The sequence below is a fragment of the Heterocephalus glaber genome, unplaced genomic scaffold (genome assembly GCF_053883595.1).
Source record: "Heterocephalus glaber isolate CG9 unplaced genomic scaffold, H.glaber_assembly_v1.0 deba00001755, whole genome shotgun sequence".
NCBI lineage: Eukaryota > Metazoa > Chordata > Mammalia > Rodentia > Bathyergidae > Heterocephalus > Heterocephalus glaber.
Genome location: NW_028258453.1, coordinates 1,617,159 through 1,905,516, shown reverse-complemented (window position 1 = coordinate 1,905,516; position 288,358 = coordinate 1,617,159). Strand labels below are relative to the sequence as shown.

Below are 288,358 nucleotides of genomic sequence, written 5' to 3'. Positions count from 1 at the left end.
ATAAATGGAAGACAAAAAGTGAGTGTATTAGTCAGCTTTTCTGACTATGATGCACAATTCCTAACACTCACAACTCAAAAGAGAAGAGATTTACTTTGGCTCGTGTTTCAGAGGATTCCATCCATGGTTGGTTGGCTCTAAACTAGACGTGGCATGGTGGAAGGGTGTGATGGAGGAAACCCGCTCAACCCATGGCAACCAGGAAAGAGAGAAATGTGAGGCACTCAGAGGAGTTACACTCTTCAAAGACACACCCCAGTGACACACCAGGGCCCACCTCCTAACAGCATATACAGCTATGAGCTCATCATGGATCAATAACTGATGAGTATAACAGTACCATGATCTAATTACCTTATAAATGCTCCACTTGTGAACACATGAAACACTGGGGGGACATTTTAGATCTTAACTATAACACTGAGAATCAATATCATTAAGATAATAAGACATTTCTCCAAAATGAAAGTGAAACAGAAGAAAACTAGTCTAACACTACTGCAATATTAGTCTAACAGGAATTAAATACTATTAGAAAAAAAATATTTTCAAATGTTAAAGAACCTGGAGTTAAAAACTTGGAAGAAAAATGAACCTGAACTGTTTTTTTAAAAGGTGAAATGACAATTGGTCAAATTCTAGGAAAACTTTGAATGAAGAGATCAAACAATCTAAGAAATGAATACTGAATGATAAGTTCCCAAATGATAATAGCCTGAAATTATAACACACACAAAAAGAAGTAAATATGATGAAGGAAGAGTTTAAAAGTATCAGAGAAAAAGATACAAGGGGAAGATAAGCAAAGAAGATACAAAAATACCTATCATTGGAGTCTGTGAAGAAGAAAGCCAAAACATGAAATGAAATGATTAATTACATCTATAATGAAAAGCCCAGAAATAAAATGATTTTTTGTCTGTATACCAAAATATTGCTCTGTATGATTGGAAAAATGACCAGCAATAGCCAACTCTGTGATATACCCTGGTGAAACTCTTAGGCTTTATAAGGAAAATGATCTGTCCCACTGCTCCTGGCCCAGAGGTAGGGGCTTCTGAGCTAGCTTCCCACTACTCCTGGTCCAGAGGAAGGGGCTTCCCAGCCACCATTCCTCCCACCACTCCCAGTCCAGAGGAAGGGGCTTCCAGGCCACCATCCCTACCACCACTCCCAGCCTCTGTCCCACTGCTCCCAGCTGAGAGGAGGTGAGCTGCGTGGGTGCCAACAGCACCCACCCTGCCCCCCCCCCATAAATGAGAAAACACGTAAATAAGTCTCAGAACCAGACTTCCAGATCACGTACAGCAACCCCAAAGGGAAATGAGATGGAACACTCTGATACTCAACCACCTGGACCCACTGAACTGGCAATAAAAGGGGATCTGGAAAAAATGAAATCACAAATAATTTCTCAGATAACAGGAGAAATTGTGCACCTAGTGCAAGACATGATTAATAAATCTAGAGAGGAGCTGAGGAACATGATGGAATCCCAACATAGGAAACAAATGGAATCCATAAAACAGATGCAAATAGATTTCCAGGACATGAAAAACTCCACTGAAAGTCTACACAGCAGAATGAGCCAATGTGAGGACAGAATTTCAGATATAGAAGATAAGATTGCAATTAATGACCAGGAAAAGAAAAATTGTTTCAAAATTATAAGGGAACATGAGAAATCAATCCAGCAGCTGCTAGATGATGCAAAGTAGAATAACGTAAGACTGATCAGAGTCAATAAAGAAACAGGAGAGAGTGCAGATGACATAAAAAAATCTTCACAGAAGTGATGGCAGAAAACTTCCCAAGGAAGGGAAAAGAACTTGACATACAGATAAGTGAGACATATAGGACTCCAAATAGCCTTGATCAAAAAAAAAAATCTACACATAGGCATATAATTGTTAAGATTTCAGAAACTCAACAGAAGAATAAAGTTCTACAAGCAGTTAGAGAAAAGAAACAAATCACATACAAAGGAAAGCCCATCAGAATCACAGCGGACTTCTCAACACAAACCATCAAAGCAAGAAGAGCTTGGAGTGATGTATTCCAAGCCCTAAAAGAAAACAGCCTCCAACCTAGATTGATGTACCTTGCAAAACTATCTTTCAAAATTGATGGAGAAATAAGATACTTTCATGACAATGAGCACAGCACCTTAGGAACTTCGTGAATACCAATACAGCACTCCAAAGAATTTTACACAATATCCTAGGAACAGACATTGAGGTTCACAACCCCAGGAAGCAAAGCAGAATGAACCCATCTGGCATGACAAGAAATTCAATGTAAAGGGGGAGAACCCAACAAAAAGAAAAAGTCATGGCAATGGCAAGTCAATACATTTCAGTTATAACTATCAATGTTAATGGTCTCAATTCACCAATCAAAAGAAATATACTGGCAGAATGGGTCAAGAAGCAAAATCCAACAATATGTGACATACAAGAAACACACTTAATTAAAAAGGAAGCTCATAGACTGAAAGTTAAAGGGTAGAAAACAATACTCCATGTGACAGGAATCCCCCAAAAAGCAGGAGTAGCTATCCTCTTTGCAGATCAAGTAGATTTCAAACTAACACTGATTAAAGAGATGAAGAAGGACACTCCGTCCTTGTAAAGGGAACAATCCAAGAGGAAGAGATGGCAATCATAAATATTTATGCACCAAACACTAGTGCACCCAACTATTTAAAACAAATACTAATGGACATGAAATGTCATATATGCACTAATACAATTGTAGTGGGGTCCTCAACACCCCACTGTCACAAATAGATCAACTAGACAAAAACTAAGTATGAAATATTAGACCTCAATTGAACTCTTGAACAAACAAACTTAACAGATGTTTACAGAGTCTTCCACCCCACAAAATCAAATCAGAATACACACTCTTTGCACCTGCACATGGGTCATTCTCAAAAATAGACCACATACTCACACATAGAACATGTTTAAGTAAGTGCAAAGGAATTCAAGTTATCCCCTGTATATTATCAGACCATAGTGCGATGAAATTGGAGATCCATAGCAAAAGAAACTCAAAAAATTTCATAAGCATGTGGAAATTGAACAACACACTTCTGAATAACCAATGGGTCACAGAGGAAATTAAAGAAGAAATCAGACAGTTCCTTTAATTAAATGACAATGACAATACAACCTATCAGAATCTATGGGACACAATGAAGGGAATCTTACGAGGAAAATTCATAGCAGTGAATACACATATTAGGAAAACAGAATAAGCCCAATTAAACAACCTGATGCTGCACCTCAAGCTTCTAGAAAAAGAAGAGCAGGACAACCCCAGAGCTCATGCAAGGGAGGAAATTATAAAGATCAGAGGAGAAATCAAAGCAATGGAGACTAAGAGAACAATACAAAAAATCAATGAAGCCAAGAGGTGGTTCTTCAAAAGAATCAACAAAATTGACAAAGCCTTAGCCAACCTTGTCAGAAAAAGGAAAGAAAAGGCCCAAATCCATGCAATTAGGAATGAAGAGGGTGAAATTACAACAGACCCAGCAGAAATCCAGAGGATCATCAAGACCTACTTCCACAACCTATACGCCAATAAGATGGACAACACAGAAGAAATGGACAGATTCCTAGATACATATGAATTACCAAAGTTGAATGAAGAAGACCTAAAAATTCTGAACAACCCAATATCAACCAGCGAAATTGAAAATGTAATTAAAGATTTATCAACTAAGAAAAGCCCGGGCCCTGATGGCTTCACTGCTGAATTCTACAAGACATTTAGAGAGGAACTGCTGCCACTACTGTTTAAACTCTTCAATGAAATTGAAAGGGAAGCAATACTCCCAAATTCATTCCTGGAAGCAAGCATCACCTTGATCCCCAAAGCAGAGAAAGACCCAACCGAAAAAGAGAAATATAAGCCAATCTCACTAAAGAACATAGATGCAAAAATCCTTAATAAGATACTGGCAAATAGAATGCAGAAGATCATCAAGAAGGTCATACACCCTGATCAAGTGGGATTCATCCCAGGGATAGATGGATGCCTCAACATATGCAAATCAATCAATGTAATACACTATATCAATAGAGCCAAGGACAAAACCCATATGATTATCTCCATAGACACAGAAAAAGCATTTGACAAAATCCAACATGCATTTATGATAAAAACCCTACAAAAAATTGGAATAGATTGTCTCTACCTCAAACTGATAGAGGCCATCTATGAAAAACCAACAGCCAATATCATACTAAATGCTCAAACACTGAAATCCTTCACATTAAAATCAGGAACAAGACAAGGATGTCCACTATCACCACTCTTGTTCAAAATAGTTTTGGAAACATTAGCCATGACCATTAGACAAGAGAAAGAAATAAAAGGAATACATATAGGAAGTGAAGAAGTCAAACTGTCATTATTTGCAGATGACATCATACTCTATATAGAAGACCCCAAGAACTCCATCAAAAGTCTTCTAGACTTAATAACCAAATTCAGTCAAGTAGCTAGTTACAAGGTCAACACACAAAAATCAATAGCTTTCCTCTACACGAATGACAGACTCACTGAGAGAGAAATAGGGCAAACAATTACTTTCACATTAGCATCCAAAAATCTGAAATACCTAGGAATCATCCTAAGGAAAGAAATCAAAGACCTCTTCTCTGAAAACTATAGCACTCTGAAAAGAGAGATTGAGGATGATATCAGAAAATGGACAGACATCCCCTGCTCCTGGATAGGAAGGATTAATATAGTGAAAATGGCCTTACTTCCAAAACTGCTGTATAGATTCAATGCAATTCCAATTGAAATCTGAGCAGCATTTTTCATGGACCTTGAGAAAACAATCCAAAAATTCATTTGGAATGACAAGAGAACTAGAATAGCAAAAGCAATTCTAGATAACAGAGACATGGCAGGGGGTATCACAATCCCCAACCTGCAATTATACTACAAAGCTACTGTAATAAAACCAGCAGCGTACTGGCAAAGAAACAGACTTGAGGACCAGTGGAACATATTAGAAGATGCAGAAACAACTCTAGAAACACTCAGCCATCTCATCTTCAATAAAGGAGTCAAACACCCTCACTGGAGGAAAGATAGCCTCTTTAGTAAATGGTGCTGGTAAAATTGGGTTTCAACTTGCCAAACATTAAAACTAGACCTATATCTCTCACCGTGCACTAAACTAAAATCCAAATGGATTAAAGATCTAAATATTAAAATAGAAACACTGAACCAGTTGGAACAGAGGTTAGGTAGAACTCTTGAAGATATCAAAAAGATTGTATGAACAAAACCTCAATTGCCGATGAACTAGCACAAACAATGAACAAGTGGGATCTCTTCTTTTTAAAAAGCTTCTGCACAGCAAAAGAAACCACCAGCAGTGTGAAGAGTCAACCCACAATGTGGGAAAAAATCTTCACCTGCTTTTCCTCAGACAAAGATCTACTATCTCGAATCTATAAAGAACTTAAAAAGATCAGACCTCCCAAATTTAAAGACCCAATCCGAAAATGGGCATCTGAAATGTACAGACATTCATTTCTCAGACAAAGAAGTCGAAATAGCAAATAAATACATGAAAAAATGTTCAATATCACTGGTCATTCGAGAGATGCAGATGAAAACAACACTGAGATTCCACCTCACCCCAGAAATAATGGCTGCTATTATGAAATCAACCAATAACAAATGCTGACAGGGGTGTGGGGAAAGGGGAACCCTCCTCCACTGCTGGTGGGAGTGTAGACTGGTGTTACCACTATGGAAATCTATATGGAGATACCTCAAAGAACTAGGACTGGAAGTCCCATTTGACCCTGCTATTCCACTGCTGGGGATCTTCCCCAAAGAATTAAAAGAATCATACCACAGTGATATATGTGCACTCATGTTCATAGCAGCACAGTTTGTGATAGCTAAAACTTGGAAACAGCCCAAATGCCCATCAACTGGAGACTGGATAAAGAAAATGTGATTTTTAAAAATAAAATGGAGTACTACTCAGCCACGAAAAATGAAAAATTAGAGCCATTTATAGCTAAGTGGATGCACATTGAGGCGATACTCTTAAGTGAAATAAATAGAACACACATGTGTAAATACCAAATAGTTTCTCTGGTGTGAGAAACTGAAAGTGTAAATAAGGATTAAAATGTATAATAGGTCATGTGAAATAGGAAGAAAAGGGGCAAAGGGAAAGGAAGTGGGAGGGCTAGGGGAAAGGATAGAAGGGAATGGGATTAATATGAGAAAGTGGAAAAATAGGAACAAAATCTTTGTAAGTAGAGAGGAATGGAGGGGTTGAAGGGAGGGCTGGGGAAGGGTGAAAAATAAGAACCAAGAGAGATTATGTAAAGGTGCAAATTTCCAATGATGAATGTCATTATATTGTATACCTAAAATGTACCAATGATTAGAATGAATAATCGATAATGTAAAATAGGAAGAAAAGGTCCAAAGGGGTAGGGGTAGTGGGAGGGGCAGGGGAAAGGAAAGAAGGGAAAAGAAAAATGCTGAGAAATGGAAAAAATGGAAATAAAGTCTTTGTAAATAGGGAAGGGTGGAGGGCGTGAAGGGAGGGCTAGGAATAAAATAAGAACCAAGAGGCATTATATAAAGGTACAATTCCCAATGAGAAATGTAACTGTGTTGTGTACCTAAAATGTACCAATAAAAGAATTTAAGAAAAAAAATGTAAGGAAAATGTCCCCTGAGCCTCAAGGCAAAAACATCACATAAGCAACAAAGGATGCAGAATCAAGTTGGCATCAGAAAGGTTTCTTTCCACCTACAAAGCAAGAACAAAAGGAGAACAATTTTCAAGAAACACCAGAAAGAAAATGATAGCCAAGAACTATATATCCAGACACATTGTTCTCCAAGTTTCAGAATTATAAAAGCCAATGGTATATAGTCAAAAACTCAAGGACCACCGTCCTCAAATATCTTTCTGAAGAATTCATGAGACATAAGCTTCACCTCTAAGTTGGTTGATGGAGAATCTTTGGGTAAAGGCCAATGAGAACTGTGACCACTCAAACACGTGTGCCCTGGACTTGACCTGAGGTCTGTTTGTCTGGTGTGTGTTCCAGCCTGACATTCAGAAACACTGCCCAAGTAGGCTGATCTAGGACCAATCAGGCAGGGATGTTTTCTTGGTGAGTTTTGGTTGTGTGTGAGCTGTTCGATCTTAAAGAAACAAATTGAAAATATGTTGCCTATTTCCACAGGAAAAAAATGTGCACTCCATGAATTCCTTTCCCTGTTGTGGCTGCTTAAGACAGCAGACAAACCAGAGACAGCAGAGAAAGCAGAAGAGGGCAGGAGGTGCAACCTGACCAGAAAAAGTTGCAGAGGAGAGTCTATGGTTTTGAGTCACGAAGGCAGGAGCAGACTGTCTTGCACAGCACAGAGGAAACAACAAAGAGGGTGAGAAGTTCTCACTGTTTCCAGCAATCTTTTCTTGAGTATTTAAGTCCTTCTGTTGGTTGACAGAGTGTTCTGTACCCTTCTGTATTGTGTTAAATTTTATAGGGAGATGTGCTCTTTGAGTTTGACAAACATCCTATGCTCACATAATGTCCTTGGTGCCAGCCAAAGGAAATGGGCATCCCTGCATGGTTTGAGGGTTTCCACCCTCTCATTTCCTGCAATATAAAGACTTACTTTTCAAAGTATGTCCTGTATAAGCCCATTGGCATAACTGGAGAGCTTGTTATAAATGTGAATCTGCCTGCCTTTCTTAAGTGTGCCTGAAATTCAGATATGTATACACATATTTGGGTATCTTGTTTAAAAAGCAGATTTTAGCTCAGAAATCCAGGGAGGTACCTTAGATTCTGCATTTTTAACAAGTTCTGAAGGGATCTCTGTGCTGGAGGTTCTTGTAGCTCATCTGCTCTTTTCCTGAGTATTTGTTGAAGAAACCCTTTCTGGTATTCCCAGGCAAACCAATGTCCTGCAGTTCCCTGAAACTTTCTAACCAGAGTAGTGAGACATCCTAAGTGGAGAAAATCTTGTGCTAATATTTTGAGGAACCAGGACTATATATTGTCTAGATTTCCCTTTTCTGGTTTTTGAGGAAGTTGCCTAGAGTTATAAACTAGAGTTGTCCCTGGTTGTCTTGAAGTTTTTAATGATTTCTTATTCACTGCATAGATCCAAGAGAAGGCTGACTCTTAGCATACACATGAATTTACATTGCAAGACATCAGAAGGACTTTCAAGGGAAATCCAACAGACAGAAAACAGTTCTACTTGGTCTTGATTATTCATCATAATCACATGGGGTCTTTAAAAATGCAGATTCCTAGGTCTCACTCAAATACAATGAACTAGAATGGGGTATGCAACAGTTCTGTACATTTAAAAAACACTTTCTGAGTGACTGATACAAGCCAGTTGATAATACTGTTCTGAAAGTAATTGCCTAGCCCTGTATAACCTGGTGGTGCAAGGTCAAACAGACAAATGGGCATGAATAGTAAGAACACAAAGAGAAAAATTGTTCAATTAGCAAGCTTCATCTAATGGAGAAATATAGAAATGTACTCTCACTAATTGGAAGAAAACACATTTCCAAAATACATGCATTAATGAAATTGTCCAGATGCTAGGATATTGATCAACCTTCAGCAGATATAAAAGAATGGTTAGTATAGATTGTATTTTATTGATAATAAAAGAGTTTAAATATTTTTACTAAAAATAGCCCCATATGTTCAGAAACTTAAAACATATAAATATTACATAGGTCAATGAAAAAATCATGATGAGTATTAGAAAATGCTCAGAATGAATATAATGAAACTTTATTACTGAGTCTTGTGAGATACTGAGAAGTGGTAGTTTAAGGGAAACATAGAAGTTTAAATATCCATTTTAGGAAAGAAAAAGATTGAAAGTGTGTCAACTGAGAATTCAATTTAATCTGACAATGAATAACAGACTAAAACATACAGGACAGAAAAAATATAATAAAAAAGTGCATTGAAAAGATTGCCTGAAAAATAAACTAGAGAAAACAAAAAGCAATAAGAATTCAAAGATGGTATTTATAAATATACACCAAAGAGTAACAATATGGTAATATAAAAGTGATATTTTGTATAAATTTGAAAATCTAAACAAAATTACTAGAATGTATAATTTATCAAAATTTAGCCAACCCCCCAAATTCAAAGACCCAATTCAAAAATGGGCATCTGAAATGAACATTTCTCAGAAAAAGAAGTAAAAGCAGCAAATAAATATATGAAAAAATGTTCAACATCACTGGTCATTCGAGAGATGCAGATGAAAACAACACTGAGATTCCACTTCACTCCAGAAAGAATGGCTGCTATCATGAAATCAACCAATAACAAATGCTGGGGGGAGTGTAGGGAGAAAGGAAACCTTCTCCATTGTTGGTGGGAGTGCAGACTGGTGCAACCACTGTGGAAATCTGTATGGAGATACCTCAAAGAACTTGGGGTAGAGGTCCCATTTGACCCAGCTATTCCCCTGCTGGGTATCTTCCAAAAAGAATTAAAAGAATCATACCATAGCAATATTTGTGCACTCACGTTTATAGCGGCACAGTTTGTAATAGCTAAAGCTTGGAAACAGCCCAAGTGCCCATCAACTGGAAACTGGATAAAGAAGATGTGGTTTTTCAATAAAATGGAGTACTATTCAGCCATAAAGAATGAGAAACTAGAGACATTTATAGCTAAATGGATGCATATTGAGGACATACTCTTAAATGAAATAAATAGGACATACATGTGTAATTATCAAATAGTTTCACTGATGTGAGAAATTGAAAGTGTAACTAAGGATTAAAATGATTTAAATGAATAATTGATAATCTGAAATTTGGAAGAAAAGGTCCAAAGGGGTAGAGGAAGTGGGAGGGGAAGGAAAAATTATGAGAAAAGGAGAAAATGGAAACAAAGTCTTTGTAAATAGAGAAGGCGGGGAGGAAGCACAGGGAATGGGGAAAAATAAGAACCAAGATACAGCATGTACAGGTACAAGTACCCAGTGATAAATGTAAATGTATTGTATACCTAAAATGTACCAATAAAAGAATTTAAGGAAAAAAATATTTATCCAAAAAGAAACAAAAATCAATCAACTGAATTGATGCCTAAAAAAAATCTGCATTCAAAACACAAAAACAAAAATATACTAATAGTACATAAATTCTGCTAGAAAAGTCTTATTTTACAAGATTAATAGCAAAGCCACACAAAGACAGGAAAAAAAAGAAAAAATTATGCATCAATCCTACTAAGGAACATGGAAACACAAATAATAAAGTGTTTTTTAAATGAATCCATACTATGTAAAAATGCGTGTGTCATGTCTGATATGTATTATTCTAGGAAATCATGGATGATTTAATATAGAGAAGCATCTATTACTGTATTTCACCACATTTAAAAGATCAAATGATAAAAACACATTAACAGATGCAGAAATAGTCAGATATATTCAGTAACAAAAATTCTCAGAAGACTAGTAGGAAACTTTCTGAAACTGATTAGGTATCTAGCAACCAATTGCATGTGATATATTCTGTGGTAGAAGATTAGAACAATTCTCTTTAAAATCAAAAGCAACATAAGTAATGTTATTCTTGTTCTGGAGGTCCTATCTAGTGTAGTAAGATGAGAAAAGAAAAGTTTATAAAAGTAGAAGAAAACTGCCATGCACATATGATATGAATGTAAGCATATTTTTACCCCAAAGATGCTAAGGCATATATTTATAAAAAAGAATGACTTGAAAATTTTCTACATAAATCTTATACCAAAAAATAAAATTTATTTTTATTTGCTAGCCATGAAGAACAGAAAATGTTGTCACTCTAGAAACAAATTTAAAAAGAAGAAATAAAAAATCATGGACCAAGGGATATATTTGACAAAAACTACATAAGAGTGAGAAAATTATAAATTTTTATGGAAGATATTAAGGAACATATAAAGTAGGGGAGTATACTAAAATCACAGAAAGGAAAATTTGATACTTGTAAGATGTTACTTCATCTTCAAAGAGCTCATAGATCCCTTTTAATTTGAATAATAAGACTAACAGAATTTCTCCTAGAATCTGAGACAAGCTGATTTTAAAATTTATTAAAAGGAAAAAATACAGTAGAACCAAGTAGAAGAAAAAGTTTGGAAAATGCACAACTAGGTATCACAAATTGATATAAAGTGATAATTATTATTAGTTGAGACGGATGACTAAGCCAGTAGAAGTGTAGAAACAAAAGTTTGAAGCACAACAGAGCCAGCATGGTTGACTTTGAAAGACAGCTACTTAAAATAATTGTATTGGGATAGTTGGTTGATTATATATGGGAAATGAAATTAGATTCATATATTACACTTTACAAAAATTGATTCTAGCTGGATGAATTACTTTAATAAGAAAGGAAATGTTTTAAATTCTCATAAGAAATATGAGAATATTTTAATGACTTTGAAGTAGGAAAGAAATTCATAATTAAAACAAAAAACTCCCTACAAACTATAAACCTAATTAAATTGACTGCAACAGAATTAGGAGACCTACTCACCAGCAGACCATACTGAAAGAGAAAAGATATTATAAACCGGGAGAAATTATTTTCCATTGATATAACTAAGAATTATTAGTATCCAAACTATATAAAGTACTCCTCAAACTCAATAGGAATTAGATAAAGAAGTGCCTAGCATAAAATACTGAACAAAAGATAAAAATATTCTTAATATAGCAAACAACATGGAAATGGCCAATAAATGCATGAAAACATGCCCAAACTCATTAGCATCAAAGGGATCCATATTAAATGCAATGCAAAGTAGTTTATATCTTCTCAAAAGGAAAAAGTTAATGTCAAATGGTACAAAGAGTTGGTAAGAATGTAGGACAGTGCTAATTTGTATAAACTGTTGGAGGGAGGTTAATTTGGTAAAACCATTTGGAAAATAATTTGGCATTATTTTGGGAGGCTGAAGATGAATGTCCCCTATGTCCTGTCCATTCTCTACAGTACTTCTGTGCAGATAAAAGACGTGCACATGTGAGGATACCACAAGGCTGTGCTATCTGTAGTATCAGGAAATGATGAGTCAATGCCAATTGAGAGAAAAATGGGAAGATGGTGCTGGGACCATACCAAACAAACGAATGGACAAACTCCAAAGACATAACAGTAGAAATAAATGGACTGCATAGGTGAATCTCAAAAAGGAAAAGAAATAGGTTCAAAAGAATTCATTTTGAATAATCCAAGTTTTATAAATTAAAAGTGAAACAAATTGGTGTAAACAGATTATTGGAATACTGCCTGCATTTTAAGGCTGGAAGAGCCAAGGAAAAATAAATAAAAAACTGAGGAATATGGAGCAGTGGTTTACCTGTGGGTAGGAGAGAGAACAACACAATTGCAGGTTTTTATTCATAAAATCCATAATATTGGGACCGTTCTATTTCCTAATGTGGGTGGTGAGTGTATGGGTATTTAGTTGTTACATTTTACTTCTAACATAAGCTAAGTTATTTCCATTTATCAAATATTTAAAGGTAAAATATTTAAAATGAGTGACACAGTTTAAATTTCTTGGTTAAAAAAAAAAGTTCCCCAATGCTAATGCAAAATTTTGTTTTCCCAATTCTAAAGGCAGGCGGAAGTCAGTGTGATGTTCTTGTCTCTACCTAGCAAATGAATCTAGGAGACTTCTATAGTCAAAGCCTTCAACCATCCACATCTTGTTAAAGCTGGTAGATTGTAATCTTTTCTCATCTTTTCTGACCACTGAGTCACACACAGTTCACCTTCCTAAGCACTTAAATTTCCTGAGAAACTTTCTTTTGTAAGATAAACTTTACTATGTGTATTTAGAGTATACGTCATGGTGTGATGAGATTCATATGGATAATAAAGTGGTTATTATAGTAATGTAAATTAAAGCATCCACCTTATTTTGGCTTATAAGTTATGCTCACCTCCTTTTCCTGTTTCCTTAACAGTTGAAGACACTTTGTCAGCTCCCTGCTTCAGTCATGGAAAACGCAACCACATAGGTAGTTCAGTAGACAGAGCTGAATAGAATTGTTACAGTGTTTGGAAAAGGAAACAGAGAACATGGAAACAGGACCCACAGGAACCAGCTGGCAATGGGAGACAGATGGGGGATCCTGGTGTTCTCAGTGTTGAAATTTCACAGAGAATCTCCTGGGACTCAGTCTTCTGAGGTGTCATCCATCTGGTGATCATACTTTAGATACTCTAGGAGCTTGGAGGAGCTCCCCAACAAGGCTGGGCTCAGTGCCAGGGCAGGAGTGCTATTGGTTATCTTAGAGGGGACTCTGGCCACCTGCTTCTGCTTGGTGAGGGGGCCACTGCCCAGGCCATGCCCAGCAAACCACAAACGTCTTCTTTCTTGGGGCCCCTCTCAGCAGAATTTAAAAGGAAACAAGCAGTTGGCCCAGAGTAGTTTGTTTTTAGGGTTGATCCAGTTTCACAAGAAGAATATCAAAGGTAGATTCAAAGCTCTGAGAACATAGCAATCTTTAGATGAATACAGGTACAGCACACCTCAGAGCCTGGTCCTGGATCCATTTCTTTTCCTTACCTATACTGTCTCTCTCTCTTATGGAATCATCTAGTGTTGTATAAAATTGGACAACCCTCAAATATGTTTCTCCAGTTTTCATTTGAGCTCCAGACTTGTATATCTATCTATATAACATGACAACTCTAACTGAATGCCCGCAAAGCAATTGCAACTCACTATTTGCAAAATGAAATTGTTGCAGTTCCAAACCTGTTTCTTTTCAGCCTTCCTCTACTCAGTTAATATCATCACCATTCACATAGTTGTTCAGGCAAAAAAACCCCCAAAACCCAGGCATAAATCTTGAATTTTTCCTTATATCATCCCAGGTTCATTGCAACCCATTAAAATTCATGAGATTTCACCTGCGAAACATACTCATACTTCATCTTCACCCAATTTGCATGGCCACAACCATGATACAAATTGCTTTACACACGAAACACAACTCTGGCCTTTCTACAGCTCTCTCTTCTGTTCTTTAGCCCTTGAACCCACTCTTCAAGTAGTAGCCTAAGTGATCTTTAAAAATAGGAAATGTCTTATATCTTTCCCCCACTTCAAATCCTTCAGGGATTTCCATTAACAGAACAAGAAAGGCCTGTAAGACCCCATATGACCTAGACCCTACCTCCACACTCACATCTCACATTACTCTTATTCCAGTTCCCAGCTGTCTGGTCACACAGGCTCAGGGTGCTTGCCAGGGTCTGTGCATGGCTGGCTCCCACTGTCATTCAGATCTGAGCTCAAATATCACTTCTTCACAGAAGTATTTCCTTGTCATCTATGTAGCCACAATGTCTTCCAGTACTGTTTATCAGTTCATTCTATTTATTGTCTTCCTATTAATGCTTGCGTTTGATTTTTTGGTTATTTAATAGCTAGGCTCCAACCTGCGTATTTTCAGACTCTATTGTTAAGCCACTCCATCTTTAGGAGCTATGATGGTGTCTAGGACATAATAATTTTAATAAAGATTTCTTGAATTAACAAGGGCTGTGTGACATGGACAGCCTTCAACCATTTCCAACTTCATTGTCAGGGGTAAACTCAATAAAAAGTAGGCAAACCTGTGAAGGGAGTCTCACAACCTGGTAACAGATTCAATTTCTTCAATATGCACATGGTAAAACCAATCTCATATGATTAGGAAGTAGTTTAGAAATGTTTATTTTGCAAATAGTGTATCCAAGAAAACCATGACCTGTCTCCCAGTGACCCAATCACTTATCACTTCTAACTCCTGCGGGGCCACCAGCTTCACACAGATCTGCTGATGAGAACCAGTCCCCTGGAGCCAGCCAGCCACCTCCCTGGCTCTGGATAGAGTTCATGGTCCTCATTTCATTAAAAGAAGCCACACAGCCCCTCCTGCTGATAGTCTCTTTTAAATTATTTATGTTCATGTCCAGTGGTGGCCTTTCAGAAGACAGACCTTAGAACCCAAGCAATTTGGGTTTAAATCCAATTTTCCCTACCCACTTTCTTGGCATTTCTGAGTTTCAGTTTCCTCATTTGTAATGTGCCAAATCTAATATTTAAATCAAAGGATGTTTGTGAAGGTTAAAAGAAATAAAACATGTAAAGTGTCTAACAGTGTCTGGCATGAAATACGTATAAAATTACTAGTTATGTAAAACTAATCTCATGGTGTTGAGAATCTGGAAGTAAGCTGTCAACACTGGACCACTTTCTTGCTTCCTTGTGTTTGGACTGGATGAAAAAGTTCTTCCTTTCTGCACTATTTTCTCTTTCCTCCCTAGGAGCCTCGCTTTGGCTTTGTCTACCCTGCTCTTGGCTCGAGAGGCCGTGTTGACCACACAATCCCCTCTTGTCTTCTTGTTGGGCCAAAACTAGCAGGGTCCAGAGAGTATGTGCTCCCCAGCTGTCCAGAAGGGCTACCAGGGACCTGCCTGTCCCTCCACATGGGTCTGGCTTTGACAGTAGACCCCCAGCAGGGCACCCTCTCTACCTCTGGGCTGCTGTCATTGCTCCTTCCCCTTACTTCTGCTCTTTTACTTGCAATCCATTTCAGTCATACTTAAGGCTCTCCTCTTCCTCTTGTAGTCTATACATCCTACTAGTGTCTTTGTTAGCAGTTTCTTTTTATGCATTCTGAATTATTCTGGCTTGAGAATGTCATCTATTTCAGCCAGAATTAGGCTGAGGGGAATAGTGTGATCTCAGATGCAACTCCGTGCACAGGAGTCACAGGCTCCCTTTTACTTCACCAGGGGACAAGAAGCCACTGAGTCTCCTATGGCTCTACTCCACTAGATATCCTCATCTGGCCTGCTGTAATCGCCAGCCAACCCAACTGCAGCCCAGGCAGCTCTCCATGACATGTTTAGATAGGATCTTGACTGCTCTCCAGTTCTCCAATTTGTCATTTGGCACAGGCTTCTAACCTGAGCATTCAGTTTCACCTTTCCCAGTCTGGTGACCACACTGCTGTGGTGAGTCTCTAACACTTCTAGGTTGAGATACCACCTCCTTTCTCAGCTGAAACACTCCCTGTCTTCATCTGTTTTCTGTTGCTATAACAAAATACCTGAGGTTGGTAATTTGTAGAGAAAATAGGCATCTTTAGCTTCCAGGGTTAGCAGTTATAAGTCCAAGGTGGGTGACCCCATTGATTTGGCCAAAGGGTGGATGGCATTATTAAGAGGTAGGTGTTGCCAGAGTAGTCACAGTTTGAAAAAGGAAGCCAGCAGGCGAAAAGGGGGTCAGCTTCATTCTCTTCTAACAACTCATTCTTTAGAGAGTCCCAGAGTCCCCAAAGAAGTACAAAGCATCATCCCTTTTGTGGGCACTGCCCCCAACAACCTAAACACCTCCCACAGTGCACCACATTTTAAAAGATCCACCACTTCCCAAATTACACTGAGGACCAAGCTTCTAACACTTGAAGATTCAAGGGACTCACTCCAACTCTTTCAAGGCATAGTGCACCCCTAAGTTCCACTTCCTTTCTCTGTGTCCCTCTGCAGAGGGTGGGGTAGGGGTGGACGAAGACTCTGTTCACTTCCTGGGTGTCTGTGTGGTGGACAGGTCTGCAGAACTCTCAGGGCTATATGGCAGCAGAGTACATGGCAAAGAGATGAGTGCAGCGGGACTGTGACCAGGCTCTTTTGAGTACTTGCCAGGCAATACCAAGGCCAGGTATGTGGTGGCAAATCCCATGTGATGCTATTTTTAATAAATCCCAAATCCACCTAGAAGTAGCTGTAAGGCTCTAGTTGAGAGCATTATTCATAGTTCCTTATAGACCAAAATTGTTGATATTTTAACACTTGAAAAAATTATTAAAAAGGCTTTTAAAAGATTTTCTTTGTTATGGCAATGACACGTCTAGCTTCTAAAATGAAAGGATAAAGTCTACCTTCCCTGGATTGACCCTACATCTGGCTTCACCCAACTTTTGAGTCTAAATTTTATACATTTCTCCCTAAACTCCATTGACCACAGCCACACACAACTGCTTCCCATTTCCAGATTTACCCACCATGGCAAGGCACAGAAGGCCTGTTTTGGATTATTGATTTCTTTTAAAGCAGTCTTTTCTAGGAATCCTGCACTGGAAAAGCAGAGAAATACAGTGGAGAAATGGGATTGTCTGGCATAGCCATTATGAACCATTTGGAGAAATGAGCAGGCTCGATGATGTGAGGTGTCTCTTAACTGTGACCCACTGATGTCCAGAGAATTCATTAAATCCTCTCTGGCTATGGAGGTGGAAGCCTCTGAAATGCTGCTGCTGTTTTCATCTTCCTCTCCTGTCCTGCTTTGTATTTTGTCACAAATTGAATAAAGGTCTAAAAGAACTGTTTAAAAATACTATGTATGGCCTAAAGCTAAGAGATTTAGTAAATATTTGCGGGACAAAAACAGGATGGGGAAATTCTCAACTAATAGTAAAAATACTCCAGAGTGAGACTGGCAAGGAAAAAGCACCTTCAGGATATGCAGCACACAGAAACAGACTCACAAACATACACACACACGCAAACAATAACTGTCGATAACAAGGAAAAAGTCTCATGGGGATTTCGATGGACCATAAAGCAAAGTATTTTGAAAAATTTCCACCCAAGTTTGGCCTCAGGATGCAAGTGCTTGCTAGAAAGATGAGAAGACTCTTTATACTACCCACGCCATTCCCCTGCTTCCTCTTATTCTGGATTTGAACACACTTGAAATGTCTTAGCAGTTGCTGTCAAATCCCTGCAAGGAGGCTGGCTCCATGTGGTCGGAGTCAGGTATTGTTGCCTCCTCCTTCCATCTTCCCATACCAGGAGTCACAAAGTCAAAGGGCTCCAGGGTCTCAACAGGAGTTGTGTTGAAAGAAGGGTAGGGGCAGGGGAAGTGAAGATCCTCAACAATTCACAAATCTTGGCTAATTCTGGCAGCTGCTTTTTCTTCCTTCCTTCCTTCCTCCTTTCTTCCTTCTTTCTTTTCTTTTTCTATATTTTCCTTCCTTCCTTTCTCTTTTTCTCTTTGTATTTCGAGGCAGAGTCTCACTATGTAGTCTAGGCTTATCTTGAACTTACTATGCAGCCTAGGCTGGTGCCAAACTCATGGCCATCTTCCTACCTTAGCCTCCTAAATGCTGGAATTACAGGCATGGGCCACCACATCTGGCTATTAGCGTCATCTCTGAATATGGATACACTATTATCAGATAAGTTCTTCTTTTAGTTTATTAAAAATTTCCAATAAATTCAACTTTTTTGTTTTTTTTTCTTTTTTATTGTGGTAAAATATACATAGTATAAAGTGTACCATCTTAGCCACTTTCAAGAGTGGAAAGCATATTCACAAGATTGTGAAAAGTACTTCCAAAGCTTTCTCATCTTGCAAAACTGAAACTCTGTACTTCATTAAAGAACTCCTCATATCTCTTCATCTCAGCCACTGACAGCTGCCATTCTACTTTTTCTTTCTATGAGTTTGACTACTCTAGATATCTTTTTTTATTCAATAGATATATTGGTGCATTTTAGGTATAAAATACAGTTACAGCCATCATTGGGATCTTGTACCATTACATGAGTATCTTGGCTCTTATTTTTTTCCAATTCCCCTGCCCTCCCTTCACACCCTCCACCTTTCCCTATTTGCAAAGACTTTGTTTCCCTTTTTCTTCTTTTCTCATATTTTTTATTTTCCCTTCTTTCCATTCTCCTACCCCTCCCACTTCCCCTGCTCCTCTAGACCTTTTCTTCCTATTACACAATATCAATTATACATTTTTAAAATTACAATAGTAAGATCTAGGAGATATTACCACAGATTTTACAGAATGTAAAAGCATATAGAAAACATATTACAAAAATCTTTTTTGAAATAAATTTGACAACTTCTAAGAAGTACCTTGGAAGACAAATGAATGAAACTGACTCTGGAGGAAATACAAAATTTGAATAGCATCTATTAAAGAAAGTATATTCCTAGCTTGAAAACCTACCTATATGACAACAGCAGGCTCATAAACATTTTAACTGATAAATTATATCAAACATTAAAAGCAGAAAAAAGAGGGAACACTTCTCCCCTCATTTTAGGAACTCAACATTGTGCTAATCCTAAAACTGAATAAAGATAATAGAAGAAAAAAGTATGAGCATAGATAGAAATTTGTTTAACAAAACAAACTACTAGAAGTGAGATCTGGGATGGCATTATAGGGTTGGCAGTGTTGGTTCTGCATTGGAAAATCCACCCGCAAAAGTCATCAATTTAACAGAGGAAAGGAAAAAGCCATATGATCCTGTCATTAGTTGGAGAAAAAGTGTTGGACTAAATTCTACAGCAGTTCATGGTAAAAGCTATCAGGAGACTAGAAGTAGAACAGAACCTTCTCAACAGATCAAAGACATGTACTGCATACTTCCAGCAAAAAAGCCTTATATGAATGGAAAAGATACAATGCTTTCTCCCTAAGGTGGGGAACAAGGGAAGATATGCCTACTCTTCATCTATCCATAAAACTTTGACACCTAGGCCCCACCAAAATTGTCTGGCAATAAAAATAAACAAATAGCATAGGATTGGCAAGGTAGAAGCAAAATCTTTATATGTTGATGAAATGATCATCTATAGAGAAAATACTAAGAAATCTCTAGGAGCCCCTAGAACTTGTATTTGAATTTAGCAGGATTAGAAAACACAAGGTATATATAAAAATTCAGGTCTATGTATACTTGCTACAAATGAAGAATTGGATATTGAAATTTAAAAGTTATGCAGGAGTATAAAGGACCTAGGAAAGTAAAAAGAAAAAGAAAACAACTCTGTTGGAAGATGTTTAGTACCTAATTTTAAGACTTCCTCTAAAGCTACAGTAATCAAGGCAGTGTTGGTGTAAGGAAAGGTATAGCTCATTGGAATAAAACAGAGAATCTAGAAATAGAACCACACATATATGGTACATTGAGTTTTGAAAGATTATTTAACATTAACATTTTCTAGAACATAAACACAATTCAAGAGAAGAGGAAAAGATAATGTTTTCAGCAAATGGCACTAGAACATCTGGTATCCGTAAATAAAAAATTAACCTCAACCCTTTATTTCCATACATAAAAATACTTGAAAGGACCTATGAACCTAAATATGAAAGCCTAAAAGTATAAAACTTTAAGAAGAAATTATAAGGGAAAATGTTTATGAATTTAGGGTAGGCAAGAATGTCCTAGGATACAAAAAACATGATGTATAAAAGAAAAAAATAATAAATGAGATTCCACAAAATGTAGAACTTTAAATGACATCGTTAAAATGAAAAGTATTCCTTAAACAGACCATATTTACAGTGCATATAACCTATGACCAGAACCTACAAAGAACTATTATAGCTCATTAATAGACAACCCAATTAAAAAGTAGACACAAGAAGATGGTAAATAGCCAGTACAGCACAAGCAAAGGTGGGAAACACTAGAATCAGAAAAATATTAATCAGTACAATAACAAGATTGAGTTATACACTCATTAGGGAGATGAAGTTAAAAGTTTTAAAAGCCTTGTCATGACTTTCTTTTTGTTGGATTCTCCCCCTTTGCGTTTAATTTTTCATGCCCAGTGAATTCATTCTGCTGGGCTTCCTGGGGTTGTGATCCTCATTCTGTGTTCCTAGGATTTTGTCTAAAATTTTTTGGAGTGCTGGTTTGGTATTCATGAAGTTCCTAAGGTGCTCTTTGTCATGAAAGTATCTTATTTCTCCATCAATTTTGAAAGATAGTTTTGTAGGGTACATCAATCTGGGTTGGAGGCTGTTTTCCTTTAGGGCTTGAAATACATCACTCCAAGTTCTTCTTGCCTTGAGGGTTTGCATTGAGAAGTCTGCTGTGATTCTGATGGGCTTTCCTTTGTATGTGATTTGTTTCTTTTCTCTCACTGCTTGTAGAATTTTGTTCTTCTGTTGGGTTTCTGGAATCCTAACTATTATATGCCTATGTGTAGATTTTTTTTTTTTGATCAAGGCTAGTTGTAGTCCCATATGCCTCACTTATCTGTATGTCAGGTTCTTTTCCCCTTCTTGAGAAGTTTTCTGCTATCACTTCTGTGAACAGTTTTTTTTTTTATGTCATCTGCACTCTCTTCTGTTTCTTCATTGACTCCAATCAGTGTTATGTTATTCTTTGCATCATCTAGCAGCTGCTGGATTGATTTCTCATGGTTTCTTACAATTTTGAAGGAATTTTTCTTTTCCTGGTCACTAATTGCAATCTTATCTTCTATATCTGACATTCTGTCCTCACATTGGCTCATCCTGCTGAGTAGACTTTCAATGGAGTTTTTAATCTCCTGGAAATCTGTTTGTCCCTGTTTTATTGATTCCATTTGTTTCCTGTGTTGGGATTCCATCATCTTCCTCAGCTCCTCTATATTTTTATCTGTGTCCTCTCTAGATTTATTAATCATGTCTTGCACTGTGGGCACAAGTTCTGCTGTTATGTGAGAAATTATTTCTGATTTCATTTTTTCCTCTTTCGTTGTTAGTTCAGGGATTCCAGGTAGTTGAGTATCAGATTGTTCCATCTCATTTCCCTTTGGGGTTCCTGTAGGTGATCTGGAAGTCCATTTTTGTGGCTTATTTACATGTCTTCTCATTTCCCTGGGGAGAGAGGGTTTGCTGCTGGCACCTGCACTCCTTACCTCCTCTGCCCTGGGAGCAGTGGAATGGCAGCCCAGGAGCCTCCTCCTGGGTGCTGGGGTGGCTCACCTCCTCTGCCTTGGGAGCGGTGGAATGGCAGCCTGTGAGCCTCCTCCTGGGAGCTGGGATTGGCTCACCTCCTCTCTGATTGATTTCTTGAGAGCAGCCATTCTTTATGGAGTGAGATAGAATTTAAATATTAAAACAGGAACACTAAACCTACTGAAAGATAGCTTAGGTAGAACTCTTGAAGATATTGGCATAGAAAAAGACTATGAGCAAAATCTTCGTTGCATAGGAACTATAACAAAGAATCAACAACTGGGATCTCATCTTATTAAAAAGCTTTTGTACAGCAAGTGATACCACCCTCAGAGTGAAAAGACAACCCACAATGTGGAAAAAAAATTTTCCCAGCTGTTCCTCAGGCAAAAGGCTACTATCTGAAATATATAAAGAACTCAAAAAAAAAAAATCTGACCCTTCAAATTTAAAGACCCATTCCAAAAATGGGCATCTGAAATGAACAGACATTCTCAGACAAAGAAGTAGAAACAGCAAATAAACACATGAAAAAATGTTCAATATCACTGGTTATTTGTGAGATGCAAATGAATACTCTAGACGTCTTACATAAGTGGAATCATGCTGTATTTGTCTTTTTTGTGATTGGCTCATTTCAGTTAGTATAAGTTCTTCAAAGCTCATTCATGTTGCAGCATGTGACCGAACTTCCTTTCATTATAAGGCTGAATAACTGTTCACTGATGCATAGATCACAATATGTATATTTATCTGTTGATTGAGTTTTGAGCTGCTGCCACATTTGACTACTTGAACAACACTCCTATGACTATGAATGTGCACATGTTTGTTTAAGTCCTTGCACTCATGCTTTTAAGTGTGTACTCAGAAGTGGAATTACCAGGTCACGTGGGAATTCTGGGTTTACATTTTCAAAGGACTGCCACATTGTTGTCCAGAGTGGCTATAGCACTTTTCATGTGCACTTATAATCCACAAGGGTTCTAATTTCTCAACATCCTCATCAACACTTGTGATTTTTTATCTTTATTTCTTTCTGTAAGTGTTATTCTAGTGGATATGAGGTAATTTTTCATTGTAGTTCGGTTCTTCCTGATGGTTAGTCTTGTTGAGCATCTTTTCACATGCTTATTGACCATCTGTATACCTTCTTTGGAGAAATATGTATTTAAGTCCTTTGTCCATTTTTGACTGAGTTATTTACTTTTAGTTGTAGAGTTTTAGAGGTACTTTATATATTCAGCATGTCAAATTCTTATTGGATATAAAGTTTATAAATATTTTATCACATTCTTCCAGTTGCCTTTTCACATTTGATAGTGTCTTTTGATGCATGAAAGTTTTTAATTTTGATAAAGTCAAACTAACCTGTTTTTTTCTTTCGTTGGTTGTATTTTGGTGTGACGTTCAGGAAATGGTTGCCAAACTCTATGCCATGAAGTTTCTTCCTCATACTATCTTCTGTTTTATTATTCTAGTTTTAATATTTAGGTTTCTGATCAAATTTAAGCTAAATTTTTGGATGTAAAGTGTCAGGTAAGGTCCAACTCAATATTTTTGTAAGTGTACTCCAGTTTTCTTAGCAATAATTGTCAAAAAGACTATCCCTTCACCTATTGAGTCAATTTGACATTCTTGTTGAAAATCATCTGAAAATTTATGTGAGTATTTATTTGCAGATTTTCTATTCTAGCACACTGGTCTTTGTGCCTGGCTTTATGTCCATACCCCTGTGCATTGATTGCTGTCATTCTCTGGTTTGGATGTGGTTGTCCTCCAAGTGTTCATGTGTTGTAAACCTGGTCCTCAGGATGGTGGTATCGGGGGGTGGTGAATCCTTTAAGAGATGGAGTTCAGTAAGAGGTTCTTAGGTCATTGGGAGCACTGCCCTTGGAAGGGATTAAAGCAGTTTTAACAGTCCCTGAGCTTGTTAATGTGTGATCAGGTTGTTTTACCAATCACCAAACCTTGACTTACTCTCTGACTTTCTGTCTTTGTTATGGTCTTTCCCTCCTGGACACACTCCTGTTATTTGTATCCAGTGCTGGTGTCATGTCCTTGAACTTTCATAATGTGATCTAAATGAACCTCTTTTCTTTATAAAGTTGCTGAGTTTTAGGTATTTTGTTATAGTTATAAGAATGGAAAGGAAAAATTATGAGAAAAGAAAAAACATGGAAATGAAGTATGTAAATAGGGAAGGGTTTAGGGGTGAAGGGCACACAGGTAATGGGAAAAAAATAAGAACCAAGATACGTCATGTACAGGTACAAGCACCCAATGATAAATGTAAATGTATTGTATACCTAAAATGTACGAATAAAAGAATTTAAGAAAAAATATGGAATAGTCATGTAGCTTTTTTAGTAAGTTTTTTTCCCAATACTGAGATTGAGTCCAGGACCCTGAGTTGATCTACATCCCCAGTAGTTTTATTTTTAAATTTTGAGACAGGGTCTTGCTAAATTGCCCAGGTGGAACTCAAACTTATAATCCTGCTGCCTCAACTTCCCAGAGTGCTGGGTTTACAGGTGAGGGTCACTATGCCTGGTTTGTAGCAAGTTTTAAAATTGTGACTCCTACTCCAACTTTGGTCTTTTTTGAAATGGTTTTAGCTATCTAGTGTCTTGAGATTCTATATGAATTTTAGAATATTTTTAAAATTTCTGCTGGAAAGTAATTTTTGGAATTTTCATAGGGATTTCTTTGAATATGTAGAACTCTGGGTGGTATTTATATATTAGCAATATTATCAGTTTTTTAAAGTATTGGGAAGACCAAATACAACTCATCTATTATAGATGTAACCTTTGTTTATTAGTCATTCAGTGAAAGCAATTTCTAGAAGACAATTATGTAGAAGGGGGTGTTGGAATGTCCACAGTAATACATTGCTTTCTAAATGGCAAAGAACCCTTAAGTTTTGTTGTCTAGATTGTGTGAAAAATAGAAGAAATTCATATGATGGAACAGATTCATGATAGATACTCTTAGAATTAAACAAAAGTTATATTATCAACCTGAACTCTAAGCTACAGTTTAGAAAGACACATTTCCATCTATATTAGTCAGCTTTCCCACTGTAAAACACTTGATACTTATGTATTAAAGGAGGAGATATTTATTTGGTTTATGGTTTCAGCGGGTTCAATCCATGGTCAGCTGGCTTCAAGGCAGGAACATTGTGGTGGAAGGATGTGGTAAAGCTGCTTTAATTCATGATAGCTGGGAAGCAGAGAAGGGGAATGGTGTCAGAAAGGAAGAGATGAGAGACGAGATGTAGGAACAAAGTTCAAGTCTCCATGAGCCACCTAGACACACCTAGAAGTGTGCTTTACTAATCCCTTAGGTGGCTCCCAAGCCAGTTGCTTTGACAATTAAGTTTAGCCCTCTCTGTTTCTCTATCTTCCTCTATCTTTATCTCTTTGTCTCTCAGTTTGAACCCAGGACCTTTACACTGCACTACATCCCCAGCCCTTTTTAAGTTTTTATTTTTAAACAGGGTCTCACTAAGTCACCAAGTTGTCCAGATTAGGCTTGAAGTTGTGATTTTCCTTTCTCAGCCTACCAGGGTGCTAAGCACACACCATCTTTTAAATGAGCAAATATACAGATCAATATCTGTCAATATATCCTATATACAACAGTTGTAGATATGGAAGTCAGAAAATGGAGATGAATCAGTTGGATAATTAATTTCCTAAAGAAGTAAAAATGATAGCAGTGTACAATAGAAGAAAAATTTCTTGAGTTAAAGAAAAGAAATTTACATTCAAAAGAATCATCAAGGTCTTGAAAAAAATCAAACGCATAAATAGATACTCTGTTTAGGAAAAAAGATTTATAGGCACACATTTAAGAGAAAAAAATAATTCCATTAGTATCTAGCTAGAAATTACAAGTAGATTTTCACAAAGAAACAAGGCTCAGTCCTGTGCTTCTATTCCACATCAATGAAGTACAGAATACAATAGGGCAATATCTATAAAGGATTAAATGTGGAACATTTTTATCCAAGAATTTCAAATCAAACCAAGTTCTCTGTCATCCAGGAATATAGCAGAAAGACTTTTTAAGATACCAAAGGTTTAAAAATTTTATCTGTCTGTATAAACTTCTACAAAGTTTATAAATCTATATATAATTTCCTGAAAAAGAACTCTTGAAGACATACTCCAGTGATATCAAAGATGAGGCAAAACATAGCTCAAAACTGGAGAAACATGAATCAAAATATTGGAGGAATATCTGGCTCAGACCCAAGCCAGCTGTTAGCCTTAGGAGTCATCATATAGTCCCAGGAGAGTTGGAGGGAAATGGACTACAATTTCTGTGTGGATGCCATGGAATGACCCAATGAAGCAGTGATGTACTGCTTTGCACAGTGCTTGGTTGAGAACCTGAGGTTAATGCTCAGGAAACTGCAGACCGAGCCAGTGTGACATGCAGAAGATGACTAGAATCAAGTTTGCCAAGACTCAAGGGTCCTCTTGCCTTAAAAATGTCTCAGAAAAAACATCCAGAAAAATAAACAGTGCCTACTTCAGTGCCTGTTACACAAAAAGCTGAATAGGGTTGAATGCTAATTAAGTTGAAAGAAATAAGCATTTTTATAATAAAACATCCACAATAGATGATTGTTCAAGCAGAGAATGGGAGAGAACTGACTTTTCAGCTCTTCCTGGGAAATAACCCAAGGCTGGTCATAGCTCATTCAAGCTTAAAAATTCAAGGGGGCTGCTCAGAATGGATACAATCCTAAGGACAGATAGAAATAAAGCAGAGTGAAAAAGAGAGGGAATGGTCTAATGTTATTCTGGATTGATGAATTCACATCTGAATCAAGGATTGCAGAGCCAGCATCACCAAAGCTAGAGGGGCTGTACAACACCACACTCTTCCCTGTACAGGGGGTTGTCTGGCCAGGACCAGTTGGGATCGGCCCTGTAGCCAAATCTTTTGATGAGGGAGAGTGAACAGTACCATCCAACTGAAGAACAGAAAGATCCTGAGATTGGACAATAGATGGCCTGTGACAGGAAGCAGTGGTTTTCATCTCAGTCTGAAAACTAGGTATTGGAAGAAGGGATATTAAAAAGAAAGTGTTTATTTTTAAATTTTTATGTCAATATACAACCTATTTTTCTCTTTTGTTTTTCCTCCTTCTTTTCTTCTTCTTTTTTTGTTTTGTGGTTCTGAAGATTGAACACACAGCCTTCATCCCGAGCAACATCCCCAGCTCAATTTATCTTTTGTTTTGTGACAGGGTCTCAGGAAGTCACTAAGCTGCCTGAGCTATGCTGAAACTTGTAGTTCTCCTTCCTCAGCCTCCCAAAGTTCTGGGTTTACAGGCATGTACCACTGCACCCGAATGTCAACATACAACTTTAAAGCCATGTGTGTTCTGTGTAGCAGAGCTACTGTTCCCTTGGGGATTGAACATACTCTGCATCTCTGGATGTAAATGCCCAGCTTTTCACACTGGTCTATGTTCAGGCCTGGCCAAGGCCCAGGAAAAGCTGGCAGGATACAATCCTAAGGACAGATAGAATGTCCTGATCCAGAAAAATGTGCCTATGAGCCCAGTGCTGTCAAAACTTCTTTGACATTTTTGGCCTGGTGAATGAGAATGCAAATTTCAATATTCACACACAGACCTCAACCTACAGCACACAGAGGTGAGGAAATTTTAATTTAATAGTGTGTTGTTTTCTCTGGGTCATCTGTGGCTATTCCAGTGGAAGTTTGGCACCTCTCTGCTGACATTTAGATGTTCCTATTATTCCAATACATTATAATTTTTATCTAAAAAATGAGTCACCAATTCTGGGGCAAGAAGTGCCCTCCCCATTCAGGCTTTTAAGTCAAATGCAGATATTTGTGATACAATTTTGGAATTCCATGCATGGTCAAAATCAGGAGTATTTGGGTGTTGGGTGTGCACTTTTTGAATGGGCTGACACGCCTTATGCATGATAAGGAAAGTCCAGTAGATGTTTGGGAAGAGATTCTCCACCAGGGAGCAGTGAAATAATATTTCTCATGCTTCTGCAAAGTCCAGTATGCCTTACACAAACTAGGTCATTTTTCAGTGTATTCTCAAAAGAATCTGTTGAGGCAAAGAAATGTAGGTTAAGACCATGTATGCAATTATATGAGTCGAGTGTGGATTTGAACCCAACTTTACTCCAGAAGTGCCACACTACAAAGGAAAATCAGTGTTTTACTAGCTAAGCCTCAGATTTCCAGGTTAAATTTGGGTCCAGAAGGTGCTGCCTTCATTTGTCTCTCCTGTTCTACCTCATACCTTGTACCTCAATACCTTTACCTGGATCCAGGGAACTACCATTGGGAAGGACTCTGAAATAGCACTATGCTAACAGGACATAATCATTCTGATTTTATTACTTCTTGCCAGGCCTGTGGCTTTGAGCTGTTTTCTATTCATCAAGGTAATGATAGCCCTTCTGAATTAAACATGATTTTCCTTCTTAAGAAAAAAAATGCTCAAAGGAAACATCAGAGTTAATTAGAGAAAGTGATATTGTAGCTGCTGACAGAAAGAAGAGCATCAAAAGCAATGTTAAGGGGGATCCCAAATCATCAAAGCAGAGCCATTCTGTGGCAAATTGCTTTCTATTTCAGCTTTGTAGGGGAGAGGCTGTTCTGGGACCTTGCTGGATTATGGCTCTGCCTGGGAAGTCCAAGAAGGAAGCTGGGATGCAAACCCAGGCCTCACTAGCATTAAGAGGATCAGGGGCCTGAGGTGAAAAGCACTTGAAGTGCACATGTCCCCTCCCTGTGATTTTGAAGTCTACAGGGTTTAATTGAGAAACTTTTTGTTGTCTGAAGCCTTTATCCAGAGGATGACCATGGAATGGTGTTCTCTGGTGTGGGCAAAAGTCCTTCCTGTCTTGGGCTTCTGGTTTGAAGTCACCGATACACTGTGTGTAAAGTTCTGTGCTCCACACCTGCTGCCTTAGATATATTTAAACAAAACCTGTTTTTGAAAACCAAACTGATTGAAAAGATTGAAATCCAAAGCATGTGTGTTTCAAATTGGTGAAGACCTCGGTACCACATGAAATAAACACATTGCAACCTGGCTTCTGGGCTTGAACTATTTACTGTCAATTTGTTTCTCTTGTAGTGTTCCTAGCTTGGCTTCTCTCTCCAGCTTCTCTTTTGGCTGCTAAAACTCTGTCTGTACTTCTCTTGCACACTTTGAGTTCTACTTCCATCCATTCTCTGACAGTGTTCCCATTACAGTGACTCTTGGTATCCGGCCACCAAAGCTACTGAGGTATTTCAGAGCTCTCTCCCTCTGGGTCTCCCTCAGCAGTGACACTGTGACCACAAACTCCCTGACCAATCTCTCAATTTCATTGTCCAATACATCCCCGCCATTCCTATTACTCAGGTGTACCTGACTTTCCAGCAAATCTTTCCTCTTTGTCTTTGACTGCTTTGTTTTTATATTTTGATTTCGTTGAATCATGTGCAAGATGAAGTCCATATACTATATTATAATGGTTTTATTTCTCTTAAGTCTCTTGTAATCAAAAGAGTGGCAAACTTTTTCTTTAAAGGGCCAGAGAGTCAATATTTTAGTCTTTGGGGGCCACTTCTGTCCCTTCTACTCAACCCTGGCATCTTGTTGCAAAAAATCCAGCCATACATAAGTGGATGGTCATGATTGTGTACCAATACAACTTTATTTGCAAAAATAGTGTGGTGGCCCTTTTTTGGTCTGTCAGCTGTAGTTTACTGACCCTTGTTTTAAGCTATAGCTCTCCTTTTTCTCTCATGAAGCTTATTTGACAAAGAAATGATATTACTTGTTCTGTAGAGTTTCTCATAGTCTGGGTTTTGCTGAGGGTGTGTTCATCTGTGCTCTGTATTTCCTGTAAATTTATAATAGAGAGACATACTCACAATGGGTTTTGATTTTGTTGACAAGACTAATTCAGGTGGTGATGCCCACTTCCTTTAGGGGCATCTAATGAGAAGTTGACTCTCCTTTTATGAAGTTAACAGCTACTGATAACCATTGTTAGATCCCTTATTTTGCCAAGGCTTTGCAAAATGGTGCTTTTATAATGATATTCCTCTTGCACTCACTATATGGAACAATAAAAACAAACTTTTCCTCATTATCTATTTCTTATCCTGAGATATATTTTATATGAGAAACGCAAGATATGCATTTGATTATCTTTTACTTACCAGTTTTCAAAAGAATGAGTTGGTTATCTTATATCTTCCAAAACTGGTGAAGGAGAGAATTGTTTTCTTTAGTGTAACTTTGGACTCATGAATTTAGGAATACTTGAGTATTTTATCTGTAGAGACTTCTTCAAGGTGGTTTCTCTTTCCATTCTGCAATCCTTCAGTGGGTTTTAAAACAATCTTCCCCTTCAGGTATGGAGAGCTGTACAGCTTATCTTATACATTTCCGGCTTTAGACTTGGAGTCAAGGAGCCTTGGTTCTTTTTAGCAGGAAATGTTATTTAGAGACCATAATTGGAGCATTTATGGTATTAATTACAGTATTATGCACTAATCTTTATTTCTAGTTTTTTAAGGTAAACAAAGCTAGAAAACGATATTTTAAAGTTAAAATAATCATAGGTTCATACTAATACTTATTCTTAAATGTAGGACCATGCAACTGCTCTCCTCTTAATAGGCATTTGATCAATTTCATAGTTTTTATTGAGAAGATATCTTTGTAGATAACTTAGGCAGTTATCTTTTATTTTTGCGATGCACCAACTAGATAGATTCCTAGAATCTATTGCCAATTGAAAGGATGCAAGGGGGTGTAATTTTCTGAGAGATGATCAAATTACCATCCATATTGGTTTTTACCATTTGGGATTCCCACCAACAATTTCTAACAATGACTATTTTCCCATAGAATTTTGAAGAGTATTTTGTTAAGCTTCCTGGAATTTTGCCAGTTTGATTGAGAAATGTTATCTGTATATTTTTATTTTCAACTTTCATTATGTGTGAGGGAATATCTTTTCATATGTTTAAGGGGCATTTGTTTTCTCTGAACTGGATCTCACAGGCTCTTGTTCATTTTTTTCTCAGAGTGTTTTCCTCTATTTTCAGAAAGTTTTTGTATAACAAGGCTAGTAACCTTTTGTCATGCAAGTTGCAAAAATTCTCTATTTGTCATTTAGCTGTTAGAATTCCTTAAGGTTATTTTTGCCCTGTATTTTGTATTCATTTTTATTTTGACAGATACATGAACCTTTTCTCTTACTGAATTTGAATTTTGTGTCTTTCTGGAGTGTTCCCTCATTCATAGGTTATGGAAGAATTCACCTATATTTTTTCTAGAACTGATAAGATTTCATTTAAATTTTAAAATGTGAATTTCTGTTTTACTTGGAATATAGTTTTGAGTATAATATGAGGAGTAGTTTCAATATTAATTATGTGGTTATCCAGTTATCTCACTAAAATTTAGTGAGCAATCATTTCCCCCTTCTGATTTGAGATACTGCCTTTGTTATACACTGAATTTTCATATAAAATTGGGCCTATTTTCCATTGGCATATGTGTTTGTTTATGCATCATTACTATGCTGCTTAATTATAAAAGCTTTAGAATTGACTTTAATGTCTGGAATGATAGCCACAGCATCTCCATTATACTCTACTCTTCTTTTTTCTGCATTTTCCAGGCTTTTCTTGATTACTTGTTCTCCCAAATGTACATATGCTATAATTAACTAATATAGCTTCAGAAAGGAATCTGATGGTGCTTTTGTCACTAATCAACTTGAGGAAACTCTCTGGGATATTGATTCCTTCTGTCTAAGACAATGGTATTTTTTTTCAATGGATGAGTACTTTTGATTATTTTTGGAAGGAGTCAAGTCATCAAATCTATGTTACAAGCCCTGTGCCTCCTTGGAGTGAAAAATCCAAAGATAGACATATCCTACTCTGTGTGGATTGTTCTGCAAAACTGAAGTGAATTAGAATAGATGAGGTCTTCATGGGCTGGTGCACCCAAGGCTCCTATGCCCTGTTGCTCAGGACAGCAGTAATGAAAATTGGGCTGGCAGTCAGGAGACATGGGTGGGGCAAGTGTAGGCCCATCAGTCATGAGAAATATTTGGAGAGTTGGGTGACTCCTGGAGAGCACCAGTTGTTAGGACTCCACTTTCAGCTGTCGATCATGTTTAAGAAAACTAAAATCAGGGAGGCTGAGCTTGCAAAAATTGTCTCAAATGATAGGTACCAGTCACTCTTTCTGAAATTTTATGTAATCCTCTAAAACTGAGAGTGGCACGGGAAAAGAAATATAGCAGAGACTCTTTTACTGTGAACCAGAGCACCCAAAGCCTCCCACTCTCTCTCATTTCCTGCGGTGAGATTGGAACTTTAAGTGGAATTTTAATAATGGAACAATCTCCAGGTTTATCGATTTTCTTCAATAAGTTTCTCAACTTACACAGGCATGTTTTTGTTTTCCAACATAAAATGAAGGCTAGTTCCAAGTCCTCGATGTTAAGTTATTTGAAGTGCTGAAATGAACACAGATGTTAGTTGGAAACTAATTCAGTTATGAGGCAAAAACAATGCAAGTACCCATTAGATAATATTTATTTTATCCTATCACAAAGTCCAAGAAATCTATTTCAAAAAATACATAAAATGAAATGGACTTAATCTAAGGAATTAAATACTATGACTAGGGGAAATTTAAGTCAACACACAATATCAACATCTCCAGACTGAGACTGGAGTGAGGAGTGTTAGAATCTAGAAACAGAGAATCTTAGATATTTACTATTGTTGAGTCAAATATTCATTTCTAAGATTCCTATTGCCCATTTTAAAAAGCAAAGCATAATCAACTTCATCTTCTATGTAGGAGATATTAAATGGTAAACTTATGCTGTCTCCAGCAAAACTTTTACTAAATGCACCAATAGATCTTTATAACTTCTTCTTAGTGTGTCCTTTAACATCAGGCATCATCAGGTCCAGATGCTAAAACATGAAACACGAGTCACAGAGATTCTGAGAAATTATGATCCCAAACTAGTAGTTCAGCTAAGCCTTCAGTTTCAGTAACTACTAAGTAATGCATTTGAAGGGAGATAAGACAGAAAGAGATATTTCATCATCTGAGAATGATGTTTATTAAATTATTCTGAATTATACAATCAAAAGGTATTGAAAGGCAGTTTTTTCAAAAATACTTGTAGAAATGTACTTAAGTGTTTCTAGACAACCAAAACTCTTAAAGCTTATTTTCTACTTTTTAGACTTATTAATGGTCATAGCAAAGTCCTGGCCTCCCCATCTGGACAGTCCACGAGCAGGGTGGGAAGTCTGAAGAATGGCTAGCTGCTGAACATTGCTGACTGGACCACCCTCTTCTAGAAGCTATCCATTGCTAACAGATGCTATGCAAAGCATCCCGGTCTCAAATTTTATTTGCCTCTTTGATAATTAGTGAAGACTTTATGAATAAAGTGATGGCACATGAACATTGAACTTATGCTCTATCCTGATTCCAAATTGTAGTACTTGCTGTGATTTATGAGAAGAAATAAGAATGGAAAAATATGGGCTAAAGTATGCAGTACCATTGAAGAAAAGCAATTACAATCTTTTAACAGTGTCATGCTGGGCCTACTATTAATGCACAGAAAAAGATTTAGATAGTGCACGTACCTGTTGTTAATGCAGTTCACCAGTTTTGCTCTCCGGAATCCAGAGTGCAGAGTGGCATTCAGATGGGATGCGTTCATTTCCTTGCCGACATTTAGGTTCCACAATATTCCACAGGTCAAGGGAGGCCTGGCAACTGACTTCTCCAGATGGACATTGCAGATGGCTTGGAAGCCCAGGAGCCCCTTTCTCTCTACTGTTTTAATTGCTCAATCTGCTTTTCTTCACAGAAGTGAAAAACCAGGAAGAGGACTGAATAAACCTAAGTTAGGATAAATGCATCCTTCTGCTATTTATTTCCATAGCATCTTAAATTGCTTGAGTGAAACCTGACTGTATCTGTACTGCTGTTCTTACTCTGAATGGAGGAGGAAGCATTGCTTTTGGAGTCAGATGGACTCGGTTTCAATTTACCTGTCCCTTAATTACTTGAGCAAGTCGCACAGTAATAATTCAGAGCTTCACTATATTCTTTGTAAAATGGGAACAGTACTTTTCCCAATACAGGTTTGTTAAAAGGTTGAAATGAAATCAATCACTCAAAGCACATTGTTCGGAGCTTGGCACACGGTGGACCTGTGGACCATCAGTAAATGTTTATGTTCTGACCCTTCACATGGCCAGAAGCCAGGTGCAGTACTGCTCTGTGAAGTCAAAAAGTAAACAGAAGCTCAGGGAAGCCATGGATTAGTCTTAGAATGGTGCAGGCTTTGTATTGCTAGCTCTTCTTTCCCATCCTCCTCTCCCAGAGAAAGCTCAACCTCCTGTTATCCTGGCAGCAAAAGAGACCAAGAGGACCCCACCCCCCTCCCCGAATGCACTGGAATGGAGCTTCTAGAGAAGTGCAGTTCATTTCTTGAGACTGGTATCTTCTAGACAAATGAGAGCACTGTCTGTGATGTTGGGTTGCAGAAAAGAGGCCAGGCCTTGGGCTCAGGGGATGTGTCCTAAAAACAATGTCACAGTCCCATAAGTGTGTGGAGACTCAGTCACACCAACCACACTCACCAGAGTCCAATATATGAACCAAGTGCCCAGTTGCTTTGCAAATATCAGGGAACCCTGTGTGCAATTAGAGACTATCATAATCAACTCAGAATCACCATTTATTACACAGCCGCTGTTCGCTGAGAACAAACATTATCTTCACCTTAGGTTTTTGAGTTTCTCCCTAAGTGGACCTGAGACCGTAATCTATTTTATAATAAAAGTGCAGAGGCTGGAAATAATAAAATAGAAAACAAGGGAAGATGATCTAATGGTGTGTTTGGGGGCTGGTTATTGTTGTGGGCAACGGGGTCAATCCCACTAGAGAATCTGTGCAGAATGTGCTTCAGAGCTGTCTGCCCCAGTCAGAGCTGTGTCTTCTTCCTGGTGTTCATCCAGCACTTGGCCGTACATTACCCCAGCTGGAATTAGTTCCAGTCTCTAGGTTTATGCACAAGCCAGTGGGCTGAGTGGGCTCCTGTTTGCATCCCACAGCCAGGGACACCAGAGACCTGGAAGACACAGGAGATGCTTAGTGCACTCAGCTGAGGTGACCTGAGTTACCCCTTATGCAACTGGATAGCTACAGCAATGGGCAGACTGGAAGAGTGATCTGAGAGGATGGAACACCGGGTACACAATATGTCTGACACAGCCATTTTACTCTTGGACCAATCTCACAAGTTGATAATCCCACTGTCACTTCCTCAATGTAGAAACTGAAGCCCAGAGAAGTGAGCTAATTTACTCATATCTGAGCAGGGCCAGAGTTCAAACATAGGCTGGAGTTAATGTTAAAGCATGCACCAGGCTTCCTTGCTGTGGTACCAGGGATTAGACCTCTTTGTTGCTCTAAAGGCCCCTCCAGCCTTCGCTGCCCTGGGAGGATGATGTATAGAGATTTTATGAAGTATTCCCTCTGGCTGGTGTGCACAGAGAGAAGCACTTGCAAGTGTTCAGAGAGGGAGGAGGATGTGACTGGGTGTTTAGTTCTTGGTTCCTGGCTCCCAAGTGGCTTAGGATGGCTTAGTCCCCAGATGGAAAACAGCATTGCAACTCTCCCCAGGATGTGTCCTTTCACATTTGCTTTCTGTCTCAGTTCTCATGAGTGCTTCTTTTCCTTACTTCTTCAGTCTTGAGAAGAGAGTCAATGTTATTAGTCTCTTGTGATTTCCTTCCACCCTGCCTATACCTTGGTACGCAGCACCTTTGTAAAACTTCTTGCATCAGCCTAGTTTGAGTATGCTGTTCCTTGCTGGGACCCTGATGGATATAGCTGCCTCCTAGATATGTATGGAGGAGTACAGAGTCTAGGGCTGAGGATGTAGTGACAGTGACAGTGCACATACCTAGCATATGCAAAGAATGCCCTGGGTTCCATTGCCAGCACTGCAAGATATAAACACACACACACACACACACACACACACATACACACACACACACACAGCGAAGTCTAGCATGGGGGTGGGCTCTCCGGTTAGGCCTGCCTCAGTGTCACTGACCCATAGCAGGGAGCAATCTCTGCAATGGCCAGAAACAGATCCCTAACAAGGCCCAGCCTCTCTACGTACTGAGCTATGCTGAGCATATTAGTATATCATTGCTCACCATGTCCCCTTATCTCTGTTCCATGCAAGTACGCCTTCCCATCTTAATAATTTAACAATAATAGCTTCACCTTGGGCTATGCTCTGCTTTGATGTCTAAGCTATTTCTGCCTTCTTTAGTTGGGGTGACATCTATTCTTTCAGGTGCTCTTGCATGTAGCTAATCTCTTTAGTTATGGGTGTATTTTTCCCATTTTATTCAAGGAGGATCAGCACATTTGCAAGTACTTGGGAGCCAGAGAACAGCCTTCTATCAGCCCAGTTCACCAAGTGGTATTTTCTCTTCTGTAGCAGACTTCCTGGGAGGAGAGGGGAAAGGTGTGCCTCAGCCTCTTCCCTGCAAACTCAAGCTCCACTTTTACGCCTCTCGACACCTCTCAGTGTTCAAGGATTCACTACATTCACTATGACTAAAAAGACCAGCTCTGGGTTTGAACAAACATGTTTTTATGCAAAGTTTAAAGCATTTCTTTTATGGCTCCCCCGCAGTGCCTCTGATTGTTTCCTTTTCCTCCTTGGAGCATGAAAGATTGTTTATTAAACATAATAATAATAATAAAGTGGAGGTAGGGTCTCTTAGCTGGCATTAGTTCAGATTCCAATTTAATCTTTCCCCAGCCTCACTTCATTACAACTCTGTTCAGTTGTGTATTTCATAACCAGCGTGTGTCATGGTGAATGAAGTCAAGCTTCAGAATAACATGTCAGTAAGATGATTATTCATGGAACACACAGTACCTCTAGTCTATAATTAAAGAGAAAAAAATCCTGGCTCAAAAAAATAACGATAAGAAATTTGCTTCCTGCATAGCACCCAGAAGCTTTGAAGTTGCAAAGGCCAACTTCGTGAGCAAAGGGGCTGCCCCTGTGAATGTCAGCACAGGGAGTGATGTTTGCTGACCTCATAGCAGGTTTCCTCAGGTTCTTTTGGACCATGGTAAAGCTCAGAGAGGCATGAGCTTTGCTCTTACGCTTCCAGAAAGTCTGCTTAGAACAGTGCTACTCTGTCTCTTAGTGCTGTAGACTTGGCTCCTTCAACTATAAAGTGGGAACGATCACAGTTACATCTTGCAGCAGTTGGGCATATTACAAAATGGATCTATTGCAAGGGATTTATGGAGTTCCCTGCACATAGTGGGTGCTCCATGTCCAGCTGATTTTTTTTATTATTGTGCAAGATCCCATTATTTTCAGAAATACTGATCATCTCAGAAAGCTTGGTTTAGGATTCTGTGATGAGATGAAGATGATGCTGTTCAGAAGAATATAGGACTTGGTGAGTACAAGGACTCAGAAATGAAAGAAAATGTCATAGACAATTGCCAAATTGTTGTGTGTAAATGAATACAGGGTTGAGGAAGAGAGAAGAGGCCAAAGTGGGAATGTTTAACTGGGTTGCAGGTTGGAGGTGAAAGGAAGCCCAGAAGTTGGAACAGAACTTTCCAGGGAGTGCTTTCAAAGCCCAGTGCTGAGGGGACAGGGATAGCTTTCTCCGTCTCTCACAGAGCAGCCTCAGGCATGCCCTAGTCTGCAAAGCCTTTCCTCTGGATGGAGTTTTTAGGAGAATTCAAAAGTCCAGAGTTCCACCAGTGTGATGTTGAAGATGAAAACAAGAATTATGGGGGATGCAGGAGACGGAGGGAGCGAACACTGTGGGCCTCTACGATGTGTTGGGAAATACTCCCAGGTACGCTGTGCAAAGGCTGGGCACTCACTGGGCTTACTTCTCCTGGCTGGAGGCTGTTTAAGCTGAGTCCTAGTCAATCACCCTCTCCCTCCCCATCAACCTCCGGTAAGAGGGAGGGTATTTTGAAATAAGGTCATCTGGAGTAGAATTTGTATTCTTCAGAATTTTCATTGAGTCTCACGCTTTGGTAAGCCAAGAACCAAGAAACACATTAAAGGAAGAGCTAAAACCAGGAAGAGAAATATAGCACTCATCCGTATCCTACTTGGGCCCATCCTGGGGCCTAGCTGTCCCATTGAAGTTGATCATGTTTGCACAGATCCTCACAGAGTCTGGGTGACAGGCCTGGGGCCATGACCTGCAGAGCCTACAGAAAGCTTGCAAGAGCTGTGTTCCAGTTCCAATGTGTAAGCTTGACCCACTGTTTGGACTGCATGTGAATCTTTGCAGAGGCAGGGATAATTGAGATTAAACCCAGGCCCTTCATACTGAACGACATCCCCAGTCATTATTTGGAGACAAGATCTTGCTAAGTAACTTAGTTTCCCAGGCTGGACTTGAATTTGTGATCCTCCTACCTCAGCCTTCTGGAGTACTGTAATTACCAATAAGTACCACTATGCTCAGCTATGTGATTCTTTTAAGAAACCACAATGGTCCTAGGTAACAAAGATTATCTTGTATTCACACACTCCAATTACCTTAGGGCCTGTAGTGGTCTCCAGCAGCTGTGTGGCACACAGTTGTTCTTCATCTGGGAGGAGTGCATCCCTGCCTGACATTTGTCTGAGGCCTTGAGAATTGTGCTAAGGGAGGCTGGTGGCCCTGATATCTCCTGGGATTCGCATTTTTTTAGAGTCAATCTCAAAGACAGGATTTCAGGATAGCCTGGTTACAGGAACCCTTCCGTTTTTCACTTACTCTATCACAGGTCCTGGTCCTCTGCTCGGCTCTTGACAACTGAGGCCAAGAGCCTGGGCCTTGAGCTTTGAATGTACTGGAGACTGTTTTGATCTCTCCCTCTCTGAAAGTCTTTTATCCCCTGGTTTCTGGGAAGCTGCACTTTGTGCCTGCCTTGTGCCCCTCTGGTGCTTGTTCCTAATTCCTATTCTGGGCTTTCCTCAGCCTGTTGACCCTACGCATTGGATGCTTCAGGGCTAATCCCTAACCTCTCCCATACCATCTATACACCTTTGTGTAGCCTTGGTGACCTTATGGAGGGGGATGGCTTTACATATTACCTGGTGATTCATATCATTGTCTCTTCTCTTGAACTCTGGATTTATCTCACTGTCAGCTTCATATTCCTACATAATTGTGTCACAGTCACCTGCATGGCTCAAGCTGCACTTGGTCTCCCCACATGCAAATCACATTCCTCCAGTATCCTCTAAATTAGGGAATGTTGTCTTTATTCATCCTCTAGCTCAGGCCCACATATTGGAGTTATTCTTTATTCCTCTCTTTTTTCTCACATTGTATATCCAATCAGTCAGAAGAGCTCCAGAGTCTGGCCAGTGCTCACCACATCGTCTGCTCTCATGTATCCCAAGCACACTGTCCATTACCTAGTCACTGGCCAGAGTCCTCATTTATCTTCTTGCCTTATGTATTGACTTACTCTTTGGAGCAGTCCTTCCCACAGGGTTCTGACTGTAGCCAGAAGGATTGCTACTGTATAAACACATAGTCAGCATTCCTTATCCAATAACTTTAAATGACCCTTAACGTAAAATTTCAAATCCACATTTGGTCTCCAAGACCCTGATTATATTTAGTGTCTGTATTGACCCCATCTTCTCCTCCACAACATTGGTGTCCTCTTTGTTCCTCAATCACATGATGCTGCTGCCAGGCCTGAGACCTTTGCACTTGCTCTTCCTTCTGCCAGGGTTGATTTCTCAGATACTCTCTTCACTCAACCTTTTACTTCAGTGAGGCTACTGCTCCAGTGTTCCCTTAGCAGAGAGCCATTAATAATCACATTGTCTGAGATAGCAGCTGTTATGGCCTGTGTCTAGATGTCCTCCCAAAGCCTCATGTAGTCATAGGTGGGTTTTTTTTTTTACAGGTGGCTGGATCTAGAGTGTGTGACACTGGAATTGATTTATGGTGCAGTGCTAGGATCAAGGGAACTAGGATTAAGGGTGTGAGTGCTATCCACCCTAAATAGTCTGGATAAGATATAAAGGATAGAAAGATCTATGGAAATTCTTTAGTGCTTTGCTATCTTCTGCCCACCATGAACTGTTTCTCCTCTCCAGTACCTGTATGCCATGCCATTCTGCCTTTGAGCCAGCAGATTATAAACTATATCTATAAACTGTGATCTAAATAAACCTTTACTCCTTTAACTTAGAGTGATGGGTATTTTGTCTCAGCAACGAGAGAAAAGTAACTAAAACAGCACCTCTCACTGCTTTCTATCCTCTTGCGGTTTTTGTTTTCCATAGCAATTATTCTTGAGTTTACATTACATATTGATCTATCTTTACCAGAATATAAGTCATGTGTGTTTTGTTTGCATCTAATATTCTCAACACCTAGAATGGTGTCAGATACAAAGTGGGCCTCTGTAAATATTTGTTAGGTGGATGAAGATACAAATGGATTAAGGAATGCAAAAGTTTGGCTCTTGAATGTCCCACAAAGGTCTATGTGCTAAAGACATGCTTCTCAGGGTGCACTACTGGGGTGATAGAATCTTCACTGGGGGTGTGCCCTTGAAGAGGATTTGGGACCCTACCCTCTTTCTCTTCTTTTTTGCTGCCTGGTCATAGTGTGAGTTGTTTTGCTTGGCCGCAGACTCCCATCATGATGTGCTATCTCCTTAAAGGCCCCAAAGCAATAGGGCCTGTTGATCATGGACTTGGACCTCCAAAACTATGAGCCAGAATAAACCCCTCTTTTTATAAGTTGACTCTCTCAAGCATTTGTTTTAGTGTAGGATGCTGACTGACACAGGAAATGGGAAGGCATATGGGGTTCCAGTGCAAAGAACATACACATTCAGCAGAGTGGGATTTTTTCAAACTTTTGCAAAAGCTAATTAATCTCTTGGACAAAGAGCCCCTATTGATACTTGGGGTTGTTCCTACATCTGAACAACTCAATGGTACTGCATTGGTAGAGGCATGTGGAAAAGAAGATGTAGTTGACTCCAACTTGTTCCTTTTCTTTAGCTCATTCTAGGGTCTTTGGAACAGAAGTGCTGTAGGTATAAGGCTTGTCACATGCAGCAGCTGTTTGTTCTTGGAAAATTACTCGACATTCTAGAGCCTGAGTTCTACAAAACTGAAACAGATATGGGTCTGTCTCACATGGTCTTTAGTCAGATCAAGTTTAAGGAACATTATGAGCTTAGTATTGTGCCCAGCACATAGCAAGCACTCAATCAAGAGTAGCTGCTCTGATGATGACGATGGTGTTGGTGGTGGTGGTGAAGAGCACTGTCTTCTGAAAGACAGTGTGCCTTAAAACAAGGCGTTTTTAAAACAAGGAAGGAGAGGACTGGTGGCTCAGTGCTTCCCATTAGCTTGGATGACAGTAGGTACAATAAATATATACTGGAAAATTCTTTGCATCATTCAATGGCCTTTTCCTACTGGAAACACTGCCCAGCAAGGCTTAGGTTTTCTTGCCAGTATGTGAAGAGTATGACTTTGTATTTTTTATGGCTTATGTTTAGATGTCCCCCCAAAGTCTCATGTGGTCATAGGTGGGACTTTTTCAGAGGTAGATAAATCTAGAGTGTGATTGACTCATGGTGCAGTGCTAGGATTAAGGGTGTGAGTGCTGTCCACCCTAAGGGCAGGTAGTCTGGATTCAACATAAGGGAGACAAAGAGGCTTGCTGCTAGTTACTTATAGTTTGTCTGCCTGGTGCCTCTTTGCTACTTTGTTGCTTTGCTGCCTTCTGCCTGCCATGGATTGTTTCTGCTCTGTGATGGCTCTCTGCCATGCTACCCTGCCTTGGAGCCAGCCAAGGCTCCATGGACTGAACCCTCTACAAACTGTTAACCAAAATAAACCTTTCATCCTTTAGCTTCAGTTATCAGTTATTTTCTCTCAGCAATGAGAAAAGTAACTAAGACACCACTGTTCCCTACTCCTCGTTGCAAAATGTCTGTGGATGTTAGTAAGAAGCTGAGATTAGATGATGCAAGGAAGAAAAGTGCTGGCTTCACTCTCAGGTCATTCTTCACCCAAAGTCTATTGTGCTCAGTCTCCTGGTCAGTTAGAAACTTAAGGGCTCAGGGAATCTTGTTGACAGAAGGGCCAGTGATTCTGGAACTCACTTTCTTTTTATGTTTCCTACCTTTAACTTACTGTGACCATTGGTCTCTTTCCCTGTGTGGCCAACCATGCCTCTCTGTCTCTCCCTGTCCTTCTTTTTTCCTCTTTTTCTTTCTCTTATCCTTTCTTTTCCTTCTTCATTTTACCTTATCTTCTTTTTTCCTCTTCATTTATATATGCTTGGAATACTTTTGTTTTGAAGAATATTTCTGATATTAAATGAACTTTCCCGAAGCAGGAATGTTGATAAACACTTAAATATTTTTTCAGGGAACAAATTTCCCCAAAGTTTTAAAAAATATTTTAAATAACTGCTGTTGAAAATTGTTCACAATATTCAAAGGAAAATATTCAAAATACTCAACTCTCCATGGTATCTGAAGGGAAAACTGCCTGCCTATTAGAACAACAAAAATAAGCTTGTCAATGATTTCTATAGAACTTTTCTATTATTTTCCCTTCTACATAAAAATATAAAACATTTCAGTACAGAAAGTTAAAAAAGAGGCTTGAGTGGATACAGGTATCTTACTGTATGAGAAATAATTTTTTCACTCTCCAATTATTTCTGTTCTATTGGTCTCCTTCATTGTTGGGAAACAGAAAGGTAGAATATCCTTATTTCAAACTACTCTGATGATTTAGATAATGATAATAATTATAAAACAAGAAAAGAATTTTATAGAACAACCCTTTCCTAACTTCTGTAGAAGAGCTCAAAGAGACTGAAGTAGAAAGGGTACAAGTTATTACTCCAAGCCCTAAGGTGAGTGTTTTGCAACATCTGTATCTGATTGAATCCTAGAAATCCTCTAAAATATCACTATGAACAGATGCATGCACATAACTGTAAACACATGTCTGCAGGCATCTTAAGGGCTTTAAAGGTCCTAATAGTAGAGGGATTTCTGGGTTGGGGCGGGGGGGGGAGCTCTGATCACTGAGGTCTTGAGCCCATACTTTCCATGTCTGTGATGGAGACATTTGAAGTGATCATAGCACAAACTTTCTCCTGGATATTGGTACTGATGGGGAAGGTACTGGGAAGTCAGGCAAGGATGGAGTGGTACTGGCCTCAGCAAGTCGCTGTCCCTGGTGCTGAAACATCATTAGGAATACTTGAAGGAATCTGGCAGCCTTTACCTCAGAGGTCTTCCTGGTTAGCTTTGGTGAAGGTTGTTTCCTTTCACTTAAATTCAGCAGACAGAAGAGAAATCCTGTGTTGGAACTGCATTTTAGAGAGAAGACCAAAAGCCATGCTCAAGGGTTCTTGTGTGGGTGGTCCCAGGTGGATAATTACACAGACCACTTTCAAGATCACAGCTCTCCTCTAAGCCTTTGGGGAATGAGTTTATAAACAGTCTTAGCATTGCTTGCAGGAAGGTAATTAATCATCCTATGTGCAGGGTTGGCCACCAAAAGGCAGAGGTGGAAGGGAGGGAGAGAGATTCTTTCTCAGAGACTCTTTTCTTCTGCAGAGAGTGTCATTAGGTGTAAGTGTGGAACATCTTGAAGGACAAGTAGGCTTGCAGTTGGTGTTCCATCCTCAGACTCCTTCTGTGGGGCAGGCTGAGAACATACAGGGCATCCTCAGGGTGAGCCTGTCCCAGTGGTACAGAAAGCATCCCTAGCATGCTGTGCTGTAAGCCTGGGCCATCTAGCTTCTCTCAGCACAGGGGTATCTGTGATGCTCAGATAACACACTGTTCCTTAAAGATGACATTTCTTCTTCTCTAGAGTATGGATGAGGGAGCAGCTAGCAGGTGGAGCTCTGCAGGCTTTTTCCAGCCTTCAGGGAAAGAGACCATAATTCCAAGAGAAGAAGACAAAGGGAGTTAAGAGAGTCAGAAAAACATGAAGCCAAGGAGAAGAAAAGTGAGGGGTGATTAGCAGTATGAGAAAGAAGGTAAAAGAGAAAGAGAGAGATGGCAGAAGAGAGAGAAAAAGGAAAGGCATTCAAAGAGAGAAGATCAAAGGAGAGGTGACGGAAAGGTAGAGAAAGAATATAGGAAAGTAGAGAGATGACTTCCATCTTGAGGAGGTTTCTGTTGCCAATGACACATCTGTGTGTGCCATGTCTGTACCTTTCCATGAGGATGTGAAACCAATATGCTGGCTTGTGCATGCTCCTTCCCTTGAAACTATTGGAGGCTGGCTCCAGTCCCTAGAATAACTAGAATGCAGCCTATGACTCATAAACTCATGACTCATAGACTGGGGGCTCAATCAATCCAATAAGAGGCCCACATAAAAGGCCTTATCCTCATGAAGCTGAGACTAGATGCTGTTAAATAGTAATATCTAGACATAACAGTAGGAGCTGAGTGAGGCTTGGTTGAAGGATGTTCTTCTATGGTAGCTGTAAAGCTGGCTACTGGTAAGGCTTATGGAAAAGTTCAAAGGACAAGTAAGTTGATAGTGACATCTAAGTCTCTCTGATTTCCTTGGAGAAGTAGGCCTCAAGGGTCCTGGAATTTATATCCAGATGTAATACAGAAGCCCAGTAGGTGAACAGAGGATGGGGGACAGTGTAGGGCCCTAGGAAGATGGATCCACTCAAGTCTGTTCATCTTACTCAATTAAGACCACCTCCCTGGCTGGGAATTTAGCTCAGTGGTTCTGCCGCTTGCCTTGCAAGCATGAGGACCCGAATTTGATCCCCAGTACCAAAAAACAGAACAAAACAGAAAAAAAAACCTTAAAGATCATCATAGAATTAAAAAAAAAGACCACCTCCCTTCAGTCCCTTTCTCCTGAACAGTTTTCCTGTTATTAATATATTAAAATTAGTATATTAAAAGTTGTGTTAACCCAGGTGTCTTAGTCACTCTCTGTCACTGGGGAAAAAATTCCAGATACTTCAGTTTAAAGCAGGAGAGGTTCATTTAGCTCAGCACTTTCAGTGGGTTCAGTCCAAAGTTGGCTGGGTTGAAGGCAGAAATAGCATGGTAGAAGGGCCTGGTGGTGGAAATCTGCTCATCCCATGGTAACAAGCAAACAGAGAGAGAAGGCCCAGGAACCAGAGACAAGAGTACACTTTTCCAGGTCATGCCCCTAGTAACTCACCTTCTACCAGGGCCCACCAACCGCACATTCAGCTATGAACTCATCAAAGGATGGATCCACTGATCAGTAGAGCACCCCCATGATCCAATAACTTTCCACACACATGAGACTTTGGGGGAATATTTTAGATCTAAAACATAACACTAGGATTGTCTGAGACCGAAGCTTATAATTTCTTCATTGGTCAAGGCCATGTTCTGGTGGTGATGAAATTCTGGAGTAAGGAGATGAGCAATGTGGGAATGAACAACTTGGGTCACCTCTGGACTGGACGGATGATGCATGATGAAAGAGCCAATGCTCATCCTTGGAAATAAGAAGCTGAGAGGAAGAAAATGTTGTGGAATCCAGAATCTAAGGCTCCAGGAAACACAGGGGGAGCTGGCCACTAAGAAGCTGGAGGAATGCAGACTTGGCTTTTCTCAAGGATTGTGGCACAGCCATCACTGCATCAAATATAACACCTTTTAAAACAAGGATTCCTTCTCCTGACTCCACTGGTCCCCAGTGCCCACCTTGGCTATTTTCCAGAGACCTGTGTTTCTCTTGCTGCCTCCTTAGGCACTGGGGACTTCCTCCTGCAGATCCAGTCAGAAATGAAACCATCTTGTCAGAACATCAGACATCTGTTTCCATGGAAACACAGGGGGTTAGGGAGAGGGGCGCTAAGGAGGGCCAGTTCATCCTTCAGGCTTGGAAAGAACCTTGTAAGTATGCCTTGGTTATTTGGTTTGCTCCCTGACTCACAATACAAATTAAACACCTCATCTTGCACTAGTGGTTCTAACTGAGAGTAGTTATGAGCAGAGCTAGCAGCCTGGGGTGCAGTCAGGACCAACACTGATAAAAGTTGTCTTCCCCAAGGAGATGAAGTGAATTATCCAGCATTATCATATTGTTATTATTTTGGGAGGGTTAAGTGGCAATAAGCTGTGCACAGAGCATCCAGGAATCATTCTTGGTGAGCACAGATATGTGGGAGTGTGTTTCAGGAAAAAAGCTCATTCTTTGGTTTCGAAGATATCTTCCTTTTCTTTCACCTCAACCATTTAGCATCTAAGTGTGCTCAAAATTGCTACTTTTACTCTCTTGGGACCTCAGGCATCTTATTTATACAGTGGTTGTATAGCAACCCAATATATTCCATGATATTTTGTATTGCCAATTACTTTATTTTGGTATTGCCAGTTCCTTTGATATCTTGTTTTGCAGTAATGCTTTGCAATTTGGCACACATTTATTTTTAGAAAATCACTGGACAAGCTACCATAATATAATACAAGTTATTATTTTTTATTTTCATTTGAAGTAGCAGAGACCCAAGTTGAATTAACTGTCGCCAGTAAAGAATCTCCAGTAAAATCTTCTTTGGAGGGCCTGGAGTTTCCCAAGATAATATCATTTCATAATAAAATTTGTTTCTTGAGTCAGGGTTTATTCTTTAAAGTAATTGCATCTTGAAGACTTCAACTAAATTGTGAGGCTATCTGATAACAATGCAGCAGAGGCAATGTAATATGCAAAAAATGGCATAAGATGACTCTCCAGCTTAGGGTGAAATGACATTTATTTAAGGACACTCAGGATATTGTTTATGTAAAATAAAGGTGTAAGTGGTCCCTGGCCAAACAGAAGCAAGTATTTACATATTGTCAGGATCTTTTTCTGTTCTCTATTTCTTTGTTTCTCCCACTACAACTTGGCTTCCTCCAGGTTGTGAGAAATCTAGTTGCTTTTCTAATCTCCTGCCATTCCCATGGGTGATAGGCATTTGTTAGTTCCAGTTTGAAATTATGGGGGAAGAACTATTAATGGTCAATGGTTCACCCCTGGGCCACTTAATTATGACCAAAGAATCATGGTCACCTGGCATGAACATTAGCATTAACATTCATAGACATTAGCACAGGGCATTGCCTTAGGGTTTACAGGCTATTTACAGAGATGTAAGACTGTTTTACTAGTCACTAATTCCACTAGGCACTAATACCAGTTGGAGTAAATTCTAGAACTTTGCAATTCATGTCCATCTCATATCCACCCCTTCACTAGAAAGGTAATCCCAGCATAAAACTGTTTTTTAGGGAGAGAATGCATGTCCTAAGGTTTTCATATTTCAGGAGAACTTTATTCTTTTCTTCTCATAGTCACTTCCAAATCATCAAATAATTCTTCTTTCTGATCAAAAATAGTTTCCTAGAATCCCCAGTATTTCCTGTGTATCTATAAACTCTCCTTGGAGAACCTGCCCAATTCATAGCAAGAGGTAGGCTTTCAGCTCATGTGATTTCACTGCACCAAACCATGCTTGGATCAGAGGTGAGTCTGAACTGGAGCAGGTCCAGATACATTCTCCCTTCAAGTGTGTTAAAGATATTTTGCTTAAGAAAAGTACCAGTGAAGGCTAATTAACTGAGATCTTGGAACCTCACACAAAAGAACTATTCTATAGCCAGGATTTGAGAAAGGAGCAGCCAGAGGCTATGGACACTCCCTCAATAATGGTTTTTATACCTTTTTTTTTGCCATGATTTGTGGTAAAGGCTACATTTTATATTTAACCCAGAACACACACATATAGAAGAACTGAAACAAAAGTTTAATGAAGAAATATTTATTTTTACTATGTGACTTCTTTTTCTCCAAATGTTCTGGTCATCATGCTCACAAGGGGTTGTGTACCACAATTTGAAAAACACTCCTAGTCTTTTCACATCATTCAGTGCCAGCTCCTGGACTTTGATCTGAATTTGCACCCTAGAATACTTGAAAAAGAACATGCTCAGTTGTGCTTGAGCCTGAGTTCTCCACTGTCCTAATCAACAATGGCCGGACACCAGACATGGCTGCTGGCACTCATGTCTGCACATCACAGGACATATTTAGGCTCTGGAGGCTGGAGAGACACTTTGGTGATGTCTACTCCATGCAGACCCTGGGGCCTAAGATGCAGGGCCCATGGCAGCCAGATAGTAAGGAGGACCACTGCTCCAAGATTAGGTAGTGTGGGCCAGAGGTGTGAGTATAGAAAAAGAAATTAGAGATCAGCCACACGGCCTTCCAGGCCTTTAGGACACTGGGCTCTGCTTTCTGGAGTTGACCTCTGAGGTGTCCCTGTTGGAGTGATAAGTCATTTGAGATTTTGGGTTCTGATCCTTTCTCTTCATGCTTGAATGTAGTTTTTGTGAAATTTTGAGTTATGCCAAGACAAGAGGAACAGTTTAAAATATTTGAATTGCAAACGTGAGGTGGAAATGTCTCCATTTTTAGCCCGTAATTTCCTCTAAAGTAGGAAAGAAACTGCGAGAGGTAAAGTGTGGAACTGAGAGGGACCACTCTGGCCTTGTGACCAGACCAGATCCTCTTGTACAGGCTCTGAGGTCTTTAATAGGGTCGTGATGAGAAGAGTTCAGTAAAAAGGGGTTGTAGCTCCCTGCCAAGAACAAGGGTTAAGAGAGCACAAGGGGTAATGGCTGCCCAAAGACAAGGTTTGGGAAAGCACAGGGAGCAGTAGTTTATCAATAGCAGGGCTGATAGTGTTATGAGTCCCCAGGTGCAGCTGTGTTGGGGACTGAGTGTGGTAGTGGTGGTGGTGGTTAGAGTGGTCTCTGATCAGCCTAGGACGGCAGTGGTCAGATTCCTTCAGACAGAGACTGCTACAAGGGCAGTGCACCCTTGAGTGAAGAGACTGCCCACTAATGTCCTCATGCAGACCTAGCTGTCCTCTCAAGTTCCTGCTAACATGGAACACTGACTAGAGTAGACCCAGGCATGAGCTACCTTCACATACATGCATAAAATATCCGAAGTGGCAATTAAACAACATTATGTCAGGTCCTTTACTTCTGTAAGAATCATTTGATCGAAATTGTGTGATCTCTACCTTATGCAGTCATTGTTCATTGTTAAATATGGCTGCATAGAGGGATGGAGGATTCCATTAAGAAAAGAACTTCCTGGGCCAGGGATTTAGCTCAGTGATTTCGCTGCCTGTTGCACAAGCACAAGGGCCCGAGTTCAATCCCTGGTACCAAAAAAAAAAAAAAAAAAAAGAAAGAAAGAAAGAAAGAAAAGAACTTCCAGCATAATGCTCATAGCTTAATTTTCTAACATAACTGAGTAGGCTTGAGAATTGTGATTATTGTTACTGGAAGGCAAAGGAGTAGCCACCTGAAATATTTAAACTTTTGTAATTCTTATTTCTGTTTCCACGATTGTTTTGATATAAATATTATCCCAAGTGAGAGCTTTTTCTGAGTTCTATAGCTAATAAGAATTTGGTGAGATGAAGTTATGTCCAATAAAGTTTTTTAAGGTGATTTTTTGCATTTATCAAAGTTATGCATGTTTATTATAGGAACTAGAAAATATGAAATAATCTCCTACCAATATATCATCCAGAAGTTTTATGACTATGTCTTTGAACATCTTTGATAGTCTTGTTTTTTTTTTTTGGTACTGGGTATTGAACTCGGGTCCTTGCGCTTGCGAGGCAGGCAGCGGAACCACTGAGCTAAATCCCCAGCCCCAGTAAGACCTTTCTGAGACTTAGTTTCCTCATTTTAAAAATGGAGATGATAGTAATAAAAGAGTGTTTTTATTTATTTATTTTTTAAATTTTTTGGTACTGGAAATTGAACTCAGAGCCTCAAACTTGCCAGATGGGCACTGTGCCGCTGAGCTACGTCCCTGGCCCAATATAAGAGAGTTTTAATGAGCATCGAATGAAGCACTGTATGTAAATAACAATGCATGAATATAGTAAGGGCCCAATATGTTCTAGTTAATATTATTATCATCATTGTTATCATTATGATGGTTCTTACTATTTCCTTATAGTTTTGCCTTTTTCACTATATGCTTTTTAACATAGTTAATTTTATGCTGTCTACATAATTTTATATACCATTTTATCACAAACATTAGAAAAGAAACATTGCCCAAAGCTATTGCAAACTCTTTGTACATATAATTAAAATAGTGAAATAATATTCTACTCAGATGCCAAACCTTAATTTACTTAACCATTGTTGGATATTTATGCTGTTCATAATTTTTCAACATTACAAATAACGAGACAAGAAACATCTGTGCAGAAGCTTTAGTGTGTGTGCTGCAGTTTATTTGTTCAAAGTGAAATACTAGTTCAAAAGGAACACTTGGAATGCATCATACAAAATTATTTTCTAAAAAGGTTGTGACAAATTATATTCCCAAGAGCAACATGCAATTGGACACATTTCACTGGAACGTTGACAGTATATGAAATTCTTGCTGAGATTCTTTCTGAATTTTTAGAGGTAAGAGTGTATTAATTTATGAAAAACATTTAATTAAGCCTACTGTGTGCTAAACATTCTGCCGGACCCAGATGACTCTGTTCTTGTGGAACTTATAGTCTAGGGCAGATATAAGTGGGAAATAAGCATAGCTCAAACAAACACAGAGGCATTAACTTTCCCATTGATTTCAAGCAGACAATGTGAGTTCAAGCAGATCGCAAGTTCTTGGAAACTTAAGAGCATGCTGTGCAAGCTACTAGGTGGGGCTTAGTGCACTACTGCCACTTCATTACTCTACTGAGAGAAATTCATTAGTGATCATCTCTGTTTTATGTGCCCTGATGAACTCCGGGATTATTTTATCAGGTTCTTTTTAAAACTGGTAAGTTTTATGATGAGTTAAATTCGTACATTAATCAAATAATGAAAATGACATAGAACACATTAAAATTCAGTATTTCAAGAATTTTTAATTTCCATAATTTTTATTTTTCGATAAATTTTCCACCCTTCTCTTTTCAGCATACTTACAATAACACTTCTTTAATTTTTACTGTTTATGCAATTTCATTGAAGCTGGCTGTTCCTGGATATAGTGAATAAGTAGATTTATCTTACACAAAGCTACTTTGAAAGATCAAGGCCAACAACATCATTCAGGAAGTCTTTAGTGGATAATAAAGCCAATTCTTCATTCACAATCTGTACTCGTTTTCAGTCTTTTTAAAAGTTAGCTTAAGAGTAACAATGTGAAATTACTAGAGAGTTTCTAGGTATAGTTTATCCTGACTTCCCCAATGATAATATTGTATAGAGTCATCATATTTTAGAACCAGGTAATCGATATTGCTGTAACTCAAGTACAGACTGTTTTGGATTTACAACTGGTATTCCTTTTAAAAGAATAAAAGAAGTGGACACAGTGGACAAAAAAAGCTATCAGAGGGCTTATTGTGAGTAATAAGTGTACGTATGCTTCATAAAACTTTTGTTTCTTATTTACTGAGTTGGGATACAGAATGTCAACTCTTGGATCAAAAGGTTCAAAAATATTGTTCTGGACTCTCTTGTTAATTGTAATAAGTTTTCATAGCATCTGAGTATGTTTGGAATGAAGTCCTTGTGTCTCTGCTGTTTTGAAAAGATTAAAAATTAGACATCTCTGTTGTTTAAAAGGTCCGAACCCTAAGGAATTGGGAGGCCACTCGCTGGTCACATGCCTCTAGGTCACTTAAATGTCCCTCCAAGTTATGTAGATGTCACTTGTCAAAACATGACAATATTTTAAGTTGTAAATATTATACACAGTGGGCAATTAGGATAATTATTTCAGAATACATTAATTTCAGAATTGGAGGATCTTGGAGACAATTTGGACAGAAGGAGTTAGGTAACATCACTGTCAGGAGGGCTTTCTGATTCTTAAATTCACATTTAATAATGTTTTGATTGAACAAATACCTCTTCTGCTTACAGTATGTGAAGATTCAAGGCTACATAGCCCTTCTCCTGGTCCTTCTGTTGGCTCCAGTGGGGAAAGTGTTTGTAAATAAGTAACAGCAATCTGCCACAGTGGTAGTGGAAGGGTTTGCAGGTACCCCGAGCTAAGCACAGAGTGGGGCACCTGAATGAAACCTACAGTGGCTTCCCAAGCAGCTGAGTGTTCCCTGGGATGGGCATGAAGGCGACCAGGGAGTGCATGGGTGGGTCTCATGGTGACTGGGAAAAGAGCACAGGGAGCCGCTCCTGGAAGGAAGACAGTGTGGCACTGGGTAAGAGAGGGTACAGAGCTTTCCTTCTCTTCTCTGGTGCATTTTTTTGATGGGGGACAAACTTGAACAGGCAATGGAGAAACTATACAATTCTTGCACAGGTAAGACGTAAGAAGAACCCTAGAAGTCAGAAGAGGGTGGGATGGGGGAGGAGCTGCTCTTGGAGGCATTCTTTTTTTTTTTTTGCTTAAATTCTTTTATTGGTACATTTTAGGTATACAATACATTTACACTTATCATTGGGTGCTTGTACCTGTACATGATGTATCTTGGTTCTTATTTTTTCCCCATTCCCTGTGCTCCCTTCACCCCCTCCACCCTTTCCTATTTACAAAGATTTTGTTTCCATTTTTTCCTTTGCTCATAATTTTTCCTTTCTCTTCTTTCCTTTCCCCTTCCCCTCCCACTAGGGCTCCATAATTACCACTGGACAAAGATAAAGGCCAATCTAGCAGTGCAAAGAACCTATAAACCTCCTGAATCTTACAAGTGAATCGACTAATTGTTGTCAAATATTTAATGGGAATTCAGCCAAGTCTGCACTCTGAGCTTTATTCCTTATGACAGCAACACCTCAGGCCTGGCATTAGCATACCACTGCCTCCACATCCATTCTGCTGCCTCAGTCTGGTGTTTTGCAGCCAGCATAAATCAATAGCAACCACTCAGGGTGCAGGGATTGTTGGAGGTTCAGCTCACAATGAAAGCAGAACAAACCCCAAACCACAGGAGTAGCCACAGCCTAGACCCACAGGCCTCTCTGTGGCTTGTGGAGACGAGGCATGATTCCAGCTTTCTAACAGACAATGGGTTAAGAATAATAAATAAAGCTATTTGGTGCTTAATCTTTCGCCACTTGCACCCTTGAAAGCCTCAGGCAATGAAAGGCAGCTTATGTGGTACAGGTGTGGGAGAAATTCCAGGGAAGCTGGATGCCCAGATTTGCACCATGAAGCCTTCCTTCACCCGCACAGTCACTGCCCCCTGTATACCCACAAGTGTAGAGGGTGCGGACCTAATCATTTGGCTCTTGATACAGCCTGATGCAGCCAGATGCCACCTGTGTGTGACAGTCGGGAGAGTCTTCTCTTCACTCTCTCCTAGAACTCAGCCAGGTTCAATCAGGTGACCAGAAGTTTTTATAAAGAAATAACAGAGGACTTTTTGATTCCAGTGAATGTTGTTTGTAGAAAATCACTGGAGGAGAGCTTGAAAATGCCACAGGATCTAAAACTACCAGAAACCCTCTTTTGGGAATGTCTTTGGGGATTATAGAGCATTTCAGATGCTGGTGGAAGTTCAGGGACCTGAAGAAGTTTGCACAGAGCTGGAGATGATCAACCTTTCTCACCCATGGACCAAAAACTTGTTTTCTAACCCTCAGTCAACAGAACAAGGCTCTTCACCTTCTGACCTGAGGACTGAAGAACTCAATCCTTGTGAGCATTCTTCTTCTTCCTTTGAAATTTGACCACTGCCAAGATCCCAACACTGAGAGCAGCTGTGCAAAGTGGCAGAGGCTGTGAAAAAGCACTTTGGAGCACAGAGATCACCACTAACAGGAGCTTGAGTGTGCAGAATCTGGGAAGGTAGGTGCTTGGCTCTAGTCAGAGAAATGAGAAGCTTCTGTGGACTCCTCTAGTCACTCTGATAATGTACTCTTGGATTTTGACACCCAGGCTTGTGAGTCTGTCATTCCTCCCCTCAAGGTCACCCACCTGTTAGGATCAGGCTTCCTCCCTTCTTCTCCACTGGAGAATCTCAATCCAGTCTAACGGTGAGGGCCTTTCTGTCAGTGGTCCAAGTCTTTTGCCTATGGCACATGTTGACATCTAGAAGGCTCTTTTCTTTTACATTGCAATACTTTTCTCAACGAAGCAGTGTTGCTGCTCAAAGAAAGGTGTGGAAAATGCAAGGGGTACAATCAACTGGGGAAATGGTTTCTTACAACGCATCTCATGATGCTTTCTGCACAGAGGAACTTTGTAGATGCCTGGATGCCCACAATCACCAATAGTTGCTAATATTGTTGTGAAAATTCTTGTCATAAGCCATGAAAAAAGTAAGATACATAAATACTTAAGTAAAAGAAAGTAAACTGATGATTTGCTAGTGACAGGAGTCCCTAGAAAATCAAAAACAATCAATTTAAGAACTATTATTATTGTACTTCAAAAGGTAGAATAGTAACAACAAAAATATTTGTGTGAATGTAAAAAATATTTTCCATGGTTATGATCATGATGACTTTGGAAATTTAAGTTTTTTATTCTATCATAAACTTGTCCTTTTGGTTTAGGGTTCTCAAAATATCATCTTAATTGTTGGTAGATTGTTTTCAATAGATTATTTTTTCAACCTCAATGAACTTTTCCACTCCAACCATTATAAATAAGAAGCTGAGAAAAAAAAAACCCTATTCTATTCATGTAATAGACAGTAAGAAGATTCTACTTGGTGGTTTGTTAGGACTTAATTTTTTCCTGCCATCTACCCTATGATATAAAAAATATTATCCCTGGTTTTCTAAGAAGAATCTTGAGTACCAAAAAGTTACTTTGCTTCTAAGTTGCTCTGCCCCTCATATTGGAATCAACAGAGCAAGAAACTCTGATAGATATATAGATTCTAAAAAAAATACTCTGTATAATCGAACATAATGCAATTGAGAGACAAAGGACTACCTGCCTGGAAACTGCTTACAGCAAATCTAACAGGTTAAGGAAAAAATGTAAAGGAATAAAAGCCTAATGCAAATGCCCAAGCCCTCATAGGATCACAGTAGTTTACTGTGTCAAGAAAAGGAGCAAACAAAGGTGCAAATAGCATAAAGAATTTACTGGAAAATGCCCATCTTCTTAGTATTCAAAGAATTGCTAATGTGAAATACCTGTAGAAGTCATTTTGTAGCTACTGAAGAAGCAAAATGAAAATTTATGATAATAGAATTGAAAGTTAGCCAGTGTATGGTCCTATTGACATGATTATTCATTGCTGGCGAAGTAGGAAGTGGAAAACCTTTTGGACAACACTGTGGAAATATTTAGTCTCATAAGAGCCATGACTTAACAATTTCAGACCCTGTGAGTTTTGTCTCATGAAAAAGTCTCATAGTTGCACACACAGGTCTGTTGTAGCAGATGTATGTCATGGTTTAGAGTATACACCAGGGAGTCCATGCTCTTGGAGGGAGTAACAGTTTCTTTTTCAACTACTTGGTGATCATGGATAAGTGATGTAGTTTTTCTGAATCTCCATTCCTTCAGATGGCTATTAGTGACAGAATAGAAATTGTAGGTTGTAAGGATCAAATGAGTTAACAAATGTCGATTACTTAAAAATATGCCTGGCGTGTTGTAAGCAAGCACTCTATTATGTAAAATATGACCAGAGCAAAAACTCTTAAAAGGGAATCATCTTCAGTAGCCAGCATTAGGAAAATTGCTTAAAAATTATATGGCTTTGACATGATGTCACTTGACAAAACCATTAAGATGGTATTCTGAGGACCCTAAAGCAGAAAAGCAAGTTTATAATAGAATATTCAGTGAAATAAAGGACTGAGAACTCTGAGGTCACTATGATCATATCCAGGCAAAATCCATAGAAGGAGGGGACAGGAAAATTGTCTGATTGGACTGGAGTGGTTTGCAGAGCATTTGTTTTCATTTTGTTACCTTTTTAAATAAAAAAAATGCAAAATCATGACAAAACTACTTTTTAAATTCTACCTTTGAGTGATCTGGTATACACAATTGAGCAACCTTGGAGCAAGGATGTTTGGGAGAGAGACTTTGGGTGCTGCAGCAGCAATAGTGGGTGCTGATTCCTCTCACCTGTGCAGAAAGCTGGGCTTCATTCCGAAGTTCTGCCTTCCCCCGCAGCCCTACACCTGTATGTGATCCCTTTGGGCCAGATCACCCTCCAGGGCGACTTTGTTTTGCTTTTTATTTCTTTTAAAAATTACTGGTTGTAATGTCTTTATTCTCAACATAACTTACTGCAGCACAATTCATATACAAAAAGCTGCTCACATTTAATGTATACAATTTGATGAGCTTAGACATATGCCTATACACGTGAACCACCATGATACTTAAGGTGATGAACATACTAATCACTTTCAAAAGTTTTCTCCTGCACTTTTTTTTTTTTGGTAGGAGGGATCGAACTCAGGGCCTTGTGCTTTCGAAGCAGGTGGCAGCACCACTGAACTAAATCCTCAGCCCTCTCCTGCTCTTTTAATTTTGTTTTTGCTTGTGCATCTGGTTCATTATGGTAAGAACCAGAAAGAGAAATGGGGAATTATTTAATTGGTCTACAGCTTCAATTATGCAAAGTGCTGCATTCTAGAGAGGTGCCATACCACAGGGTGTCTGTAATTAGTGACACTGTATCACATGCTTACATACTTGTTGAGAGGAGAGATTTCTCATTTTTCATTGAAAAGCTACCTGGGAAACTGCTGTTGTTAGAGGTTTAGAGTAAAAAAATACAAAACTTCTTTCCTGAAGAAGAGTCAGACCATAAGATAGCTGAATTGCTGGAAATGTGCTGAGTTTTGCATTGAAAAGGTGTGCTTGAAGCAGAATGAAGTTAGAGAAGGGTCGACTCACTTTCAGTTTATAAGAATAATTAAAGTGAGAAGCATCTGCAATAGTTGTCAACATGCTGGACTTTTAGATAGTAATGGTCTAGTGCTGGTTTGTTATTTAGCTGTGTGCCTGGGCCAGTTATTTTCTTATCTGTGGAACAGAGATAGCAAAGGTGCCTTCCTCTGTGAGTTTTGGAAGACCAAACACCATAACAGAAATACTGTCAGGACTTGGTAAATAGCATGTAATAAATTCCCGCTTCTGCTTCAAATGTCTGCAGTGAGGTTAGGGATGTGGGAGCAGGACAGAAAGCAGGAAATTGTGGAGGAGTGGAGAGGTGTTCAGGGTGAGGGGTATAGGGGCAAAATTGCTCATTTCAGGGCTCTTAATGGATCAAACTGCCTCACTCTTGTCTGTAATCAAATGTCCTGACAAAAGCAGTTATTTCCTTCCTGGCCCCTCCCTATCCTCAGAAAAGGCTGCTTCCCACTGGGGCTAATGAACACAAGGAGCAAGGTTGACAGATAAGGGGGACTCTGCTATTGTTTTTTCTGTCGTGAGCAGCTCCTTGTATACAGTGACACATAAAACAGCCTGCAAGGCCTTGAACCTATAGACTATCATATCATATCCTTTGCAATCAGCAAGTCCCTTGCATGAAAGTCATAGTACTCAGAAAGTAGAAGTCATCTTTGGCCAGACTTGTGTGCCTTTTATTAATCTTCCAAGGCACTGGTAATAGTGGTAAATACTGGCAATTAAAAGAGCAACCTATCAGTATTACAATGTGGTCCCCAATTCTGGAGTCCTTAGGTCAAGAACTGAAACTGGAAATCTGAATGCTGTTGAGCAAGACAAATGAGGAAAAGAAAATGTACAGAAGTAGAGCCCTTCTGTGATACTTAGCCTTCACAAAGGTCAAATAGGGACCAGGCTTCAGGACAGACCATTAGTTTAGTGTCATCATGGAGATAAACTGGTTTTCTGGGCCTGTTGACTCTCAACAGCTTCAACGAGGCTGAGAATGATGCAAACAATATGAGTTTAGCACTAAGAGGGATTCCTGTCTCAGAGACTCCTCCCTGGAAAACAAAGAATATTTGGTGAATTACAAGGGTTTAAATTTAGTGTATTAGTCAGGACAACCAAAACAAATGGCTCTAATCTTAATATTTTAAAACAATATAGCTTATTCAAGGCTCATGCAAATTTCAGAAATTGAGAATGTGTTCATTCCCAACACTCATCCACTAGAAGATACAGATAGCCTCTCCATCTCTTGGCATGAAGAAGGTAAAGGAAAAACAGAAAAATCAGTACAGAATTTTTAGAGAGCTGTCTTGGAAGTCTACTAATTCCACTGGTTATAAACCCCATGTAGGTATAAAGGACTAAGGAAGTGTCTACCCTTGTGGTCAGGAGAAGGAAGACCTGGTAAAGATCTGGTGTTCTACCACATTTGGGGGAGTTGGACCCTGGGACATGTAGTGATCCAAGTGTTGAGAATTCCAGACAGAGGAAGTGACAGAGCACAGTCCTGTACAGACACCAGACAAATTGTGGTATGTCCAGGGAGTCAAAAGCATTCTCCATGACTTAGGAATAATGCAGAATATCAAGAGTCAACACTTCAGAGGTAGATGGGGGTCAGATCATCTACAGCCTTCTGTGCCATGCTAAGGTGTTTTGATTTTGCCCTGTAGTGAAGAGGGAGAGGCCTCCAAATAACTTTAGGTAAAGGATTCTCATTATTAGAGTGACATTTTAGAAAAACATTCTGGAATAGAGGCCAGAAATTAAAGCAAAGACACCAGTTAGGAAACTTCTAATATTCCCTCCCAGGAATTCTCAAACCAGACTCACATGCAAGCCATAGTCCAAAGCTTGACTCAGTATCTATCTTCTTACCTGTAGATATTTACATATTGCATTTATACACATATAAATCAGTGGGTCATCCAATGGTCTCAAGGTAAATATGTCTATTTCATATTTATATTGTAACCTACTTTGTTTTTAGAAAATGGTGACTGCCACACATAAAATTGAATTCTCTACCCTCTGACACATCAGAAACTATACTTTGAAAATCACCACTGTCTCTTCCTCAAAGACAACATGCTACAGTTAGTGTTCAGGCCCAAACCCGATCATGATGTGAAACAGTCAGTCACCTCCACCTCCACAGTGCATCAGTCACACCATTTCTCTCTTTGTTTTAAATATTCATCATTTGAATTCTATTGCCACCGTTGTTTAAACAAGTGGTTTGCAACATTTAGTCCAGGAATTCCTGAGGCTTTTGTTATGGTTTAGATTCTGTGACTCTATCTCACTATGTGGTTCAGAAGCCTTTGGAATCGGTTTGCAAGAGGAGTTTGGAAAAGTATGGGGATGCCAGCAGGGGAAGCCCTAGAATGCTGTAAGCTGAGCTTGATGGGAGATTCTAATAGGAGCTCAGTAGATTAGAATGCTGATAAAAAGGAAGATAGTAAAGACCAGGCTCAGGAAGTTACAGTTGGCAACAAGGAGTCCATTAGTAGTTGGACTCCAGATCATGTGTGTTATATCCTGGAAGAAAACTTATCCACATTTTGTTCATGTTCTGAGACTTTGCAGGAGACTGCGATTAAGGGAAGCAGACAAATTAATCTGGTGGAGGAAATTTCAAGGAATCCCAGCATGTGGGCTGTAGCATGATTACTGCTTGCTGCTTTTAGTGAGATCTACTATACAAAATAGGAACAAATAATACCTTCAGTTTTGCTAGAAAGAAAGCATCCAAAGAGATGGAGCATAGGAGAGCTTGATTGTTCAAAAGACTGGCATTCAAAAAAAAAAACCCAAGTACTTTGGATCAGGAAAATAGTAAAAATGGCTTGAGGTCATGTCAGGAACTAGCAAGGCCCTTTATTTGGTAGGCTCAAGGGTGCAAGGCTATTAGACTTCACTTTGTGAAGATAACTGCAGGGCATACAGCTCAAGAAGGGCCACCTAGAGAATTGATTCCCCAGGATTGAGTCACAGTGCTCAGCCACCCAAGCACTCAGAATCCTCTGCAGGCCCATTTACGCGGGCCTGTCTACTGCTGTAACTGGCAGACCTTGGTGTCCTCCATGTGATGCTGGTTTTGCATGCATGCAAAATACAAGAGTTGGGTTGGGAGGCTTCAATCTAGATTTTACAAGAAGAACTGATAGGCCAAGCATTGTATCTCTGAGAGAGTAAGGCATTAAGCTGCGATAGTGAAGCTTAAAGTACAGTGGTGACCTCAGAAATTGGAGAAACTAAGAGTGTGGAACATATTAGGAAATACAAAAGGAGTAAGCAAAGCCAGTCCAAGAGAGAAATCATAAGGGCTACAGCCATTGGCGATGCCATAGGAGTGGAGCCACCCCAGCCCTTTGGGGTTTACATATTGCCACAGCTTGTTCTGGGTGCTGGACATATAGCTACATGTTTAATGTTTACCCTTCTGAGTTTCAGTCTTGCTTTGGGCCCATTACTTTCTATCCACCTATTCCTCCTTTTTCGAATGGGAGTGTTTATCTTGTGCTATTGTATGTCAGCATTGCTTTTACTTCTGTTTGGTATTTACAGGGCCTCACAATTGAGAGTTTGCTTTAAGTTTCAGAGGAGACTTTGGACTTGGTTTCTTAAGCAGTGCTAAAACTGTGGCAACTCTAAGAGATGGAATAACTGTGTTTTGCATTAATAGATGTACATGAGTCTTCTGGGGACTAAGGACATAATCTTATGATTTAGATATAAAATAGCCACCATAGCCTCATGTCTTTGGAAGGTAGTTGGATTGTGGGGGCATTAGAACTGAATTGCTGTTAAAAGGTGGGATCTGATCAGAAGAGGTGGATCAGTGGGAATGTGACCTGGCAGTGTTTCTCTCCTTCCCAGCAACTCCATTCTCTCCCTCCACCTCCCTCCCTCCTTCCCTCTCTGTTTCTAAGCTACCATTCCATGAGAAGATCTCTTCTGCTGTGCCCCATACCATACCATCCTGCCTTGGAGCCAGCTGACTATGGACTAAACATGAGCCAAAATAAACCTTTCCTCCTTTAAACCATGGTATTCAATATTTTGCCCCAGTGACAAGCAAAGTAACTAGACATGGGTAGACCATTTTCTGGAATCTTCCAGGTCAAAAAAATTTTCAAACTTTCAGAATAATGCTAAGATATCATTTTTCTTTCCCACTTTCATCCTCTCAGGGTGTCCAGTGAGAGTTTTCAGAAGTTGTGTGATGAGTGATTGTACCATTTGTTCTGATGGACAATGAAGTGAATGCTTGGCCTTCATTTTTTCAGTTTTAATTTCCAATATGTTAAATATTCATATATGCAATCCTTTTAATCAAAATCTCAAGAATTATTAAGAGTGCAGCAGAGCTGAGTGTGTTGGCAGGAACCTATAATCCCCCAAACTGGGGAGGCTGAGGCAGGAGGATCATGAGTTTGGGGCCAGTAGGGACAACTTATTGAGAGCCTGTCTCAAAATTAAAAAGGGTTAGGGATGTAGTTCACTGGTAAGCACTCCAGGGGAAAAATGTACTGGAGTCTTGAGACCAAAGAACTTGAAAATGCTGTTTTCAACTTTCATCATTCTCTTGTTTATTACTATTAATACTCATTAATGCTATTAATAATAATTTTACTCATTAATTATTAATACTCATTACTACTATTAAAAATTATTAACACATGACTTTCTGGGTTCTTGGAACCTCAGATCAAGGTTTCTTAGCTGCCATCTGGTCCTCTATGTTAGCAGTAGGAGTTCCCTTTCTAACTATGCAAAGTGATGCCCACACTGGGCTTCCTAGAGCACCATTACCAATCCTGGTCTTGATCCTCAGCTTCTTGCACTAACTTCAGAACATTAAGATTCCAACTTTTCAGGCTCTAAGGTTGGAGTTCTCGGTGCTCAGTCACTGAATCTCTTTTTACTCCCTCAAAATGTATGTATATTTATGTATTAGTCACCACATCTAATCCCATGGCTTTAAACACCATCTACAGTCTGGAAACTCAGACATTTTTGTCTCCCTTGCTGACCCTTCTTCTGAAATCCAAGCTTGAATGTTGGATTGAGCAACCTGCTACAAATCTGTTTGGATACCTAACATATCAGTCACTATTTCCAAAACTAAACTTCTAATTCCTTCTATAGGGCTTCTCTCCTAAACTCCCTCAGCCCAATACAAAGGAATGGCATTCTTCAGTATTTTTAAGCCAAAATCTTGGGCTTCCTCCTTGACTCACCTCTTTCCTAATATATCCAGTTCATCAACACATTCTTCTAGCTGTATCATCAGAGAAGTGACATTTCTCACACATTTTCCTTACCTTTGCTAATGTCATTTTGGACTTAACCATCATCATCTTTTGTCTGGACTTTGTAATAAACTGCTGTTAGACTGCCCAGCTTTAACCCTTGGTTTCAACATTCAAATGTCTATGAAGCTGGTGGGGCTCTATATAAAATCTTCTGAAAGAAAAAAAAAGAAATCTTGTTTTCATTTTTCTGTGATTCTGAAAAGACTGTTCATATCTCCTTCCACTCTCTTTGGAGGAATCTCAACCTCCAGGTTCTGTGTGAAAGAGATTTACACTAAGCCCTCAGGTCCAGATAGGTTGGTCCCTGCTACTTCTCCAGGAAGCTGATTTCAATCACATCAAATCTTTCTGATTAAGTTTACATTCTGGAGATGTACATAACACAGCATTGTTCAGATTTGCAAAATTGTCAAAGTCTACATCCAAAACTTAAAGTATGCACTGTGCAAAATAGTGCAGATTTTTAGCTTCAAGGTAACCTTGGATCAACCATGGAAGTTGGAGCCAAGACTCAAACGAAATCACATAATTCTAGGAGAAGTCTTTGGTCTACCTTTAGCTCATTCATATTCCCTATCATCTGAATATTTGCCCTTCATCTGACCCAGAGCCAAGAACACTCTGTAGTCTTACTGTATTCTGGGGTTTAGATAGAACAAGTGGCTCCCAATGTCTGGTGAAATGTTCAATTAGGTCAAGAGGCAGACAGAAGGTCACATGTGCAATGAGTGAATCTGAACTCATCTGGAGCCACAAAAGGAAGACTCATCTGAAAAGGAAGGAAAATAAAAGATGCCAGGCATGTTTGTAATTTAACAAAATGTGAACAATCAAGCAGAAAACCTGAGATGTGATCTCAGACACAAGCGGTAAAAGATAAGACAGGGACCCACCTAGACAAGAAAGAAATGGGGCACAAGTCTCAAAGCAATCAAGCCAGGTATAGGCTTGGAATGGTGGCACCATCTGTGCAGACTTGACAGTGCTACTCTTATGCCCTTTAATATTCTGCTCAATTAAGTTTTTAGGATACAGCAACATGGGGCTAGGCCCTGTGGCTGCCAGCTCTCCTGTTTTATATGTCAGACTTGGGCAGGCAGCCTAGAGGACAGAAGTCAAGAAAGAAATGACTCTCATTCTCTTGCTTTGTGTCAGTCCTGATGCTCAGTGCTGCACAAGCATTTCCTCATCGATTCTTTAATAACCTGTTAGGGTAGAATTATTGTCCTTATTTTAAATGGGAAATTACAATTTGGTGACATAAATCAAATGATTCGGGACACACAACCAGTGAGCTGGAGAATCATGATTTACTTCTGGTGTCCTGATGCTGCAGCCCAGATTCTTAACTGAGGAACTATACTCTCCACCATGAGTGCTGGGGCTAGTGGATCACTCATATCTAAGTAACCAGACAATCCAGAGGTTGAGGGCAGGAGCCAACTGCTTTCTTCTGTGTCTGTAGCATCTGACACGGAACCCAGATGGTTGGTGAAAATGCACCTGACTAAAGTGGGCTAATTTCATGTTATCTTGAAAATAATTGAATGCACGAGACAGCAATTTGAGCTTCTGATATGTTGAGAATGGGCAATAGAGGAGGTGCCTCCATTTTCTCCAGTTAATTTTGACTCCATTATACCTCTACTTGAACAGCTTTATGAATTTCAATTCACCAGCCCCTAGGCCACAGGGCTCAGACAGAAAGGCTTCCTTTCTGTTCTTGGAAAATCACCAGGCTTGTTTTCACTGTAATATTTCCCGGAGTATCAAATCCCATTACCATGGTGACCAGACCATGTACATATGCCTCTTCTGCTAGTTTTCTTTCTTTTTCACCCAGTGGAGTTTGAGGAGACTTTGGTCTCTTTCCTGAATGACTGTACCTCATTTTCTACTAACCTACAAGTTCTGTTTCCTCCAAAGAGCAAGTCTCTTTTCTTCAAAGGCCAAGGCCCTATACCAGGGTTCTCCAAATCCAGTTCCTTGATGGATAGTACCAGCCTCATGTGGGATCTGGCTAGAAATCCAAACTCACCCTATGCTCAACATCTCTTGAATCAGAAACAGGGTAGAGCCTCATGCCCTCATGCTCTATTTTAACCAGCCCTTCAGTTAAATCTTGTATATATTAAGGTTTGAGAGCCACTATTTTAAACCTCAGAGAAGCTCATTCTGCTGTACTGAAGACTTCATAATAAAGAGAAAACCTGGTATTCAATTTCTGCATGGAAATCTCATTTCAGCAATGGTCACCACCCAGCAGAGTCAAATCCTGTGCTGAAATTTCCTTTAAGTCTTAAGAGCAATCAAACCAAGGCTTTACCCTTGATATTCTATCAGATTTGTGTTTCTTTGAGAAATATTTGCTCCTCACTGTAAATAAACCCTGATGCCTCTTCCCTGTAGTGATATCTTTTCCATAGAGTGCAAAGACAAGGAACAAGTCTGTGATGCAGGATGTGTGAATTTAGTCTAGATGGTAGCTAGAGGGAAGGGAGGAGGGAAAGTGGCTTAGATTGGGTTGGGATAAGTTCCCTGGAGACAGTGGAGTGAATGGGCACTCACAGTCAGTGGGAAGCTGGTTCTGAGGCAGGCAGCTGCATCTACCTAGGTGGGGAGGAGGAATGCTGCTGGCTCTCGTGCTTGTGATCCTAGAGCAGAGTGATCCTGGGCAGAGTAGCATGGTGATGATCATCTCTGGCAATGGAAGGAAGGAAGGAACTTGTCTCAGGGAGATGGAGCCAGGAGAAAAACGGGAAGGACTCTGCACTAAGAGTTCCTGCGCCTAGGAGCAGGTAGGGTAAGCTGTGCTTTGCTGCCTCCTTCGACACCATATCTGGAGGTCTCCAAGTCTCTAGTTCTTGTTAGTTCTGCTGGAGTCAGGGATGGAATGAGTAGAGCCAGGGATGGCATGAGTAGAACCAGAATATGGGATGTATTGGGAGGAGTAAGGCAGACACCAGGAATCTAGCAGAGAAAAGTAAATGCTTCAGAAGGCACAATGGATGCATAAGCACTGCAGTAGGGAAACTAAATTATTCATTCCATTAACAGGAACTCCACCCTCACCATGTGCCAGGCACAGTGGCTTTCCAGGACTTAGGTACCAAAAGCTACATTTCTAATTTCTCTCTGTGGTTGTAACAGACCTTTCTCTTTTTCCCAATTTGTCCTATGTTTTGGGTCAGGTCTTGTTAGTGCCTGTAAATTGTCGTGGTCTGAGGTGCCTCACATCAAGCTGAGGTTTCCCTAGAAACAAACAGAGACTTTGCTTTCCGAGTTTTGTGGGGAGTATTTCTGGCAATTTATCAGAAACAGCAGTGTGTTCTTTTGGGCAGTGTATTTGCACTCCGTGGAGAAAAAACATAATAAACAAAACATTACCCTAGAACAGAGTTATTGTGTTTTATTTTTTCTGTTGCTTCCTTCTCCATCATTTCTGGCTCTGAAAATACACCTTCGAGTTCTTCCTGAGCACCTGTGACTAAAATCCATTGGACTCTGGCTCTTCTTGATCCAATGTTGATACAGGTCAGCATCCTTCAGGTATCATCCAGAGTGGGTCCAAGGACAGAGAGAAGGGGAAGTAGGAGGCAAAGAGCATCACTGAGAAAATTTGTTGAAACAAATCAAAAAGCGTGTAGAATAGTGGGTTCAGACAAGACCCGTGGAACGTGCTCTTAGAAATTCTGGTAGTTTGGTGTCAACGTTTTAATGCTATATATGTTGTAAAATGTTGAGGATATTTGATATTTGATCAAATATCTAGACAAAGGTCTTGAGTGTGGTCTGAAAATAACCAGATTTTAAGGGCAAAGACAAGATCAAAAATAATCAAAATTTCCCAATGGCCATGCCAGAAGGTCTTGCAGAGGGGATACTAAATTAGAATTGGGATCAGTAATCACATTATGAGCATATGTTAATAGGAACAGTTCTGAAGTCAGCAGATATTCTAAACTGCTTTAGCTTTTGTCCTCAGCCCTTTTTCCCTGTGGCTAGCTGGTGACCAGTCCCCATTCTGTTATCTCTCTATGGGGCTACCTGGTAATAAATTCACAGACTCTTTTATTTTAGAACACACTTATAGTTTCCATGTGTAATACAGGAACAACTAGTTAATGCTGGGATTCTTTCCCATGTCTATTTAATATGTGGGGCTTCTGTAAATTTTCCATTCATTTTAATTCTCCAAAGTGTGGCTGCTGGATGTGGTGAAGGGCATATAGGGATCCAAGCAATATCTTTGCCAGGAGTACCCAGATGCATCAGGAATTCATCCACAGAGTTTATCTAAAACTTATGGGTGACTTCCATAATTTACAAGAGACCTCCAGCTTTCACTGTTGGTCATGATCATTTCACAAGACCCCCTAAGAATCAGTAAGTCTCTGTCAGTGGTGAGGATTGTTGATTTAGGGGTCTGTTTCATCCATTTCACCTGATGATGACCCTGCTCCATATTATACAAGGTGTGAAGAACTAAACTACGAAAATGTTTGAAACATGGTGTAATGTGTAGAAGGAGCTTGGCCACTGGAAACATTTAGGAAAATGCAGTTTCACATCCAGGCTTCAGATTTCTCATCCTACAGCTGGACGTCCAGGGGGTACCACATGATCAATTAAACTTTCTAAAATATGTAAATCAAATAGTTCTTGGTCATCCTTACGTTATTGTAGCATTTCTGAAGCTACAGATAGGACAGAGGTTCATAGTATCAATGATACAACACAAATATGACTTTTAAGTAAGGAATACTTATGTTATTTGCACACTATTTCCAAGAAAGTGGTAGTTTTGAAACAGAGCACCATGTTCTGTGAAAATGTTCCCAGGAGAGGGGCAAGTCCCATCTCCCTCATAGATGGATGGGTTTGTAGTGACCTCAACCATGACAATGTGGAGAAGGGATGATGTTGTGTGACTTCTCAGGCTGGATCATGAAGGCTATGCGGCTTTTGCTTTATTTTTTGGAATACCCACCCTTGGAGCCCAGAGCCACCAGGTCATAGATATAACTACCCTTAGGTTGCTGTGGTGGCAAGGTCCCAGGTAGGGACTCTGTTTGAGTCAAACTTCTAGATCTTTGAGTGAAGAAGTTTCCAGATGGGACCAGCCCTGTTATTTCAATCCATCCCACCCATCCTAATGTTTCCAGCTAGGACCCCAGACTTTGTGGAGCAGAGAAAATCCATGCCCATGAAGTCTGAGAGAACAGTAAAATAGTTACTGTTTTATGCCACTAAATTTTAGGGTGAGCTGTTGTGCAGCAGTAGATAATCAGACAATGGGCAGGGCTGGAGTTTGTACAAGAGCAATAGCTACACACTGTACAATTCTAGCTCTATACTTGGAAGGTCGCCCAATACAAGGTATTTCCAATTGGGGTGAGGATGGAGTAAATAATGTTGTCATCAGGAGAAATATGCCTTCACTTGGAAACTACCATGTGTCACTTATGGGGAATATCCCCAGGGAATTTAGCAGATGGAGGAATTGTCACCCAGATGGCCACTGGTTCTAGCAGGACCATATACTTATTAACACTAATGGCCTCTTTGAGGTCATCAAGTTGTTGAATTCCCACTATATTTCTTCTGATATGCTAATAGTATGTTAGTCAGTGTCCATTAGGGAAAAATAGAAAACCATGTTTTATAGAAAGGTCTTAAATTAGTTATGTAGGTGATAATAATTATTTATTGCCACAGTAGTATTGTGTAACATGCCTCTCATTCTCCTGATGTTTGTTGACTTAATAATAATAATTCATATATCTCACAAGTCTGGTAATATGGATATAAAAGAGAAGGGAGGACAACAGAGCTGCAATGGTGGTCTGAAGAAGAGGCCCCAGCAGAGTTCTACTTGCCCTGCTGCTCCTTGTGGTGAGTACCATGTGTCAGTGCTCCAAGCATGGAGATGGTGGACAATGTAGCTGCCAGTGCCATTGCTATGATAGGGTTGAAGTTGGAAATGTCAAAGTGGCTGGAAGTTGGAGCTATCTGCTCTAGTTGCCAGAGCTGGAGTCAAGAAAGAGCCCTACTCCTCTTACCTACCTTTCCAACATCTTCTGCCAGTGCCTCCTTTGGCCAAAACAAACAGGAGGATGGCTGGCAAAGGATTCTGGGAAATGTGGCTTGTAAACTCTCACCTCTAGAATCACAGAGCATGTGAAGGATGCTTTCGGAGCTGAGAAACAGTAAGTAAATAACTAAGACAGTTGGAATCTTAACCCTTGGAATTCTCATTAAAACTTTCCAGAATATTGTCCACAAATCCCAATAAATTCAGACTGTTTGGTTGGAACAAAGAATCTGAGTACAGGTTAACTTAAGCAAAACATAAATTTTGGGGGCCTGTGAATAAAGAGTCCCAAAATAGCTAGGTATAGAATTAAATGATACAATCAGAACAGTCTCTATGTCTCATTCTGACCCCCTTCCCACTTCTACATTCTTAGGCAGGGTCTCTTTATATTTTAGCAAGATTTACTATAATAGTTTCATTGCCACAAAAATAATAGAAATAGGGATTCTTCCTCTCCCTATTATCCCTCAGTCAGTCCTGATTGGTCCTCATATGTCATGTGATAGATAGTGTGAGGTTAAAGCACTAAATAATGCTTGGGCTCGAGGACTGGCAATATGAACTTGAACTCAGTTCAAGTGCACCTCACTGTATATTACCTCCAACTTGTCAAGTGAGCAGTGCAAAAACCATCCATATAAATGAGAAGAGGATGCAGGTCCCCATTGCCTTTGATTTTGGGCACAGAGATAATCCCAACGTTCTAGCAACCTATATAAGGAAATATTCAATGGGTCAGAGGACCCTATGCCTTTTACTTACCCCACCTCTTTCACCTCCAGAAAAACAACTACTGTCATCCAAAGCAAAGATTATGTTACTCAGCAGACAATGATCTGAATATAAAAATCTGGACTTGGAAAATTTTTTTCTACTAGCAGTCAATCAGCCAACCTCCTGCACTAAGGGAAGAATCTGAGAGTTTCTATTTTTATCTACTCAGAGCCTTCCTCCGACAGGGCCTGTTCATGGTTTATCATAGCACCTCCGCACCAATTTTGTCCAGAGAACTTTGATGTCCTGATTGTATGAATTGATATCCTATGCCTATCCTTGAACCTGGCTTGAGAACAGCCCAGCCAGTATTTTTAAAGGAAAGACAGGAAAAGTGAGTTCACAAAGTAAAATGCTGGCGCTGTCATCCGAAAAAGAGAGACTGAGTCCTAAGGAGGAAAAAAACTAATATTTGTCTACTGGTGATTTTTTCCAATTTAGGGTATAAGAGACCCCATGTCTGGTCCCTACCTATCCTCAACAACTTGAGTTCTGGGAAGGTACAGGGCTTCAAAACTCTCTCTTCAATTCTGGTCATTGTTTTCCAACACACAGGATGGCTCATCCTTTCTCCTTCACTATATACTTATTGGTCACAGTCAAAACATCTCTGGATGCCACAGCACATCACTGGCTATTGCCCCTCCATGCTTGGCAGCTTTCCACTCTTCTGCAGTATCTGGTGCCTAAGCACTGCTATCCTTACTGTATGGAGCCTTTCCAGGTTGGTTTCCTTTCTAGAAAGGCTCTGAGTGCTTTCCAACTTCTGTGTTTTCCAAGATGCAATCCATTCTGTTTCTCTACACTTGGGGAGTTCCCTCTAGCCAAGAATGACTTTTTGTTAAATCATCTCTTCCAACAACCACTGTAATGAACTCACAGATCGGTGTCTGATCTTCAAGAGATACAATGAAGATTTATTTTCTAAACTGTTAGGACAAGCCAAGGTTATCATACCAAAAAAATGAACATACTACAAATTGCACTCAATTCAAAACAAAATGTAACTTCCATTGGCTATGACTTTCCCTCCAAATCATGCTGATAATATAGATACATCTGCACACCTAGAGCTTATATTATCATGCTGGTTGCCTTGGTGATAAACATTAATTTTTGAGAAGACCAGAACTTTCATTAACTCCATAAAATTTACCATATTTAGGATAAGATTTTTTAAAATGTTAACTCAGTGGGTAATTGTTATAGTTGTTTGATTATCCTGTGTCCTCCAAAAAGAAATAATCCAAGTGCCCAACTTGGCCAATTTGAGGAAAAATGCTTACAGTTTTAAGATCATCAGATCTAGTTTATCTTTGACCATAAAAAATGGCCTCTGGGATTAGACTGCAGCTCATCTTTATATGAGCAGATAAATCTGCCATGAGAATTTCCAATTTCTAGCATCACAGGCAACTTGTTACCCTTGCTAGTAGCTCACCATTGAACATGTTACTTGACTTTCTAAAGTGCTCCCCTGTTGTGTTCATATGGCAGCCTCCTCCTGTATTCCTCTACTAAAGCGATGTTGCTTAAGAGTTTGCTCATGAGTTAAATCCAGCTATATTCCTACAGATTGTTTTTATATTTAAATAACAGTAATAATAAAATATAGCAAAATTAATGTGAAATAATTGGCCTTTCTCTCTGAAATCTACACAGCAGCTGAAATGCCACAGCCTGGTATCCAACAATTCATGCTGAATGCTCTGGTGGATGAATTGGCTCTATACCCAGAGTGAACAGTGCAAGCAAACCATAAAAAAATAAAATGTACTCAATCACTAACTGACATTATGGAAATAAGACACTGGCTGGCCAAAAACCACAGTGTATCAATTAGCACGATCTTAGTAGTTGGCAAGGAGAACTCTTGGTTCTGGAAATAGCATGCTACATGTTTTATTCAGTCACATAATATTTTCCTTGTATTCAGAGAAATTATACAACACCTGCAATATGTATTGGGAAAGCTTGGATTACAGTGTTAAAGTTTGCATCCAGTCACTGGGGAACATCCATCAATTAAGGTTGGTCCACACAATGGCTGCTCTAATTACCTAATGGATCAGTCCACTTGCTTTTCTCTCTACAGCTCTTCATACAAATTTCAAGGGCACCAGCCCCTCACCCCCTGCCATGCATCTTTTGGAAGGTACAATATTAAGGAATCTTGATTATCTTAGTCTTTCCAAGCAAGACTTCACAGGATGGTTTGGTGTGGTCATTGTGGGAGAGGCAGGTGACTGCTGTCAAAACTGTCAGATGTCCCAGTCTCACAAGGTTCCAGGGAGGAAGTTCAACCATAGAGATTCACAGGGGCCTCACAGAGTGGAATCCTGAGATAATGTATGTTTGGATCAGACTGGCAAGGATGAAAACTTGAGCTTTGCTATTTATTACTTTCTTGACCTTGGGAAAGTGCCTTAATCTTTCTGCATTTTAGTTTCCTCATTTGAAAAATGGAGAGATAACTTACTTAATAGGATTATTGTGAGGATAAAGCACTAGTGGAACACAGATATCTGTTGGGCATTCAGTGGGTGCCACTAAATGGTGTTGTTCACTTAGTAGTAGTGAATTGGATGGGACACTATCTGCTTTAGCAGGTAAAATTTACAAACCCCAAATATGTTTCATGCATGTACATTAAGGATAAAGATTTCTGGATGCCCATTAGGGAGAATTTGTTTGATTATTTTTTGAAAGTTGAAGACACCATCACTTTCATCTTGGGCCAATTTGGAATCAGGCAGATTTTATTCACTCTGTGGCCTTTTGGAAAATTCCTGGATCTCCAGGAGCCTTGGTTCTTTTACAGTAGAATGGACATAAGAATTCTGGCTTTCTGGTATTGTTGTGAAGAGTAAGTATGATGATATACATAAGGTACCTTGTGTAGTACCTGGATTTTGGTAGAACAAATATGGAAGGTAATAAATGAATACTGGCTCCTCTCTCTTCCTTCAATTTCAAGGACAGTCTTTACTGATATTCACTCCATATTCCAAGGAGACTCACGCAGGTCCCACAGGGGTGTGGGGACTGAGCAAGACAGGACCCTGTCCTTGCACAAACCTGTTCTCTGCCCTTCTCTGTATGCTTCAGGGAAGAGACATACAACTGAAGGTAAAGGAGGGACATTTTTTCTCCCCATTACCATTATTAGCTGATGCTAACTTCCTTGCCTTGGTTTTGAGAAGAATCTCAGAATTTTATTTTATTATTTTTTCAATCAGTGAAGACCTTCTGCATCCTTCAGGGTCATATGTGGAGGACATGGGGAAAGAGAAATGCAGTCTTCAACATTAACTTTGATGTTTCTTTTGTCAGCATTCCAGTCAGGGTCTGTGGCAATTTGCAATCCACCTTAGCTTTTCCTCTTGAATTAGTTTTTTGTTATTATTGTGATGAACTGTCACAGATTTAACTGCTTATACCACACAAATTTAGTATAAAATTCTATAAGTTGGAAGTTGGACATAGGTGTCGCTGGGTCAAAGCAAAGGTATCCACAGGTCTGTTTTTGTTCTTTTTTTTTTCCCTAGGTACTTTGTTAATTCAGCTGTGGGAAAAGTTCAGTGCTTTGCTGTTTGAAGACCTGAGTCACCATTTTCTTGCTAGCTGTAAGCTGTGGGAAGCTCTCGGCTTCTGAATCTTGTGGTCCATTTGCTCCAGATCTAAAGCCAGCACGTCCTATATTGTAACCTTCAGACATCTCCTGTTTCTTTGTCTTCCACTTTTAAGGACTCCTGAGATTAGATCTGGCCACACAGATAATCCAGGATAAGCTTCCCATCTCAAGGCCCTTACCTTGATCACCTGTGCATAGCCCCTTGGCCAGGCAGAGGAGCAGATTCACAGGCTTCAGGATTAGGCTGTGGGTATCTTTTGGGAGAAGGGTCATGATTCTTTTGACCGCACCTCTAGACAGACCTGGATAAACAGGGAGAGAAAAACTGGTCACTGAGATTTACTGATCTTACCATGCATGATTTAAATATCCCTGGGAAAACCCTACCAAACTGTAGCATGTAGCAAATTAACATACCCAAAATCCAGGAGAAATAGAAAAAGAAAAAAACAGACTTTCTAGTATTTAGTTATAATTCTGGCTAACTACAGTTTAAATTATTCTTTAAGGAATTTTTGACAGATTGGTAAATTACAATCTACCGGGCCTAATTAATTTTGTCATATCTCCAATTCACTCAAATTTCCTAAGTTTCTTTCCTTTCTCAGGTTTCTAGTGGCTTTGAATTTAGTCACTCTCCCAAGATAACTAAGGCAAAAAATAGGAGAATATTTTCTCTCCCCTCTCCCCTGATTTTGGCTGTGCTTTTCAGCTGAATTCACCAAATTACAGAAAAAATGAAATGGATTTTGTCTACCTAGAATTCTTAATAACACCGAGTAATAATGTGGGCTGGTATCATGAAATGATAATGAGAGAAAATAATATAGGATTATAGATTAAACAGTTCTTAGGATCCAAACTCCAAACATTTACTCTTTTTTTTTAGTACCGGAGAGCAAACTCGAGTCCTTACGCTTGCACAGCAGTTGGAGAAACCACTAAGCTAAATCCCCGGCACCCCAAACATGTACTCTTAAGGGCATTTTGTTCCATGGAAACTGCCTAGGAGCAGCTCCTATGGCAAGAGATAGAGGACCAAAGAGGGACTGGGAAAGGGAAGTCTAGAAGAGTGTTTCTCCATGGTGATCATGAGGGCTCCCCTAGAGAACTTTATAAAATAATGATCCCTGGATCTCAACTTCAGGGATTCTAACTTACTTGGTCTTCAATTGGAGATTTTTTTCAAATAGTTCTGCAAGTGATTCTAATAATCAGGATTGAAAACCACTGAATCAGATTAACTTCTATGATATGGGTGACGGTTATGAACATCCCTGTGACCAGACATCAAGCCAGAGCATTCTGAGGGACAGAGATCTGGTGGCAGAGTGGCTGAGGCTAGGGTCTGAGCCATGGCCATCTTTAGTTTGACCCTTCCATGTTCCTAGCACTCCTACTGTCTTATGTGTCCAGTGAGATGGAGATTGGGTTTTGTAATTCTGGGCTCAAAATCAAAATCTGTAAGACCGAGGGCCTTACCAAACCCCCGAGGAGCTGACTGCAGCGAAGAACACCTGGGAAGGAACACACTGGACAAGTTGGAAAGTAAAACAGACCTTTATTAGTCTGGCCAGACGGCACTCCCAAAGCAAAATAGCTTAGAGAGGCAACTAACTGGCTCAGAGTCCGAGGCTGTTTTATAGGGGGTTGCAGGGGAAGTTAGCAAGCAGAACTTACAGAAAAGAGAAAAAAATGTTGATAGTCAAAAGATGTTTGCAGATTGTCTTATAGATAGCTATGTCTGGAACATCAGTTTTGGACAAATGAGGAGTTGGTAATTCACTTAGGAACCCTATGTTTGTTACAGATTTTATCTAGTGTCACAGAACTAACAAGCACATTTTAACTATTAACTCACAATCAGTCACTATGTTGGGGCTGGGGGAGCTTTTATGATTACAGAGTTATGCGGTCCCACAAATCAATTTCTACTGCCAAGGAACTGGAGCTCCTCTCATCCAGTTCTAGAAGAAAGAAACTCCTTGTCACTGCCACCAGTTTCCCATGCGTGTGCCCTTATGGGAAGTGAAGGCTAGGCTAACTCTCAGTGCCATGCTAAGATAGCCTTCAACCTCCTGCCTCCTTCCCTTCCAGGGGTTCTACTTGGCTTATCTAGTGCTGGAAGTCACACTACTCAGGAGCCACACTGCTTCTGTAGGATCTGAGGCTCCTCCTCCCTGCTGCTGTCCTTGTGATTTCTCTGTTGGGGGCATTCTCCAGGTTCCCGATCTCCCAAAGAATTGAGCAGGACACCCAAAGGTTACAGCAAGAACAATTATTTACTTGAAAGAGAAAAGACAAGATACACTCCACAGGGTGGAAGCAGGCCAATGAAAAGAGCTCAGAGCAATAAGGGGACTTGGTGTTGAGCTTTTAAACTTCAGGGTTGAGGGCAGATCAAGGATTTGGTCTGAGATCTGACTCCTGCAAATGAGTGGCTTTACTCAGCTCCTCAGTCAGGAAGTGGAGTTTTGAACCTTTAATGGCTCTAGGAGGAAGAGTCCTGGCATCCAAAGCCCACAAGGGTCAAATCTGCATGGTCAGTCACATGGTGATTAAAATTAGGGTCAGCCAATGGTTGCAGAAGACCATGGGTACATGCCCAGGGACTTATTGTGCATGAGCTCGCCTTACCTTTTACCTCTGCTTACGTTTTCCTATTGTATTTATATGTGGTCATCCTGGCCCTGGACTAATGTTTAACTCAGAAGGCGGATCTGGTCCCAGAGAGGGGGCTCCCAGGTAGGCCCTCCTTTTTTCCCTTAATTACCTAATGCCTCTGATCTAGCCTCAGACTACAGGCTCCAAGGACAGCCCTCCCTTCTCTCTCCAGCCTTCTACTAAGCTACCTCCTGTGGTGGTATCCTTCTTTCTGGCTAGAAGAACTATCTTTTGCCTCCTGGTTTGGGGAGAACTGGGTTTCTGTATCAAGACTCAAGCTGCCTCCAGAGGTGGCCACCCTACTAGGTCAGGGTTACAGGCTTTATTGAGACTTATTTCAGATTAGTTTATTCTTTCTTCCTCATTGCCTGTCGTGCTTACTCCAAGTTCTTTTGAGACCAGAGAAAACAGTCTGTAAAACAAGACCTGACAGCCTTCCTCTCAGGCACCTTGCCTGAACTAAGTGGGAGGTTTCTGTGCTCATACTTTTTCCCCACTGTATTTTACATGATAAGACATGATTTTTGAGATGGCAACAGGGTCATTCTACTCTAACACCCCCTATGGCTTTAACAGTTCAGAGACAAATTTCACTATGTGTGGGGTAAGGAGACAAATGTGCTGGAGGTGTATTCCACACTGGGAGGTATGGATATCACAGGTTATGAGTGTTACATTCTCAGGAGCAGAGCCTGAGAGAAGTTGATGACAGTGAACCCTGGGAATCTTAACGTTTCCATGTAATTCATCAGCTTCAAGTGACATTAATAGTACCAAGCTCTGGCGAACATAGAAGGTATCCTGACTGGTCAAGTGGGTTGCAGTTGGGCAGTGATTGGATCCCTGAATCCCTTCCTTTAACCTATGGCAGGAATGAGGCTGAGCTGCTCACATCAATCCTTTCATCTGGTATTTCTTTTTTTCTACTTAATGGACTCCCAGGTTCCTGTACAATGAAGTAATAAAATCTGCAATTTCAGCAATTGGAATTGATTATGACTTTGATACAAACCTTGGGATCCTTGCTTTTATTTACAGTACTCATTTATAGGCACTAAACATCCCAGAACGTACCAGCAACACTGGTTTCCTTTACCACGATTTTGCTTCAACATTTTCTTGGCTTTGCTTGTTTTACTCTATGTTAAAAGTACCTGTCTGGATGAAGGAATATTGGATCAGTGTTAAGCCTATTTTATAGAGCATCATTTTATGTGGAAATATTTGGACTGTTTCCCAGTTTTCTGATTGTATTTAGGTTCCTAAATCAAGAGACAAATGGTGGAGAAGGCATTCATTTCTCTCCCCTACATTTTTTTAAGGTGGTCTCTGTTTTATAACATTACAGGGCAGTTTCCTTTTGATGGAAGCCTTAGTAGGATTTTTCAAGTTGACTTCATCTACATCAAAATTAGGATACATTATTCTTAGTGTCTAGCAGGTGTGTATGACTTCATTTGCCATGCGATATTTTCTTGTTTCCCTCTGTTTCATCCATATTTTAGTGAGAGGTTGAGAGAAGCTGCCCTGGGAGGTGGTGCCAACCATCATTTTGAACCAGAACTCTTCAAGCCTGTTTATCATCTCTCCTTATTTCAAACCAGCTGGCTCGGATGCTTCTTGCTTATATTCTTCTCTGTGCTTCTGACTTCGGTATGGTACAAACATTGTAGTTCTTGTGACTTATGTGAATGGAGATGAGTGATGATTAAAATACTTCTCTGCTTAGGAAGATGGTAAAGGTGGAATGAGTTCCTCTCAAAATAAGACAAAACAAAGATCCCCTAGGTTGTTCTTCACTAGTAAGCATCGTCTGGGTTAGTACCCCATCTAGAGAAGCTCTAAGGACAGTCATGCTATTGCCCGATGGCTGGCATCATCTGCCTCCCACATGTCCCTGGGGTCACCCAGGGAGATGAGACCTGAGAGGGCAGGCATCATTCAGGCTTTTTCTTCCATTTTCAGATGCTACACATTACTCCCTCAAAACTAGAGACACTACTTGTCAACTTGCATGGTCACATTGGTGGGAGTGATGGGAGCTCTCTCCTAATCTCAGACATTTAGGCAGAGGAAGGTCTGTGTTGAATAAGAGTGCTGAATCTCTGTATATCCTAAGACAGTGGTAAAATAGCTCCAGGTGAAGTGATGCAATGGAATCAGGGTGTGTGTGATTCTTCCATGGACATCAGAGGTCTGCAGAAAGAAGTAGATAGGAGGACGTGAGGAGTGCAAGGATGCATAGGGCACCAGAAAGGCAAGAAGATGGGAAGGGGGATGTGGGGCCCTGAAGGTAGGAGGGATGGCTCTGGTGAAGAGGAGCTTGTACTGATGGAGTTGGATGTGGGGACTGGGAAGAGCCTTGGGATAGAGAGGAGGCAGGTGTGAGGCAGGACAGTGAGCCCAGGGAGAAAGTGGCTCCTGAATAGATTGACCTTATGGGAAACTTCATGAATTATGGGTATAGTCAACATGCAAACAGGAAGGGGAAAAAAGAAAAATATCAATAATTTGAAAAATGAAAGGAAATTTTAATTACACATTATTGATAAAATGTGGTGAAAATCAGTTCTCTTTGCTTCTTGGCACAGTTCCTGTTTGGAAATTGTGAGGATAACAGAAGTTGCTGGAGGAGGGAGTGAGTCTTCATTGCTACAGGTTGTTCTGCCATAGGTGAGCACCTATGTGGTTAGAATGTCCACCTTAGAGTATAGTTATTCCTCTAGGAGCCTTAGGTGACAAATGTGTTATAAAATAAACTCACAGAACTTTCAGGATTTCAGTCTTTGTAGTCATCTGGACCAAAGGAGAGCCCTTTCGGATAATTCATGACCGGCTGGTAATTTATTCTCCCACCCCAACGTTATATCCACAAAAGACCAGACCTAACCTGCTCCTCATAGACTACCTCTTTCTCTAGCTTGAAAGTAACCTGCTTGGGACCTGAATTGAATTCTCTGCTCCTTCCCAGGCCTGTATGGGCTGCCTGTGTGGATGGCTTCACTTTTCAGAATTGGGAGCCACTTACCTTGTGCAGTGAGAGATAGATCACACAGACACCAGATGCTGTCCCCATGCAGGCGGTCCTTCCATTATGCTACCATCGACGCCTTCCCCCAACCTCCCCAATCTAACACTTAACACACTGCAGGCCATGGAAGAATTGGTATAGGATCCAATTCTACCTGTGCTTTCTACAACAAAATAAGTCTGGAGAAAGACTTACAGTCATGTTTCACAAAAGTCTCAGTAAATTAATTATAGGCAGCTATAATTCATCATGCTTTTAATTAACAATTAACTATGTACAAGAGAGACAAATATTTTATTGAGACCAAAGAAACAACATGTATCATTTGTAATGTGGCGTTTCCCACTCACCCTGTAGGGAAGGGATTTATGGGCTACAGATTTTGTGAACCAGGTTGCTGGGGAAAGTACAAATCCATCTGCATCCACAATTAGAATGACAACCTGGAGCTGGGCAGACTTGAGGTCTGGATCTTGGAGAATTTTCCACCCGAGAAGGAAGGACCTACGCAGGGCTGTGTGTAGTCTCAGCCAAGTGCAGTCTCTCTGCCAGCACAGAGTTGGGGAAAGTCTGGTGTGGTGAGAAGCCAGCTCAGAGGAGCTTCCCTGCTGCTCTGCTGATGGCCAGTCTTTGCTAAGAACAGTCAGCTCACGAGAGACAGATGCTCAGTGGAGCATGGCCACAACTCTCATCTCAAATTGGATCGATGAAGCTTGGTCTTGTCGTCCATGGCCTTTGGGGAAAGCTAGGGTTGTGTTCCCAAGCTGGCCACAGCAGTATGGCAGTGAGTCCTGGGTACTGGGAGTTCCCTTCCAGGGTGGTGTCCATCACTTTCTCAAACTCATTCCCCCTGTTCCCCTCCCTGACAGAGCTCCCTGTTTCCTAGCCTTGTATCACTGACCCTATCCTGGCTCCAGACCTGTGCTCTCACATCTTCAACCAATTAGTACATCTTCTCTTTGGGGACCCTGTAGTGTGTTCAGGGAACAAGATGAGAGCCAAGGACCCCCAGGGAAAGCTGGAGTAGAGATTTCCTTGTCTGTACTGTTCTTGAATAATAGATAGTATTACTCCTGTTAGCCAGTACTGCTACTGTTGATAGAAACAGCAACAGCACTTGTAGAGCTCTTATTTTTGAATGGACACAGATCTAAGTGTTTTCCATACATTTCTTAACTTAATACAACAACCCTACAGAACAGAGGCCAATATTGTCCCCATTCTACAGAAAAGGAAATTAAAGCCAGAGCTATTGAGTATGCTCAAGGTCACACAGCTATTAAGGGGCTGGGCTAAGATTGAAATCTAGCTATAACTATTCTGCAATGTGAAGATTGTAACTGGTAAAAATAAAGAAGGAATTCTGAACTATAGTACCAAAAGGGCAAGAAGAAGAGCTGAAGAGGAAGCAGATCCATGGAGAGCGAAGTAATAGCTTTTTATAAGTCCAGATTCAAGTTTTGTCTGCTGTTTTAAATAAAGTGATTCAGTGCATTTTCTTCTATTGCTTAAGCTCCATTTTCAGATGGGATTTCTCTCTCTTTTTCAACTGAATAACAACACCAAGAAAATTGCATAATTTATACCTAGAAGTAGGAGAGGAGTGTCAGTGGCATGGAGCTAACAGAGCTGGTGTCTGGAGAAGGGCAGTGAGAGGGAGCCCTCTACTTCAGGCAGACAGATCAGCACGCCCTTTCATTCCGTAATGCACCAACTAGCTCAAGTGTCTTCTGTTTGTTTTAAAATTCAGACCACTCATTCTTCAAGGTGTTAGTATTAGGAATCTTAGAAAAAGTTAGGATGGATTTGGCCACTTCTCACAGCCTTCAATAAGACTCTTCCAGTTGTCTACTGACACATAACAAAACACTCCAACACTCACCAATTTGAAACACATATCTATTATGACTCTTACTGATCCTGTGGGTTGTGGTCATTCTTACAGGGTGGGGGACTGTCATATCGCTTTCTATTAGAGGCTGAGCCTCTGGCCATCAGCAAGGTCAGCTAGGCTGGGCAGTCAGCTCTCCAATGGGCCTGACAGTGATACTAGTTGCATTCTGGGGGTCTGTGAGGCTGGAGCCAGTGTGCCCTCCATGGTAGCTCCAAAGCATGATGGCTGGGCCTGAAGAGGGGATGTCTCAGGCATTCCAAGAGGCCCAGGTGGAAGCTTAAAGCCTTCTCATGACTCAGTTTCAGAATTCACAATGTGTTACTTTCACTGATTCCACAGGTTGAGAGTCCAGTGGACAGAGGAGTGGACTACACAAGAGCAAGAATACCACAAAGTGAGACTAATGGGGAGAGGAACTTGGAGAGCAGTTCCCAAAGGCCCTGCAGAAGACTGAAGTGTTTACTTTGGATCCAGCCCAGGAAAAGCATAGAAGCCTCACATGGGAAGAATCACGGGAGGCTCTTTCCCATGAAGCCAGAAGTATAAACTGGGGAGAATAAGTTAACCTGCAGCCTGGCAAGTTTGGAAAAGCAAGTCCTTGTGCTACAGACAGCTGGGCTGCAGTATTGGAAAGAAGATGGGATGGGGTGTAAGATCATGCTGATCGTCTCATTCACATCCTAGACAGACACAACCCCAGCCAGGTTATCCCCAGATGGCTCTGACTCAGTATTCTGTGCCTGGCTCCATGAAGATGTCCTGCAACCCTGCTGCCAGTTGAGGGGCAAAGTGAGCTGTCAGCCCTTCCTAGGTTATGCATTGCACTTCTCTGAGGCAGATGAAGGTGGGCTCTGGGGGAATAAGGAGCAGTGAGCCATCATACATGGAGGCCAATTTCCCCAGGCCCATCTCAGCAGAGAGATGGCACTTGTCAAGATCTCTGGATGAGGCTGTTACTCCAAGGCCTTGCTGAGAGCAAACAGACCAGAATTCCACAATTCTACAAAGCCTATAAAAGGGCTTTCCAAACAAAACAAAATAAACAAAACAAACAAACAAAAAACCAGTTCAACTAAACTGGATCTGTGATTCTTCATTCTTAGATATTGGAGAGATATTGTTATTTTAACTTGCCTTTTCTTTACTCCTAGTGAGGTCTAGTATGTTAACAAGTGAATTGATTACTTGGATTTGCTCTTCTATGAGTTTTCTTTTTTATTTGTTTCCATTGAGCAGTTGTCTTTCATGATAAATTTATAAAAGGTTTTGATAAATATTAACGCTTTATCATATATATGTATTGTAAATATTTTCTCAAAATCTGTTCTTTATCCATTGACTTTACTAATTATGTAATTTTCCATTAAAATATTCAGTCACTGAATTTATTTTTAGAAAATCATGAAGTTCTTGTCTTTGTTTTGAAGGGGATCACTAACATTTCCTGGCTACTGTGCCGTTGGGTGCTCAGGAAACTCTTTCAGGACTTTTTTTTTCTTTTATCAACTTGGAGTCCTCAGAGTACAGCTCCACCACAGGTCCCAGAAGCTGCTCAGAGAATGTGTGTGCAGAAGGAAAAGAAAAAGGTGAAAAAGAATTCTGGCTTGAGCTGTACCTGGATCAGTAGAGGAACTGGGAGATAATTATTTGTTGCTTGCGCCTGGGCTTTTGTGGCAGCTATAATCAAAGAGATATTTCCAAATGGTGGGTTGATGCAGGGTGGGCAGAAGCATCTCTGTGTGTCATCTTGCAAGTGTGGGCCATCTGGCAAAGAAGAAGTGAATACTTTGGGCTAACGTGAAGGACCCTGGCCGAGGGGATCCCAGTGTCACTCGACTTCCTCTTTGCCCCTTCACCCTTCTCTCTCCTTTCTTCTTCCTCCTTATCTCATTTTCTGTTGTTCTTATTTCTTCTTCTTGTTGTGTCCTACCTCTGTGGCCTCATGGGCACTGGATTCAGGGTCGCTCTCAGAAGCAGGCCAGCCCTGAGACTTCAGCAGAACAGAGCTCAGCACCTTTTGTTTGGCTCCCCAAGTCCCTGGCTTCTTCTTGTGCAGATTCCTTTCTGTTAGCAGGTTTGGAATCAATGAGTTAATGGTTCATACTCACATCATCTTCCTCTGAGGCAAACACTCCTTCCATGAAGAGTCAGAGCTTCCCCTAGAGTGAGATACCACCTCTCCCTAACCTCAGAGACAAGCACAGACCCACAGATACACATAGTGACACACAGAAAATTGTAGCACAACCTTGACCTCAGGCACTTAGAAGACACAGTTGTGTTTAGGGCAATGATCTGGAGGTGAAATGAACTGTATTTCATAATAACCAAGTATATTTACCTAAGGTACATAAAGTTAATCATTACCTAGAGTGAGATAATTAAGAAACACATACACTGGTTTCTGTCCTCAGTTACTAATGTAGAGCTTCTAAATTCCTTATAAATAGGGGAACCCAGAAATCTAATATTTCTAATATTTGCTTTTCAATCTCAGTTCCTGACCAAGAGCTTCCAAAACCTGAGTAATTTCCTGAATATTAGGATCCTCTGATACAGCCCTCCTAAATCCCTTGGAATTTTCCCGAACGATAGGAGCATCTCTTTTTTCTGATGAAGCCACTCTTAGTGGACTCCTGGAAAGGCTGAGGGCAGGGCTGGTTGCCAGGGGAACAAACCATGTGATTAGAGGATTGAAACTTTAAACCCCATCCCCAATCTCCAAGGAGGAAAGGGGCTAAAGATTAAGTTGATGACCAATTATCAGTGATGCAACCAGTTAAATATATGTAATGATGTCTCCAAAAAATTGCAAAGAACAAGGCTTGGAGACCTTCCAGACAGCTGAACAAGTGGAATTGCCTGGAGGTGGCACACCCACTTGGAGAGGGCATTGGCACAGTGATCTCTTCCCACACAAACAGCCCTCTGTGACCCATCCATCTGGCAGTTCATCTGTAGCCTTTGCAGTATCTTTTATAACAAATGGATGACCATATGCAAAGGCTTTTCTTGAGTTTCCCTGAGCTTCTCTACAAAATTAGTCATACCTAAGGCGAAGGAGGCATGGAAACCCCCATATATAACCAGACAATGAAAAGTGCTGAAGGCCCAAACTTGTGACTGCCATATCCAGTGGGTGCAGTCTCATGGGACTGAACCCCTAATACAATGGATATTTCCAGTACATAGTGTTGGAGTTGAATTGAATAATAGGATACCCACCTGTGTCTGACTAGAGAATTTCTATGTGTGTGGGGAAAAACCTTCATGCATTCTGGTGACCAGAGATAAAGTCTTCTGAGTTGAGTATGGTGTGGTTTGTGAGAGTAACCAAAACATTTTGGGTTTTTTCTTATCTTTTACATTGTGACCATGTAAGAAAATTGTTAGCCAGACTATCAGTTAGTTTACTTTATTAATTACTGTCTTAGTTACTTATTGCTGAGACAAAATCCCCAACACCCAAAGTTAAAAGATGAAAGATTTATGCAGCTCACAGTTTGTAGAGGTTTTAATCCGTAATTGCTGGCTCCAAGGCAGGGTGGTGTCACAGAGGAGAAACAGTTCATGGTGGGCAGAAGGTAGTAAAGCAATGAGGGACAAACAAAGCCTTTTTCTTCCCCTTATATTGTATCTAGTATACCAGGACTGGGGTGGTGCCAAACCAATCAGTGGATTGATTTAGAAATCACCTACCCTTAATCCTACCATTAAACCATGAATCTATCACACATTTTAGAGTCAGCCACCTCTGAAAAGACCCACTTACAACAACATGAAGGTTTGGGGGGACATCTAAACACAAGCTCTTATTTTGATTGTTGAAGAACATAAGACTAGGCTTAAGACCTAGTGTGGGAAGATGATATGTTCACAAAGCAAAATACCTCAAAGCAGACTACTAATGCACAAATATAAGCATTAAGAATGATAGGAACAGAAGCAAAGAGAGATTGATAACAACTAGGGAAATAGCACTATAGCCAATAATAATAGTAATATTACTAAGATTCAGTATTTGTTGGGTGATTATCACATACCACTATGCTAAGCATGTTAAATGCATTTTCAGTTTTTACAACTAATATGACATAAGTGGTTTTGTGTTTTCCATTTCATGTAGATAAGCAAAACCAAACCAAAACATCCGAGATAAAATGAGTTGCTTAATACAAATAGGAGGAAATGACCAAGAAGAGGTCCAAACCTAAAGGTAACTTACAACAGACCATGGGTTCTGGAACTCCTTTCAATAGGGCAGTGGCACGGGAACCCTTCATTAAAGAAAAGAGACTGTTGAGAAACAGAGGTTCAACACTGGGGGTAAAGAAGACAGGAGGAGGCACTGTGGTGGTAGTAAATGGAGGATGCGTTGTGCTGTTCCCTGCTAGAAACCCTAAATGATGCTAAAGCTACCAGAAGTGGGCAGTTGGTACTGGCCTAGGAAAAGGAAGATAAATCAATGGAGTGGAAGAGGGACCAGAGACTCCTGCATACATGGGATGCTAATGTGCAATAAGATGGCACTGAAGGGCTGGGGACTTAGCTCACTGGTACCACTGCCTGCCTCGAAAGGGCAAGGTCCTGAGTTCTATCCCCAGTATGAAAAAAAAAAAAAAAGATGGCACTGAAAATCAGTGGCTGGAAGAAGCGGAGGGAGGAAAGGGGATGAAAAAAGAATTAGGATGTGTTATGTGCACAGACCAACTCCACACAGGGGGTGTAAATATTATGTACTGCAAACATGCACTAATAAAAAGTAAAAATTGAAAAAGAAAATAAAAATGGCAAAAGATTCTATATTCCAAGAGAAATGACTTTAGACAATTTTGAAAAGCCAAAATAAAGTTATAGATCAACTTTATGGATTATTTAATTGTATACAATGAAAAAATGCTACACAAAAATCTGTGAGGAATAATAAAAACTGAAAGAGTTTGATGATAGGCAAGGTATTCTTAATCTAAACACAGAATCTGATAGCTATAAGGAAGAACACCTACAGATTTGACAGTATGTCATTTGAGTCCTTAAACAGCAAAAATTACCAGATACCCAGGTAAGTATTTTAAAGACAGTACTTGCCACCAAATACTAAGCATAATGTTAATATCCCTAATATGTGATATGTCCTTATATTTGGTCCAAAGTAGACATAACCAGTATAAAAGATGAACAAGTATACAAGCAAAAGAAATGTAAGTGGCTAATATATATGTGTGGGAAAAAAAGGAAAGCAAGAAAACAAAAAAACTAGTAAAACCAGGAAAATTGTAGCAGTTATTGGGAAAAATGAAAGTTCAAACAACACCACAGTAATGTGAATTTTCCTACCACTGGTCAATCCTAGAAACAAAACCAAAATGGATTGATGGTTCCAGTGACACTGGGAGTGAAGACAGGAGCAGGAGGGACAAGATGCACCTCTTAGCACCTACTTGTTGGGGAACTACCATTCTCTGCATTCAGGTCCCTGGACAGTCACGTGTCCACAATCCTTGTCAGTTCTAGAAAGTAGGGACAGTCAGAAGGGCAGACCACTTTCTTTCAACTATTTTTAAAAAATGTTTCTTTTGTGATAATGGTAGATACACAAGCAGTTTTAGTAATACAGATAGTTCTGTAAACTTTACTAAGTTTCCTCCAGTGGTGGCATCCGTACAGTATCACAACCAGTCAAGATACAGAGCAATTCTAGGTCTTTTCCGGTTCCAAATGAATTTTTGTATTGTTTTCTCCAGTTCTGTGAAATATATGTGCACCCATGTTTATAGCAGCACAGTTTGTAATAGCTAAAGCTTGGAAACAGCCCAAGTGCCCATCAACTGGAGACTGAATAAAGAAGATGTGGTTTTTTATAAAATGGAGTACTACTCAGCCATAAAGAACGACAAACTAGAGGCATTTATAGTTAAATGGATGCATATTGAGGCCATACTCTTAAGTGAAATAAATATGACACACGTGTAAATATTGAATAGTTTCTTGGGTGTGAGAATCTGAAAGTGTAAATAAAGGATTAAAATGATTAAAACATGAATAATTGATAATTTGAAATAGGAAAAAAAGGTGCAAAGGGGTAGGGGAAGTGGGAGGGGAAGGGGAAAGGAAAGAAGGGAAAGGAAAAATTATGAGAAAAGAAAAAAATGGAAACTAAATCTTTGTAAATTAGGGAAGGGTGGAAGGGGTGACGAGAGGACAGGGAATGGGGAAAAAATAAGAATCAAGATACATCATGTACAGGTACAAGTACCCAATGATAAATGTAAATGTGTCGTATACCTAAAATGTACCAATAAAAGAATTTAAGGAAAAACAAAAGATACAGAGCATTTCTATCACCACCAGGATCCCTCATGTCCTTTAATAGCCATCCACATCTCCTCCCTAGTCCACAGCCACTCCCATCCTGTTCTCCAGTTCCATCACTGTTTTTCCATTGTCCCTGAGAACAACTGGAGCATTTAGCATCGTGCCCTAAGAAGAACTTTTGTGTTCCCAAGACTTCTGCCAAGTCAAGGGGACCTTGAAAGAGGGCAGGGACTGGACTGTTGGGATAAGTATAACCTGGAGGACACTAGGAACTGGGAAAAATAGTGTTACCTGCAGAACCTGCCTCTCTGCCTGTAGGTTAAGTCAGCTGATCCTTGAGATGCTGGTCACACAATGGAACAATGCAGCTAATGATGTTACTGCCATGTAGTTCAATCTATAAATTCCCTCCCTGCAGGAACTGGGTACATAGTAGAGCACAGTGAGGAGAAGAGCTACAGTCCAGCCTGCTGCCACTGGACATGGTGGTGGAACAGAGCGATATGGAGTGTTAGGATTTATCCTGTCACCACTTCATCTGCTCAGTGCTCTTGCTAAATAAATACTCCTGGCTGAGCAATGCTATTTTTAAATTTTTAATTTTATTAGTATGTGTTTGCAGTTTACAATCACCTTGGGGGGTGGTTACAGGTATATTCTATGGCTTGTTTCTTTTCTTTTTTTTTTTTTTGGTACCGGGATCGAATTTGGGTCCTTGCGCTTGCACAGCAGGCGACGAAAACACTGAGCTAAATCCCTGGCCCCTATGGCTTGTTTCTTTTTTAAATCCTTTTTTCCTTTCCTCCTCTTCCCTCCCTCCTCCAATTCCCCTATTCTATTTTTCATTCTTGTTGATATTATTGATCTTAGCTCATGTTATGGCATATAATGTTTACATTAAATGAGGTTATTAGGTTCCTGTTACATGGCATATCTTTATTCTTATTTCCCTTCCTGTCCTCACTTGTCCCACTTTTTACTCTGGACCACTTCCCTGTTGTGAGAGAGCCATACCCTTGTACCCTTCCATCTGTCCTTTATTATTCTCTTTGTTTGTACTTTGCTTTACTCAAATGAGAGATACTGTAAGGTATTTAAACTTTAGTATCTGGTTCATTTCATTCAACATTATATTTTCCAGGTGCATCCATTTTTTCACAAGTGTCTCAAATCTGTCCTTCTTTATAGCAAGTAGAGATGCCCTATTATATGGTACATGTCCTTCTTGAATGTGCTGAGTGGCACTGTGACCGATTACCTCATCCCTGGTGGACATTCTGATTGGTGCTGTTGGACTCCTCTGTGTTTCTCATGGACCCTTCCCTATTAGGAAGTATTAATCAATCTTATCTTCCTCTAGTAGTAGCTTTGAGTAAGTCTTAGTAAGCTTTATTTCTCACCAGCTGTCTCTGGGTATTTTCTCCAGTGTCTCAGAAATCTGTAGACAGGACAGTCTTGTTCTAAGAATATTAAATAAGTAGAATCATACTTGAGATTGGCTTCTTCACTTAGCATGATTCTCTGGAGAATCATACAGGGTCAGTGTGTACCAACAGTCACTTCCATTTTTTTTTTTTTTTTTTTTTGGTACCGGGGATCGAACTCAGGACCTTGCACTTGTGAGGCAGGTGGCAGAACCACTGAGCTAAATCCCCAGCCCAACAGTCACTTCCTTTTATTGCAGAGTAGCCTTCCGTGGCATTGACATACCACAGTGAAAACTTCATCCTTTGAAGAAATATGTTGTTTCTACTTTGGGGCTGTTGAGTAAAGCTGCCATAAGCTTATATGCAGCCTTTGTGTGAATATGAGCTTCCCTTTCACTGAGATAAATGCCTTCAGTGTGACGGCTGAATTGTTTAATAGTTACACCTTCAGTTTTACTTCTTTAAAAATTAAACTGGCAAACAATATTGAAGCCACCATGAGTGAGTGGTCCAGGTTCCCACATCTTTGCAGTAATTGGAGTTGTAAGTATTCTTTGTTTTGGACATTGTAATATTGGGAAAGAACATCTCTTTGTGATATTAACTTGCATTTCTCTAATGACTAAGGATTTTGGACATCTTTTCATGTGCTATTTTGTGGAATTGCATTAACATTCCATTTGTATTTATAATATTTTATATAGATTTTCTAGTGGTTACTTTAGGTATTATCTTACACATGAAGCATCATTGTTTAGTTTCATCTTGTTATAGTTTAATTCTCTTAGTTTTCCTTCATTCGAGAATGTGCCTTCCCTCTTCACTCCAGATGGATGTTTTAAAAGGGTGCAGGATATGGGGCTGACTGGTCTTTTCTTTCTGCATTTGAAAATGTTATGACTCTTCCTTCTGGCCTGTGTGGTTTCTGATGATAAATTCATCGTATTCAAATTTATTTTCCCCTGTATATAGGGTGTCTCATCCCTTGGTGGTTTCCAGATTTTTTCCTTCATATTTAGTTTTAGTTTTCACCTATGATTTGTCTTAGCATGGATTTTTTTTGTCCATCCTTTTAGCAGATAGTGGGCTTTTACTGTTTTTCTTTTCTTTTTTTGTGATCTGTATTCACATTTGTTGATGGGTTGCTACTTCTTCAACTTCAGTCTAGGAGAGATGAAGCAAAAAGAAAACCTAAGAAACTTGTCATTTTGTTATTCTTTACATCCTGAGATCCCTAACTCACATATCTGCTTCCTGTTCTTCAACTTTCAGTCCTTTTATGTTGTTTTATATATAATGTTCAGAACTTTTTGTTGTACTTAGCAGTGGGATTAAGAAAAATTATGACAGGATAACCCTGTTTTCTGTACATTGATTTCATAATGTATTTTAACATCTGCTCCACAGGGGCTATCTCATTAGTCTTCTTTATTCATTTCTTGAATACTGTCAAACATTTCATAGTTTCTGGAAGAATATTTTATCTTGTTTCAAAAGAGCAACTAAAAAATTAGAATTTTAATTGGAATTAAGTTAAATATATTTATACATTCCATATTAACTTTGGAAGAAGTCATTGTTTTATGACTGTGAGTACTACATCTGAAAATATGCAATGTTCTATTTGTTTCTCTTTTATGTCCTTTTAGAGCCAACAGTTTTCTTATGTTAGGCTGAATACCATATATTGTTAAGTTTATTCCTAAGGAGTCTATTTCATTTCATTTTTACTATAGATGATTGCAGTCATAAGTTGCTTAATGGTAGGGATGCCGTCTGAGAAATGTGTCATTTGGGGTTTTTGTCATGCCAATATCACAGAGTGTATTCACACACACAAGATATATGTGGCTACTTCTGGAATAACATAGCACACTATTTGCTGTAAACTTTATAAGTAGAAGGAATATATGTATATATAATATATATATATAAGCTAGATAAATATAGAGGGTGGTACCATTTTATTTATTTCATTTTTAGTGTATGTTTTGATACACAATAATTGCACTCATCTTAAGGGGTTGGTGCATATACATACTGCATGTTGATCCTTTTTCCTCCCATCTCCTCCTGCCCTCCTTCTCTCCCTTTCTCTGGATTTTCACCTCCACGGTCTACACTTCCAGATTTTCTATCATCTCCCTATCATCTCTCTTTTACTTTACTCTTTCAATTATTTATATTTTGGATTTCACATATAAGATAAACCATATGATATTTAACTTTCTACATCTGATTTTTTTTTTCATTTTAGCATTATGGTTTTTAAGACTCATTCATTTTTCTACAAATGACTCAATTATTAAAAGGAATGTATTTTAATGACAAAAATATAATGAATGAATAAATAAACCAGCAACAGAGTTGTTTATTATTATTATATCAATTTTTATATGCTTTACATAATTTTATGTGCTATACCTTTACATAACTGGCAACATCATACGTTTGTTTACATAAGCATCACCATAAACACATAAGTAATATGTTGTACTCCTGCATTATGACAGCTACCGCCTCCCTGGTAATAGGAATGTTTCAGCTCCATTGTAATTTTATGGGATCATCATCATGTATGTGATCCATCACTGGTCCAAACATTGATTTGTGACACATGACTACTTTTTTCCACTTTTTTATGTATAGCATACTTGCTATTGATTTTGTACACCTATTTTTTAAGGTACTTACTTCCTTATCAAATAGCCTTACTCATTTTGTTAATTATTTATTAAACTCTCTTGGGATTCCTAAGCATACAATCATATTATCAGTAAAACCAATTTTCAATCATTTGTCCCCAGTATTCATAGTTTAACAACAATTGAAAAATAAAACTGCCCATGAATGTGGAAATGGTTGAATAAATCTCAATTTGACCACAGAATTGAATGCTAGTTCCTGTGGAAATAGGTTAACTTGAATAGATTTCATCTGTAAAGGGTGAAGTGAGACAGAAAAGTGAAGTGATATGATCCCATTTTTCTGAAACAACAGCACCTCTGCATGCAGTTGTATACATGACATAATCATTTATAATTATATAGAGAGAGAAAGCTATGAGAAGGTATCAGTTTATATTGGCAAAGGTAAATGAAAGGAAAAGGAGAGAGAAGCAAAACAAAAAAGACTGCACTGAAGTAAGATGTATTCACCATAGAAATGGCACATATAATACAAAATTATTCATGTTAAACAACACAGAATTGTGTAAGGAGACCAATGTAGGGATGGCCAAAGAAGTATAGCAAGGATCACAGTTTAATTAGGGAATTCAGGAGATTTTATTTTTACTTTTTTATTAATTATTAAACATGCTTACTATGAAAATATATTGTAGGATCATAAAACACAGGAAGTATAGAAATTTTATTTTAGAAATTAAAAATAAAAGCAAAATACCATAAGAATAATTCTAGCCTCAGTACCAACCTAGACCTTTTGCAAATTTGTACTAAAATACTAAAGTTTCTTTGATAAAAGAAAAATCACCAGAAACTGGAAGATTAAATAAATTCCACACAATTAATTGGAGTAGCTCAAATTAAAAAGGAAATATTTGCATTTGTTTTCTGGAAGGATAGGGATCTACACAGTCCCCAAAGTCTAGAAAATGAATGTTATGGGATAATTTTTCATACTTTAAGATGAATCTTTTCTGATCATTTTCCTCCTGGGGACCACTGTGAGCAAGATTCAGAGTGAGACCTCTACCCAAACTTGGAGAAAATGCCCAACCCTTGCCCAGAGGTGGCTCCAATTGCTTCATTTTGTCATGCCAAGATTATATGCAGTGGGAAAGGAATTCCTTTGCTAAAAATGATTTGGCATGCACAAACCATAAGGAAGAGACTGCTAATCTGAAAATATGAAGATAAAATGCAGATGTGGAGGGGCTTTTGGATGTTGAGGGTCTGCCAGAGTCTATGCCTTCTGATGGGGTGCCCACTGCTCAGTCTGTGGCCAGCAATCTTTCTTCCTTCCTGGGACACTAGCAATTCAACCTCTTCACAATCTCCCATGCACATTCCCAGGACTCTCTTTCCTTTAGGCCTCAGACTGCTGATTTTCCCTTTGCATTTGTCTTGCCTGCTGTAGTTCCACCTCATTTCTACAAACAGATACAGTAAGACAGCAATAAATCAATACAAAATACAAAGATGAAGGTACATTATGAACTGCCTTAGTAAAAAGGATAAAGGACCTGAAGAAAGCCAGGTTAAAAGAAGTAGGTGCTATGAAGAATTAAATTTCTATTGGACCATCAAAATATCTCAAGGGAGAGAGAAGAATAAGATTGGTGGATGAAAATATTCCTAACTGGTCTATGCTGGAAGTAGGCAGTTAGGTATCTATTGAGATAAGTGCTACAAATTCCAAAAGTCAAGGAAGCTTTAAGAGAGGAAAAATTCCTTCTTCCCTCTTTCCATCCCTCCCTCCCTTCCTTCTTTCCTTCCTTGGTCCCTTTTTTATGCAATACTGGGGTTGGAACCAGGGCCTTCACCATGAGCTTCATTTCCTCCCTTTAAAGAATGAATGCTATTCCATTATACATGTGTATATATATATATATATATATATATATATATCAACTATATATATAGTTTTTTTCTTTTATTTGTGTATTCATAAACACCATTATGGTTTGGATCTGAAATGGCTCCTCATGTGTTTGGAAGGAGATTTTATTACTGGGTTGCAGTAGCTGACTTGCTGCTTGGACTTGGGGCCTGCTCAGAAGAGGAGAGCAACTCAGAGCATGACCTAGAAGGGTATATCCCCCTCTTTAGCTCCACTCTTCTCTCTCTGCTTCTGGATGCCATGAGGCAAGCACCTTTCTTCCACTACGCCCTTCTGCCAAGCTATTTCTGCCTTGGAACCAAAACTGTGAGCCCTCAAAAACTTCTCTTCTTCTAAATTGTGGGCACTGAGTATCATGTCTAAGTGGTGGGAAAAGTGACTAAGAATCATCTCTTTATTTTTTAGTTTGAGTCAGGGTCTTGCTAAGTCGCTGAGCTGCCCAGGCTGGCCTTGTGATCCTCTTGTCTCAGCCTCCCGAGTGCAGATATTATAGGTATGCACTACCACATGGGCCACCAGTAGGGACCTTTGTGTCAAGTATGAGGAACCTTTCTCTGTTTGGCTCTTTTTACCAGTGCATAGTGATTTAGAGTGATTGGTTCTCTGTCTCAAGTCTGCGTCTACTGATGAACTTCACATTTTGCCCTAGATGTGTACATTGGCCAGGCATCTTTGTTATATTCTGGACCCAGGTAGATGGACAGTAGTCACTGGAGGGAAACTTTTCACATGGAAATCATGTGCTGATCCTGACATCAGAGGACTGGAAGCTCCTGTTCCCATGGAGGGTGTGGATGGGGCCAGGGAATAAACTTTCTTGGTAGCATTTCAACCACCCCAGATCCCCGCAAGACTGCCTGAGCCCTTCATGAGATAATCAGAGAGATCAGAATTGGGCATTTGCACTCTGGAATAGCTTGTTTTGTTTTGTTTTGTGGGCTAACAACTGATCATGAAAAGTTTTGAGAAAGGAGAAGGAAGGAAACTAGAGCTTTATGTTACATTCTAAGTATTATTGTTTTGAAGTGATTATATAGTGCATCAGTAGGGCTTTTTGTATCATTGTCATCAATTCTCACATGTTCTATGCTAGACAGATCATGTTTTTATAATCAAATAATACACAGAAGGAAGGAAGAAAGGAAAGAAGACAGAGACGAAGGAAGGAAAAAAGAAAGAAAGGAAGAAAGGGAGAAAGAGAGGGAGGGAGGAAGGAAGGAAATAAAAGAAGAGAGACCTCCAAGGACTCCTCTTCTTCTCTACAGGAAGTCAGAGAATGGCATTGGCCAAGAGGATGGGACCTCGTTGGGATTCGGTCTCTGTAGAGTATGAGGGCAAAGTTAATGCTGCAAAATGCCTGCTTTTCTTTGCTAGTTAAATTCTGCACTCAGGGTAGAGGCTAAAGATCACATTTTTATAAGGCATTGATTTTTTTTGAAGGGCAAGTGATAGAAACCTTATAAGGAATTAATGTCCATTCTCAATTCTGTTAAGAGGGTGATGATTTATTGGGTCAAAGATGCTGACTTCCTCCTTCTGTTCCTCTTCTCTGTTTCCTCATCTGCAAAATGAAAAGGCTGAATAATGATCTCTAAGGTCCCCTGAAGATTCAACTTTCAGTAATTCTAATATTCTTCCTTCAGCTTGGTTATCTGCAGGTCTACTATTTGAGAATGCATGCTCCAAAGAGAGAGTTTTAAAATTTTATTGTTTCATACTAACATTTTTATAGTAGCTAACAGACACACATATGGGCCTTTCTTTTATTATTGTTTTCTACTTTTAGAAATATTAATAGGTATTGTATAAATTTTTTAAAAAGAAAAAAATCACCTTCAAAGCCACCACTATTTACCTTTCACAGTATGCTTCCAGTGTATTTTCAGTGCATGTATATACTTATGGATCTCATTTTTTATTTTCTATACCATGATATTTCCCTGCACAATTAAACTATCTTTTAAGCAATTGTTTTTTTAGCAGATAAATGAGATTTAATCATTTTAAATTATCTTTTATAAACTGCATTATTAATAAGCTATTTTTGAGCTTTATACTCTTGCACCCTTTGGCAGTTATAAAATTCTTGGAATTTGAGATCAGACAGCCTGAGCATGAAATCCTAGTCTATTCAGAGAATGACTCTGACAAGGATGTTGAACTTCACTAAGGTTAATTTTCTTGGGCTGCAAAACAGAAACACAGTATACGCTGTCTGTTTAAGGTTGATATGTTTATATACTGCACACTATCTGTTTAAGGTTGTTATATTTATACACGGCATATTATCTGTATCCATGGTACAGTTCAGACCTTATGTGTTCCTCAAAGACTATGTACTAAAGGCTTGGTCTCAAGCTGGTGATTAGGAGATTGTGGAATCTTTGAAGGGTAGTGCCCAGCAGGAGGTCTTTGAGTCACTGTGAGTATATCCTAAATGAGATTTGGGGAGCCTGGTCTCTTCTCTTTGCTTTGTTTCCCGGTTGTGAGGTGAGCACCACATGCCTCTTTCATGATGTGCTGTCTTACTTCAGGTCCAAAAGTAACAGGTCCAATTGGTCACAGACTGAACACCAATAACCATGCACCGCAAAACAGCTCTTCTCTTTATGAGCTGATTATCTCAGAGATTTGTTATGATGACAGGAAGCTGACATAGTAAGGCTTCTTGTGAAGACTGAGCCAATGGTTATGCGTCAAGGTTGTATCCACTCACACATCCCACACTGCGCTCTTTCTGTCCTCACTGCGTTTCCTCATTACCAGCCCACAGAGGGCCTTCCTATTTCTAAATGCTCTGTGCAACCAGGAAACAAAGGCTACAAATAACTTCGCAATTAAATTCTGGTGTTCCTGATTAGAGGCAACAAAAGAGAAATAAAGTAATCACCTCTGTCCAGGAACTAGAGACATAGGACTAAACCAAAAATGGAAAAGGAGGGGAGGACCTTCTTGGTCAACCTTGCACCTCCAGGACTGGGTACCTGTGTGAAGCTGAGTCAGGACCACATGACCTTTGCATTTCTGTTTCAGGAAGATGAGCAGGGCACCTGCAGATCATCCTTCTTGTAGGGTCTCTTTGTGTCCCAACCTGCTCAGCTCCCAGCTGATCTACCCAGTAGCAACAACAGCCTGTTGTGCAGTGGAAACTGCTGTTGGATGGCACAGTGTACAAAGATTCCAGGCTCTTTCTATACCACCCAAATAATTGGGAAGGACAACTGAGGAACAGTTAAATACAACTTTTATTCAAATTAAAGGAAGATTTAACGTAAAGAAAAAAAGGGAAGGGTGAAAAGAAAAGAATGAGCCAAAGAAAAGAAAAGGAGATACAGTCTATAAGTAGGACAGGCCACTGCAGAAAGAGGAGACTAGCAGAACAGCAAGAGGGCAGCTATGGCAGCTAAGTCAATGGCTATTGCCTCTTAAATCCTTCCATATCTGGTCCACTGGAGGTTACTCTGCTCATGCATCCTGGCCTGATTGACAGCTTGTTACATAGATACATCTTGTTTCCAGAGGCTGGTCTGGATCATCATAATGGACAGGTCACATCCTGTCTTTCAGCCAGCCTGCCTTTTCCCTAATCTCTTCCATCAGAACCATACCTGATCTCTAGGCTCTGCATCCTTAGGAGCTACTTATTGACATAAAGGACAGACTCTTAGTCTAAAGAGAACAGAATACACAGAAACAGTCCAGGCCTCCTACAGAGCAGCATCCACCCTGGCTGCATATAATAAATGCCTAACACAACTGTGCTGTTTTTAATAGTGTAATATTTCACATGACAAGTGATGTCCACACTTGTAGGTGTTTCTTATTTATGTTTTGGTGATTTTAATTTGTTTGTTAATTTTTAACATTCATAAGGTAAGGTGTAAAATGTAATGTTTTGGGTTTTTTTGGTACCAGGGATTGAACTCAAGACCTTGAGCATGTGAGGCAAAAATGTAACGTTGTGATATATATGTACATTGTAGAATGACTGAATTAAGCTACTGAATATATACATTAGCATCAGATCATTTAAAATCTATTCTTTTGGCAATTTTCAAGTCTCATTATTTCCATAGGACGATATTTTAGAAGTGTATTTATCTTTTTAAGTATGGTCATTTTTTTAGACTTTTAATAAATATAGACCATCTTGCCCTCAGAATGATTAAAAAATTAAACTCTAATGAGAGGATATGCTTTCTTAAATTTTCCCCCACATTAGTATAAAATACATAGTTAAGTTCCACTTTTATGATTCTAAGAGTAATATATACATGCCTATCAAAAAATATTCATTTTTAAAAAACAAGTATATTTTTGACAAAATTAGCTCTGCACCATTATTTTTAATGCAAGCAAGCTAGTATTCCATGGTGTCATGGCATTTTTTAAAAGCCAGTCCTTTGTTAATAAGCATTTAGTTTGGATATATCATTTTGGTGCTTGCTAAATTTCACAGTAAATCTTGAACATGAATCTTGATGAACTTTTTCAATTATTCCCTTAATATAATTTCTAGAAGTAAGTTAAAGGATAGGCAGCCTTATAGTTATACTTTTAATCCCTTGTTACAAAGTCACTCCTTGAACAGGTTATGCTAACTTTCCCTCCAGTATTGGGCAGTTTTGAGCACTTCTGATAATAATGATTACTATTTTTAATCTTTGCTAACTTCCAATAATAAAAGTATACCTTTACTAAATTATATTTTAAACATTAATTAATTTAGATGCTTTTGTGTATTTACATTTCTCATTTGGAGAGTTCTTATTATATTTTGTGGATTTTCTGTGGAATTATTTTCTTGCTATAAGTAATATGAATATTGCATTAGCAATTTTAATAGTTACATATTATGAATAAATAACTTAATATCACATATTAATAAGTGTTATACATTAGGGAGGCTATTTTTGCATATATTTGTAATATTGCCCTAGTTTTGTTTCTGCATCTTAGCTGTCTTTTTATGTCACGCTCACAATGATCTTATCCCAGTATTACAAACATATATTTCCAAGTTTTTCTCAAGTTACCTTCCAGTTTTATTTTCTTTATTTGAATCTTGAAATCTTCTGGAATTACTTAAGTGTAAGGTGTACAATCAGAATTTTATTTTGTCCAAATTTAACCAGTTTCCCCAGCACCATTTGATAAATAATCCACTATTCATTTTTGCACTACTATAATCATATGATAGATTCCATTTTATTTGGCTATTTCAGAAATCTAAACTGTCATTTGCTGTCCTGTTATTGGTGTATGCAGTACTAGAACATGGGCTAAATTATTGCATTTTTTGTTGTACCTTAGACCCTGTGCTCCTTCATTCTTCTCTGTGAACATTTCTTCTCTATCTTCAAATGAATGTGATTTCAGCATAAATCAATATTTTTAAAAAGTAAGAGATGGCCTTATTTTAATTTTGGTAGGAATTATAAATTTATAGATTGATTTAGGGGATAATGAAATCTTTGCAATAGTGTGTACTTGCATCCAATAAAGCTACAAAATTTGGTTAAGTTTTGGGGCCAGGGATTTAGCCCCACCTGCCTCACAAGCGCAAGGTCTGCGTTCCATCCCTGGTACCCCCCCCCAAATCAGTTAAGTTTTACAGTTTTCTTCAGGTAAGTATTACTAATGTTACATATTTTTTATTTCACAATGTTTGTTATATATTATCAATGGTATTTTTCTTAATCATTCCAGTTTATTAGCAAAATAATTCTACTAATCTTTGACCTTACTCCTGAACATCTATAATCATTCTAATATGTTTCAATCTGATATTTTTAGTTTCTCCTAGGAAAGAAATCATATTTACAAACTATGATAATTTTGACCTTTCTATTTTATTGCATTTTTTTCTTTGTGACATTAACTAGAAGCAGAATCTAGAACATCAAAACTAATTATAGTGTGTAAACTTTTTTTCTTTCTAACTTTAGTGGGAATGCTTCAAAACATGGACAATATTTTCTTTTTATTTTTTGAAGAGAGTCGGTGCCAGGGATTGAACCTAGAGCTTCATTCATGCTACGTATGTACTCTGCCACTGAGCTATATCTCTAGTCCTACACAATATTTTCTATTGATTTCAGATAGATATTCTTTATAATATTAAATAAGTATTTTTCAGTTAAGAGTTTTCCTAGAATAGCTTTTTTTTTCCTAGTTAAGAATGAATGTCAAAATTTACCAAGTGCTTTCCAAACATCTATTGGGATCTTCATGCATGTTTTTCTTCTTCAACCTGTAATGTGATGAATTAAATAAATATGTTTCTAATGTTAAGCTCTCCTTGTATTTCTAGAACAAACTCTACATGTGTATTAGTGTTCCCATCACTGAGACACAACACCTGACACTCACAACTTAAAGAGGAGAGCTTTATTTGGCTCACAGTTTCAGTGCATGGTCAGCTTTCTCAAAGCAGGAACATCATGGAAGAAGGGCCTGTGGAGGGAAGTGACTCGGTTTGTGGTTGGTGGAAAGCAGAGCAGGAGAACAGCACCTGACCAGAAGGAGAGAGTGACCAGATACAGACTCCAAGGTTACACCTCTGTGGCCTACCCAGAAATATCCAGAAGGATGATTTACTAATCCCCTGCGCAACTTCCAAGCCAAAATCAAGTTGGCAGTGCAGTTTAATGATCATAAAATGAGTTCTTTGACTTTATTTTGTAATATGCTCCAGGACCATTTCCTAAAATTTCCTTTTTAATGTTGCAGAAATTTCTCTTCCTCCATTCTCTTCCTCCTCATATGTCAGCAAAGATTATAGCACATAAGTGGAATTCATACAATATTTTGAATTTCTTCACTTTTTTTTTTGAGACAGAGTCTCGCTTTGCAGTTCAGGCTGGCCCTGAGCTCACTATGCAGCCCAGGCTGGCCTTGAACTCATGGTGATCCTCCTGCCTCAGCCACCCAAGTGCTGGTATTATAGGTGGGCACCACCATACCCAGACATTTACATAATTTTTAATTCTCATGATTTCTTAAGGTAAGTATTATCATAACACTTTAGAAAAAAGATTTAAAATAGGTAAAGTCCAGGTCACAAAGTGTTTCTTCACCGTGGAGAAAGAATTTATGTATAGTTCTATTTAACTCCCAAGCCTATAATTATAATAATTTCATGTGTCCTTTATATCGAGGGGAAAGATTGGTTTGCAGATTAATTCTTAGTTCTCTTTTTGTCAAATTTCATTATCAAGGTTGTGCTAGTCTAGTAAAATAATTTGAAATGTCTCGTATCATTTAAATATTATTAAACATTTTTAACAGCATAGAATTCAAATTTTTCTCATATATTTTATTTTTCAAAAAAAGTAGTATTTTCTCTTTTCTTTTTCCTTTATTACACTTGCTTGATTTTACATATTTTATTGGTCTCTTAAAAGGAAAAACAAACTCATCACTTTAAATATCAATTATGTTTTTTACACTTTGCTTTAGTTTAAGAATGTTTTAGCTTCTGGATTAAATACTTCTTTCATTTTTTTCTCTAAGGTAATGACAAGACTAGAAATAAAGCTTGTATTTGTTGTCTCCCTCTTATTTCCAGTGTACTGCTGAAGTAAACATACTGCATCTATTAGCTGTTTGTCACTATAATGAAATAGCTGATATGGGCTACTTACAAAGAAAAAGAGCATTATTTAACTTATAGTTCTGAAAGTTCAAAATCCAAATGGTCTGGTGCAAGCTCTGGTGTGAGAACTGGAAAGCAATGGTGGAACAAGAAAATTACATCTTGAAAGAGAAAGCAGACAGAGTGAAGGGGTCAGGCTTGCTCCTTTATCGCAGCCTTCTTAGAGTAAGAACTATCTTAGCCCCCACTGACCTAGGACTTCCCTGTAAGTCCACCTCTTAAAGGTACTGCCTCCTCCCCACAGCATCACTCAAAGGGCCAGGCCTTTAACTCATAGACTACTGGGGACACATGAACCACATCTAAACCATAATACCCACCAGTATACAGAGACAAATCCTACACAGCCAAAAGAACATAAAATTTTGAAGTCTCACACACTGAAAATATGTAAGAAATTCAGCCATAATTTGGTCATATAGCAGTGGAAGAATTTTAGGGGTGGTGTTGAGGAGGAAGGAAAGCCCAGTAAAAGTAAGGAGAATTCTACCCTATTCCCCCCACTTCCATTACTATAAGTCATAAAGGGAATTAATTAAACCATAACATGAATGTTCTCTGATGAGTCTATTTTAGCTACCAATAGATCTTCTTACTATAAAGCAATGAACAATGCAAACAATTAGAAAAATTAGCTCAAAAAAGTAGAAATTTAAAAAAATCCTATTAGTAAACTTTGAAGGTAAGAGTATTATTCAAAATTGGAGAATGAAAAAATCGTGAATTTTAAAAAGGTACCATTAAACTAAATGAAAATTTCAGCAGAGGTAGTAGATATTGTGCAACAAAACAAAGAAACACCCAGGAACACACACATACACACATACACACACACACACAAAAAACAATGTGCACCCCTCTAGAGGCTTCCTCCAATGAGATAACATTTTGCTCTTCTGTTATCAGGTTTAAAGATTTGATTGGTTCAGCCAGTGAAATAGGAATGCATTTGACATGTCCCATGTGAACCAGAGACATAAGAGCCTGCTGTGGTTCACAGACTTCTCCCTCCCTCCAGATGGCCGTGCACTAAATGAGCTACTCCTTCCCCACAAGTCTCAGCCTGACTCTGACTCCACATGCTGAGAGAAAGATCATGCTTTCTTGTTGCAAGCACCAACATGTTGGGCTTGTTTGTTGTTTCAAACAAGGTAGCCTATGTTGACTGATTTTATAAGCTTGAGTAATTATCCTTGTATTCAAAGCAAAACAAAGATAAAATTTAAAATAAAGGATTAAAAAATTTATGTAAGATGGATTCAGTGAATCTAAAACATAGACAAAAAGAGTTCAAAAGTACATTTTTATTGAACTGGATATGCACAAAGGAGGGCAGGTTAATCAAGGAAGAAACGGTTTCTATACGATGAACCCTTGGCAGACACCAATGCCACCATAACTTTGGTTGGATTTCCCAGCCTCTAGAACTGTGAGAAATACCTTCTGGTTTTCTTCAAAATATAAATCGCCCAGATATCTTGTTTTACCATCACAAATGGACTAAGACATTCCCTTATTTTCTGAATTTGAAGGTACATTGTACAGCTTGAGCTTTGGTCTTCTCCATAGAAATGTGCACAAGCTTTTTCATTGTCTTCTTATAAGGGAAAAAAAAGTGAAAAATTCATTAACTGTGTTTGAAAAGGCAGTACTTTTGCTTTCTGTCGCTATGTTGTAATAAATGCTAAACTCAGTTATTTGAAAATAATAAGGGAGTACAGTTTTGTGTGGTCAGTATGTCTGTAGCTCTTACTTCTTTATCAAAAAATGTATTTCATCATAGGGAATTTGTACCTGTACATAATATGACTTAATTCTTCTTTAAATTCTCTATGATAAGGCCACTGCCCTCTTCTTCGTTGTGGTGGTTTGTTCTGCTTGGAGGACAAACCTTCTCTGTTTCTTTCAAAGCACTCTTTCTCCCAGAGCACTCCTTTTGGGCTTCTTCTCCTTTTTCTTTTTCTTATTTCTGCCTTAAAATAAACAGTAATATTTCATACCCACCAATTGTCCCAATTAGTCCATTGATGGGGCATATATGAACCTGGAAAACACTACTAGTCCCCACCCCACCCGATAAGAGAGGCAGGGCTCTGAGAGCCAGGACAGCTAAACCCTGCGGAAGTACAAGGTTCCTCCCTGAAGACTCGACTGCCTTAGACCTTGCCGGGTGGTGGGACCAGAGCCCTGTACCTGGGAATCAGGAAGATGCCGAGCCTGGGGGATCTGGCAGGGAGAGGCTTGCACACTCCTATGAGGCTTCTTTCCAGGTTCTTGAGATCCCGAACAAAGAATTGAACAAGACACGCAGCAAAGGCAGTGACAGAGTATATTTATTGAAGGCGAAAAAGAAGTAAAGCTCTGTAGAGTGAGAGCGGGGTGGTGAAAAGGCTCACAGAGGCCAGAGGATAAGGGAAAGGGGTCTTCAGTATCCAGATTTCCCAGGTTATCTCTCGTTCATGCAGATAAAGCATTGGGAAAGTCATCCTATCAAACACTTGGAGTCAAGCCATGTACAAACGGACCTATCAAAAAACTCACCTGGCTTCTTGTTACAGGTAAATGAAGGATCAGAAATAATGTCTTTTGATTGGTTGTGGCCACATGCAAATGAATTGAAAAGAGCATCTTCTGATTGGTCCGGTGAACAGCACCAGATTCAAAGAAGGAAAAAATATCGCTATGATGAATGTGATCATTATGTATGGATTATTTTTAAATTAAAAAATATATTTCATATCATCACCTCTCAGCTAATAAGGGAAAGGAAAATTACTTGATTCAAAAAATTAAAAAAATTATTTCAATTAGCTGAAATGTTACAGAGAAAGAAAATTTAAAATGAACCTCATTTAACCATTGAACACTAATATCCACCATGTACTGTACAAACACCTATCTCTTCCTCTTTGTAACTCCTAACATAGTTACAATTTTTCCTACTTCAGTTTCTTAAATAAACCTTTGAGTTAATTTCCTCTAGAGCAAAACTTATTATTAAAGTATGCCATCTATATCACAAGCATACTGTACAGTGATATATAATAAACATGAAAAATCTAAGGGATAAATCATATGGTGAACAATAAAGAACTTAGATAATAAAAGAGTCACTTGGTTTTTGAAGCTACTACTGGTTTATAATGATGAAAAGTCATCAGAATCAGTGGCTATGTTATTCTATTATTACTATAGAATTCTATGTCAGTATACCCTTAGTAATTTAGAACAACAAGCAATTATCTTCATTCTTAGTGGACTCATTCTGGACTCAGGATGGAAAAGTAGCAGCTCCCTAGTGTATTCATTCTCAACAGGCTGAAAGTTCCCAGGGGAGCTAGTGGAACCACATTATTTTTCTAAGAAAATTAAAACCGATTCACTATCTTTCTGACCCATATTCATGTTGAAAGGAGCTCACACAATTAAGTTCAATATCACAAGGCAGACTTTCTCCAGGGAAGTTGGGATGAGTAGAGCAGAAGAGAGTACACGCTAAAGTGGCAAACATCACTCTGTATCCTCTTACTCATTATAGTAGAAACATGCAAGATGGCTTAATTTTGTTAAGGAATAAATTTATAAGAAGAGGCACTGATTTGTAATACTTGAAATGATTTGATTCACCAAGATGTCTTTGCTTCATTCTCAAAATGATGCAGAAAACATATAGTGCATATTTTGTAAGATTGGTAAAGGATTAGAAGTGTCTACAAAATTGAAGGTCAATAGTAACTGCAAATATTTTTATAGTTCACATATTTCCATGCATTGACCAAGTGGTCATAGCAGTGCTTAAAATTAGACTCTCTTTAATATGGTGTTGAATAGAGTAACATTTATTGAAAAGAAAACTTGGAGGAAGTTTGAGGAAATATCCAATAAACTATTACTCTTTTAAGGAAAATTTTTCTTATGAATATGAGAATTGTAATTTGAGTTGTTCTAGGTTAGAGGGAATGGTAGGTTAAATAATGATCTCAAAATACATTCAAGTGCTAATAACTAGAACCTCTGCATGCTGTCATATATGGTACAAGGGACTTTACAGGGATGATTCAATTAAGGATCTTAAAATGGAGAAATAATCTTGGATTATGCAGCTGGACCCCTAAATCACAAGTGTCTTGGTATGACCGAGGCAGAGAGAAAATTACTGCAGAGGAGGAGCAAACAATGGGATGATGGACACGGAGTGGAGTGCTGTGCTCTGAAGATGGTGGAAGGGGACACAAGTCAAGATATATAGGTGGCCACTAGAAACTGCAAAAGGCAAGGAAGTAGATTGTCTTCTAAACCCTCCAGAGGATATGTGACCTTGACAATGCCATCATGTCCACCAAATGAAAACCACTTTAGATGGTTAGTCTCCAGAACTATAAGAGAAGAACTATATAGTGTTCTAAGCCACTGTATGCTGTAATTCATAACGCAATACCCATGGTACATGCAAAAGTTAGTAACTTATATGAATCGACTTACTAGTGAAACACCAGACCTGCACTCTGCTAAACAATACATAATGAAAGTCACTTCATGTATATCTTAGGCACTATTTATTTAAGGGGGTTGTTTAGGCTGAAGAGTAGGAATGAAGCCTTCCAATTGTTATGGGTTAAACTGTGTTCACAAAAAACATGTTGACATCTTAACCTCCAGTACTTAGAAATGTGACTGTATTAGGAAATATGATTGTCTTAGTCACTTTCTTTGTCTCTGAGACACAATATCTAACACCCACAAATTAAAGAAGAAAAGGTTTACTTTGGGTCACAGTTTCAGAAGTTTTAGTCCATGGTCAGCCAGCTCCAAAGCAAAAAGTGTATGGTGGAGGGCCTCAGCAGAAGAAAGTTGCTATGTCATAGCACCCAGGAAGCAAAGAGAAAAGGGAGGAGCCAGGGAGGGAGATACACCCTTCTAGGTAGCACCCCCAGGGGCCCACCTCTTACCAGGCCCCACCTCCTAAAGTCAGCTATATAAGCCCCCAAATCCAGTCACCTTCCAAACACACTAGGATTTGGGGGCCATTTAGATCTAAATCATAGTAAGGCTCTTTGTAGGAGAACAAATTTAGAAAACGTCATTGAAGTCATTGAATGAGTTCAAATCCATTATGACTGTTGTTTTTTTTTTTTTTTTTTTTGAGACAAGGTCTCACTGTGTAGTTCAGGCTGGCCTTGAACTCACTATGTAGCTCAGGCTGGCCTAGAACCCTTGGCAATCCTCCTACCTCAGCCTCCTGAGTCCTGGGATTATAGGTGTGTGCCACCATGTTCACCAAGACAGTTATTCCTAAAAAGAGGGAAAAATTGGATTCAGGGAACAACATGTACAGTAGGAAGATAATGTATAGACCCATAAAGAACATCATCAACAAGCCAAATGTGTGAAGTCTCCAGAAGCTAAGGATTCTCCTTGGGACCCTCAGAAAGAACCAACATTGCTTCTGTTGCTTAAGCCACTGAATTTGTGGTGCTTTAAGCAACTCTAGGAAACTGTTACACAATTATCAGTAACAAGGTTTGCTTTTTTTTTGTAACTCAAATCATACCATGAGCAGCTATATTCCCAGGTCCTCTTGATTACTAGTCCTAAAGTCTAAGGCCAAGACATCACACTGGAAGCTGTTTTAATCAAGTTTTGTTTTATGCTTTGGGTTTGCATTTAAATTTTAAATTTATAAATTCCTAAACAGTTAATTCTGTTAACTTGGCAATCTGCCTTACTAACAACTCTGGCCAAGATTTTCCTCTCTGTGCCTCTGACTATTCTCTCTCTCCTCTCTCTCTCTCTCTCCCTGCCCCCAAATATAATAGTAACACCTACATTTATTGGTAGGGCTATTAGTAAAGCTTCTCTCAAGACTCACTTATAGCAAAACTTTTTAGATAATCTAGAGATCACAATAGGCTAATTACAGAGTTAGAAAGATCCTCACATTTCTTATCCAGCTATGTTTCCAAAAGGCAGAAAGAAAATGTGCATTTCCACTTTTAATGCTTGAGTGGGCTCCTTTGATTTGAATTGAATCTGGTGACCTGCTGAAGGTTTTCTCTGTTTCTGTGGTCAGAAAAAGAAAGAACACAAACTGAAGATTTTGCCTCTTGGACATGTTGAATACAGCTAAGTCCAGATGCTGAAGATACATGCACCCTCCAGGTGAATATTAGGGGCTTTTCCTGGAGGTGGCACATGTTTACTTACATCCTGCCATTCACTCTCCTCTTTTTCCCTAGGTGGCTGACCTCTCTGTGTGATTTGGGGGCTGCCCTTCCAAGAGCTTCTGAGCCAGACAGACATAGTCTGGAAAGATGATGCTAAGAGCAGATCCCTCCCAATGCCATGCTGAATGTGAATAGGACTACATATTTCTGTGAGTCAGACCCTCACTGAGACAGTGGAGCAGGCTGCCTCTAAGAGTTGAATTTCCCTTAATCTCACATAGAGAACTTCTCTCTAAAACAAGAGATTGTGAGATGATGGTGAGTGGAGTGGACACGTGCTAGTGGGTGAAGGAATATGCATATTAATTTGGTTTCTTTGACATGAAGAATCAGAAATCAGAAATATATAAAGTTATTGCCACTGGATTTAGTCACATGTATTGCTGAGAAATAACTGTTTTGGAGGATTTAAAGAATAATATCATGAGACTTGAACCAGAGAAAATCTACATCATCTTGTTCATTTAATCATTTCTCAGAAGTCAGCTAACAACAATAGTAGCAGTTTTGAGTTTGCCATTTACCAGTTACTATTCTATGCATCTTTTCCTGAAACAAGTCTTTCAGTTCTCATAAGAATCAATTAAGGTAGATGTTATGTAACTACTCTTATAGGTGAGGAAAATGACTGAGAGTTTGAGTGATCACTCAGCCAGTGAATCAGAGGTGAAGAGGTTGAACAAGTTCACAGATAGGAAAAAAAGTTTAACATGTTTTTCAAATGCTAGAAACTTATTTACGACCAATTTGAAAAAAAGAAGCACACAGGGCAGCGATATCAATGTGTGATTGACAGCATAATTGTCTGTGCTATAGTTTGGATCCTGAATGTCACTCTGAGCTCTATGTGTTAAAGGCTTGGTCCTCGGGATGGTGTTATAGGGAAGTAGTGGACACTTTAAGAGGCAGAGCCTAGTGAGAGGTCTTTAGGTCACTGGAGGCATGATATTCAAAAGTGATTACTGGACTGAGCTCTCCTTTCACTTCCTGGCTGCTGTGAGTAGTTTTGCTCCACCAAATTCTCCTATCATGATGTGCTGCCTGGCCACAGTCCCAGAGCAATGAGGTCAATTGATCATGGACCAAAACCTCTAAAATTGTGAGCCAAAATAAATCTTTTCTTTCATGAGTTAGTTGTCTCAGGTATTTTATTATAGTGATGAATAGCTAACACATTCCCTAAACCTTGTTTCATTGCTTAGAACATTAGTATGTAATTCTCACACCTAGAAATGCAGTGTTTGTATGTATGAGTCCATGGTTTTAAAATTCTATTAATGGCTTTTGTGTTGAAACGCTTCCCCTAGGACTGACTGATTGATCGATTTCCTAGGACATGTTTATTAAGAGGAACTGTGCAGCACATTCTGTGCTGGGTATGGAGGACACAAGGGAGACCAAGACACATAAGTTGTTTATCTTCACTGCATGTATAGTGTAGCTCAGTTTTTACTGTGCCTGCTACCATATGGGGGAAAATATAGCATTAAAGCACCCAGAGACAGGGTCAAAGAGAAAGATGAGGCTGAAAGAGAAATGAAGTGCTTTGCAAGAGCCAAGACCAAGGCCTCAGAAATCAGGAGAGGACTATGCTAAGTCCAATGCTTGTCTAAGGTGCTTTTTTTTCCTTTCTTCTTAAACAGGATGAACATATGCAAATAGCCCTCTATTCACTCAGCTAAAGTAATTCCCTGAAAATTCCATGCTGTGGGTACCAGAGGTTGAGTCTGCTAGGCTGGAAAGTTCCCTGATTTTTCCAGGGAGCTGGTAGAGTGTCCTGTTCCTGTGATCACAGACTTTACTTGAAGCTGTGGCCATTTGCTTATATGGATACAGATGTGTGGCCTTCCAATTTTTCTCTCCATCCTCTACTGAAATACAACTAAAAGGTCACCCAAGGATCCTGAACAAATTGTGCAGGGGCTGCAGGGAGAGAAAGTAGAGGGAGTGCTTTGTCTGTAGATTAGCTTGTTTATGACAGAGCTAAAACACATTTTGTTTCAAGCTGAGTTTTATGCATTTGTCAATAAATAAAACTAGGCTTGGAAAGGGCAAACATCAGCCTGCTTGTCACAAAGTCCCCATATGCTTGATATTCCAGCCTCAGCAAAGTAGCTTGCAAATGTCGGTCCTCATCCTAATACCACTCCTGCTCTGGCCACAGCCCAGAGGGAAGGAGATATGTGAAGCTTTCCCTCCCCGCAGCAGACCCTGAACCAAGGTTTGAATGCAGAAGGTCTCTGAGTATGCTCCAGTGAGAGAATGCAGAAATAAGAATGGGAAAGGAATGAAGTCAACAGAGGACTCATTAATGAAAAGGATACTTCTGTGGACAAGTGGGGCTCGGTCTGGGGACCTCTGGGAGACAGTATGGAATATACCTCAGAGTCATCTCATTGAAGAAACAAGAAAGCTGCAAGATATATATGTATATCTCCAACAGCTTCCATTTTTCCCCAGCAGAGTGCTGTTCCCATGGCCTCAGAGGCCTCAGAAATTTTTTGTGTACAGAAAAGCAGAAAATGCAATGGTGGTAGTAGGAAGTGGCTCACACAGAGGGCATACAGATGGGCCACCATCCTTGCTGCTATTAGCACTTGCCCTGATGAGAGAGAAAGAGCAAAGGTCTGGTGAATTCATTAGACCCCAGGCTATATAACCCTGGCAAAGCTGCAAGAACAAGGACTCAGGGAGGGACAATGCTTCATCTTCTGAAAGAGACTGATGGAAAAACAAAGGTAAGAAAAATGTACTGAGAGAGAATCTGGCCTCAGGACCAAAAGTCCAGATTCAGATAAAGTAGATGTACCATCTACTTTAGAAGTTGGAACAGCAGCCTAAAGGTTTCCGCCTCTTAGAGTTGTATTTTGACTCACAGTGTATGTGTGCATGTGTACACGTGTGTGTATGTGTGTGTGTGTAAATAAATTAAGAGTATGCACATAAAAATACAGAATTTTACCTTCTACTTAAAAATCTGATAATGCTAGGACAGATGAGACCTGGAGAGGACTTTGATTTCCTTTGGCCACAGTCCCAATCACAGCCTAAATTGTTCCCCTGTCATTGATGCTGAGAGTTGGTTGCATTTACCAGAATCTCGGGGCTTTCACTTTTCTTACAACCTCCTTCAATCATTTATATTCCCTGTCTAGCTGCTATGAACATCTGAGTGGGTAGCTCCTGAGCTTTGTAAACTCGTCACTTCATAGCCACCCTCTGTGGACCATGAGTAATCAATCAATTTCTAGGAATTTTACTTGCCCTCTATGACCCAATCCCCACATTTTCTTAAGTGTTCAAACTCTTGGCTTCAGTATTTAAATCATTCAGGGACCTCTTGCTTCAAGTCCCTTTACTTAACGTTCCACCTCCTCACTTGTAACATCCGTCCACGAAAATTAACCCAATTGTGATATCCACACTGTATCATCAAAGTCACATTTTCCTGTCCCAAACTTTACTTTTTATCTTCTCATTCAAATTTCATTGTCTTTCCTTATACATAGCAAGGTATGAACCTATATGTTTAATCTCATTCCTCCTCTATCTCACAGCACACATCCAACGCATCAGCAAATACTCTCAGAATCACCTCCAAAATATACCTATATTCCTAGTTCTGTGAGCCACATTACCCCTGAAGGTGTTGGCACAGGCCACATCCCTGTTAGACTGTGGTCTCCCAATGGATTCCTGCTTCCACCATTTCCCGCTAGCAGTATATGGTCAACATGGCAGCCAATGTGGTTCTTCTGAAACAGAGGTCAGCCCAGGTTATTGCTCAAAGCCTCCCTATTCAATCTCATCTATGGGTCACCATATCAACCTTCTCCAGCTACACTTGCCTCCTTGCTTTTCCTTGAAAATCCAGACATACTCATGCATACACTTGACACTCTCACTACCAGGAATGCTACTTCTCTGTATATCTGCAGCACTTATAAGCTCACCCCCTTGAAGAATCAGATAAAATGTCACCTTCCGAGTGAGGCCTTCTCTGATCACCCTCTTTAAAATTGTAACTTGCTATAAATCCCTAATTTTTCTCAATAGCTTTTATTATCATCAGACACTATTTTGCTTATTTATTCACTTTATTATTATTATTATTATTAATATTAATATTCATTTACTTATTCACCTGTTCCCTTTCAGGAAATTTGCCTGTTTTGTTCACTGATTTTACCTACATTCCCTAGAATGGGACCTGACCCTGAGTAGTTGCTCAATTTTATTTGTTGGATAAATCAATCAGCATCTTTTCCTTTTCCTGCCTGATTCTCCAGTCCCTAGACAGGAAACGTTCTCTCACTATCTGACTAAATCTAATCTAGTTTCACAAGATAGGTACCTTTCTATATCTCCTAAGAAACCTTATTATTGATGCCTGGCCTGATTACTATAGTTCCTGAAGTTAAAATAATAGGTGAAAAGATGATTAGAAATGATTGAATGCTTATCTAAAAAATTGAGAAGGGGATTGTGTGGTCCTCATGATGATTTTAATAAGTCTGTGGAGGCAAAGTGAGTGAAAAACAAAAAATCTGGGTAGTGGAGCCATCTGTGTTACAAAGCTGTTCCCTCTGACTTTGCTGAGCTGACCTCTGGACTCTACCAGGCTGGAGCTGAGCCACTCAAGGGTTTTTGGAATAATGGAGGCAAAGAAGCAGAAGAAGAGAACAGATAAGAAAATAATTGAATATTTTAGCACATTGGTGATTTGTTGCTGCATAACAAAACACCCCAGTACTTGGTGCTGTTTCCCCTAAACACTAGGGGCTTACTATTGATCACAAATCTATGGGTGAACATTTCTATTTATCCGGACTGATTGTACTGTTGTCCTCTGTGCTGGCCTGTGGTGTGTCTTTATCAGCTATAAGTGGTGGAAGACTCATTGCTCCAGGATGGCCTCAATCTTCATTTTGGGGATCAGTCTGCAGTTGAGTTGAGTAATGAGTCTGTTGGGGCCACATGCCTGTTACTTTCCAGCATGCTAGGCTGCTATGCTTGTCTACTTTGGGAAGTTGGCATTCCCAGAGAGAATGTGAGAACATAGAAAGTTTCCCAGGTACTGGGAGAGCTTACAAGTACAACTACCTTGAGAGTTTGCATTTTAATATTTTATTTTTCACAGAAAAGTTGGGAACAGAGGTTAATTGTATAATGCAGAAGTCTCCACATTTATACAGACCTATTGGCAGGAACCTTCAAATATAGTGCAAACAAAATTTAAGAGACAGTAGCCTGTTTTGCTTAGGAAGAGCTTGAAATGCATTTAGATGCTTGTAGCATTTTGCAGGGTTAAGCATGGCTTTTCAAGTTCCAGGAAAGAAGCCACAAGCATCAAAAACCTTCAGTTTCCTTCAGGAGTCAGAAGCCAGTGTGATCTACAGGTTCTCTAAAAACTAACCTTGTGGTATAAAAGAGACTGCTTGGGTGCCGAGGTAAAAAGAAGTGATTGGAATGAACTTTAAAGGAAAGAAAGGATTGTAGATGGACAAAAAGACATGGAATAAAGAAATTCAGTGCAGGCTAGTGGACTGGGGGAAGAAGTAGGGTTGACAGATGGGTCCTTTGGCTTTAGGACTTCTTAGTCTTGTTTTATATAGATGTCGATGAAACACTATGTTGCAGTTTACAATAGCACCCAGATTATCAAATGAGATCCAATCCTGGATGGCAAAGCAGGATCCTACAAGAAAAATTCGGGAAGCTATTTCCTCTTTCTTTCCCACACTTGATATTTTACCAAGTTGCTTGATGTTAACCATGCTGCAATTTAATTTTATTCAAAATTAGCATGTTTCACTCTGTTTTCTTTACTCACTATTTTGGAGACAGCCTGGTTAAAATCTTCCCACTCATGAAATTGCTAGTCAAAATATTTTAGGAAGGAAGCTCAAACATTCATTGTTTGCCTTATTAAAAATTAACTCAGGCAAATGGAGAGAGAATACAATGTGTGCTCTCATCTTCGGCCCACTCATCATCTGTCCCTACCACCATCAGGCTCACCAGGTGTCACCTAACCTCATCTCTCAAGAGCATGGAGCCAAGCACAGGAACCTCTCAGCTGCATTTCACAGGAATGAAACTGAAGTCAAAATCCTTTGCTCCAGGTCACCCAGACCAGGGGTGGTGGCAGAGCTGGAGCTGAAGTTATTTGAACAAGGTCAATGTTTCTCTGAATGCACCACAGCAGGGCAAGAATGAGCTTTGTGGAGAGAGCACTACTCAAAATTTTAATCAGCTCTTTCAACAGATATCAGAAATTGTATTTTACCTTTCTAATTACCATACCTTCCATCTGTTTTGAGTCCCTTGCCTGTAGAGTCCCTCAGACTCTCAGTTATGCATTCATTTCAACAAGGGCTGATGGAGCCTCTACTATGTACCAGGCTGTCTCTCAGATGGTGTAACAGGGATATCACATATTCCTAGTCCTCATGGGAGCCACAGTTGTGCAGGGATGCAAATCTTCAGAGTATACTGCAGCAATGCAAGTCCTCTGACATCAGAACACAGAGTACTTGGCACAGTCCAAGTTTTTATGGTTTTGGTGTTTGGGGGCACAGTTCTTATTCTTATCTCCAGCATTTTTTATTCAAGATATAGTAGGGGCTCTTAGAAAGGAGTCGGATTGGGAGAGCCGCTGAGCTGCTAAGGGTCAGTGTCTACCTAGAACATGTCACTCTTAAAAGTGGATCGTAACCCAGACACTTGAAGCTAATCATTTTGCAGGAAAGTTGATCCTGGAAAGAGTCAAGTGGCCAAGAGCGCCATTCTTCATTTTGTTCTGCAGTATGCGAGGAGAAAACTTAAGTGTCGGTGTTCTGTCAGACACTCCATTCAACAGTTCCACAGACTGGATATCAGTGAATCCTTCCAAAGTGCTCTGAAGAGATTGCAATCTATCCTCACTTTACAGATAAAGAATTTGAGACAGGGAGAAATTTTCTAACTTACTCAAGGTCAGCCTGCCTACATATGACTACATTAAGGAAGGGGGAATTTACAAATTCTAACAGGGCCAAGGTAGGATGAATTCCTAGTAGGCCAATACCCAGTAGAAATGACTAGCTTAAAATACATTGTTTGAGAAAGCTTATGAGCCAATGGCTAAAATGGGTTTTTGAAGAGCAAGGATTCTGATCTAGTAAGTATGGGCAAGATACCAGGATCCTCGAAGTATGGGATAAAAGGTGGGGAGGCCTAGGGTAGGGACTTGATCCTCCAAATCTGCTTTTACCAGGAGATGGACACAGACCCATCCATGAGGGTCAGAGGGATGGAGGACCATGAAAGTCAACAGAGTAAGGGATCTTATTCCTTTTCTCATATTTTTTCTTTTCCCCTACCCCTCCCACTTCCCCTACTCCTTTATACCTTTTCTTCCTATTACATAATATCAATTATACATTTTAAAATTATAATATCAAAATTTAGAGGACATTACCACAGATTTTACAGAATTTAAAAGGATATAGAAAGCATATTACAAAAATCTGTTTTGAAATAAATTTGACGACTTCTAAGAAGTATCTTGGAAGACAAATTAATGAAACTGACTCTGGAGGAAATATAAAATTTAAATAGCACCTATTAAAGAAAGTATATGCCTAGCTTGAAAACCTACCCATATGACAACAACAGGCTCATATACATTTTAACTGATGAATTATATTAAACATTTAAAGCAAAAAAATGAAGGAACACTTCTCCCCTCATTTTAGGAAATCAACATTGTGCTAATACTAAAACTGGGTAAAGATAATAGAAGAAAAAGTATGAACATAGATAAAAATTTGTTTCACAAAACAAACTATTACAAGTCAGATCTGGCAGTATGTAGAAAGTGGTTTTATTATAGGGATGGCAGGGTTGGTTCAGCATTGGAAGATCCACCCTCAAAAGTCATCATTTTAACAGAGGAAAGGAAAAAGCCATATGATCCTGTCAGTAGTTGGAGAAAAAGTATTGGACTAAATTCTACAGCTGTTCATGGTAAAAGCTATCAGAAGACTAGAAGTAGAACAGAACCTTCTCAATGGATAAGATATGTACTCCATACTTCCATCAAAAAAGCCTTATTTGAATGGAAAAGATGCAATGCTTTCTTCCCAATGTGGGGAGTAAGGGCAGATATGCATACTTTTCATCTGTCCATTCAACTTTGAAACATAGGTCCAAACCAAAATAATCTGGCAATAAAAATAAACAATTAGCATAGGATTGGCAAAGTATAAGTAAAATCTTTATATGTAGATGAAATGATCATCTACAGAGAAAATACTAAGAAATCTCCAGGAACCCCTAGAACTTGTATTTGAATTTAGCAGGATTAGAAAACACAAGGTATATATAAAAATTCAGGTGTATGTATACTTGCTGTAAATGAAGATTTAGATATTGAAATTTTAAAGTTATGTAGGAGTACAAAGGTCCTGGAAAAGTAAAAAGAAAAAAAGTGTTAGAAGACATTTATTACCTATGTTTTTTTTGGTACTGGGATTCAAACTCAGGACCTTGAGCTTGCGAGGCAGGTGGCAGAACCACTGAGCTAAATCCCCAGCCCTTATTACCTAATTTTATGACTTGCTCTAAAGCTACAGTAATCAAGGCAGTGGTGGCATAAGGAAAGACATATAGATCATTGGAATAAAACAGAAACACTGGAAATAGAACCACACATATATGTTCCACTGAGTTTTGAAAGATTATTTAACATTAACATTTTATAGAACATAAACTCAACTCAAGAGCAGAGGAAAAGATAGTGTTTTCAGCAAATGGTACTAGAACACCTGTTATCTCTATGTAAAAAAATTAACCTCAACCCTTTATTTCCATACAGAAAGATAACCTGAAAGGATCCATGAACCAAAATATGAAAGACTACAACTATAAAACTTTAAGAATAAATTATAAGGGAAAATGTTCATAAATTTAGGGTAGGTGAGAATTTCCTAGGATATAAAAAACATGATGCGTAAAAGAAAAGAATTGATAAATGAGATGCCATCAAAATTTAGAACTTTAAATGACATCGTTAAGAAAATAAAAAGTAGTCCTTAAACAGACTATATTTATAATACATATAACTTTTGGCCAGAATATATAAAGAACTCTTGCAGCTCATTAATAGATAACCCAATTAAAAAGTAGACACAAGAAGATATTAAAGAGCCAGTACAGCACAAGGAAAGGTGTGCAACACTAGAAGCAGAAAAATACTAATCAGTACAATAGTAAGATAATTGAGACCATTCACATTGATGGTTATAACTGATATATACTGACTTATCATTGTCATGACTTTTTGTTGGGTTCTCCTGCTTTGCATTTAATTTCTTGTTGCATTCATTCTGCTGACCTACCCGGGGTTGTGACTATCATTGTCTTTTCCTAGGATATTGTCTAAAATTTTTTGGAGTGATGGTTTGGTATTCATGAAGTTCCTAAGGTGCTCTTCATCATGAAAGTATCTTATTTCTCCATCAATTTTGAAAGATAGTTTTGCAAGGTACATCAATCTGGGTTGGAGGCTGTTTTCCTTTAGGGCTTGAAATACATCACTCCAAGTTCTTCTTGCCTTGAGGATTTGCATTGAGACATCTGCTGTGATTCTGATGGGCTTTCCTTTGTATGTGATTTGTTTCTTCTCTCTAACTGCTTGTAGAATTCTATTCTTCTGTTGGGTTTCTGGAATCATAACAATTATATGCCTATGTGTAGATTTTTTTGATCAAGGCTAGTTGGAGTCCTATATGCCTCACTTATCTGTATGTCAAGTTCTTTTCTTCTGCTTGGGAAGTTTTCTGCTATCACTTCTGTGAACAGTTTTTTTGATGTCATCTGCACTCTCTCCTGTTTCTTCACTGACTCCAATCAGTCTTCTGTTATTCTTCTTTGCATCGTCTAGCAGCTGCTGGATTGATTTCTCATGGTCCCTTACAATTTTGAAGCAATTTTTCTTTTCCCAGTCACTAATTGCAATCTTATCTTCTATATCTGAAATTCTGTCCTCACATGCTGCATAAGTTTTCAATGGAGTTGTTGTTATTATTATTATTATTATTATTTGGTACCAGAGATTGAACTTGGATCCTTGTGCTTGCGCAGCAGGTGATGAAACCACTGAGCTAAATCCCCAGCCCTTATGGAGCTTTTAATCTGGAAATCTATTTGTACCTGTTTTATGGATTCCATTTGTTTCCTATGTTGGGATTCCATCATGTTCCTCAACTCCTCTATTTTTTTATCTGTGTCCTCTCTAGAGTTATTAATCATGTCTTGCACTATGGGCACAATCTCTGCTGTTATGTGAGAAATTATTTCTGATTTCATTTTTTTCCAGATCCTCTTTTGTTGCCAGTTCAGGGTGTCCAGGTGATTGAGTATCAGATTGTTCCAACTCATTTCCCTTTGTGGTTGCTGTACTTGACCTGAAAGTCTGGTTTTGAGGCTTGTTTATGTGTCTTCTCACTTCGACGGGCGTTGGGGGTTGCTGCTGGTGCCCGTGTGGCTCACTTCCTCTGTGCTGGGAGCTGTGCTATGGTGGCCCAGGAGCCTCCTACTGGGTGCTTGGATTGGCTCATCTCCTCTGCACTGGGAGGGGTGGAATGGTGGCCCCAGAGCCTCCTCCTGGGATGTGGGATTGGCTCACCTCCTCTGCTCTGGGAGCAGTGCTATGGTGGCCCAGGAGCCTCCTCCTGTGTGCTGGGAGTGCCTCACCTCCTCTGCACTGGGAGTGGTGGAATGGTGGCCCTGGAGCCTCCTCCTGGGTGCTGGGATTGGCTCACCTCCTCTGCTCTTGGAGTGGTGCTATGAAGGAATCTTATTCAAATGTTCAGAGCAGGTAGCCAATACCTGACTACAAACCTGGCTTGAGCATACCTGTGGTGTCTTCTCTGATGGCTACCCTTCTATCTGTGGATTCCAAACCTGGCCCACAGGCTAGTGTCTCTAAAGAAACAGTTAGACATTCCTCACAATTTATCATAGCCAGTTAGCTCTGAAACCCAACTTGAACTTTTCATTCTGGCATGGGGAGAGGTTTGGATAACTATAATGACCAGTACTTGAACCTTGCAAGTCAGAGCTCAGCATGTCCTTCAAGATTATAGCCCTGGTTGGTCACTTTCCTGATTGTTGGGGTCCCTCTCTACAAAATGAATCCTATGGTCAGTACTCTGTCTGTGAAAGATAGAGGAAAATCAGCCTTTGTGCTTTGCCAAATGGCTTCCCTTAGGGCTCCTTCTTGGCTCCTATAACAAAAAACTATAACAAAAATATTTCCTTGTCCAACTAGACTTTTAAAATCCTGTCATCTTCCTCAACAATCCTGCCATAGATCTTTAACCAGGATGTTTAACAGAAGCATCACTTCTTAATTGTGGAGCATTGCCTACAAAAGACAAGATACAGTAGAGCTTGGAGTCTGCATCCTATATAGTGCCGGATAGACACAACAATCACAGTAAGATAGCAACAATAGGCCCATTATCCACCACCCTTAAATAAGTGGACACACTCTTGTTGGAACTCCCAGGCACTAGTTCTCTGCCTGCGCTGTTCATTCTCTATGTGGACACTGAGAACTCTCCTAAATTTCTATTTCAGGGACCTCCAGGAGATCCTTACAGTGCAGAGCATACAATCTCAAGCCAAGCATTCACTCCAAGATTGTCTTGAAATAAAGCTTCTTTACTGTCAGCCAATGTTTTAAATCCCAGTCTATTTTTCTAGCCTCAGCTCCTCTCTAACCTTCTTGTTTTCCCTCTGCTGCAGTTACTTCCAGATTCTCACTTATCCCTGAACATGTCCTTCAAGGCTCCACCTCCTTCTCATTGTTACATTGTCCTCACTGCTTGAAAGTTCTCACATATTGCCATTTCTTGTAACTGTCCCTTCTTCAGAGGACAATTTTCATAATAAAACTTTCCTTTATGTTTCCTAGGAGCATAGAAACTTTTTGTCTTTCATGATCAAAAATCTCTGCAATAAACTTTCATTATACTCTATCCCAAGGTTGGCTTTTAACTCCAGGAGTTGTTCTTCTTAGACAAGGAGCTCCTGGAGGGCAGGGGTAACACTTGTTTATTTGTTTTCTGAACAACTCAAGTCATGGTGTCAACCCTGCACACAATGAGCTCATGTCTTTGGGTTGCAATGATAACCAATGGCCTGACCTTCCTCAAACAACTGCCTGGTCTGAAGCCAGGGAGTGGGGAGAGAGATAATGAGCTTTGGATTCAGATAGAGTTGGTACAATCCTGGTGTAATCACTCCCTGGTTTCATGCTACTTATCTATCAGAACCTCATTTTCCTCATGTGTATAGCAGGATTATAAATACTTGATGAGAGACAATGCCAGAATCTAGATGTCGGAATACTTGATCCCTGTCCTGACACTTGTCACATGGGAGAAGTATCCTAAGAAAGATATATGTGCAGTAGGAAAATACTCAAGACACCCAGCTTGATTTCTAGCAAAGGACCAAACTGCGAGTGCTCCTTCAGCTCCTGTTCTGCAAATCTGGTTGACCTTGTGAACCATGTATCATAGCTATTCTCTCTGCTCATGACCTACACCTGAAGGCAGGTTTCAGAAGCCTGAGGCACTGATACCCTTTCTCCAAAGCCCCTACCTGATTCCCCCTTAATCTTATCAAAGAAAGGAAGACTGGCACAGGTTCCATCTTACTTTTTGGATGGGAAACACAAGACCCCTTCCAAAGAGGGTTTTCTGAATTATGTTTCTATGCACTTTTCACTTCCTCATAAAACATCCTACTCTACTGGACCAGCATGTTTGACTAACTCTAAGCTCTTGAATGTATTATTTAGTCTTTTGCTCAATTAAAAACCCTTGATAGCAAAGTAGAGTGCATTTATGTGTTTGAGGTCAGGCCCCACTTTGTTTTTAATTAATTTTATTGAAACATTTTAGGTACACATTATGATCACATTCATCATTGGGAATTTGTACCTATACATGGTATATCTTACTTCTTATTTTTTCCCATTCCCTTCACTCATTTCCACCTCTCCTTATTTACAAAAGCTTTGTTTACATTTTTTCCTTCTTTTTCATATTTTTTTCTTTCCCTTCTTCCCCTCCCCCACTTCCCGTTTCCCTTTGAAATTTTGCCTTCTTTTTCACATTATCTATTATACATTTTGGTCTTTATTTACACGTTCAGTTCCTCAGACAAAGGTCTACTATCTAGAATATGTAAAGAACTTAAAAAAATCAGACCCCCCAAATTTAAAGACCCAATCCAAAAATGGGCATCTGAAATGAACAGATGTTTCTCAGATGAAGAAGTAGAAACAGCAAATAAATACATGAAAAAATGTTCAACATCACTGGTCATTTGAGAGATGCAAATGTAAACAACTCTGACATTACACCTCACTCCAGAAAGAATGACTGCTATCAAGAAATCAACCAATAACTAATGCTGGTGGTGTTTGGGGGTAAAGGAACCCTTCTCCACTGTTGGTGGGAGTGTAGACTGGTGCAACCACTTTGGAAATCTGTGTGGAGATTCCTCAAAAAGCTAGAATTAGAGATCCCGTTTGACCTAGCTATTCTTCTGCTGGGTATCTTCCCAAAAGAGTTAGCAGCCCCAGTTTTTAAACCAACTAGTTGAAAAATAACCTGGATTTATGACCTGACTTGGGCAGATGTATAGTGGGGAAAAAAGAATATACTAATTTTGGTGTTAGCTTTGCTTCCTTCCCACTGTACCACCTTTAGAAAGCTTCTTAACACCTCTGAGCTTTACTTGTAAAATAAAGATGATCATACCTACCATCTAGAGTTGTTTGACCATCAAATAAGATAACATGTGTGAAGATCCTATCATAAAAATTGGCATGAAATAGATGTTTGATGATATTCGTTACACATTTCTTTCTTTCTTGAATGTTAACCCAACAATATTCTTTCCCTGTTTGACTCCAAGTAGTAAGTTTCATAAGAGAGAAGCTGGAAAATCAGGACCAGAAATCTATACTAATTTTATTACCTTATCTAAGCACAACTTTAGCAAGAGAGGAGAGGCACTACTCTAGAAGTAATGTTGAGGAGTTGAGGAGGGGTGTGGACTCTATGACCTCGAGGAATAGTGTGCTGCACCATGTGAATGTAGTAGGATGTAAAATTTGACACAACTCAATAAATAGTGCAAATTACTTATATGTTTAAGCATTTAAAATTACAAAATGACAGGAATCCAAATTAGTTTGGATAGGATTGACATATTAAAGCAAAAGTATAATTTGTCTGGTACAAATGTTAATTAAATAGGAAAAAATCCAGGGGTTTTCTCTCTTTATTAAAACTACATGAGTGCTGTATTTATTATAATCCTCATCATTTTATCTCCATGAGATATTGCGCTAGTTATAACCAAGAATCCATCAACTGATTTAATTTGCCAATCTGATTCCCAGGCTTGAATTTCCTTATCAATTCATTTCCTTTGGCTGTCTCCCTGATTTCCTCCGTGATGGTGGGGGATGGACTTACCATGACAGGGAAGCAGTTCTCATGTCCTCAGGCAGAGGTAACCCTTCCCACAGTGGAACCACTTCAGTGAGTATAATGTAGGTAACCACTGTGCCACAATGGCCCCTTCTGTTCCCTCTGGCTATGGCTTATTCCTGTTACCCTATATCTTGCCCTTTAGGTGCACAGAGACCCACAATTCATTATCAGTCATTGCCCTAGTCATATGTATGTGCAAGTACATTAATCTCTATATACAAAAATCATATGAACACACAGTAATGCACACACAGACATCCATACAAATATATAAGTCTGAAGCTCTTTGATAAACAAAACATATGTAGAGACCACATGCGATAGATGTCTTAGTTACTTTTCTTGTTACTGAGACAAAATACCTAACAACCACAAGTTAAGGGAAGAAAGGTTTATTTAGCTCACAGTTTGTAAAGGTCTCAGTTCATAATCAGCTGGCTCCAAGGCAGGGTAGCACAACAGACAGGCATTGCAGAAGTAAACAAAGTTCATGGTGGGCAACAAGGGCTGACCATAGCTCTTTCTGTTCCTTATATCTAATCCAGGCTACTTAGGGTGGGTAGCACTCACATCCTTATTCCTAGTGCCTTTGAGCCTAGCATTGCACCATGAATCAATCCCAGCATCACAAAACTCTAGATCCAGCCCCCTGTAAAAAAGCCCCACCTATGATTGTATGAGGCTTTGGCGGGGGGACATCTAGACCCAAGCCATAATAATAGACATAAGAAACAATACACTTACACACACACACACACACACACACACACACAATTTGATTATGTGGCTATTCTCTGAGAGTGTGGAGAATATATATAGCAGATAGGCAGTTCTTGTTCAAATCACTTTTTATGAGGAACTTTCTCTAGATCCCTAGATCAGCAGGACAATTCCATATCCTATTACAATCTGCCAAAAAGAAATAGATAAATCTATTAGCCTGCTCTTTGCTTGTTTCATCATTGAGACAGCCTCTTGTGAGTCTACATTCATCAGACTCCTACGCCACCTGACAGCCAAGTCTTCATCACCAAGCTGCAGGTTAATAGCTCCTTAATCTCTATTTAATTGCTCATTAATAATTCCAATACTGGTTTCCTCTATTAATTGATTGAAAAATGGTTTCAGTGGAAGTGAATGATGAAATTCATAGCAACCAGTGGTGGAATGAATTTTTTTGTTATCAATATAATCAAGAAGAAAGTGAACAAAATACTCCCTGGTCTATTTGCAGATTTCTAGAGTGCTTGAACTGGAAGCACTTTCTGAATAAAACTACACCAACGTTTCCAAAATTGTTCAAGGGAAAACAGTATTCTATAGTCAAATAGGTCTGGCAGATATGGGATACAGGTCTTTCTCATACATTGGAATTTTAGGTCAACATTTGCATATTAAAAGTTCTGCAATTCTGCAGTTTGAGAAAACTATTTACTGTACATTGTTCAGCCAATCTTCACTGAAACTATTTGAGAATGAAGTTGCATATATTTCTGAGCATAATCTTACAAACCTTTTGCTGTGTGACAGATCATCCCCCAATTTAGTGACTTGGCATTATAATGATGGGTTATTCTTCATATTTCTGTGAATTTTCGGTGTCAAAAGGTAGAAGATGGTTTAACTCACTTCTCTTTCAAGTGATAGCTTATTCTCCAAAAGTCTTCCTTACAAGATGGGCTTGAGGGGCAATCTACTTTCTAGTCCCCCTTCTGTCTCTCAGACAGAAGCTATCTTTCTCTTAATAAGTTCTTCCTATACTTTTTTTTAATTTGGTACCGGGGATCGAACTCAGGTCCTTGCACCTGCGAGACAAAGGGCAGAACCACTGAGCCAAATCCCCGGCCTCAGTTCTTCCTACTTTTAACCTCCATTTTTCCTGGAATTCATTCTTCAATTTCAGAGAACACAAACTTGCATTTTGGATATCTAGCAGGTTTGGGAGTTGCATCTATTCCCCCTATATCATTTTGGAGGTCTTCCACAGAGATTACTGGTCAGACTCTCAAAGCTATATGCCTATTCAAGATGACAATGTCTGGCACCTATTGAGGGCCTTTAGATAGACCCTCTGTAGAGTAACTCTGATGACTGATCTCAACTATGACCCTCTTCAGCCAGAAGTAGCCAGAATGGTCTTCACCCTTTGCTCCCTCACAGCAGTTAGGGGTACTTCTTCAGAAGGGGGAATACTGTAGATAGGTAGGTTAATTAGATATTTTGTAGGCAGTTAGATAGGGCCAGCCTTCAAGGAACCAACATGGAGAACAGTCAAGAAGTCAACATGGAGGACAATCAAGACACATTCACTGAAAGCATTGTAACAAAAGAGAAACTACCACACCCATGTGCTTCCCCTAAGGATAAATAGCAGTGATTCATATTCTACATAGGTATCAATCACCTGGGTGGGGGGTAAAGATCTTTCAAGAAAGGTCCCTGACCCACCCCTTACCAGTGAAAATCCTTGCTTATTCCTGACTTGTTTGCCCATTGGATCCCCATTTAATTAATATTACCTATGAGACTATACTTGTCATAATCTTATTGGTTGTTCATAGTTTCGTCCACTTTGTGATTTCTCATTGGATCAATATTACCTAAGCAACTATATTTGTAATCTTACTAGTTGACTATAGTTTTGTCCCACCTTGAACCCTCTTCACCTTGTGGCTTTGCCCATAAAACACCTTTGAGAAGTTTGGTGAGCAGGCAATCCACTTTCTGGTCCCCCTTCTGTTTCTCTTAGACAGAAGCTAGCTTTCCCTCAATAAATTCTTCCTACTCTTAAAAAAAAAAAAAAGATGGGGTTGAGACAATATTCCAATAAAGAAATGACAGGAACCATGAGGCTACTAAAAACCCCAAAGTCAAAAACATCATTTCTGTTACATACCAGAAAAAGCAAGTCACAAGGCCACGCTAGAGGGATAGTATATATAAATCTACATCCCTTACCATCAGGAGAACAAAGTCACATTTGCAAATGGCCATCTGGAATGAAAGAAAGGATCATAATTTCATGTTAGAATGTAATCTAACCAGGAAGTGTTCCACAGATTTTAGAACGCAGTTTAGGAAATGCTGGTGTAGAAAATTTCCCAATTGTTAAATATTCCAATATATTTTCTAGTTTGGGATGCTAAGACTTATGGATCTAGAGAATCTTCCCAGGGGCACACAGCTGATAATAACTACAGCTGAATTCAGACTCTAGTTCCCAGACTCCACATCTTTTCTCATTGTTCCAAAGGGTGTTGCAAAGATTTTGAAAGACTTGAGTGACATCTAATCACATACCACTTGGGTTGTAGGAGTCCTACTCCGATACTAGTCTTCTACAAGAGTATGATTGAACTTGTTAATACCAAGAATAACTTCATAAAGTAGGGACTGAACTTCCTGTACCTTCATTCCATGAATGATAAGCTCTGAAAATAGCCAAACTTTGAAATTTTGAATGATAAATACTAGGTGAGCTCTCTTTCTTAAACTGCTCATGAGATAAAGTACCCTGAGCTATTTTCTTAACAATATTTTAGCTATATTTCCTTGCTCTCAGTTAAATCCTGCACATCTGGGATCACTATATTATCCATAGTCAGATCTTCACTTAATTCACAGTGTCTCTTAAAGTGTGATCCAACCCAACTTTTTGATATCTCACAAATGAATTTACTCAATACTCCTCTGACTTGGCAACTTATCCCAAATATGCCTGTCATGATATTGAAAAGTCTAAAAGCAAACCTAGAAATGATAGCTCTTTTGTGGATTTTCCTGAACTGGTCAAGCTTGGCATGAAAACATAACTCAATCTGTATGTCTGCAAATTCAGCTCAAGCTCCCTCTGTTTTTTTTTTGTTTTTTTTTTTTATCATTTTAGTCCTTTATTTTGCATGTGCCACAATATTTTATTGAGTCTACTGAAAATATATTTGCTGTTTGAATATATTCTGCCAACTCCAGTCTTTCATTTATTTATGGCATGTTTAAATTTTATTTTAATGCTAGTACTGTATCTCATGAACTCTAAGCCAAGAGATGGAAGAGACCATATGTGAAATGCTCTTTGAAGATGCCTTATGTCAAATCTTCTATCTTCATGCCTAAGGAATACTTGGGGTTAATGACTTGATTAATATCTCTAGGACACTGGACTCCTAGCAACATCGTTTAAACATTTACATTCACTTGACTTTAAATGTTTCAGCTTTCTTTGCTCAGAAATGAGAATGAAAAAGGAACATTCAAATGAAGGCTAATAATCATGGGCAAAGTTATGTAGTTCACTTTATAGACAATACATGAGACAACAACTCCATCATTCTCTTGTGACACATTATAATGAACATAATACAACCTCTAGGAGGCATTTTCTGCTGACGTGTCATAGCGTGTAAAATCTGAAGATTACATCTACTTCCCACTCTTAGCCCATTACAAGGCAGGAGGAACAGAAGGATGAGGGATTTTTGTGGCTGTCATTTATACATAAAGAATAGGGATAGGTATTAAGTCTTTACCTTGACATTTAAATTTAAGATTACCTAGGAACTAAACAGGAGAAAGCAGAGAAAAAAAAACCAGATTACATAATAAACATAGCCAGTATCAAATAAAACTGAAAGATTTCTTTGGAAATGCTGTTAAAATTCAGCTTGAAACCTTTATTTGTTTATTTGTTTGACTTCACTGAGACTGAGGCTACCAGAAGTGAAAAAGCAAATACTGTACGTGATGCCTGTATTTGAGAACCACAGAGAGGCAGGCTGGCTGATGAAGTTTAAGTGTCAAGGAGAAAATCCCCTTTGAGCCACTTCAGATCTTGGGAGGTGCCAATCTTCCCGTGCCCTGATATTACAACCCTCTGAGTATAAAACTAGGTCCAGCTGGCAGAAAAGAGCAGCAAATGACATTTTGGAGACTGGGCTAATCTGATGAACAATTAAATCACATTCCCTTGAAATTTGCTCTTCCAAATATTGTTCAAGTCAAGTTGAAAAGTCAAATTGTGAAAATGTATTGGTTTAGAAATGAAATGGCCTCTACAGTGAATTGAAGCAATTCCTCTGTTCTTTGAGTCACCTTTCTTGAATCAGAAATCTCCATGCGCCACTGCAACCTCTTCTTTCCCTTTTAACCCCCTGCCCTTCCATTCACCCATTCCACTTCCTACCCATCTTTCTATTTATTGACTTACCAGAATTAGTCACTCATTTTGGTGCTATTTCTGCTCTAGGGTTACTCAAGTTAATACGTATGTAACCATGGCTTGCTTGCAGTTTGTTGGAGTTAGATAAATCAAAGACAAACCCAGAAGCAGAGAGGTGAAGGGACTGATAGGGAGATAGCAAGGTTCCAGCAGTCTCTTAACAGACAGACTTTCTTTTCACTGGGGATCAGGACTGCTTCCTGTGAAAATGTCAGGTTGCATGGAAGCAGGTTTATGAAGGAGCAAAGATCAAAAGGCTCTTACTTGTTCTTTTTAAAGAAGTGAATCACTAAGGGGAGAGATGTATGCAATTCTGGGTGAGGAAGTGTTGTTCAAAGATGTATGTGAGGATGTGGGTTGAGGTGGGAAGATGATCAGAGCCAAGATATCCACCCCAGGGCCAAGATGATCAGAAGACAACCACAGGAGAAGTTGCGAGGATACTCACTATAAGTGATCAAGTAGATTACAAAAAATAAAAATAGAGAGAAAAATGCCTGAGGCAGAAAGAGGCATTATAAAATAATAGGTCTTAATACACCAAATGGCATAGCAATCCTAAATAGTACATGTGTACCAAGCAATAGCTGTCAATTATGTGAAGCACAAACGGACAGGATTGAAGGGAGAACTAGATTAACACACAACTATTGGAGGCTTAATTGCCTCCTTTCAACAATGGATAAACATATAGAAAATCAATAAGGCACAGAACTCCCTCTGTGTGGTACTTTGCAATATATACGGATGAAATTGCCTAATAACGTATTTCTCAGAATATATTCCCATCACGTGTCACATGACTGTATTGAAATTTAAATTTAAAAAAATTTGGCCTATATGGAGTATACTAATTAGAATTTTTTTTTCAGACCACTATTTGTTCAATATTAGTTTTGAAAATCTTTCCAAAACAAATTGTATCCTTCGATATCTTGTTAAAGCTTGAAATGTTTTTCTAAATTATGTGGAAAAATGTTTAAGCACTTTTCAGTTTTTCTTTGGTTGAGTTCTATTATATTTGAATATTATTATAGTTTTTTCCCTTGCATTGCTTTTCTTTGAATAATTTTAATTTTTGTATATGTGTGTGTTTAGTGAATGACAATAAAGTTATATTTAAAAATTTAAAAAAAGATACAGAACTCCTAAGTACTACTAACAATAGGATGAAATTGATGTTTATAGAACACTACCCAACAATAGAATACATATTCTTTTCAAGTGTTTACAGTACCCATATCAAGGTAAACTATTTCTGAGGCCATAAGACAAACTTTAACAAATAATACAATTGAAATAATACAGAATGTGTTCTCCAACCACATAGATATCAAACTAGAAATCAAAAATGTTAACCAGAGTATCTTCAAGTCCTTACAAACTAAATGACATTTCTAAATAATCCATGAATCCAAGTCTAAAGGAAAAATAAAAAGAATATTGAGCTATGAAAAAAACACAACATGGTGAAATTTGTGGAATACAGCTAAAACTGTAGTGAGAGGGACATTTATAGACCTAAATGCATCTTACAAAATTTTAAAAATGCTCAAGTCAATAACCAAAGCTCCCACCTAAGGAACCTAGAAAAATGAATGGAACTGGAGATTATGATGTTAAGTGAAATAACCAAGTCACGGACATATAAAGACCGAGTGATCTCATTCCTGTGTGCAGTGGTAAAAGTTGATTGCACAGAAGTTGAAAGTAGAATAGTGGTTACCAAAAACAGAGGAGAGCAATGAGAAGGAGGTAAAGGGAAAGGTTGATCAATGGATTTGAGTTACAGTCGGAAGCAAGTTCTAGTTGGTTATTGCGTGTTAGGGTGATGACAGATAACAGATACCATACTTTTCAAACAGCTACCAGAAAGGATTGTGAAAGTTTTTACCACAAAGACATACAAAATGTTTGAAGAGATAGGTATGGTTAAATTGATTTAAACACTATACAATGTATACATATATTGAAATATCATGTCACTACATTAGTATGTGCAATAATTATGTTTTTATATATTCATTAACATGAACTTAATTTAAAAAGAAACTAGAAAGGAAGAGCAAAATATATACAGATATATAGGGAATTATATACAGGAAATAAAAATAATAGGAGGAAAAAGCAGTGAAATAAAAAATTATAGAGAAAATACAGGCAAAAAACATAGTTCTTTGAAAAGTTGAACACAATTGACAAATGTCTTCAAGATTGATGGGAGGTGGTAGTGGGAGAAATGTGTTACCAATATCAGGAATGAAACAAGGGATATTGAAGTACAGTGACCTGAAAGGTGGTACCAAATGTATTAGGTCCCAAGTCCTACAACTTATAAATGTTACCTTATTGGCCAAAAGTCTTTGCAGATATGAATAATCTAAGGCTCTTGAGAAAGGAGGTCATGTAGATTATCCAGGCAGGTCCTAAATTCTAACACATGTGCCTTTATAAGAGGAAGGCAGAGGGAGACTAGACATCCACAGAAGAGGAATAGGCAGTGTGATCATAGAAGCAGAGTGATGTGGTTACAAGTCAAGGAATACCACAAAAGTGGAAAGAGCCTAGGTCTAGATTCTTTCTTAGGCTCTTAGAGAGAGTTGACAGCTGACAGCTTGATTTTGCATTCAATAAACTCATGTTGAATGTATGGGATCCAAAACTATGAAGGAATGCTTTAATGCTGTTTTAACTCAACAATTTGTGGTAATTTTCTACAATGACCATAAAAAAATAATGTATAAGGGAACATAATGAATATCTCTACCAAATTGTGACAACTTAAATTATATGAATCACTTCCTTCAAAAGCCCAAACTTCCAAATTTCATCTAATGTGAAATAGATAATTTGACTAACCCTATAACTATTAAGGAATTGAATTTCTAATTATAAGGTTCCTGAAACAGAAATCTTCAGAGCCAGATGATTTCACTGGAAAATTCTACCAAATATTTAAAGGATAATTAACACCAGTTGTGCACAATCTTTTCCAAAGAATAAAAGAAAGGAGAACATGTCTCAATTTTATAAAGTTAATATACTGAAGCTAGATATAGTACAAAAGAAGAAAACTAAAGAATAATGTATTTTAAATACAGATGAAAATATCCTAGGCAACATATTAAAAATAGAATTCAGTAATACACATGAAAATTGTATATTAAGACCAAGTGGGGTTTATTTGAGAATGTAAACAATGTGATCTGACATATGAAAAAGCTAACAAAAAGTTATGTGAACCCATGGGTTGATATAGAAAAAACATTTGACAAAAATCAGCACTTATTCATACTAAAAAATATTAACAAGTCAGTCAATATGGAGGAATTAACCAAAGTATGAAAAAAGTTTACATTATACTGAATGCTTTTATCTAATACTCAGAACAAGGCTAGAGTGACATTACAGAACTGAAAATTCTAGACTGTGTAATTAGGCAAAGAAAAAAGGTAACCAAAGTTATATCAATAGACAAAGAGGAAATAAGACTATGTCTATTTAAAAAAATGACATGATTGTATATGTAGGAAATCCCAAGAAATTTACCAAAAATATTACTGGAACTAACAAGAGAATTCATTAAGGTCACAAGATAAACTTACAAAAATGCATTATATTTTTACATACTAGCAACACATTCATGAACCCTGAAGTTAGAAATTAAATACCATATATTAGGCCAACTGGCATTAATAGAGAGAATCCAAAATAGACCCATATAAATATACCTAGCTTATTTTTGAAAACATTATAAATGAAATTCAATAGATAAGGGAAGATTTTTTTCAACACAATGATGTTGTTGGAGTACTGGAAAATCATAGTGGGGAGGGAAAGGGGGGAAGAGGAGAGGAGGGGTGAGGAGAGGAGAGGAGAGAGAGAACTTAAGTTTCACACTATATACAGAAGTTAATTTTTAAAAAGGGTGTCATGGACTTAAGCATAAAAGTAAAAGGCAACTATCATATGACCCAAGAATCACACTTGTGGGTATTTCTCCACCCCTCCCAGAAAGAGTTCTGCTTACACAAAAATATACACATGGTTGTTTATAGTACCTTTATGAATAATAACTCCAAACTGCAAACAATGCATATGACTTTCAATGGATAAATAAAGTGATTCACCCATAGCATGAAACACTTGCAGTCATAAAAACAGTGAATGTTAACTACGCACAACTTGGATCAATCGCCAGGAAACTGAACTGAGTGAAAAAGAAGTCAGTCCTGAGAGGTTACATGTTGTCTGAACTCATTTATACAATGTTTTTGAAAGGACAGAATTGTAGAAATGAGCATAAATTAGTTGCCAGAGTTAAACAAAGGGCTTATGGTAGGAGGGAATTTGGTGTGGCTGTAAAAGGGCTCCTTGTGTGATGAGTGTCTCTATGTTGGTGTATTTAAGTAGCTATCACCCCTGACATTTTCAAGTTGTTGCCATTATAAGAAATTGGGTGAAGACACATAGAATCTGTCCATGTTATTTCTCATAAATGCATGTACACCTGCAATTACCTCAAAATAAAAAGTTCAGTTAAAACATTCCATGAGAAACATTTATATAAAACAACATATATTTCGAAAATTAGAGAACAGAGAAAATTAAGAATGTATTTCAAACTATCAGAAATTCTACACGATTATCAATTGGTGTGTAACTTTCTTTTTTCTCATACATATATATATGTATACATATATATTTGTAAATATAGGTATCTTTTGACATGGAATTATAATATATATAGTCTTCTATAATCTGATTTTTCAGTTAAATATATTATAAATTTTACATCTGAGTTCTACTTTTCAGTTAAATATATTATAAATTTTACATCTGAGTGTTCTATTTTTATTTACATGACTGCATAATTTTATAAGATGGATATAGCATCAATTATCTAACAAATTCCCTTCTGTAAGATACTTAGAGAAAGATTTTATATATATATATATATATATATAAATATATCCCTATGGTACATATATCCTCATTCACAAATGATTTTTCAGTATCTTCTGTGTCAAATATACAAACACTTCTAAGATATGTAAATAATTTTGTTCACTTTGGTATCCCCAGGGCCTCAGGTCAGTGTATGATTTAATGATATGTTTAATGAATGAATAAAAAGATACTGATAATCTATTTTCCAAAATAAGCATGCCAATTTGAAATCCCTATTTTCTTAAATTATCATTTTAAAAATTCTTGCTTATTTAGGCATATTTCTTTCTTAAAATTAGTATAACTTTTTATTTTTATCAGTGAGATGAAGCATTTTCATAGGTTGATTGTACATTGATGTTTTCTGTTAAATGAATGTACTCCATGGATTTTGCCAGTTTTTATTGTATTTATTTTATTGTATTGTATTTATTTATGTCTTATACTCAAGACCACTTTATGTAACACCATTATACCTTATTCACTAATGTTGTGTTTTCCAATTTATATTTTTGCTTTTCAATGCTTCATATATGTATGTGTTTTGTATACATAACAATACTTATCTAGTAGCACTCTTAAGAAGCAATGCCTGTAAGCATGAGGTTACTTTCTTTATTTTAAGTGCTTATTCATGTTTATTCCTTAAACCAAAGAGCTGTTTGAAACATATCCCACAAAGATTAATATTCCTTTCTTGAGAAACATAGGCAGAATATTCAATGCAAAACTTTCTTTCTATATTGTAATATTTTACCCAGGATCTAGGAAAATAGATGATGAATTCTTAGATGTGACTGGTAGCAGAAAGATCATGGTATCCACTGGGATTTTGTTTAATCTTAAGGTGTCAATTTGCCAACCAAAACCTGAATCTTCGCAAAAAGGGATATAGATTGCCTTCAGAAGTATATTCACATCTTTCAAGACACAGATAAGCACATAAGTGTCTCATTATCTTTAATTATGTTCAGTGAAATTTATGGTCACAAACATAGAAAATATGGGGAAGGGAAAGGTAAGTAAAAAGGATTAAGATGCAATGTGCATATGTAACAACCCCATAAAGACACGTACTAATAAAAGATTTTAAAAGAGTATTGATCTTAGTTAAAGAGAATATCATGCAATCAAAACCCTTTCTAACCATAATCCAGTATTTTGCAAAGTGTGATTCACAGATTTTCTAGATCAGAACCTTCTAATATCCCCTTATTTAAGGGATCACCCAAGGCTTCAGAGATTCTGAGGGTAGAGTAGGATTCTCCATTTGTACAAACTCCTCAGATAATTCTTATGCAAACTTAGTGTGAGAAGCAATGCCATAATCAATATTGCCAAATGCTATCTAAGTATAACTTTGTTCTTTATCTGATGATGTGGTTTTTATTCCTGAGTACATAATAATTAGCCTATCCTTTGGTCTTCATCCAAATTCAGAAGAGAAGCATAAACTGGTGATTAAAAGTGTCTATTTCTTTCATAAACACTTTATCCCAGTCAATACAGTGGATGGTAAGGACAGTATACTGGTATGATGAGATCAAGCATTCAAAAAGGCTGAGATGGGAGGAGGACCTGTAGCATGATATGTTTGTGGGAAAGATTGAACATCCAGCTATGTGCTGTTGACCTTATCGAAGGTCTAGGTACCAAACAGAGGAAGGAAGCTGGAAGATATGGGAATGGGGGTGCCAGTGAGAGAAGGGAAGAAGGTGAGGAAGAGTATATAGGGATAATCTAAGGGAAGAAGCTAGTGACTATCATGATCAAGCAGGAGCTCTGCACATTCAGACCCTTTCTTGGATATTTGAAATATCCATGAAGTCTTAACAGGAAATGAGAAGTGAGAGAGAACACGATAACTTGCAGGTGTTAGAAGCACAGGACATTACAGTGGTATGAACATTATGGCAGAACAAGAAAATGTCTGAGTCAGATGCCTGAAAGCAGCAGCAGTAATGGATAGGAGGCTAATGCAAAGAGGGGAAAGTTACTTCAGGAGTGGTATCAAAATAGGAGAAATTGTATCCCTACAAGTATGTCCAGTTTTTCACAGAGCCTGTGAATAGAGAAAAGGTTATGGGATGGTTCCAGGACTTCTGATGATCAGTAGTGCATCTCCCTGAAGCCTGTGCTTTAGTCTCAGTGTCAATTGAGCCTGATGCTCGAGACCACACTTCTTAGAACTGGATCCTCCTAGTGTCCAGTTGGCCTTGGTGTTTGGTTTCTGGGTAGATGAAGTGTGGAGATGGCCCATATTAGCTGGATCCTGTGAGAACCTGCCTTTCTACAGAGCAGAAAGATGTTTATATATGAGAGTGTCCCTGTCTTAAGAATCCCTTAAATCTCTCTTAACCACTAGGGCAGCATGTTTGCTTACATGACTCTCCTGAGCATCACTCCCACAGATGTCATTTCAACCAGTCAACTCTTGTATTGAATAAATTTGATAAAACAATTATTTTACATTTCCTGTTATATTATCTCATAAAAATTAATTTAAAATTCCATTTTTAGTTGTCCCATATTTAAATCATTGGACTGGTAAGTAGTCAGTTCTCTCTTTCTCTGAATACATTTCTGTTTTCTATTTTACTAAATTCTTCAAATTATGATAATATTCTAACAACTTTCTTTCTGTCAACAAACTGAGACATGGATGACTATTATATGAAATATATTATCTAGATATCCACTGTCTGTTGGATAGAGTGATGCTATCATGAATGACCACAGTGTAGATCAGGAGCCAGGCTCTCACAATAGTACACAGCTTTTATTGGGTTGTGCAGATCAGTAGATAGAAACGTGGAACAATTACCATGCCTTCTGATCCTATGAGATTTTATTCAACAGACATAATTATATTCACACCATTACTAGCATATTCTAGATGCTCAAAATATAGTGTTAAACATCTGGAAGTCTTTGGTTGACAACGTGATCTTCTAATTAGGGTTAGACCTGCTGCCCACATCTCTGTTCTCTGTTTGGATCTGACATGTCAGCCCAATCCATGCCTGATTTTCCTCATGATGAAGTCCTTCAGTTATCTTTTACCTCCCTGAAGACTTTTCATAGTTTCTCCACCAAGCTGTATATGAGCACTGTCAAGAAGTGTTTGTATTGGAACAGCATGAAATGTGACATTACTCATCAGTTCTGGCAGAAAATTAATGGTAATGATGACTAGCTCAGCACAGGTGGGCAAGATTGCACCTCTTCTCTTGAAGCAGTAAGTTGAGAGACTGCAGGGAGTCCTGATGGTCTAACTATAGCTAATGTTGAGGAAACAAGGGGCTTGAGGCCCAAAAAATCAATCAGGACACAGGGGTGGCTAGCTCAAGCTCATCTGAGCATTGGTCACACATGTGTGTCTCTTACTGGACCTTTCTTTCCTGTCACATGAAGGGCAATTATAACAATCTGTATATAAGATGACTCAGAAGGTGGAGACATTTGTAGGTAGGTAAACATGTGAGAAAAATAGAAGGCCCACTGCCAGGTTTCAGAGGTCTAAGCCAGGATTATTTCATAGGCGGGGGCTTTTTCTTTAATAGACATAATTGCATAAATTAAACATGCCTTCAGTTTTTAGCCTGGCTCTAATTTTCACATATCAACAGTGAACACTGAGACAGAAGATTTAAGATAAGTTACAGGAGTGAAATCAAGGTTTATTTGCATTTTGCAGTCCAACTAATATGACTAAAAGTTCTGATATCACAACCAAGGATTCTGCTTGTAGGATATTTTTTGTTTCAAATATTCGTCTTTTAGGAAAAATCAGCATAGAATGCTTGTTGATAACTATGAATTTTCTACAAAGGTAGGATGTTTTCCCATCCTTTAAATAGTTTTCTCTGGAGCAGAAATATATTGTGACAAGGATGAGCAATCAAAACTCCATGACTCATTTGAAGTAGATTAAAGATCCAGATTCTTTTCTTTCTCCTGTTTCCTAGAAATATTAAACAAGGCCCTGGGACAGCTTATAAATTGACATTTCTTACATCCATTTTGCTCCTAGAAATAATGTGTTAGCTTGCTTTCCATTACTATGACAAAAATACCTATATAAACAAACTTGTAAGGAAGAAAGGCTTCAGAAGTTTTAATCCAGGATCACTTGGCCCTTTTCCTTTTGGGTGTGGCAGCACAGTGCATCATGGAAAGAGCGTGTCAGAAAAGCCTATTCACTTCACTGTGGCCAGGAAAGAAAGAGTAAAAGAGAGGAGGACCATGGTCTCAATGGCCCCGTTGAAAGTACGCTCCATTGACCTAACTTTTTTCCACTGGGCCCCACATCTTCAAAGATCCAGCATCACCCAAGAGGACCACAGGTTAAGGACAAAGCCATCAACACAAGGGCCTTTGTGACACCGTAGGTTAATGCAAAACAATTTTTGGGAAAAAGTGGCACACATATATTGATGTGATTTACGTGAGAATAGCAACAGTAACAGCTTATTATTTTCATCACTTTCCCCCAAAACACAATTTTCCCTTCATCTTTTTTGAAATGTAGATGAGAGTTAGAAATCCTTAGACCTAAGATGTGGCCTTAGTCCAGGAGACTCCTGGAAGATAACCACTTAGAAAATTATTGAACCACTTATTTATGATTGAAGATGATATTGAGATGTGTATGAGGAACTCCATTAAAATCTTGTGATTTTTGAACTGGTAGAAGTCTCTTCTGAAATGGGACTATCTATGCTCCCAGAAGATGGTGCCAACAGGACACATTGTCATAGATATTGGAATATGAATACTGGAGAATTCTCTGGGACAATTGTTACTCTTCCAATTGCTAAGCAACTGATTTTCCTACAGAGGCGCATGTGACACCACTGCTCTGCCTTCAACACATCATAACATTCTTGCTTTGTTACAGTTTACTTCTTGGGGAGTGGAAGTGAGCTGCATCCATGGATGTTAGGAAGAGAGGAAGGCCAGACCCCTGGCCCAAAGGAAAGGACATACCTTACTGTAAAAAACAAAGTGGATGAGTGTACTATTAGGCCAGAAGGGAAAATTAAGCAGCAATTTCTACAAAATCTCATTCTCTCAGCAATACTGCTTAGGGGGCCTTCCCTGATGCTCTTGGCAGAAGTTGCTCCAGAGATGACCTTTGCATTTTTACCAGCTCTGCGTTCCACATCAACTCAAGATCATTCTGTTCTGTCAACTGGTTTTCCTTGACAAACTGGTTGTTTGTTTTCATACACTGTTTAGCCTAAGCTATAACAAAATATCATACCAGGGATGAACAACCATCCATCCTCCTTTAGAGGAGATACATCAATGGTTTGCCCTGGTCCCGAATTTTCTTACCTACAAATATACCCCATTATTATCAGGAATAAACGAGAGAAAATTCAAAGAGAATGCAGGTGAGATTCTTCAGTTCCTCATTGTCCCCAGAAGGCAGCCTATGGACCCACTGTCCTGGAAACATTCTGCAAATGTTTTTAGCCAGGTTGGGGTAGGGAACTTCCAGGGACAAATGACCTCAAGGGTGGTGAGGGCTGATATAAGTGTCTTGTGGCTCCTCCTATTAGTGTCCACTCAGGAAGTTAACCTGGTATTTTTCCCCCTAGTTTGTCTTTCAGCCAGTGAGAAGTCTGAGTTAGCATCAATAGAGTGATTGTAGCAGAGAGAAGGGATCCAACTACTCAAGATACTTCAATATGACTTGCATGCAGAATGGTATTAGAACTACATCATATATGTATGTGTGACTGATATGAGTGAGTTACATCCTTGCAGGTTATAGGTAGAAGGAACATGTATAGAATGTTCTGAGACTGAAAATAGAGTGTAGATTTCATAGTTGCCTCCTGACTTAATAATGTGCATCATGCCTCACAGACAGAGGTGATTTTACTACAAAAATCTATTACCCAAGGCCATCTCTGCAACTTTGGAGAAAACAAAAAGGGAAGAGTAAGCATTAATAAAAAGTCTTACTTTAGGCAAACAAGGAATATTAGTTACTTATCCATGACTGAAATTCCAGATAGAAGGTCCCAAGAATGACAAACTTGTACTCTTCTTCCAGCTGAGAAACAAATGCCCCCTTTGGGCTATTAACTTGGAAAGAAATAACCAGTGTATTTCTATCAAAATGAGATTGTCGTGTCCTCACAAATTCCAGGATCATAAGGCAAACAGTCAGAATTTTTATCCTTCCCTCCAGGCCCACTCTTGGGTGACCCAGTCATGCTCTAAGAAATCTCTGACAAAGGTAAATAATCACTGGAGGTCATAAATAAAGACACTGCCACTTGCTCAGACATATAGCTTCTTCCTGGAGTAACTGGGAACTGGTGATAACAAACCACAATAACCCTCAGCTTAGAAATGGATTTGAATTTTGTTATTATATATTTTGCAATTTCGGTGGTTTTGAAGGTAAAAATGTGTCAAAGGGTAGTATGTCTCAAGGACAGCAAATGTTAAATCAATATTAATTAAATGTATTTATTCATATTTAACAAACCACCAAAGTGTGGAGGAAGGGACCCACTGTGACCATTTTCTTTAATTTTTTTTTTTGCCATCTGTCAGGTAAGGAAAGACCTCCAAATCCCATACATCAGCATTTTAAAAATATAGTCAATTATCAGCCAGATTGCTTACCTAGTGATGTATTTATTTACTATATATCACTCATGATTTTCTAGAGACAAAGCTGTACTATTGTGCAGAAAGGAACCAGTAATAGCATCTACAAAGACAATAGAAGAAGAAAAAATACTGTATTTAGTTCTCTTAACTAACTCAGAAACCTCAAAGAACGCAACAGCACATAGGCTTGAGATACTAAGTACCATATTTGGCATACACAGCACATAAAGAACCACATGTGATCTAGTGAAATTACAAAAGCACAGTCTGAATAGTCTTTACTTCATGTTAAGGACCAGAGTCTCCACTCCTAACTTAGCAACATATAAAGCATCAAGAAAACAAAAGCTTTCTATGACAAGTAAAAGACAACCCCGTGAATTAATTATATCCTTCCAAGGGTGTAGATATCCTGATGGAGTGGCCAGTAAGGTCTCAAATTACTTCTGATGAAGTTGTTACTAAGAGCTGATAACATGGGGTAGAGAAGAGTAGTGAGAACACCCGCCCCCCCACACACACAACCATCAAGAGCCACTTGGGAAGGAGAGAAAAGCTCATTATAACAGATGAAGTTATTTCACTAAGCTTGGAACTGGAGATCATAATTCTGAGCTTTTTACACATAAAAGTCTATCTCAAATCCTATTAGAATTATGCATTCGTCCCACTGCCCTGTGGCGCTATCCAGGGTGCTGATGTAGTTAATGTTATTTACTGGCCTAATTTTAAGTCAGAATTTTTACCTTAGGGCCTGACTTTCTACTCTACGTTTGTCTCCTTTGACCTGTGCTTCGAGTGCCAAATACTTGCAAGATTTAAACTTCACTAAATAAATTTATAAAGGTACATATGTTGGAAGTAATCCCCAAATTGTTTTTATATCATTCCTATTGCCATATCAAAGAGCTTGTCATCAATGACATTATTGTCTGACAGCAAGTATCAAACAGCTAAGCAAATAGCAATGAACATTTTGCTACAGGCACACATAGACTGTGTTGTGGTCTCAGAGGACAGATTTCTCTGTCTAGATAAGAAAAGAAGGAAACACAGTCTTAAACATGTTTTGTCACTTCTGAGTTAGACTTGGGATTAAATTGAGACACAGATTATTTTTTTCCTTCAAAGTACTAGTTTTCCTATTTGAAAAGTATTTCCACATGGATGTGACATGGACTCCATCTATAGGTTCTTGAGTAAGTATTGATCAGCACCAATGTCTATAGTATGTTTCACTGAAAGAGACCCAGTGTGTACCTTTATATCACTGCAGTCCCCGATAAAATGAGAACATAGGTGTAAACTTTTTTAGATTCTGATAGTGGATTGTTTTAATTATAGTAGTTTTACCTCTAATTTCTACCTAAAATAATCCACATCAATTATCAAGGGTAATTTTCTATTTTGGAGGATCATAACTCTCTATGCTAGAATTTTCAGATTTTGATTTAAGTCTAAAACTTACAATTAAATTCCATGTAAATTACTATATGAGAACATTAAAATTTCTGCTCTATGATATATATGTATGATATATTCATATATAAATCATATATATATATCTACTTCTGAAGGATCTCTAGTTGGCATAAAAGTTTTTAGAAGTTTTGCTTTAGGAAGCATAACTAAACCACAAAAATGAAATTATATGGGATTTGCCACAAAAAACTGTTTTGAAAAATAACTTTAAATACTAACAGAAACCAATTTTTGCTCTTATGTTATATTTAACAGTAAATATTTTAAAACTTAAAACAATAGAGAGAGCTAAGAAGTTGAGTTTTCTGAATATTTGATTATGTCCTTTGTATTTTACTACCCTTAAGAAACAGTTTCACAGTAAGAATACAGCAAAATGCACTTACCTGTATTAAATGTGGTCACAAGAATGGGGTCCTAACCTGCCAGAATTGGTGGTCTTCCAAGAAGAGGAAGCTTTCTTTTTCCACTTGCATACATTGAGGAAAAGCCATATGAAGATAGCAAGAGTGTCCCATCTACAAGCCAGGAAGAAAGCTCTCATTAGAACCCAGTGACACTGGGACAACAGTTTTAGACTCCTAGCCTCCAGAACTGTGACAAAATAAACTTCGGTTTTCTAAGCCACCCATGGAATTTTGCTAGACAGCTCAGACTGACTAGTATGCTTAATTTGAAAACCACATATCTCTTCCCAGGAAACACGCTGATGCATAGATTTTGATTTTTTGAGCAAATGCTAAAACAACTTCCTGGTATATCTTAGTCCTTTTAAAGAAGCAACCCCTGTAGCCCTACTGTTGTCCTGGTCCACTTTTGTTCCTCTTTTTTGACCTACGAACAGCACAAGTGTCTTAAGTGTACAGCACAAGTGTCTTGAATGTATTTTTTAAATAAATATCTGATTTTATTTACAAAGAATTAAAGCTTCAGCAAGAAATACCCAAGGCTAAGTCTCATCTTGTACAAAACTACAGAACATTTTAAAAAACAAAATGGTGGCTGGGGAAATGAAAAAGGTGAAAAAGAGAATATACATATATTGCACAAATTAAGAAATGAAGTGGGTAGAAGGTTTTAGGAGCAGAAAAAGATATTCCCAGAGCACAAATAATTACTAGGAATGTACAGCTGTTTGTTCCTGACTCTTTCCTTTTCATGAATAACCACTCATAGATTAAGCAAAGGTTTGGGCTAATGTAATTTTTCACAGATATCAGGTAGTTGATAAACAATGTGAGAGTCAGCATCAGAAAATCATTTCGGTCAACACCTAGCAGGTTCTCATGTAATGTACTGGATGAAGACCCCCATTTTCTAAATAAATCATTGGACTCTAGACAAGAATATATCCCACAACTGCAAAATATGTGGTTTGAGAGAGAAATCTCCCTTGGAAAATTACAGTGACTGGGTTCTGTCATGTATTTCAGTCATTAAATGAACTAGTTGGCAAATAAGGAATTGTATATAATATTATTATATTATATAAAGTATTATATATATTATTATATATGTATTATAATTTTCAGAAGAAAGAAATAGTCAAAAGAAACTCCAATTTGATGACTTTGCTTTTATTTGCATAACCATTGCATGCAGTATTGTAATGTATAACAGCACATAAAACTACAGTACTGTACTGTAGAACAAGCCACCATAAAGCCACACTGCTCCTCATGTTTGTGTGTCATAAGTCTGAATGGGAGTCATAAGTCCAAGTCATCATTAACAGGTAGGTTGTTAATCAAGGGATATCTGTATATTGTTTTGAAGTTTTAAAGAATGTGGCATTTATGAAAAGTAAGTAAAAGTAAATGCTATTGCAACTTAAGTCACCAAAAGTAATGGAGGAGAATGTAATCCAAAGTTTAATTGATTTAGAGTAATCTGATGATTTATGGTTTAAGAAGTTACTAATTTATAAACTGAACATAAAATTTGTCTGGGAACTATCACTTTAGGAAGAATACAGTTCTCTAGTACTACTAGGAGTTTTTAATTTAGTTCACAGCATCTTTAAATCTACTTGTATTTTTAAATTTTCTTTTTATTAAAAAAGGAACTATCATATGATCCATCTAAACTAACCCTTGACATACACTTGAAGGAATTAAAAGTCAGCATACAAAAGAGATGCCCAAGTGCCCATGTTTATTATGGTACAATTCACAATAGACAAGGTGCCCATGAATAGATGAATGGATAAATAAAAAATGGTGCATATACACAATGGAGTATTATTCAGCCATAAAGAAGAAATAAACCATGCCATTTGCAGAAAAATAGATGGAAATGAAGATCTTCATATTAAGCAAAATAAGCCAGACTCAAGAGGACAAGTATAGCATTTATTTTTCCTATACATAATCTAGAAAACAGTCACATGAAATTAGAAGGTAGACTATTAGCCAAGAGGAAGGGGCTCATTGAGAGGGGAGCATGGAGGACAACAGGGGATTAATATGATCAAAGTATGTTATATGCTTGTATTAAAAATATCACAATAAAAGCCAATATTCTGTATAATTAATATGTATTACTATAACATGTTATAAAAGAAAATTTTAACTGATATAATAATTATACATACTAATGAGATATAATACAGTGTTTCATTACATGTATATTAATAATCAAAAGACTAGCACTTCCACTGCCTCACACATTTACCATTTCTTTGAGAAGAACATCTCAAATCCTGTTATTCAGATATCTTCAAATATTCAATACAATATTGTTAACTATAATCACCCTACTACACAATAGGATATAAGAACTCATTCTTCCTGTGTAATTATAACTGTAACCATTAATTAGTTTCATGCTATGCACCCTTTTGCCCTCTTTCCAGCCTCTGGTAACCACTATTCTCATCTATTGTTCTCTTGCTTCTATGAGTTTACCTTCTTTAGTCTCCACACATAATTGAGAACATTTGGTATTTATCTTTCTGTAGTTGGCTTACTTCATTTAACATAATATCTTCTAGATTCATCCATGTTACCATACATGGTAGGATTCCACTCTTGTTTATGTCTTCATAGTACTCCATTGTAGGCATATACCAATTTTCTTTTTTGTCCATTAATAGACATTTAGGTTGATTCCATACCTTGGCTCTTGTGATAGTGCTGCAGTGAATATAGGAATGGAGCTATACCTTTAATATGGTGACTGCATTTCCTTTGGCTGTATATACTCAGTGGGATTTCTGGATTATATGTGTCTTAGCCCATTTAGTGTTGCTATAAAAAACTACGTGAGGTTGGGTACTTTATAAAGAAATGAGGCATCTTTGACTTACAATTCTGGTGGCTGGAAAGTCTCAACAGTTTGGTACCAGTGGCTGGTGAGGGTACCCTTGCTGCATCCTAATGTCCAGATGATGTCTCATAGCAGCAGGACAGACCAGAGCAATGAGTGATGGATGAAAGGAGATCACATGGCAGAGAAAGAAGCAGGAGAGTTGAGAGGAGCCAGATTTGCTCTTTTATAACAACCACTCTTCCAGGAACTAACCCACTCCTACAAGAATGGCACTGACCTTTTTATGGGCAGACAGTCATGATCCAGGCACCTCCCACTGGGGTCCACTTCTTAAAATCCCGCTGCCTTTCAACCTTGCCACATGGGACCAAGCTTCCAGACATAAATCTTTGGAGCACACACCATGTCCAAACCATAGCCATACAGAGCTTCTGATTTCAATATTTTCAGGAATCTCTGTACTGTTTTCCATAATGGCTATACCAGTTGACATCTCCATCAGCTGTGCAAGAGTCCTCCTTTCTCTGTGCTTATTCATGTCAGCATTTGTTATTCATAGTAGTCATTCTAACTGGGATGAGGTCACATAGGAGAGTAGTTTTGATATGTATTTCTGTAATGATTAATGATGTTGAATATGTTTCCTAGATCTGTTGGCTATTTGTATGTATTCTTTTGCAATATTTCTATTCAGATCATTTGAGATCATTTACTTCTTTTGCTACTGTGTTAAATTCCTTACATATTCTGGATATTAGAATTTTGTAAGATAGTTTGCAAATGCTTTCTCCCATTTTGTAGATTGTCTCTTCACTCCATTGATTATTTCCTTTACTGTGAGAAACTTTTTAGTTTGTTATAATTCCATCTGCCTCTTCTTGTTTTGTTGCCTGTGTTTTTAAGGTCTTTTCCCAAAAGTCCTTGGCTACAGCAATGTTGCAGATAATTTCTTTTATGTTTTCTTCTAGTAGTTTTATCTTTTATGATCTTACACTTAAATCTTTAATTTGTTTTGAGTTGATTTGCCTATATCGTAAGAGTTAGGATTCTAGTTTAATTTTCTACATATGCATATCCAGTTTTTCCAGGACTGTTTAAAAGTCTATCCTCTCCTTATTGAGTGTTGTTGAGATTTGTTTCAAAAATCAGTTCACTATAAGTGAACAGATTTATTTATACTAAATATATACTTTACATGTGTAGGTAATTAAATAATTATATATAATTTATTAGTTCTAGTTAACAATCAATTATACAATATAGCACGTTCTACACAATAAAGAAATTTTACATTGAACAAAAGAGGTTTTGTTTGTTTTTCATTTTATTTTGCTGACAAACTTACTTTGAATGGACTCTCATGTAACCTACCTGGAATCAAATTTTTTCTTTGGAATATGGGCAAATGGGACCCAATAATTTGTCATCACAAAGTCTGTTGTTCCTGTAATCCTCCAGTATGCGGTTAGTGTAACTCTAGGACCCAGAGTTAGGGATGAAGTTGTGAGTCAGTTTGTAAAAGTTATGGTTTTCTTTTTCTGTTGTTTAATTTTTAAATTTTTATTCATACCTGCTTGCAGTACAAATTGATTACATCCATTGTGGGGAGGTGCTACATGTACATAACAGATCTTAATTCTATGTTTTTCTAAGGTGGGTTTTTCCTAAGTGGGGTTGTAGTTTTGTCTATGAGAGAGATCTCAGAGGGTATCAGTTTTCACTCTGAATATTCTTTGCATGATGGACCCATGTCTAGCTATTTCTAACTTAATCTTACAACTAGTGGCAGGAATATGTAAACATATATTCTATATATATTTCAAATTATGTTAATAAGCATGTTTTTGGAAAACATGCTAATGCTCTAATAATTGATTCAACCAATGGCATATGTTTGTCTGGGGTAACAGCTTTACTTATGGAGTTATGTTCTGCCTGACAGGATGATAAAATCATTCCTTGTCACAAACTGTGTGACTATAGCAGTGTTGTAATAGCCATCACTAACAAAAACAAGTTCTTCTAAGGGTAAGAAACATTCTTTTAGCTATTCTCATCTGCTGCCAACTCTTTCAATGTGTTATTTAATCAGCTGAGAAATTAAAAGAGCCTTTTAGTAAAAATAAAATTAAAGAAATGATAATTTTTAAAGAAAGAATTCAAGACAACATTGATAGAGGAATAAAAATGAAGGCACTGAGAAACTGTGGCAGAAAAAAAGCAACAAACTTTGCCTTAAAGATAAAAGAGTAGAGTCCAGGGCTAGCTATATGTGAGAACACATTAAAATGAAGTGTTATAAACCATTACAAAGTAAGACTAATTATTAAGCATGAGATTTGGGAGGAGCATGGGAAAATATGTAAGGAGCTAATTTCCTTATCTTTGTTAGAGAAAAACAAATACTACAGTCCAAAATTTAAACATGCTGTTAACTAATGGGTAATGACTCTAGTTTCTTCAATTTTTTTTACATAATTTTTTTACCTCTTAAACCAAAAGGGAAGCTTTCATAAAAGAATATCTTTTTACAGAAGCAATATTTATTTAAAGTTTGGCAAGCCCTTTAGTCTCACGTTAGCATACTTTTTCTTATGAAAGTCAAGTAGAAAACAAATTCTCCTTTTGCTTTTATATTTACAGTTGTGTAAAATATCTGGAAGATAATATAAATAATAGTTTAAGGGATATAAGAGTGACAGATGAGGATAGAGATGGTCAAAGAATAGTATTTATTTTTATTATCTAATTTTCTATCCTGTTTGAATGTTCTGATATTAAACACACTACATAAATATGTGTCATAATTATGCCCATAGGTAATATGGGCAGGGAGCTCATAGTTCACTTATTTTTGCATAACTTGCTTTACATGTATACCAATATGTGTGTTGTTTAGGTACCGTTAAAGTAAATACACATAAATACAAATATAATCAAAAATAAAATTAAGAGTAGAGCTAAAATTTTAAAAATTTAATTAAATAAACCAATTTTTTAAATAAAATGTAGACACAGTAACAGATTTTACATGGTCCAAGGGAACAAGGGAAGTATAATATTTTTAATGTTGTATCATATATACATAAATATAAATATATATTCCACTTTCTACAATATGTACTTATATATAAGCATATATAAAATATAGACAATCTATTTGAATATGTTTTAAGTAGTAGAAATTTTAAATATTTTTAAACGAGTAAACTAATCTAAGTGCATAAATATATAAAGCAAAAATAACATGAAAATAAAGATATATAATTAAAATCTACTAAAATTTGAAATAGGATAAGAGCAAATAAGACAAAATGAAGCTGAAACTCTAAGGAATAGGAGACTTGAAAGAAAGAGTTAAGATAAAACAGAACAGAAATGAAAGGAGAGAGATTTACACAAAAAGACATTAAGTATTTTAATTAAAATAAGATGAAGTTTTCAAATTAAAATAGAAAAGATTTTTAAAATTAATAACAAATATAAATAATAAATCAAATTAGAGAATAACAATGAAAAACATAGTGAAAATACTAAAATTATGAAATGGCATAAAAAAAAATTGCTGGATGAAATTTAAGACTATACAAGAAAATAATTCAAAATTACACTGTTAGAGATGAGTTGAGTTTAGAAGAAATAGGATCACAAATTCCTAGAGTGTGGCTGTTTGGTTAATACACATATGAGTTGTTTGCTTCTTGTGCTGATAATAAAGGAGAACAAAATTCACCTGGATACTTTATTTTTTGTATCTCAATTATTCCAATAAATAAACAAACAGCAAACAAACAAACACACATAAAATAAGTACAAGTAAGGGCAATTTTTAACCAAATTGTAACTACCAAAACCACTGATTGTTCCTTTGCTACTCCTGCAAGCCCTGATTCACATGTTAATCAATGCTCTCATTAGAGGAGAAAAAAGGAAAGCATGTAGAAATAAGACCCTATTTAAAAAGTGAATAGGATGGTAAAGTCTTATAAAATGTAAATATTTTAAATTACAAGGAAAATGAGATAATGACAATAACATTGAAAAATAAGCTAAATTACTAAAAACTCAATAATGGTAAATAATAAGTGCTTAAAAATAAATAGGTGACAGGTGGCTATAAGCAAAATGTTAAATGAGGCAGCTGGGCAAAGTCCAAATTTTAACAGCTTACTGTTATGCAAAAACAAGGCAAAGAATGTGTTGTTTTAATCTCCTCTTATTTCCTTGGTGGTTAGCAGGAGCTCTGAGTACCTGCTATTGGACCAAAGGGGCTGGAACAGAGCTCCACAGAACAGCGTGAGGGAGAGCATTGAAGAGCACAGCTCGAGGCATGAAAATTAGAATCTATAAGGCTGGGGGTTTCAATAGCTGGAGTCCCAAACACCAGAGCCCAAAGAAAAATGTGAATAACAGTTATCTCTGATGAAAGCTGTTATTAAATTTCTTCCATTTTTATATGAAGTGGAGCCATTTGCCTTTGTCACTTTGAACACACACACACACACACACACACACACACGCACTGGTCACCAATGATTTGGAGACTCATAGTTAATACATAATGGTTTAGATACTGACTCATTCTTATTTTAACCCAAAGGTGCTACACATTATTGCTTTAGGTACTTTACAGACAAAGAAAATGGGTCATAAGGAGGTTAAATGACCTGTACCAGAGGACAGATTAGAGAATGGTAGAACCAAACTGCAAACGCATGCAGTGTGTGTCAAACTTTCTGCTCTTCTGGTCTGTAGTGTTTCCTGATGCTGAGGTTCAAATCCAGGAGCTTCCCATAGGAAATCAATCGCATTGAGCTTAAAGATAAGAATGTTAAGATCCCTCTACCCTCTTATGACCCCTAAAATTCTAAACAAGAAATTTACTCCTGTTTCTAATGAAATACCAGTCAAGTCACTATTCAGGATCTCCTTAGGAAGGTTTATGGTAAGATGCTGGTCCAAATATGTGGAGCAGTCAGTGTTTGTACTTTCTCCTCTCTCCTCAGGTTCTTCCTTCATCATGGGGAGGGAAACATCTCTACAGAGCACTATGGGATGGTTTAACACAGCAGAAAGCAGCTCTCAATGGCTGGGAGGTGATCGCTTCTTTGAAAGCATAAGAAAACAGAAGTTAAGTTTGTTTCTTTACTGGCATTTTCCAAACCCTTTAGAGGGAGTTTAGGAAATTATTCAAGGTTGGAAAGCCTCCCATGATGCAGTGGCTCTTTCCATTTCATTTCAGTTCCCCCCATGATTAAAAGTCGTTTGTCCACATGTATGTCCTATTTATTTCACTTAAGAGCATGGCCTCAATATGCCTAAAATGTACCAATAAAATAATTTAGGGGAAAAATGTCATTTGTCCAGTGTTTATCAAACTCATTGGCTGAGGAGATGTATGTGTCCCTCTGTAGGGAAGTGAGTTTACTTTTCACAGTGACTGGTGCTTCCTTAACCTGATGGCTGGATGTTGAGCAACTGCTGTCTTTGCAGACTCCTAGTGGCTGCTCACTTGCTCCATGCTTGTGTTTAATGAGGTATGTTCAGTCAAAGTAAGGAGAAACAAATTGCATAGGAAAATACTGCAAACAATGCAATGTAGGGAGGGTATTTTCTAAGTTCTGGCTCATCACTCTGTTTCTTAATCACAATCTTCACTCATCCATGCCCACCTTTCCATAATAGAAAGTGGAAATTTCTTCCAGGCCTCCCATGGGCACTTGAGGTTTTCCATGATCAGCTACCATCCTTTCCTCTCCAACCTTCTGATGATTCTATTTTCTCTACAATGTTTCATCAAATAGATGGGTATCTTTTACTTTATGAATTCCCCTATTACATCCCTCCTCTCTGCCTTCACCCCATTTCCCTGACATAGCCCTTGTAGCCTCTTCTTTGTCTAGTTTTTACTTCTGTTGTTGGAAATGTGATAACTGAATTCCAAGAATGGACCTCCCATCTGACAGAAGAGCAGCTTATTCAAGACGAGAAAGTATGGTCTCAAGCCTACATGAGTGCTATGGTTTGGAAAAGTGTTCCCCCAAACCCATATGTTTGGCTTGGTGCTAACCCTGTGGCACTCTTGGAAGGTGGTAGAAACTTTAAGAGGTGAAGCTAGTGGAGAGACATTAGGCTACCAGGTATATGCACTTGGTGGGTCTACTGGGACCCTGGCCACTTTCTTTTCTCTTGTTCCTGCCCAGTCATCCTGAGATGACTAGGCCTCCTCCACCACCAGCTCTTGCCAAGATGTACTATACTATCACATGTCCAAACCACCAGGGCCAAGAGACCTTGGACTAAAACCTCTGAACCTAAAATAAACTAAGCTAAAATAAACCCTTTATTTTAAAAAGTTGATTATCCCCCATAACAGTGACAGAAAGCTAATGTAATCTACTTGTGGTTCAGGACCAGCAATTTTCCAGGAATTCAATTGGCAATTTTCTTACCAGGATCAGTGGTGGAGAAGTGAGCTTCTTGAAGTTATCTGGAAAATAATGCCCCAGTTGCTCCTAGTCTCCATACCTCTAAAACGGAAAGCTGGACTTACTGGCCAGGTGATAAAACTGCTTTCAGGTTACTTGAGAATTTTTGTATTTTTCTTGGCCATTTTTATTTCCTTCCTTTGTGAGTTCTCAAACCTAGTAGTTCTTGGTGCCTGTATCTGCCCTGGGTCCTTGCTGTGGGTGGGAGGCAGGGAGGCTCCTTTCTGTTTTTCTTACTAAGATCCAGCCAATCAATGCCTTTCTCTCTGGGCTTTAATATCACTTCATTGGCTCTTTTCCACTTCTTATCCAAGATCAAGAATGAACTTATCACTTCCACTTACCTACAGTATGTAGAATATTATAAACTACAGTATGTAGAATATTATAAATATTATAAATATTATAGTAGAAATTATAAACACAGAAGGTGAAATGGTGGATAACAAGGACTGAAGGTAGGGGGAATGGAAAATTAGCATTTAATGGGTATAGAGTTGCCTTATTGAAAGATGCAAAGAATTATCTTAACAGATCATGGTGATGGTTACAAAATATTATGATTGTATTAGTACCACTGAACTGTACCCTTAAAAGTGGTTACATTTGTAAATTTTATATTGTGTATATGTTACCACAATAAAAATGGTTGAGGAAAATTCCATTTTCAGGACTGTAAAGCCCATCAAAAACAAAGAAAGGCTGAGGAATTGTCAAAGCCAAAAGGAATCTAAGGAGATGTGATAATTCATCATTATGTGGTAGCCAGGAAAGGAAACTTGTACAGAGAAAGGACACTAGGTAAAATCTAAGAAAATTTGAATAAAGTATGAACTTCAGTTAAAAAATTTAGGATGAACATATTAGTGCCCTGAATTTGCTTCATTTCCATCTTTCTGGCAGGGCAATAGGGCTCTTGCCCTAGGAGTTTAAGCTTCTTCTATAATCATTATAGAGGAAATGGGAGGGTGCGAAAGGCTGGAGAACCATGGTCCCTGGTGTGCCCAAAACAGAATAGTGCTGTTGCTTTTATTAGACTAGAGAAAGGACAAGGATTCAGGAAACATGAGGTGATTAATCATGAAATGACCTTATGTTTCAATCAACAACTTTTTCTCACCACCATCTAAATAGAGTTGTCTGAAGCAGATGATTTAATAAAATATGCAATAGAAAATAGAAGTACTTGGAAATGAGAAGAGGGAGGATTGGAATGCTTTAATCAGAGTGCAAAGATTTTTTTCCTTATTTCTGGGTGGCTTGTCAAGGAGCACAGCTGTAGCACAATATGCACCCCGCCAGAAAGAGTATGCAATTCTCTTCTTTTTTCCATATTGCTTTTTACCTGTGGGTTCCTCTTTGGATTGATATTTGAGTGAGAAGTCAGAGTACTTAGCCAGTACATCTAAGTCAATCTAAGTCAATTTGTGTGCATTCACATCTGGTGATATTGTGGAATAAATGCTGAAATTTGATGTAAGAAACAAACTCTTCTGGGGTCTGGTTTTAGCTATTAGCTTATGAGATGATTTTAACCTCTTTGAAGATGTCTTTGTCTGTGTAACAAGACAGTAATTAAAAGCCCCTTATCTGCCAGCCTATACAGTGTTGTGAAGAACAACAATTGAAAGTATTTATGGGGACCTGAAAACTATACTACAGTATCTCAATGACAGGCTAATTACTTCTTCCATAATGACCCATGTAGGAGGGGTGACTGTATCTTGCAACTTGTAGAGGCTGCTACACTAATGTATATCCTGGTAGACCACAACTACTTCATCTCCAGTGGACACTATATGCAAAGTATAGACTACAGGAAATAGAAAAAAGAAAACACCTATATGCACTACTGTTTTGTGCCCTGGGTTTGAAAGTTTACTGCAGGAGGGAGTTCTGTTCACATTTAAGAGGAGACTTGAGAAAAGCTTCACTCTCCCTATTAGATGGTTTTGTACTGTAGGAACTGATGTAAATTGCCAAAGGGGACAAAAGGACCAGTGCAGTTTGGGCTTAAGTGGCCACCCCGTACTTCAGACATCTTCTCCCTTGGCAGCAAATGTCTTCCAGAGGGCGAGGGGCACAAAATCTGAGGGAGACAGACTTGTTCCATCAGGGAAGAATATGCTAAGTGTGAGATTGCTTTATTTAAAATGAAAACCTGCCTTGTTGGAGGTGTTTTGTGGGACATAGACAAGATAAGCCCACATACTTTGCTGCCATTAATACTCCTGGAATGAGAAGCTCAGCATTTCTTTTGAGTGATAATTTGGGCCAGCAGGTGTGTTTGCACACAGATAAACAGCCTGGAGAGGAGCAGAGGTAGTAGGAAAAGAGAATTTTAAATGGAGCAAAGGGAAAAACAACAACAAAATGTCTTGGCTGCCTTAACCTTCAGGATGGAAACAACTGGTAAACCATGAATACCTCTGAATGCTGAGAAGTGCACATGTCCATGGGTGTTGAGTGAGTTCAGTTCCCTCCAGACTCTTGGTTGCTAATCACATTATGTTTCTAAATCCTTTGAGAAAGATAAAAGCTATGGAAATTTTTACCTATTAAAATGAAGCTATTCATACAGACAGACTATTTTTGTAAAATTTTAGAGGCTTTGAGGATTCCTAAGATCCATCTACATACTCCTCCCAAGACTCCATTTCTGAGGAGTCTTCCTCCTCTCTGTGATGTGATATTGCTCTGGAAACATTGGTGGGGTTGAGTGGAACTAAGCCCAGGAATACAGGAAGGTGACAGCATTTGAGAGCCTTTCCCTCGGGTAGTTGACTTCCCTGTATCTTGATTGCTGATTCTTCTCCCTAATTACGAAAGTATAAGCCTTAGAAGGTGCAGGGTTATTTACTGCTCTCTGATATTCAAATATCAGGCCTCAGTGTAGCATGGGAGGTTTCATAAAGCCTCTTGTTTTAGTCTGTTTAGGCTGATATGATGCAAATGCTACAACAAAATTTATTTTTTACAGGGCTAGGACCAAGCATAACAGAAATCTCTGTGGTTCTTCTACTTCTTTGTAGCTCTGTAGTAGTGCTTAGTTCTTAGTAGTAGTAGTAGCAGTAGTAGTAGTAGTTATTAGTAGTGCAGTAGTTCTTAGTAGCTCTGTACTTCTTTGTTGCCGGCAGTAGTGAGAAAGTGAACATTAGCAAACCATGTCTTCAGGACACCATCCTGAACTATCCTAAGTGCCATCATTGAAGTCGAAACCTGCCTGAATAATATCCTTGAAATTAAGTCACTCACAAGCTATAGAAATTGTTTTGGAAGTCCTGTATTTGGGGCCCAAGACTGGTATTTTTGAACTGAAATATTGTGGACTAGATATTTGTATCCCTCCTCTGAAATTCATAGGTTAAAATCCTAATCCCTATCATTATGGCATTAAGAGGTGAGATCATTGGGAGATGATTAGGTCATGGAGGTGAAAATCTAATAATAAAAGTAGTGCCTCTATAAACTATAAATGAGAATGCAGAGATCTCCTTGCCTTTCCACCATTTGAGGACACTGTGAGATGATAACTGTCTGTGAACTAGAAACCAGGCTCTCATGAGACAATCTGCTGGGGCTTTGACCTTGTACTTTCATCCCTGGGCTGGGAGGGGTGCATGTGTCATTACAGAGAGATACTAAAACTGGATGGTGGCCTTTCCCACAATGAGCCAAAACAAGAAATGCAATCAGAAAATTAAAACTCAGAAGGAACAAAATTCTTTGTGCGGAGCCCCTAGACTGGCTGTTGTGAGGGTACAGTTGGATTTGGCTTCTGTGGTTGTACAGGTAATTTATTGGTAAGCAAAGCCTGTAGAGGAGGTGGCATGAGTACCAGCTGCTGAGCATCCACACCAGCTCCTACCCTTTCTCCTAAAGTTCCTAGCAGAAGTGTTCATGATACACATAGGCCCTGTGCCATGGGCTTCTGAGTGAGGTGCAGGCCCCAGTTTCAGTGTTCTGTATCCTGTCCATCAAAACCTTCAGGAAACATTCTCTTTTAGGGTTCTTGACTTTCCAATAAAGTTTTGCTTCCATCTGTAGAATTATTCATCATAGAACCAGCTGGAAACAGAAGGTGGACAACAGTGACTTCTCATTTCTTTGAGGAGTTAGGTTCTTTGGGTCACTTTCCTGACTCTGAAGTAAAAATATTGTTCTCCAGAGAGGGTACTGTAGATTTCTAGAGGCCTTAAGATGCCATCAACTTCTTTCTGCTGTCACCAAAGGTAACTGGAACACCTGTTAAAACAGGTAGGCTTAGGTTCTATCATCTACAACCTCTTGAGGACAAGAGAAGACAAATGAGCACTTACTGATCACCTGCTGTGCAAAGTTTGCACCGCTTAACCTTGCCTCCTCAAAGTTGTTAGAAGCTCATTTGTCTGAAAGGTAATTTTTCATCATTTCTTCTTAAATAAATGCTCAAAACTTCACCATCCTCTTTCTGTATAGGAGTATTTAGTAGAATTCAAATCTACATGACAATTTAATTATGGAGAGCACTTTAGAATAAAAAAGATAGGTTGGCAGTGTAGGTGATTGTGACAGTGATGTGGTTGTGTAAAGTGTCTGATTTATGTCAAGAGTCTGAAGTTGCAGAGCCTCAAGGTACCTATAGCTGTTTACTATGGCACAGAATAGATTTTATGTCCATTATCCATTGCTACCCAGAGAATAATAACTGAGAGTGAGGAGTTACCCTAGCAACAGCCAGGTCACCAATTGCAAGGCTTTCTCTGAGAATGTCCAAAAATACTGATTCTCTCTGCTGATTCTCCTACATTGGACTTTCTACAGAGTTGCCAATGGCCTCTTTCATTCATCCACCCACCTAGACATTGAGAAAATCTTAATGAATGCCATGAGTCCAAGATTTGAAGACTATATGACAAACACTCTATCCTCTAGGAGCTCGTAATCCACAGGCCTGGACATGAACAGCTACTATACAATGGGATAAATGTTTGGAGCAGGAGTAGAACCTAAGTGCTACTTAGAAGTAGCCATGCCAAGTACCCTGGGGGTCCCAAAGTCATGTCTGAATAATCAACAACATAAGGGAATTTTCTTCATATATAGAGTGGGTTAAAGGGATCTCTGTAGACAAGAGAAAAGGCTACCAGGAGTTCCATGTGTGGCAGGTCAAAAAGTGTGTCTAGGACAGCAGAAGATCATGTGTCAGGAAGGACATTATGGTTCATCCTTCAGCTTTGTTTGTGTTGCCCTTGTTTCTGGGATCAAAACACACAATCTGATCACAAAGGAAAGGAAGGTGAATTTGGGAGAAGAAGAAGAGACAACATTCCCAGAGCCAGTGGTAGCCAAAGAACCTGTGAAAGTGAGGAACTTTTCATAGAAAAGAAGGTGGCTTAGTTGGAGCTTCTGAGCAGTAACATTACATGGGCCAAGATCTATGCCGTGATCAACAATAGAGAGCACTTCAAAGTAGATGGAGTCTCTTTCCTGGGCAGAAAATGTAGAAAAAGAGCTTTGCTCTGAAGGCTAAAAAGAGAAGATGGGGTTTTATCTTTCTGGATTACTTCACATTAACACCTATACTAAACATTATTCCAACAAAACACATCTAGCTTCTTCACTTTTGACTATGTGATCGTATTTACCCAAAATCAATATGATGTGAGTTCACTGGGCTATTAAAGACAGAGAAGTTTCCATCACATGATCGCATGATCTGACACATAATATAGAATCAGAATTTATGTTTCTTTTCCCTCCCCTTTCTCTCTTTTTTATTTCTATTTCTTCTTTCCTTGATTATTTTGATAGCTAAGGGAAATATCAGTCTAGCCAGGGCTTTTCACAAGTTAGCTGTTCAATTTCTACCTACCAAACCCATGCATTGAAATAACAGTTACAGGCTCTTTCAAAATTTTCAGCTTATTTTCACCTATATGACTGTTGACAGTAAACTTCTGGAACTGAAATACATTTCCCGACCGCCTCTTTCCTCCTTGTCACTCACAGGGGCCCTTGTTTTCTGTGAGAACTTATTTCTGAGACTATTATTGACAAGGTTGCAACCACTATTGTAGCAAAACAAGCAGAGACTATTTACTTTGGAAATAGAAGGAGGTGTGTGGTAGTGAAGACTCCAGAGCACTGGAAACAAAATATGTAATCACAGAGTCTTGGCTTGAGCTCTTACTTTTCTCTGGGCCTCTGTGAAGCCCCATGCATAGGATTGTGTGATTCTCCCCGGCCTAGAAATAGGCATCAGATAGAACTGAATGCCACAGAGAGGACTGGAATTGCTGATTACAGAGCTTGTACATTGAAGGGGGCGTTTAATTAAACAGAGATGCAAGGACTCTGGAAAAATGATTGTTTCCAGTGAATGAACTCTAATGATCTGGCATTCTTCCAAGGAAGAGACTGACGGAGGTGTTTCTGAAATATAGGTCTGGTTATACCAGGCCTATGTGCCCAAACCTTCTATAACTGTCCATTGCCTTCAATATAAAGTTTTAAATTTGTTTGCATAGATGAGTAAAACTCACGCATTTAGAGTAAATTTTGACCACTGAAGACATGAATTAAGTACCAATTTTGAATTCTCCTTAAGTGTCCCTGAGTGTCAAAGATCTCCATGAAAAATTGAAGGTAAGAATGGAATGACTGGTCACTCCAAGAGACAGACTTCTGTAGTGGAGTGTCATCCATCTGGCACTATGGGTGTTGTCCCTACGTTTGGCTCATGAATTTGTTTGGTTCTGCATCATTGGGGAGATCTCTCAGTCACCCAGGGCACTGGGACTGAGGCTTGCATATTCCATCCCTCAGGCTCTGCCTGAGAACAAGACTGGCCAGCCAGCTTGCACCCAAGTTTGTGTTCCAAAGACACATTTATATCTCCTCTTTCTCACAACTTCCTCTATTGTGCAGTAAATTGAGAGCACAGAAGTCAAAACAATTCTTTAGGGTCTGATTTTCCAAAGGCAATAATGAGAAGAAAAGATCCACTTTCCAAGCAGACTGCTGGGCCATTCAAGCTGAAGCCCCAAACACATTCAATAATGGATGGCATGGAGGAATGGAAAACATTGCCATTGCTTAAAGGCAGGAGGGGGAGTGGACCAGGTCAAAATTTGGTGGAAGATAAAACAACAGTGTCTCACCAATCCATGAACCACCTACTGGGAACCAGTGATCTTCAAGAGCCATTTCCAAAGTGGTACTTGTTCTTTCTGTGTCTGGCTTATTTTAATTAACATAACTGTTTTAAAAATTCCTGAAAGAAAAACCAAACCTCCAGATAGAGAGTATCACGTAGAAAGCAAACCAAAGAGAATGGCCAAAAAATGACAGTTAGACACTTCCTTTCGCAGATGATAGCACAAAGCCTAAATGTAAAAAACATTCTAAAATGTTTTATTTCATCTTAATTTAGCCCTTTAAAATTTATATTTGTGTGCATATTTTGTAAGTCATAATGTGGTAATCTAGAAATACATTGCACATATAAACATTAAGTCAAAATACAAATATACATATATTGGAAGAAAATGCTCACATAATTTAACTGTTTATTATCACATTTGAGTTTTATTGCTGTAAGGAGTCATAATAATCAAAAGTAAAGGTATCCCAATGTCAATGGATTTTAAATCTTATTAGTCCACAATTCTAGCCACCAATATTATGAAATATTGAGGGAAATTATTTTAGTTACTTTCCTCACAAAAAATTGCAAACGAGCAGTTTCATAATTGAGTAAGTTATCTTCTCTGAATGGAAATCTGGACTTGTTAGGAGGTTTTGGTTTACCCAATTAATTCATCCTCACCAATGGTAGATCTTTTCCCATCCTTGGTAAGAGAAATGCATCTATATCTAGAGAAGAAGAGCTTCCACCAAGACTATGCTTCCGTCCAGGCTGTGGAGGAGAGAGGGCTTGTTGAAGTCCTGACATTTGCAGGATGTGTTTACTTCCCTGGAAACTGCTCCAGTTGTGAATAATAAGCTTAACTGTGGATGAGTAAGGAGATTGTGTTGCACTAGCAAAAGTTCTGATGAAATTGGATTTAAGAGTATGTTCAGAGCTATCAGTTTTAATCAAGAGAGAGACACGGGCCTCAAAGTTATAGAGTGTTTTGTGGCAACATTAGTTTGATGTGCTGGTTCAGCCTTAAAACTAGTAAATTTGAGGGATAGTCAAGAGAAAGATTGAAAACAACAATTTCTGCTATTAAATCTAGATTCAGCAAATATTTGATTGAATGCCTGCTATACATCTCTGGGTTGTAAGCATGATCTAATTACTGCAAATTAAAAACAATTCAGATATTTGTCAATGTTATGTCAATAAATCAGGAAAAAAATAAAATAGATTCAAAGATTTTGGAAACTCCAGGAAAACAGCAACTAACATAATTATTGAAAGCCACCAAACAAGGATGGAATATAAACAATTAAAATTTCTTAGAAAGTTGAAGGTAGAAGAGGGGCAGGAGCCAGCTTGTAAGTTATCAAAGAACAATGATCAAAGAAAGATGGAAAATAATTGGGGAAATTATGCTTATGTGAGTATAATAAAATAATCAACTTAAAGAGGAGAGGGTTCTTTTGGCTCATGGTTTCAGAGGTTTTAGTCCCTGGTAAGTTGGCCCTATTGTTTTGGATCTGTGGCAACACAGTGCATCATGGTGGGAGTGTGTGACTGAGGAAGACTCTTCATCTCAAGGTGGCCAGGAAACAAAGTAGAAGAAGAAAAATGGTACTGAGTTTCCAACAGTTGATTTAGCACTATCATGCATTCTCATTCATAGTAATCAACTACTTTATGTTCCATTGGTAGTCCTAAAATCACTTCACTACAAGGACATTAATAAAGATGCTTCTTGACTTGCAATGGGGTTATATCCTGAAGAGCCCATCACAAGTTGAAAACATCATAAGTGGAAATGCATACTTAATACACCTAGTTTACTAAATATTCTGGCTGAGTGACACAGCTCACTGTAGTGTCTCCTGGTCCCAGTGCTGACTGGGAGCTTGTGTTCACTGCCAGTGGCCAGCTTTCCAAGAGAGGATTGTACTACCTAATCATGGCTCAGGAAAAGGTCAACGTCCAAAATAGAAAGAATGGTTTCTTTTGAATGGATATTGCTTTGACATCATTGTAAAATTTAAAAATGGAAATGGAACCATATTGAGTCAGGAACTGGTAGTATACAGAACCACTTAATATGGATCTTGGATAGATGCTATATTACTAGTAAGCTTATGAGAATTGATATTACATTTATAATGTAAAAATCCGAGAAGAAAAGGTCCCCTTTTGTTTTTGGTAGGGTATCTCTGTGCTGACATCACAGAGATTTTATAGCTATTTTCCTTTGAGGATCTACTGCTCACACTCCCTAGCTATCATCTTCAGCATTGCTTTGATCTTCATAGCCAAAGTCATTGCATTGTCCTTCTGGGATAGTAAACAGCCCTTTTCTATCAGGAGTACACCTGCCACTTGACCATGTGATAGGATTTTCACTGAAATTTTTTGAGGAGAAATCACAAATTATGTTCTTGCATTTGATTCAGTCTTTCAGTTCCTTATTGGGAAGGTAGGACTCCTCCGTTTAGGACTGAGGACACTATAGAAGAAGATGCCTGATTACTGATCTTGGACAAAACTGGTTTTCTAAATTTTCTTCCCCTAGAGGAATAAATTTCTCCTTGTGTGCTTTGACATCTGCAGTTAAGAGAATGGTGTTTATTTTTATACTTTGTTAAAGAATTCTAGGCTCATTATGGGTTGTATCTTCAAGTGCTTTTTTATTTCTTCCTCATGGAAGTACTAAATACCATAATATGAATCAGTCCCAGAATTGAACAGAACATGGCATGACATGTACAGGTACAACTGGGCTTGAGCAATGAACATGTAGATATGCACCTTTCTTGTGACTTCTACAGCATCTCAACAAGGTCACCTACATTAATGTTTTTAACAAGGACTTTTTTTTAAAGCAAAGCTGAAGAGATTTATTTTCACTTCAAGGTTGGAGAAATTATGCTTTAAAACTTCTCAATCAAGGCTGAAATCACAACTCAAGACATAGTGCAGTGCTAATCAATTGAATCCTTTCTCTTCATTTTCAGATAGTTTTGGAGGCTGGAGAGCCCCTGGTAGAGTGTGGCCCTTGTGGCAACATCCTGGGGTTCTCTTAATTAATTGTTACAGATCATCAGCAGCAGAGAACCATGGGCAGGAATAAAGACATGTCAGTGATTGTCGCATTTTGCCTCTGCAAATTTCTTTTCATGGGGTGCTGAAGTGTAAAATTGATCCAAGAGGCAGTGGTCACATCTGACATTTCCCTCCACTAAATTAAAGAAGAAGGGAGAATTTTGATGAATTGAACAAAGTTTAGATGCTTTATCTTATGGTGACATTTTGATATTTTAAGGGAATGCATTTCATAGCTATTTCCTGCAGATAGATAACTCCATTGTTCTATTCATTTCTTGGAGTTGAAGAAAAAATAATCAAATTTATCAGCATGCCCAAGTCTTAGATTTTGCAGATTGTCATAATTCACACAGGCTCTGCCACAAGGCCTGCTGAAATGACAAAATGAGTAGCACAGAGGGAGACCAAGACAGAAATGGGCAAAATTAAGCCCCAGGTGCTCATCTGTTCATTAAGACAATCTCAAGGACAGTGGTCAGTGGCTAGAACTGAAGTGCCCAAATTGGTGACCAGAAATCCATAGTATAATATATTAAGTCATTAGAAACTGTGTTATAAAGTCCATGGCGGATGGTCACAGAAGTATAATATCTTGTGCAGACATCAGATAGCCAATTTCTGTCTTATAATGCCATGGTGGAGGGACAGAGGAGGAAGATCATAAGATTATATCATAAAGTCCAAAGTTATGGCCATAATAACATTACAATCTATGGGGTGTGTTCATGGAGCCAAATGATCCTTTCCTGTGGGTAGAAGCCAAAAGACTATATTGGGAGGAGCAAGAAGACACCCAGAGGCCATTCAATATAATGTCTTGGATTGTAACCAAAAAAAGCTACCCTCTGTAATGCTCAGCTGGATGGCTAGCCGGTTGCAGTGTAGAGTTCAATGATTGGAAGTTACCCTGTGAGTCTGCCAGATAAAGGTAGGAAAGTATGAATCTATGAGGGTGTGGGGTGCATTCACTTGTCAGTTAGAGGGATGACTCAATTGTGAGTTGAAGGATCACCTCAGGCACAAGGTTAGAGTCAGGCAGGGCCAGGCTGGGAAGGACAGGCGAGGGCTGGCAGAAAGTCTGGTAATGACTCAGAAGCCATGTGTCTTCGGTCCTCCTGTGTATCACTCAGTATTTGGTTGGTCATGCAGGAAATCTTGCTAACCCTCTGACACTGCAGAAGAAACAATTCTTTTGGAGAAATAGTCTAAGAAAGATATGGATGAAGGGGCAAGTATGCATTTGTTCTGATTCATAAGTTTTATTCACAGCCCTTGTATCATTTTTTACAGATCTTAATAAGTTATGCGGTTGTGATGTGGAATTGTATTCATAACTATTTGCCCATGAATGGTTTTCTGGTTGCTTTCTGATCTACTCTTCTCACTTCTATTCTCTGCTGTGCACAGCTATAGGGTACTGTTTCCTTCCCCTCTATGGGCTTGGGAGCTCTGTGAAAGGAGGATTTGTCAGAGCATTAATTCTTGGAGCTCTGTCACAGAAAAAATTACTGGGGCTTTCTGTATTCCTCAACTAAAGGCTCACTCTTCTCATGGAGGCTTTCTACATCTAGATCTCTCCATTTTGTTTTTTTTTTTCTGTATTAAATTCTTTTATTGGTACATTGTAGGTATACAACACAATTGCATTTCTCATTGGGAATTGTACCTTTATATAATGCATCTTGGTTCTTATTTTTTCCCCATTCCTAGCCCTCCCTTCACGCCCTCCACCCTTCCCTATTTACAAAGACTTTATTTCCATTTTTTCCATTACTCATCATTTTTCCTTTCCCTTCTTTCCTTTCCCCTGTCCCTCCCACTACCCCTACCCCTTTGGACCTTTTCTTCCTATTTTACATTATCGATTATTCATTCTAATCATTGGTACATTTTAGGTATACAATATAATGACATTCATCATTGGAAATTTGCACCTTTACATAGTCTCTCTTGGTTCTTCTTTTTCACCCTTGCCCAGCCCTCCCTTCAACCCCTCCAGTCCTCCCAATTTACAAAGATTTTGTTCCTATTTTTCCATTTTCTCATATTAATCCCATTCCCTTCTATCCTTTCCCCTAGCCCTCTGACTTCCTTCCCCTTTGCCCCTTTTCTTCCTATTTCACATTACCTATTATACATTTAGTCTTTACTTACACATTCAGTTTCTCACACCAGAGAAGCTATTTGGTATTTACACATATGTGTCTTATTTATTTCACTTAAGAGTATCGCCTCAATGTGCATCCACTTAGCTATGAATGTCTCTAATTTCTCATTTTTTATGGCTGAGTAGTACTCCATTTTATAAAAAAACCACATTTTCTTTATCCAGTCTCCAGTTGATGGGCATTTGGGCTGTTTCCAAGTTTTAGCTATTACAAATTGTGCTGCTATGAACATGGGCACACATATATCACTGTGGTATGATTCTTTTAATTCTTTGGGGAAGATCCCCAGCAGTGGAATAGTGGGGTCAAACTGGACTTCCAGTCCTAGTTCTTTGAGGTATCTCCATACTGATTTCCACAGTGGTTACACCAGTCTACACTCCCACCAGCAGTGGAGCAGGGCTCCTCTTTCCCCACATCCTTGCCAGCATGTGTTATTGGTTGATTTCATGATAGCAGCCATTCTTTCTGGAGTGAGGTGGAATCTCAGTGCTGTTTTCATTTGCATCTCTCAAATGACCAGTGATGTTGAACATTTTTTCATGTATTTATTTGCTATTTCTCCTTCTTTGTCTGAGAAATTTCTGTTCATTTCAGATGCCCATTTTTGGATTGGGTCTTTAAATTTGGGAGGTCTGATCTTTTTAAGTTCCTTATAGATTCGAGATAGTAGACCTTTGTCTGAGGAAGAGCAGGTGAAGATTTTTTCCCACATTGTGGGTTGTCTCTTCACACTGCTGGTGGTTTCTCTTGCTGTGCAGAAGCCTTTTATTAAGAAGAGATCCCATTTGTTGATTGTTTGTGCTAGTTCATGGGCAACTGAGGTTTTGTTCATAAAATCTTTTCCTACACCAATGTCTTCAAGAGTTCTATCTAACCTCTGTTCCAACTGGTTCAGAGTTTCTATTTTAATATTTAGATCTTGAATCCATTTTGATTTTAGTTTAGTGCATGGTGAGAGATACAGGTCTAGTTTTAATCTTTGGCAAGTTGAAGCCCAATTTTTCCAGCACCATTTATTAAAGAGGCTATCTTTCCTCCAGTGAGGGTGTTTGGCTCCTTTGTCAAAGATGAGATGGGTGAGTGTGTCTGGTGTTGTTTCTGCATCTTCTAATCTGTTCCACTGGTCCTCAGGTCTGTTTCTTTGCCAGTACCATGCTGTTTTTATCACAGTAGCTTTGTAGTAGAGTTGCAGGTTGGGGATGGTGATACCCTCTGCCATGTCTCTGTTACCTAGAATCGCTTTTGCTATTCTGGGTCTCTTCTTGTTCCATATGAATTTTTGGATTGTTTTCTTGAGGTCTATGAAGTATGCTGCTGGGATCTCAATTGGAATTGCATTAAATCTATATAGCAGTGTTGGAAGTATGGCCATTTTCACTATATTAATCCTTTCTATCCAGGAGCAGGGGATGTCTGTCCATTTTCTGATATCATCTTCAATCTCTCTTTTCAGAGTGCCACAGTTGTCAGAGAAGAGGTCTTTGATTTCTTTTGTTAGGATGATTCCTAGGTATTTCAGTTTTTTGGATGCTATTGTGAAAGGAATTATTTGCCCTATTTCTCTCTCAGTGAGTCTGTCATTTGTGTAGAGGAAAGCTATTGATTTTTGTGTATTGACCTTGTAACCAGCTACTTGACTGAATTTGGTTATTAAGTCTAGAAGACTTTTGGTGGAGTTCTTGGGGTCTTTTATATAGAGTATCATGTCATCTGCAAATAATGACAATTTGACTTCTTCATTACCTATCTTTATTCCTTTTATTTCGTTCTCTTGCCTAATTGCCGTGGCTAATGTTTCCAGAACTATATTGAACAAGAGTGGAGATAGTGGACATCCTTGTCTTGTTCCTGATTTTAGTGTGAAGGATTTCAGTTTTTGACCATTTAGTATGATATTGGCTGTTGGTTTTTCATAGATGTCTTTTATCAGTTTGAGGTAGAGACCATCTATTCCAATTTTTTGTAGGGTTTTTATCATAAATGCATGTTGGATTTTGTCAAATGCTTTTTCTGTGTCTATGGAGATAATCATATGGGTTTTGTCCTTGGCTCTATTGATATAGTGTATTACATTGATTGATTTGCATATGTTGAGGCATCCATCTATCCCTGGGATGAATCCCACTTGATCAGGGTGTATGACCTTCTTGATGATCTTCTGCATTCTATTTGCCAGTATCTTATTAAGGATTTTTGCATCTATGTTCATTAGTGAGATTGGCCTATAGTTCTCTTTTTCAGTTGGGTCTTTCTCTGCTTTGGGGATCAAGGTGATGCTTGCTTCCAGGAATGAATTTGGGAGTATTGCTTCCCTTTCAATTTCATTGAAGAGTTTAAACAGTAGTGGCAGCAGTTCCTCTCTAAATGTCTTGTAGAATTCAGCAGTGAAGCCATCAGGGCCCGGGCTTTTCTTAGTTGATAAATCTTTAATTACATTTTCAATTTCGCTGGTTGATATTGGGTTGTTCAGAATTTTTAGGTCTTCTTCATTCAACTTTGGTAATTCATATGTATCTAGGAATCTGTCCATTTCTTCTGTGTTGTCCATCTTATTGGTGTATAGGTTCTGGAAGTAGGTCTTGATGATCCTCTGGATTTCTGCTGGGTCTGTTGTCATTTCACCCTCTTCATTCCTAATTGCATGGATTTGGGCCTTTTCTTTCCTTTTTCTGACAAAGTTGGCTAAAGGTTTGTCAATTTTGTTGATTCTTTCAAAGAACCAACTCTTGACTTCATTGATTTTTTTGTATTGTTCTTTTAGTCACCATTGCATTGATTTCTCCTCTAATCTTTATAATTTCCTTCCTTGTATGAGCTTTGGGGTTGTCTTGCTCTTCTTTTTCTAGAAGCTTGAGGTTCAGCATCAGGTTGTTTAATTGGGCTCATTCTGTTTTCCTAATATGTGTATTCACTGCTATGAATTTCCCTTGTAAGACTGCTTTCATTGTGTCCCACAGATTCCCATATGTTGTATTGTCATTGTCATTTAATTGAAGGAACTGTCTGATTTCTTCTTTAATTTCCTCTGTGACCTATTGGTTATTCAGAAGTGTGTTGTTCAATTTCCATGTCTTTATGAAATTTTTTGAATTTCTTTTGCTGTGGCTCTCCATTTTCATGACACTATGGTCTCATAATATACAGGGGATAACTTCCATTCCTTTGCACTTACTTAAACATGTTGTATGTGTGAGTATGTGGTCTACTTTTGAGAATGACCCATGTGCAGCTGAGAAGAATGTGTATTCTGATTTTGTGGGGTGGAAGACTCTGTAAACATCTGTTAAGTTCATTTGTTCAAGAGTTCAATTGAGTTTTAGTATTTCATTACTTATTTTTAGTCTAGTTGATCTATCTATTTGTGACAGTGGGGTGTTGAGGTCCCCCACTACAATTGTATTAGTGCATAATATGACTTTTCACGTCCATTAGTATTTGTTTTATATAGTTGGGCACACTAGTGTTTGGTGCATAGATATTTATGATTGTCATCTCTTCCTCTTGGATTGTTCCCTTTACAAGGATGTAGTGTCCTTCTTCATCTCTCTTAAGCAATGTTGGTTTGAAATCTACTTGATCTGTCAAGAGGATAGCTACTCTTGCTTTTTTGGGGGATTCCTGTTGCATGGAGTATTGTTTTCCACCCTTTAACTTTCAGTCTATGAGTTTCCTTTTGAATGAAGTGTGTTTCTTGTATGCAGCATGTTGTTGGATTTTGCTTCTTGACCCATTCTGCCAGTCTGTTTCTTTTGATTGGTGAATTGCGACCATTAACGTTGATGGTTACAACTGAAATGTATTGACTTATCATTGCCATGCCTTTTTCTTTTTGTTGGGTTCTCCCCCTTTACATTTAATTTCTTTCCATGGCAGATGGGTTCATTCCGCTTTGCTTCCTGGGGTTGTGATCCTCAGTGTCTCTTCCTAGGATATTGTGTAAAGTTCTTTGGAGTGCTGGTTTGGTATTCACAAAGTTCCTAAGGTGCTCTTTGTCATGAAAGTATCTTATTTCTCCATCCATTGTGAAAGATAGTTTTGCAGGGTACATCAATCTGGGTTGGAGGCTGTTTTCTTTTAGGGCTTGGAATATTGCACTCCAAGCTCTTCTTGCCTTGACGGTTTGTGTTGAGAAGTCTGTTGTGATTCTGATGGGCTTTCCTTTGTATGTGATTTGTTTCTTTTCTCTGACTGCTTGGAGAACTTTGTTCTTCTGTTGTGTTTCTGGAATCTTAACAATTATATGCCTATGTGTAGATTTTTTTTGATCAAGGCTATTTGGAGTCCTAAATGCCTCACTTATCTGTATGTCAAGCTCTTTTCCCTTGCTTGGGAAGTTTTCTGGCATTATTTCTGTGAAGAGATTTTTTATGTGATCTGCACTCTCTCCTGTTTCTTCCTTGAGCCCAATCAGTCTTATGTTATTCTTCTTTGCATCATCTAGCAGCTGCTGGATTGATTTCTCATGTTCCCTTATAATTTTGAAGTCATTTTTTTTTTCCTGGTCACTAATTGCAATCTTATCTTCTATATCTGAAATTCTGTCCTCACATTGGCTCATTCTGCTGTGTAGATTTTCAATGGAGTTTTTCATGTCCTGGAAATCTATTTGCATCTGTTTTATGGATTCCATTTGTTTTCTATGTTGGAATTCCATCATGTTCCTGAGCTCCTCACTAGATTTATTAATCATGTCTTGCACTAGGGGCACAATTTCTCCTGTTATCTGAGAAATTATTCCTGATTTCATTTTTTCCAGATCCCCTTTTGTTGCCAGTTCAGTGGGTCCAGGTGGTTGAGTATCAGAGGGTTCCATCTCATTTCCCTGTGGGGTTGGTGTAGGTGATGTGGAAGCCTGATTTTGAGACTTATTTATGTGTTTTCTCATTTCGACTGGGGCAGGGGGCTGTTAGCACCTGCACGGATTACCTCCTCTGAGCTGGGTGAGGTGGGACAGGCGTCGGGAGCAGCAGTAGGGATGGTGACTCAAAAGCCCTTTCCTGTGGGCTGGGAGCAGTGGGAGGGATGGTGGCTGGGAAGTCCCTTCCTCTGGACCAGGAGCAGTGGGATGGAGGCTCAGAAGCCCCTCCCTCTGGGCCAGGAGCGGTGGGAGGGATGGTGGCCTGGAAGGCCCTTCCTCTGGGCCAGGAGCAGGGGGACAGAAGGTGGCCCAAAATCCCTTTCTTCTGTGCTGGGAGCAGCAGGAGGGATGGTGACCGTGAAGCCCCTTCCTCTGGACCAGGAGCAGAGGGACGACAGCTCAGAAACCCCTACCTCTGGGCTGGGAACAGCGGGACCCAGTACCTTGGTCTGGTGGTTTGGTGTCCTCTGCGTCTTTGTAGTGTGGAACCAGGTGGCTAACTGTCTGACTAGATCTCTCCATCTTGAGGCCGGTAACTACTTTCTTCTCACTGGTTCCCCAGGAGTTGTAACCATGTCTTTACTATTAACCCCAGGCAACTGACCTAACTCTTGTAATTCCTTTTCTCCCAGTCCACATATTTGTAAATAGTCTATTTGTTAGCAGACCTTCCAATAATCCTGAAGGTGCCATTTGTTTCATATCTGTCTGAACCTCAGTTTCTTTTAGTAATTCTTAGGATTTATCTTGAAAATAGTGGTAAGTCACAAATATGATGCCTTCTGCAGAATATGTACTTCTGTTCCTTGGATAGTGAAAGCACAGCAGAGATGACAGCCACACTCCACTCTTCTCAGCATCGAATAGGGGTAGCTTCACAGTCCTGCATGGCCAACCTGCCAGCTTTTCCACCTCATATTGGTGAGAGCAGAGAATGAGGTTCAACCTACCAATGGGGACTCAGACCCAAATGTAGTCCCATTCCAGCAAGGTTGCTGGATGAAGATGCAGAGGACTTCAGGCCACCTCAATGGCCTTCAAGGCAATGGGATTTAACAGCATGGTCACTGAGAGAAGCACCACAGTTAGTTGACTGGCCATCCTGATTAAGATTTTTCCTGAAGCTGAGGGCAGGAACATCAGGCCAACTCTGGCAGGGTAGGGTTTGCAAACAGATAGGGCCCCAAAGCTTTCAGAAGTGACAAACATTTTGACCAAACAGGGCAGATGTAGATCTGTGATTAGATGTTTTCTATTTAATTTTATTGGCAGTTTCTTTTTTCTTAGTCACAAATATTGCTAGTAGGATTAATAGGTGAAATTTATTAACTCTAAGGTACTTTTCTGCTTTTTAGTTTCATGACAAGATAAGTATGAGTATTCTTCCATTTTAGAAGTAAAGTAATAGGTACAAAGAAGACAAATAAATTGCTGAATATCATATAGCCAGTAAATATCAGGGCAAGGGTTAAATATGAGTCTTTTATGATGACATGACTTCAGCATTTAAACTTAGAAAATGACTTGAGTAGGCAACTTGCTTGCAGACAACTAGTAAAACTCCCTATCTTTTGCATTCATGTCAGAAGCAAAGTATTTTGGAAAAACCAATGGAGTTGGGTTTCAGCTTTTGGCTCATCACTTTCTGTCACTTGGTCTGGGCCTTGGTGTCCTCATCTATAAACTGAGACAATAATGCCCACCTCTTTGTGGTGAGTGTCAAATAATTTAAGATACAATTAGTTGTAGCATAGAATAGATGCCAATTTATGACCATTCTTGGTATTTTTTCATATATTACATTTGACTCCAATAAGTCATCCATTATTTTGGATACATCTAGTGATGGGTAGCTTACCACTTCTCTGGGATTCTTATTCCATTACATAAAAACACTGATTTGTGAGAGAGTTAGGTTTCTATAATAAAATTCCTGTCTGAGGTCAGTTCTCTGAGTTGACATTGTCTAAATCCAATCTCCATTTCATAACACCAGCCTTTTCATTTTATGAAGTTAATGTTTATGGCCTTCTAAGATTTTTTTCTCTAAAGTAAGCACTTTTAATTTTTTCAACCCTCTCTCAGTGATAAGGTTGTGAATTCTCTCTCCAGACTTCTCATGTCCTTGAGAGTCACTTTAATATTCCAAAAAGTGTAAGTTCACCATATTAAAAAACTAAAAAATTTACATACACAATAAAATTTTAAAAATAATGATTTCTGGTACAATATGTGTTCATTCACAGTCCCACCCTGGGGCCTGTCACTCATTTCCTAGTGGGCGATATCTGTAGTCTACTTGGGGACATATATCCCTGGTACCATCTTGATGAAATAGCTGTCCAGGACTGATAGTACTTGACAAAATATAAATCTTCTTAAGCTATGCTTTAGAGAGCATTGGGAAGTGGATGAAAAAAGTGGAGCTGAACTCTCTACAGGTGCAGAAAGCTCATTAATCTGCCCTTTTTAGTACTACCATTATCTTGAATTATATATTCACTGCGTTTTTATCATATTTGTACAAAGGGAAATTGGCCCATGTGGAGGTCTCAAGGAATTACACAGGAAATGTTAAATTTGTCCAGGAACAACATCCACTCGCCACACCATGGGTAATGAGAATCATACCTGTTCTGTCAGGTCAGGTAACCAGTCAATTCTTCTATGAGTGATTTCCCATGATGAGCTCATCTTTAAACCTTCTTACTGGTACTCTAAGAATCATCCTGTTGAAGTGTGGGCTGAAGTTATCCCATCTTTATTTGTTTCAGTGTTTAAGATCCCAAGTACAGTTATCTCCTAGTCCCCAATTCCCAGTCCTTATCTAGTTTGAAATCCTAGCCTATTGCAGATATCTATAAAGAAAACCTTGCATAGTCAGAATGATCAAATGCACATGCAGTTTTTAAGATTCTATCCTCAAAATATGATTTATACAGTTCGAATCTATCATTTCAGTCTCCAATACACAATAGAAAAATGCATATGGCCTCTGTGTCTTATCTGCCTTAATAGATGCGCGCACACACACACACACACACACACACATGCACACACACACACACACACATGAATAAAATTTCAGGAAAAACTGGTTCTGAGGTTTAGATTTGCCTGTTTCTCTCAAGACTAATTTATTTCCTGTTCTTTCTAACCTTAAATCCTCCTTTTTGTGAACTTAAACACTTCCTTTACTAAATGCCAGTGGTCTTAATCTGAGTATCTATGGAGTTAATGATAAGGCCCCACATTTGCAGCTGACAAGGGGAACTGTACTCCCACCCCTGAGATATAATGCCAGGGATTTGGCGGCTCAGTCAACAATAAAAAGCCATGAGCAATCAGAGAGGACTTTAAAAGGAAAATCAGAATCAAAACTCTTAAGTAGTAGTCAGGATTTGATTCCAAGTTTGGGATAGCATTTTCCATGCAACCTTTTTGTTTTTGCATGAGAAATGGTATGGATGTGAAGAGTAACTTAGTTTCCTGGAAGCAATGCATGATGGGAACTCAAACACATCTGCAATAACAGCCCAACTGTTGCTGCATGTACATTTCTCCAGCATAGGAGCTTGTGTACTGGGCATCATGAGACTCCAGGTCATGGCATCTAGTGGGTGTTAGTGAGTGTTTGCTGAATCAATAAAGGATTAAATAAAGAATGAAAGTTGAATGAGTTCTTAGTTTTGTATCTTCTCTGTTTGATTTTCTTTTCCTTCCTTAGTTTTTGCCAAATCTTTTTGGAAATTTAGTGTTGTATCATCTGCTTAGGGTTTAGATAGTTTTCAAAACAACTCTCATCAAAAGTTAGGTCAGAGGTTAAAAGTGATGTATAGAAAGTGACATAGCCTTTGAGCTAGCAATGAGCTAGGGCAGAAGGGTGAATGAAGGCAAGTGACCCCCCGGGAAGGAGATGACCACCAGATCAAATCCCAGGCCTCAGTTCATCTGTGGTTTGGATTTAAATCTTTGTTTTATATAGAATAATGATTCCTTCATACCCAGAACACTCTGCAAAGCTGTCTTTGTTTCTTTAAGTAAAAACTCACAGGCAGAGAGGATTCTTGGAAGTAAGCTGCTTGGAATCTGAGATGGGTAACAGGGTCAAAATCAGAAAGTTTCATGTGAAGAGAAGGAAATCGTTTCAGAATCTGCACCACTTGGGGCCCCTTCGCCACCTGCTGACCCTGTGCTGGGTCAGCCTGACTCCAGAAAACACTGTTTCAGAGTTTTCAAACCACAGTTGCCGCATTCTGGCTCTCCAGTACTTGATGAGAAACACTGGAAAGCTACCATGAAAAAGAATGAGTGAAGATTTCCTTAAATCTAAGTGGATTGCTTCATAAAAAGAAAGAAAAACATTTCCTTTTAGGAGATTGTGATGCTGGGTGTTGACTTGGCTCGTGAAAAATGCATGTGTCTTAGAAGGCCCCCATCAGGCACAAGGACAGATCCTGGAGCCCAAATGTTCACTCTTAGAGCGCAGTGTCCTTCCTCTTGTTTCACACAGCACATTATCTGGAGGGTATTATTTGTGGAAGCACCAAGGAGACATAGGAAGGGATTTTCAATATTTCCTCCCTCCAATCTCCTGTTCTGCAACTCATCATCCATTCAGCACAGGGCTTCATGCTATATGCCACCTTGTGCAGATCAATTTCAGAATTATTCCATGATAAAAATTGTGTTCTTGTCAAAAGCAGAGACAAAAATGCATGTGAACAGTGTTTCCCCAAGCAGATAAAAACACCCATAAATAGTATATTATGGTTTAAATCTAGAAGGTCCCCTAAAGTCTCATAGGTTCCCAAGTGGGGCTTGGTTAAAGGTGATTGGATCATGGTGGTGCTATACTTATCAGTGGGTTTATCCTTTAATGAATTCATATCTGAAGGTGCTGTTAGGAGCTAGGGGCTGATTGAAGAAACAGGCTCCTAGAGGTGTGACTTTGGGGGGGTGTATCTTGCACCCTGGATCCTCCCTTTCCTCTCTGCTTCCTAGTTGCCATGAGGTGAGCAGCTTTTCTCTGCCACCTCTGCCCTTCTGTCATGATGTTTCTGCCTTGGAGGGAGCCAACCACAGACTGTACACCTGAACAGTGAACCAAATTAAACCTATCCTCTTTTAAGCTGTGAATATAATGTACTGTATCCAAGAGGTGGGAAAATGACTAACAAAAAGTGCTTCCATTCCAGGCAGAAGACTTTGTGGTTGTGGCCACAGTGATGGAGACTTTGTATGCATTTCTAGGGAAGAATTATCACCTGAACTCTCTCCTTCTCTCTCTCTCTCTCTCTCTCTCTCTCTCTCTCTCTCTCTCTCTCTCTCTCTCTCTCTCTCAACAGAAGAGTACCTGGTTGGGACCAGCTCCTCTCTAACAGCTAATGCACACTGCTTATAATGAGAAGGGAGAGGTCAGGCTAATGGTGCCCAGCTGGACAGAACTAGACAAAGACTCTCCCAGGGAGGTGAATACCCATTTTTCTAAAGTTGAGAGGGAGCAAAGGAAGAGTAAGATCAGAATAAGATGAATTGCCTTGCGTAGATCATATGAAAGGCAAGGGGTTTTTGGAAAGATTTCTTGGGTCTTTCTTTTTTGAAAAAGATAACAGCCTTTAAAATAAGTCTAACTTTCTTTAAGATCTGAGAGACCCCAGGATCTCATTTTGAGCTTTGAGTTTTAAACTTCGAGTGAAAACACCCCTGTCAGGATGAGGAACAGAGCCAGTAGAGGGGAGTGTGTGTGTGTGTGTGTGTGTGTGTGTGTGTGTGTGTGTAAAGAGTCTGCTCATATGATTATGGAGGCTCACAAGTCTCAAAATCTGCAGTCAACAATCTTCAGAGCTAGGAGAGCAGATGAGCTAAGATTCCCTATGAAAGCTGACAAGTTGAGGCTCAAAGTTCAAAAACAAAACAAGACCCAGTTTTAGCTGGAGTGTGAAAAAATAAACTAAAACAAAACTGATGATGTCCCAGCACAAAAGTTTTACTTAAGAGTTGATATTGTTCTTCCAACAGGCTTTCAACTGATAGAGTGAGACCTCCCCATGTGCAAGTGAGCAACTTGCTTTTTTTACACTTCATACTTAAATGATAACCTCATCCAAGACCACCCTCAGAGAAAGACTCAGAGTAATATTTAATAAAAACCTGGGCACCTGTGACCTAGTCAAGTTGACACATAAAATTAACCATCATAACCCCACAATTGGTTCCTTCAAAGGAAATTAATAACTTAAGAGTGGGACATTGCATAGAGGAAGAAGAATAAGAAAAAGAAGGGAAGATCTTCCAGAAGTATCCCAGCATAATTTCTTTACCCTGATGTACAGGAGAGGAAATACATTGTTGCTAATATATGATAGTTTTTAAAATCAGCTGTTTGAATTAAGAAGCCAGTTATTTTAATATCAATTTAGTTTAAGAATAGAAACTTCACGTGTGTATATTGACTTTTATTTGTCTATGCACATATAACTATGCATAATATAAAATAATTGGGTCATAACCCTTTTCTTCTAATTTATTATATATTGTCTTCCAGAATTATGTATTGCAGACAAAAATTCTAAATCGTTTGATTTTTGTCCCTTTGTTGTTAATTTGTCACCTATGCCTAGAGATTTGTAGGATTTCCTCAATTGACTCTCACAATTGAAAAAAGAATAATCGTGATTGATATTTTTAGGGTTGTAGTGAACTTTTTATATCTGCAAATATAAGGTATTAACATTCACTAGTTGTCTTTAATGTAACTATATTTCCTAGCCATTTGGTTTGAGTAGGTCTTTTATTTAAAACTTTTCTTCTTTTTTTATTATAAACATTGAATACTCCAAATTTACATTTAAGCATTGCTTTAGCTTTATTCACAAACTTGATATGTTGTGTTTTTATTTTCATTTAACTAAAATATTTTTTTGTTTCCATTGATTTATATTTGTTTCTATTTGATTTATAAAATACTTAGATTTTTGTTTGTTTGTTTCATTTTCCACTCTTTGGGGATTTTGAGTAAGGCAAAGTACAAACTAAGAGAAAAATAAAGGAAGGATAGAAAAGGAGATAAGGTGGAGGAGGTGGAGGAGACAGGTGAAGGAGATAAGGTGATTTTTAGTAGAAATATTTTTCTATTTTTTATTTCTAGTTAATTCTGTTATCTGATGAGAGAATGCACTTTGTATAATTTCATTTCTTCATTTATTAAGGTTTGTTTTAAGGCTTATAATATTCTATATCTTGTTGAATGTTCCATGTGTACTTGAAAAGTATGTTTTCTCCTATTGGATGAATTATTCAATAAATGTGAATTAAGTTGTGTACTGAAAAAAATTAAATGCGTACAAGAAAACAGAAAATGAATTGAAGAAACTGAAAAGGTGCCAGCTACTGAATTGATCCTTCCTCAAACATTACAACCATGCTTTCTCCTCCTCTCAGCAGGTTTTTGGAGGCACAGATACGCTGGAGATGGAGGGCATGTGTGTCAAGAAACAATGTCAGGGAGCCTGCAGAGGTGCCTGGACTCTGCACAGGCAGCAAGTGGGTTGAGGCAACAGGAAAGCTGCTCACTTACCATGAGATATGAATTATCTTACTGATGGAAGAGATAGAACTGGGAGGAGAATGGAGATTTTATTGTAATTTGACTAAGAACCTAATTCCTATAGTCAAATTTCACAATGGCACACTGCAGAGGTTACTTCCCTATGCTGGTAGGCTCAAAGTAGGTGACATTACATCTTAATTTCCAAAGCCAAATTGACTTCTTTCTATTTCTAATTTTTAACTCAAATGCCTCAAATGGCCATGAGAACTAGAGAGATACTAATGCTGGAAAAAAGTTCTCAAGGTAAACTTGTTTCAAAAATTCTGCCGGGTTTAAAGATTGGTGAACTTACAAGCTTCACGGTGAGAATTCTACTATGGTTAGCAGATTAAAATGTTTCAGTCTTGAGAGATTTATTATCTTATATTAGCCTCTCTTATTTTCCACATTATTTGTTTATAATAATAATGCATGTTTCTTAGAGATTCATATAAGTTTTAGTTAAAACAAGAACAAAGGCATAGCAATAAAAAAATTCTGGAAAAAATGGGAAAAAGGAAGATTATTGGGAGAGTTCCAAAGGGTGTATAGTTTTGTTGGCAACATTTTCTTTCTTTGTAGGGTCATAAACGTACAGATTGTCAAAATATTATTATAATATGTACATATGTGTCTTAAGTACAGCAAATTAGCAATTGTATATATTTATCTTGTGCAGCATGATGCTTGATGTAGGTATACATTGAGGAATGGTAAATTGAGCTAACTAGCATAGGCATTCCCTCAGTAAAGCTCAAAGGGAGAGTGTTTGACTGTAGTGGAAATTAACTTTTTCAAAACTAAGTCATAGTACCCAGAAGTTATAGTAACACTCTTATTTCCCTTCTTTTGGGACAAAAGATTGCTCACAGAAATACTCTCCACTCAAGATTTCTCAAGGCTATCTAATACACTAAAAGATATAATAAGAAAGAACTGGGGAAACATACAAAAATTCCATTTGATATCACGAAGACATTACACCATGGCTGAGTGAACCTGACTTCCATGCCAAGTGGGTATTCATTTTCACCATGTGTGCATTTAACCATCTTCCTTTCCATGGTCTCTTTCTTGAAATATGTTCATTTTCCTCTGAAGAATGATGCTCTTTCCTTCTCCTTTTGTGACCCACTTTGCATGGAGCTCTGTGGAGGATGTGACCCTTGTCAAACCAGGCACCATGATGAGTTCAAAAGATTTTTCAAGGAGTCCTTGGAAAGGGGTTCTTGTCATTTCCTCCTCCACTCACCTGAGACCAAAAGGGAGCATGAGTCCCAATGCTAGTCCAAGTTCTTTGTGAGTAAGAGATTCTCCATTTAATCTAAGGCTGATGGCCATGAAAAGGAGCTCCAAGTGAAGAAATACAGTGGAAGAGACCAGGTCCCGGTGGGTTTATCAAATCTTCCAGTCAAGCTGTGTTTTCACCAGCTCCAACTATGAGCTCTTAGAGCTTCAGGTCAATACACTCTTGTTATGAGCATGGTTTGCTTTTCCCTGTCTTATCCTAAATGGGCCCAACTGTTAAATCTTTCAAAAGTAGTAAAATATCAGAATGAGCCCTCTTGTCAGTAATAGTAGCAATCACAGTTTTGGCTCCAAGGAGAGCACTGGGCCTTCCATCCCCATCTACCTCCTACAGGCCGGGTCATCAGTTTCCTGGGTTGCCTTCTTAAGCACCTCTGCCGCAAACAAAAGAGGCACAGCTGGCTCCACTCAGATTCAGCACCTACTCCTTTTGTCACAGAATTGCCTAATCAAAACAACTAAAATTGGCTTCCCAGAAATTAAACCCTTCTTTCAACTAGAAACACTTATCCCAGCCAAAAACACTTGATGAAGACCTGAAGACCGGGGCGGGGGGGGGGGGGGCATTGTTGTCTTCATTTTGAATAACTGAAAAAAATAATAAAGGAAGCAGAAAGGAGTCCATGAGGAGGTAATTTGTTTCTTCTGTCAGATGTTTCACAACACAGGTGATGGCCTAAATTTAAAGATTCTTTAAACAGCATGCACCCAGAATAATGAAAATCAAAGTTCAAGGGCTTATTTCAATTCTGATGAACAATCCGCCCATTTGTAAGGATTTATTGACTAGCTAGGGAATATTTAAAATTTGCATTTCACTTGCCACTTTAGAATTTTTTGCAAGAGCATTTAATCTTTTTTCTTCTCTCTCTGTTCTTCAAAAGGTCTTGACTTGCTATTCTTAAATGAAATTATCTTTGTCTGCTTCCTCTTCAGTGAAATGAAACAACTTTAAATAACTCACTTACACAGCCAAGTTTTAAAACTTTCGGAACAAATACTTTCTCCCAAATCTCTCTGTGTTATGGTACTACCAATGTACTATTCTATCCCATGACATCCCATTCTATTTTAAAATATCTTGGTCAGGACCCACAAAATTGCCTCTGCTAAAATGGTTTCTTTAGTGAACAATTGTTTTGTACTTGCTTAGGTAGGAAAATCTTTGAGCCAGTAAAGGCATTTTTAAACTTTCTTTATCTTTTTGTCTAACATAAATAATGGGACACAGGGGTCTTCAGTTGTACCAATCTTCCTGCTGTATCCTCCCACCTGGATCCGAAAGGACCTTTCCAGACATTTGTCATTTGCCTTTTGCTCTTAGGTAGATTCGATGCCTTTTGCTCAGTTTTACAAGAAGAAAGGCGACTTTATGTTTCTCAGGATCTTCTCTCATCTACCAGTTGGGTTTATTCAAAAGAGGCTGTTGGCAAGTGCTGGAGAGGTATTGGGGGATGATTCTTGTCTCCTCCCCTTCTCAGCACTGGCTACCTCTCAGCGTGGTCCCCATTTGTGTCAGGAGCCTCTGTTCTGATTCTGGCTTCTGTGTGGTAGATGTGGCTCCTGGCCTCTTTCACACCTCTTCGTGGCGTTTCCCAGACCTTGAAGGAGAAGCAGCTTTCCACTCTGCATTGCCTGCCTATCCTCTATTTGGTCTTGTGATGCTTCTGTAGCTTCGTGTTCATATTAAATTCCTTCCATAAACTACTCACATTCAGTCTGATTCCATACTTGACTCTGATTGACAAGTGATTTGGGATTGGGTTATACTTTTATTAATTTGTTCATATCTTGAACTGTAGTTATAAAAATGAGTAGGTTTGAAAATTCAAAATCACCACAGAGAAAAGGGTACCATGGAAGAAGAAGCCAAACATTCTATATGAATATTTTCTCTTAAGGCATTTGTCAATTTCTAAGAGGCTGAGAAATGGAAGAGAAATTTAAGAGACTAAAAAACCAAGTAGATATTTAAGTGATTCCAAGGTCTTTGAGAGAGAGAGAGAGAGAGAGAGAGAGAGAGAGAGAGAGAGAGAGGGAGAGTATTTTAAGGCCTGCCATGGGACAGGAAGAGGAGATGTCCTGGAAATAGCACAGACATTTTTGTTGAGACTCCCTCAGTGGCTACTTCTGAGAATAAGAACAAACTGGAACTAGGCCAAACTTCACAAAATCTGAATCACAAACTCAAGACATCTTAATTTCTGATTAAATCAAAGTAGTCTTCCCAAGCTGTCTGTCAGAGTATAATTCAATTCTATCTGGAGGGATATAAATCATCCAAAGCCTCTATATTAAAAAATACAATAAAACTAAACATGATATAAAAAGTGATCTGATGACCAAAAGTCAATAGAAAAAAGAGAAAGAGGATGCAGCCGTAATGTAATACACCCCAGATACACAATATAACTCCTGAATTTGAAATTATCTGACAGGAATTTTTTAAAACCTTTAGTTCATATGTTCAAGAAAATAGCTGGAAAATTTCATTGCAAAACTAGAATCTATTAAAAAATGTTCAGTGGAAATTCTAGAAGTAAAATAATTTCAACAGATGGGTTCAACAGCAATTTGGTTACAACAGAAACAACAAACAACTAAAAACTAAAAATATGGGTCAGTAGTAAATATACAGATTGAAACATAAAGAAAAATAGGTAATACAGAAAAAAAGTAGAGCATGAAAAAACCCCTAAATACATGCAATTGCAATCTCAAGGAGAAAGGAGAGGAAGGATAGGGCAGACAAGATGCTCAGAGTTTCAGGCTCAGAATTTCACAAAATCTAATAAAACCTTCCAAGACCAAATTTAAAATTCTGTAACCTATCAGCAAAATAAATACAAAGAAGTTTATAGTTGGCATATTATGGGAAAACTACTGTAAGTAGTTTGACCAAAGTCAAAGTGGAAATCTTAAAAGTAATCAGAGTAAAACAAGGCTCATTAACCTCAAAGAAAGAGACTAACAAGAAAAAGCAAAACAATATCACGTTCCAAAAATAGAATATTTTCTGGCCTCAATTTCTATATTTTAAAAATTATAGTATTTATTAAAGATCATTCAACTACAAATTATAACAGATTTCTTCTCAACTACTAAGATTAGGAATATAGGCTTATATAATTCTGGAGTATATTATCCTTTAATATGCACAGGAATCTTTATCAAAATAGATTATATAATGGGCCTTATTACCATTGCTGTAAATTTCAAAAAATTGAAATTATGCAGAGGATATTCTTTGACCATAATGGAATCAGTCTTGAAATAAAGATCCCCCAATACTTGAATATTAGGCAAAACATACATCTTGATTTACCTTAGAGTAAATAATGAATAGAATATGGAAATTAGATAATATTTTTATTTAAATAATAATGAAAATAGAATATATTAAACCATGGAATGTGACTAAAGCTGTTCATAGAGGAAAATATACAGCTTAAGTTCACATATTATAAGATAATAAAGGCTCTAAGCATGTTTTACAAAAACTCAGGAAAAAACAAAAGAAATACAAAATAGAATAATGATAAGGGCAGAAACCAATAAAACAGAAAAAAATCAATAAGTTAAATATTATTTCTTTGAAAAGATCATTTAAATTGATATAGTGGTACCAAAACTAAACATGAGAAATGAGGAAAATATCATATTTAACAATATTTAACAATATCACTATTTAAAAAATCAGAATCACTGTAGATTTTATAGGCATTAAAATGTTAATAAGACACACAATATAATGATGTCAGCAAGGTGAAGGAATAGGAAGCTCAAGTTCTTGTGGTCTCACAGAAACCCCAATTTTGTCAGCCTCATGTGAACCAGAGTAATGGTATGAAAATGGCCCTGTCTATGATTCCAGCACAGTGTTGGAGCAAAACATCACAGAATGGATGCAGTGAAGAGGGCAGGTAAGAAGACCAGTTTCCTTGCACTCAGTTCATCCCTTCTTTAAGGTAGCACAGTGTGGTGCTGAGAGAGGCCCCCCGTTTCTCCCACAGAGGAAAGTGAGAGCAAAGTAAAGGCCAGGATTTTCCAGACTAATGACACACTTCCCAGGAAGTCACCCACAATGCTGAGAGGCTAGGGCATGAGTTGTCTGGAGACAAAAGAGGCAGGAAGGTGGGGAGGAGTATCTAGAAATTGTCATGCAGTTCTCAACAGCTGGCTGTGAACCCTGCTAACCAGCTTTTTAGACTCCAAGAGGATTTCCTGTAAGCTAACTGGAAGGATGCCCACCTGAGGACCTTCCCACAATGAGGAGAAGCAGGCCTGCAGCACTCTGCATTACCACCCACCATGTGTCTGGAGCCGCCACCCTGTGTGTCCTTGTGCACAGCCTGAAAAGTCCCCTTGGACACACACCTCTCATCAGGAGGTGTGAGTATTGTCAGTCTGCTTGACCCTGTGTTTCTACAAAAATAAAAGTCATCAATTTCTTAGCGAAAAATTGACAAATTGATTCTGAAACTTATGTCAAAATAATAAGAACTCAACATAGCAAAAATATTTTTGAAAAATTAGATTAAGTTGGAGCAATTATATTATGAGACAGCAAGTATGATTATACTGCCACAGTAATTAAAACTGCAGTTTTTTTGTTTTTTGTGTTTTTGGTACGGGGGATTGAACTTGGGTCCTTGTGCTTGTGCAGCAGGTGGTGAAACCACTTAGCTAAATCCCCGGCCCAAAACTGCAGTTTTGAATAAGGATAGATGCAGAAAGGGATAGAATAGAGCATTTCAGAAAAGGGCTCATACACCTGATACATGATAAATATATCATTGTAATGCAGTCTGACAAGGCTACTGTATTCCTTTAAATATGAAGGAAGCAAATGAAGATCCAATTAAAAAAACTTTAATCTCTACCTCATCCATGTACAAAGATAATTATCAATGAATTCTAGACCTAAATATGAAAGGTGAAGCCTACTTATATTATGTACACATGGTAACCTCATATTAAATATATACTTGAAACTATATGTATATTTTTTACATATGTCAAAAAAGCTTTTTTATAGCTTTAAAATGAAATGGGCCTGGAGGGAGGTTGAGAAGCTGGTAACATTCCTTATCAGGAGCTGAGAACCTTTTTCAGAAATGACAAATACTAAATGCTTTAGTCTTTGCAGGACATATGATCTTTGTAGCAATAACAATTGTTCTCCTATAGTGTAAGAATTTGACTACTTATAAATAGTAGAATATAAATTTCATATCATTTTGCATAGATTTTTTTGAGATATATAATGCTACTTTTTATGTTTTCCATCCATTGAAAAATGTTAAAAAAACTTCCTTACATCAAATGTCTTACAAGAACAGGGGGCAGGCCAGGTTTGACCCCAGGGCCATTGGCTATATTTTGAGCTACTTGTAGTTAAAGGGATGTATTCATTCTATAATGATTCCTTAAGCTGTAGAATGAAGTTTGGTTTACTTTAATGCTATATATTTAAATAAAACTTTTTATTAAAAATACTGAGAAAGTTTGGGTGACCTTGGGTTTGTCACTGAAGTTTTAAGTAACACCAAAAGCACTATCTTTGGAAGAAAGAATACTGCTAAGTTGGATTTTATTAAAACATAAAAAACATACACTTTGTAAAAATGGCTGTTAAGAAAATGAAAAGACACATCATACACTGGAAAAAATGTTTGTAAAATTTATCTAATAAATAATACAAGCTCAAAATATGTTAAGGACTCCTAAACTTAGTAACAATATGAAAACAACTCAATTAAAAATGAATAAAAGACCTGAGCTGACACCTAATCAAATAGATACGCAGATGGCAAATAAGCACATGAAAACATGTCCAGTATCACATGTATAACAGATTTGCAAATGAAAACAAGGTACCTGTGTATACCTACTACAGTGGCTAAAATTAAACCAAAAACAAATAAACAAAACCTGATAGTACTAAATGCTGTGAAGAATGTGAAGCAAGAGGAAATCTCATTCATTTATGGGGAGGATGTAAAATGACTCTGATATCTTGGAAGAGATTTTGGCAGTTTCTTATAAAACTAAATATAATATTGCTATCTAATAGAGTAATCTTATATATAGGTTTTATTCAATTGAAATGGAAACTTATCCACATAAATACTTGCACACGAGTATTGACACAAGCTTTATTCATGATCTCCAAGAACTGGTAACAACTAAGGTGTCTTTGAATTGGTGAACGGAGAAATAGATTGTAGTATATCCACAATATGGAATACAAGTCAGTGATTAGTGAAAAATTAAAGCCATGCAAAATCATGGATGAGTGCTTGAAAATGCTACAGCTGTACATTCATATGACATTCTGGTAAAGGCAAAATTCTAGAGATGTAAATAAACACTTTTAGTAATTACTTCTGTTTCAGAAATGAGGCACAGGAGAATTTTTAGAACCATGCAATTAGTCTAGATGATGCCATAATGGTGGGTCAACTACACTATGCATTAGTCCAAATCCACAGACCTGTATCACTTAAAGAAAGAATCTTAATACATGCACACTTGAAAAGATTTAGGAGGCCAAGGGATACTAGAATAGAATTCAGACTGTGACAAAATAATCAAAGAGCATTATAAATATGTGAAAGTACCTCACTAGATGGAATGGGGAAGAGAGCCTCCTGCCAATAGTAGCTTTGGAAATGAGTGGAGACTATAATACTATAAGACTCAACATAAAAGAAACTATATGAACATGCTCTTCTAGTTGATTTATTTTCCTACAGTGATACAGTTTAGCAAGTATGAAACTGCTCCATATGAGTACTGGAATCAAACAAATAAAAAGGTGGCCAGTGGAAGTAATAAAGCTTCTCACTATTGAAATGAAAGGTTACTGATAAGCAAGGGGATCGGTAGGTCTATGCTGATCATACAGTAACAGAATAGACATGGAGACATCAGTATGAGCTCATGTTTTGTCTAGTATCTATATAGAAATATGTATGCACACATAGTGAGAGAGCCATAATGAAATGGTACCCCAATAATAATAAGTACACTAATCTCCTTATCTACAGGGGATAAATTTTAAGATCTCAGTTAATACTTGAAATGATATCACCAAATCTTACACATACTGTGTTTTTCCCTATACATACATATCTATGATAAAATTTAATTTATGAATTAGACAAAATAAATTAGGCATGGTTGTTAAGAGATTACAATAATAATTTACTGTGGATATTAGCAGTCAGCATATGTTTATCTTCTTCTCTTTCCTTATTAATTCAAGAACGTTCATATCACACAAAGGAAGCACTTCACAGTTTTGGCATACCTGAATAGCCAGCCTCACTATTCTGGGCTTCAGGTCCATTATTAGGTAAAATAAGGGCTACTTCATCACAAACACTGAAATATGATGACGTTTGTCTGACAGCTCAGATGGCTGTTATGTGACTACATTGTGGACACTGAACACAATGTTGTTCACATCCAGGGTGGGACAAAGCCAGATGATTTGAGGTTTCATTGCCTTGCTCAGAACAACAAGCAAGTTAAAATCTTTAATGTGTTTATTTCTGGAAATTTTAATTTTTTTCAGAAAGCAAAACTGCCAAAAGTGAGGATTTCTCTATATAAATATAAAGAATATTATCTGGCAATGATAAGAAATAAAATCCTGACATATACATATTACACAATGAACAACTCTTGAAAATACTTTGCAAAAAGAGCCAATTGTAAAAGACCGTATATTGGATGCTTTCATTCATATCAGCCCAGTGCTCAGTTCTTGATTTTAATATTATTGTCTGGTGAAAAGAACCAGGGATCCTTAGAGAAATGGATAATTCTAGGACCAGAACACAAAATACACAAGGTGAGTCTGGAGCATGGCCTAAAGCCACAAAATATGAGTGTTAAAAATAAACGAATAAAAACTAAAACAGTGGTAGTGATAAATCAAAAGACACATGAACTGACTGAAAGAGCTTCCAATGATCAATGTATGTGAAATCATCTGAGAAACAAAATAAAACATTATTGGATTATAGCCCAATGTGTGAAATAAACATCCATGATTCTATACTTACATGAATCTACACTTATAATTTACCCATATAAGTTAATTATTTAATGTTGATGCTAAGAGGAAAGAAGAATTCCAAAAATTTATGTAGACAATCTACTTTTAACGAAGCAAAACATAACTCCTTCTTTTCTGAGTGTGGGCTTTTCATAGTGTTTTCTTTCCAAAGAAGACAGTATGTTAGGGGTGTGTGACTCATTTTACTATGGAGAAGGCTGAAAACCATGATCTCATCCAAGTGATTAACATCAAAATCAACAGTAATGAATCATGTTCCCAATGTGATCTCTTAGATAAATGGCATTTTACCATGCGCTTCCTCCCTCAAATATGTAACTCCAGTATTATCATGAGAAAACCACCAAAGAAATTCCATTTGAAGAGCATTTTAAAAAATATCCGAATGGTACTCCTTAAAATGGTCTAGTTTATAAAAAAGAGGAAATTATGAAAAACTATCCTGGCCAAGGAAGTGGTAAGAGGCAAGACAACAATATGTCATGGGACATGAATGAAATCTGGCAACAGAGAAAGGATGTTAGATAAAAACTCAGGAAATCTGAGTAAACTATGAACTTTTGTTAATAAAACTCTGCCCATATTGGTGCATCACTCATGACAGATGCATTGTACTTGTACAAGGAGAAACTAGGTCTACAGCATACAAAAGTTCTCTGTATTGTCACAATTTTTATTAACTTTAAATCTAAAATGAGAGCATAAAGTTTATTAGATTTTCCTGAGGTGTCTGTATATTGACACTGCATGATCACTCTGTTTTCAACTCTACTGGCATTCTTACTTTTACCTGAAATGTTACCTTAAGATAACCTTTAGGCCCTTTCTCCCATGCAGTGAGAATTATCAATTAAATCTCTCCTCAATGGACTTTATTTACTGGGGTATCACTTTTATTTATTTCATCAACTTCCATATTAATTTCTGGCTAAATATGAGGATGTGAGTTTCTGGAATCATCTAACACTTTCCTGAGGTTGAATAATTAAAAACTGGAGAGAAGCCAAAAGCCCAGAAACAAGCTCAAGGGATAAGGCAAGCATATATCTTATGGGAGTTGGGCACAGTGTTGAAGAATATCTAACCAATGATCAGTCACAGAGCCCAAGTAGAAGAGGTATTCACTTCTGATGAGTAATAAGGTAAGAAACAAAATATCATCTGTCCAATTGTGGCATATAATCCGTAAAGAAGGTCTTTCTCCACAAAACTTATGCTGGTTTCCTAATATTCCAAATTTAGCTTCAAATTCCAAAAAGAATGTCATGAATGACGTTAGAAGCAGGTATGAAAAGTGATGGAGGAAAAAAAATCAGAAATCTGGCCAGTCATGGTAGGAAGGGGAGATAGGTGAGAAAAGTTATTGTGGGAGGTTCACAGTGTATCTACTCACCTCCAGGTAACTAGAGAACCGTTAGATGTGGAAGTCCAAGAATACGCCCTCATGGAAGGAGCTTGTGGTGCCCTATGTGAAGGTATTAGGCGTCTCAGACAATTCATAGGATTTCAGGACCAGGTTCTAGTGCTGACATGGGCCTGAAGAAGGTATGTGTGCTTAGAGGACATAAATGAAATGAATAGGGTCATATTCACTGGTGGAATCATGTTTGTGTGGTTTCCAAGATATTAAAGTCACTTTTCAGACAATCAAGATGACAAACAAAAGATTTCTTCTTACATTGGCTGGGACATAGGGAGGACTTTACACACTTCTTGACACACCCAATTATGATGATCATAAGTGAGATAACAGAAGATACTATATCTACTCGTTCATAGAAAGTAGTAACTCTTTGATAACTACAACTATGAGAAAACAGTAAAAGGACTATGGCCACTCTTCCTCCTTGGCATGATTTTTAGACAGACTCCCACAAGCTTGTTCTTGAGGATTTCATCCCTGGTTTATTACTTCTCCATTATTCCATACATCTATTGTCTCTATATCTTCTGTTTCAAAATACTTAGAGGAGAATGAGTTGATGTTTGCCACATTTCAAGAATCATTTGGGGACACCCCCAGGCACGGCTCAGCCTGTCCACTTGCATCCAGGAGAATATGAGGACCGCCCCCCGGGCACGCCCACCAGCTGCCAGCGGCCCCCACCCCACTCCCCGCCTCTGTCCTCTTGGCCGTGTAGCTACCTGATTCCACACTACAGAGGCACAGGGGGACATAAAGACCATTGTCCTGAGCTGCAGAAGTGAACAACACAGAGGGCCTCTCTCAGGCTTCCTGATGAAAACTGAAGCCCACTGGAAAAGTGAAGAGAATCTCTGCAATAAAGGCACACCAGACCACTGTACTTGGTAAGTTGGAGGGATCATCACCTCCCATTTGAACCTGGACTATCTTCAGGGGAAAGGCAGCTGGAACCTGTAATATAACCTTGCAGGGTTCAACCCTGCAGGAAGTCAGGGACCTCAACTTGGGACTTGCAGCCAGAAATCTGCTTGAATCTCACAAGTCTGCGACTGGTTTACTGAGACTCATTGACTTATAACTGGACACTGCAGCCCACACTGTCTATTGTGACAGCAGAGACATACCCTGAAGGAGGCCCTTCATTTTTATCTTTTATTTGTTATTTTCAAAATTACCACTATTGTTTTGCTCTTATTTTGTATTTTTTTCTTCTTTTTCTACTCTTTAAAAATTTTTCTTTTTCTCTTTTTTCTTTTTCTCTTTTCTTTCTCTCTCCCTCACTCCCTTGCTGTCCCACATTGTTCTTCATCTCCCTTTGTGTTCCTGTTCTGGCCCTAATACATATTTCTTCTTTATTTTTCTTTTCTTCACTCTCCTTCTCTTGCCAGTGCCCTCTGGCCTCACTGCTAACCTTCCCCTATCCCTCTATCTACCTATTCCTCCCTCCCAAACTCCTTCTAACTCCCCATCCTGAAAGGTAAAGTTGCTATATTGAAGAATTTATTCACTATAAACATATGTGGGATTGGTCCTTGATCTTGATTTAATTCACACAGTTAAAGGTGATAGGTTAATAACCACCACAAATTATCATTTTCTAAATGGTACTTGATGCTATTGTGTTGCTGATTGTATCTCTGTGGCTAAGGTGTTTTGAATGATCTAATCAGTGGTCCTCCCTGGTATAATGAAAATCAGATAGCCTCAGAGCCTTTAGAGACTCAAAAACTAAAGACCAGCTACACCTGGAAGACACCTCTAAGAAGCAATCACTCCATAAGGGTCCTAAAAACATCAACAAAGATACTTACAATAAGCAATTTCCAAGTATCAACCCAAGAACTAAACCAAGGACAGTATCAGAAACAAAAATGAGAAGAAATTTAAGCAAGTCACAATCTCAGACTTCCACCCCACAAAAGGCAAATTCTGAGGGAAATGAGGTGATAATCAACCACCTGAACACCCTGAACTGATAGCACAGGAAGTAACAAAATGAATGAGGCTCTAGAAAAACCCAAAGCAGAAATAATCTCCAAGATAACTACAGAGATGGGGAGCAGAGTGAAAGACATGATTAGAGGCTCTAAAACAGAAACAGATTAAAAAAAAATAGATGAGCTGAGAAACATGCTGGAAGCCATGAATGCCCAGCATAAGAAAGAAATAGAAATCATGAAACAGATTCAAACAGATAATTCAGATTAAAAACTCCACTGAAAGCATGCAGAGCAGATTAAGGGAATCTGAAGATACAATATCAGATATAGAAGACAGGATTGCAGTGAAGGACCACAGAAACAGATTTCTTAAAAATAGTAAGGGATCACGAGAAATCAATCCAGCAGCTGCTAGATGATGCAAAGAAGAATAACATAAGACTGATAGGAGTCAACAAAAAAAGAGGAGGAAGTACAATTGGCATAAAAAAACTGTTCACAGACAGAGGTGGAGAATTGGACATACACATAAGTGAGGCATATAGAACTCCAACTAGCCAAGATCAAAAAAATCTACACCTAGACATATGACAGTTAAGATCCCAGAAACCCAACAGAAGATCATAATCCTCCAAGCAGTTAGAGAAAAGAAACAAATCACCTACGAAGGAAAGTCCATCAGAATCATGGCAGATTTTTCAAAACAAACCATCAAATCAAGGAGAGCCTGGAGTGAAGTATTTCAAGCCCTAAAAGAAAATAACTTCCAACCTAGACTGTTGTATCCTGCAAAATTATCTTTCAACATCAATGGGGAAATTAGATACTTCCACAACAAAGAACACATGAGAAATTTCATGAACACCAAACCACCACTCCAAACAATTCTAAACAATATCCTAAAGGAAGACAATGAAGGTCACAAATCCATGAGGCCCAACAGAGGGAAGCCACCAGGCAAGGTAAGAAACTAAAGAGAAAGGGGGAAAAATAAATAAAAGAGCCACCAATAGTAAAACATCATGACAAGGATGAGTCAATAACTATCAATTATAACTATCAATGTTAATGGCCTCAATTCACCAATCAAAAGAAATAAATTGGCAGAATGGTTTAAGAAGCAAAATCCAACAAGAGGCTGTATACAAGAAACACACCTAACTCAAAAAGAAAAACATAGACTGAAAGTAAAAGGATGGAAAACAGTTCTCCACAGCACAGGAACACAGAAAAATGCAGGGTAGATCTAAAGATCTAAATATTAAGACAGAAACATTACATTTCCTGGAAGATAAGTTAGGTAGAACTCTTGAAGTCATTGGCATAGGAAAAGACTTTATGAACAAAACCTCAGTCACATGAGAACTAGCACAAAGAATCAACAACTGGGATCTCTTCTTATTAAAAAGCTTCTGCACTCCAAGAGAAACCACCAACAGAGCTAAGAGACAACCTACAATGTGGGAAAAAATTTTCAGCAGCTGTACCTCAGACAAAGGGCTATTATCTAGAATATATAAAGAATTGAAAAAAATCAGACCCCCCCCCAAATTCAAAGACCCAAGTGAAACATGGGCATCTGAAATGAACTGATATTTCTCAGACAAAGAAGTAAAAGCAACAAATAAATATATGAGAAAATACCAACATCACTGGTCATTGGAGAGATGCAGATGAAAACAACACTGAGATTCCACCTCACCCCAGAAAGAATGGCAGCTATCAAAAAACCATCAAATAACAAATGCTGGTGGGGATGTGGGGGGAAAGGAACACTTCTCCATTTTTGGTGGGAGTGTAGACTGGTGCAACCACTGTGGAAATCAGCATGGAGATACCTCAAAGAACTGGCTTAGAGGTCCCATTTGACTCAGCTATTCCTCTGCTGGGTATCTTCCGAAAAGAATTAAAAGAATCATACCACAGTGATATATGTGCACCCATGTTTATAGCGGCACAGTCTGTAATAGCTACAGCTTAGAAACAGCCCAAGTGCCCATCAACTGGAGACTAGATAATGATGTGTGTTTTTTTTTTATAAAATGGAGTACTACTCAGCCATAATGAATGACAAACTAGAGACATTTATAGCTAAATGGATGCATATTGAGGCCATCCTCTTAAGTGATATAAATAGGACACACATGTGTAAATACCAAATAGTTTCTCTAGTGTGAGAAACTGAAAGCATAATTAAGGATTAAAATGATTAAAACAAATAATTGATAATTTGAAATATGAAGAAAAGGTTCAAAGGGGTAGGGGTGGCAGGAGGGGAAGGGGAGAGATCAGAGTTACAGGCTGGAATCTGGAAAGAATCCATATATATATTGTGTTTAAAACTATAGGAAGAGATGTAGATAGAGACTAGGCTGGAGCTCATCAGTGGCTTGGGAAGGAAGAGTCACTGAGATCAAAGGAGAGAAGGGTGTGTTTCCAGAAGAAGCACATACAACTATGTACCATACACAGTACTTGATAGTGTGATAAATGACTGTTACTGTTTTAGGTGCTTATCATAACATGCTGTGCTTTTCATCCTTTAGAGCATAATCCTACTTATATAAAAGCGTTTACTGTAAAACTGTGCTGCTATGCCAGTGGTAGCCTCATGTATCTTGTGTTGAACTGCATATTTGGATAATATCAAGGGGCCATCACAGATGATTGATGTGTACCTTTTCAGTTTGCACTTAGAAGTTGGCACTCTGTGTGGTACTTTGTGATGCACAGGGATGAAATTGCCTAATTACATATTTCTCAGATTATATTTCCATCACGTGTCACATGATTGTATTGAAATTTAAATTTAAAAAAATTTGACCTATGTGGAGTCCACTAGCTAATTGGAATTTTTTCTCCAGATCACTATTTGTTCAATATTAGTTTTGAAAATCTTTCTAAAACAAATCACATCATCTGATGTCCTGTTAATGCTTGAGATGTTTTTTAAAATTATATGGAAAAATATCTAAGTGCTTTTCAGTTTTTCTTTGGTTGAGTTCTATTATATTTGAATATTATTATAGTTTTTTTCCCTTGCACTGCTTTTCTTTGAATAATTTTAATTTTTGTATATGTGTGTGTTTAGTGAATGATAATAAAGTTATACATTAAAAAATATCATTTGGAACAAGCCAAGCCTAATGTTTCTCAGGATTGAAAGCTAGGTGAGCTTCTGTGTCTACGTGTAAGACAGTGGGTCACACTGTCCTGCAGGGGAAGCGGGACTGACTTTCCTTCAAGAGCTGCCACTGGATGCTCTTTTCAGACTGTATCTCCCCCTTTTTCTAATGTCATTTCTAAAATCCTATGTTCTGGGTTCTCTCAATGTCCTACCAGGGGGTTATGACAGCCATGTACAGGTTTAGTGCCAGATGTTTGAATCATTGGTTTTCAGCTGATGTCTGCCTTCCAGAGTGATTATTTATATTAACATAAAGAGGGTGAATCAGAGAAAAGGAACAAAGAACAACTCAATCAGATAGTCCAACTTCTGACATCCTCTAAATAAAGAGCTGAAAAATCCTTATATCTCTTGGGTGAATAATTTTAAAATGATAAAAGATTAGATAAATTATAGGTTGTTATGCTTAATAACATAATAGGCATATTCCTTTTCATATAAATATATGTGTGATTTTTCGATACACATTTGTATACCTTAAAAAAATCACCTTTCAAAATAAAATCATAATATCCAGAGGAAACTTAATTCCTTTTCTTTGTATTTCCACATTGTTTGAATTTCCATATTCTTACTGTATAAATATAGCTTATGATATTAGTCATTAATGCTCATAGGATTTTATGTTCTGTTTTTTCACTTGATTTTATATGTTATACCATTTACTACAATCTTCAAAATTATTTTATTTAATTAATTTATTTATTTTTGTCCAGTACCAGGGATTGAATTCAGGACCTTGCACTTATCAGGCAGGAGTGGCACCACTGAGCTACATCCCCGGCCCCTTGAAATTATTTTAATAGCTACATAAAATATCATTGAAGAAATATCCTGCAGATTATTAATTATTCCCATATGACAGACACTTAGCCCTTTCAAATTTGTCATTATAATATTGCAATGAACATTTAAAAATACATCCTCATGTATTTTGTGTTATCTCCTCAGAGCCTCAGAAATCAACTTACTATGTGAGAGACCTAAAAATGTTTATAGTCTTGACATTAACTTCTAGTTTCTGTCCAATTAATATTGTACAAATTCATGGTCCCAAGTAATCCCCAGAAAAAATTAATTTTATGCACACTTTTGATTTTCATTATTTAAAATATTTGCTAATATAATAGATATAATGGTATTATATTGTTTTGTTTTTTTCCTGCAACACCGGGGATTGAACTCAGGGCCTTGTGCTTGTGAGGCAGGCAAGGTGCCACGGAGCTAAATCCCTGGGCCTAATATATTGTTTTTTGCTTGTTTTCATACATATAGAATTGGATATATACCAAACTGTTTCTCAACTACTATTATTTCTTCTTTACTGAGTTTTATCATTGTAGTTTATATGACATCTTCATATGAAATATTCCTTAATATCCAGTGTGATCTCAACATTTTGTTTACCTAGAAGCAGGTGAATAGACAGGAGACCATAAAAGTTTTTATAGTGTTAAAAAACCTATAACACGCCTGCTGTGCAAGTGCAAGGACCCAAGTTTGATCCCGGTACCAGAAAAAAAAAAATCTATAACAAATATATCAACTATCCCAAGTTTTGAGAAACACTACTTAAAAGTACCACTTTTGCACCTCACTTAAAACATTCCAGATTCCAGCATTGCTAAATTACCTGAGGGCAATCTCAGGAGGAGGTCCATGGCCCCCATAACTAGACTTTCCCAGCCACTTAACCCAGTACTATGTCCCACTTCATAGACCTTATCAATAGGCCTGTCCAGAATTTCTGCTGAAAAACTTTTTGTGCCAACACTAGTCTAAAAAGACTAGAAAGAAGCACAAGGTATCAGAATAAAAAAGAACCAAAGACTCATGACACCACCAAAGTAATAAAATGAAGCTCTAGTCACTGGTCATAGAGAAATTCATATCTATGATCAATCTAATAAAAATTCAATTATGGCTGAGTAGTACTCCATTTTATTAAAAAAAAAAGCCCACATCTTTTTTATTCATTTTCCAGTTGATGGGCACTTGGGCTATTTCCAAGCTTTAGCTATTACAAACTAACTGTGCCGCTATAAACATGGGTACACATATATCCCTGTGGTATGATTCTTTTAATTCTCTGGGTAAGATACCCAGCAAGGGAATAGCTGGGTCAAATGAGACTTCTAAGCCTAGTTCTTTGAGGTATTTTTGTAATGATTTCCAAAGTGGTTGCACCAGTCTGCACTCCCACCAACAATGGAGATGAGTTCCTTTCTCCCCACAACCCCACCAACATTTGTTATTTGTTGATTTCTTGATAGGAGCCATTCTTTCTGGGGTGAGGTGGAATCTCAGTGTTGCTTCCATCTACATATCTCAAATGACCAGTGATGTTGAGCATCTTTTCATGTTTATTTGCTGCTTTTACTTCTTTGTCTGAGAAATATCTGTTCATTTCAGATGCCCATTTTTGAATTGGGTCTTCAAATTTGGGGGGTCTGATTTTTTTCAATTCTTTATGTATTCTAGAGAGTAGTCATTTGTCTGAGGTCCAGCTGCTAAAAATTTTTTCCCACATTGTAGGTTGTATCTTAGCTCTGTTGGTGGATTCTGTTGATGTGCAGAAGATTTCTTTGTTTTGGGTTTTTTTTTTCTTAAATTCTTTTATTGGTACATTTTAGGTATACAATACATTTACATTTAGCATTGGGTGCTTGTACCTGTACATGATGTACAGGTTAATAAGATGAGATCTGTTGATTCCTTGTGCTAGTTCCCGTTATACTGAGGGTTTTTTCATAAAGTCTTTTCCTATGCCAGTATCTTCAAGACTTCTACCTAACTTACCTTCCAGCAAGTTTAGTGTTTCTATTTTAATATGTAGATCCTTAATCCACTTTGATCTTAGTTTAGTGGATGGTGATAAATATAGGGTCTAGTTTTAATTTTTGGCAGGTTGAAATTCAGTTTTTCCAACACCATTTATTAAAGAGGCTATCTTTCCTCCAGTGAGGATTGTTGGTTCCTTTGTCAAAGATGAGGTAGCTGAGTATGTCTGGAGTATTTTCTGTATCTTCTAGTCTATTCCACTGATCCTCAGGTCTGTTTCTTTGCCAGTACCATGCTGTTTTATAACAGTGGCTTTGTAATATAGTTTCAAGTTGGGGATTGTGATACCCCCTGCCATATCTCTGTTGCCTAGAATTGCTTTTGGTATTCTAGGTCTCTTCTGGTTCCAAATGAATTTTTGGTTCTTTTTCTCTACCTCTGTGAAATATGTTGTTGGGATTTCAATCAGAATTGCATTAAATCTATATAACCATTTTGGAAGTATGGCCATTTTCACTATATTGTTTCTTCCTACACAGTAACAAGAGATGTCTTTCCATTTTCTTATATCCTCTTCAATCTCTTTTTTTCAGAGTGCTGTAGTTTTCAGTGTAGAGGTCTTTTGCTTCCTTTGTTAGATTGATTCCTAGCTATTTCATTTTTTTGGGTGCTATTTTGAAAGGAATTATTTCCCTAATTTCTCTCTCAGTGAGTCTGTTATTTGTGTACAAGAAGGCTATTGATTTTTGAGTGTTGACCTAGTATCCAGCTACTCTACTGAATCTGTCAATTAAGTCTAGAGGTCTTTTGGAGGAGTTTTTTGGGTCCTCTATGTACAGTATCATATCATCAGCAAATAATGACTGTTTCACTTCTTCCTTTCATATCTTTATTTCTTTTATTTCTTTTTCTTATCTAATTACTGTGGCTAATGTTTCCAGAACTATATTGAACAAGAGTGGTGATAATGGATATCCTTGTCTTGTTCCTGATTTTAGCATGAAAGTTTTCAATTTTTGACCATTTAGTATGATGTTGGCTGTTGGTTTTTCATAGATAGCCTTAATCAGGTTGAGATAAAGACCTTCTATTCCAATTTTCTGTAGGGTTTTTATCATGAATGGGTGTTGGACTTTGTTGAATGACTTTTCTGCATCTATTGAGATGATCATATGTTTTTTTGTCCTTGACTGTTAATATAGTGTATTATATTTATTGATTTATGAATGTTGAACCATCCTTGCATCGCTGTGATAAATCTGACTTGGTCAGGGTGAATGATCTTCCTGATGACCCTTTGTATTCTATTTGCCAGTATCTTATTGAGCATCTTTGCATCTATGTTCATTAGGGAGATTGGCCTGTAGTTCTCTTTTTGGGTTGGGTCTTTCCCTGGTTTTGAATCAACTTGCTTCCAGGAGTGAATTTGGAAGCCTTGCTTCTCTTTCAATTTCCTTGATGAGTTTAAAGAGTAATGGTGATAGTTCTTCTTTAAATGTCTTGTAGAATTCAGCAGTGAAGCCATCAGGACCTGGGCTTTTCCTTGTTGGTAAAGTTTTTATTACATTTTCAATTTCACTCATTGTAATTGGGGTGTTTAGAATTTCTATATCTTCTTCATTTAACTTTGGCAATTCATATGTATCGAGGAATCTGTACATTTCTTCTGTTTCCCATTTTATTAGAGTATAGGTTCTCAAAGTAGGTGTTGATGATCCTCTGGATTTCTGTTGGATCTGTTGTGACTTCACCTTTTTCATTCTTAATTGCATGGTTTTGAGCCTTTTCTTTCCTTTTTTTTTGATAAGGTTCGCTAAGAGTTTATCAATTTTATTTATTCTTTCAAAAAAGCAACTCTTTGATTCATTGATTTTTTGTATCATTCTCTTAGTCTCCACTGCATTGATTTCTGCTCTGATCTTTATAATTTTCTCTCTTGTACGAGCTTTGGATTTGTCACTCTCTTTTTCTAGGAGCTTGAGGTTCATCATTAGGTTGTTTATTTGAGCTCTTTCTGTTTTCCTAAGATGGGCATTCACTGCTATGAATTTCCCAGGTAGAACTGCTTTCATTGTGTCCCATAGATTCTTGTAGGTTGTACTGGTATTATCGCTTACTTGTATATACTGTCTAATTTCTTCTTTAATTTCCTCTGTGACCCATTAGTTGTTCAGGAAAGTGCTATTCAATTTCCATGTGTTTGGTGGGTTTTTTGTGGTTTCTTATGCTATTGATCTCCAATTTTATTGCACTATAATCTGATAATATACAGGGCATAACTTCAATTCTTTTTCAATTACTTAAACATTTCCTGTGGCTTAGCATGTGGTCTATTTTGTAGAATGACCCATTTGCAGCCAAAAAGAATGTGTATTCTGATTTTGTGGGGTGGAACACTCCATAGACATCTATTAAGTCCATTTCTTCAAAAGCTTGGTTCAGTTCTAGAATTTCATTGTTGATTTTTTGTCTAGATGATCCTTCTATTTGTGAGAGTGGGGTATTGAGGTCCCCCACTACAATTGTATAAGTGCTTTTTTGGTTTTTCATGTCCATTAATATTTGTTTTGTATAGTTGGGGGCATTCATATTTGGTGCATATATATTTAGGATTGTCATCTCTTCCTCTTGGAATGTTCCCTTCACAAGGATGTAGTGACCATCTTTGTCTCTCTTAATTAGTTTTGTTCGAAATCTACTTTGTCTACAAAGAAGATAACCCCTGCTTTTTTCCAGGTTCTTGTCATATGGAGAACTATTTTCCATCCTTTTACTTTCAGTCTATGAATTTCTTTTTGAGTTAGGTGTTAGTTTCTCGTATATAGCATATTGTTGGATTTTGCTTCTTAATCCATTCTGCCCATTTATTTTTTTTGATTGGTGAATTGAGGCCATTTACATTGACGGTTAAAATTGATAAATATTGACTCATCCTTGTCATGATGTTTTACTGTTGTTGGCTCTTTTATTACTTATATTTCCCCCTTTCCCTTTAGTTTCTTGCCTTGGTTGGTGGCTTCCCTCTGTTAGGCCTCATGGATTTGTGACCTTCATTGTCTTCCTTTAGGATATTGTTTAGAATTGTTTGGAGTGGTGGTTTGGTGTTCATGAAATTTCTCATGTGTTCTTTGTCATGGAAGTATCTAATTTCCCCATCAATTTTGAAAAATAATTTTGCAGGATACAACAGTCTAGGTTGGAAGTTATTTTCTTTTAGGGCTTGAAATACTTCACTCCAGGCTCTTCTTGACTTGAGGGTTTATGTTGAGAAGTCTGCTGTGATTCTGATGGGCTTTCCTTTGTAGGTGATTTGTTTATTTTCTCTAACTGCTTATAGGATATTGTTTTTCTGTTGGGCTTCTTGGCTCTTGACTATTCTATGTCTAGTTATAGATTCTTCTTTTTATCATGGCTAGTTGGAGTTCTATATGCCTCACTTATCTTTATGTCAAATTCTCTACCTCTGTCTGGGATATTTTCTACTATTATTTCTGTGAACAGTTTTTTTTTATATCATTTGTACTTTCTCTTGCTTTTTCATGGACTCCTATGTTATTCTTCTTTGCAACATCTAGCAGCTGCTGGATTGATTTCTCATGGTCCCTTGCTATTTTGAAGAAATCTCTTTTTTCATGGTCACTTAACCCAATCTTGTCTTCTATGTCTGATATTGTATTTTCACATTCACTCAATTTGCTGTGTATACTTTCAATGAAGTTTTTAATCTCCTGTATATCTGTTTGAATTTGTTTGATGGATTCCATTTCTTTCCTATGTTGGGCATTTATGATTTCCCTTTCTTTCTTATGCTGGGCATTCATGGCTTCCAGCATGGTCCTGAGCTCATCTATTTTTTTTAATCTGTTTCAGATCTAGTCTCTAATCATATCTTTCACTTTGCTCATCATCTCTGTAGTTACTGGGAAATTATTTCTGTTTTGAATTTTTCTAGAGCCTCATTCATCTGTTTTGTTACTTCCTGTGCTATCAGTTCAGGGTGTCCAGGTGGTTGATTATCATATTTTTCCACCTTTTTTCCCCCAGAATTTGCCTTTGGTGAGCTGGAAGTCTGGGCTTGTGTCCTGCCAAGACAAAATGTCTTCTCATTTTTAGTTCTGTTGTTGGTGCTGTTTTTTGCTCTAATTCCTGGGCTTATACTCCAATATTTCTTATGTTGAGTATTTTTATTACTGATGTTTAGAGCTCCTATGTAGTGTTGGGTTCTCAGAGATAACTTCTAGGTTTAGCTGGACGTTTTTAGACTTTGAGTCTCTAGTGACTCTTAGGCAATCTCATTTTCAGTATACCAAGGAGGACAACTGATTAGATCCATCACAACACCTTAGTCCAATTGACACAATCAGCATCATACACCGTTTAGAAAATGACAATTTGTGGTAGCAGTTAATCTGTCACCTTTAACGATGTGAGCTAGATCAAAATCTAGAGCCAGCCCAAAATATGTTTGTAGTAAATAAACCCTTCAATATTGCAAATTTACCCTTCAGGATAAGGAGGGAGGGAGAGAGAGAAAAAATAAACGAAAAAAATTAAAAATGAAACAAACAATCCAAAAGTTCTCCCTCAAGATATGTCTTTGCTGTCCTGGTCAACAGTGTGGGCAGCAGTGTGTGGGTCCAAGTTGATTAGTCTCAGTAAGCCAGCTGTAGTCTACTGAGATTCAGGATGATTTCTGGCTACAAGTTCCAACTTAAGTTTCCTGACCTCCTGCAGGATTAAACTCTGCAAGGTTCTACTGCAGGTTCCAGTTGTCCTCCCCACTAAGTGACTCTGAGTTTCTATGAGAGGTGCCGATTCCACCAACTTACCAACCATGATGCTCCAGTGTGTTTTGTTGATGAGATTTTCTTCACTTTCTCAGTGGGCTATAATTTTCATTGAGGAGCCTCAAAGAGGCCCTCTCTGTTGTTCACTTTTGCTCTATCTTCTGGTGCTCATAACCATGGCCTTTATATTCTCCCTGGCACCTCTGCTGTGTGGATTCATATACCACACAGCCCACATAGTGGGGTCCAGTGTGGGCAGCAGCTGTTGGCATCTGTGGGGGCAGGTTCCGGCATGGGCAGCTGCTAAAATTGTTAGTTTCAACAGTACCCTCAAGTAAAAAAGAACTAAACTAAACCAAGAAGATGAATTATTTGAAATTATCTAATAAGAGCAGTAAAAAAGAGGAAATAATATAATAGAGTGAACAAATCCACAGAATTTATTGATCACCATCAAGCAAACCAATATATGTATTATGGAATTCCAGATAATTAAAACACCAGAAATATGAATTTTTAAAATTAATTTTATTGTATATTTTTGACATACATAATGATCACATTCATCATAGGGAATTTGTACCTGTACATAAAATATCTTAATTCTTTTTCCCATTCCCCTCATCTGCTCTTCATTTACAAAGTTTTGTTTCTATTGTTTTCCTTCCATTCTTTAAATTTTTTATCTTCATTCCCTTCTCTCCCTCCCACTCCCTCCCTTTTTCCCCTTCCCATTTGAACATTTTCTTCCTAGTCCCAACATGTATCCTCTATTTTGGTCCTTATTTACCCTTTGGGCTTCTCACACAAGAGAAACAATGTGATATTTAAACATGTTTGTCTGATTTATTTTACTTAAAATTATGTTCTCAAGGTGCATCCATTTACCTAAAAATATCTCAAGTTTTTCCTTCTTTATGGCAGAATAGCATTTCACAATACCTGAAAACTTCCCAAATCTGGAGAAGAAAACAGGCTTCCAGATCCATAAAGTTCAGAGTTTCCCAAATATGTTGAACTTAGAGAGGTCTAAACAAACATACATTAAAACTACATTGACAAAAGTCTGAGACAAAATGAATTTTGAAAGCAGTAAGACAAGAACTATTTATCACATACAGATGAATTCCAAAAGACTATCAATGGATTTCTTATCTGAATACTTTCAGGACAGAACAGAGTGAAATGACATAGACAAAGTTCTGGAAAAACTACAGATAAATAGAAATATGGTACTAGGAAGAAAAAAAAAAAGCTTTTTTTAAAAAATTAAGAGCAGATAAAGAATTTCCCAGAGGACAAAACTGCAGGGGTTTTTTTTCCCATCACTAGATCTACCTTCCACCAAGTGATAAAAGGACTTCTTCAAGTTGAAACAAAATTATTCTAAACAGCAACATGAGAGGATATGAAAGTATAAACCTTATCGATAAGTGTAAATGTAAAAGCAAATACAGAAAAATGTAGTACTGCAATTGTAGTATGTAAATCATTTTTAAACCTTAGTAAAAAGTTAAAGGTAAAATTATGACAAATAATTACAATTAGAAAGGTTTTAATGAATATATGGTATGAAAAGTTTTAAATTCTGATATCAATAACATCAAGTGAGGGACAGGAAGTAAAAATATAGAATTATTGTATCCAACTGAAATTCTTATCTTAAAATGAACATATAACTGTAAGTTTTATGGAAGAATTCTGGTAACTACAAATAAAAAATTATAGTAGATATAAAAAATAATAAGAGGAAAATAATCACCTTACATTGCAACAAAACATCATGAAATCAAAGAGAAAGAGCAAGACCAGAAAAAAGGCACAAAAGAACTACATAATTAGATAATCACATGACAAAAGAGCCAACTCAACAAGAATAGATAACATTTATAAAATAAATAGTTATTATTAGAGTCTCTAATTATATAAAAGCAAACACTGACAGATCTGAAAGGAAAAACAGACTTCCCTGAAATAATAGTAAGAGACTTCACACCCCACTTTTAGTAATAGATCAATCATTCAAGTAGAAATCAATGAGAAACCAGAAGTCTTGGACAATATATAATAAATTGAGGTAACATACATATAGCAAACATTTTACCCAACAGCAGCAGAATGCACATTCTTCTCAAGTGTACAAAGTACTTCCCAGGATAAATTATATGCTAGGTCATTAAACCATTCTTTTCACATTTAAAAATATTGAAATCATATCAAGTACCTCTTATGATCATGAGAGAATAAAGTACAATTTATAATAAAAGAAAAATGAGGAAATAAGCAAATAAATGAAAAATTAAACCATGAATTCTTAAACAGACAATAGATCAAGAATAAAACAGAAGAGATATTAAAAAAATCTCAAAACATGTAAACATAAAACCATGACTCACCAAAATGTATGCTATTCAACAAAAATGGTACTAATGAGGATATTTATAATGATAAATATGTATATTTAAAAAGATCAAACTAAATTTATACCTCAGTGATCTACCAAACAGAAGCTAAGTTATCAGAAGGAAAGAAATAATAATACTTATAAATAACTGAATTATAGAACATAAAAAACTAGAAAAATTGTTATTTAAAAAATGAACAAAATTTACAGACCTTAAGTAGAGTAATTAAGAAAAACAGGATGAAGAATGAAATACATAAAATCAGAAATGAAAGAAGACACAAAAGAACATAGAGATTAATATGAACAATTACTTACCAACAAATTGGGCAAAATAAGAGGAGTATATATCTAGAACCATCAAGCACAAATAGTGATGACATAAATATGCTTATATCTTTCTTGCACAGGACATATTTCTATTAGGTATAAAACCTAGAAGAGAAATTTTGGAATTGAGGTCATGTCAGTGTTAAGCTTCACAACTACAAGTGTCAAGAATGACTGATCTAAAAATTCATTTGGAACCAGAAGAGGCCTAGAATACCAAAAGCAATTCTAGGCAACAGAGACATGGCTCGGGGTATCACAATCCCCAACTTGAAACTATACTAGAAAGCTATTGTGATAAAAACAGCATGGTACTGGCAAAGAAACAGACCTGCGGATCTGTGGAATAGATTAGACAATGCAGAAACAACTTCAGACATACTCAGCCACCACATCTTTGACAAAGGAGCCAACCACCCTCATTGGAAGAAAGATAGCCTATTTAATAAGTGGTGTTGGAAAAACGGAATTTCAACCTGCCAAAGATGAAAACTAGACCCATACCTATCATCATGCACTAAACTAAGATCAAAGTGGATTAAAGATCTAAATATTAAGACAGAAACATTAAATTTGGTGGAAGATAAGTTAGGTAAAACCCTTGAAGACATTGGCATAGGAAAAGACTTTATGAACAAAACCTCAGTTAGCATGGAAACTAGCAAAAAGAATCAACTAGTGGGATCTCTTCTTATTAAAAAGCTTCTGCACTGCAAGAGAAACCACCAACAGAGCTAAGAGACAACCTACAACGTGGGAAAAACATTTTAGCAGCTGTACCTCAGACAAAGGACTACTATCTAGAATATATAAAGAATTGAAAAAAAATCAGACCCCCCAAATTTAAAGACCCAGTTCAAACATGGGCATCTGAAATGAACAGACATTTCTCAGAACAAGAAGTAAAAGCAGCAAATAAATATATGAAAAAATGCTCAACATCACTGGTCATTCAAGAGATGCAAATGAAAACAACACTGAGATTCCACCTCACCCCAGAAAGAATGGCAGCTATCAAAAAATCATTAAATAACAAATGCTGGTGGGGTTGTGGGGAGAAAGGAACCCTTCTCCATTGTTGGTGGGAGTGCAGACTGGTGCAACCACTTTGGAAATCAGTATGGAGATGCCTCAAAGAACTAGGGATAGAGGTCCCATTTGATCCAGGTACTCCTCTGCTGGGTATCTTCCCAAAAGAATTAAAAGAATTGTACCACAGCAATATATGTGCACCCATGTTTGTAGTGGCATAGTTTGTAATAGCTAAAGCTTGGAAACAGCCCAAGTGCCCATCAACTGGAAACTGGATAACAAAGATGTGGTTTTTTTTTTTTATATATAAAATGGAGTACTACTCAGCCATAAAGAATGAGAAACTAGAGAAATTTATAGCTAAATGGTTTCATATTGAGGCAATATTCCTAAGTGAAATAAATACAACACACATGCAAATACTGAATAGTTTCTCTAGTGTGAGAAACTGAAAGTGCAAATAAGGATTTAAATGACTAAAACGCATAATTGATAATTTGAATTAGGAAAAGGTCCAAAGGTGTAGGGGTGGTGCGAGGGAAAGGGGAAAGGAAAGAAGGGAAAGGAAAAATTATGAGAAACGAAAAAATGGAAAAGAAATCTATGTAAATAGGGAAGAGTGGAGGTGATGAAAGGCACATAGGTAATGGGGAAAAAAATAAGAAGATACATCATGTACAGGTACAAGCACTCAATAATAAATGTAAACGTGTTGTATACCTAAAATGTACCAATAAAATAATTTTTTTAAAAAGAATGTCTGATCTGATTTCCACTTGCATCAATGGTGCATGAGAATTCTAGGTGCTCCACACTATTGTTAACATTTAGTGTTGTCAATTTCTTGAATCCTAACTACATTGTTTAGTGGCTAATAGTATCAGTTTGCATTTTTGCATTTCCTTGATGACTATTAAGTGTAAACATAGTTTCATAAAATTTATTGGCCATTTATGTGTCCTCCTTTACAATGTGTCCTAAAGTTTCTAGTCAACATTTATTTATCTAAGGAACTATTTATTTAATAAAAAGAAATTATAATGTTACGTGTTTTAAAAGCTGAAATGTATATTGAAATTCAGAAAAACAAGAATTTAATTTTTTTATTTCATACTCTCCTAATGCTTTTATATATTTTTAATTTTTGTATATATGTCTTTTTTCTCTTTATATAGCAACAAATTTTGTAATATTAATTTTATGAGCATGGTTGATCACATCATTTATTTTGTTTTAAAAGTTTACAAAGGTGCCTTTCAGCTCCTTTACCTACTGAGCTTCAAAACTTATTGTTGTTAGGGCCGCGGATTTAGCTCAGTAGTTTCGCCGCCTGCTGTGCAAGCGCAAGGACCCAAGTTCAATCCCAGGTACCAAAACAAAACAACAACAAAAAGACCTTATTGTTGTTAATGTCATTATGCTTTTAAAATAGTTTTGAATATTGGAAAAACCTTTATTGAGCTTATTCCATTTAAATTCTGTGAGATTTCAAGAAAATGAAGGTATTTTTATCATGAATATTCTAAAACACTCTTTGAACTAATGACCTATAGTGTGCTTAAAACAAGCAGGAATTCTGATAAATTCTACTTTTTATGACTGCTATTTGCAAAGAAAAAGTAACTGTCATTTGTGACATATTGTGACAAGAGAGTACTTCTAAGTGATTAACATCAAAAGGAATTGAGGCTTTTGCTTACATTATACAAGTTAAATGAAGGGAAATCTTTCCAAAAACTAGCTTATTGCTTTGTATATTACAAAGCTTGCTTATATGTCTTGTTTCTCTTCCTCTACTATATACACTATAATTTAGTGCTAGATATTCTATATCACATTCCTATCACATATTCTAAGGCATCTGCCTTTGTGTCATGTTTCTGAATGAACAATTATTTGCCAACAAATTAGACAAATTAAAAGAAGTGAATGATCACGGTGAACAAGAGAAGGATTCTTGGAAGTTTTTCCTACATGTGGTCAAAAGTAATAGGGACGTTACAAAGAAGGGGTGGCGGACAGCATAAATATTTCCCAAATTATTGTAGCTCTTATTCAAAATCATTTTAGGACATCCCAAAGAGACTGAGACATGCCCAATGTCACCTGAGCTAAAAACAAATACAACAAAGATTAAGGTGTTCTGTAGCCAGTTACAGTTAATAGGAAAAAGAGATTGGTCTTGGGTCAGGGATTTAGCTCAGTGGTTCTGCTGCCTACCTCACAAGTGCAAGGACCAGAGTTCAATCCTCGATACCAAAATAAATAAATAAATAAAAGAGTTTGGTCTTAAAATTTTTTCAAGAATATTTTCCCATGAAACAGTGCTAGGTTCTTTTCCATCAAATTTCAATAATTTCATATAAAATTATCTTTTTCATTGTATTTCAATTAGTCCACATTTTCATTATATGATAATTTCGTATACCATGGGGAGTTGGTACATGGGCATAACATATCTTTGCTCTTTTTTCATTCCCTTCCCCTCCACCACCTCTTCCTAAATCCATTGTTGTTCCTACCTTTCTTACTCTATGGCTTGCAAACTTACTTTTGTACTGAAAACCTTAGGTAGACAGAAATTCTTAAATTTTCAAATAAGTTTTACTTTGTATATACAAGGAATACAACATGAAGCATTGGAATACATATGGGCACCATTTATAGTATAGATAGATAGGCTATACATTTTAACTCTTATTTTTAAAAAATGTAGGTAATAAAATTTCCATATCCATCATCTCAGATAGTTACCCATTTTTGTACAGGTATAGCAAAAGCAGGTAAAAACTATTCATTAAGCAAAATTCCCAAATAAAAATATAATATTAACTATATCCCTCATACTATATATTAGATCTCTAGACCTGATTTTCCTACATAACTGCCACTTTGTAACTTTTGATGTACATTCCCCATTTTCTTCTCTACCCCATCCTGTTTCATTTATTGGTGCTGTTGATTTGACTATCTACCATCTACTATCTACTATTTATCTATTTTTAGAATCCACATAAAAGCAAGAGCATGTAATTTTTTTGTGTGTCTGGCTTATTTCATTTAGCAGAATCCCCTCCATATGTTTTGGTAAATGACAGAATCTCCTCCGTTTTATGGATGAGTGATATTGCAGTGTATATATCTACAATGGTTTCTTTATGCATTTTCTTGTACATTATTTCTGTGCCTCAGTTACTGTGAACAATGCTACAGTGAGCATGGAAGTCAAGCTATCTTTACCAATGTCTCCCATTTCCTTTGAGTATGTATACAAAAGGATTGGTAGGCCTTATGGTAACTCTATTTTTCATTTCTTTACGATCTTCTATATTATTTGGGGGAATTTAAAGGAAATGAAATGCAGCTAGCTCTTTCTTTGTTTGAAAACAAAACTCATATTTCAAATTTCTATAAGTAATAAAATAGTCTCAAGATGAGCAATGATCTCAATGAAAAGATCAAATGAATTATGTTAAAATACTTAGAAAAATAAGCTGCTATGCATGTATTCCTATAGTACACTGATTTTAACTCTTTTGGAAAGATATCCAGAAGGGGGATATCTGGGTCAAGTGGAAGATGCCCTGTACTCTGAGTAATATGCTAGCCTTTCTTTTAAGATTGTGGTACACAATGCACTAACTATTGTTAATTATTTTGTTGTGAAATTTTATTTTTTTCATAGAAGTAAGAAGAGCACTTATAAGAGCACTTTTATTAGTATCTACACATATTATATTTAAAAAATTTTAAAAGATGTGGTGCAGTGGTAGTGTACAGCTGGCTACACTCTCACAGCTCCTGGATGCTCTTTGGCAGCTGCCTGATGATCTCTTCTGGACTACCAAAGAGCATCTAGGAATTGTAACAGAGCTATCTGGCAGAGATATGAGAAAGAGATGTCTGTCTCAATTGTTGGCGTGGTTTTTGTTGAATATAGTAGATACAAGCTAGATATCTAGGAAGCCTACAAAGTTGTTAAAATAGTTATAATCAATAAAATGTTTTTGGTTTGAATTAGGGAAAACTGTGATAAATTTCATAAATATTTCTGGGCTTTCAACCTTCTTCAACTAGCAAGAAAGCTAAATGATATTCAATTGCAAAGAGTGAACATTATATATGGGAAAGGAAGACCTCTCAGATCACAGGAAGGAGCTAGGGATACAAGTCTCAAAGTGACAGAAAGAGTAATGGAATGTGGACCCACTACTGGGAAAGGAGCTGGATCTTCTCTCTAACTACTCCTTAGCCTGAGATCCACAACTCTTCTGCCCTCAGCGGATCTCTCCCATCTCTCTTCAACACTGAACCATCTTTCAGTCAAGGAGAACTTTTTGGTAGGAGATCACTGGATCCTCTCATGTTTCTCCCAAATACAACACTTAGTCACAGACACTTCTCTATTACCTTAATGACATACAGCTATTGCAGACCAAGCCAGGACCCTGTAAGCCTAACTCCTCTCACTGTACCATCTCTTCACATTCTTTTCCTAAAGCAGTAACTGCAGAGTCTATTTGCTTGAATGAGCAGGGCAGGAAAATGAACTACCCAGAGGAAAGAAAAAGTGATGAACACCTCAACAATGCTTTTTAGTCAGATTTGGCTTCTTATCACCCATTTCAACTCTTTATATCTTACAAATTATTTTTGAAGTTAATATAGAAAGTTTAACAATTATTTTATTCTTTGAAATAGAATTGCAGGGCTTAGTAATATAATATCCTTGCTATAATTGTAATTCAAGAACTTCTCAGGTGAAGGATGCCCCTGAAAACCACTTCCAAAAACATGAATAGTACGTGGAGAGTTACATTTAAATGTGAGTAAGGCTAGTTAATTTTGCTAATAGTCCTTGCATATTCAAGATGTTTTTGCTTATTTATCATAGACAATTTAATACATATTTCAAATGGATTTAAGTGAAGAGTTTCCATATCATGCATTAAATGCATGATTTTTTTCTTTATCTAATGGTCTAGTCCCATTTCTCTACAATTAAGAGCACTCATTCACAGTAAACTTTACCACCAAAAATGATTTTTCATATGATCTGAATAGTGGGAGAGTATGGTGGCCAAAAGCTGCTCAATTCATGGCAGCCGAGAAGCAGAGAACACAGGGATAGAGCCAGAGAGATAAATACAGCTTCAAAGTCACGCTTCCAGTTTCCACGTCCTCTGAGTGGGCCCCACCTCAAAACAACACCTCAGCGTGAGATTAGCACCCCATGACAAAATCACCTTTTCAAAGCTCCACCTCTGAACACAGGAGCCTTTGGGGGATATATTGGATCCAAACCATAGTGAGAAATCTCTTACTCTTTAGTCTCTATCTTAGTCACTTTCTTATCACTGGTACAAAACACCTAATGACCACAACCTAAAGGAGAAGAGGTTTATTTTGGCTCAGAGTATTAGTCCATGATTAGCTGGGGCAAGTAGAAGCTGAACATATAACCACATGCCAAGGCTCCCATTGGGTTGTTTGCACTCTCAGAAAGTATATGAACACCAACAAGTCAAGAAAGTCCCTCCAGTCTCCCATTGCCCATAAGCCTAGAGGATCTGAATGAGACAGTTTAAGTCAGGTATTGATAAGAAGGGACAAAAAGGTTTTCATTACATCACCAGTAGTTCATGGAAAATATTGATTAGGTCTGGTACTTAACAACTAGAGCAAAGTTTATATCTCCTTAGATTCCAGACATTAATGAGAAGAACTAGGAAGGTCCTTCATTGAGTGATCACTGACATAATACTGAACAGAAGAAGGGAAGGCAGAGCTTGTGAATAAAGGTGGCCAATCACAGGGCAGTAAAAGTCCATTTGTAAGTTTTTTTCAAGAGGCTTTCAACTCTAAATAGCTATTTCTTCTCTCTCTGAAGAGTCTCACTTTCCTTACTATCAAGAGGGTGTTATTTGTAAAGCTTTGGAGACCTTTCCTCTTGGGTCGCTGCACGGGCCAGAATGGAAATTTCCCAAGGGGACCTTTACTCTTTCTAAAACCAAAGGTGAGGTGCAAGCTGTGAAGATCATAAATGGGGTGAAATGTCTTTTGTGAGTGATATATTTTTCTGTATGCCCTGCTATCTCGTTTTATCTTCCAAATCACCCTGAAATGTTAATAGTATTCTTCCTTCACAGATGAGGACATGCTCAACTTTAAAGGACAAATTCTAGTAAAGTTCTCACTGATGGTGCATGAATTTAGAAATGTGTGTCAAATGCTAAACCCCTGGTGTCCACATTGTACTGTGATGCCTTTTAGGATCCCAGTAAAGCTCAGAGGAAATTATTCACAGTTAATATTTTTGTTCTTGGCCTTCTCTAAAATTCTGTTTTATTTTTCTCCAGCTCACAAAGGAAAACACTGCTTAAAGAGTACCAAAGCCTCTGGCATAAGGAAAGCTGTGGACATTTTCCTTTGCATTCCTGCTGTGATCCAGAGCTGGGCAGTAGATCCTTGCGTTAAAGGCGGACAAAGTCTTAAGCCCTTCAGAGTGAGTCAGGGCCACAGCTGCACTTCTAATCCTCCAGTTGAGAACCCAAAGCAAAGGCCCTTGGGTCCTTTTACCTACTTTACTCCTGTGCAAAAAAAGCATAGACAGCACATGACAAATGGGGCTAGCCTGAAACTCAGTGGATGGAATCATTTTAGGGTTGAAGTGACAGAGAACAGAAAAAAAGCATTCCAGAATTCCTCTTATCTCTATTTATATATGAATTTAATGTAATCACAAAATTAATTTTCAGAAAATAGAGTTGTGTTTAGCCCTGACAATTATTTTGTTCATTCATTAACTTGTTCATGAAAATGTGCATTCAAAAATGTTTATTCTGCCTCTACTATATATCAAGCATTAAGGACACAAAGAAGGCATGGTTTTGACACCCACAGAGAGTCTAGTTGAGAAAGCACAAAATTCACCATAAAAAACTATTATGAAACTATCAAATTTGATAGAATGCAATGAGCATCAATGTGACTTACCCAGAAGGGTGGCAGAAATTTTCTTATTGTAAGGCCGAGATCTGAGTGAAATAGAGAGCCACAAGAAGAGGGATCTAAGCAGAGACTCATTCTGCTAGGATCAAGATCTAGAAGAGAGAAAGTTCAATGTCTTTCAAGAGCTAAATGAGTTTGTCCTGTATCATGGAGCTCAAGGAGGCATGAAGCAAGCATGCGTGGAACTAGAGCACTCAGGGTCCCTGGTCATGGTACAAAGATTTTTATTTTTATTCTCAGTATAGTGCAGCAGGTAACTGTTGGAGGCTTCCTGAGAAAAAGAGTGATGTGATCTGATTTACATTTAAATGGTTGTTTGTTGGTAAGATAGGTGTTTGATTCTCAGTATTTTTTTTTTGATGGTTTAAATAATAGTGGAAAGTACCAGGGTTCTTTCCGAGAAAGGCAATGATGAAATCTCACCTATTTCCTTTTGCTTCTTCTCCAATCATCTGAATCTCTGATGAACCAGATAACAGAAGAAGTGTAGGTAACCAGTCAATTCAAGTTCTGATGCAGTCTCAGCTGTACCCAGAACCAGCTCAACCAACTAGGGTGGTGGAGCAGAAGAGAATCAGCTGAGCTCAGAGGAAGGGCTCAGAGAAAGATGAGGAGTTAGAGAGGATAGGACATCCAAATCCTAACTCAAGTTCACATATGAGAGGCACAATCTATAGCGGGCCTTTAGTAGAAAGAAAGCGGGGGGGTTATTGGTGTAGCATGTCTGCATTGTTGGTATCAGATGTGAGATCCAATCTTCAGTTGGAAGAGCTGATAGACTCAGGAGCAGGCTAGAGAGACCTATTTTAGACAGATCCCTCCTGTCATGCTTTTGATTTTAAGACAATAACATCAAGGCCAGGGATTTAGCTCATTGGTTCTGCCGCCTGTCTTGAGAATGCAAGGTCCTGAGTTCGATCCCCAAAAACATTTTTAAAAAGACAATAACATCAAATCCACAGAGGTACTTATATTCTTCAACCTTGTAGTCATGGAGATGGAGGCTGAAGATGACCCTGTTGACTGGAGGGGAAAGAGCCCCCTGTTATTCCCAATCTAGGATCTGCTGAACTGAGGGCTGGCCCCAGAGTGAGTATGCACAGGGTGAGGTCAGTCTTGGTGGCATGTGGGAAGGGGTGTTGGCAGAAGTAGAAGTGGTCTTCAACTCTTGTCAACCACTGTCTCTCCCTTTCTCTCTCTTCCCCTCCCTACCAGTTACCTTTCCCTTCCCTCCTCTTCCTTCTCTTCCTCCTCCTCTTTGTCCTTCTCCTCCTCCTCTCTTTTACTGTGTTCTTAATAACAAGAACGATGCACCGTTTCATCTGTAACAGATTTTTCACAATTTCATCTGTGAAAGATTTTGTTAATTTAAAAAATTAACAAATTTTAAAAATTTTTTAAAATTTCAAAATGAGATGTTTTTGAAAGAAAATATTAAGGCTAGAGATAGATCCTGGGAACATAGTCTAGCATGGGCTCAGACAGCCACTTTGAACCTGCCAGGAAGATAGAATTTTAGGGTCTGTAGGAATTGGTTTAGGAATTTACAGGTGAAAATATTCATGACCTACTGACCACATGAGGCATCCTTCCTCAGCCACTGTGCCTCAGGAAACTTACTACTGAGATTCTGAAGAATGTTTCCTTAACACCTGACATTATGCTGCATAAGCCTAATCAGGGTGAGGAGGACCCCAGTGAAGCCAGAGTTAGTGTGTATTCTACACTAGAAGTCAATTAGGTTCACTGTTAAGGACCAATCAGGCCTGACTGAGTTAGTTATCAAACTGTAGGTGGGGTCAGAGATCACTCTAGATCTAAGACTTTGCTGCTCTGTGTACATTCTCTTTGGATATGACCAGTGCCTGTTGCAAAAGTTAGAGGTTAGTTGGGAATGAAATCTTCAAGGCCATGAGGTTCATTGACTTCTAACAATAGGACCTCTGTTTCTCCTTGTCCCCCGATACTTACCTCAGTAGGAGATTCAAATAATACTTGTTCTTTTTTTTTATATACAGTTACATTCATCATTGGGATCTTGTACCTTTATATGAGTATCTTGGTTCTTACTTTTTCCCCTTCCCTTGACCTCCCTTCACCCCCTCCACCCTTCCCTATTTGCAAAGACCTTGTTTCCATTTTTTTCCTCTTCTCTTATTTTTTCCTTTCCCTTTTTCCCCTTCCCCTACCCCTCACCATTCCCCTGCTCTTTTAGACCTTTTCTTCCTGTTACATAATATCAGTTATATATTTTTTAAATTACAATATTAAGATCTAGGAGACATTACCACAGATTTTACAGAATTTAAAAGGATATAGAAAGCATAGTTCAAAAATCTGTTTTGAAATAAATTTGACAACTTCTAAGAAGTACCTTGGAAGACAAATTAATGAAACTAACTCTGGAGGAAATATAAAATTTGAATAGCACCTATTAAAGAAAGTGTATTCCTAGCTTGAAAACCTACCTATATGACAACAGCAGGCTCATAAACATTTTAACTGATAAATTATATCAAACAATTAAAGCAGAAAAAAGAAGGAACACTTCTCCCCTCATTTTAGGAACTCAACATTGTGCTAATCCTAAAACTGGATAAAGATAATAGAAGAAAAAAGTATGAACATAGATAGAAATTTGTTTAACAAAACAAACTATTGGAAGTCAGATCTGGCAGTATGTAGAAAGTGGTTTTGTTATAGGGATGGGAGTGTTGGTTCAGTATTGGAAGATCCACCCCCAAAAGTCATCATTTTAACAGAGGAAAGGCAAAAGTTATATAATCCTGTCACTAGTTGGAGAAAAAGTATTGGACTAAATTCTACAGCTGTTCATGGTAAAAGCTATCAGGAGCCTAGAAGTAGAACAGAAACTTCTCAACAGGTTAAAGACATGTACTCCATGCTTCCAGCAAGAATGCCTTATATAAATGGAGAAGATACAATGCTTTCTCCTTAAGGTAGGGAACAAGGGCAGATATGCTTTCTCTTTATCTGTCCATTAAACTTTGAAACCTAGTCCCCACCAAAATAGTCTGACAATAAAATGACACAACTAGGATAGGATTGGCATGGCAGAACAAAATCCTTATATGTAGATGAAATGATCATCTACAGAGAAAATACTAAGAAATCTCTAGGAGCCCCTAGAATGTGTACTTGAATTTAGCAGGATTAGAAAACACAAGGTATATATAAAAATTCAGGTCTGTGTATGCTTGCTATAAATGAAGAACTGGATATTGAAATTTAAAAGTTATGTAGGAGTACAAAGGACCTAGAAAAGTTAAAAACAAAAACAAAAACAGTGTTGGAAGACGTTTAGTACCTAATTTTAAGACTTCTTCTAAAGCTACAGTAATCAAGGCAGTGTTGATGTAAGGAAAGACATATAGATCATTTTAATAAAACAGAGAATCTAGAACTAGAACCACACATATATGGTCCACTGAGTTTTGAAAGATTATTTAACATTAGCATTTTATAGAATACAAACTCAATTCAAGTGGCGAGGAAGAGATAGTGTTTTCAGCAAATGGCACTAGAACACCTGGTATCCGTATATAAAAAATTATATAGAGCAACCAAAAGGAAGCTCCCCACCTCCATCCCAGGCTCCTAGGGCAGAGAAGGTGAGCCAGTCCCAGCACCCAGAAGGAAGCTCCCCACCTCCATCCCAGGCTCCTAGGGCAGAGAAGCTCAGCTGGTCCCAGCACCTGGAAGGAAGCTCCTCCACGGCCATCCCAAGCTCCTAGGGCAGAGAAGATGAGCCGCGTGGGCTCCAGAAGCACCCGCTCCTGTGGTAATATTTGTTATTTAACGTATCTCATATATTTGCAAGTATATAGTCAAATATCCCCAAAGGCAGAAAATTATGGTCAACATTTTTTTCCTGCAATGCTTAAGAAAAAAATGATGGTCCTACATGTGTTCACTGAGATGAAGCCATTTGATGAGGCTATTTTTTTTTTCAATCAAGTGCAGTATATCCACTCCTTGGTATATCTGGGGAAAGATGGATCATGGATCAGCATGGCAATGTGAATCCCAGAAGGAACTCTCCTGCACAGGAGACAGCAAGTCATGCACAGGTTACACACAATGCTACATGGAACAACCAATGTATTTCCTTCTCAAAATGTTTCACCCAAGACTGACCGCCAACTTGCAAAGCAAGAGGATGAGATGCAAGCTCAGAGATGCCTTCTGTAATCATTACAGCTAAAGGAAAGAGATCCCTAGCAAAGTGTTCACTTGAGTAGTAGGAAGAGCTGCAGGAGCGAGCATGGCACAGCAGAGAAAGGGCAGGATGGCGATGACATCCTCACCAGGGACACTACACTTTCCATCCTGCCTGATGGGAGAAAGCTAAAATATAAACAAGACACACTTCTGAGTATCTTTGGCTAGGAATGTGTCATTAGGAAAAAAATTTCGAAGTTCAAATCATCAAATGATTGCATGAAATGGGGTGAGAATAAGAATAAGAAGTTGTAGTAATTTTGGTCAATAGGAGAAGACCTGTTAGTCCAAAGTTCAAGAACTCAGCAGTCAGCTTCTGGAAAATTGTTAATATGCTAAAATCTGGGACCAGTATTAATAGATTTTCAAGGTTCAAGGAAGGTCCTACATCCAGAATTTAAGTGGCATATCCTGTTTTAAAAATCATTATGTGATTTTGTTGAAAATATTGTGTTAACAGAACTGAACACATCTGCTGTGCTACATCTGTCCTGGGGATTATCATTTGCAACTTAGAGCTTTGCAAAGATAATGGTTATGGATGGTGATTCTGTTGCTCACTCTAATCCAATCTAATTCTCTGTGGGACTCTGGGTCTGCTGGTAAGAATAGCAACAAAGCGAGTTTATGCACAGCAAATGAGATTGTGAGTAGATGACCTGGCTGTAAGCTCCTTAGATACTATAATAATGTGACAGATTTCTCATCCCTGGAGATAACTCTATGTGACTATGGTGTTTCATTCCTGGGGCTTTAGACACCAACACATCTTGCAAGATCTGAGCATCCACAGGATCTCTGCCTCAAAATTTGCTAACAGCCACATCTGATGAGCACAATCTAGTGTATTTTCTGTAGTCTTGGCATAATCTGATCAAATCCCCCTTGTCCAGTGGCCAGGCTGTAATTGCCACTGATAGATGATGCAGGAATAAAAGAAGGAGGGCTCACAGTCCACACAGCACCCAGCAAACACTCTATGCAGGGACAGTGTTGCAGGGGCAAAGTTTAGCCATCACTCCAGAGCCTCACCTGCAGGTTTCAATCTCCAGGCCCTGGAAAACTGTTTCTGATTTTACTGATTCATCTCAACCCACTACTTGGTAAAATGCCTCTAAATATTTCGTGGGCAGCTCAGCCCTTCTCAGAGCCTCCACAGGAAGATCAGTCCTTCCTTCTTGCCTCATTAATTCACAAAATGTGCTTTGTTTCACTTGATGGAAAATTCCTTTGTTGGAAAAGGAGAAGCAGCATTGTTCTGCTGAGAGTGACATGCAAGTGTTGCATTAGCATCTGTCTAAGGGCAGCCAGACATCAAGGAATGGCCAGGCAAGAGCATGAGACACAGCTGCCCAGCCCCTGCCTCTGTTTAGGCTTATGGTCCCTAGACTCTCTAAGGCTGTGAATTGAGGCTGTGGAAATCCCTTGTTAAAATCTTTAAAGTATCCTTAGTAAGGAGGCTCTGGAAGGATACACACATACACACGCATGCACACACACACACACACACACACACAGGGGTACACTTGTGCAGCCAGAGCTCAAGACATCATGTTTTGCCTGCACTGCTTGCGGGATGCTTTTCTGTGTTCAGTGTTTCATGGCTGTATCCTTTAAATCATAAATACTAGACATGTCATCACTACTTGGTGTAAACTCTAGTTATCACTCCTGTCTTGTATAGCCCTTCTCTTATTCTACTCTATATCCTGACAAAGCTCCTTGGCAAAGGCTGAGGACCTTGGCAAAGGCTGAGGACATGGAGCCTGTTACCTGGCTGCTTCCTTCCTCAGCCTTTCTCAGAATGAACAAGGGCTAGTGGCAGATTTGTTAACTACAACCCCTGCATTTAGAATGTGTGCCAGCATCATGGACTCTAAAACACACAGTGAAAAAGAAATATGTGCACATTACACCTGTAGAGGATGGATGAATCCTATAGTATCCTCACTAGCTGTCTACTTTGGACCAAAGGGATACAGGATCTTCCTGGAAGGATTCCTGCTCAGAAAAAGTATGTCTACTTCTTCCTGGGAACACATGCTCACCAAGGTGGGAACATGGTATCAGAGAGACATCCATGGGCAAGCAAACACCCCTTTCCACATTGTATAGACCAAGTGTAGGCTGAGTTACATTGCATAAAACATGACCCAACATCTCAGGGGTTTACAACACAAGAACATTTACAGTACCTGGCACTCTTATTCCATCCCTTCAATGAATGGAGAATGTCTGTGTCCTGCATCTTCTCTGCTCAAGGACCAAAGAAGAAGGATCAGCCCCTATCTTGGAAAAGAGCTCTTCAAGCTTTAGCACATGAGTGGGAGTAAATCATTTCTACAGTTGTCAACCTTAACCATGGCTTCAGTTATCTTCAGTCAATTCCAGTATGAAAATATTAAATGGAAAATTCCAGAAATAAACTATTCCTATTTGCTCTTAGTAACATGATGAACTCTTGTGGTGTCCTGATGCATCCAGCCTGGGATGTGAATCATCTCTTTGTTCCATGTATCCACATGGTATATGCTACCCTACAATTAGTCTAAGTAGATACCCTATCATCTGTTGGTGGAGTCACAATGCTTCTGTTCAGGTGACACTTATGTAGTACCTTACCACTGCATCACAACACCTGTTACTCACCGCATGCATCTCATCACACAGGCACTGTGTCATCCCACATCATCACAAGAAGGATTAATACAGTACAACATAAATCACATTCATGTATGTTTTATCAGAGTCAATTGTTATAATTTTTCTATTTTACTATTAATTATAATTGGTGATCTCTTGTTATGTCAAATTTATCTATTAAACTTTACCTTAGGTATGTACATATAGGAAAGATCTAGTAGATAACAGTGGTACCTCAGTTCACAAACTTGATTTTTTCCATAATTCTGGTCACCAGCTGAGTTGGACAAGAACCAAATCAAATTCAATGGTTAGGTTTAAGAGTGACTTTATGGAGAAATTTGATTCAGTTCTCATCCAATTTGGTTTGCAACAAGAATTGTAGAGAGAATTGAGTTTATGAACCAAGGTACCACCGTACAGGTTTCAGGTACCTGTGGATAAGGGGGCACTTAATCTACTCATATATTTTTTTAGCCAAAGAAAATCACCAGACCAAGTCTAAATAATTGAGAAGAGGAAATATAACATTATTGCATGAAGCAATATCCCATAATTAGAAAGGATAAGACACCATTTCAAAGCCTTATCCTGTGCATGATATATCCTTCCTTGGGAAAAGGAAGCAAAAGCTAAGAAAAATAATTTATTAGTTATCTAACATTAATTAAATACTTATCATATACCAGATATTTCTAGGCAGAAAGAATGATACAACAGAACAGATTTATTAGGGAAATTTATATTCTAGAGGGGAGTTGGGAAACAAAGAAACATATAAACATATGGTCTATTTTTTTAGCTCTATGGAAAATAATACAGCAAAATAAGGAGAGGAGAGTTCCAAGGCATGGATGTATGTACGTGGGATGTTGGCTTTGCTGCTTAAGTACCTGGCTGTCTCTAAGTGCAAGCACAGCATGGTGCTGGTGCATTCCTCTGGCTGCTGTTGGACAGAGCAGGAGGATGATGTGGGGCTTTGCAATACCTCAGGTAGAGTGGCTAATGATCTGTACCAGGATGATGCTGATAGGTAGCATGAGAAATGGTCAAAGTACATTTTGAATATTGACAATAGATTTGTCAGTGGGTTAAGTGCAAAATGTATGAGAAAAAGAGTACTTGAAAATGTCTTAAACATTTAGCCTTGAGCAATGAGAACAGGCAGATTGTGTGTATGGAGATTTTGAGCTGCAAAGGGAAAGGGATGAGGGAACCCGCTGTTTAGCTTTGGCCGTGAGAATTTTGAAGTGTCTTTTGTTTATGTGAGTAGAGATGTCACACGGACAGTCAAGCCGTGGATGCCAGACAGAATGCTCCAGGTAGGAAGGGATGATTCACAGGGCCCCTAAGCAAGTTGAGCAGAGCTACTACATTTTGCCAAAGGGGACAGAGAAAAGCAGCAGGCAGGGGAGGTTTATAGGGAAACAAATGGTCCCAGGCTGCCGTACTGAATCCTCAGAGCCATTGTCACTGTTTCTGAGGATGCTCAATTTGTGGGTGAAACAGCCCTGTCACTGTTGACAGTGAATTACCAGCTATTTGCTGGCTCAGACCTTCAGTCCCTTTTGGGTGCTAAGAGTCAGGCACTCACTAATCTGAGCAATGGTTGTTTAATCACATGCAATTCTGATAAAACTTCCCCACATACAAGTAGTTGCATTCAGAAATAAACCCAGTGTGACATGCAAAGATCATTGAAGAGGAACTGGATTCTTTACTATGGGCTCTTTAAGAAGCACCAGATAGGAATGATTTACTAGGCCAGAGCCAAAGTTCTTTCCCAGAGCCTCTCTCCCACCCTTTTATCTATAAGGTGTGGAAGCTGCCTCTCAACCTCCCCTCTCATATCTACACAGTCCCATAAACTCTGGGTAAACATGATTTGGGCTGGCCTTTCCTCTCTCTGCATCTCTCCTGACTTTTGGAGTCTAATTTATTTATTTATTTTGCTATCATGCAGGGCTTTCTGCCCTTTCTAATGCAGATTAACTTAGCCTTTCTGGTGGTCTTTCAATTTTCTTCTCCACTATTACTCAGATCAATAAAGGAAAGGGCAGGAACTGGCCAGGCAAACACAGAAATCTTAAGAGGAAAAGGAAATAGAAAAAACAATGCTGAGTTACCCATTGCAGTGAGCCTGTCTGTTCCACAGGTGTGTGGACATCTGCCTGGATTGGCACGTGCTGCCAATCTTGAGTCAGAAGTCCTTAAAGCCATGACTTGGTGGGAGGTTTGACTGTACCCTACCTAAGGTGCCCATATCTGCTCAGGTCAGTGGCAGCTTCTCTAACCAAAGGCTTAGCCCACCCTTCTAAGTCCTGACCACTGCTAAGCTATTGGATTTTGCTTGTGGTTTGACCTGTTTTTCCTTCCCTAGGGCCATGTGACTTGATTTTCCCATTTTGAGGATTTGCCAAAAACAAAAATAACAATTCCAACTGCCTGCCACTTAAACAAGGGAAGATTTATTAGATTTATCAGAAGATACATAGTGCAAGGGAGATAAAAACACAAGGTTAACTTCAGGTCAATCATTCTCAACTCCCATCTAGCCACTCCTTCCCTCCAAGTCATTTTCAGCTGCAATTGCTGGCTACCGGGGCCCAGCACCTGATCCCCAGCAAACAGCCAGGAAAGGGGACCAGAGGCTCGTGGGGATGTGTGAGCTGCAGCCCTGGGTAGGTCCCAGGTCCTGTGCATTGGGTCAGCTTTTGTTTTTCATGAGATGAGGATCCACAACTCAGGATGGCTACTGCCTCTGCCACCTGTGTGAAGTGGGGTCTGCTCAGAGCTGGGAGTGGAAGAGGGCTGGCTACCTCCACTGCTCCTATTTATTCCTAGGGGGTGGAGCCAGCTTTCAACTTGACTTGAGAAAGTGAAGAGCAGAGTCTTCCGCTAATTATTTCAATTTCTACCTTAGTCTTCTATGAAAACATCAGGAGTAGTGAAGAGTTGAAGTCAAAAGTACCATTCAAGTAGCAATCAAAGCTTATTTAGTGTCTTCTTAAACACATAATTCTATATCCCCTTGGACTGAGCACAACAGGCATCTCCATGGTTACAGAGACCCATTTTCTAGGGAAAAAAAATACAAGATGCTCCAGAATGAGTGATCAGAAGAGAAATAGAATAGGAATAAGGTGTGTGTGCGTGTGTGTGTGTGTGTGTGTGTGTGTGTGTGTGTGTTCAGCTCCTATGCAATCTGATCCTGTTTGGGTATTCAATATATCCAAAGCAGACTCATGCATACCTTGTGAGGCATCCATCTCTGTGAAGGTAGGCATTGTATTTATTATGTTCACTACCAGACCTGTAGAGGTGCTCCTGGCCATAGATACATGTGCTGAATGGATAAAAGCAGAGAGAATCACTGCATGCTTATCATTCCATTTGATTGAACAAACAGCTTCATACTCTGAGCTACACATCGCTCACTGTACTAGATGCCCACAGATAATCTAATCCCAGAACTGGATTTGAGTTTGCCATACCTCCTGGGATGCTTTGATTGAGATAACCTCCCTGACCCCAATAAGGGATAGCACAAAAGAAACTCAGTCTCCTCCACTCATGACCCACTTATTTTCACCTTCATTCCTTTTCTCTCCTAGTAATAGCTTGAGCAAGAAGCATAAAAATGGCAAAACTAAAAATACATGTCGATATTTGCTCAGAAAGTTCTCAGCACTGAATTTTGGGTCTTCCTCACCTTTAATAGCCATCAACCACACACCCAAAGATGGTCCCCATTTTCTCTCTTGGTAGAATATGGACTGGAATGGGATGGAGGCGCAAGCATGAAAAGATGTTTGCCAGAAATCAGTGTTAATGGGGCTTGAGGTGGGTGGTAAGAAGTATACATTAGGATGCATGGACAAACTTCCCTAGGAGTTTCAAATCACATTCTTTTTTTTTTTTCCTTAAATTCTTTTATTGGTACATTTTAGGTATATAATACATTTACATTTATCATTGGGTACTTGTACCTGTACATGATGTATCTTGGTTCTTATTTTTTTCCCCATTACCTGTGCGCCCTTCACCCCCTCCACCCTTCCCTATTTACAAAGTCTTGTTTCCATTTTTTCCTTTTCTCATAATTTTTCCTTTCCCTTCTTTCCTTTCCCCTTCCCCTCCTACCTCCCCTTCCCCTTTGAACCTTTTCTTCCTATTTCAAATTATCAATTATTTGTTTTAATCATTTTAATCCTTATTTACACTTCCAGTTTCTCACACCAGAGAAACTATTTGGTATTTACACATGTGTGTCCTATTTATTTCACTTAAGAGTTTGGCCTCAATATGCATCCATATAACATCAAAGCACATTCTTGTTGAATACAACCAAGTACCGGAGAACCTGATAACAAAGTATTAGGAATAAAAGGCCAAGACCTAGTGGTTCAACAGGAGTTCTGAGGTTTTGTGTTTACTGAGTATTGTTTATGTGCTTTTTCCTGTTACTAATTTTATTATTTTAAGCAGCTATACAGTATTCTATTGTATGATTAGCTCATTCCTTATCAATAGACAATTATATTATTATTATTATTTGTTGGTATTATTGATACAAACAGTGTAATAATATGCATGTAGGATTACAACTTGTGTTCTTATTTTCTGAGATTTCTAAATTTTAAATTTATCAGGTCATAGGTGAAGGTATCTTTAAATTTAATAAATATTGCGAAGTTACTGCATGGGAATGTTGTCGTAAATTTTAACAGTGGTGATTGAACCAAGGGCCTTGCACATGCTAGCACTCTACCACTAAGCTACATCCCAGTCCTTTTCTTAAGATTTTATTTTGAGATGAAGTCACATGAGGATTGGAGTTAAATTTGCAATTCTTTTGCCTGAGCTTCTGTTGTAGCTGGGATACAGGTGTGCACCACTATGCCCAGCTAATTTAAAATCTCATCAACCACAAACTGAAAGATTTTCACTGTATTTATTAACAGTAGGCATTATATATTTTTCATACTTTTAATTATCTGATATGTGATAGTAGCTAATTATTTGAAGCAGTATTTATTTAAAGTTTTCATAGCTTATTTTAGTACGTGTTTTGTGGAAATTTTAATAAAGTTTTGATTTTCTTATTGTAATAGTCCTTGTTTTACATTTGTGACAATCTTATATAGGAATATATGTCTGTTTTATGTTTTACAGAACGTTTCTGTTTTGTATGCTGTAGTTTTCCTATCAATTGGCACAGTGTTTGGTTCAGAGTGGGCACTCAATAAATTTCTGTTAAAAAATGAAGGGCTGCATAATGACAGAGGAGTTATGAATACAGAGGTTCTTCCTGACTTGAAAGCTTTTTTAAACATTGGCTTAGTAGCCATCATTTGCCTCCTTGTCCACCTGAGCCCCCAAAGCATATCTTTTTCCATCCTTTGAGACAATTCCTCCCTGGTAAAATTTCAGTTTTTTCCTGAAGCATGCCTCCTCAGGAAATAGCATCTGTTCTTGGAAATAAAACCTCCTATGGGCTTCATATGTGTGAGCTGACCCCTTCCTCCACAGCCTACTGACTAAGACAGAAAATTGTCCAAGAAGTAGTCTTCAGGGATAAAATCCAGTCACTTTTATATTGCAGCTTTGTTCTGAAGTAATTATTTGAACAATAAATATGATGTTATTTCTTTGCAGTTTAGCTCTTCATCTATGGTTTCCTCCAGTTATGTGCAGTTTGGTTCATTCAGATAAGACATCTTCCTACTGAGATAGAATATTTTAAAAGTTGATGAATCTTGAATCAGATTTAACAATACCAGCAAATATATAACAATTCTATTGCTTCTAACTACCCAGACCATTAAGAAAGGTCATAACACAAATACCAAATAATATTTTCTTCATCAGAAAAATTCAATCTTTTAAATTAAATGTGTATCTTTCTCAAGTTCTTGCCTATGGTTTGAGACTAGATCTCCTTATGACAATATAAACCAAAAGACTCAGAATTACAGCCTGATGTCTAAACAAGAGAAGAACATATGCTCTGTGTATGATGAGAAATCTGTGATTGGAGATTCATATACCATGCATGCATTTAGCAGAAATGGATATCAGGACTTTGGGGAAACTGCCTGGCTGATGAATTTGAAAACTGAAGTTATATTTTTCAATTAGGAAATACAAATTTTTCCTGAACTCTATTTTTTCTGAATCTATCCTTGCTTTGGTTTATTTTGACTTAAACATCTTCAGAATCACTGAAGACAATAGGAAAAAATGTTTTTTCCCTTTTCACTTGAGCCCAAGAATGATCTGATACTATGATTTTTTTTTTTTTTTTTGGTACCAGGGATCGAACTCGGATCATTCCACTTGCAAGGCAGGTGGCAGAACCACTGAGCTAAATCCCCGGCCCCTCTATGAAATATTTTACTTTGAGCAATTAAACCAATAGAATGGGCATGTAAAAAGTTGAATCTCAGGAGAGCAAGCTGCTGGAGTGAAGTAGCAATCCTTTCTGAATACTTCAACTAGGAAAGGGTAGAATCAGGGCTCAAGCTGCATAGGGGTCTGAAGCATCAAGATGTACACTCAATAGTCCTGAGATGGTTTCAGCTCTCAAGCATAGAAATCACTGGAAGCCACTGAGGAAGGAAGTGAAACAGAAGAATAGGTTTCTAAGATCTATAGAAGAATCTAATTGGGTAGAATATTGCCATACATCTTGCAAGCTGGCCAAGACACATGGTAGGTTCCTGGCACTGACTTCTGATCTGGCCACATCTAATTTGCCTTTTGTCTTCCTGTCTCTGAGAAGACAATTTTTAAGCTAGTATTAAGGTATGGAAGGAAGCAATGGGAAAATCTGCAGTCACCATGTATTTATAATTTAGGAAGGACCCATGCATTATGCAAAATGGTTCTGTTATTCTCAAACCAAATATGATGAGTGACAAGAGAAGGAATCTCTGTGGTTCATATGAGGAACAGAAAAGAGAATAACTTAAAACAGCTGACAGAGACAGACATAAGCCCTATTCTCTAGTTTCTGCCACTTGTATTCCTGTCTGTCCACCCTCTACTTTGAGGGAATCCAGGCAGGAGATGAGCATATACCCGGTTGATTTGTGATTGCATAAGTGTGTAAGAGCCTAGAATATTCAGTGAAAGGACTGGGTTAGAGAGCTCCTTTCCTTCCAGTACTAAAGGTGCATAACTTTCTTGTCCTATGAGTCAAGTGGAGGTTTGGGCTGTCATTTTCTAGGAAGAAGTCCAAAGAGAGGGGTAGAAAACCTTCATCAATTACATTCAAGACACAACTTCACTGAAGGAGAAAAGAAAGTCTCTGAAAATCTCTGACCACCTCAGACTTCCCAACAATTAATATTTATTTATTTATTTTATTTATTTATTTTTTTGTACCCGGGATTGAACTCAGGTCCTTGCGCCTGCGCAGAAATATGAGTTGTGTAATTGTCCAACAGGCTTAGCTGCTGCCCCTGTTGTCTCGGACTCAGAGACCCCATAACCTCCAGAGTTTCTGTGGCCTGGAGTAGACAGATTCCTTTGGATATTAATTCAAGAGGGGGAAAGAAGCACAAAAGGCCTAGAGCTCAGAAGAATTTGAGGCTTAAAAGGCCATGTTATTCATGTTAAGAACAACATTCTACCTTGCAAGACCAGTATATCTCCCAGTTTCATGGTTCCCAGTCCATTCCTTTGCCTCTGACCCTGAATTATCATACCCTGACATTTATTCACTTTAGATGAACACTTCCTCAAGACCTCTTGGGTCCTGTCTTCATTCTAGATGCTTATGCTCAATCCTCACTCTGCCTGTTAACTTGTGACTTCATTCTGTGGGAGCTGTCTCAGGTGGAGACTTCAGGCTTCCTTTGACCTTTTTGAAATATTAATCCAGGATTTTGGTTTTAAGCACTGATCCTTTCCCGTTGACCTATCGTGTTCATCTAAAGTAAATTTTGAAAAGTGTGGTGGTAATGGTGTGATCCTCTTACACACTTCAGCTTTTGTACCTGAGCCTGGAACAGACGTGGGACAGAACAGTTCCTGGTTTTGAAAATGCCATAAATCTCTCCATGAATCATGCTATCAGTCAAGTTATTGCCTTTGTTTTCTCCCTGCTTGACTGCTCATGTCCTTTCTGTCCTATTCTTTTCACAGTCCATCATAGTCGAGCCTCCTTTCTCACAGTTGCTCTCTAACCATTTGCCCCCTACACAGATAGGCACCTGAGATGCTCTCCAGTATTTGACTCAGTGAGAGTCTTTCTCTCTGAAACTCTCTCAACCTTTAGTTTTCTAATATCACACTGTCCTGGGTTTTCCTCTTCCTCAACTTGCCCCTTCTCTAAATGTCAGTGTTCCTCAGTTTTCTGAGGGTGAATATAAACTGCAGGTTAAGAATCTCTTTCCCTGACACCAAACAACCTGGGTGTGAATCCTGCATTGGCCACTTCCACTGATATATGTTTTTAACCTCTTTATTAATCAGTTTCTGTGTATGTCAGAGAAAGTACTATTATACTTAACTTACAGGACTGTTTTCAGAATAAAATCAATAAATGTATGGAAATTGCTTCAAGCAATACTTGGCCATATAGTGACACACAATATGTATACAGGCATGGACTACATAATAAACATTTTGCTCAATGTGACCATTAATCCTGACATGCTAACATCACTATTAAGAAATGCCTATGAGATTGTTAGAACCTATTCCTGGGTGTGCCTGGATGGACCACAGAGGAATGGCCTCAGGTGCAATATCTGGTCCCTTACCACATCTTCTCTGGTGCTGTTCCTCTGCTTTGCTTCTTGGTTTCCATGAACTAAGTAACTTTTGTCTTCCATGCCCTTTCACTGTGAATGTTTTGCCTTGGAGCCAACTGACAATGGACTGGGTCCTCCCAACCCATGAGTTAAATTAAACCATTCTTCCTTAAGTTGTGAGTGTCTAATATTATATCCAGCAATGAGAAAATTGACTAATACAGAAAATTTGTACCAGAGAAGTGGGGTCATTTCTGTAACTGTACCTGACCACATAGTTTAAGAGCATTTGGAACTTGTTTATTGTAGGATTTTGGAAAGTTTTGGAGAAGTAGGCTAGGAAAGGCCTAGAATGCTCTAAACAGAGCTTGATGAGTGACTCTAGTTGGAGCATAGAAGACCAGGATGATGATAGAAATGCAGACAGTAAAGGCCAGGTCAAAGAGGTTTTAGTTTACTCCATTGGTGATTGGAAAACAGACCATGTGTGTTACACTCTGGAAGAAAATCTATTTACATTTTGCTCTTGTCTTGAGACTTTGTAGAAGACAGAGGTTAAGGGTGGCAGTCTAATTAGTCTGGAAGAGAAAATTTCAAGACAGCCTAATACTCAAGCTGTGGCATGAGTAGCACTGGCTGTTTTTAGCTAGATTTATAGTGAGAATGGGGGGAAAAGCAGAGCAGAATAAATTGGAAAACTTAAATTTGGGCTCAGAAAGAACCATGTATAAAGTTGGAGCCAAAGGAGGTGTGGCTGCCAAAGAGATTAACACTACTATAAAAAAAAGAGTGTTATTAATCTTAGTTCATGTTTATGGCATATAATGTTTACATTTATTGAGGTTTTTAGGTTTTTGTACGTGGCATATCCTTATTCTACTTATTGCCCCTCCCCTCTCTCACTCCTTGCCCTTGTTCTCTCTGACCCCTTTATATTTGCAAGAGATCCATTCCTCATATCCTTCTATCTATCCTTTATTATTTTCTTTGTTTGTACTTTTCCTTGCTATTATGCACTAATAAAAATTTTAAAAATTAATAATAAAGAACCATGTACTTTGTATAGGGACAAGAAGAAGGATATCATGAGGACATCTCAAGAATCAGCAAGACTCCACCAGTGGCAGGTTCATTAGTGTAAATCTCAAACTTACATATGACAAGAAAGTCTCTGAGAAACCTGCTTGAGAAGGGCCTCCTAAGGAACTGGTTTCCCAATGTTCATTTTATTGTGCTCAGCTATCTAGGCACTCAGAAGCTGCTGTAGCCATAGTCCAAGGGGCCATAGCTCCTGATTGAGCTGCCAGCTAACTTGGCATCCATGTGATTTTAGTTTTGCCAGGATGCAGAATGAAGAGTTGATGGATCAGGAAGGCTTTCACCCAAATCTTACAGGAAACCCTGGGAGGCCAGGAGAGGAAGCCCTCAATGAGAGGGCAGTGTTGTAATGAAGCCAATGATGCAGTGGAGAGGCCAGCAAGTCAGAGATGCCAGGAATGTGAAAAATTTGCCAAAGGAAGCTGCAGTGTTAAAGTGGCACCACTGCAAGAGAGAGGCTGTGTAGGCTGTAACCTGTAATATCATAGGTGTGGGGCTGCCGAGGCCCTCTGGAGCTCACATCTTACCATGTGGATATGGCTACAAGAGATGAATATGGAGGTACAAAACAATGTTTGCCCTGCTGGGTTTCAGTCTTGATTATTTTCAATCTCCATATTTCTCCTTTTTGGGATGGGAATGTTTATCCTGTGCAATGTAACTTGGGATTATGTAAATTGTTATTTGTGCAGAGGTTTACAGCTAAGAGTTTGCCTTGTGTCTCATAAGGGACTTGGACTTAGTCTTTTGAAAAATGCTAGAATAGTGGAGACTCTGTGGAAATGGTTATTGCATTTCCAATTGTATGTGGGATAGTTGTTTTAAATTAGGCAGAATTGTGAATTTGCTATTGTCTTTATTTGGTGATTAAATATGGTTTAAGGAGGTGTGTCTGGATGTGAAGTTGGCAAGGGTTGGATTATGATCATTAAACCTGATATGTCAACTTCATTTGGTTGAGAAACACACAGCAGGGCTCGTGATTTAGCTCAGTGGTGCTGCTGCCTGCCTCACAAGTGCAAGGTCCTAAGTTTGATCCCGAGTACAAAAAAAAAAAAAAAGAAAAGAAACACATAGCAGATTAGTAGCGTATACCTCAATGTGTCTGGGTGGGTTATGGAGGCATGGTTTTGAGTACTATATATGGTTCCTCACCTGTTCCTCTCAGGCACTGTTCCCCTGCTCTGCTCCCTGACCACTGTGAATTAAGCAGGTTTTTTCTGCTATACCCTTCCACCATTATGTTCCTGCTTTGAAACCGATTAACTATGGACTGAATATTCTCAAAGCATTAGCTAAATAGAACTTTTTCTCCTTTAAGGGATGTGTCAGGTACTGTGTCCAACAAAAGGCAAGCTGACTAATACAGTCAATGGTACACTACAAGTATAATAGTGGTGCCATAGAATATAATGGAGCTGAAAATTTGTGTCACCTAGCACATAGTATCTTATCCCTATTGCACCCCAAAACTAACCCTAACCTTAACTCTAACCCTAAACCGAACCCTAAGTATAAGCCCAAAATAAAAAAATTGGGATACATTCCCTTTGGAGTACCATCTTCCCTATCAGTATGACACAATATCATTATGGCACAATACATTACTTACGTGTTTGTGATGATGCGGTATAAAATACATACTTTTTGCCAGTTGGTAAAAGTGTACTACATACAATTTAGTATAGTCCATAATACTTGTTAATAGTAATGGACAGTTGTGGTACTGGTTTATGTATTCATTATGCTATATTTTTATTGCTATTTTAGGGTTTAATCTTTCTATTTATAAAAACAAGTTTTCTGTAAAACAGCATTCCATCTTATACTTAGAACAGGCTGACACATCCCTTGTGTTTACCACATCACTTTTGCAATGCTGGGGATCAACCTCAGGGCCCCGTGCATGCTAGCAAAGCACTCCACCTCTGAGCTACATCCCTACCCTTCAACCAGGGGCCACACTGAATGATTGACCTCTATCTTTGAGGTTTGTTTAAGTATATTCTGTGATGTTCATACAGTGAAAAACTCATCTAATGACACATTTCTCAGGAGGTATCCCTGAACCCAAATGGCATATAACTGCATTTTGTTTTGATTATTGTTTTATCATTCTCTCCAGGAGTTTTAACTCCCAGGTCTACATTATTGAGTCAAATATATTTCAGTAACTTAAGATTCAAGTTAGAGTTCCATCCTGTATTTCTATTTTCTGTATTTCTGAATGTATAAGGGGAACATGAAAATCAGCATGTCTAAAGCTAAACATTATTAACTTCCTATGACTAGCTTCTTTTCCTCCATTTCACTTCTGTGTTTATGAAACTGCCATCCCCTGGACTGTCAGAATTGGAGTTCTTGAGTACCCCCCTCCCCCTCTCCTTCCCTCCCTCCCTCTCTCTTTCTCACCAATCCATGACTATTAATCTTTCAAAATATTTCTTAAGTATTTTATAATCAACTCTTATTGTCAATCCTTCAATCCCATATTATCTCACACTGGATTATTACAATAGTTTAATTCCTCTTCTTTTACTCCATTCTCCAAATATATAACCTTTAACACTGATCATGTTTTATTCCTATTTTTAAAAAAATAAACAAATAATAAAAGAGTACCTTCACTGAGTCTCCAGCACCTAAAGGAAGAATCTGCACCCATGCAGCCACATTTTCCAATCTCCAAATGCAGTCTCTGACAACTTTGAACTCACATTTATCACATTTTGTCCATTTCTAAATTCCTATTGATAGAAAGATCTGTGAATTTATAAACAAGTCACACCATTTTACCTCTGTATGTCATTATTTTTACCCTTTTCTTATGACAAAACCTACTCAGGTTTAAGGTTCAGAACAGATAGCCCATTCCGTGGGCTGCCACAGCACCCATCCCACCCCTAAGCCCAAAGCAAATGCTCCACCTTCTTATGAGCTCCATCTGCTCTGCACAGACCTGCTTCCTGCACTTGTAATGTTACAGTGATATCTATTTCTGTCTCTCTCTCTCTCTCTCTTAGCTGTGAGTTCTTACTGATCTCTTATCCTATGCATCTGACGTGGTTTCTGGCTCATATTAACACTAAGTGGCAATCTATTCATTGAATTTTTATGAGAATCTTTCTTCCTTTTGTCAGTGTCGCTGCCAGGTCAGCCAAACCTGTTGCCTCTCGCTTTCCTATAGTTCTTTGTTTTTCTGACTGTCTGTGTGTGAGCATTGGAACCCCTTAGCTCACTGGCATTGTTATCATGATGAACACTCACCTGGGAGTAGACAAATATGCCTGCAGCCAGTTTGAATAAAACCAACTTGGTTAACAGAAACTTTCCCAGTGACACCTAAAGTTCATGTTTATACAATGCAATCAGTTTTATGGAATAGTGTTACCCCACTTAGGCTGAATGCTTACATTCCTTTAGTAATATTTTGATCTGTTTTGTCTACTTTTGATTGAGTATTTCAAGCATTTTTAGGTTCAGCAATCTTCCATTTATGAACTTCACATTATGTCATATGCAATTCAGGCAGTGTATACCCTTTGGTGCCCTGATCTACATTTTGCTGTTTAGGGGCTATTTTAAGAGATTTTATACACAACATAATACTATGAAGCAAGTCACCTAATATCCAATTTATCATTTTAGAGGACAATTTTTCTATAACACTCAAAGAATGAAACACATTTAGTACCATTTGCCTATATTAATCGACAATCTACATCATAAAGTAATATGTGATCAAAACTAGCTATAGTCATAACAGTTTAGCCTAGTTATTTGAAATTTGTAACTTATTGCTTTCACTATCAAAAAATTAGGTGCCCATTAAATAAAGTTTATAAAACATGAAAGACAAAAATAAAATTTTATTATTTAAATATCCATACTATTAAGAGTTTCTAGTCTTTCTGATTATTGTTTCAATTTTATTTAATATTTTCACTTGATTTTTATTACATTATTTGAACTTATATGTAAGTTTTATTTAATAATGTGTTCATAGAAACAAATACAAAATATCTGCAATACTTTATATATACATACATACATACATACTTGATACACATATATCATGCATGGATTTGGGCATACATAATACATATAATTTTTCCCTTTGAGGTTTACCATATAGCTATTGTCCTTTCACATTTTTTTTTTATTCTTAAGTTCTTTTATTGGTACACTTTAGGTATATAATACATTTACACTTATCATTGGGTGTTTGTACTTGTACATGATGTACCTTGATTCTTATTTTTTCCCCATTACCTGTGCACCATTCACCCCCTCCACTCTTCCCTATTTACATAGACATCATTTCCATTTTTTTTCTTTTCTTATAATTTTTCCTTTCCCTTATTTCCTTTCCCCTTCCACTTCCTTAACCTCTACCACTTTGGACCTTGTTTCCTATTTCAAATTATCAATTATTCATTTTAACCCTTATTTACACTTTGAGTTTCTCACACTAGAGAAACTGTTCAGTATTTAAATATGTGTGTCCTATTTATTTCACTTAAGAGTATGGCCTCAAGAAGGGGCTTCCGGGCCACCATCTGTCCTACCGCACCTGGCCCAGCTGAGCCACTGTCCCACTGCTCCCAGGTCAGAGGAAGGGGCTTCTGGGCTGCCATTAATCCCGGTGCTCCAAGCCCAGAGGAAGGGGCTTTTGGGTTGCCATCCATCCTACCAGTCCCAGCCAATGGGAAGGGACTTCTGAGCTATTGTCCCACCACTCCTGGCTCAGAGGAAAGGGCTTCCAGGTTGCGATCCATCCCACCACTCCTAGCCAAGAGGAGGAGGCTTCTGAGCCACTGTCCCATGGCTCCCAGATCAGAGAAGGTAGATCACATCAACAGCACCCCCACCAGGGTCGAAATGAGAATACACATAAACAAGTCTCAAAACCAGACTTCCAGATCACCTACAGCAACCCCAAAGTGAAACCAGATGGAACACTCTGATACTCAAGCACCTGGACACCCTGAAATGGCAACAAAAGAGGATCTGGGAAAAATGAAATCAGAAATATTTTTTCAGATAACAGCAGAGATTGTGCTTGCAGTGCAAGACATAACTAATAAATCTAGAGAGGAGCTGAGGAATATGATGGAATCCCAACATAGGAAACAAATAGAATCTGAAAAACAGATGTAAATAGATTTCCAGGAGATGAAAAACTCCACTGAAACTCTACACAGCAGAATGAGCCAATGTGAGGACAGAATTTCAGATATAGAAGATAAGATTGCAATTAGTGACCAGGAAAAGAAAAATTGCTTTAAAATTGTAAGAAATCATGAGAAATCAATCCAGCAGCTGCTAGATGATGCAAAGAAGAATAACATAAGATCGATTGGAGTAATAAAGAAACAGGAGAGAGTGAAGATGATATAAAAACACTGTTCACAGAAGTAACGGCAGAAAACTTCCTAAGCAGGGGAAAAGAATTTGACATACAGGTAAGTGAGGCATATAGGACTCCAAATAGATAAAAAAAAATCTACACATAGGCATATAATTGCCAAGATTCCAGAAACTCAACAGAAGAACAAAGTTCTACAAGCAGTTACAGAAAAGAAACAAATCACATACAAAGGAAAGCCCATCAGAATCACAGCAGACTTCTCAACACAAACCATCAAGGCAAGAAGAGCTTGGAGTGATGTATTCCAAGCCCGAAAGGAAAACAGCCTCTAACCCAGATTGATGTACCCTGCAAAACTATCTTTCAAAATTGATGGAGAAATAAGATACTTTCATGGCAAAAAGCACCTTAGGAACTTCATGAATACCAAACCAGCACTCCAAAAAATTTTAGACAATATCCTAGGAACAGACAATGAGGATCACAAACCCAGGAAGCACAGCAGACTGAACCCATTGGGGGTGACAAGAAATTCAATGTAAAGGGGGAGAATCCAACAAAAAGAAAAAAGTCATGACAATGATAAGCCAATACATATCAGTTATAAGCATCAATGTTAATGGTCTCAATTCACCAATCAAAAGAAATAGACTGGCAGAATGGGTCCAGAAGCAAACTCCAACAATATGCTGAATACAAGAAACACATTTAATTCAAAAGGAAACTCAGAGACTGAAAGTGAAAGGGTGGAAAACAATATTCCATATGACATGAACCCGAAAAAAAGCAGGAGTAGTGATCCTCTTCGCAGATCAAGTAGATTTCAAGCCAACACTGATTAAGAGAGACAAAGAAGGACACTATATCTTTGTAAAGGGAAGAATCCAAGAGGAAGAGATGACAATCATAAATATCTATGCACCAAACACTAGTGTGCCCAACTATATAAAACAAATACTAATGGACATGAAAAGTCATATATGCACTAATACAATTGTAGTGGGGAACTGCAACACCCCACTGTCACAAATAGATACATCAACTAGACAAAACATAAGTAATGAAATACCAGAACTCAATCAAACTCTTGAACAAATGAACTTAATAGGTGTTTACACAGTGTTCCACCCCACAAAATCAGAATACACATTCTTCTCAGCTGCACATGGGTCATTCTCCAAAAAAGACCACATACTCACACATAAAACATGTTTAAGTAATTGCAAAGGAATTGAAGTTATCCCCTGTATGTTATCAGACCACAGCATGATGAAATTGGAGATTCACAGCAAAAGAAACAAAAAATTTCATAAACACGTGGAAATTGAACAACACACTTCTGAATAACCAATGGGTCACAGTGGAAATTAAAGAAGAAATCAGACAGTTCCTAAAATTGAATGACAATGACAATACAACCTATCAGAATCTATGGGACACAATGAAAGCAGTCTTATGAGGGAAATTCATAGCAGTGAATACACATATTAAGAAAACAGAAGGAGCCCAATTAAACAACCTGATGCTGAACCTCAAGTTTCTAGAAAAAGAAGAGCAGGACAAACCCAAAGCCCACACAAGAGAAGAAATTATAAAGATCAGAGCAGAAGTCGAGGCAATGGAGACTAAGACAATGATACAAAAAAAAAATCAATGAAACCAAAAGTTGGTTCTTCAAAAGAATTAACAAAATTGACAAACTCTTAGCCAATCTTATCAGAAAAAGGAAAGAATAGGCCCAAATCCATGCAATTAGGAATGAAAAGTGTGAAATTACAACAGACCCAGCAGAAATCCAGAGGATCATCAATACCTACTTCCACAACCTATATGTCAATAAGATAGAAAACACTGAAGAAATGGACATATTCCTAGATACAAATGAAATAGCAAAGTTGAATAAAGAAGATGGTAAAATTCTAAACAACCCAATAACAACCAGTGAAAATGAAAACGTAATTAAAAACTTATCAACTAAGAAAAGCCCAGGTCCTAATGTCTTCACTGCTGAATTCTACAAGACATTTAGAGAGGAACTACTGCCACTACTGGTTAGACTCTTCAAAGAAACTGAAAGGGAAGCAATACTCCCACATTCATTCCTGGAAGCAAGCATCACCTTGATCCTCAAAGCAGAGAAAGACCCAACTGAAAATGAGAAGTATAAGCAAATTTCACTAATGAACATAGATGCAAAAATCCTTAATAAGATACTGGCAAATAGAATGCAGAAGATCATCAAGAAGATCATACACCCTGATCAAGTGGGATTCATCCCAGGGATGCAGGGATGGTTCAACATATGCAAATCAATCAATGTAATACACTGTATCAATAGAGCCAAGGACAAAAACCATATGATTATCTCCATAGATGCAGAAAAAGCATTTGACAAAATCCAACATGCATTTATGATAAAAACCCTCCAAAAATTGGAATAGATCATCTCTACCTCAAACTGATAAAAACCATCTATGAAAAACCAACAGCCAATATCATACTAAATGGTCAAAAACTGAAACCCTTCACACTAAAATCAGGAACAAGACAAGGATGTCCTCTATCACCACTCTTGTTCAATATAGTTCTGGAAACATTAGTCATGGCAATCAGACAAGAGAAAGAAATAAAAGGAAGAAAGATAGGAAATGAAGAAGTCAAATTGTCATTATTGGCAGATGACATGATGCTCTATATAGAAGACCCAAGAACTCCGTCAAAAGTCTTCTAGACTTAATAACCAAATTCAGTCAAGTAGCTGGTTACAAGGTCAACACACAAAAATCAATAGCTTTCCTCTACACCAATGACAGACTCACTGAGAGAGAAATAGGGCAAATAATTCCTTTCACAATAGCATCCAAAAAACTGAAATACCTAGGAATCAACCTAACAAAAGAAATCAATGACTGCTTCTCTGAAAACTATAGCACTCTGAAAAGAGAGATTGAAGATGATATCAGAAAATGGAAAAATATCCCCTCCTCCTGGGCAGGAAGGATCAATATAGTGAAAGTGGCCATACTTCCAAAACTGCTATATAGATTCAGTGAAATTCCAATTGAGATCCCAGCAGCATACTTCATGGACCTTGAGAAAACAATCCAAAAATTCATTTGGAACAAGAACAGACCCAGAATAGCAAAAGCAATTCTAGGTAACAGAGACATGGCAACCCCCAACTTGAAACTATAGTACAAAGCTACTGTGATAAAACAGCATGGTATTGGCAAAGAAACAGACCTGAGGACCAGTGATACATATTAGAAGATACAGAAACAACTCCAGTCATACTCAGTCACCTCGTCTTCAACAAAGGAGCCAAACACCCTCACTGGAGGAAAGATAGCCTCTTTAATAAATGGTGCTGGAAAAATTGAGTTTCAACTTGCCAAAGATTAAAACTAGACCTATATCTCTTGTCATGCACTGAACTAAAATCAGAATGGATTAAAGATCTAAACATTAAAATACAAATGCTGAACTGGCTGGAGCAGAGGTTAGGTAGAAGTCTTGAAGACATTGGTGTAGGAAAAGATTTTATGAATAAAATCTCAGTTGCGTGGTCACTTCAGCAGCACATATCCTAAAACTGGAACAAAAATCTCAGTTGCCCATGAACTAGCACAAACAATCAACAAGTGGGATCTCTTCTTATTAAAAAGCTTCTGCACAGCAAGAGAAACCACCAGCAGTGTGAAGAGACAACCCACAATGTGGGAAAAAATCTTCACCTGCTGTTCCTCAGACAAAGGTCTACTATGTTGAATCTATAAAGAACATAAAAGATCATACCTCCCAAATTTAAAGACCCAATCCAAAAATGGGCATCTGAAATGAACAGACATTTCTCAGGCAAAGCAATACAAATAGCCCAATACATACATGAAAAAATTTTCAACATCACTGGTCATTCGACAGATGCAAATGAAAACAACACTGAGATTCCCACTTCACTCCTGAAAGAATGGCTGCTATCATGAAATCAACCAATAACAAATGCTGGTGGGGCTGTGGGGGAAGAGGAACCTTGCTCCACTCCTGGCAAGAGTGTAGACTGGTGCATTCCCTGTGGAAATCAGTATGGAGATACCTCAAAGAACTAGGACTGAAAGTCCCATTTGACCCAGCTATTCCCCTGCTGGGTATCTTCCCAAAAGAATTAAAAGAATCACACACAGTGATATATGTGCACCCATGTTCATAGAAGCACAATTTGTAATAGCTAAAACTTGGAAACAGCCCAAATGCCCATCAACTGGAGACTGGATAAAGAAAGTGTGTTTTTTTAAATAAACTGGAGTACTGCTCAGACATAAAAAAATTAGAAATTAGAGATATTTATACTTAAATGGATGCACATTGAGGCGATACTTTTAAGTGAAATAAATAAGACATACATGTATAAATACCAAATACTTTCTCTAGTTTGAGAAACTGAAAGAGTAAATAAGGACTAAAAGTTATAATAGACAATGTGAAAGAGTAAGAAAATGGACAAAGGGGAAGGGGAAGTGTGAGGGGTAGGGGAAAGAAAAGAAGGAAATGGAATTAATATGATAAAATGGAAACAAAGTCTTTGTAAATAGGGAGGGATGGAGGAGTTGAAGGGAGTGCAGGGGAAGGGGGAAAAATAAGAACCAAGAGAGATTATGTAAAGGTGCAAATTTCCAATGATGAATGTCATTATATTGTATACCTAAAATGTACCAATGATTAGAATGAATAATTGTTAATGTGAAATAGGAAGCAAAGGTCCAAAGGAGTAGGGGAAATGGGAGGGGCAGGGGAAAGGAAAGAAGGGAAAGGAAAAATTATGAGAAATGGAAACAAAGTCTTTGTAAATAGTGAAGGTTGGAGGGGGTGAAGGGAGGGCTGGGAATGGGGAAGAAATAAGAATCAAGATGTACCATGTAAAGGTACAAGTTCCCAATCAGAAATGTAAATGTATACCTAAAATATACCAATAAAAGAATTTAAAATAAACAAAAGAACATGGCCTCGATATGCATCCATTTAGCTATAAATGACTCTGGTTTCTTTTTCTTTATGGCTGAGTAGTACTCCATTTTATATAAAAAAAAAAAAACTACCTCTTCTTTATCCAGTTTCCAGTTGATTGGCACTTAGGCTGCTTCCAAGTTTCAGCTATTACAAACCGTGCTGCTATGAACATGCGTGCACATATAACACTGTGGTATGTTTCTTTTAATTCTTTTGGGAAGATACCCAGCAGGGGAATAGCTGAGTCAAATGGGCCCGAGTTCTTTGAGGTATCTCCATACTGATTTCCACAGTGGTTACACCAGTCTGCACTCCCACCAGCAATGGAAAAGGGTTCCTTTCTCCACACACCTCTGCCAGCATTTGTTATTGGTTGATTTCTTGATAGCAGCCATTCTTTCTGGGTTGAAGAAGAATCTCAGTGTTGTTTTCATCTGCATCTCTCGAATGACCAGTGATGTTGAACATTTTTTCATATATTTATTTGCTGCTTTTACTTCGTCTGAGAAATGTCTGTTCATTTCAGATGCCCAGTTTTGAATTGGGTCTTTGAATTTGGGAGGTCTGATTTTGATCAGTTCTTTATATATTCTAGATAGTAGTCCTTTGTCTGAGGTACAGCTGCTGAAAATTTTTTCCCACATTGTAGGCTGTCTGTTAGCTCTGTTGGTGGTTGATTTGCAGTGCAGAAGCTTTTGAATAAGATGAGATCCCAGTGGTTGGTTCTTTGTGCTAGTTCCCATGCTGCTGAGGTTTTTTCATAAAGTCTTTTCCTATGAGAATGTCTTCAAGAGTTCTGCCTAACTTATCTTCCAGCCAGTTTAGTGTTTCTGTTTTAGTATTTAGATCTTTAATCCACTTAGATCTTAGTTTAGTGCATGGTGATAGGTATGGGTCTAGTTTTAATCTTTGGCAGGTTGAAATCCAGTTTTGCCAACACCATTTATTAAAGAGTCTATCTTTCCTCCAATGAGGATATTTGGTTTGTTTGTCAAAAATGAGGTCGCTGAGTATGTCTGGAGTTGCTTCTCCATCTTCTAATCTATTCCACTGATCCTCAGGTCTATTCTTTTGCCAGTACCATGTTTTTTTGGTTTTTTTTAAATCACAGTAGCTTTGTAGTATAGTTTCAAGTTGGGGATTGTGATACCCCCTGCCATATCTCTGTTGCTTAGAATTTCTTTTGCTATTCTAGGTCTCTTCTGTGAAGTATATTGTTGGAATTTCAATAGGTACTGCATTGAATCTATATAGTAGTTTTGGAAGTATGGCCATTTTCACTATACTGGTTCTTCCTACCCAGGAGCAAGGGATGTCTGTCCATTTTCTTGTATCCTCTTCGATCTCTTTTTTCAGAGTGCTGTAATTTTCAGTGTAGAGGTCTTTTGCTTCCTTTGTCAGATTGATTCCTAGATATTTCATTTTTTTGGATGCTATTGTAAAAGGAATTGTTTCCCTAATTTCTCTCTCAGTGAGTCTGTTATTTGTGTACAAGAAGGCTATTGTTTTCTGAGTGTTGACCTTATATCCAGCTACTCTACTGAATCTGTCAATTAATTATAGAAGTCTTTTGGCAGAGTTTTTGGGGTCTTCTATGTAAAGTATCATATAATCAGCAAATAATGACAGTTTCACTTCTTCCTTTCTTATCTTTATTACTTTTATTTCTTTCTCTTTTCTAATTGCTGTGGCTATTGTTTCCAGAACTATATTGAACAGAAGTGGTGATAGCAGGCATCCTTGTCTTGTTCCTGATTTTAGCGTGAATGTTTTCAGTTTTTGACCATTTAGTATGACGTTGGCTATTTGTTTTTCATAGATAGCTTTAATCAGGTTGAGATAAAGGCCTTCTATTCTAATTTTCTGTAGAGTTTTTATCATGAATAGGTGTTGGATTTTGTCAAATGCCTTTTGTGCATCTATTGAGATGATCATATGGTTTTAGTCTTTGACTCGGTTAATACAGTGTATTACATTTATTGAATTATGAATGTTCAGCCATCCTTGCATCACTATGATAAATCTGACTTGGTCAGGGTATATGATTTTCTTGATGACCCTTTGTATTCTGTTTGCCAGTATCTTGTTGAGGATTTTTGCATCTATGTATATTAAGGAGATTGGTGTGTAGTTCTCTTTTTGGGTTGGGTCTTTCCCTGGTTTTGGAATCAAAGTAACACTTGCTTCAAGGAATGAATTTGGAAGCCTTGCGTCCCTTTCAATTTCCTTGATGAGTTTAAAGACTAATGGCAATAGTTCTTTAAATGTCCTGTAGAATTCAGCAATGAAGCCATCAGGACCTGAACTTTTCTTTGTTGGTACATTTTTTATTACACTTTCAATTTCACTCATTTTATTTGGGGTGTTTAGAATTTCTATATCTTCTTCATTTTACTTTGGCAATTCGTATGTATCTAGGCATCTGTCCATTTCTTCTGTGTTTTCCATTTTATTAAAGTATAAGTTCTAAAAGTAGGTATAGATGATCCTCTGGATTTCGGTTGGATCTGTTGTGACTTCACCTTTTTCATTCTTAATTGCATGGATTTGTGACTTTTGTTTCCTTTTTTTTTGATAAGGTTGGCTAAAGATTTATTGATTTTATTTATTATTTAAAAAAAACCAACTCTTTGATTCATTGATTTTTGTATCATTCTCTTAGTCTCCATTGCTTTGATTTCTGTTCTGATCTTTATAATTTCCTCTCTTGTACAAGCTTTGGATTTGTTATGCTTTTCTTTTTCTAGGAGCTTGAAGTTCTGCATTAAGTTATTTATCTGAGTTCTCTCTGTTTTCCTAATATGGGCATTCACCGCTATGAATTTCCCAGGTAGAACTGCTTTCATTGTGTCCCACAGATTCCTGTATGTTGTACTGGCATTATCATTTACTTGTAGAAACTGTTTAATTTCTTCTTTAATATCCTCTGTGACCCACTGGTTGTTCTGGAGGGTGTTATTCAGTTTCCATGTGTTTGTGGGGTTTTGCACTTTCTTATGTTATTGATCTCCAATTTCATTGCACTATGGTCTGATAGTATTCAGGGGGAAACATCAATTCTTTTAAATTTACTTAGACATGTCCTATAAGCCAGCATGTGGTCTATTTTGGAGAATGAGCCATGTGCAGCTGAAAAGAATGTGTATTCTGATTTTGTGGGGTGGAACACTCTCTAAACATCTATTATGTCTATTCGTTCAATAACTTGGTTCAGTTCTAGAATTTCCTTGTTAATTTTTTGTCTAGATGATCTGTCTATTTATGATAGTGGGGTATTGAGGTCCCCCACTACAATTGTGTTAGTGTTTATTTGGTTTTTCATGTCCATTAATATTTGTTTTCTATGGCTGGGGGCATTCATACTTGATGCATATATATTTAGGATTGTCATCTCTTCCTCTTGGACTGTCCCCTTCACAAGGATGTGGTGATCATATTTGTCTCTTTTAATTAGTTTTGGTTTGAAATTTATTTTGTCTGCAAATAATATTGCTACCCCTGCTTTTTTATGGGTTCCTGTGGCACGGAGAACTGTTTTCCATCCTTTTACTTTCAGTCTATGAATTTCTTTTTGAGTTAGGTGTGTTTCTTGCATACAGCATATTGTTGGATTTTGCTTCTTAATCCATTCTGTCAGTCCAGGTCTTTTGATTGGTGAATTGAGGCCATTAACATTGATGGTTATAATTGATAGATATTGATTAATCCTTGTCATGATGTTTTAATTTGTCGGCTCTTTTATTATATTTCCCCCTTTCTCTTCAGTTTCTTACCTTGCCTGGTGGCTTCCCTCTGTTGGGCCTCATGGAGTTGTGACTGTCATTGTTTTTTTCTAGGATATTTTTTAGAATTGCTTGTAGTGCTGGTTTGGTGTTCATGAAATTTCTCAAGTGTTCTTTGTCATGGAAGTATCTAATTTCCCCACCAATTTTGAAAGAAAATTTTGCAGGATACAACAGTCTAGGATGGAAGTTATTTTCTTTTAGGGCTTGAAATACTTCACTTCAGGCTCTCCTTACTTGAGGGTTTGTGTTGAGAAGTCTGCTCTCATTCTGATGGGATTTCCTTTGTAGGTGATTTGTTTCTTTTCTCCAACTGCTTGTAGAATTTTGTTTTTCTGTTGGGTTTCTGGGATCTTGACTATTATATTTCTAGGTGTATATTTTGTTTTGATTTTGGCTAGTTGGAGTTCTATATGCCTCACTTATCTTTATGTCCAATTCTCTACCTCTGTCTGGGAAGTTTTCTACTATTACTTCTGTGAACAGGTTTTTTTTATGTCAATTGTTCTTTCTTCTGTTTTTCTGTGGACTCCTATCAATCTTATGGTATTCTTCTTTGCATCATCTAGCAGCTGCTGGATTGCTTTCTTGTGATCCCTTACTGTTTTTAAGAAATCTCTGATTTCATGGTCCTTAACCATGATCCTGTCTTCTATACCTGATATTCTATCTTCAGATTCCCTTAATCTGCTGTGGATACTTTCAATGGAGTTTTTAATCTCTTGAATATCTGTTTGAATCTGTTTCATGGATTCCATTTTTTCTTATGTTGGGCAATCATGGTTTCCATTTTTCTCATGCTGGGTATTCATGACTTCTAGCATGTTTCTGAGCTCATCTACTTTTTTTTTTATCTGTTTCTGTTCTAGAGCCTCTAATCATGTCTTTCACTCTGCTCACCATCTCTGTAGATATCTGGGAGATTATTTCTGCTTTGAATTTTTCTAGAGCCTCATTCATCAGTTTTGTTATTTCCTGTGCTATCATTTCAGGGTGTCCATGTTGTTGATTATCAGACTTTTCCACCTCATTTCCCCTGGGGTTTACCCTTGGTGGGGTGGAAGTCTGAGTGTGTGCCTTGCTTAAATGTCTTCTCATTTTTGTTTTTGGTACTGTCTTTGGTTTAAATCCTGGGTTGATATTTCAAAATTGCTTATTGTAAGTATCTTTGTTGCTTGTAATTAGAACCATTATGGAATGATTGCTTCTCAGAGGTATCTTCCCGATATAGCTGGTCTTTAGGTTTTGAGTCTCTAATGACTCTGAGACTATATCATTTTCAGTATACCAGGGTGGGCCACTGACTAGATCAATAATAACACCTTAGCCCAAGTGATACAATCGGCAGCACCATAGCATCAAGTACATCATAGAAAATGACAGTTTGTGATAGTTATTAATCTATCACCTTTAACTGTGTGAATTAAATCAAAATCTAGGACCAACCCAATATATGTTTATAGAGAATAAACTCTTCAATATAACAACTTTACCCCTTGGGATGGGGAGTTAGAAGGAGTTGGGGAGGGAGGGATAGGTACAAGGATAGGGGAAGGTTTGCAGTGAGGCCAGAGGTCACAGGCAAGGGAAGGAAAAAGAGAATAATAGAAAAACAAAGAAGAAATCCAAATGATGGCCAGAATAGGAACATAAAGGGAGATGAACAATGTGGGACAGCAAGAGAGTGACTGTAAGAGAGAGAGAAAAGAAAGAAGAAAAAAGGGGAGAAAAACAAAAATTTGCAAAGTGTAGGAAAAAAAATTAAAGATAAAGAGGAGAAAAATAAGCAAACCAATAATACTAATTTTGGAAATAAAAAATAAAAATGAAAATGAAGGGCCTCCTTTAGGGCATGTCTCTGCTGTCACAATAGACAACTTGGGTAGCAGTGTGCAGATATAAGTCAATGAGTCTCAGCAAGCCAGTCACAGACCTGGGAGATTCAGGCAGATTTCTGGCTGCACATCCCAAGTTGAGCTCCCTGTCCTCCTGTAGGGTTGAACTCTGCAGGGCTGTACTGCAGGTTTCAGCTGCCCTTCCCCTGAAGATAGTCCCAGTTCCAATGGGAGGTGATGATCCCTTTAACTTACCAAGTATGGTGGTCTGGTGTTCCAGTGTCCCCTGTGTCTTTGTAGTGTGGAACTGGGTGGCAGTACAACCAAGAGACCAGAGGAGCGGGGGGATGGGAGGGGTGTGTTCCTGCAGGCTAAGTGGATCACTGTCAAGTGTGCTGGCTGGATTGGGTGGGTCCCCTGTGACTGGGAACCCCTCTGCAGCATCCATGGATGTGCCTGGATGGCGTGGGCTGGATGGGGCAGGTCCCCTGTGACTGGGGACCCCTCTCTGGAGTCTGCGGATGTGCCTGGCTGGCGTGGACTCTGTTCTTTCACATTTGTTGCCAAACAATATTCCATTTTATAAATATCCTTGAATCTGGCTATACATTTTACTATCAATTTATATTATTTTTCACTAAAAGAGTGATTTATTCTATAAATATTATGTTTATAATATATTCTATATATTGCATATTACATATATCAAGAGAGAAATTGCTGGATCAGAGATTATAGTTATTTCCAAGTGTACAAGTCAAAATATATCCTTTTTGTTAACTATGTCAGGGTGGAGTATTTTTAAAATAATATTCACTGACTGTGTAAATATGCTGGATATTACACAACTTTTCAACATTTCATATTTTTCTGAGTTTTAGCCAATTTAATTATGATTCATTATATTTTGTATAACTGACAAAATAAACTGCACATAAAATGTATAATGATAAAGTTACAGATTGTATAAGCTTTGGAAATCATCACTGCTATCAGATAGTAAGCATATCCATCACTCCTCACGCCCCTTTGTGTCTCTTCCTGATGGCACTCTCAACCCTGCCTCCCCATCCCCAGGAAATTGCCAATCAGCTACAGATTAATTCTTGTGCATCTTCTAAAACCACACAAAAGTGGAGATTTTTTTGTATAGTGTATAATTGTTTAGCTAGGCTTTTTTCACTGAGAATAATTGTTTAAAAAACTTTTGGGAATGAAAATACACTTTTTTTGTTTTTGCTGAGAAGTTTGCCATTGTATGGAAATACAACAATTTATCCATTGAGCCATTGATGGACATGCAGACTGTTCCTTCCTAGTTTGGCTATTTCAGCAAAAGTTATATGAACACTCAGATACAAGTTTTTATATGTTCATATGCTTTCAATTCCCTGGGTAAATACTTAGGAAAGAAATGGAAGAATTATAAATTGGTATATCTTAATATTTTAGAAGCCAGCAAAACATGTTTTCCAAAGTGTTTGCACCATTTTGCCTTCCCACTGTCTGCCTAGGGACTCCAGCTGCTCCACATCTTTGTCTAGGATTAGAATATTCAGTCATTTTAATTTTATCCATTGTAATAGGTGTGAGGTGGTATCTCACTGTGATTTAAATTTAGGACTAATGATTAATTAGTGACTAATGATGTTGGATGGCTTTCATGTATTTACTTGATATCACATGCATTGTTTTTCTTTTTTTCCATATTCTTATTGGGATGTTTCCTTGGTATTAATTATTGATATTTCTTCATATAGTCTAGATGTAAGTAATTTATTAGATATGTGGTTTGCAAATATTTCTCCTAGTTTGTGGCTGTCACTCTATCCTGTTAAATTTTTTTGAAGAGTGAAAGCTCCTAACATTAATGATTACAATTTATCTTTTTAAAACATTTATATATCATGTTTATCACGTTTGTGTAGTATCTCTTTTCACAAGCTTCCCATCATGGATATCTATAACCCTTTCTTTTTCAAAGACACTCGTCATATTGTATTTGGTCCCACCCTAATGATTTCATATTAATTTGGTTGCCTATGTGAAACATTATTTTCAAATAAGGTCACATTTTGGGGCCCAAGATAGTAGTACTTCAACATATATTTTCTAGGAAGTTATAATTCAGTTCATAACAGTATTTATTGTAACTAAGATTATTTTGTCTAATCCAAGATTACAGTGATTTGTTTTAATATCTTCTTTCTAGAAATATGGTTTTCCTTGTTTTAGCATATGAGGACCCGATTGTTCTCCATTATTTTTTGACAAGACTATTCTTTCTCTACTGGATTATCTTTGCCAAAATTCAGTTGTTGCTCTTTGAGTTACTCTATTTCTGCACTTTGTCTATCTTTATGCCAATATAACACTCTCTGCCTATATTAACTGTCCTTTCAAACAGACTCTTTTCCAATTTCTCTAATTTATTCTGGAACTCCAATGGATCTTACATTAGATGTTTTTTATCTTGAAGTTCTTTAAAACTTCTATGTAGTTTTCTGTAACTTTGTTACTTTTCTTCCTTCTTTATAATTTTATTGGAGTCTAATTTCAATTATATCACTCTTTAGCTTTGTTGGATTAGTTGTCAAATTCACCCTCCATTTTTCTCATTTTAATTGCTCAGATAATTCAACAAATAAGATGGTTATTTTCCATATTTTCTTGCTCTTCAATATCTTTCTTCTTCACAAATATTGTTTGTTTGTTTGTTTTGAGGCAAAGTTTCCTTATGTTACCCACGCTGGCCCTCAAGTCATGATTCTATCTCAGCCTCCCAAATTGCTGGGATTACGAAGACCTGCGACCATGCCAAGGTAATATTCTTAAATGGCAATTCCAATATTGAGCTTTTGTTTTAATATGTTGTTCCTTCTACCCTTCACTCAGAGCACCATTTGATTTTAGGATCCCAGGGTATTCTCACTAAGTTGCATTCTAGTCCTTTTATTATTTTTTATTTTAAGACAAGATCTCACTAAGTCACTAAATTGTTCATGCTGGGCTTGAACTCATGATCCTCCTTGGGATTTCTGGAATGCTGGAAGTAAAGACAGGCATCACCATGTCAAGCAGTACCTTTGAGTCACTAATTATTTTATGTTTGTGTTTTAATATTTAACCAAAATGGTTTGATTTTTCTTTGCTCCACAGAGGACTGCCATTTCTCCTGCCAAGATTTAAGTTGTTGTTGTTGTTGGGGGGGGGGGGGTTTCGCTGTTTTTTTCAATCAATGACATTAATTAATTAAAAAATATTTTTGCTATATTCAACCAAGAACTTTTAATAGTTTTCAATGATTGGGTTCACCAGAATATCTGTTTCACAGAACACTCTAAATATAAATATCTGAGATTTTGTTTGTTAATAAGAACAATTTGCCTAATGACTCATGTGGCAAGAATGCAATTATATAGTTAACAGCTCACTGAACAGGTGTATGTTTAAGCCTCTCTCTTCACTCAATGTATCTTATGATTAATACTGATAATACCAGATGTCTTGCAAATATTAATTTGTGATTTTTATATGATAAAGATATTAATAATCTAATTAGACTCCCCCAAATAAAAGATCCAATAAAAAGGGGAATTGAAATGAATAAACACTTCTCAGAAAAAGAAGTACAAATGACCAATAAATACTTGAAAAAATGTTCAACATCTTTGGATGCAAATGAGAATAATGACATTGTGATTTTTTCTTCCTCCAGAAAGAATGGATATCATTGAGAAATCAAGTAATAACAAATGCTGGCAAGGCTGTGAGGTAAAAGGAACATTTTCTTATTGTTGGTGGGAATGTAAACTTGTACAACTACTATGGAAATCAGCATGGAGATTCCTCAAAATACTAAAAGTAGAAATTCCATTAGACCCAGCTATTCCCCTTTTGAGTATCTTCCCAAAGGAATTAAAGACAACATATTAGAGTGATATGTGTATACCCATATTTATAGCAGCACAACTCATAAGAGCTAAATCTTGCCAGCAGCCTATATATTCATGTAAAGAAAATGAGGTATTTATACATGGTGGAGTACTACTTAGCCATCAAGAAGGATAAGTTAGAATAATTTGTAGGAAAATGGTTGCACCTTGAGAGTCCATAATGTTAAGTGAAATAAATCTGACACAGAAATTTAAGTATCACATGGTTTCTTTTATATGAGAAACCCAGAGTATAAATGATGTAAAAAGGAAAGTAAAAGATAGATTACAAGAAACAGGGAGGTAAACCTTTGCAAACAGGAAAAGAATCTAAGGATGGAGGAGAAGGAACTGTGGCAAGGGGAAGAGGAATTAAAAAGAGAGTGAGATGTGATATGTGTATGTACCAACTCCCTACAATGAATGTATTCATTAGGTATCACTAACATCTACTAATAAAAATGCTATTTCAGATATGATGTTTGGCTTAATATAGTCAACATTTCCCTTTGTGATATGTTCTGTTGAACCTCAACTTCAAAGAATCTGCTTGCAAACATTGAATAAATATACAGTCTTATTTTCTAGTAATCTATTGCATTATTTTTAAAAATATTTATCTGTTCAGGTCATCAGAAATTCATCCTTTTGTGCTGCACAGGGCTCTGAGCCAATGCTTATTCACAGTCTCCCAGAGGAAGGAGCTATAGGGTCCAGCCCATTTTCCCTTTGTCTTCTGTGGCTTTTTCATCCCCCAAAGGCTCAAAATTAAGCAGGACAAAGACGTGCTCCAAGCTGATGGTTGTTCTACTCACTAGAACAAAGACATTGCCACATGCCATGCTGTAACTTCACTTCCCCTAAATAGCTACACTGTTCATTACAGTTTTATTTATTAGCTTAAAATTTGCTTTTAGTTGGAAATGCTTACAAATAGGCAAGATAAAAAATATACACCTAAAGGAATAGCAAAATGGAATTCTTAATAGCTGTTAAAAGCAACCCATTATATAAGAATTGGTATAAATTGATGCATTGGTATTTCAAAGGACTATCTCATTTAACAAACTATTACTAAAGTTTAGTAGATTTAACATAGGTGAATTGCCTCCAGCTTGCATTTTCAGCTACTCTCAAGGTCTACAGAACTCTTTGACGTTCTTCAGAAAATGAGTTTAAGAAGAGAGAAATTGGCCTGACACTCCCCAAGAGGTAATTTAAATCTTTTTCTTTCTTCCATTTTCAATGGCTGTGGCTGGCCCAAGCACCTTGCAAACTAGCCATGATTACATAAGATGCCTCATGGCCACAGCTTTGGCTGCAATGAGCTTTGGTTCTGGTCCATCCCAGATGATTCTACTCTGTAGCCTCTCTAGAGACCTCACTCTTCTGCAGCTGTCCAGTCCCCGATCTGATCCATGAGGAGCCTCTTCCCTGCCCACAACAAAATAGAAAGCCTAAGGTGGATAGCAGGACACTGCTGTGTGAGCCAACTTTTTTTCCTGTATAAGCAGGATTCTTTATGCCCATTTGGGTCAGTCATGCACTGTTCCCTTTATGACACAGCATTAGTCTTACTAAAGACACATTTAGGTCATATATTTTTGCCCATCCCTTATCTCTTTTGAGTAAAGAAGGCTGAGCTGGTTACACCAAGAGCTGGAACCCTAAAGGCTGCTGGCACTGAAAGCATCCAGCAGCAGGGGCTGTAATACTGAGGGCAGCTGGCGGGCATAGACCAATGGACAGTTTCTGGGAGCCTCTAGGTGTGGTTGCTGGAGGATTTCCAGGGGGCTGCTGGTAGCTGCTGTCTCTAGCAGCCAGGAGAGCAGTGAGAAGGGCTACCATCCCTAAGACTCATGGTGGCTGGCATCATGGAGCCCTTAACACAAAGGGAGCTGCATTTTGTCTATTCATGGTGCATATCCAAACTGGGCAAAATAACCCCTAGCCAATTGATAACAGTTTGGCTCTAAGTCTGATCTTAGAATGCTTTCCACAAAAATCTTTCTGTCCTCCAAAGCCTTTGTAATCTGAAGTTGGAGGAGTGCTGTGGTCTTACAGTCCTGAGTATAACCCCAATCCTGCCTGTGTTAGTAGAGGCTCTGGTATCTATCTCCGAGGATAAACATCTATTTCACTACTTAAAGCATGAAGCACTTTTGCCCACTTTTAAAAAACAGATTCATATTAATAATAATGAAAACTTCCCCGTACATTGATAATAGCTTTATGAAAGGTTTGTAAGCCCCCTGAATCAAGTGGGGCAAATTAATTCACAGGAGATTGCTAATGTTAATCATTTTGAGTGGTCTAATTTTATTGTGCAACTTTAATTATTCACTAAAATAAGAATTAGGAATTGCTCTTCTATTTCTGTTGAGCCCATGCTCCTCGACCAATATAAAGGCCATAGTAAAACCCAGGAGGCCCACTTCTGTGCTCTGAGGACTTTAAATCCAGGCCAGTGGCTGGGAGAGGCCTTACCAAGGCATTGTGAATGCCTTCTACTGTCACCATCAATCACCAGTTCTTGTCCTGCTCTGGACCTCTTGGTATCTGGGTACTTGTGCTGGAGTCTCTAGGTAGGAGACTCCCCCTTCACCTCCCCTCTCATGTGAAGTCCCCTCAATCGTGTTAAGGGACCTGTGTGTACCTCAGTCATGCATCCCCCACAGTGCAGGTTTCTCAGTCTTTTCATCCCTGCCCTCCAGCCTGGTATGGGGTTGTAGCTAGCTAACCAGACTCTCAGCTAGACAGACTGAATTCACATCTTCAAGGTGCTACTTATTAGCCTGATACAGAAAAATTATATATTCAGTCTCATCTCACATGCTTCATCTATACAATAGTGATTCCAATGGTATATAGCGCATCAGGATGATAAAGTCATGATAGATAAAGTGCTCAAAGACACTTGAAATGGAGTAAAGACTTAATGAATTTGTTTTGTTAAAACCAAGAGTGTTGTTCTTATGGCAAAATATCAATATCTAGTGTCCCCATGCAGTACAGCATATAACAATTTATCCAGTTAATTTTTACAGCAAAATTATGAGCCAAGTGGTATTATTATTTCCATTTACATATGAAAAGTTGAGGTCCAGAGAAAGACTAATAAAATTGCTGGACATCATTCAGTTAATTTTTTGGTGAATTAGGATTTGATTGACTTCAGAGTTTTTACTCTTCACCACTACTCTGAATCCTCTCAAAATATATTATGATGCTTCCTTGTACATGTTAGTTGAATGGGTGATTCTTAAAATGCAGTATGTAAATAGTTTCTAGATATGTATATGGCATCCTGGTCAGAATTATTCTATATATCTGTCAGATCTAGATGTACATGGTATGAACAGTTATTTGATGTTTGCAATTTCTGAAATTCATTGCATTGGTATGGAAACCTTCAGAGTCTTCACTATGGACCTAATGCTTGGATAAACCATAACTACAATGATGTGAGCTGATCAATCCCCAAAGAAGGACCATAAGACCAAGGACAGGAGGCAGATAAGTGATGAGAAGAGAGTCAGGAGGCAGCATGATGTAGGAAAGTTAGAGCTTAGGATCCAGCAGATCTATTTCTTTGCTTCTGACACATATTAGCTGACTCATTAAGTTAATACTTAATCCATACCCATTCCATGTTTGTTGCACTCCAGTATGTTTCAGAAACCATGACTTCTTTCTGAACTTCAACTTTTTTGTATGTAAAATGGACATAGTTATTTCTAACTTGAAAGATGTTTGAGAAAAGTCACTGGGGCTGACAGAAGGACACAGCTGAGGTGTCTTCTGAGTGGGTCTTCCATTGTTTTACTAGGTTGTCCCTAGCTGGGACTCAGTATGGGCTCAGTTGTACAGGCAGAAGCCAGAAAAGTGAGTGCAAACACCAGAAAGAGAAAGGAGTAGATTCCTCAGCAGAGGTCAAGAGTAACATATACAGAAGTAAGTGGTGTCTCAAGGCAGGTATCAGTCAAGGAAGGCAAAGGACTGAAGTTGAGCAGAAAAGAAAGGCACATAGGGGTGGAGCTATGGGGTAGGGCAGGGTGTGTTTCTGCTAAGTACATTGATCACTTGCTAGTGTTTGGGTTACATCTGGTGACTGCTTGGAGTCTGACAATGGGTACTGTTTGAAAGGAGCCTCTTTTCCTCAATCCTAGTATATTTAAGGGGATTCTCCCTAACGATGCTCTTTGCTTCCTGCCCACCATTATTTCCTCCCATTAAGGTCACTTGTCGCCTGGATGAAGGCAACAGGTATTGATATGCAGTTCTTACTCATATGGACTTAGTGTGCATGAAGTTCTGAATGTGAGATGTGGGTTCTCATTTTCCTTCCTTCTTCCCCAAGACCAGTGGGAAGTAGTGACCTGTGTAAGTGTAAGTGGGTGTAATTTGAAGATTTACCTCTACCTCAAATATGCTGCCCTCAAGTATAGACCAGGGTTTCTCAGCTTTAGCACTGTTGACATTTTGGACCAGATGATTCTTTCTTTAGGGGTGTGCAGGGTAGACTTTACTGTGTGTTTTATGATGTTTAACAGCATACTTGGCCTCTACCCACTAAGTATCCATGGCATTCTCATGGTTATGATATGCAAAAAATTTGTGCAGACATTGCCAAGTGTTTCCTGGGTGAAAAATTGCAATTCTCCCATTTGTTTTAAAACATGACTCTAGACAGACATGAAGAGTTGGCAGACCACATAGATCTGTGAGCAAATGATGACCTCTAATTTAGCCACATCAAAAAAAAGCTGATATTTTGGCTTCCATTTTTATTCTTGCTTTTAACAATTTACAGCTTGTTCAGAACCCACTGAAGGTCCTTTCAGGGACTTCTCAATGCAGGGCTGTGTGTGGGCCTCAGGTGGAATAAAACTTGTTACTTGAGTGTTTCAACCCTTAGATAAATACTCCTCCTACAGACTGTGTTTGGACAGTTATAAAAGAGAGGAGCCCAGGTCCTGGTACTAACCTAATACTTGTGACTGAATTTCAAAGAGATGTTCCCTTGAGTGTTCTAAATATTCAATTCTCAGAGTCCTGTGGCCACAGAAGCTGGGTCAAAGACAAGCACTCAGGTTCACCTTGGTGGCTAGCCAGCAGGTAGACCAGTTGGCTCTGGTCTTGGCTACAGTTTCTAGAATGGCAGAGATGAAATGTTTTTGTGGTGGAGGAAGTTTTCTGTAATGTTTCTTTGAGTAGCCAAAAGCCAAAGCCCAGCCTGCAAACTTTGGATTGGGTCTTCCAGAAGTTCTTTGTCAAACACAGGTCGTGTTTCTGACTGAACATCACCCATGGGCACTGTGCCCCAGACAGGCCCAATCCATACAGAGAAAGGCTCCTTTTCAGCTCTGCAGAGGCAGCAGCCTTTAGGCTAATTAATAAATCATCAACACATTTGTGGTGTGAAAAATGAAATATTTACGCTTGCCAGAGTAATATTTCTGTCTTGCAGCCCCATGCTCTGTTAATGCCTGATGGAGGATGAAGTAAATAGCAGCTGGTGTAGAATTAGTGGAATATAATTACTCTCTACAAAGTTAAGTGAATATTAAAACACAGAAGTCACAGGCACTGACTCCATAGCTGGGCAAACGGCAACCTGACCTGATGTTTGGCTCTCCGATAACTCTGTTCTCAGTGAAAGGCTTGGTTGCCAGTGATATGGAAACAGCTGGGTCACAGACTACGAGAAAGGTAGAAGTTGATCACTTTCAAAGAGCTTGGAGAGATTTTCAAGATGTAGGACTGAATGTGACACTGTGAAAAGACTATTACTTTGGGGCCAGAGAGATCAAGTTCTATGTTCATCTCAGAAATGCACAAGTTGAATGACCTTGCCCAAGGTCTTTCACTTCTCTGTACTTCAGTGTGTTTCCCTAAAAAATTGGGTAGTGCTTTAGCATGTGACCAAGTAACTGTGCTTCAGAAAGAGATTGGTGGTGTTTGGTATGGTGACACAGAGGTAGAGATGAAATGAGAAGAGAGCTGTAGAGAGATCAGGTAAGTGGTCTAAGCATCCAAAGATGTTGGCAGAAGTGCAAAGGAGCACTCAGGAAAGGCAAAATTGAGCAGAGGAGTGTAGTCACAGGAGTAGCAAATGGGACCCATGTTGAACAGGGGCAGAAATAAAATGCCCACAACAGAGATTTAAAAAGACCAAAAGGACAGCTTGCCCAGTGAGGAGAGAGGCAGAGAGGGGAGCTGCCTTTAGGGTTAAAATTGCAGTGGGCAGTCTAAATGGAGTAAGTCATCAGTGGGATCTTCCCAACCTTGGAATAATATATATTCTTTCCTTTGAATCTGTGGGTTCTTCATCCATGGATTCAACCAAACCCAAATAAAAAAATTTTAGACAAAACTGCATACATACCAAATATGTATGTACAGACTTTTTTTGTCATTATTTTTCTAAATAATACAGTATAACAGTTATTTGCATAGCATTTACATTTTATTAGGTATTATAAACAATCTAGAGACAGTTTAAACTATATAGGACATGCATAGGTTATATGCAAATACTACAACGTAAAGGAATTGAGAAACTGTAGATTTATTAACCATGGGGGGGGTTATGTAATCAGATCTCCATGGATACAGAGGGATGACTGTGTGTGTGTACATGCATAATTTTTGTATCAATTTCAACTAAGAATTCTTTAGAATTTCAATTTTTGTTTTCTTTCTTATTTTGCTATTTGAAACTATTCAGGACCTCCACACATTGCAACTTGAAAATAGTTTTGTATGTGTTTCATGATCAGAGTTACTTTAGCCTTCCAAGCAGAAAATAAATAATTGACCAGATCTCTCCACAGCTCCTCACAGCGCACACACACACACACACACACACACACACACACACACACACACTCACACCCACACACACAGTCACCCCTCAACAAAACCTCCATCATCTAAACACAACATAACACTCTCTCTGTTCCTGTCTGAACTTCCTTCTGTCGCTCATTCCCCCAGTTAAATGCCTTCAAATAGATCCAACTACAGCCTGATCAGGCCTGTTTGAGGCCCAGGAACTTGGTCTCCTGACAGTCATTCTTTCACCTTTCCTGAGCCTCACCGGAGTGTCTACTATCATTTCTGGGTAGAATCACTGTGATACTGGCCCTGCTCAGTGCTCAGGGAGGCAGATAAAAGTGCCTAGTAGAGAGTGGGATGGGATATAAAACATACCTCCATCTTTTCAGCATCCCACAGAACTCCAAAATCCCTGTCCTTCAAGAGCAGAAAGTCTCCCAAGATTACAGCACAACATCCATGAAACAATTACAGAAGCAAAAGGCTGTGTGCTTGAGTGGTATCACATTTAGTAGATGGTAGAAGGAACAAAATCTATGAAGAAGGACCAAAATCATCTTTTCTTCGCACCTACTATGTGGAATTACTACTCTTAGAATGCCAAAAAAAGGATCTCTGTTTGATATTTAGAAGCTTCTCCTAAGGTAGGTGTTTTACAGTTGGGAAAATAATCTAAAAATAATAGATTGCCCTCAGCCAAAAAGCATGCTGGTGATGGTAGAAGGATGCAAACCCAAGAGTATTGTCTTTAATTTTTGCATCCATTCCATCTTTCCTGCTACTCTCACTTTTTTTCATTACCCTATTCTGATTCCTTATTACTCATTCTCTTTATTGTCATTTAAAAAATGTTCTACACCCATGGTGGTTTTCTTAACTGCCTCCCATTGATTGTGTTCAAGGTTGTAATGTCTCAGCTTAAAGAAAAACATCATATTTCTGCATAAACATCATATTCCTTCTAGATAAGGGAGGCCAGATGACACAGCTTTGGCCACTGACATGTAAGTGGAGAGGATGAGCTCAGCTTGCCCAGTGCCCAGCTGTCTTTTGCCTTCCTGAATGAGAGACCAGAAGAGGAGCTGCACTGTGAGCACAGTTGTTGTGCCCTGTACACATAAGGCCACCTGAGATCAAATATGGCACCTGGGTCTTAGAAGATATGATGAACCAACCATTGCATCTCCAGATTGCCTCCCTCTACAGATGTACACATCATTAGTGTGAGAGCTTTGTTCCTTGTTGCAGAACACAATTGCTAACTTCCTAAGTGATGCAAATGGTGCCCAGAAAACAAAGAAAAAGAAAGCTCCTAACCTTTCCTTCTCCACTCAGAGGAAACCTGGTAGCAGGGGTTTGGTATGAATGCCTCCCACACTCACTCCACACTTGCCATTTACAAACATCTATGTGCATACTCACAGACACCTTTTCAGTACGTGAAAGGTATGCTCTACCCATTTCTCTGTAGTAAAAAACTCTTTCCACGTGTATAAAAATATGATTTCCAGTACATCTATTTAATATACTTAGACATGTACTGGTCATTTTTTCCTGTATGTTTGCAGAAGAATGATTTTTAAATGGGGCTAATTATGTACTGATCCCACAGAAGACATTTGCCAATGTCCACCAGCATATTTGGTTGACACAACTGTAGGGTAAGGTTCAGATTGAAATGTCATTCTGAGGTTGCGAGACCCTCTCTAGCATATTCTGTAATATAGTTGAGTTGTGGTTAGTGTAATCAGTTACTATTAACCAATACTAAATTATTTCTGACAATGCAAAACAGAACACCATATGTACATTGCCCATATGTACTTGAGACTATAAGTTTCTTTAAGGTATAAATTCTTATGATAGAAGTGCATGTACAAAGACTGTGCACAGCTAATATCACTGCTACCAAATCACCTTATAAAAAGAGACTTCCTTAATTTACACCCTTGTCAAAAGTGCAATAGGCACTGCCTATTTCCCTGAGTCCTCATCAGTATTATACATTATCAATCATTTAAATCTTTGTGAACCAGTGAAATTATTGTTTAATTTGCATTCTCTGGTATAAATGAGGTTGGACATCATTTAGTCTGTTAATTGGCATTTTATTTTTTTATGTCAAAGGCTTTATCCTTCCTGCTAATCCATTTTCTTTCTGATTATTGTCCTTTTTCTTGTTGATTTGTAGAAGCTCCTTTCATATATTAGATATTAATGCTTTTTGTATTGAATCTGTGAGAGACACGTTCTGCCTGCCTTATCCTGCTATGCAGCTAGTTTAGGTAAGAGAAAAAGCATGAGGGTTTTGACATCTGGGGAATACTTCATTCATCATTCATTGATGAATCATGGTTTATCTGGGTGACCATAGTGGATCATGCAGGTACTGTGAGAGATGTAATAGGAAGTGAGCCCATTTCTATCCTCAGTGGTTCCATGTACATGTGGATGACAATGAATTTATATATTGCTTTTGTTCTAAAACTTGTTAGAAATCAAGGGCCTAATAATAGTCCTCATCCTTCATGCACAAATAATCTATTGAACATTAAGACACAAAATAGCAGAAGGTATGTCAAAATAGTTCTTTTTTTTAACCTGTGATAATAACACTGGAGAGAAAGGCATATATTTATAGATCATAGTCCAACACTGACTCCCAGAGTGGATAGACAGACCTGCCCCACCTACAGGAGTACTGGGACCTTGCAGGTCACCAAGACAGGGCCAAGACCTCTCATGTAATGAGGGACACATAGCAGAAATGGCTGGAGAACACATTCTGTGTGCTGGTGGGGACTATGCCTGAGAGGAAGTGTCTTTTTTCCACGCTTACAAATAAGATACATCACTAAATACATCGTGGGGAAAACGAAGGTGATGGGACAGAGAGAGGCTGCAAGTACTAAGTTAGTGACGGTATTTTACCTGGGAGGAAAATCAGAGGTAGAGATAAGTGTTGCCTGTGTCTCTGCCGATAAAACATAACATGTTAAATTCTGAAGACATAAAAATAAACAAGAATTTCCTGAATAGAATCCCAGTTGCACAAGAAATAATGCTCAGAATTAATGAATGGGTTAATGTCAAATTAAAATGGTTCTGTACAGCAAAAGAAACAATCAACCGAGTGAAAAGATAACTTGCAGCTTCTCCTCGGGTAGAAGACTAATATCTAGAATATATAAAGAACTATATATACATATATTCAGTTATATATATGTATAGAATCCCCTTTAAAATGTTCTACCCTTTTCTTTCTCACCCTCTTGTTCTCAAATGATTTGTCTGAATGTGTGTCTTTTTTCTCATATAACCTCTACTGTCACTTATTCCTTCCTCACTCTTTGCACTGACCATTGGTATTGCTGCAGTAGCAGCTGTCTTCACACTAAAAGTTGTCATATTTTCATCTGTGTCTTTCCTTGGTTTCCTCCTGTCTTCCTTCTTCAGCCCTCCAGGTAAGTCAATATTTCATACTCACAAGCGTTTTGGACACCCGACATAGGAGACCTCACATCTTGATTTTGTTCACACTTTATTATTCTTCCTAGACCCTCTCTGTTCATTCACCATTACTTGTAGATATTTATAAGTCTTCTTTCTTTACCCTCTCCCTGCTCCTTCTCACTATATAAAAGGTTGATCTTCCTCAGAGGACCACCCTCAGCTATTTCCTCAGTCAATCTTATAAATGCCTGATTTCAGCAGTCAACTATATAATGACAATTTCAAAATGTGTTTCTCCTTACCTAAGCTGCACACACACGCACCTGTGTTTACAATGGTTGGTGCACACTTCCATCTAGCTGTCATGCTGCCATTTCAAACTTGACATGACCAAATCCTATTTTTCTTCCTATATTTGTCTCAGCCCCATTAGCATCTGTTCAATTAAAAATTTAGGCATCATCTACATGCAGCCCTACCTATTTTGTAAATTACAGATTGTATCATTATTTGATTAAAATCTCTATTATCCAAAAAGTTTAAAAAATACTCAGAAATTTAAACATACCTCCTTACTTTGTAGATGTGGCTGGATCACAGTGCTGATATTTTATGTCACATTGTTCGGGATGTCTCTGTGAGGGTGCTTGCTGGAAGACATTAACATTTAAATTAATGGAATTTGAGAAGAGCAGATTGCACTCCATAATGTAGGTTGTTCTCATCCAATCAGTTGAAGGCCTTAGTAGATCAAGCACTGATCTCCACTGAGCAGAAGACACTTGCAAACAGACTGATTTTGTATACACTTCAAGTCTTCCCTGGGTTGTCAGCCTCCTAATCTTCCCTGCTGATTTTGGATTTTCCATGCCTCCACAGACATATGAGCCAGTTCTTTATAATTCGTCCTCTCCCCCCGCCCCGCCCCTCTTTCTCTTTCTTTCCATATATTAAGAAAGGGGAAAACAGTGAGATAAACAAACAAACAATAAAGTAAAATCTTTAAAGCCACTACTCACACAAATATGGGCCTCAAGCATGTCAAGGCTCCCATCCTTTCATGTATTTGACACATTTTCCACTGCCTCTGTGCTGCTACCTGCTGGTCTCTCATCTTAGATTACTCTTCTATTTTTCTTTGTCTAACTTTTGTCAGTGTCTCCAGGCAGGTTTAGATGTGATCTTCTTTGTGCTCTGAAAACCCTTTGTCCCCCATCTTTATTTTTGCAGTTCCCAAGCAGATGTCAATTAGTTATATCTACTTTCCTCAAAAAGATTTAAATTCCTTGAAGGCTGGAGCTCATAGCCCTAGGATCCAAAGTACTTTAAATCCATTTTTGTAGACTAAAGTGCCTTTAATCTATAGCTAACTTCTCCCCATTACATTTTTTCTTAAGTACAGATGTATAAGCAATTCATTGGGAGACAATCAAATCCTTCACCCTCTGCTTTGGGTCCTTAACATTCAAGCATGTTTTGCATCCTCATTTCCTTCTATACTCAAGTATTATCCTGATTTCAAAGTGGAACCTTGGGGTCAAGGACAGCTGACTCCTGGGGATCCCATGTCAAGCACTCCACTGCCACCCCTCAAGAATTCATGACCCACAGAAGCAACAACCTTTGTTGACCTCAAGAAGAAGGTGGCTTTGGGGGAGGCCGCTGGTTCTTGCTTTGCTAAGACTAACAATTGCAGAGACTATCACTCTAAGACCACCCCACCTCATCTTTCCTTAAACCTTGTAGAAATGACCAACCCCTTAGCCTTAGACTGGGGGCTCCTTGTGGTTAAGGATTCTGTTCTCCCCTTATAATCCCTTATAACTTGTGTGCAAAAGTAAATACATAGTAAATTTTGATAGCTGTCAGTACATATTACCTTGAGTTGAATGGTATGGTAGGGAGTCCATGTATCTCATTTCAGGATGCTGGCTTATTTGAATAAAAGAGAAACATATTTGAGGAGTTTTAAGGGAAGCTTAGGAAGAATTTTACTCCTTCCTAAAAGATGCATCACCAACATTGCAAGTTATTTTTTCATCGGGCACTTAAATTTAAATAGAACATGAGATTAATACAAGATGCATTAAATTTTTAGTTTAGCACTTCTCATATGATATTGGGTAATTCTTTTATTTCTATAGTTTCAATTTCCTCATCTTTGAGTCCCTTCTTCACATTATTGTTGTGAGAAGTAAATAAATTAAAATATGTCAAGGCACCTATAACCAGAAGTCCCTCAATAAAATGGTTGTTGAATCTGAGTCTTCAACACCCTCTTCATTATAGGCAATCACAGTGCTTTTTTCCCCACACTCTGTGCTGTAAACCTTGCCAAAACATTCAGACTATATTAACCTCTCAATAATAAAGAAAAACAGCAAGCTAATTTGGGGCGCTTCCAATAGCAAAAATGTCTATTAAAATTTGAAAATGGTATAGGACCAAAACTATATGACCACAATGGCCTCTTTCTTTTTTGCTTGGGAACCAGAGGTGGACATCATATTTCTAGTTCTTGGCTATTGCTGTTTGCTTCCAGAAAAGACAATCTAAGTGCTGGTTATTAGAGCCTGTCAATAAATTTCAGAGCTAAAGCAAAGCCCGCTCAACTGACTGACAGCTACAAATTAATTTTGCTTTCTTTAAAGAACTAACCAGTCTAATGTGTGTGCAACAGACAAGCTTCACTGTGTGCTCTTGTGGATCGGTGCTGTGTGGTTCATCTGTCATCATGTTTTGCAAATTATTTTGCTTTCGCTCGGCTTCTTAATGAGGAGACAGTGCGGTCTGTTCACACATCTTGGCGACAGTGCTGCAGTTTAGAGCTCAGCCTGCTGAGCAACACATAGGCCCACACGGAGGTGTGGGAGACAGTGATGGTCCCCATTCTCAGGGGACCAACTCTGCTCCATTTGTGATTTCTTATCCCAGTTCACTCAGTGACATGTGACCAAACACTGTGTCAAGTGCTCAGGATAAAAAGAAAAATGCCGCTCAATCACTTTCTATAAAGATGTGATAGGCTAAGCAGGAGAAAAACATTGACAAGAACTATTTGTCATAATTATAGCTATTGTGGGAAGTGAAGGCGCAAAGGAGAAGGTTATAATTTTAGGGCAGAGGCTGGAGAGTGAAAGTGCACCCCCAAAGAGGTCACTTATCTGTAGACACTGGTTTTCTGAAAACTTCAAGGAGGTATGCATACATACAATAATGTCCCCGATTCTTCACTGTGCAGCTCAGGGAATTTTTATATATGTATATATTTATGTAATGACCACCCAGGTCAAGATACTCCATGCTGCATTTTCATCTCCCAAGAGAAATTCTTGCTGCTCTTTCCTGGTGAATCCTTCTCACCTCCAATGGATAATTACAATTTTATTACTGTGGATTAATATTAAATGTTTTTGAATTTCATAAGTATGGACTCATATGATGTAAAAGTTGCACCATTAGTGTGTAGTGTACACACACGTAGCTCTTTTTACTGCCATGAATTTATTCAGTACAGACATTCGAAGGATGAGCTCAGATTGCTCTTGGGTGGAGGCTGAGGAGAAGCACGGCATAAATTTCAGTACATCGTATCTAGGAGTAGAGGATAGGCACAGGAGACTGGTCTAAGTAAAAAACTGGAGCTACACTGTCAAAGATGAAGAAGGTAGTGCAAGATGTTTGATGCCTGTTTTATTATAGATGAGTCCCCAGAATCACAGTGTTTAAACCTGAGGCATGGTATGATTAGATGTAAGCATCAGACTCATTACTCTGGTATGAACATGGACAGTTCAGAGAGCAACAAGAATCCAGACACAGGGACCTAAAGGAGAGGCCACTGTAGTGACCCAGGTGGCCCAATTTTGATGCAAGTGAGGGAGAGAAGAGGAGTAATCAGAGATGACAAGATGTTTCAGGTGACAGGAAGCATTTCGAGGAGTCAAGGCAAGGGATTAGTTTTTCTGGAGTGGAAAACTGGGATGTAGAATGCAAGCAGAAGCAGTTTAATAACTAAGAAATAAGCCACAACTTCTGTTGTTCACTTAAAACAGATGTGAGAGTGAGCGCACCCCAGGTACACCTACCCCAACCCATGGTTATCTCAGCAGCACAGCCCTCAGAGGAGAAAGAGCAAAAACCCCAAGGGATTATGCATATTTAATTTACATCCAGGTCTGAAATCCTCATGCCTGCTTCCTGTCATTTTGCTATTTCAGAGAATAGTATACCAGGGCTTTTCATTCCAGCCCTGTGGTGGTGCCCTTTTGGAGAAAATAAGCCTCCAGTAGTGTTGCCAAGAGCCAGTGACATTTGCCATGTTTGAAAAGGCCTCATTTTGAAGAATGATTATTGATTCTTTTTCACATTTCAGATCACTCCTTTGAGGCTGCCATTTACTGGCCCTGGTGAGAGACCCTCAGCTGTGTTCCAGGCTCTTTGACACAGCAGTTCACCCGCAAAGAACGTGACGTTCCTCCAAGTGGCACTCACCCTGAGCCTGTCTGCAGGAAAGTCAGTGTTTCCATGAATATTTCATCATGTGGAAGGGCTTCTCCTGGCCTTGTCTGGACGGTTGAAAACATGTAGATGTGCTTATAAATGAACACAGGTGAGGATGGAATGTGGGGAGATACAAAGGAGAAGCATCAGTGTGATTCTTTTGGAAGAATGGTAGCAATTCTGGGACCACATCATCTTCACTCATGAGCTATGGGCTTGTGAATTCTGGAAGGAAGTAGAATTGGAAGGGGAGGTTTGCAGACAGCATAGGAGACCAGAAGAAAAGGATATATAATACGTTCTAATTGTATACAATTTACTCTCAAGAAATACATATTGAAAAGAATTCTTAAAAAAAAAAAAGAAAAGAATTCTTAAGTGTGGATAGTTTCTGCAACAGAAAGCCCTGATTTCTGTTGATTCTAGAATCCAAGAGATACTCAGTCATCTATCTAAGGACCCTGATATTGCCTATGTTTGAAGTGAAATTCGATATTCGGTGGCAATGAGAGTTTTGTGAGCCTGATGGGTGCAATAAAGGCAAGAATAAGGCTGGAAATCTTGGTATACACTCCATGTACTTGAAATAGGCTGTTTATTCTCCATTACATCATATGTCCCTTGATGTTACATTACCTTCAAGATGTTGGCAAGAAGAACAGATAGGACACTGTTTGTCAATGAATTTTTAGGGCTAGAAAAAAGTTTTATCAAACACTAATTTAAGCCCTCCATGGAAGGTAGGGCTAGAAGCCCAAGATATTAGAAAATATATAAATACATATTGTATAGGCACATAGTACGTGTAAATTACATATAGTTGAGTACTTATTCTTTGGAAGGTAAGGTCTAAATTTGTGAATAAAGTTCTTAGCATCATGCATAGAACAAATTATTATCTTTGAAAGTTTTGGATCATGAGAGGAATGACTTTCCAGCCTGACACTCAGTAAGGAGCTGGTTATTGTGTATGTCATACTTTTCATTAACAGAGGAAGAATAATGAGCTTATAAGTGGTGACTCCATGGTCCCAAATGTTCCTTTCTGGGACACCAAGTCAAGTAACCAACAAGTAAGAATGGCAAAAAGTAGAAAGTATCTCAAACAATGAGTTCTATTTCAAAAACAGCTAAAAGAATTCCAAAGCATGTCAAGGTCAAAGGCACCAGAGAAATCACCTTGGGAGCAGGAGAACAAGTATGGGCCTGTCACAAATTCTTTTGGATAACAGACTCATGGATGTTGCTTTACAGGCTTTGGGATTCTGTTCACCAAGCTATAGATATTTCCACTTCTTGACAGCTTCAAGATCTTAAGAATCTTGTAAAAATCTTGTGATGATCTTTTCTTTTAAAAAATTTTTATTTGGGGCAATGTCAAACTCTGTAATAAAACACTCACAAAATTTCAGTGTCATAAGACAATAAAGACGTGAATCTTGCTCATGAAATAGCACATGTGGATATTCGTGGTCAACACGTGACTTCTACACACAATGATAGTGGAACCCAGATCCTTACTATGTGTAGTTTCACCTTCCCTTGGAGTCTTTGGCAACCAGCTGACAAATAAGAAAACAGAGGATGAAGGAAATATACCCTCTTCTCAACTGCTGGTCCATCTTCTCAACCCAAAGCAACAAGCCACACTTCTGCTATTTGCCTTTGGCAAAGCCTGATTACATGGCCTCATCTACTTTCAAGGGATCAGGGATCTATAATCCCTATAATTCCAAGCTAGGCATCCACCAGAGTCAACTTAATAGCAAAGATGAGTTGTTTTTATCCCTTATGCTATGATCTGAAGGTTTGTCTCCTCAAATATAGAGAACATTATTGATCACTTTTGCAGTGGGGCTTGATCTCCTGTAATCATAATGCAAGCTGAGAAAGAGAAAGAGAGAGAGAACAAAGACAGAGACTTGAAAGAAGAAGCTGGGTCTTGGGCTGATCTTTGCTCTGGGCAGCAAAGACAAAAAGCACCAAGGACATCCTGTGTTTATTCATTACAAGTGTGGGGAGGGGAGCTGGGCAGGTCTTGGGACACCTGCTGATAACATAATGCAGGCAGGGGCACTAGCATATCTTTACTGAAGAGAACAAATGGTTAATTTAATGGAGGAAGAATTTAGTTGAAGTCAAATTGACCTTTGCTGGAAGTGAACTCAGCAAGGCCCTGCTACTTCTAATGTAATATGGCCGAATTATGGAGGGGCAAGACGCTTGTGCCTCTTACAGCCTATTAGTACTGGGCAGAGTTGTCTGCTCCACCCCAAAATTCATATGTTGAAACCTGATCCCCAATATGGTGGTATTAAGTAGAGGCCTTTGGTCACGAGATTGGTACCTGTGTAAAAGTGGCCTAATGGAGCTTATTTACTTCTCCTGCTGTGTGAGGATGTAGCCAGAAGACACCATTTGTGTGGAGGATGAGCCCTTCCACACACAAATCTCCCAGTGCCTTTATCTTGAACTTCTCAGTCTCTAGAACTGCAATAAAATGTTGTTGCTTCTTAGCCCCTCCTCCCACATCTAATTTATGTCATTTTTATTGTAGATACATAAAAGCTAGTGTACCAACACTTTGTTAGCTGGTTCCAAATTTTGAAGGCTCAATGTGAAGTTCCTCTTCACATGCACATACTGTATTTGTACTCCACAGTGATGGAAAGACCAACAAGTTCTTTCTCCTGAGACATTTTCTGCCTGAGTGAACCCCACCTTGTTTTGCTGGCCATTTAACCACAGTCTTCTCTTGATAACTGAAATTAATTCAACTTAGTAATAATAGGTGACTCCAGTAACATTGATTTTTTTAGCATGCTTTTTTTTTGTTCTTAAAAAGTCCTCCAGAAATGATATCTCTGGGGACTAATGCTCCTTTTGGCTCAATACAATTTTCAACAATATGTAAGCAGAAACAAAAGGTTGTTAAATATAGCTTTTTAGAAATGGTTTTGTTTTGTAAATATAAAGCAGATCCACATCTGAGATGGCTATGTTGGAGACACTAGGTTCCATGGAGCAATATATTCATGTGGCTTAGAGACTAATACATTCCTGGATATGGCATGGTTTTACACATGGGAGTAAAGCTGTTGACCAGACCAGAATGTTACTGGAACATTCTCTTTCCTAATGCTGTCTAGTGACTAAACATTGTTGAAGTAAGGATTGGAGGGTCATATTGAGCCCCACCCTCTAGCAGGAAAGACCCACCTATATTGCTCAGTTTTCCTGTTGTTGGAACAAAATACCCAACACCCACAATTTAAAGGAGAAGAGGTTTATTTGAGTTATGATTTCTCAGCTTTAGTCTGTGTTTGGCTGGCTTCAAGGTATAAATATCATGGTAGAAGGGAGTGGTGTAACAGAGCTACTTAATTCATGTTGGCAGGAAGTAGGGCACAGTAGAAGAGAGCCAGCAAGAGATATTCTTTCTGGATCATCTCCCCAGTGATCCACCTCCAGCTCAGGCCCTCTTCCTGACAGCACATCCAATTATGAACATACCGGATAAGCCCACTGCTGAGTGTCCTGATCCAATCAAGCTGCCCATCAAGGCTAACACATTATTGTAAACAATGTTATTGGGAATTGGGGTTTGGTTTTCCTGGAAGAAGTTGGAAGTGCCACACATGAACAACATTTTGCTACAACGTGAATGACATCTTTCCTGTCAGGTTAGGCTTGAGGAGGCAGAAGATGGTCTTATCACATGCTATATCATGATCAGTTGCATCCTTGATAAGCATTGAGAAAAAATTGGCCTTTCATGTTGACTCTGCAATGGCATCAGTTGCCTGAGTTATATTGACATATGCATAGTTTTATTGTGGCCATATTCAGATTTATATTCAATATCTAGCTTAAGAGTTACAAGTCTTGAGGACTCATACTTTTTTATTGAGCAATTACTAAGTTGTTTGCATTTTGCTGGGTATTTAGAACACACCACAAACTAAATTATACCTTACAACAACTTTCTGAAAGGGTAATATATTGTCTCCATATCACAGAAGAGAAACACTGCGGCTTGGAGGTGTTCACTTTGTTGATCAGGGTCATAGGAATGACAAATATCAAAGCTGAATTTCCATACTAACCTTATCTGGCCACAAAGCCTGAACACCAGCCTCTGGGTGAAATAGGTTTCTCATTTATGGTTTCTCATTTACTCACCCAATACATAAATATTTATTGAACAGACATGGGGTTAAACACTGAAAATATAGCGATAAACCAAAAAGATGGAATCTAGTATGAAAAGGAAATGTTAGTAGGGATGACTGAAACTCAATTGAAATTATACAAATAACCATTGAAATGCACTTACAATAACAACTATGATAAAAAGTATAGAGTATAACACAAGGATTTTGGAGGGGGATTCACTGCCATCAAGGCCACCAGAGATGCCCCTGAAAAGGAAATACTGCCTATGGGACCTTAAGGTAGGTAGACATTATCCTCAAAAGAGGAGAAAGAGCCTGTCACACACAGGAAGCAGTGTATCCAGACCTAGAGAGCATGAGGCCTGTGAAAGTACAGTGATAGAAAAGGTCAGTGTCACTGGACCATAGAAAGCTAGGCAGAGTGGATAGAGAGTAGGTTGACCAGACAAGCCAAGCAGAGCTCGGGAAGAGACCCAGAATCCACACAGATGGTGGAGAAAAGCACAGACTCATCATTCCCAGACTAGGTGCATTTTCAGAGATTCTGAAAGGCTAACTGCTGCTGGAGACTCAGTTCTTTATTATTATTCTCAACTTTTGACATAATCAGTGGCAGTGCCTTATCAATGAAGGCAGATTTTCCAAAATAGTGATATTGTAGGGTATCAAATATATTGTATATATGAGCTGTGCCCTTTGAGTGATCAAATCACAAATAATCAGAATATGATTAAATATTTAATATTAGAACAATAAACATAGTTTAATTTTCTTTGAAGCTTCCATTTACAGTATCTTACTAACTAGAACATAGCAGCCTCTTGGTTTCTCCCAGCTTCCCACTCACCCAAAACACAACTGACAGCATGAGACAACGGAACAAACAAACAAAAACCTTATCTAAAATTTAAAACAGCAATTTCTGGACATCTTAGAATCTGGAAACCCTCTAGATAACAAACATCATCTACTAAACAGCCACTCGGTAATGTGTGAAGCACTTCCTATGTTAATTCTTCCAACGACCCTGCCAGCTTGGACATGTAATTTTACAATTTGCAGTGAGAAAGCTAAAGGTTAATAGTTTAAATAACCTGTGCAACATCACAGAACTGGCAAAGGGTGGAAATGGGCTCTGGAGTCTGTGCCGTTGACCATAACACCCCCTGGCTTCTCTTCTCCCCCGGGCAATACTAGGCGTCAGTGGAAATCCCCCAAACAGAGGCACAGAGAACTCTTTTCTCAGCTTGGCAATCTCACCTGGTCCTGATGGGTATTATTGTTTCTCATCCCTAGATAAACACCACTTTCCTTTCCTGGGAGTCAAGGTTTTGCATATGCTTTGTAAAATGAGCACAGGTATTACTAACCTCCCTTTCCCTTTCCATTTCTCCTCCTCCATCCTTCCAGAGAGAAACCCGTACCCTCTTTTCTGCAGGGCTACAGCCCACATGTAGCCTGCAGGATTCCACAGTGAGGCTCAAGTACCTTCCTACTAAGTACCCTGGTTTCATGTATAACATTCCCTTTGTCTGAGTTGAGCCACTGGGTGAATCCCATCTGTTCTTGTGGCTCCTTGTCCTCTTCACTGTTGCAGAACTGAACAGAGTGGGTGGGGTAAGTGCTGATCTAACTTTCCCACTGGGAAAGCTGCCGTTTGACAGAGGCTGTTTCGGGTGATGAGAGAAAACTCAGCACAGCAGACAGAATATGATGGTTCCTGACAGGTGGTTGGAGTAGAATCATCTTATTTCCTTGGTCTTCTATAGGTATGCAACCAATCCTACAGGCCAGGAAAGGTCAGGAAGGGAAGTGCGGGGCAGGCCCTGAGCATAACTCTCTGCCTGTACCCACCTGTACCTGGGTTTGGTTTAGGCAATGGCTCTTCAGGTTCCTAACCTGGGGGATGGAACACCTGCAAGCCAGGTGAATGAATGAACAATAGCAATACAGTGTTGCCTCTGTTATATTTGAGGCATTTGGACACACAAACTTAGAAAGTGAAAAGTATAAACTTTCTATGGAAGACTCTAGAAAAATTTCCACAAAGGAAGGTGTTGAAAAAAAGAAAAAAGAGCTTTTTATAGTCAGACTGATAAGGGACAGAGGAAGAGATAAAGTTTTATAAACATGAAGGAGTATAACTCATTCAGGGAATTGAACAAGCATCACATTTTTAATATAAATTGATCTGTTGGTAAAGATATTGTGAGAAATTTTGTGGTGAGCCTCCCTTCTGGTCACTGCATATGTTCTTTAGTTTGGAAAAAGGCATGATTTATTAAGAAGCATGGAGAGGTCCTGAATCATTAAAAGCAAGGAGCTCATGTCTTTGTCCAATACTGGTCCTGGCCTGTGCTCTCACCAGTGCTGGTGAGTGCAAAGCCACAGGTTATAGGTAAAACGTTTACTGGCCTATGGCCATGATCATTCTTTAACAGAAATAGTGAAACTTAATTTGAGAGCTTTCTGGTCACATCTTAACATATTCCTTCTACTTTAGTTACCAGCTCTGACAATTCAGCTGTATTGTCAACGTGGTTGGCTTGAGAGCTGCCTAGTGCAAGGTGGAGTACAATTCTGGGTGTGTCTGGATAAGCCATGTCCCCTTCCTTGGGGCCTATGTCCTTAGGCCCTGTCCCCTTCCTTTCTGGTATGGTTCCTCTGATGTTGTTCATGGCTGCCTTGAAGGGAACAAAATTTGCTGTACTACACCCTTCCCCAATGATGTTTCTGCCTTGGAGCCAGACCATCATAGACTGAAACCTCTGAAACCATGAGCTAAAAATCAGCCTCTCCTCCTTTAAGCTTTTGTTGTCAGGGATTGTGTCCCCCAGTGAAATGCTGACTAATACACTAGCATTCTTGTCCTCTTGGGTATTGCCACTCTGATCCTTTCCCATCACTTCATATAAACAGGTGTTGCCAAGGTTGCTTAAAACTACCTCACTGCCAAATACAGAGACTACTGTCAACCTTTATGGCATTGATTGTTCTACAGCTTTTGTTACAGTTAGCCACCATCTACTCTTCTTTGACACAACTATAGCATTCTTTCCCTGCCTCCAATATCATTCCATCCATCCCCAGGTGGGGGATGAGGTGGGCAGGTACCTATTTGTTCTTCTGTCACCCTTTCTGCCTGGGGAATGGTGCCCCTCTCTCTAAACCTCACCAAGCAGTTGTGGTGGGTGAAGAAGCAGGGAACTTCCAGGATGGCACTGACCAAAGTTGGCAGATCTAGAGGTGGAAAGCTGACTCAAGAAGGACCAAGCACCGTTTTTTCCTAGTAATGTTTGACTGGATCTGAGAAAAGGTTTCTCTGTATACCTGAGTTATCAGATCTAAACTGCAGGTGCTGCTGGCAAGTTACCATGTGACCTGCAGAAATGGGGCTGTGGTAAGACAGTGAATAACAGGGAAGATGGAGAGAAGAAGAGAAAAAAGAAAAGGAGATGACTGCTGATGTTTGAACCTGTGCCTCCTCCTTACTGTAAACCTTTTCTCACCTTTGGTCTCTGATTTCCAGAGAGGTTGGAAAAAGAATACGGCAGTGTTGAGTGGCTGAAGCATGGGCCAAGGGGAGAAGCTCAGAGTCACCATGACCACAGGACCTGAGGATTAGGGGGAGAGCTTTGAGAGCAAATTGAGGTACTCTCCTCAGAAAAGGCAGCACGAATTGTAGGGAACAGGAAACCATAACCTTTAGTGGGGATGCTTATGGGCTTTTTTTTTTTCTTTTTAGCTTTCATAGAAACTCCAAAATATTGATGTAGATGAATAGATTGGACTCAGACACACTATGTTAATTATGAATAGATACAGAGAAAATCAGAGGTAGAGGAGACTTAAAACTGAACTGGCTTGTGCAGTGCCTGTACTGTGTCTAACAAAAGAGAGATTGTCCCATATTGTAGGTTGTCTGTCAGCTCTGTTGGTGGTTTATTTTGCAGTGCAGAAGCTTTTTAATAAGATGAGATCCCAGTTGTTGATTCTTTCTGCTAGTTCCACTGCTGCTGAGGTTTTGTTCATGAAGTTTTTTCCTATGCCAATGTCTTCAAGAGTTCTACCTAACTTATCTTCCAGCAAGTTTAGTGTTTGTCTTAATATTTATATCTTTAATTCACTTCAATCTCAGTTTAGTGCATGGTGATAGGTATGGGTCTAGATTTAATCTTGGGTAGGTTGAAATTCAGTTTTGCCAACACCATTTATTAAATAGGCTATCTTTCCTCCAATGATGATGGTTGGCTCCTTTGTCAAAGATGAGGTGGCTGAGCATGTCTGGAGTTGTTTTTGCATCTTCTAATCCATTCCACTGATCCTCAGGTTTGTTCCTTTGCCAGTACCATGCTGATTTTATCACAGTAGCTTTGTAGTGTAGTTTCAAGTTGGGGATTGTGATACCCTCACCCATGTTCCTGTTGCTTAGAATTTCTTTAGCTATTCTAGGTCTCTTATGGTTCCAAATGAATTTTTGGATTGTTTTCTCTAGTTCTGTGAAGTATATTGTTGGAATTTCAATTGGCATTGCATTGAATCTATATAGTAGTTTTGGAAATATGGCCATTTTCACTATACTGGTTCTTCCTACCCAGGAGCAAGGGATGTCTTTCCATTTTCTTGTATCCTCTTCGATCTCTTTTTTCAGAGTGCTGTAATTTTCAGTGCAGAAGTCTTTTGCTTCCTTTGCTAGATCGATTCCTAGATACTTCATTTTTTTGGATGCTATTGTAAAAGGAATTATTTCCCTAATTTCTCTCTCAGTGAGTCTGTCATTTGTGTACAAGAAGGCTATTGTTTTTGAGTGTTGACCTTGTATCCAGCTACTCTACTGAATCTGTCAATTAAATCTAGAAGTCTTCTGGCAGTATACCTAAAATGTACCAATAAAAGAACTAAAAAAAAAAAAAGAGAGAGAGAGAGAGATTGCCCAACACCTTTATTTTTCTTTATATTTTTTTCTTCCTCCTCCTTCTTAACAGAAGAGAGTGATGAGTTTTTTGTTTGTTTGGTTTTTAATGAACTCTGATTTTTCTTTTTGGTTGTATAAATACATCTTTTTATTAGCAACAACATCATACACAGACCCTTTCTGTAATGAAGGCAACATCCTTTGTAAGATTACAAGAGGAAATTAAAGGCAGCATCTGACCCTAGATGGAAGTGATTTTTTTCCTCCTGTGAACTCCTGTAAGGGCTGATTGTCTAGGTCCCTGGTTCTCAGCCTCCCTGCCCATTAGTCACCTGGGGATCTTTGAAATGAACTCTTAAACAGTATTAGTGTATTTGCAGGTCTGCTCTGGAAGAAATGGGAAACCAAAGCCTCAGTCCCTTCCTGGGCAAGTACTTGCCTGGAAGAAAACACCCTACGGATCATATTCTAGTCAAATGAAAGTAAACTAGAGTCATGCTGAAAACACCAAATCAGCCCTCTGCAGACAGGCAGGTCAGCAGATGTGGTCCCGAGGTCACCAGTTGTGCTGAAAACACCGAATCAGCCCATGCCCCAGCAGCAATCCACTGGACCCCCCCACTCCTTTGGCCTTGTCTCTGTAAAGCCACCTGGTTCCACACTACAAAGACTCACAGGACACTGGACCACCAGACCGCTGTACTGGAGTGAATAAAGTTCTCAACATTCAAAGAATTCCTGCCCAGAGGTAGGGGCTTCTGAGCTGCCATTCCACTGCTCCTGGTCCAGAAGAAGGGACTGCCCAGCCCCCATTCCTGCCCCTGCTCCCAGCCCAGAGAAAAGGGCTTTTGGGCTGCTATCTATCCCGCTGCTCCTGGCCCAGAGATAGGGGCTACTGAGCTGCCATCCCACTGCACCTTGTTCAGAAGAAGGGGCTTCTGGGGCTGCCAAACATCCCATAGCTCCCGGACCAGAGGAAGAGGCTTTTGGGCCACCATCCCTACCACTGCTCCCGGCCCCTGGCCCACTTCTCCCAGTTCAGAGAAGGTGAGCCACACGGATGCCAAAAGCACCCCACCTGCCCACCGAGTTGAAATGAGAAAACATGTAAATAAGTCTCAAAACCAGACTTCCAGATCACCTACAGCAAGCCCAAAGGGAAATGAGATGATAGAACACTCTGATATTCAACCACCTGGACCCACTGAAGTGGCAACAAAAGGGGATCTGGAAAAAATGAAATCAGAAATAATTTCTCAGATAACAGGAGAAATTGTGCTCCTAGTACAGGATATGATTAATAAATCTAGAGAGGAACGAGGAACATGATGGAATCCCAACATAGGAAACAAATGGAATCCATAAAACAGATGCAAATAGATTTCCAGGACATGAAAAACTCCATTGAAAGTCTACTCAGCAGAATGAGCCAATGTGAGGACAGAATTTCAGATATAGAAGATAAGATTGCAACTAATGACCAGGAAAAGAAAAATTGCTTCAAAATTATAAGGGAACAAGAGAAATCAATCCAGCAGCTGCTAGATGATGCAAAGAAGAATAACATACGATTGATTGGGCTCAATGAAGAAAGAGGAGAGAGTGCAGATGACATAAAAAATATCTTCACAGAAGTAATGACAGAAAACTTCCCAGGCTGGGGAAAAGAACTTGACATACAGATAAGTGAGGCATATAGGACTCCAAATAGCCTTGATCAAAAAAAAAACCCTACACATAGGCATATAATTACTAAGATTCCAGAAACTCAACAGAAGAACAAAGTTCTACAAGCAGTCAGAGAAAAGAAACAAATAACATGCAAAGGAAAGCCCAACAGAATCACAACAGACTTCTCAACACAAACCATCAAGGCAAGAAGAGCTTGGAGTGACATATTCCAAGCCCTAAAAGAAAACAGCCTCCAACCCAGATTGATGTACCCTGCAAAACTATCTTTCAAAATGGATGGAGAAATAAGATACTTTCATGACAAAGAGCACCTTAGGAACTTCGGGAATACCAAACCAGCACTCCAAAGAATTTTACACAATATCCTAGGAACAGACATTGAGGATCATAACCCCAGGAACTAAAGCAGAATGAACCCATCTGGCATGACAAGAAATTAAAAGTAAAGGGGGAGAGCCCAACAAAAAGAAAAAGTTATGGCAATGATAAATCAATATGTTTCACTTATAACCATCAATGTTAATGGTCTCAATTCACAAATCAAAAGAAATAGACTGGCAGAATGTGTCAAGAAGCAAAATCCAACAATATGCTGCATACAAGAAACACACTTCATTCAAAAGGAAACTCATAGACTGAAAGTTAAAGGGTGGAAAACAATACTCTATGTGAAAGGAAACCCCCAAAAAGCAGAAGTATCTAGCCTCTTTGCAGATCAAGTAGATTTCAAATCAACACTGATTAAGAGAGATGAAGAAGGACACTACATCCTTGTAAAGGGAACAATCCAAGAGGAAGAGATGACAATCATAAATATCTATGCACCAAACACTAGTGCACCCAACCATATAAAACAAATACTAACGGACATGAAAAGTCATATATGCACTAATACAATTGTAGTGGGGGACCTCAACACCCCACTGTCACACATAGATAGATCAACTAGACAAAAAATAAGTAATGAAATACTAGAACTCAATTGAACTCTTGAACAAATGAACTCAACAGATGTTTACAGAGCCTTCCACCCCACAAAATCGGAATACACATTCTTCTTAGCTGCACATGAGTCATTCTCCGAAAGAGACCACATACTCACACATAGAACATGTTTAAGTAAGTGCAAAGGAATTGAAGTTATCCCCTGTATATTATCAGACCATAGTGCAATAAAATTGGAGATCAATAGCAAAACAAACTGGAAAAATTTCATAGACGTGTGGAAATTGAACAACACACTTCTGAATAATCAATGGGTCATAGAAGAAATTAAAGAAGAAATCAGACAGTTCCTTCAATTAAATGACAATGACAATACAACATATCGGAATCTATGGGACACAATGAAAGCAGTCTTAGGAGGGAAATTCATAGCAGTGAATACACATATTAAGAAAACAGAACGAGCCCCATTAAACAACCTGATGCTGAACCTCAAGCTTCTAGAAAAAGAAGAACAGGACAACCCCAAGGCTCATGAAAGGGAGGAAATTATAAAGATCAGAGGAGAAATCAATGCTATGGAGACTAAGAGAATGATACAAAAAATCAATGAAGCCAAGAGTTGATTCTTTGAAAGAATCAACAAAATGGACAAACCTTTAGCCAAACTTGTCAAAAAAAAAGGAAAGAAAAGGCCCAAGTTCATGCAATTAGTAAGGAAGAGGGTGAAATCACAACAGACCCAGCAGAAATCCAGAGGATCATCAATACCTACTTCCACAACCTATACACCAATAAGATGGACAACACAGAAGAAATGGACAGATTCCTACATACATATGAATTACCAAAGTTGAATGAAGAAGACCTAAAAATTCTAAACAACCCAATATCAACCAATGAAATTAAAAAAGTAATTAAAAACTTAACAACTAGGAAAATCCCGGGCCCTGATGGCTTCACCACTGAATTCTACAAGACATTTAGAGAGGAACTGCTGCCACTACTGTTTAAACTCTTCAATGAAATTGAAAGGGAAGCAATACTCCCAAATTCATTCCTGGAAGGAAGCATCACCTTGATTCCCAAAGCAGAGAAAGACCCAACTGAAAAAGAGAACTATAGGCCAATCTCACTAATGAATATAGATGCAAAAATCCTTAATAAGATACTGGCAAACAGAATGCAGAAGGTCATCAAGAAGGTCATACACCCTGACCAAGTGGGATTCATCGCAGGGATGCAGGGATGTTTCAAAATACGCAAATCAATCAATGTAATACACTGTATCAATAGAGCCAAGGACAAAAACCATATGACTATTTCCATAGACACAGAAAAAGCATTTCACAAAATCCAACATGCATTTATCATAAAAACCTTATAAAAATTGGAATAGATGGTCTCTACCTCAAACTGCTAAAAGCCATCTATGAAAAACCAACAGCCAACATCATACTAAATGGTCAAAAACTGAAATCCTTCACACTAAAATCAGGAACAAGACAAGATGTCCACTATCACCACTCTTGTTCAATATAGTTCTGAAAACATTAGCCACAACAATTAGACAAGAGAAAGAAATAAAAGGAATAAGGAGAGGAAATGAAGAAGTCAAATTGTCATTATTTGCAGATGACATGATATTCTATATAAAAGACCCCAAGAACTCCACCAAAAGTCTTCTAGATTTAATAACCAAATTCAGTCAAGTAGCTGGTTACAAGGTCAACACACAAAAATCAATAGCTTTCCTCTACACCAATGACAGACTCACTGAGAGAGAAATAGGGCAAACAATTCCTTTCACAATAGCATCCAAAAAACTGAAATACCTAGGAATCAACCTATAAAAGAAATCAAAGACCCCGTTCTGAAAACTATAGCACTCTGAAAAGAGAGATTGATGGTGAAATCAGAAAATGGACAGACATCTCCTACTCCTGGGTAGGAAGGATCAACATAGTAAAAATGGCCATACTTCCAAAACTGCTATATAGATTTAACGCAATTCCAATTGAGATCCCAGCAGCATACTTCATGAACCTTGAGAAAAAAATGCAAAAATTCATTTGGAACAAGAAGAGACCAAGAAGAGCAAAAGCAATTTTAGGTAGCAGAGACATGGCAGGGGGTAACACGATCCCCAACCTGCATCTCTACTACAAAGCTACTGTGATAAAAACAGCATGGTACTGGCAAAGAAACAGACCTGGGGACCAGTAGAACAGATTAGAAGATGCAGAAATAATGCTAGACACACTCAGCCATCTTATCTTTGAAAAAGGAGCCAAACACCCTCACTGGAGGAAAGATAGCCTCTTTAACAAATGGTGCTGGAAAAATTGGGTTTCAACTTGCCAAAGATTAAATCTAGACCTATATCTCTCACCATCCACTAAACTGAAACGAAATGGGTTAAAGATCTAAATGTTAAAATAGAAAGGCTGAACCAATTGGAACAGAGATTAGGTAGAACTCTTGAAGACATTGGTGTAGGAAAAGATTTTATGAACAAAACCTCAGTTGCCCATGAACTAGCACAAACAATCAACAAGTTGGATCTCTTCTTATTAAAAAGCTTCTGCACAGCAAGAGAAACCACCAGCAGTGTGAAGAGACAACCCACAATGTGGGAAAAAATCTTCACTTGCTTTTCCTCAGACAAAGGTCTACTATCTCAAATCTATAAAGAATTTAAAAAGATCAGACCTCCCAAATTTAAAGACCCAATCCGAAAATGGGCATCTGAAATGAACAGATATTTCTTAGACAAGGAAGTAGAAATAGAAAATAAATACATGAAAAAATGTTCAACATCATTGGTCATTGGAGAGATGCAAATGAAAACAATGCTGAGATTCCATCTCACACCAGAAAGAATGGCTGCTGTCAGGAAATCAACCAAGAACAAATGCTGGCGAGGCTGTGGGGAAAGAGGAACCCTGCTCCACTGCTGGTGGGAGTGTAGACTGGTGCAACCACTGTGGAAATCAGTATGGAGATACTTCAAAGAACTAGGACTGGAAGTCCCATTTGACCCTGCTCTTCCCCTGCTGGGGATCTTCCCCAAAGAATTAAAAGAATCATACCACAGTGATATATGTGCACTCATGTTCATAGCAGCACAGTTTGTGATAGCTAAAACTTGGAAACAGCCCAAATGCCCATCAACTGGAGACTGGATAAAGAAAATATGGTTTTTAAAAAATAAAATGGAGTACTCCTCAGCCATAAAAAATGAGAAATTGGAGACATTTATAGCTAAGTGGATGCACATTGAGGCGATACTCTTAAGTGAAATAAATAGGACACACATGTATAAATACTGAATAGTTTCTATGGTATGAGAAACTGAAAGTGTAAATAAGGACTAAAATGCATAATAGTTAATGTGAAATAGGAAGAAAAGGGGCAAAGTGGAAGGAAGTGTGAAGGGTAGGGGAAAGGAAAAAAGGGTATGGAATTAATATGAGAAAATGGAAAAATAGAAACAAAATCTTTGTAAATAGGGAGTAATGGAGGGGTTGAAGGAAGGGCTGGGCAAGGGTGAAAAATAAGAACCAAGAGAGATTATGTAAAGTTGCAAATTTCCAATGATGAATGTCATTATATTGTATACCTAAAATGTGTCAATGATTAGAATGAATAATCGATAATGCAAAATAGGAAAAAATGTCCAAATGGGTAGGGGCAGTGGGAGGGGCAGGGGGAAGGAAAGAAGGGAAAGGAAAACTTCTGAGAAATGGAAAAAATGGAAATAAAGTCTTTGTAAATAGGGCAGGGTGGAGGGGGTGAAGGGAGGGCAAGGAATGGGGAAAATATAAGAACCAAGATGCATCATGTAAAGGTGCAAGTTCCCAATGAGAAATGTAATTGTGTTGTATACCTAAAATGCACCAATAAAAGAATTTTTACAAAAATGAAAGTAAACTGCATTTTATTGATTCCTGCATTTTAAATAGCAAAGTGATCCATTACATAAAATTCAAATATAATGTAATTATTGAACATTAACTATTACCAAACATCCTAGTATTTACTAAACTGATAGGTAAAAATTATATAGTGTTACTTCTTCAAATAGATTACATCTTCAATCTGTACCCTCTTAATTTTTAGTATAAAAGAACTTATTTGAATGTCTATATTTTTTTCTTTATATCATCAGTCATCTCATTTACTTATTTTTCTGTTGGTTTGTGCCTTTTATCTTATTGGCCCAAAGGAACACATTATAAGTACAAACATGAGTGCTTTGTGTGCTATGTATGTTGCAAATCATTTTCTCCAAGTTATAATTTATCTTTTAACCTTACTCATGGACTATTTTAAACTCATTTGAATAAACCAGGAAAAATGTCAGTGAAGGAGTAGGTGTTGCTGTTTTTATGTCGGAGGAGAGCCTGAATTTGAATTCTAAGCCCTCCCCTCACTGTCTGATTTTGAAAGTTCTAATCTCTCTGACCCTGTATTTCTCTTAGATAAATTAGTTTGCTATTATGTGACTAATATAGTTTTGAGAGGATTAAATGAGGTAACGCAACGGAAAGCTCTCTGTGGAAACCAAGGCATTTTTCAAATTTAAGTGGTCCCTTGTGATCCCGTGCCATGAGAACATGCTATTTCTTAGCCTGGAAAGGACCTAGCTATGGTCTTCACATCAGCAAGCTCAATTCCCGTTTATACCATAGATGCTCTCAGGCACTAAACCTCAAGCTATTGTTTTGCAGCCTTTTCCCCTGACTGATGGCATTGATTCGGGTGGAATGGCCTGCTTGGCTTCCTCTGCTGTGGAGTGACAGTAAGGATGGCCTTTTATGTGGACTGACCCATTCACTTTGTGAACTCTTTTCTCCAGCTTATGAGCTTTGTCTCAGTCCATTTATCTATTTGTTACCTACCAGACCCTTTCCTTTCATTTCCCTTGCTCTGCTCTTTATTTCAGAGAACTCTTTTTCAGACTCCCTTGCCTGATGGTTTTGTTTAATAAGTCTTTTGTAATTAAAAAAACTTTCTTTAAAATTGTATACAATAAAATGTATTGGTCATTTCCTTTTTAGAGCCCTTGAATTTTTTGAATTGATTAGGAAAATTCTCACCTTGTACAAGAACATAAAATATTTTGTAATATATTTATCCTATATTTATAGAATTGAAAAGATCTATCTAGAATCTATTTCTGTGTATGATGTGAGGTGTCTGTACTTTGCACTCAAATAGTGAATTTTCTCAATATCATTTATTAAATGATTGCATAATCTATTCCTTTTTCACTGATTACAAAAGCTAATTTCTGCATTTGTACATAGACCACCCTGATCTGTTTCAAAGGATGTCCTATCTATTTCTAGGCAAGTGTACCTTTCCCAACAAATAAATCTAAAAATGTCTTCTTTTTTGAGGCTTTTAAATGAAATGACTCAAAAAGACCTGTTCCATCAGCAAGTTCCATCATCAGAATTTTGCCATGTAGCTGGTTGGGGCTAATGCTGTCTGGGGTAGACACTGACTGTTCTTGTTGGTATAACATGACTAAAACTCTCTTTAGCTTCTAAGTCAAGCTGGCTATGTAATTTTTTAAAATATTTGTGTATTTAATCTAGATTTATAAGTGTGTTTATACACAATGGTATTTGAGATTTTTTTCTAGTATCATTCCTTGAATTTTGGAGTGTCCTATGTCTGTGTCTGTGTTTCCTTGATGGACTACGAGAATTTTCTGTATTTTGTTGGTCACTTAAGGAAATAAAGTTAAAGCTCATTTATAAAATTTATTTTAAAAAATAAAAATAAAAAATAAAACTTATTTTTGTTTTATAGTTAAATTCTGATGTTATAAGTATTATGATTCTTATTCTATTTTATTGAGCTTATTTCATCCCTTTTCTCATTTTTTTAGTTACATGCCTCCTTCCAGGTTCTATCTTTAAAAGGAAATAGGCAAAATGAGTCAAACAAGGGTAGGTTTTGGCTTTATTTAGAGATGTCTGAAATGACTTTCAAGATGGTTGGAGAAGGAAAGAGCATATCTTACAGGAATGGTAGCCAAATTCCCAGCTTCTCACCCTCTTATCACAAGGTTCAGTGAATGCTAAGTTTTCACCAGCATTGCTGTCAGATGAGACATTCTTGGGGGGAGAATGAACAAGAGGAGGAGTAGTTATATGTCCACCAACATCCCACAGTTGTGTGGATGGAGATGCCTCTCCCATGATCAGCAAGAAAATAATTTCACCCTGAATGATCTAAATATGCATTCTCTTCTATGTATTGGCTTTAGTTGTAAAGTCTGTGGTCAACAAGAGTTGACAACAAGTCTAGAGGAATAGGCAAAAGTGTTCTTTTTCTGGGTACAGTGCCTCCTTATCAGATGTTAACTACGATACCAGGTTAGGTATGTCCTTTCAGCTCTGTATATACATATAAATATGTAAACAACAGCAAATTTTTAAGAGGAGGGAAAGTTATTTAGATAATTCCATATAAAATGTTCCGCATGGTGCCTTTTTAGCATTTAACAGTATATCTCAAGGACTTTCTAGAGGATTGATACAGGTCCATACATATAATAATGATTTTATAATAATCCATTTTATAGTTATAAAATAAGTGTTATTTACTTTTCTACTGAAAATACTTAGGTTGATTTCTAATTTGGGCTATTATAATCAATGAAGAAATAAATATTCTTGAACACAAATTTTTATATACTTGTTTAATTGCCTTTACACTTGTCCACACATAATGGACAGATGCTCTCTAACAGCTGTGACCAACTGGCAGTGGTCCCATAGTCTGTGATACTCCAGCAGTACTGCGTCTCCTCCACTTCTCATGGTTACTCTGAGAGGTAAAAATGATGAGATTTTCATTTGAATATGTATTTTCCTGCTTACTTTTTAGGAAAAACATTCATATATTTATTTGTCACTCGCAGTTCCATCTTTGAAATTTTTTCCCTTTTGTGATTTGTCTTCTTTATTTTTAGAACTATAGAGTACTTTGTATCAGACACTGGTCCATCGTTGCATAAATAAATTATTAAAAATGTGAGTGCAATTTATTTTAACTTTATTGTTATTTTTGTCATATTAAACTGTATACTATAGTCAATTGTATCAATCTTTTGCCCTATTTTATGGTTTCTTGTTCAAGAATTTCTTAACTCTATGTTATAAAGACATTTGCCTTTGTTTTAAATTTTTGATTTTTTTTTTTAGCATGTAGACTGAATTCATCTGCAACTTATTTGGGAATATGGTATCATAACACTCTATTTTTTATTTCTTTTATATAATTGCAGTGGTTTTAAAATGTTTACCCTTGGACATGCCCTTGGGCATGCCAAGTTCCCATATGATAGATTCTCTATTCTCTTTCACTGTTTTGTTCTTATTTTTGGTAGTAATCTGTTTTTTACCTACTTCTGAGATATTAATACAATAGTTTTGTACTACATAACATTATTATAACTTCTAGTATCTATTAGAGTATAACTTTCCTCATCTACTTCAGATATGACTAGAGAGAAGAATGAAAATCTCTCCAAGGAACTTTGCCCACAAGCATAAATGTGGACTTCCCCAAGCCTGCTTGGCCAGATTTCATTAATCTTATGGATAATGGGCTGGTCTTTCCACAGTAGAAGTGTTTATGTGGATCCTCCATGACTTTTCCATTACTGTGCACCAGTGAGAGGAGATCATCTATTGCTTTTGTTCTTAGGTCTCTGGCCCATGGGGACATGTAAACAAACCTGATGGTGCAGAATGAGAATCAGCTGGAAATTGAGGACTTTGAACTAGACCTGAGATATTTCCTTGTAGAGGGGCAGGATAAAGTGAATATTTCATGATGAGAAGAGTAAAATGTATCACATCAAGTGCTACACATCCATCATTGCCTTTTCTTACTTTTCCTGGGTGTAGAGATACCCCATATTTCTCATTCATCTGTAAAGTTTAGTGTGACTTTCCACTCCATGCACCTGTTCCACTACTTGCTAACTTTTAAGGAAGTGCATTTATGCTTAGAGGTTCTTGTTAAGGTCAAAGCTGCATTGCTAACCATATCCCACTCCTAGAGTCTCATACAACAGTTGAAAATTGTGGTAAGATTGAAGCACATCTTTTTCCCCTAGTTCTTTTTGTGGGGAGAACACACACTTAACAGTTGAATTAGGTTTCATAGCTTTATTACCTGTAAGTAGTTGCAGTTAATTACTTTTTCATGCATATCCTCCACAAATGAAGATTCATTTCCCAATTTGTAAGAAGTGCATTAATGAACAGATCTTTGTAAATAAATAGCGGAGTGTAGGCAGTATGTAGTGGCTGAAGCCACTATGTCCAGCTGGCCAGAATGCTTTATGTTTCAGGGTTCACCATAGAGCTACATAAGGGCAATGTGGTGGCCTGTCCTTCACTGCAAGAGGCCAGTGTCACCCAATTACAGGACTCTGACAGAATTTCCAAGGTCTTCAAGAAGATCTACAAACTTTATCCACTTGAAAAATGTATCAGCCAGTGGTCCTGAATGCAGAGGGCTGCTGCTACTATTCTGTAATCCTTTAATTAATTGCACATTAAAAAAACTCCCTATACTCTGCTCTTGCTATGATCTTGTTTTGGAGGGATTCTTCTGGGCAAACCTAACTTCAGAGCTTCCGTCTTATGTTTGTATACATTCAAAGGTTCTTCCTCCATATGAGACTTAGGGATCAATGTTATTTTATCAGTTTAATACATTCCAGAAATACTGTTTCTTTGCTCTTGGTGTCACTCTTCCTCATATTTTAATGTTGCTTATTTTTCCCTATTTCAATAATTTTGTCATTTTCATGAGAATTTGATAAAAGCAAGAGAAAAATATCTATGCTTGGTAAAACATCACAAACGAGAAGTGAGAGTCTCTTTTTCTGTGGTTATTCTTTTTTAAGTTCAAAGAGTTTACTATCAACACTCAGGCTAGGGCTTCTTTAGTAAAGATTTTCCTTGTGAATCCTCAATCCTCAATCCAGTGAGATTTCTTTCTTTATTGTTTATTCATCTGTTCTGCAGTTATATTTCTTGTGTGTTTCCTTACATAAATATGCATAAGTGCTCTGTCTTTATAGCATCTATCCTTGAACTGATATTCATCTCTGTACCTTTACCTACTAAACTGATTGATTTTTCACAGACCAGATTTTTAATTCACTACTTGTATTTTATAGTTCCTGACCTAATATCCCTTACTTTCACTGACTTTATACATTTTGATATTCTAAATTTTCATTTGAAAACATTTTCTGATTTCCCCTTCTTTCTTTTCACATACTTAACCTCAGATACTGATAAGTATATATGAAGCAAAATATCTGTTGAAGATTTTTTTTGTCTTCTAAGAATAAATTTGTTTTAGAAGGAAACATTTCATTATAGCCCTCAGTATCTTATACTCATGCTATGTTTTGCTTTTCTGTTTTCTCTGATCAAGAAGGATTTCCATGCCTAGGAATCAAGATGGACATGGTTAAAGGCTGAGGGGAGGTTTTTGTCTGATTTCTAGGGTAGATTAGTAAGATGACCATGTTAAGATTTGCTGGACTTTTCTTTTGCACCAAAAGGTGTACTGATCGCAACAAAAAGGAGTGATCATAAGGTCTCTTGGTCCATTTTGTATGGCTGTAACAAAATGCCTGATGTTGAGTAATTTATAAAGAAAGGAGGTTTATTAAGCTCATGATTTGGGAAGATGAATGTCCAAGACAGGACAGCCACCTCTTCATCTGAGTTATAACACAGCAGATGGTGTAGCATAAGGGAGAGATCACATAGTGAGAAAGGCCACGAGGAGTGAGATGAGAAAGCTCAACTTGGCTTTAACAAAATGCTCTTTCAAGTCCTCATCTAATTCCAGAAGAGCTAGAACTCCTATGAGAGAGAATTGATCCACTTTAATGACTTAATTGCTTCTCTTAAAAGCTCCCCCAACCTTAATATAGTTTCATTGGGGAATTCAGCCTCCACATGCATCTGTACAACTGTACATGTGGAGAGATGGGAGCTGTGCCTCTGCTGAAAACCTTTCTGCCTGTATTCTTTCTCCTCCCCCTCCCTCTCCTCCTCCTCTTCCTTCTTCTTTGTCTGTGGCAGCCTAAGAGTGCCTTCATCAAAGCCCCTGTTCTGTGGAGACAGCACCCCCATCCCCCACCCATTAGGGGCCCCCTGGGGCTGAGTCCTTCTTTCTTTAGTGCAGGGTCCTCCTGAGCAGATCTCTTGAGCTGGGCACCCGTGGCCCTGCAGGGCTGTGCTTGCACTCTGCCGGTCATGCAGTGGCTGAAGGTTGCCTTCAGGCTCTGCTCCCTGACATGTGGCCTTGGTGCTGGGGGTTTGCTGGAGGACCCGCAGCTCAGAACCAGCCAGCTTCCTTGTTGTTTCATTCAGTTCTCTTATTCTGGCACAGAGTCTGAGTTTTGTTTTCCCTTTGGGATCTACGCTTCCTTAGCTTTCAGGGGTGATGTGCGTTTTCCCCAATTCATATTTCATTAGCCATTTTCCTGAAATTGTTCAAGGGGCAAGTTATGTGTATGGCTTTCAATTGCCATTTGAACTTCCTGCCCTCCTGATTCTATGTTTAGCTCATATCAACTCTGCTGTCTTTCTTTCTCTATGGTGGGTTTCAGTACAGTTGTTGTGTTGTTTGGTTGCCTTGAAAACCTTTCTCTGATCACCCACCTCCCTGTTCACCTCATCATCTTCATTCTTGATGTCACTGTATTGAATCAGCATCTCTGCCTTTTCTTTGCTTAGCACTGTCTAGTCTTGCTCCACTGTCTTCTGCCAGGCTCTTCCTGTTGCTTTCTTCTCTTGCTGACATTGACAGTCTTCACATCATTCCCAGAGGATGGCTGCTCCTTGGATTTATTGGAATCTGTTCTTTTCATTTCACTCTATGGCATGTGTCCCTGAGTGTGCTTTTCTCTCATTCACTGTGAGAGCCATCACATAGTTTGTCATTCTAAGGAGAAAATTTTGATAGTTACTGAAATATAGTGATATAATACTGAAAATACTTATCTATTAATAGATGAAGCAGTTTTATTACATTAGCACCCTATGAAATAGTTTTGATGTAAAAATATTACACATAACATTAGCAATTCAATTTTGTGAGATATTAAAGTGGTAAAATTTTGTAAACAAGTAAAGTTTATCTGGATCCATAATCTTGTTTAACATTTGAAAGTCAATCTTTTCTTTCTAAAAGAAAACAGAAAATTATGAAGTCACTGTGACTTAGGTAGAGAAAGCACTTGATAATATTCTGTAGCTGTTTATTGCTTCTAAAAAATTAAAAATTAGGATGAATATCTCTAAAACTGTAGAAAGCATATTTATTTCTGCAATATTGATTTTTTTTCCACCTGAAAAAAAAATAGATCAAAACGACTGATCTTGTTCCTTTTATTTGACTCTGAACTGAAGTCCTGGTGAGCATACTCAAGATAAAGTTCTTATTTTAGTAGTAGATCCTAATGCTTCTTTAGAAACTTTGGTCTGCTTGCTTTCATGCAGTGAGAAAGGTCCTAGGGCCCAGCCCCACAGTAGAAAGTAAACGTTGACCAAAAATACTGTGTAAGTTACAGATTCATCACCAACTTCTGTAAGTAATGGAACTTCCATATTTTTAAAAAATGAAATTGTTCTTACAGTTTTTATCTCACTATTGACAAAGACTTCACTCAAAATATAAAACAAATAAAAATCATTAACAAATGAGGGCATAAAAAATTTAGATTTACAACATAGAATAAAATAACAGAGTTGCAGTAGCATCAGCACTCAGCAGTCCCCTCACCATGACAGAATTGCTTAGAATTTATCTTCTGTACTTATTTCGTGTGTGTCTAATCTAAACTGTACTACGTTTCCTGCTTACTCTTTTTATTGGCAGCCCACCAATTTTGCTTGTCTGACAGAGGATAAAAAGGGCCACCATGGACTGATACACCAGGTTTTGAGCTGAATATGCCTAAGCTGAGCATTCTTTTCTGAGCTCGTTTTATCCGTGAATCTCCTCCATACGGTGACTGAAAGCAAGAGTTTAGTTACATTGATCTTAGGACTAGGGATGAGTTTTTGTTTGTCATGGTACAGACTTTTCACTTTAACAGGTAGCTAAAGTAGCTTTGTGTGTTTATTGTTTGTGTGTGTGTGTGTGTGTGTGTGTGTGTGTGTGTGTATGGTGGCTGAGAGGATTATAATATACAACCCTTACATTTGAAACTTTACCTGGAGTTGAGAGAATGCTACCTCATGGAATGTAAGCTCTTAAACCCTTCTTCCCTCTTGTATAATGTAGTTGTCATATGTAATACAGCAACTTACCTTAAAATGTAACACAGTTTACAGATTTTCCCTTAAATATTGTATGTACTTTGAAGGAAGTTAAGAGAAAAAATAGTCTTTCGTATGTAATATTTCATATGCTCTTCATTTATTTCTGATGATTCAAGTTCCTTCTTGTATCATTTATTTCAGGTTGAAAAGTTTCACTTAACATTGCCTATGCTACAAGATCTGATAGAAGTAAACATCCTTTGCTTTCCTTTGTCTAAGAATGCCTTTATTTTTCCTTTGTTTATTAAAATATCACTGCTAATTATGGAGTTCTGAGTTTGTATATTTTCTTTTGTTTTTTTTTTAATCTTCCTATACCTGTACATAATATATCTAGGCTCTTATTTTTCCCCATTCCCCTCCCTCTAAGGTTTGTTTCCATTTTTTTCCTTTTTTTTTCATTTTTTTCCTTTTCTTTCTTTCCTTTCCCAAGCCCCCCCACCCCCAGTTCCTCTTCCTCTTAGAACATTTTCTTCCTATTTTCACAGTATCTATTATACATTTAGGTCCTCATTTACACTTTAGAATTAGAGGTCCCATTTGACCCAGCTAGTCCCCTTCTTGGTATATTCCTGAAAGAATTAAAAGCATCCTACCACAATGATATATATCCAAACCGTGTTTATAGTGGCATGTTATAGCTAAATCTTGGAATTTATTCTTTCTATTGAACTTGAATTTTGTATCCTTCAGCCAATGTCACATCAACACCCTTCCTCCTCTCAACAAACTTTTGATGGTGGCCCACTATCTTTCACAGACGAAGTTCAACTCTTTTGCTTTTTCACATTTTTTTATTAGTGCATGTTCCCAGGAATAATAATTACATTCATCTTGAAAATTGGATATATACATATCACATTTTGATAATTTGCTTCACTATCTTTGGATTGCCATGCCTTCTAATGAGGAGTTTACAGTAATTCATCATTGCCCTGTATTTAATGTGTTGGGATTCCCTAGTTGCTGTCAATGTTTTTCTCCTATGATTATGACTTGCCCAGGTGTGTCACTCCATAAGTATATAATATTCATGCATTGGATCTTGAAGCTGAATTGTTTGATCATATATTTTGGAACAAATTTGAGAAGTTTGGGGACATAAATTCTTTCAGTATTTTTCTCATTCTTTCTTTCTCTTCTAGGACTCAGATTTTCTGGGCTCTTGGAAATTGTCTCTAGGGCCCTTAGACTATGTTTAGTCAATTTTTTATTTTACGTTTTTCTTGTCTTTACACCATATGATTTATATTGATCTATTTTTGTGTTCAGATATTCCTTTCTTTCCATTGCTACAGTTACTATGACAGTGGCAGCCTTTCTAACAAAATTGGAAACATGAACACACACACACACATACACATACACACACCACACACACGGGGGAGGGGAGGTTATGGAGGATGGAGAAATTCTTAGATGATAGAGGGATTCATCTGTTAGACACTTTCTCTAGCAGTCACCTGAACCATCAAAATAGGTATTTGGGCTTTTTTCTTTTGTTTTTTAAAGATAATTCAGAGTTCATATTTATTATTTTTGGATAGATGAGTTTTTTTGGATAGGTGAATTTTCAAACTGCCTTAGCATGGGAGCAGAAATCTCTATAGTCTCCATGCCATAAATGATTGCTGCATATTGAATTTCTCACTAATTTGAATAGGTAGGGCTGGTCCAAAATCAGCATTATTTAGAGAAAGCACTTTCATACTTTCAATATTTTACATGCTTTCTGTGGATTTCTGTGGAATAGGATGTTGAAATTCAAGTTTTCACCAAAACACCAAGTTCTAAAAAGGCTGCTTATAAAATGCAGACCAGAATGAAAAAAGCAGAATGTTAAAGTAAGTAGCTGAAACTCAATCAATTTTGTCATAAATCTAGGTTTCTGTACTTCAAGAGAAAAAAACAAAAGTAAGATTTCGTGATGAAAGTTCTTTCACAAGAACTGATGTGGTACCTGACGTATCTGGTTCCCAGCGTGGAGGACAGAAGTGTAAGGATGCTGCTTTGTTCATGTCAAGGCTGGAGACAGAGGTTTCACAGGACCTTCAGAGAGACTTAGATGTGAGATAGAGTAGAAAAGGGCTTGATCTTATGAAAGTACATGGTGGGCAGGCGAGACAGATTGGCCAACTGCTCTGCTGCTAGCAAGCAAGGCAATTTGCTGCTGCTTCTAGAAAGCACCATAACTCCTTTCTGTTGACAGAGGATTCAAAGAGGGATAAGTATTTTTTTCATTACCATTATTATTATTTTTCTTATTAAGTTTATTTATTGCTACATTTTAGGTATACAATATAGTTACATTCATCATTGGGGTCTTGTATCTTTACATGATGTATCTTGGTTCTTATTTTTTCCCTATTCCCAGGCCTCCCTTCACCCTCTCCACCTTTCCCTATTTACAAATAATTTGTTTCCATTTTTTTCCTTTTCCCATATTTTTTTCCCTTCTTTCCTTTCCCTTATCCCTCCCATTTCCCTTATTGCTTTAGACCTTTTCTTCCTATTTCACATTATCTATTATACATTTTGATCCTTATTTACAGTTTTAGTTTTTTGCACCAGAGAAACTATTTGGTATTTATGCATGTGTGTTCTATTTATTTCACTTAAGAGTATGGCCTCAATGTGCATCCACTTGGCTGTAAATGTCTCTAGCTCTCTATTCTTTATGGCTGAGTAGTACTCCATTTTATTTTTTTAAAAAACACATCTTTATCCAGTCTCCAGTTGATGAGCACTTGGGCTATTTCCAAGTTTTAGCTATCACAAACTGTGCTGCTATAAACACGGGTGAGCATATATCGCTGTGGTATGATTCTTTTAATTCTTTTGGGAAAATACTCAGCAGAGGAATTGCTGGGTCAAATGGAACTTCCAATACTAGTTGTTTGAGGTATCTCCATACTGATTTCCAAGTGGTTGCAGCAGTCTGCACTCCCACCAGCAGTGGAGCAGGGTTCCTCTTTCCCCACAACCCTGCCAGCATTTGTTATTGGTTGATTCCTTGAAAGCAGCCATTCTTTCTGGGGTGAGGTGGAATCTCAGCATTGTTTTCATCTGCATCTCTCGAATGACCAGTGATGTTGAACATTTTTCATATGTTTATTTGCTATTTATACTTCTTTATCTGAGAAATGTCTGTTCATTTCAGATGTCCATTTTTGGATTGGGTCTTTATATTTCGGGGGTCTGATTTTTTTGAGTTCTTTATATATTCTAGATAGTAGTCCTGAGGAACAGCTGGTAAAATTTTTTCCCACATTGTAGGTTGTCCTTTAGCGCTGTTGTTGGTTTTTCTTGCTGCACAGAAGCTTTTTAATAAGATGAAATCCCAGTTGTTGATTCTTTGTTCCCCTGCTACTGAGGATTTGTTCATAAAGTCTATTCCTATGCCAATGTCTTCAAAAGTTTTACCTAAATTATCTTCCAGCTAGTTTAGTGTTTCTGTTTTAATATTTAGATATTTAATCCACTGGATTTTAGTTTAGTGCATGGTGACAGATAGGGGTCTAGTTTTAATCTTTGGCAGGTAGAAATCCAGTTTTTCCAACACCATTTATTAAAGAGGCTATCTTTCCTCCAGTGAGTATCGTTGGCTCCTTTGTCAAAGATGAGGTGGATGAGTATGTCTGAAGTTGTGTCTGCATCTTCTAATCTATTCCACTGACCCTCGGGTCTGTTTCTTTGCCAGTACCATTCTGTTTTTATCACACTGGCTTTGTAGTACAGTTTCAAGTTGGGAATTGTGATACCTGCTACCATGACTCTGTTGCCTAGAATTTCTTTTGCTATTCCAGGTCTGTTCTGGTGCCAGATGAACTTTTGGATTGTTTTCTCTAGTTCTATGAAATATGCTGTTGGGATTTCAATCGGGATTGCATTGAATTTGTATAGCAGTTTTGGAAGTATGGCCATTTTCACTATATTGGTTCTTCCTACCCAGGAACAGGGGATGTCTTTCCATTTTCTTATATCCTTTTGAATCTATTTTTTTAGAGTGCTGTAGTTCTCAATGTAGAGGCCTTTTGCTTCCTTCATTAGATTGATTCCTAGATATTTCATTTTTTTGGATGCTATTGTAAAAGGAATTGTTTCCCTAATTTCTCTCTCAGTGAGTCTGTTATTTGTGTACAAGAAGGCTATTGATTTTTGAGTGTCAACTGTCGACCTTGTATCCAGCTACTCTACTGAATCTGTCAATTAAGTCTAGAATTCTTTTGGAGGAGTTTTTTGGGTCTGGTCTTCTATTTAGAGCATCATATCATAATCAGATAATGACAGTTTAACTTCTTCTTTTCCTATCTTTATTCCTTTTGTTTCTTTCTCGTGGCTAATGTTTCCAAAACTATGTTGAACAGGAGTGGTGATAGTGGACATCTTTGTCTTGTTCCTAATTTTAGCATGAAGGTTTTCAGTTTTTGAGCATTTAGTATGATGTTGGCTGTTGGTTTTTCATAGATAGCCTTTATCAAGTTAAGATAAAGACTATCTATTCCAATTTTCTGCAGGGTTTTTTTTATTATGAATGGATGTTGGATTTTGTCAAGTGCTTTTT

At 38.2% G+C, this 288,358-nt stretch overlaps 1 long non-coding RNA gene across 1 annotated transcript; it reads right to left on the bottom strand.

Annotated features, from left to right (window-relative positions):
* Positions 1–69,101: 69,101 nt before the first annotated feature.
* Positions 69,102–208,383, bottom strand: LOC147821253 (uncharacterized). Its single transcript, XR_015447365.1, has 3 exons — positions 208,199–208,383; positions 139,711–139,842; positions 69,102–72,983 (listed from the first exon to the last, which is right to left on the bottom strand). It is a non-coding gene; the product is annotated as an uncharacterized LOC147821253 (long non-coding RNA).
* Positions 208,384–288,358: the final 79,975 nt, after the last annotated feature.